Source organism: Pristis pectinata, chromosome 4 (genome assembly GCF_009764475.1).
Source record: "Pristis pectinata isolate sPriPec2 chromosome 4, sPriPec2.1.pri, whole genome shotgun sequence".
Taxonomy (NCBI): Eukaryota; Metazoa; Chordata; class Chondrichthyes; order Rhinopristiformes; family Pristidae; genus Pristis; species Pristis pectinata.
Genome location: NC_067408.1, coordinates 12634256 through 12922613, shown reverse-complemented (window position 1 = coordinate 12922613; position 288358 = coordinate 12634256). Strand labels below are relative to the sequence as shown.

Below are 288358 nucleotides of genomic sequence, written 5' to 3'. Positions count from 1 at the left end.
AAACAATATTCTAGATAGACTGTTTAACCTTAATAGGACCACAAAACCATAAGACATAGGAGCAGAATTAGGCCATTCAGCTCATCTGGTCTGCTCTGCCATTTGATTGGCTGATTTATTTTTCCCTCTCAACACCATTCTCCTGCCTTCTCCCCGTAACCTTTGACACCTTTACTAATCAAGAACCTATCAACCTCCACTTTAAATATGCCCAACGACTTGGCCTCCACAGCCGTCTGTGGCCATGAATTCCACAGATTCATCACCCTCTAGCTAAAGAAATTCCTCCTCTTCTCTGTTCTAAAGGGATGTCCTCTGATCCTAGACTCTCCCACTACTGGAAGCATCCTCTCCACGCTCACTATATGCAGGCCTTTCAATATTTAGTAGGTTTCAATGAGATTCCCCCTCATCCTTCTAACCCCAGTGAATACAGGCCCAGAACCATCAAACGGTCCTCATACATTAACCGTTTCATTCCTGGGATTATTCTTGTAAACCTCCTCTGGACCCTTTCTAATGCCAGCACATCCTTCCTTAGATATGGGGCCCAAAACTGCTCATAATACTTCAAATGTGGTCTGAACAATGCCTTATAAAGCCTCAGCATTACATCCTTGCTTTTATATTCTAATTGACCAAGTTGCAAAGTTTTACTCAAAATCTATAACACTAAAGATTATCCTTGCCCCAGAAGTTTCATTTTTTTTTATTTCTAGAGCCTCCTCAAAGGCCTCAAACGAACATATTTAGTGGAATCCCCAAATGTGATTAATACACTCTGACTGGGACCTACGATTTGGGTCTTGAGGATTTTGTTTCTACTAATTTATTTTTAAAAGCAGGATAAAAGTTGTAGAAACTGGAGTCTATTGAGAGTCTGTTGAATACAATCAGTACTTAAGCTTTTGAGATCTTTTGTGTTGTTTACATCAATTCAGGTGAGTTATGCTGAAAAACCAAGTGGAAACTTGGGGTTGCCATCATAATCCCTAATTTTCTCATTTCCACAGTCACAGCTGAACCGCCTGATGCAGTGACTGAGGGAGACACCATCACCCTGACCTGCTCTGTGTCTGATGTCACTGAATCAATGAGACTTGTTTGGATCAATGGTGATAACAAAACCATTCAAGAGGAAACTTTTAATGACCACAGACAGGAAGGGAAATCTTTACAGCAGATTATTCCAAAATCTGATGCAGACAGAAGAAAATGGATGTGTGCAGTGTCTCATCAAAATATACCTAAGATTGTAATTCCATATCGGAAGGAGAACAGTAAGTGTTAGAGCTTTTGTTCTTTGTAATCTGCACAGAAGGTTCTTGTGATTGGCTGAGCAAGTAAGATAACTTGCTTTTTATCCACTGTTGCATTTCATATTACTCAATGTTCAGTTACAGATGTTCATACATAAACAGCTTAAAATCAAAATCCATCCACACATCTCAAAACAATGGGAAATTAACAAAGTGCAGTCTTCACTCAGACACACTGTAAGAGATAGACTTTTGGATTAGGCAAATTGAGGTACAATTGGCGTGAATGGGAGAGACCCTCCAATCTGTACTATTTTTGATATCACCGAGACTTGTGTGAATCAGAAAACATGGCAAAAATGTTAAAGGAGGATGATTGAATGTGACAAATCATTGAGATGGATTATTCAGAAAACTGACAGAGGCGGATGATATTTGTTTTGATCTTTCAAAACTGTTCCTTTGCTTTGCCTCTGTTTTATCTGTCACGAACCAGCAACAAAAGAAACACACTGAGCATGATTTAGTGTTAAAAACTATTATATTAATCACTACTTATGATAATACGTAAAATAAAAGTAAAAATGTTAGTATGTTAGAATTCAAAATGTTAAACCTCGAACGTTAACCCCAAAAACTAAACTCTTCGTGTGTGTGTGTGGCAAAGTCCAAAACTCCCAGTTCCGGAATGGTTCTTAAAAGTTCAGTTCCGCAAGCCATAAGGTAAAACATGAGCAAGGGCTTCTTCAACAACCACCGTTGTCAGAAGATAAGACGTAGACGTAGAAAAACATAGAGAGAGTAAATACGAAATCCAAATGTTCCACGATGGAACCCAAATGACACTTCAGTGTTTACTCGGTAGTGACTTCCTCACCCCGAAAAGCATCCGAATCGTGGTCGTCCACACACAAATACCTGTTTCCTTCTACAGGTCAGCAACAAAGTGAACTCCACCGGATTACTTCCAACTTCCATACATGGATTTCAGTGGCAAACACAGTTATTGTTTCTCATCCAACGATAGAGAAAACAAGCAGGCTGGTGTCTCTCTCCCTTTTCTCTCTCTCTCTCCTTCTTCTTCTGACTTCTTCAACAACGTCATTACGTCCTTTATCTTCTATTGACGTAAGCACGCCCCACACACACATACACACAGACTCTCTATCTTAAAGGGACTTTCACTGTCCGTAACACCTCCCACCTAAAAAAAAAATTTTCCCAAGAAAATTTTAACCGCGCATACAGTTAGTAATGTTAATAATTATCATTCTACACAACTACAGACTATCAGATTAGTACAGATACATGTTTCCCATTTAACATCGGGAAAGACAATCAGCAATCACATTATCTTTGCCTTTAATGTGAGTTATCATGAGATCAAACTCTTGCAAAATTAAACTCCAGTTTAGCAGCCTTCCGTTCTTGTTTTTGACTTGGCTCAGAAACACCAATGGGTTATGATCTGTATATACAGTCAATGGTTTCTGAGCGGTGCAAACATATACACTGAAATGTTGCAAGGCTAAAACAAGCGACAATAATTCTTTCTCTATGGTGGAATAATTCTTTTGGTGCTCATTAAATTTCTTTGAAAAGTAAGCTACAGGATGGTCAATATCATCAAGGTCACCCTTCTGCAACAACACAGCTCCTGCAGCTTCATCACTGGCATCTACTGCTAATGAAAATGGCTTTTCAAAGTCAGGTGTTTTGAGCACAGGATGGTAGCATAAAATGGCTTTCAGCTTCTCAAATGCTTCTTGACAAGAATCTGTCCAAACAAACTTTACTCCCTTCTTCAGAAGATTAGTTAGGGGAAGAGCAATATCAGCAAAATGTTTACAAAATTTTCGATAATATCCAACCATTCCCAAAAATCTTCTAACAGTCCTCGTACCTGTGGGAATAGGGAACTCAGATATTGCTTGAGCTTTTGCCTGAACAGGAGCTTGCTTGCCTTGACCTACAACATAACCAAGATACGTCACAGTGGCATGGCCAAATTCACTTTTAGCCAAGTTAACTGTAAGGTTAGCCTTGGAAAGTCTTTCAAACAACCTTTCTAACACAGAGATGTGATCTTCCCAAGTATCATTCCTAGTCACTAAGTCGTCAATGTAGGCATCTGTATGTTTTAACCCATGAATCACTGAATTAATCATTCTTTGAAATGTTGCCGGAGCATTTTTCATTCCAAATGGCAAAACATTGTATTCATACAATCCAGAAGGGGTTACAAAGGCTGAAATCTCCCTTCCTCTATCTGTTAATGGAACACACCAGTACCCTTTTAATAGGTCAATCTTTGTAAGAAATTTTGCCTTTCCCACTCTATCTATGCAATCATCCACCCTAGGAATAGGGTAAGCATCTGTCTTTGTTACAGCATTCACTTTCCTGTAATCTGTGCAAAATCTAACAGTTCCATCAGGTTTAGGTACAATAACACAGGACGAACTCCAATTTGAAGTAGAATGTCTAATAATATCATTTTCCAACATGTATTTTATTTCCTGATCAACAAGTTTACTTTTTTCCACATTCATTCGATATGGGTGTTGTTTGATTGGTTTTGCATCCCCAACATCAACATCATGGGTAATTATCGATGTTCTGTTTGGAACATCTGGGAACAGATTTTAAATTTTAAAATTAATTCTCTCATCTGTTGTCTTTGTGTAACTTGTAAATGGTCTCCAGGATATTTTGGTTTTTTAGTTTCGATGGAACAATATTTGGTCTAAATTGGCCTTCCTCAACATCAACATCAGGCATTCTAGAAACAACCTTTACATCATCCACCAAGGCCACAACTGACTCCCTCTCATAATAAGGTTTTAGCATGTTTACATGACAGAGTTGTGTTTTCTTGCGTCTATCTGGTGTTTTGATTATATATGTTAAATCAGTCACTCGAGATTCAATAACATAGGGTCCAGAAAAACGAGCTTGCAAGGGATTATTTTGGCTAGGGAAAAATACCAACACCTTTTGTCCCACTGCAAATGTCCTAGGCCGAGCACGTCTATCAAAATATGTCTTCATTCTTATCTGGCTGGTTTTCAAATTCTCTCTCGCTTGCTGGCAGACTCTCTCCAACCTAGTTTTAAATTTTTGGACATGGGGAGGTCTCCATTTCCTCCTTAACACTCCATTTTTGACATAATATCCAGTTGGCACTTTCTCAATCTCCTCACATGAGAGAGCTTTTTCTTTCAATTCTGTCAACTCAGGGTCCTTTGTCTGTTCCACCATAAAATCCTTCCTCGACAAAGACAAATCTTTAAATTCAAGCTCACTATAAGGATGTTGATCCTCCAGTGAAGACAGAAAAGTCTCAGATAAGGCATCATAATTTTCTTCCTGTTTAGGACTGTCACAAGGAACCACATCAGACTGCACCGGACTGTCTGTCTTGGCTAATTCTTTAGCTCTAGCTCGAGTCACCGCACATGATGGGTAAACATCTGGATCATTCTCAGACTCATCAATCCTTGGTTTGGTTGTTAACCGTACCACAGGAACAATTTCTCCATCTGCAAGGTCGTTTCCCAATAACAAAGAAACTCCTTCCACTGGCAAACTAGGTCTTATCCCAATCTCGACTGGTCCTTCTATGAACTTTGACTTTAAAATCACCCTGTGTAAAGGGACAGATATGGTGTCATCTGTAACGCCTCGTACTAGATTTACTTCACCAGTGTCACTTTCTTCACCAAAATTTAAAACACTGTCCAGCAAGAGAGATTGACTAGCCCCAGTATCTCTAAGAATTTTCACTGGCACCTGGGGTGACTCATCATTCAGTGAAACAAAACCCTCTGATACACAAGAACGGAATTCCTTTCTCACCTCCTCCAACTTTTCCGCTTTTACCTCTTGCAAGGACTGATCTTTAACAGCATCTCCTAAACCTTTTTGATTTTTAATTGCCTGAAAGCAAGCATTGGGCACAGCTTCCTTCCTTTTCTTCAAAAGGGCACAATGAGATATCACATGGCCAGGTTTCCTACAGTAATAACAAGTATGCTCAACAGGTTTCTCCAGCCCTGGCTTCTTTTCATCTTTTCCTTTTTGATTACCTCCCAATTTAATCTCCGGTTTACCTGGATTGTCCTTGTAACTCTTTTGAAAGGTTTTAGGTTGTCCCCATTTGGATTTATGGGTTAAAGCATAATCATCTGCCAACCTAGCAGTTTCTTGTAAAGTTTCCACTCCCTTTTCATTTAAATATGTTGTTAATTCAGCTGGAACACATCTTTTAAAGTCTTCCACTAGTATCAATTCTTTCAATTTATCAAAATCCCCATCTACATTTTTAGCCAGGCACCATCGTTCAAAACACATTCTCTTTCCATTGGCAAATTTCATATAAGTCTGATCTGCAGATTTCCTCAAGTCTCTGAATTTTTGTCTATAAGCTTCAGGTACCAATTCGTAGGCCTTCAAAATAGCTTGTTTTACCTTGGTATAATCAGCTGCATCCTCAGCAGACAAAGCAGAATAAGCTTTTTGAGCTTTACCTTTAATCACACTCTGTACCATAAGAGCCCATCCTTTCCTTGGCCAGTTTGAACTCACAGCAACCTTTTCAAAATGTTGGAAATACTGATCAACCTGATCTTCCTCAAAAGGAGGGACTAATCGAGCCTCCCTGCTGGCTGAAAAACCATCATCAGAATCAGATTCCGAACTCCTACGCTTCATTTGTAACTCATGCTGCCTCTGTTTTTCCTTCTCCTCTGCCTCAAACTTTAACCGAATTAGTTCCCATTCCCGTTTGGCCTCTAACTTCATCTGAGTTATCTTTTGTTCGGCCTCTAATTTCTTTTGCTCTCGTTCAGCTTCTATCTTTAACTGGGTTTGCTCTCGTTCAGCCTCTATCTTTGCCAGCTGCACCTGTGCCTCAGAAATTGCTATTTCACTGCCAGGAAACTGTTTTAACACTTCCTTCTCAAACACCTTCTTTTCCACATAATGGCCAGCTATCAGTCTCTAAATATCTGCCTTTCTCATAGACTGCTTTACTTCTGTAAGGTTTAGCCTTGTAGCAATCTTTATCAGATCATCCTTTTTCGCCACCTCCAATCCCTTTTGGGTTGGTGACTCCAAAAATGCCTTAATATCCATTGCTGCTGGTTTCCACACACACAAGCCAATTAAAAAGAATTTATCAGACCTCCCTCAAAAATCTTTGGATTTAATCCCGAACGAATCTCGTCAATCTGGGGAACGATCCCAGATGACACTCGTTAATCTTTGGATTGGATCCCATACAAATCTCGTTAACCTTGGGAACTATCCCGGATGAGCCCCCAATTTTGTCACGAACCAGCAACAAAAGAAACACACTGAGCATGATTTAGTGTTAAAAACTATTTTATTAATCACTACTTATGATAATACGTAAAATAAAAGTAAAAATGTTAGTATGTTAGAATTCAAAATGTTAAACCTTGAACGTTAACCCCAAAAACTAAACTCTTCGTGTGTGTGTGTGGCAAAGTCCAAAACTCCCAGTTCCGGAATGGTTCTTAAAAGTTCAGTTCCGCAAGCCATAAGGTGAAACATGAGCAAGGGCTTCTTCAACAACCACCGTTGTCAGAAGATAAGACGTAGACGTAGAAAAACATAGAGAGAGTAAATACGAAATCCAAATGTTCCACAATGGAACCCAAATGACACTTCAGTGTTTACTCGGTAGTGACTTCCTCACCCCGAAAAGCATCCGAATCGTGGTCGTCCACACACAAATACCTGTTTTCTTCTACAGGTCAGCAACAAAGTGAACTCCACCGGATTACTTCCAACTTCCATACATGGATTTCAGTGGCAAACACAGTTATTGTTTCTCATCCAACGATAGAGAAAACAAGCAGGCTGGTGTCTCTCTCCCTTTTCTCTCTCTCTCTCCTTCTTCTTCTGACTTCTTCAACAACGTCATTATGTCCTTTATCTTCTATTGACGTAAGCACGCCCCACACACACATACACACAGACTCTCTATCTTAAAGGGACTTTCACTGAGTCCGTAACATATCTGATTCAGCGAAGGTTCTCAACGGAGGATTCCTGCCACAGATTGATCTTTTTTCGAGAGATAACCTTCATTCTCTCTTCGTTCTGCAGGCTCCACACTCAGTAGGATTCAAACCACCGTTTAAAAACACACAGAATTGCCACAGGTGAAATTAATCACTCCTGGCTTAGAAACACTTGGATTACCTTTGATAACTGTGTTGTACTGCACTATTAGATCAGTTGCCCATTTCTCCTTTTCTCTGATTTCCCTTGAGTTCAAAGCCAAAGTTTTACAGTGTTAAACCCAGAAGAAGATTGGTGTAGCCACAGCATGTGCACGACTGAGGGAGAAGTGGCGTTCAACAATTGGCAACTGTTTTTAGAACATTACCATCCCTTTCCATAGGCTGCAAATGTCAACCACAGCATCCTGAGAAGTAGGATTGTGGGTTACTAAATGTAATAATAAATTGTGTTTTACAAGGCAAATAGTAGACAAGAAAATTGCATTGAGATGGAGATAAGATGAAAGGCAAATTATTAAGAGATTGATTGGTGGACAACTTTCAAAGTGCTGTTTAATAACTTAAAATTAACTTTGCAAATCCTGACATAACCAATGCTGTAGGAAGTCATCCAGTAGAGTATAGTTATACTGCAAGTCTATCCACTGATCACCATGTCCACTTACATCAAGTTGTCTCATCTAATGTTCTATTGCATTAATAAAGAAACTGAAATAATTACATTTAATACATAAACTATTACATGAACACACAGAATTTGCATGGTATTGTAGTTAGATGCTAATAATTACAACTAAATTCCTAATCAAAGTAAGTGATTTATTTTATAAAATAAATGCCAGTGAGTGAACTCAATTTGTCTCTGGCCTTGATGGTTAATATCTGCCCAAAAAATTCAACAGCAAAGACTGAGAACGTAGTAACAGGGTGTGAATCCATTATGCTCCTTTTGTCAAACGATATTTGTTTTATTTCAGCTGAGGCAACTGATAGTCCAGTTTTGTCCTCACTTTCTCCTTTCTCATCACATGAAAATGTTCACACTAATTTGAAACCAATGAAGCAAAAAGACTCAGATGAAAATGACCAAACCCTGGCAAGTAAACTGCAAGAAATAAAAAGCTCTCATGACTTGGTCTTGACACAAATTAACATCGCTCTGGCTCCCAGAATTTAATACAGTATGTTTTCACTGTTGCATCACTTATAGAATGACTGATAGGAATTTTAACTGCTAAATAAGATGGGGAGTGAAACTGAAATGTCAACTTTGTCCTTCACAGTGAGACCACATTTGAACATTTGGATCATCACAGTTTCAGGCTACTTGTTTGTTAAATTGGCCGTTTTTCTTGGATTAATTTGCTGCTTGAAGAGGATAAAAAGAGGAAAAAATTCTTGAAGGTTTCCAGGAAGCCAAGATGCCACGGGTATAGGGAAAGCAGATGTTCATTGAATAAATTATTTTGTTTACATTTTACATATAATTCTGAGGTTAAAGGAATCATTACTGCACGATACAGACACACGGTTCAAATATTCTGCAACATACAAATAGCAGTAACTTGCCTGCTCCCACTTCCTACTGAACTCGGTTGAAGGAACTATGGAGTTTTCAGAGAGCCTTGGCTAATGAAAGAACAATGTTTAAAATAGGAGCCCAAAGTTTGAACATTTCCCACTGACCATCACAAATACTTCTTCTGGAAATTAGTAACTTCAACATCATCAGAAGTCAATCTTTGAATTCAGTCCTGATGCAGGATTTTGACCCAAAATGATGACAGTTCCTTCCCCCCTCACAGATGCTGGTTGACCCACTGACTTCCTCCAGCAGATTGTTTGTTGCTCAATCTGTGAATGTTTACCAAAACATAACCATAAAAATTACTGAAAATATCACTGTTTTTTCTAATAATAAGTTGCAGATTGCCAACAGATCACAATTTAGGGATGTAATAAAAAAATCAATCGAGTTGCTCTGGTAAGAAGGAATTGTTCTGTCTGAAGCAGAGTCAACAACTCATCAGCCTTAAAATCTGATATAAAAACCTATTATGAAGCAAAATAGCAGGACTATAACTACCCATTTTCTAGCAAGGGAGAATATGTGCTTGTCCAGGCACTTTGTGGACAGTTACCTTTGGAGATATCAGTTGAGGTTTTTTTTTCAAGCAGTGAGTCATTAATATATACACGCAAAGTTATAAACTACTGCTAATACAATCATGCAAACTCAAACTATGATTCCACTAAAATATATTGGAATCAATGTGAATCATTGATTTGCTCTGCAATGGTAAAATCTTCAGTCTTATAGATTATCTGTATTTCATCGAAGTGCCTACTCCACTGAGAACTTACCAGCATTTTGTGTTTATTCCTATTTTGCCATATTGCAATAATATGGTGATTGATTTTTGTTTCTTTTTGAATAATCTCTTTGGAACATTTTTGGGATCGTCCCAGGCAATGGATTAAAGTCCATGAGAAACTCCTTTGAATCCAGCACAACTTCAATTCAGTACATGACAAGCTGACTGAACAAAAGCCTTAGCTAGTTCTTGGTCTAGTTTTCAGCCCCCTGATCTGCTTCTCTGTTTTATGTTCCTGTCACTTTCTCATAACAGGCAAAACTTATGTCTGGTTTAAATGTCTCTTCAATGGCCTTCTGTGATGGTGAGTGGAGAAATGAGGTCACTCCCATATTTTAATGGCAGGTTGATATGATCGGGAACATCACCTGGACTCCCTCATCTTCCACTTGTATGTTTTTTAACTGTTTCTTTTTACCTTTTTCATCTCAGAATAGCCAGTTAAATTGTTTGCACTTTTGGGGTGAATTGTTCACGTCTTTGTGAATGCAAAAGTCATTTTAGAGCCCTTTTCCACATCCCTGACATTAGCTGAACCAACACAGTGAGAGTTGTCATTTTTGACTTTGTAACAAACTTGGACTCACTTCCTGAGTTTCCTGACCACAAGCTATTTACTAAAACATTCTAAACTGTTAAATGAACAAAACTGAGCTGAAGAGAGATTCCTTCAACTGATGTGACATGTGATCTGTCGTTGAGCCTTTTTATTCTTTAATCCATATTCTGGGAGTCCCTTCTCATTTCCGTTCCAGGTTGAGGAGATGTTAGCTTCATAAATAGCTTCCGCTGTTTCATGTTTACCTGGAGTACTTAAAATTAAAACCAACAGTTTGATCACTTTAATAGTCACTCTTTAAAATTCTATTTATATGATATTGAAATAAGAACTTTGATAATAGAAGAGAGAGTCATATACTGTATCCTGTCGCAAAGATTGGAGGGTAGGTGAGGACGAGGAGTATGAAATTAAAGAGTCACTTTAAGTGAGTGGGCAACACTGTAGGCAGATGGCCCTCAAAATGGTAGGTGGGTGGTTGCGTGTTTTGAATAAACCTTGGATTTTGCACAGATCTGGGAACATGTCCAGAAAGAATCTAGTTACTGAGAATGAGTGCACTGCAGATTCACCGGAATATTACTGGGATCTCAAGGAATACCAAAGATTAAGTAATGATTTAATTGATGTTTTCAGGATTTTGAAAGAATTGTTGGGGTAAGTGGCAAGAATATTTTCATAGAGTTGGTGACAGAAGAGGGTATAATGTCTGAGTGAGGCCATTTGGGAGAGAAATTAAGAAACACTTCTTAATACAAAGCATGGTGAAAACATGGATCTCTCTCCCACCAACAGCACTAGATATCAGTTGACAATAACATTAAATCTGATCCACCCCTTTGAGTGCTGATTGGTTACAGTGCTCAGAGTCTTCCAGTCTGAACAGTCAGATACTTACCCTATTTTGCTTCACATCAGACTTTGGTCAGGCTGTGCACTGCGCTGCATCGGGGTCTGCAACTTGGTGCAAACCCCTTCCTTCCACTGGCACTCTCCAGATCCACCCCAGGAATGAATCACCTCACAGTTCAGTGTGGAGAGGCTGCCTGTGGGAGCTGGTGTTGGGTTAGGCTGGGACAAGTGATGCAGCTGCTCGGTCCTGTGATGTGGGGCTCAAGGATGCACCCTGAGTGCTGTGACTGGGGACTGGCAGTAGCTTCCTTATCTAGTCTTGGTGTGCCTGGTGACCTCAGCTCCCATGCTGTATGAAGAGGAGCTAAGCTGTCAAGGACCTTGCTCAGCATGGGTGACTGCACACTGTTTGTAAACCATCTCTGCCTGCACACTACCTGAAACCTAGCCACGCCACAGCATCCACACTGCTTACCCCCAGTTAATCTTTTAACCCATTGCTTATCAAGAATCTATTCACCTCAGGCTTAAAACATGGAAGGACCCTGCTTCCATTGTGATTTGAGTTAGAGATTTGCATCCCTCTGAGAGAAAGAATTCCATATCCCGTCTTAACAGGCAACCCATTATTTTTCAATAATAACTTCCAGTTCTAGTTTCTCCCACTAGGGGACGCATCATCTCCACATCCACACTATCAAGACCTCATATATGTCCAATTCAGTCACCACTTACTCTCCTAAACTCCAGCAGATACCTGCTGAGAATGTCCAGTCTTTCCTCATAACATAACCCGCCTATCCCTGGTATCAGCCCAGTAAAAGTTAATGAGGTCAATACCCCAGGATGAGGTCTCACCAATACCCTGTATAAATGAAGTATAACATCCTACTTTTGTATTCAATTTCCTTTGCAATAAATGAAAAATTCTGATAATGTTCCTTATTGCTTGCTCTACTGATATTTCATATGTTAGGGTACCCACATCCATCTCAGAGACGGTGGCCTGATTGGGTTCATGTGTGACAAATCTTGTGTACTTCCCATCCAGTCACACCCTTCCACAAAGGTAATATCCACCCTTTGTGTGAGATTTTCATTTATTAATTGATTATTCCAATGTAAGCCCAGACAATGAATAGTATTTGCTTACTGTAGATGATTGTCACAATGAAGATGGTGAATAAAGTTGGGGCAATCACACATCCCTGTTTTACTTCTGATTTGACTTGAAAAGGCTCACAGTTACTGTTGCTGACCATGACTGTGGCAAGCCTGCCATCGTGGAGGAGTCTCAGGATTCGAATGTACTTTTCAGGGCATCCATAGGCGGATAGAACATCCCATAGGAGTTCCCTTGATACCGAGTCAAAGGCTTTGGTGAGGTCGATGAATGCCTCGTACAAAGGTCGAAGTTGTTCACGACATTTTTCTTGTAGTTGTCGCATTGTGAAGATCACGTCGATTGCTCCACGTGATGGTCTAAAACCGGCTTGTGTCTCTGGAAGGATCTTCTCGGCTAAAGGCTTGAGCCAGTTGTTCATGATGCTGGTGTGGATCGTTCCTGCTGTTGCTAACAGGGAAATTCCACGATAGTTTCCGCATTCGGATCGATCACCTTTCCTTTCGTAGATGGTAATGATTGCTGAGTCTCTAAAGTCTGCTGGCACGTCTTCATTTATCCAGATCTTGATGAAAAGTTGATGCAGTTGGTAATGGAGCAGGTTACCTCCAATTTTGTAGACCTCAGCTGGTATTCCATCGAGTCCAACGGCCTTGATGTTTTTCAATGTTTTGATGGCTTCCTTGACTTCTTCAAGTGTTGGTATTTTGCTTAGGGAGTCATCAACTGGCTGTTTTGGAATATTGTTAATCATATTCCTGTCAAATGAGATGGTTTGATTTAGAAGATCTTCAAAGTGCTCCCTCCGTCTAGATCAACGGAACAAAGACCATCATCCTCGACCTCAAGGGATAGCCACGATGACGATATGCTTACTCTACAATGGTAATTGGGTTCTTCACGTGCAAGCCAGCTGCACACTTAGAAGGAGATGTGTGCAGTTTAAAACCAGGAACTACTTCTCTGTGTGGTTTGCTTTCCTGTCTCTGACTGAAGGACCTTGAGGACAGTTGTGGCACTCCAGTCTTCTTGATCAAGGTCAGTTAACGTGAATCAAGAATATACTGGTAAAGCAAGATCTAGCATGACTTCCCGGATCATTAGTAGAATTAAATCCATCAACTAAAATAGACATTTGTGCTCATTCTTCTCTCAAGTGAGTATACTTTTAAACAATCCAAAATTGTTATTATTGGGAATCTGCTTTTTAATTAATTATTTTCCTGGCAGTGACATTGCACCAACAATCAGATGAAAATAGTTAAATCCAAAGACATAAAATTTGAGCTGAATGAGCCACAAATATTTTTCCTCTATTTCCCACTTTTTAATACAAAATGTTTTCACAGCCACATCTAATTGAATGGCTCACAGGAATACAAAGAATAAAACTCAAGATATCAACATTGTCCTTCACAGTGACACAACTTCTGGAGATTTGGATCATCACAATTTTGGGCTACTTGTTGGTTAAATTGGCCATTGGTCTTGGACTCATCTGCAGCTTGATAAGGGAACGGAGTACGAATTTCTTTCAGCTTTATAGTCAATCAGAAATTAATGGCAGGCTGTCAGACTGAGAAGGCCTGGACTTTCCTGGGAAATGACAGTAGTTCCATGTGCAGAGAGGGAGACTTAAGTTACAGATAATATATTTTTCTTTTAACTTCTAGATTTTACAAATGTGTCAATAAATGTTTTAATTATGTCTATTTTCAATTTTGTGATAGTGTTTGAATGTTCGTGTATGTCGATTAAATTAGTTAATCCTGGGGACATTGTCAGGCTACTTCTTGGGGTGGAGCTTGTTCAGATCCACCACACATTGCTTTTTATGACTGGAAGTTCCTGCACTCTGCACAGCCCTACTAAACACACTGGGTCGTTTGTTCAGTAAGATGACCCGTCCAGCCAAGTGTGGACTTACTGGGTTGGGGATAGTTGAGTGTTTGCAAGAGCAGGTGACTCACTGCTGCCAGGAAATTCCAGACCATTATGTGCAGACAATCTGTACCTTAAAATGTTGTTTAAATATGAGACATGCTGCTGAAATTATAGGAATCATCAGTTGGTGTATTTTCCTAAATTGGGTGAATCCTCTTATCTGAGTATTTTTGATGATCAAATGGAAATTACTTTCTGGCTCCCATCTTTCCGGCTCTGAGGAAGGAATCAGGGACACCTTGGAGTGTGGGAACTAATAATCAATGAATGGTCACTGCTCAAACTAACATTTTCCATTGTAACAAATATTCTTGTTGGAAATTAGTAACGTGAACATAGTCAGAATCTATAATTAAACAGTTGTGTGCTAAATCGCACAGTAAGGTTTACTGAAGATATGAATGTACATTGTATCAATAAATGAATAAAAAAAGCCTTTCTAGCACATCACAGCTCAAGAGTGTAATAAAAGAGGCAGGACCAGTGGCCACAGTAGGAGAGCATTGTCCCATTAGAGGTAGACATCAGTTCAAGGAGGTAAATTTAATAGAAAAAAAAGTCTTTCACAAGATCTTCTTCCCATAGCTGGAGTTGGTTTACAGTTGGTTAAAAGTCGCTATTCCTCGCAATAAGTAAAGCCTCTAATAGTTGGCATCATCTCATTAACATTGAGCCAGTGATGTGTGGGTCATGTCATGTTCTGTTCCTTATTCTGTAAAGTTACTCCACTGTTTGACTTGCTTTTTTCCATTATCTCCAGTTCACTGTTTAATACTGAAGGATCAATTCTTTACTTAAGCACATTTCATCTTTCTTGTTTGATGTACTGCAGAAGGAATTCAGATAAAGTGACAGGAAATGCAACAGATGATTCACAGGGAGTTGCCACATTGGTACTGATGAGAGATCCAAGAATGAACATTGAAGCCCACTGGAGGCCATTCTGCCCATCGTGCCTGTCCCCCAGGGAGATCTGCTGGTTCTGGACACCAGATTGATGCAAATTGGAAATTTTTAGAAATTGACCTGATTTCACTCTGTACTTATTTTGTATGGTAGGAAACCTTTATTTAACAATGTTAATATTTCAGTAATTTTAGTAATTTTAGTATTCAGTATTGGCAATTTTAGTTGATGAGGATTATTTTTCCAGGTAACTAAATGAAACTGCAATGTGTTGAAAACTGTGCAGACATTGGGCTGAATTCTTGATCTCTATTCCTGTTTAGTGACCTTCCACACTGGGACTTCTTGTAACCCAGTGGGCCAGTCATGTTTGGAGCTATAGTTGTTGGTATGTGGATTTTGTGACTCTGGGAACTCCATCTCAGCTGGACTCTCTCTACAGACACACTGAATGGAGCTGAATTGCTCAAAGGAGAAGAAATGAAACTGGGCTTAGTGACTACAGGGGTCTCTCCAGCACCTGTTCACAAAGTGAGAGAGCAGAATCTCAGTGAAGGCAGTCTCCGTGTCTCCAAATATTTACATCAGAATGTCAATGTCCAGAAGATTAACAACAAAGTAACTCACGATGGAAAGGAGTTTTGGAATATCACATTTTCGATTTAGCAACATTTTATTAGTAACTTTCACAAACCTTTAAATTCCCCGATAGTTCTTGTTTGTTGATTATAGGTATAGGTTGTGAGGAAGCTTTTGATTCAGAATAGAATAGAAAGGAGCTACCTTCTGGAATTGAGTTGATCCTGCCTCCTGTCCTATCACAGACCTGGAAACGAGGGGGCCATGTAGCCCTTCTGGCCTGTTCCAATCTTCAACACATTCACGGCTGATCATCCACTTCAGTACCCTGTTCCTTCCTCTCCCATTGTCTCTTCAACATTAAGCAAAATACCCATTTCAGCCTTGAATATATTTAATGACTTGGCTTTCAATGCCTTCTGCGCTGAGAATCCACCAAACCAATTATTACTGCCCCATGTATTGTTCACATCTACACGGTAACACCATTGCCCTGGAATGAATATCAGCAAATCTCACCCATAAGTTTGCTGAGAGTCAACATGATCAGAAACTCTGCTGAACCAGCCACATGAGAACTGGATCAACTATTCTTGATATCCAGAATAGATTGGCTCCAGTGAACAGATACTGATTGATTGTCTGAAGTATTCCCTCCTTTCACCACTGGTTCACTGTGGCCTCACTGTCCGACCATAATTAACATGTTATGGCAGCACTGGTACAAGCCTCATTTCATGAACTACCACAGTTCAAACCTCTCCAGGATTTTCAGAGATGGTCAAAGTACGTCAGGCTTACCAACAGTTTGCACAGTGCACAATGTCAGTTGTGCTTTACTGAAAGATATTTACTGGCTGATTTACATCCAGTTAATGAAGATAAAGGATTCCATCCAACATCCTGATGTAAGATAGTGATCCTTCTCAGCACACTACGGTTCATTGAATTTATTAGTGAAATGACAAGTACAGAGCTCGGGACTGGACAGATCAGTGCCAGTTCCAGCATTGAAAAGCACTTTTAACAGTTAATTGGCCCTTTCTGGAATCACAGAGTTATGTTTGTGTCGCAGTCTGAGATGAACCACATCAGCAAAATATTGTCCCTGGCTTAAAGTATTGAAGTCAGTTCCAGTTCACCAATCCCCTCATTTGCCTGTTTGATCTTGTTCTCCAATTAAACAGCTTCTCCTTTACCTCCACTCCCATTCTCCAGATGAAAGCTGTAGCTGTGGGAACTCACATGGGACCAAGCTATTTCTGTCTTCTTCTGGGGTACATTGTGTAGTAGTTGTTTCAGTTGGATTTGGGGTTCTCCCCCTCAATTATTTTTCTGGTACATCGACAATTCTATTGGCACTGTTTCCTGCATTCGTACAGGACTCAAAACTTTAATTAATTTTGCTGCCAATTTCTACCTGCTCTCACTTTCACATGGTGCATCTCTGGTTCTTCCCATCCCATTCTCAAATTGTCCATCTCCCCCTCAGATTTGATTAGTGGTAAGTATTCCTTAAAGCCCATGGAATTCCATGTTCATCCTTTGCAGTTTCTGCCTCCTTCAACAAGATTCCACCAGTAGACAAGTTTTCCCGTCCCCTTTCAACATTCTGAATGGACTGATCTCCCTGGACTTTTCCTCTGTCTTCACCAAGTCACGGCACTTACCCATGTCACTGCAGGACGTGCAACACCTGCCTTTACAACTCCCTCGTTCACTCCTCCCCCCTCACCCATCCCACTCCTATCCCAGGAACTTTCCACTGCCCCCGCCGTAGATGCAACACCTACCCCTACTCCACCTCCATCACCTCCATCCAGGGACTCATACAGTTCTTTCAGGTAAGACAGAGATTCACCTGCACCTCCCTTAAGGTCATCTACTGCATTCGGTGATCCAAGTGTGGCCTCCTTGACATTGGTGAGACAAAACTCAGACTACATTGCCGTTTTGCAGACCACCTGCACTCCGTCCGTAACCGCGACCTGTGTTTCAGTGAAAAAGACATTTAGCATGCTGGCCTTCATCAGTCAGGGCACTGAATATAGGAGTTGGGACATTATGTTGCAGTTGTACAAGTCATTGGTGAGGCCAAACTTGGAGTTATGTGTACAATTTTGGTCACCCTGTTATTGGAAAGACTTGGTTAAACTGAAAATAGTGCAGAAAAGATTTACAAGGATGTTTCCAGGACTAGAGGGCCTGAGTTACAGGGAGAGGTTGGCTAGGTTATGTCTTTATTTTGTGGAATGTGGGAGAATGAGGGGCAACCGTTTAGCAATGTTTAAAATTCTGAGAGGCATGGATAAGGTGGACGGTAACAGTCTTTTCCCCATGGTTGGGGAGTCCAAACCCAGGGGGCATGGATCTATGGTGAGAGGGGAAAGATTTAATAGGGACCTAAGGGGCAACTTTTTCTCGTAGGGGGTGGTGTGTATATGGAATGAGCTGCCAGAGGAAGTGGTTGAGGCAGACACAATAGTATCATTTAAGATGCATTTGGATGGGCACATGGAGGGGTGGGGCTTAGAGGCATACGGGGTGAACACAGGAAACTGGGACAAGCTGGGTGGTGGGCACCCGGTCAGCATGGACTAAATGGGCCGAAGGGCCTGTATCTGTCCTGTATTGTTCGCTGACTCTATGACTCTCTCATCATGGCCTGACCTGCTGAGCATTTCCTGCAGCTCGACATTTGCTCTTGTCTCTCTCTGTTTAAGCTCTCATTAACCTCTCATCCATTTATCTTCATCAACATCTTGTCCGACGGCAATCCTGCCCTTACCTCTCAGATATAGTCGCCTTGTCCTATCCATCATTTCCCACCCTCTCTGTACCTGAAAACTTATGTTTTCTCTATTTCCCAGTTCTGAAGATTGGTTTTCGAACTGAAGCACAACCACTGTTTCACTTTCTACGGGTTCATGATCGGCCGTGTTTCCGGCATTTTCTGTTTTTGTTTCAGCTTTTCAGCATCTTCAGTACTACAGTTTTAATTTCAAGGTAGCCATCTGTTGCTTTGTGTTAATCAGGTAACAAATTGACACCAGCTAGACAAATGCAGGACACTGACTATTGAAAATTAATAACCCATTTTGACATTTTGAAGATAGCAATGACTGAAACAGTCATTCTTCCTTCTGTGTATAAATTTTAGATCAAACGCTGATTTACAATGGCAGGAAGATTGTGTCCTCTCACATCTATGATTGTTCTTCTACTCCCTGACAATGAATTCGCAAACACCACTGGAGCACTACTTAGGAAACCAGAAGGACAAAATTGGGTAGACAACCAAAAGATTAATATTGCTCAGGCCACAGTCAAAAAAGTTAAATGGTTTATTAGTAGGTGGCAGTCACTTCATTGAGGAAAACACCCTTTCCTTCATGTTTTAGGGTGAAGGAGATAAACCAACAGAAGAAACTTAAGCAAAAGCAGAAAATGCACGAAACACTCTGAAGGTCAAGCAAGTTAATACTTCCCATCAAAGACGTTTCACCAGACCCTTCAGTGCTTCACTTCCACAGATGCTGTCTGATCTATTAAGTGTTTCCAGCATTTTCCACTTTTATCTGATAACTTGAAAACCTTTCTTAGTTGAAACAGCAACAGATTCAACAGCAGAACTGGTTGAAAGAGTGAAAGATCAAATGATACAAGTACCTTGAACACCGTGTTTGGATTTTAGATCTCTTTTAAACCAATCCTTTCCCTGAAGTAAGACTGCAGTGAGGTTGCCTACCTTGTGGGAATCGAGTGTTGAAGGAGTCCAGAGACGGAGCAGCAAAGCTCAAAGTACGGCAGCACACAACAAGTTGAGATCCCCAGTCTCACTCTGCACAGTAGGTGATGTTATCTCTTGTGAAAGAAGAGGGCAGCAAACTTCCTCTTCCTTTCCACTTCAGGGTGTCGAAGTCATTGGCGTTGAATGCAACTGAGCAGAGATAGATAAGGAGAACTGAGCAAAGCTCAAAATGGGAACTTAAAAAGTACAAAGTCATTATCGATGTTCATGGTCTGAGAACCTTGTTATGTTAAGTGTTGCTGGGTGGTCTCAGAGGGGTGAGGTGGTAAATCAGAGAAAATGTTTCATCTCGAAAAGAGTGATTCCATGAAGTGATGGAATTAATATTTGGCAGTTCAGGGTTATTCCCTGCTGAAGTCTCTACGCACTCCAGATCCAAAGATTAATTTGCATTTTCATCAATCATTTCATAATAATTTCTGATATTCCCGACTAACCCCGAGATTGAGGATTGGGAGACAACTGGTCCTGCAAGAGAAAATGAGAGAGAACAAAGTGCGAAAAAATGTAACCAGATCCAGACAAACTTCACCTTTCTGGAGCAACCTGTGGGACACTGGGTTGACCCCATGCTGCAGTGTGAAGCACAGCTTTGTTCACAACATTTACAGGATGGAGATTGTTGTGAAAAGTCACACTTGTGTTGATGTAATCTCTCTCCCACTACCACCACCCATCTCCCATAGAGTCTCCTTGGTCTGGAACAGACAACGGACAGGAAGGGACTCCCAGAAATTTGATCACAGGAAAGGAACACACCACAAGCAGATCACACGTCCCTTCACCTGAGGGAACCTATTGAGTTTATTTCCATTTCCTGATACAGTTCTGCATGTTTTGATGGTGAAGAGATTTGTGATCTGGAATCATGATGGGATTGATACAATGAAAGCTGCTGAATGCTGCCTTCTCTGCCTTGTACAGGGCATGTGATTTGTTGGCAATGGGAGGTTACTGAGTTGAATTGGAACCTGTTGCCTCTTCCTGCAATCTGCCCAAAGTCCAGCATGAGCAGAAAGGGTTTTTTGCAATTCACAATCACGAAGATAGTAACGAAAGAACAGAGGAGGCGATTCAACCCCGTTCAGGGAGACTGCAGCTCCTTCGTACCATCTGCCCACGTTTGGCCCAATGTCCTCTAAACCTCTCTTATCTGTGTGCTTACCTAGATGGCTTTTAAGTGTTGCTAATGTGCCTGGCTCAACCAATATTCCTGGCAGCTCATTCGAAATATGCACCACACTTCGCTTGAAGAAGCTGCCCCTGATGTCCATTTTAAATCTTCTGACTCTGATCTTAAACCTACGCCCTCTTGTTTTTAGTACCTCTTCCCTGGGAAAAAGATTATGTTCTTTCATCCTGTCTATGTCCCTTATGATCTTATATACCTCCATCGGATCATCCTTTAATTTCCTATGTTCCAGGGAATAAAGTCTTAGTCGATGCATCCTCTCCTTGTAACTCAGGTCCCCAAGTCCAGGCAACATCTGGCAACTCTTTTCTGCACTCTTTCCAGTTAAATAACTTCTTTCCTATAACAAGATGACCAAAACTGTACACAATGCTCTAAAATGCAGTCTCAGCAATGTCTTATATGACTGCATCATAACTTCCAAACTCCTGCTCTCAAATTCCTGATTGATGAAGCCCAGTGTGCCAGACGCCTTCTTCACCTCCCCATTTACCTGTGACGCCACTTTCAGTGAACTATGCACCTGTACTCCTCGGTCCCTCTGTTCCATAACATGCATCAGGGCCTACCTGAACAAGTCCCAATCTGGGTGGATCTCTCAAAATGCAAAACCTCACATTTATCTGGATTGAAAGTCATTTGCCAATCCTCAGCCCACATACACAGCTGATCATGAAATCCCTGTAATTTTTCATAACCTTCTATACTATCTACAACTTACTAACCATGCCATGTACATTCACATCCAAATCGTTTAGATAAGTTACCAACAACACAGATCCCAGCACCAACCCCTGTGTCACACCACTAGACACAGGCCTCCAGTCTGAGAAACAACCCTCGACCATCGATCTCTGCTTCCTACAACTGAGCTAATTATGAATCCAATCTGTTATCCACCACTGGACGTCATGCCATCTAACCTCCCAGACTAGTCAGCCATGAGGAACCTTGTCAAAGGCCTTGCTAAATTCCATATAGACGACACCCTGATCTACACTCTGGCTTACGTCCTCGAAGAACTCCAAGAGATTTGTCAGACATGGCTTCCCACACACAAAGCCGTGCTGACTATCCCAAATCAGACCCTGTCTCTCCAAATGCTGGCAGATGCTGTCCCTCAGAATCCCCTCCAGCAACTTACACACCACTGATGGCAGACTCACTGGCCTGTCGTTTTCTGTATTGTTTATGTGACCCTTTTTGAACATCGGTACCACATTAGTCACTCTCCAGTCGTCCGGAACCTCACCTGCAGCCAGAGATGAAGCAAAAATCTCTGCAAGGGCCTCGGCAATTTCTTCTCTCACTTCCCACAAGGTCCGAGAATGCACCAGGTCAGTCCCTGGGAATTCTTCCACCTTAATGGACAACACCACTCATTTCCCCCATTCATGCTAATTTAAGATTCATTGATATCATCTCTGACCATAATTAAACTGTGGTCTCAGTGGTATTCTGCTGAATATGTTCCTCATCCTTCTTGCTTACATATATCCTTTCTGGGTTCCTTGCCCAGAACTGCAAAATCACTTACCTTGGACAGTGCATGGACAGCAGAGGTTTAGAGGGATATTGGTCAAATGCGGGCAAACGGGATGAGCTTAGATGGGCATCTTTGTTGGTATAAACGAGTTGGGCCAAAAGGCTGGTTTCCATGCTGTATTGCTCTATGACTCTACAAGCATGCTGTAGACAATGCTGATGCAAACTGTGTGACCTCTCACAGATCTACTCATGTGCATTCCTCTATATTCTGTCATCAGATTCATTGCATGAAATAAAATTCAAACCATAAACTTTCAATGAAATTAGATTGTTGTAAGTTTTATTTTAAAATATTACATGCAAAAACAACAGTAGCAGTTTTTAGAATAAGAATTGACACAGTACTGAGCCTGCACAGAACAGAGTCCATATTGATTCTGGTTGAGTGACAGTGAGAGGCATTGCTGTTGGGTGTACATGCACCTGGCCTTTGATTGTCAGCATGGACATGATGGGCTGAAAGGTCTGTTTTTGTGCTGTTTGACCACATGAGTCTAATTCCCAAACTTCAGCCTTGTTTGTGTAAAACTGATTAAGGCAGCAAGCATTGCAACTCAATGTTCTTTAACTGATTTCTTGTACTACAAATGCTAACCAATTCTACTGCACTTGCTTGAAGCACTGCTCACTATATAACAATGATTTGGATGAGAAAATTAAATGTAACAACTCTAACTTTGCAGATGACACAAGCTGGAGGAGAAATGTGAACTATGGGGAAGATGCAAAGATGCTCCAATGTGATTCAGAGTAGTTGGCTGATTCGTACTATTCCTCGTGGATACAATTTAATGTGGATAAAAATACATTATCATACATTGGTTCTAAAAGCAGAAAGAAATATTATCTGTATGGTAATAAGTTGTTTAAAGGGAAGGTGCAAATGGACCTTGGTGTCCTCCTACACCAGTTGCAGAAAGCAAGTATTTCAACAATAATTGTTAGAATAATGACAAAATGTTGCCATATTGAGAATGTGGGATTCTAAATCTCCTTTCCATCCTGAGTGATTTTGTTGTTAACCTTCAGATTGCTGGTGCTTTGATGCAAACAATCCCCTGGATCAGAGCATGGAGTTTGCTTTATCCTGAGGTTCCGCCCTGTCGTGGTGTGAACCAGTGCTGGGAAGTTCAGGGGAGACCACCCCCACCCACCCCCCCTTGGTCACTGGAACCAGTTTCCTTCCTTCCCATTTGAGCTCAGCTCAATTCAGAGCATCTTCAGAGAGAATCCAGCAGAGATCACTGACTGGGGACTCACAGTCACAAATCCACATCCCAACACCTCAACCTCCATGCGCAGATGCAACCATCAGTCCCTGCAGTTATAAATTGTGTCCCAGTGTGCAGCCTCACCAGCAGACGGGAGTGGAGATCAGGGCACCAGGAATTCAGCCTAATATCTGAACAAATTTTCATCACATTGGAATTTGATAAGTTGCCTGGAAAGAATATTCTTGGGAAGTAAATTTGCCACTGCCATAATGAAAATTAGGTGAAGTATTACCTTTGGGAAATAAAGTTTTCCTACCATTCAAAATAAAATTCAGAGTAAAATCAGAAGTCAATTTACAAAACTTCCAAGTTGCATCAATCTCGTTTCCAGAACTAGCAGATCTCCCTGGGGGACAGACACAATGGGCCGAATGGCCTCCTGCGGGCTGTCTTGTAGGATTTAAGATCAGTACCAGAGTTCCAGGCCTCTAATGTGGCAACTTCCTGTGAATTATCTGTTGCATTTCCTGTCACTTTATCTGAATTCCTTCTGCAGTGCATCAAACAAGAAACATAAAATGAGCTTAAATAAAGAGCTGATCCTTCAGTATTAAAAACTGGACTGGAAATAACAAATAAAAGCAAGTTTAACAGAGGTGTCAATTCACAGAATAATGAACAGAACCTAACATGAATGAAACACCATTGCCTCAACATTAATGCAATAACGTCGACTATTACAGACTGCAAGTTTTGGGAGGACTAGACATGTTTAGAACTGTAAACCAAATCTAGTTCCGGAGACAATATTGTGAAGATCTTCTTCCATGATGCTCACCTCCATGAACTGATGAGTCTACCTCTGCTGGGACAATTCCCTTCCACTGTAGCCACTGGTTCTGCCTCTTTCCTGGCCATTCCTGAGCTGTGATCTGCTGAAAGGATTGCTTATTCATTTATTGATATAATGTACATTCATATCTTCTAGAATTTACTTTGTGTTTTAACACACAACTGTTCAATTGTACGGCCTGACTATGGTCACTTTACTTTCTGACAGGAAGAAAATTTTTTTACAATGGAAAATGTTACTTTGAGTGGTGGCCATTCATTGACAATTAGCTCCCACCCTCCCAAGGTGTCCCTGATACCTTCTGCAGAGCTGGAAAAATGGGAACAGGGAAGTAATTTCCATTTGATTGGGAAAAATAGTCAGGATAGAAGGATTTCACCCAGTCTAGCAAAATACATCAGTTGATGATTCTGTTCACTTCAGCAGCATGTCTGAAAATTTAAGAAACACATTGTCCTCACATAAATGGCTGAACCTTCATGGCAGCAGGAAGTCACCTGCTTTTGCCGACAGTTTCAATAGTCCCCAACCCAACAAGTCCACACTCAGCTGGACTGGATCACCCTGGGTTACCCTACCAAATGAAGGCGCCAGTGGCTTTGGTGAGGCCGCGCGTAGCACTGGATCTTCCAGTCATCAAAACCAACCACTGGTGGGTCTGGATAAGCTCCACCCACAGATATGACTTGACAACCAGTTACATGTCTCTCCAGCACTAATAAGTTTAATCCACATTCACAAACATTCAAACACAATTACAAAATTAATCACACAATTATTTTTTAAATATTTTTCAAAAATTGCGACTAAGAATAATTAAAACATTTCATGACATCTTGATGCATCTGTAAAATCAAATAGTTAAGAGGTGAATTATTATCTGCAAATAAGACTCCCCCTCTGCAAATGGAACTGCAGCTTTGTTCATGAAAATCTAGGCCATTCTTGGGTCAATGAACATCGTGTTCTCAGTCTGACAGCCTGCTATTAATTTCTGATTTGCTGGAAAGATAGAAGAAATTCTTACTCTGTTCATCCAACTCAAGCTGCAGATGAGTCCGAGACCAGCAGCCAGTTTCACAAACAAATACCCGGCAATTGTGATGATCCAAATGTCCAGAAGTGGTGTCACTGTGAAGAACAGAGTTGACATTTACATCTTCATTCCACATCACATTTAATGCCGACGTGTTTCTGTCGGACATTCAATACAAGATGTGACAGTGCAAACTGTCTGCAATAGAAATAATGACAAATATTCATGGCAGGACACTCCATGAGAGCTTATTTTTCTCACGTTATGATTTTGTGTTTCACTACTTTCATCTGATTCCTGATGGTGCAGTGACACAGCAACTGTGCCAAGGTCATGATGAGTTAAAGTGCCAGATTCTTGACAATAACGAGATTAATGAGTTTCAAACTGTAAGTAGTTGATGGCGGAATTAGCACAAATGTCCACATTAACATTTGGATTCAATTAATTTTTTTCAATGACACAATGGATCACAAAGTAATACTACTGCTTCACCAGTATTTTCCTCATCCAGTGGTACAAATATCCAGAGACTTCAGTCAGAGACAGGAAAGCAAACCATACACAGTTATAGTGCCTGGTTTTAAAATCCCATCTTCCTGCACATGGTCCATGTCCCTGTGTACCCTGCCTGTCTCACGTCTGTCTCGATGCCTCTCGAACATTGCCATCACATCTGCTTCCACCACCTCCCTAGCTATCGGATTCCAGGCACCTGCCAAAATGTGTCACAAAGGACTTGCCTTGCAAATCTCCTTTGTACTTTCCCCCTCTCATCTTAAACTTACGCCATCAGTATTTGTAATATCTACCCTGGGAAAAGAACTATGACTATAACCCAATCTGTGCTTCTCATAATGTTATATATTTCTATCAGTTCGCCCCTCAGATTTAGAGTAATCCCATTCCCCCACTTACTCCCCTGTAAACTATTCGCCCTCATCTGTCCATGAACTATGGCCTGTCAATACTCCCCTCAGACTTCGACACCAATGGTAATTTACAGCAGCCAATCAGCCTAACAACCAGCACATCTTTGGAACATTGAAAACCCTCTCAGTCACATGGTGAACTTCAGTATCGATCTCGAGTTGCTGGTGCTCTGAGACATCCTCACCACATGCAGCCACTGTGTCACCCATTTAAAACAGCAGAGTAACTGAGTTTAAATTCCAGAAAATCCATGATCGGATTTGTACATTAGTCTTTAGATTGATAATCAAGGCCTCTAGATTACAATCCAGCTAATTTAACTGTTGCAACACTGCAGTGTCCCCGATTAATTACATTTAACTAAATTCGGATATTGTCACGCACACACAAACCTGCAGTGAAAAGTAACTAATCTGGGTTTCTGCCCCTGTCGATTCTCCCACACAGGGTGGAAATGAAAGGTCGCTGCTGACAGAAAGAACAATGATCGCCAACAAACCTGCACTATGGACCTCAATATAATGGGAAAACCTCGAGACACTTACCTCTCGATTCCAGAATGTCCAGGACTGAAAGCTGGAGTCTGCTTTGATAAAACAAACCACACGTCCAGTTCCCTCTGCCTCTGTCAGCTTTATCCATCATCAGACTCAGTGATTTCTCTTCCCCATTCACTGACTTTTCTCCAACAGTTTCACCATCACCATTGATCCAAACCAGTCTCATTGGTTCAGTGACGTCAGACACAGAGCAGATCAGGGTGACGGTGTCTCCCTCGGTCACTGCATCAGCTGGTTCAGCTGTGACTGTGGAAGCAAGAAAAACAGGGAGAGTTCAGACATTATTGTTCTCATTATAAACGGGAGCGGCATTCTGACCAAAAGCAGACTCCCACCCGAAACCTCGACACTTCCTCCTTCACCCCCCCCCCCCATCCCCCACACCCCACCAGCACTCCCATCACCCCTTCCACCAGCAGCCCTCCAATCTCCCCCCACCTCCTCCACCCCCCCCCCCTCCCATAAATGCTGCTCGAATTTGGCAGATTTTGTGTTTTTGCAAAATGCTTCAGTTTCGGGAATTCTGTTGTGCCACAACATTCTGTCTGCTACCTTTCACTGTGATTAGTGTGACAGTGACAAATGCATATGAACTCAGAACACAGAGGTAAACTCCCGCATCCTCAAACACCACAGGGAAAATCCTTAGACTGAAATTCCTGCCGTTAAAATGTGTCACTGTGGGCTCCAGTCGATTCACAAAGTGGCTCCCGGTGACATTCACGGGCTGAGATTTCAACGCCGATGCGATTGCTTCCCTCGGACTTTGATGAAGATGTGAGTCCCAGGTCCAGGTAGCGAGGTCGTAATCAGTAGCACGACTATAACAGATGAGGTGGAGATCACTGTCATCTGTGGCTGAGCGATAAAGTGTGTAGCTCTGGCGATATAAATCTGCATCAAAGAGATAGAGAGGGGAACGGGTTAAAACGTTACGGCTGCCGTTCAGGAGCAGGTGATGAGAAGCTGCCGTCGCCGAAAGGACCTGGTGCTTCAACTTCTCTCATCAGTCCACGTGTGGGACTTGCTCCCGCTCCCAGCTGAAGCCTGAGTCTGCAGCAGCTGGAATCACTGCAAACAGCAGCAGGACTCGGTGGGAAGGGTCAGTGAGGGGAGAGAGGATCGCTTGTTGTTCAGTGCTGATGTGTGCACCGGGACCTCCAGTGCTGGGTGCGAGCAGGAGGTGCTGGTGCTTGTCATGGGGACTCCACTTTCTCTGTGACACTTTGACGTGAGTAACACGTTAATACTGATGAACGGTCACCTTCCTCTCCTATCAGATTCTATCATCTTGAGCTCTTTGTCACCTCCCCCTTTCACTTCCCAGCCTCTGTCCCTATTTCCACTCCCCCTTCCTCCATCTGCCATTTACCCTGGGTCCCCCTCTCACTTGCCAGCTCTCGTCTCACCCCTCCCCTTCATCTCTTTACTCTGACTTTCCCCCCTCGATCTTTCAGTCCAGATGAAGGGTCGGCTGTCCATTTCGCTCCACAGATGCTGTCTGACCCACTGAGTTTCCCCAGCTGCTTGTCCTTTTGCCACTGACAGCTCGGAAGACTTCCACGACAACAGGACATTAGGTCCACTCAGGACCTGGGGCGACCCCTCAGGTACACTCGGGACTCGCAGCTGTTGAGCCCAGAGGGATTGGGTGAAGTTTGTGTTTTTTTTTCCGCTAATTGTGCTTTTTTGATGTCAACAGGGGTGATCAGTTCATTTTTTTAAAATAAAGATTTAATGCTGCCGGTTACCTGGGGATAAGTGGCAGCCCAATATCTACAGTGAGGTCACAGCACTTACATGGGTCTACAGTAAAATCTGCTTCTATTGTGCGAACAACGTCTCCGTTTTCCCGCACTTGACACACGTACAACTTCCCATCCTCCACTGTAACGTGTCGGACCGTCAGATAGACCGTGTTATTCAGGCAGATCTGATCAGTGTCCCTCCTGTTCTGCTGGGACGAGACCTTTCGTTCCCACTGAAGACTGACTGTATCTGGGAGTCTGGAGGTGGTACAGCTGAGTGTGACGTCACTGCCCCCCCCCCCCCCCCCCCCGCAGGCTGCTGCGGACTTGCCTCAACTGTGAGAAACAGACCAATGAGATTCAGAGTGAGTGGTGACGTGTACAGTCCAATGATTGGGTCCACATTGACCTCAGGATGTGCCCATTGTCAGCACTTGTACCTTGCTACAGGAAAGAGAGAGTCCAGACACGGGAAGATCTCAGACATAGAATAACACAGTGGGCTCACAGACTCTTAGTCTGGTTACACCAAATTCAGTGAGGCAGAACAGAGGCAATGACCTCTCCCACTGAACCTGCTGCAGTGTTGGGATTCAGCTCTGGGTCACAGAGGTTGGGCACTATTTGTGGATGCCAACAGTGGGGTGGTTCAGTGGCACAGCCGGTAGTGCTGCTGCCTCACAACTCCAGTGACCAGGTTCGCTCCTGACCACCCGTGTTGTCTGTGGAATTGGCATGCTCTCCCTGTGACCACATGGCTTTCCTCCAGGTGCCCTGCTTCCTCCCACATCCCAACGACTGGCAAGTTGGTTGGCTAATTGGCCACTGTAAATTGCCCCTAATGTGTAGGTGAGCAGGAGAATCGAGGGGAGTTGATGGGAATGTGTGGAGAATCAAATGGAATTAATGTAGGATTGGTGTAAATGGGTGTTTTTGGTTGTATCGGAAATGGGGAATGCACCAGTCCAGTCTCACTCTGTCTTGAGGGTGCCAGCACACTTCATTAAGACCTCCCAACAGGTACACTGGCAGTGTGTGCACAAAACCAACATTAAAGGTTGTGACAGGCCAGAAATTATTTAAATGAGTGAGCTGCCAAAATGCACCTGAGCAGGGCTCCAATCATTGAGCCTCCATGAGGAATGGCTCTTCAGGAGAGGCTGGTTCTCCAAATGCCCGCCCTGACTTTTAGTCCCTCCTGGAGATGATGTAATCAGACCTTCAATGGGATTTTGTTTCCAATTGCCCCTCAACAGTGTCGTGTCATCCATCAGTTTTTGCTGCTGAGTGGCACCTAAATGAACGGAACTTTTTCCCTGTTAGTTTAAACAAGCAATCCAATTTGCAGCAGAGAATATAAATTTCACATGATCCTAGAAACCTTTCAGTGTTTGGAATTAAGTTATTCATGGAGAATAACATATTTGATTCTTTTCAAGACATTGTCCCAATTACCTTTCATCCCAAGTATTTCGTACTGTTTCAGGAGTTTGTAACTCGGCTGTGTTTGTGACAAGATGACAGATCCTGCAAATTTAAACGTGGGATAGCTAATCCCCAGCTGAACGTTATCACCTTTATTTACCACCTTTTGGAACAACTCCTTGTACGTGGAGTTATAGTTCCAGTCTGCAGTCCACTGATCAGAATTTTCTTTATGTAACGTCAGCAACCGCTGGATGGTTTGCCCAGATTGTGGTTTCCAATCCCAGGCAACAGAGACATTTCCAGGAAGGTGTGGTCCAGGTAACTGAATATAATCTCTCTTATCCAAAATATAAAAACGAATCTTATTTTCTGTTAAAAAGAGGAACAATGAAACATTTTATTATCAAGCCATAAAATGTTAATTCCACCTCAGTCGTTATTAATCCTAGTGTTCCAATAAATGCAATATAATTTTTTCTTATCAACTGATCATCATGCCTTAACTCCAAATATTACAACAAAGAAACTTGAAAATCTACGACAAATTTACAGACATGCATGTGATTCTACAAAGATATAAACAAGCATAAAGAAAAACTACAAGAAAAATAGCAATTTAAATCACAATTTAGATGCTAATCTAACAATATAGATTTGTTGTTGGAAGTTGAACACAAATTTACACAGATTTTAAGGAATAAGGGTGAGGAAATAAAGACCCTGTTTGCTTTCTGAAAGCCTGACATCATGAAATATGTAAGAATATAAAGAATTGAAGTTGGAGTAGGCCATTCAGCCCATTATGCCTGCTCTACTATTCAATAAATTGGATAAATTCAGAATAAATTGATTTATTATTGTCACATGTACTGAGGTAAAGCTTTGTTCTGCGTGCCATTCATGCAGATCATTTCACTACATCAGTACATTGAGGTCGCACGAGGGAAACACAATAACAGAATGTACAATAAAGTCATACAGTTACAGAGTAATTCTTCAAGTCACAGAATTTAGATTTAAAAGAATAGAATGATGCTAATTAAAGTAATGAGTAGATCTGCTGTGAGATGCTTGCAACGTTTTGTCATGGTCTAGCGCCATCTTGAAATAGTCTGGATAAATTCAGATTAAATTGTCGCTGACCTTTTCTTTCAGCACCACTTTCCTGCATGGACCCATGTCCTGTAATAGCCAAACATCTATTGTCCTCTAACCTGAGTACGACTGAGCATACACAGTTCTGTAGGATTGAAGATCCTAAAGATTCTCCAGTATCTGAGGAAGGATTTTCTTCTGTTATCTCAGTCCTGAATGGCCTGACACTAGACAACCCAGGCAGGGAAACATCATCCATGTATCTGCCCTTTCAAGCAGTGTTAGAACTTTATATGTTTCAAGGGGATCATCTCTCACTCTTCTAATCTCTGAAGAGCTCAGGCCCAGTTTGCCTAACCTGTCCTTGCTGAACAATCCCCACAGCACCTCAGTCCCCATGAACATCCTCAACTCACATCTGTATATTACACCTAATACCATGCTCTCCGATTTTTTTTTATTAACTTCTTGTGCGGCACCTCATCAAAGGAACATTGAAAAGTCCAATCACCCCACAGGTCCCCCCTACCCAAACCTGCTTTTTACAAGAACTGAAGAAGTAGAAACACATTCAAGGTGATTGATGAGCCGAAGCACTTACTTTGGGTGAAAACAGACTGAAGGAGAGAAAGAACAAAACACAGCATCAGACCAGGAGGCATTTTGCTGCAGACCTTTCAAAGCTTCATTGCACAGATTCCGTCCTCTTCCCTGTAATAGTGAAACAAATAGTGAAGCACGTAAATCCAGTCTCAGGGAACTACCTGAAGTAAATCTGATGCCTCACTGTGGCCTCACTGTCCGACCATAAATAACATATTATGGCAGCAGTGCCACCAGGCTTCTCCAACAGCACCTTGGAATCTGGCATCCTCCACTGACATAAAAGAAATAAGGAAACCAATGAATAGGAAGATCATCATCTCCATCATCCGTACTTTCATGGACATTTGTTATTCTTCCTTCATCATCGCTGATGTGATTCCGAGTTGCATACCCAACAACACTGGTGGCAAGCCTCATTTCATGAACTACTTGTTCTCTAATTGAACAGCTTCCCTTTTACCTCCACTCACATTCTCCAGAAGAAAGCTGTAGCTGTGGGAACTCACACGGGACCAAGCTATTTCTGTCTTTTTCTGGGATTTGTGGAGGAGTTTCAGTTCAAATCCACGTTCTCTCCCTAATCTCTTCTACTGCTACATCGACAATTCTATTGGCACTGCTTCCTGCATTCGTACAGGACTCAAAACTTTAATTACATTTGCTGCCAATTTCCACCCTGCTGTCAATATATCACATGCTCCATGTCTGGTTCTTCCCATCCCTTTCTGAAATTGTCCATCTTCCTCTCAGATTTGATTAGTGATAAGTATTCCTTAAAGCCCATGCACTCCCATGTTTATCCTTTGCAGTTTCTGCCTTCTTCAACAAGATTCCACCAGTAGACAAGTTTTCACCTCCCCTTTCAACATTCTGAAGGGACTGATCCCCCTGGACCATTCCTCTGTCTTCACCAAGTCACGGCACTTAGCCATGTCACTGCAGGGCATGAAACACCTGCCTTTATCCTTCTTCCCTACCATCATCCTGGAACTGAAACAGTCCACCCAGGTGAAGTAGTGATTCACTTGCACATTTCCCAATCTAATGTATGGTATTTGTTGGTCCAAATGTAGTCTTGTCTACAATGGAGGAACCAAATGCAAACCAGGTGACTGCCTTGTGATGACAATGAGTTTTCCATTGTCTGTCACTTCAATTCTTTGTTCCAATTCCCCTCTGACTTGCCTCCCTTCTTCCTACTGTACTGTTATAATGAGACCCAAGAGAAATTTGAGAAAGAGTGCATTATCTTCTGCCTGGGCACGTGGCATTGATTTTGGCTCAGTACCAAAGGCAACAGCTTGAAGTAACGTGTGTTTTTGCTTCTCTGTGATCTGACATTTCTCTGGTAGATCATCCATCTGTATCATTGGTCATATTTTTCTCTCTCCACAATCAGCCAACGTAGTCAAACCAGCAGAGGACTTATACCATGAATGATAGGGCATGAGGGAGTGTACTGTAACAGAAGGACCTTGGAGTACAAGTGCACAGTTTAATGAAAGCAGCATCACAGGTAGACAGGGTGGTGAAAAAGGCATTTAGCACGCTGGCCTTCATCAGTCAAGGTACTGAATACAGGAGTTGGGACATTATGTAGTAGTTGTATAAGTTGTTGGTGAGGCCACGCCTGGAGTTATGTGTACAGTGTTGGTCACCCTCTTACAGGAAAGGTGTGGTTAAACTGGAATGATCTTTATTTCTTAGAACAGAGGAGAATGAGGGGCAACATCATACAAAAATGTTTAAAATTCTGAGAGGCATAGATAAGGTGGACAGTAACAGTCTTTTCCCTGGGGTAAGGAAGTCCAAACCTAGGGGGCATGGATTTATGGGAAAGATTTAAGAGGTACCTCAGGGGCAACTTTATCACACAGAGGGTGGTGAGTATTTGAAACAAGCTACCAGAGGACGTGGTTGAGGGATTTATGATAGTATCATTTAAGAAACATTTGGATAAGTACATGGAGGGGCGGGGCTTAGAGGCATATGGGTTGAACACAGTAACCTGGGGCGAGCTGGGTGGGTACGTGGTCAGCATGGACTCAATGGGCCGAAGGACCTGTATCCATCCTGTATTGCTGGCTGACTCTATGACTCTCATTATGGCCTGACCTGCTGAGCATTTCCTGCAGCTCTGCATTTTGCAGCTTCGACTTTCTTTTGTTTGCTCTTGTCTCTCTCTGTTTAAGCTCTCATTAACCTCTCATCCATTTATCTTCATCAACATCTTGTCCGATGGCAATCCTGCCCTTACCTCTCAGATATAGTCGCCTTGTCCTATCCATCATTTCCCACCCTCTCTGTACCTGAAAACTTATGTTTTCTCTATTTCCCAGTTCTGAAGATTGGTTTTCGAACTGAAGCACAACCTCTGTTTCACTTTCCACGGGTTCATGATCGGCCGAGTGTTTCCAGCATTTTCTGTTTTTGTTTCAGCTTTTCAGCATCTTCAGTACTTCAGTTTTAGTTTCAAGGTAGCCATCTGTTACTTTGTGTTAATCAGGTAACAAATTGACACCAGCTAGACAAATGCAAGGCAGTAATTATTTAAAATTAATAACACATTTAGACATTTTGAAGATATCAATAACTGAAATAGGCATTTATCCTTCTGTGTATAAATTTTAGATCAAACGCTGGTTTACAATGGCAGGAAGATTGTCTCCTCTCACATCTGTGATTATTCTTCCACTCCCTGACAATGAAATCACAAACACCACTGGAGCATTGAGTAGAAAACCAAATCATTAGTATTGATCAAAACACAGTCAAAGAAGTTAAACTGTTAAATAGTAGGTGGCAATCATTTAATTGAGCTGAACACCCTTTCCTTGATGTTTTGGGGAAAGGAGTTAAAACGACAAGAAACTGAAGCAAAAACAGAAAATGCTGGAAACATCCTGCAGGTCAAGCTAGGGAACTCATTAGTATTTCCGGTCAAAGACTTTTCACCAGACCTCACTGTGTTTCTCTTTCCACTGATGCTGACTGATCTGTTGACTGTTTCCAGCATTTTCTGCTTTTATATGATCACTGGATGACCTTGCTTAGTTTAAAGAGCAACAGATTGAACAGAAGTACCAGACGAAGAGTAAAAGATCAAAAGATACAAGACCTTTGAACATTGTGGTCAGTTTGTAGCTCCTGTTTAAACCAATCCTTTCCCTGAAGTAAGACTGCAGTGAGGTTGCCTACTTTGTGGGAAACGAGTGCTGAAGGAGTCCAGAGATGGAGCAGCAAAGCTCCGAGTATGGCGACACACAATAAGTTGAGGTCCCCAGTCTCACTCTGCACAGTAGGTGATGTTATCTCTTGTGAAGGAAGAGGGCAGCAAACTTCCTCTTCCTTTCCAGTTCAGGGTGTCGAAATCATTGGTGTTGAACGCAACTGAGCTGAGATAGATTAGGAGAACAGAGCAAAGCTCAAAATGGGAACTTAAAGAGTACAAAGTCATTGTCGATGTTATTGGTCAGAGAACCTTGTTACGTTAAGTGTTGCTGGATGATCTCAGAGGAGTGAGGTGATAACTCAGAGAAAATGTTTCATCATGAAAAGAGCGATTCTATGAAGTGATGGAATCAATATCTGAGAGTTCAGGGTTATCCCCTCCTGAAGTTTCTACGCACCCCAGATCCGAAGGATGGGTTAAATAACATTTTCATCAAACCTTTAATAATATTTTTTGATATTCCTGACCTACCCTAAGACTGAGAATTGGGAGACAACTGGTGCAGACAAGAGAAAATGAGAGAGAACAAAGTGGTAAACAATGTAACTAGATGCAGATGGACTTCAACCTTTGTGGAACAACTTGTGGGACACTGGGTCGATCCCATCCTGCTGTGTTGAGCAGAGGTTTGGTCACCACATTTACAGGAAGGGGATTGTTGTGAAAAGTCACACTTGTGTTGATGTAATCTCTCTCCCCCCACCACCACCCATCTCCCACAGTGTCTTCTCGGTCTGGAACCCCGCCACTGGCAACTGTGAAAATTTCACTGACTTCCACTTACTGCTGAGATCACCCATAAAGGAATGTGTTTTTGGATCAGAATCTTTTGCTTCTTTCTGCAATCTGCCCAAAGTCCACCTTTGGTAGAAAGGGTTGCCTTTTTGCATTTCACAATTACAAGAGAGTAACAATGGAATAGAGGAGACAATTCAACGCCATTCAGTGAGACTGCAGCTGTTCAGTAATGAAAATTCAACTAAAATCATTGCCTTCCCACTGAGTCCTGCTGCTGTTTGAAGTGATTCCAGCTGCTGCAGACTCAGGCTTCAGCTGGGACCGGGAGCAAGTCTCACATGTGGACTGATGAGAGAAGTTGAAGCACCAGGTCCATTCGGCGATGGCAGCTTCTCATCACCTGCTCCTGAATGGCAGCTGTAATGTCTTAACCTGTTCCCCTCTCTGTCTCTTTGATACAGGTTTATATCAGAAGAATTACACACTTTATCGCTCAGTCTCAGATAGCGGTGAACTCCACATCATCTGTTACAGTAAAAAAGATCACAGAAGGGCTGCCTGAACCTGGAACAATTGCATCAGCATTGAAATCTCAGCCCATGAATGTCAACGGGAGCCACTTTTGTGAATCGACTGGAGCCCACAGTGACACATTTTAACGGCAGGAATGTCAGTCTAAGGATTTCCCCTGTGGTGTTTGAGGATGCGGGAGTTTACATCTGTGCTATGGAATCATTTACATTTGTGACTACAACACTAATCACAGTTAAAGGTAGGAGACAGAATGTGAAATAACAGATTTCCTGAACCTACAGCATTTTGCTTTTCCATAAGATGGACTCTGGACCTCACAATCTACCTGGTTACGACCTTGCACCTTATTGTCTACCTGCACTGCACTTCCTCTGTAGCTGTGACACTTTACTCGTATTCTGTTATTGTTTTGCCCTGTACAACCTCAAAGCACTGTGTAATGAATTGATCTGTAAAAGTTTTTCACTGTACACGTGACAAAAATAAACCAATACCTATGGCATTTTGCTTTTGAACAAAACATTGCTGCCGTATTTAATGGTAAAATTACTGTTTAAATTCTCAGTGGTCTTCTTGTTTCCACAGTCACAGCTGAACCACCTGATGCAGTGACTGAGGGAGACACCCTTACCCTGACCTGCTCTGTGTCTGACGTCACTGACCAATGAGACTGGTTTGGATCAATGGTGATGGTAAAACTGTTGGAGAAAAGTCACTGAATGAAATCATTGAGTCTGATGATGGATAAAGCTGACAGAGGCAGAGGGAACTGGATATGTGGTTTGTTTTATAAAGACAGGTTCCAGCTTTCAGTCCCATACATTCTGGAATTGAGAGGTAAGTGTCTCGAGTTTTTCCCATTATATTGAGGTTCACAATGCAGATTTTTTGGCGATCATTGTTCTTTATGTCAGCAGTGATCTTTCATTTCCACCCTGTGTTGGAGACTCTACAGGGGCAGATACCCAGATTAGTTACTTTTCACTGTAGTTGAGTGTGCGTGTGTGTGTGTGTGTGTGTGTGTGTGTGTGTGTGTGTGTGTGTGTGTGTGTGTGTGTGTGTGTGTGTGTGTGTGTGTGTGTGTGTGTGTGTGTGTGAGAGAGAGAGAGAGACAGTGTCAGAATTTAGGTAAATGTAATTAATCGGGGTACTGCAGTGTTGCAAAATTTAGATTACCTAGTTTATAATCAGAAACCTTAATTATCAATCTGATAACATGTTCAAATCCCATCATAGATGTTCTGGAATTTAAACTCAGTTAATATTCTCTGTCCTATAAATGCTGTGACCAAACCTGTGCTCAATACAGGCTCGACCCAATGTCCCACAAGTTGTTCCAGAAAGGTGAAGTCCGTCTGCATCTGGTTATATTGTTTACCACTTTGTTCTCTTATTTTCTCTTGTCAGGACCAGTTGTCTCCCAATCCTCAATCTCGGGGTGGGTCGGGAATATTAGAAATAACTATTAAAGGTTTGATGAAAATGTTAATTAGCCCATCCTTTGGATATGGGGTGTGCAGAGACTTCAGCAGGGAATAACACTGAACTCCCAAATATTGATTCATCACTTCATGGAATCGCTCTTTTCATGATGACATATCTTCTCTGAGGTACCACCTCACCCTTCTGAGACCACGCAGCAACACTTAACGTAACAAGGTTCTCTGGCCAATAACATCGATAATGACTTTGTACTCTTTAAGTTCCCATTGTGAGCTGTGCTCTGTTCTCCTTATCTATCTCAGCTCAGTTGCATTCAACACCAATGATTTCAACACCCTGAAGTGGAGAGGAAGAGGAAGTTTGCTGCCCTCTTCCTTCACAAGAGATAACATCACCCACTGTGCAGAATGTGACTGGGGACCTCAACTTGTTGTGTGTCACCATACTCAGAGCTTTGCCATTCAGTCTCTGGACTCCTTCATCACTCGTTTCCCACAAAATAGGCGACCTCACTGCAGTCTTACTTCAGGGAAAGGATTGGTTTAAACAGGAGCTACAAACTGACCACAGTGTTCAAAGGTCTTGTATCTTTTGATCTTTTACTCTTCATCTGGTACTTCTGTTCAATCTGTTGCTCTTTAAACTAAGCAAGGTCATCCAGTGATCATATAAAAGCAGAAAATGCTGGAAACAGTCAACAGATCAGTCAGCATCAGTGGAAAGAGAAACACAGTGAGGTCTGGTGAAAAGTCTTTGACCGGAAATACTAATGAGTTCCCTTGCTTGACCTGCAGGATGTTTCCAGCATTTTCTGTTTTTGCTTCAGTTTCTTGTCGTTTTAACTCCTTTCCCCAAAACATCAAGGAAAGGGTGTTCGGCTCAATTAAATTATTGCCACCTACTATTTAACAGTTTAACTTCTTTGACTGTGTTTTGATCAATACTAATGATTTGGTTTTCTACTCAATGCTCCAGTGGTGTTTGTGATTTCATTGTCAGGGAGTGGAAGAATAATCACAGATGTGAGAGGAGACAATCTTCCTGCCATTGTAAACCAGCGTTTGTTCTAAAATTTATACACAGAAGGATAAATGCCTATTTCAGTTATTGATATCTTCAAAATGTCTAAATGGGTTAGTAATTTTAAATAGTAAGTGCCCTGCATTTGTCGAGCTGGTGTTGAATGAAGTTACCTGTTCAATTGGAGAACAAGATCAAACAGGCAAATGAGGGGATTGGTGAATTGGAACTTACTTTAATACTTTAAACCAAGGACAGTTTTTTTGCTGATGTGGTTCATCTCAGACATTGACACAAGCATAACTCTGTGATTCCAGAAAGGGCCAATTAACTGTTAAACGTGCTTTGCAATGCTGGAACTGACACTGATCTGTCCAGTCCCGAGCTCTGTACTTGTCATTTCACTAATAAATTCAGTGAACCATAGTGTGCTGAGAAGGAAACATTACCTTACATCAGGTCATAGGACTGAATCCTGTATGTTCAAGTGGATGTAAATCAGCCGGTAAATGTCTTTCAGTAAGGCACAACTGACATTGTGTACTGTGCAGACTGTTGGTAAGGCTGACGTACTTTGACCATCTCTGGAAATCCTGGAGAAGTTTGAACTGTGGTAGTTCATGAAATGAGGCTTGCACCAGTGTTGTCAGGTAACGGATTTTGGAATCACGTCAGCAATGATGAAAGAAGAATAACAAATGTCCATGAAAATACAGATGATGGAGATGATGATCTTCCTATTCATTTGTTTCCTTATTTCATTTATGTCAGTGGAGGATGCCAGATTCCAAGGTGCTGTTGGAGAAGCCTGGTGGCACTGCTGCCATTACATGTTACTTATGGTCGGACAGTGATGCCACAGTAAACCAATTGGGAAAAGAGGGAAAACCTCAGACAATCGATCAGTATCTGTTCACTGGAGCTAATCTATTCTGGATATCAAGAGTAGTTGATCCAGTTCTCATATGGCTGGTTCAGTAGTGTTTCTGATTGTGTTGACTCTCAGCAAACTTATGGGTGGGATTTGCTGATATTCATTCCAAGGCAATGATGTTACCGTGTAGATCAGGTGACAGTCACCCCCCCCTTAGAGCAGGTACATCTGAGGTTCAGGAGGCAGATAGAATGGTGACTGTCAGGGGAGGGAAGAGGAAGAAAAAGTCAGGCAGGCAGACAGAGCAGGGAACCCCGGAGGCTGTTCCCCTCAGTAACAAGTTTTCTGCCTTGGAAGCTGTTGAGGGGGATGACCTGCAGGGGCCTAGCTGCAGTTACCAGGTCTCTGGCACTGGGACTGGTACTGCTGCTCAGAAGGGAAGGGTGGGAAAGAGACATGCGGTAGTGATAGGGGACTTGATAGTCAGGGAAACAGATAGGACGTTCTGTGGAAGTGAGCATGAATCCCAGATGGTATGTTGCCTCCCAGGTGCCAGGGTCCGGGATGTCACTGATCCGGTCCACAGCATTCTTGAGCGGGAGGGAGAGCAGCCAGAAGTTGTGGTCCATGTTGGCACCAACGACATAGGTAGGAAGGGGGATGAGGTCCTGAAGAGTGAGTTCAGGGAGCTAGGCAGAAAATTGAGAAACAGGACCTCAAGGGTAGCAATCTCGGGATTGCTGCCAGTGCCACGCGATAGTGAAGGCAGGAATAGGAGGAGGTGGCAGATAAATGTGTGGCTGAGAAGCTGGTGCAGGAGGGAGGGTTTTAGATTTCTGGATCATTGGGATCTCTTCTCGGGAAGGTGGGACCTGTACAGAGAGGACGGGTTACACCCAAACCAGAAGGGGGCCAATATCCTTGCGGCGAGATTTGCTAGGGTGTTCGGGAGGGTTTAAACTAGTTTGTGAGGGGGAAGGGAACCGGAGGAGTAGGTCAGAGGAAGAAGGGGATGGGGAAAAGTTAGATCAAACAGGTAGAGAGGCTTTGGGGAAGGAGAAGCAGAATACAGGTTATAAAAGTAGTAAGGTAGATGGACTGAAGTGTGTTTACTTAAATGCAAGAAGTGTCAGGAATAAGGGGGATGAACTGAGGGATAAGTATGGGGGACTATGATATCGTGGCTATTACTGAGATGTGGCTGACGTCAGGAGAGGAGTGGATATTGAATATTCCTGGTTTTTGGTGTTTTAAGAGGGATAGGGAAGGGGGGAGAAGAGGAGGAGGGGTGGCGATACTGGTCAGGGGCACTGTTATGGCTGTGGAAAAGATGGATGTTGTAGAAGGATCATCTCTAGAGTCCGTATGGGTGGAATTAAGGAACAAGAAAGGAGCGGTTACTCTACTAGGAGTATTCTATAGGCCACCAGGTAGCAGTAGAGATATAGAGGAGCAGATTGGCAGGCAGTGTTTGGAGAGAAGCAAAAATAACAGGGTTGTTATAATGGGAGACTTCAACTTCCCAGATATAGACTGGAACCTGCTTAGTGCCAAAGGTTTAGATGGGACGGAATTTGTTAAATGTGTCCAGGAGGGATTCCTGACGCAGTGTGTCGACAGGCCGACCAGAGGGAATGCCATGTTAGATCTAGTTTTAGGAAATGAACCGGGACAGGTGAAGGATCTATTGGTGGGTGAGCATTTGGGGGACAGTGACCATTGCACCATAACCTTTAAAATTGTCATGGACAGGGACAGGTGCAGAGAGGACAAGAGGATTTTTAATTAGGGAAGGGCGAACTATGAGGCTATAAGGAGAGAACTTGGGAGTGTAAAATGGGATGTCCTTTTTGAAGGGAAATGTACCATGGAGATGTGGTTGATGTTCAGGGATCTTATGCAGGATGTTAGGGATAAATATGTCCCAGTGAGGCAGAGAAGGAATGGCAGGGTGAAGGAACTGTGGGTGATGAGAGAGGTGGAACGACTTGTTAGGAAGAAGAAGGTAGTGTGCATGAGGTATAAGCAGCAAGGTTCAGACAGGACCCGTGAGGAATATAGGGTAGCGAGGAAGGAACTTAAGAAAGGGCTGAGGAGAGCTAGAAGGGGACATGAAAAGGTGTTGGCTAGTAGGGTTAAGGAAAATCCCAAGGCCTTTTTCAAGTACGTGAAGGGTAGGAGGATGGCTAGGGTAAAGGTAGGTCCGATTAAGGACAAAGGTGGGAGAATTTGCCTGGAGGCGGCGGAAGTGGGAGAAGTTCTCAATGAGTACTTCTCTTTGGTATTCACCAGGGAGAGGGGTCTTGATGACGCGGAAGGGAGTGCTGGTAGGGGTAATGTTCTCGAGGTTGTAGATATCAAGAGAGAGGATGTGTTGAAGTTGTTAAATAATATTAAGACAGAAAAAATCTCCGGGGCCTGATGGGATTTTCCCCAGGCTGCTTCGAGAGGCTAGGGAGGAGATTGTTGAACCGCTGTTAAGGATCTTTGAGTCCTCGTTGTCCACGGGGATGGTGCCAGAGGATTGGAGGGTTGCGAATGTTGTTCCCTTGTTCAAAAAAGGTAATAAGGATAGGCCAGGGAATTATAGACTGGTTAGTCTCACGTCTGTGGTGGGTAAACTGTTAGAAAGGATTCTAAGGGATAGGATTTATGAACACCTGGAGAATCATGGACTGATTAGGGACAGCCAGCATGGCTTTGTGAAGGGAAGATCTTGCCTCACAAGCCTGATAGAGTTCTTTGAGGAGGTGACCAGGAAGATTGCTGAGGGCAGTGTGGTGGATGTGGTTTACATGGATTTTAGTAAGGCGTTTGATAAGGTTCCTCATGGTAGGCTTCTTCAAAAGGTCAGAAGCCAAGGGATCCAAGGAAGCTTGGCTGTGTGGATTAGGAACCGGCTTGCATGTAGAAAGCAGAGGGTTGTGGTGGAAGGAGTGCCCTCGGATTGGAAGGCAGTGACTAGCGATGTCCCGCAGGGATCGGTTCTGGGACCTCTACTTTTTGTGATATTTTTAGATGACTTAGATGAGGGGGTGGAGGGCTGGGTTAGTAAGTTTGCAGATGACACTAAGATAGGCGGTGTTGTGGATAGTGTGGAGGGCTGTCTGAGCTTACAGAGGGATATTGATAGGATGCAGAGCTGGGCTAACAAGTGACAGATGGAGTTCAATCCGGAGAAGTGTGAGGTGGTACACTTCGGAAGGACAAACTCCAGGGCAGAGTACTGGGTGAATGGCAAGGTACTTGGCAGTGTAGAGGAGCAGAGGGATCTGGGGGTTCATATTCACAGTTCGTTGAAAGTTGCCTCACAGGTGGAAAGAGCAGTTAAGAAGGCCAATGGGATGTTGGCTTTCATAAGTCGTGGGATTGAGTTTAAGAGCCGCGAGGTGATGATGCAGCTTTACAAAACTCTAGTTAGGCCACACTTAGAGTACTGTGTTCAGTTCTGGTCGCCTCATTATAGGAAGGATGTGGAGGCATTGGAGAGGGTGCAGAGGAGATTTACCAGGATGCTGCCTGGATTAGAGAGTATTGAATATGAGGAGAGGCTTAAGGTGCTAGGGCTTTATTCACTGGAAAGGAGGAGGATGAGAGGAGACATGATAGAGGTATATAAAATACTGAGAGGAGTAGATAGAGTAGACAGTCAGCGCCTCCTTCCCAGGGCACCAATGCTCAAGACGAGAGGGCATGGCTTTAAGGTTATGGGTGGGAGGTTCAGGGGAGATGTCAGGGGGAGTTTTTTCACCCAGAGAGTGGTTGGTGCATGGAATGCACTGCCTGGGGTGGTGGTGGATGCAGATACATTGGACAGGTTCAAGAGCTTGTTGGATAGGCATATGGAGGAGTGTGGGATGGGGGGGATATGCGGGAGGAAGGGGTTAGGTAGTGTGGGGGTGGTTTGATGGACGGCACAACATGGTGGGCCGAAGGGCCTGTTTTGTGCTGTCTGGTTCTATGGTTCTATGGTTTAGATGTGCATAACACATGGGGCAGTTATAATTACATACTATCTGCTGTAACTTCACAGCGTAGCTTTGCTTAACTTTCGTAACATTACGTGAAATTTATCAGTTCCTGATCAGAGCAAAGTAATAACATGGTGGAAAATGTTTGATGAGTGTATTTCTTTGAAGATGAACCAAAAACAATTGTTATATTTGTTGGAAATGAGGAAGAGTAATGTTCACATCATGACAAGTAGAGGGGTATAATTCACTGAAGATAGTCCTGGACAGTTACAGTTCACAAAGTGGAATAAGGAAATAATTTGCCAAACTCTTCTGTCTCATTACTTTAACATCACAGTCTCAGGTGTTGAAGATTTTGAATAAATGTGCCTCAGGTTTAATTCAGGTAGTTTCCTGAGACTGGATCTACGTGTTTCACTATTACAGGGAAAAGGACACAATCTGTGAAATAAGTCTTCGAATGGTCTGCAACAAAATGCCTCCTGGTTTGATGTTCAGTTTCTTTGTTTCTCTTCTTCAGTCTGGTTTCACCCAAGGTAAGTACTTTGGCTCACCAATCCCTTTCAATTTTTAATGCTTCTTCAGTGCTTCTAAAAAGCAGGTTCGGTTAGGTGGGACCTGTGGATGTGGTGTGTTTGGACTTTTAGCTGTTCCTTCAATAATGTTCCACACAAGAAGTTAACAAAAAAACATTAATGTGGATGGTATTGTTATTGGTATTGGTTTATTATTGTCACTTGTACCAAGGTACAGTGAAAAACGTGTCTTGCACACCGATCGTACAGGTCAATTCATTATACAGTGCAGTTACATTGGGTTAATACATAGTACCTTGAGGTAGTGCGGCTAAAAACTATAATAGTGCAGAGTAAAGTGTCACAGCTACAGAGAAAGTGCAGTGCAATAAGGTGCAAAGTCACAACAAGGTAGATCGTGAGGTCATAGTCCACCTCATCGTATAAGGGAACCGTTCAATAGTCTTATCACAGTGGGGTAGAAGCAGTCCTTAAGTCTGGTTGTATGTGCCTTCAGGCTGCTGTATCTTCTACCTGATGGAAGACGAGAGAAGACAGAATGACCCTGGTGGGTGGGGTCTTTGATTATCCTGGCTGCTTCACCAAGACAGCAAGAGGTAAAGACAGAGTCCAAGAAGGGGAGGCTGGTGTCCATGATGTGCTGGTCTGTATCCACTACTCTCTGCAATTTCTTGCAGTCCTGGGCAAAGCAGTTGCCATACCAAGCTATGATGCATCCAGATAGGATGCTTTCTATGGTGCATTGATAAAAGTTGGTGAGTGTCAAAGGGGACAAACTGAATTTCTTTACCCTCCTGAGGAAGGAGAGGCGTGGGTCAGCTTTCTTGGCCGTGGCATCTACGTGATTTGACCAGGACAGTCTGTTGGCGATGTTCGGTCCCAGGAACTTGAAGCTCTCAACCCTCTCAACCTCAGCACCATTGATGATGACAATGACCAAGTGAATGACCAGCTCTTTTGTTTTGTTGACATTGAGGGAAAGGTTGTTGTCATGACACCATTCCACTAAGCTCTCTCTCTCTTTCCTGTACTCCAACTCATCACTCTATTATTGGGTGTAATATAGAGATGTGCATTGACGATATTCATAAACAGTGGGGTGCTGTTGGTATTGTTCAGCGAGGGATGGTGAAGCAAACTGGGCCTGAAATCTTCAGAGATTTAAAGAATGAAAGATGATCCCACTGGAACATAAAATAGTAACACTGCTTGAAATGGCAGATACATGGATGATGCTTCCCTGCCTGGGGTGTCTCATGTCAGGCCTTTCAGGACTGAGATAAGAAAAGAAAACCGTTTCTCGGATACCAGACACTCTTCAGGATTTTCATTCCTAGAGTGCTCTGTGTGCTCTGTCGAACTCAGGGCAGGGATCAATAGAGTTTTGGATATTAAAGGAATTATGGGATGTGGGGGCAGTACAGGGAAGTGGTGCTGAGGGAAAAGATTAGCCATGATCTTATTGATTGGTGGAGCTGGCATGAAGGGCCGAATGGCCTACTTCTGCTTCAGTTCCTTATGTTCTTATCTATTTCATGAAGCCATGCAGCAGGCATTCGGAAACAAAATATGGTCTTTATTTCCACAACGCTGTGCCTCACAAAGTGTGTAATTTGTCTTCAGATTCTACAACAAAACAATACCCCACCAAGGTTGTCACGATTCTTCCAGTTTTCCAGCTTGTTTTACAGTTGTGTGATCTCCCTGCATTCCATAACATTTCTCATTCAAATGTTGAAAAGTCTGAATGTTGTGCAGAATGATTTGAAAAGTAAGAATAATATTAAATCTGACAATAAAATAAGGAATTTTTGCAAAGTTATTGTTTTCTGGGTCAGTTTTCTGGGTCACTCAGATACTCTTCAGTCAATAGATTTTGAAAAAGACCAACAAAGTTTCAACCACTACTTTAGAAAAGGGAAGTTTGGGAGGAGCCCCCACGGGGTTGTTTAAGATTAGAAAGAGGTTTTTTAGTTCAGGAAGCTGCTTCTACTTAGAACATAGAACAGTACAGCACAGGATATCCTTCAGCTCATGATGTCCATGCCAACCATGATGCCAATTTACACTGCACATTTGCCTGTGGTTGAATTTCCTCTGACCCCACCATATCCCTTGCCAATTTCTCTGACGGTCTGCTGTTCGCTGTAATACTGAACACTGCAGTCGAGCAATCACAGTAAATTTCATGTATCATTGCTTTTCAATTTGAATTGTTTTGTGGGAATGACGTATCTGTTGATGACTGAAGTCGTGACTACATTGAATGTCCAAAGCAATTGCTCATTTGCCTTTGTAGTAAATCACTGCCTCAGTAAAGCAGCCAACATAATCAAACACCCCTCCCCACCCCAGACAATCTCTCTTCTCCCCCCTCCCATTGGGTAGAAATCACAACATCCTGAAAGCACGTAACACCAGGCTCAAGGACAGCTTCTATCCTGCTGTTATGAGTCCATTCAACAGTCCCTTTGCACAATAGACTCCAGAACTCACATTCTACCTAGTCATGGCTTTGCAGCTTATTGCCTGCCTGCACTTTCTCTGCAATTGTAACACTTTGTTCTGCATACTCTAATTGCTTTTCCCATGCACTACCTTGACGTACTGATGTGATGTAATGTACAGTACAGTACAGTCGTTCACTCTTCCTTAGAATATGTGACAATAATGAATCTGGTTTCCATTCTAATAGTGTTTGGAGTTAACCTATGATGATCAGGTGATAAGAAAAATAACACTGCATCTAGGGGAACACTAATAATGACTGAGGTAGAATTAAGCATTTGTGATTTGAAACTAAAACACTTTCATTTTTCCTGTTTTTATCAGCAAATCCCAATCATGTTTATATTTTGGATAAAACAGATAATATTCTGTTACGTGGACCACACAATTCTGGAAATTGCCTTGTTGCCTGGGATTGGAAACCACAATCCAGGCAAAGATTCCAACAAATGGTGACTTTTATTAAAGAAAGATCCAGCCGGTGGACTCCACATTGGGAAAGAAGCTTCAGATCCAAGGACTTGTTCCAGGATATGGACATTGAAGATGGCACTATTCAGCTGAGAATTAAATATCCCACATTTCAATTTGCAGGATCTGTCATCTTGGCACAGACACTGCCGAGTTGTAAAATCCTCAAAGAATACAAAATATTTGGGATCAAAGGTAAGTGCGATAAAATCTAGAAAAATGAGATAAATGTTATTCCCTGTGAATTATTTAATTTCTAACAGTGAAAGGTTGCTGGGAGTATGTGAGATTGATATTCTCTGCTGCAAATGGGATTGCTCATTGAAATAAACAGGGAAAAAGTTCTGTTCATTTTGGTGCCACTCGGCAGCAAAAACCAATGGATGACAGGACACTGTTGGGGGGCAATTGGAAACAAAATCCCATTGAAGGTCTGATGACATCATCTTCAGGAGGGACTAAAAGTCAGGGCGGGCATTTGGAGAACTGACCTCTCCTGAAGAGCCGTTCCTCATGGAGGCTCAATGATTGGAGCCCTGCTCAGGTGCATTTTGGCAGCTCACTCATTTAAATAATTTCTGGGCCTGTCACAACTGTTAATGTTGGTTTTGTGCACACACTGCTAGTGTACCGGTTGGGAGGTCTTAATGAAGTGTGCCAGCAGCCTGAAGACAGAGTGAGACTGGACTGGTGCATTCCCCATTTCCGATACAACCATAAACACCCATTTACACCAATCCTACATTAATTCCATTTGATTCTCCACACATTCCCATCGATTCCCCCAGATCTACTGCTCACCTCCATACAATTAACAGTGACCAATTAACCAACCAACTTGCCAGTTGTTGGGATACGGGAAGAAGCAGGGCACCTGGTGGAAAGCCGTGTGGTCACAGGGAGAGCATGCCAATTCCACAGACAACACGGGTGGTCAGGATGGAACCCGGTCACGGGAGCAGTGAGGCAGCAGCACTACCAGCTGTGTTACTGTACCATCCCACTGTTGGCATCCACAAATGGTGCCCAAACTCTGTGACCCAGAGCTGAATCCCAACACTGCAGCAGGTTCAGGGGGAGGTCATTGTCTCTGTTCTGCCTCACTGAATTTGGTGTAACCAAACTGTGAGTCTGTGTGCCCACTGTGTTATTCTGTGTAAGAGATCCACCGGTGTCTGGACTCTCTCTCTCCTGTAGCAAGGTACAAGTGCTGACAATAGGCACATCCTGAGGTCAATGTGGACCCAATCATTGGACTGCACACGTCACCACTCACTCTGAATCTCATTGGTCTGTTTCTCACAGTTGAGGCAAGTCCACAGCAGCCTGTCGTGGTCAGTGAAGTCACACTCAGCTGTACCACCTCCAGACTCCCAGATACAGTCAGTCTTCAGTGGGAATGAAAGGAGTCGTCGCAGAAGAACAGGAGGGACACTGATCAGATCCGCCTGAATAACACGGTCTATCTGATGGTCCGACACGTTACCGTGGAGGATGGGAAGTTGTATGTGTGTCAAGTGCGGGAAAACGGAGACGTTGTTCGCACAATAGAAGCAGATTTTACTGTAGACTCAAGTAAATGCTGTGACCTCACTGTCGCCCTTAATCGCAGTTAACCGGCACTATTAAAAGTTTATTTTGATACGTTGATTTTCCCCATGATGTCATGAAGCACATTTAGCAGAAACACCAAGCTCCCCTCCCTGTGGGATCCAGCACCACAGGCTGCGATTGCCGATTGAACCTGAGGAGTGAGGGTCGCTCCAGGTCCGACACTCCACCAATGGTCTCAACTCCTGGGTGATCCTGAAGTCCACTCTCGAAAAGTTTGACTTCTTTCACCTGCCCTTTTGAAAGTGGATCCGATGTCCTGCTGTTATGTGGGTCGTTCGAGCTGTCAGTGAATCGCCACTAACAAGTGTGATCAATGCATTAATCCTGCCCATTAATGTGGAGGCGGGTGCTGGGAGGAACCGAGAGAAGAATCTGTGGGGAGACGGCACAACGTGTCACTGTTCATAACTGAAACCAGCCTGCAGATTTCACAGGCGTTTGGTTTCAAATTCCAACCTACTCCCAGAGAGAGAGAGAGAGAGAGAGAGAGAGAGATTCACAGTGTCAACATCACCAGGCAACTGGGCAAATGAGGTTTGAGACATGCAGCAGTGCATGGGTGGGGGAGAGCGACAGGGAGGGGAATGTCCAGATGTTCGGCAAGAGTCGTGCTGTCTGGACCTCTCCCAGGTATGGCATCTGGATCATACACTTCGGATTGGTATTGGTGTATTATTGTCACATGGACCGAGTGTGCCAATCAGACAGATCATGCCGTACAGGAGTATATTGAGGTTGTAAAAAGAAAAAAAATAACATGAATGCAGAAAATGGCGTTGACGTTACAGAGAATGTGCAATGCAGCTAGACAAACAAAGAGCAACGGCCACGACAAGGTAAACAGGGAGATCAAGCGTTCATCTTTTATTGGTATTGGTTTATTATTGTCACTTGTCCCGACATCCAGTGAAAATCTTGTCTGGCATACTGTTTGTCCGGATCAATTCATTACAGAGTGCATTGGGGTCGTACAGGTTAAAAACAATCACAGAATACAGAGTATTCAATAAGGTGCAAGGTCAAACAAGCTAAATCATGAGGTCAAGAGTCCATCTCATCATACAAGGGAACCGTTCAATAGTCATATCACCCTGGGATAGAAGCTGTCCTTGAGCCTGGTGGTACGTGCCCTCAGGCTCCTGTATCTTCTGCCTATGGGAGAAAACAGAGAATGACCTGGGTGGGTGGGTGGGGTCTTTGATTATGCTGGCTGCTTCACCAAGGCAGCGAGAGGTATAGACAGAGTCCATGCAGAGGAGGCTGCTTCCCGTGATGCGCTGAGCTGTGTCCACAACTCTGCAGTTTCTTGCGGTCCTGGGCAGAGCAGGTGCTGTACCAAGCCGTGATGAATCCAGGTAGGATGTTTTCTGTGGTGCACGGAGTCCCCATGACAAGCACCAGCACCTCCTGCTGACACCCAGCACTGGGGGTGTCGGTGCACACATCAGCACCGAACAACAAGCGGTCCTCTCTCCCCTTACTGACCCTTCCCACCGAGTCCTGCTGCTGTTTGCAGTGATTCCAGCTGCTGCAGACTCAGGCTTCAGCTGGGACCAGGAGCAAGTCCCACACGTGGACTGATGAGAGAAGTTGAAGCACCAGGTCTATTCGGCGACGGCAGCTTCTCGTCACCTGCTCCTGAACGGCAGCGGTAAAGTTTTAACCCGTTCTCCAGATGCAGATTTATATCAGAAGAGCTACACACTTTACCGCTCAGCCACAGATGACAGTGATCTCCAGCTCATCTTGTTGTAGTCGTGCTACTGATTACGACAGCGCTGCCTGGACCTGGGACTCACATCTTCATCAAAGTCCGAGGGAAACAATCGCATTGAAGTCTAAACCCATGAATATCACTGGGAGCCACTTTGTGAATCGACTGGAGCCCACAGTGGCACATTTTAACGGCAAGAATTTCAGTCTAAGGATTTTCCCTGTGGTGTTTGAGGATGCGGGAGTTTACATCCGTGCTCTGGGTCCATGTACATATGTCACTGTCACACTAATCACAGTTAGAGGGAGGAGACAGGATGTCGTGACACAACAGAATTCCCGAAACTGAAGCATGTTGCACCAACACAAAATCTGCTGGAGAAACGCCAAAGTCGAGCAGCATTTCTGGGAGGGTAGGGTGGGGGGGGGGGGGGGAGAGAGATGGGAAGGCTGCTGTTGGGGGTGGGTGGGGGGAGCGGGGTGGTGGGAGGGCTGGTGAGGGGGGTGAGGGGGTGAGGGGGTGAAGGAGGAAGTGTCGAGGTTTCGGGTGGAAGCCTGCTTTTGGGCAGAATGTCGCTCGCGTTTATAATGAGAACAATAATGTCTGAACTCTCTCTGTTTTTCTTGCTTCCACAGTCACAGCTGAACCAGCTGCTGCAGTGACCGAGGGAGACACCGTCACCCTGATCTGCTCTGTGTCTGACGTCACTGAACCAATGAGACTGGTTTGGATCAATGGTGATGGTGAAACTGTTGGAGAAAAGTCACTGAATGGGGAAGAGAAATCACTGAGTCTGATGATGGATAAAGCTGACAGAGGCAGAGGGAACTGGACGTGTGGTTTGTTTCATCAAAGCAGACTCCAGCTTTCAGTCCCGGACATTCTGGAATTCAGAGGTAAGTGTCTCGAGTTTTCCCATCATATTGAGGTTCATGGTGCTGATTTGTTGGCGATCATTGATCTTTCTGTTAGCAGCGATCTTTCATTTCCACCCTGTGTGGGAGACTCGACAGGGGCAGAAACCCAGATTAGTTACTTTTCACTGCAGGTTTGTGTGTGCGTGACAATATCCGAATTTAGTTAAATGTAATTAAGCGGGACACTGCAGTGTTGCAACGGTTATGTTACCTGGATTGTAATCCAGAGGTTTTGATTATCAATCCGAGGACTAATGTACAAATCCGATCATGGATGTTCTGGAATTTAAACTCAGTTACTCTGGTGTTTTAAATGGGTGACACAGTGGCTGCATGTGGTGAGGATGTCTCAGAGCACCAGCAAGATCGATGCTAAAGTTCACCATGTGACTGAGAGGGTTTTCAATGTTCCAAAGATGTGCTGGTTGTTCGGCTGATTGGCTGCTGTAAATTACCATTGGTGTCGAAGTCTGAGGGGAGTATTGACAGGCCATAGTTCATGGACAGATGAGGGTGAATAGTTTACAGGGGAGTAAGTGGGGGAATGGGATTACTCTAAATCTGAGGGGCGAACTGATAGAAATATATAACATTATGAGAAGCACAGATTGGGTTATAGTCATAGTTTTTTTTCCCAGGGTAGATTTTACAAATACTGATGGCGTAAGTTTAAGGTGAGGGGGGAAAGTACAAAGGAGATTTGCAAGGCAAGTCCTTTGTGACACATTTTGGCAGGTGCCTGGAATCCGATAGCTAGGGAGGTGGTGGAAGCAGATGTGATGGCAATGTTCGAGAGGCATCGAGACAGACGTGAGACAGGCAGGGTACACAGGGACATGGACCATGTGCAGGAAGGTGGGATTTTATAACCAGGAACTACAACAGTGTATGGTTTGCTTTCCTGTCTCTGACTGAAGTCTCTGTGGATATTTGTACCACTGGATGAGGAAAATACTGGTGAAGCAGTAGTATTACTTTGTGATCCATTGTGTCATTGAAAAAAAAATTGAATCCAAATGTTAATGTGGACATTTGTGCTAATTCCGCCATCAACTACTTACAGTTTGAAACTCATCAATCTCATTATTGTCAAGAATCTGGCACTTTAACTCATCATGACCTTGGCACAGTTGCTGTGTCACTGCACCATCAGGAATCAGATGAAAATAGTGAAACACAAAATCATAACATGTGAGAAAAATAGCCCTCATGGAGTGTCCTGCCATGAATATTTGTCATTATTTCTATTGCAGACAGTTTGCACTGTCACATCTTGTATTGAATGTCCGACAGAAACACGTCGGCATTAAATGTGATGTGGAATGAAGATGTAAATGTCAACTCTGTTCTTCACAGTGACACCACTTCTGGACATTTGGATCATCACAGTTGCCGGATATTTGTTTGTGAAACTGGCCGTTGGTCTCGGACTCATCTGCAGCTTGATTTGGATGAGCAGAGTAAGAATTTCTTTCATCTTTCCAGCAAATCAGAAATTAATAGCAGGCTGTCAGACTGAGAACACCGTGTTCATTGACCCAAGAATGGCCTGGATTTTCATGATCAAAGCTGCAGTTCCATTTGCAGAGGGGGAGACTTATTTGCAGATAATAATTCATCCCTTAACTACTTGATTTTACAGATGCGTTAAAATGTCCTGAAATGTCTTAATTATTTTTATTTACAATTTTTGAAAAATAATTTTAAAAATAATTGTGTGATTAATTTTGTAATTGTGTTTGAATGTTTGTGAATGTGGATTAAACTTATTAATGCTGGAGAGACATGTACCTGGTTGTCAAGTCATATCTGTGGGTGGAGCTTATCCAGACCCACCAATTGTTGGTTTTGATGACTGGAAGATCTTCAGCTACGTGCGGCCTCAACAAACACATTGGCGCCTTCATCTGGTAAGGTAAACCAGGGTGATGCAGTCCAGCTGAGTGTGGACTTGTTGTGTTGGGAACTGTTGAGAGTGTTGGCAAGAGCAGGTGACTTACTGCTGGCGCAAAGTTCCAGCCCATTATGTGGGGACAATGTGTATCTTAAAATTTCAGTTCAATAAGAGACATGCTGCTGAAGTGAACAGAATCATCAACTGATGTATTTTGCTCGATTCAGTGAAATCCTTCTATTCTGACTATTTTTCACAATCAAGTGGAAATTACTTCCCTGTTTCCATTGTTCCGGCTCTGCGGAAGGTATCAGGGACACTTGGGAGGGTGGGAGCTAATTTCAATGAATGGCCATGACTCAAAGTAACATTTTCCATTGTAACAACTTTCCTTCTTGTGAGAAAGTAAAGTGACCATAGTCAGAACCTATAATTGTAAAGTTGTGTGTTAAAGCACAAAGTAAAATCTATAAGATATGAATGTACATTATATCAATAAATGAATAAACAATCCTTTCAGCAGATCACAGTTCAGAAATGCAACAAAAGAGGCAGAACCAGTGGCCTCAGTAGGAGGGAATTGTCCCAGCAGAGGTAGATTCATCAGTTCATGGAGTGAGCATCATGGAAGAAGATCTTCACAATATTGTCTCTCTGGAAGTAGATTTGGTTTACAGTTCTAAACATGTCTTGTCCTCCCAAAATCTGCAGTCTGTAATAATCGGACATTATTGCATTAAGGTTGAGGCAATGGTGTTTCGGTCATGTTAGGTTCTGTTCATTATTCCGTGAATTTACAGCTCTACTTGCTTTTATCTGTTACTTCCAGTCCAGTTTTAAATGCTGAAGGATCACCTCTTTATTTAAGCACATTTTATGTTTCTTGTTTGATGCATTGCAGAAGGGATTCAGATAAAGTGACAGGAAATGCAACAGGTGATTCACAGGAAGTTGCCACAATATGGGCCTGGAACTCTGGTACTGCCCTTCAATCCTGCAATGCAGCCCACAGGAGACCAGTTGGCCCATCGTACCTGTCCCCCAGGGAGACCTGCTGGTTCTGGAAATGAGATTCACGTAACTTGGAAGTTTTGGAAATTGACTTCTGATTTTACTCTGAATTTTATTTTGTGTGGCAGGAAACTTTATTTCCCAAAGGTAATATTTCACCTAATTTTCATTGTGGCAGTGGCAACTTTACTTCCCAAGAATATTCTTTCCAGGCAACTGTATCACATTCCAATGTGATGAAAATTTGTGCAGACATTTGGCTGAATTACTGGTGCCCTGATCTCCACTCCTGTCTGGTGAGATTGCATGCTAGGACACAATTTATAACTGCAGGGACTGATGGTGACATCTGTGTGTGGAGGATGAGGTGTTGGGACATGGATTTGTGACTGTGAGTCCCCAGTGAGTGATCTCAGCTGGATTCTCTCTGCAGATGCCTGAATGAAGCTGAGCTCAAATGGGAAGGAATGAAACTGATTCCAGTGAACATGTGGAGGGGTGGTGGTGGTGGGGGGGCTCCCCTGAACTTTGCAGCACTGGTCCACACCGTGAGAGAGCAGAATCTCAGGATAAAGCAAACTCCATGCTCTTATCCTGGGGATTGTTTACATCAAAGCACCAGCAGTCTAAAGGTTAACAACAAAATCACTCATGATGGAAAGGAGATTTGGAATCCCATATTCTCAGTATGGCAACATTTTGTCATTATTTTAACAATTATTGTTGAAATACTTGCTTTCTGCAACTGGTGCAGAAGGACACCAAGGTCCATTTGCACCTTCCCTTTAAACACTTCAGATAACATTTCTTTCTTATTTAGAACCAAAGTATGATAATGTATTTTTATCCACATTAAACTGTTTCAACAAGGAATAATCTGAATCAGCCAACTACTCTGAATCACATTGCAGCCTCCTTGCATTTTCTTCATAGTTCACATTCCTCCTCCCGCTTGTGTCATCTGCAAAGTTAGAGTTGTTACATTTAATTTTCTCATCCAAATCATTGTTATATAGTGAGCAGTGCTTCAAGCGAGTGCAGTAGAATTGGTTAGCATTTGTAGTACAATAAACCAGTTAAAGAACATTGAGTTGCAATGCTTGCTGCCTTGATCAGTTTTACACAAACAAGACTGAAGTTCGGGAATTGGACTCATGTGGTCAGACAGCACAAAAACAGACCCTTCAGCCCATCATGTCCGTGCTGACCATCAAAGGGCAGGTGCATGTACACCCAACAGCAATGCCTCTCTCTGTCACTCAACCAGAAATCAACATGGACTCTGTTCTGTGTAGACTCAGTACTGTGTCAATTCTTATTCTAAAAACAGCTGCTGTTGTTTTTGCATGTAATATTTTAAAATAAAACTTACAACAATCTAATTTCATTGAAAGTTTATGGTTTGAATTTTATTTCATGCAATGAATCTTTGATGACAGAATATAGAGGAATGCACATGAGTAGATATGGGAGAGGTCACACAGTTTGCATGAGCATTGACTACAGCATGCTTGTAGAGTCATAGAGCAATACAGCATGGAAACCAGTCCTTTGGCCCAAATCATTCATGCTGACCAAGAAACCCATCGAAGCTCGTCCCGTTTGCCTGCATTTGACCAATATCCCTCTAAGCCTCTGCTCTCCATGCACTGTCCAAGGTAAGTGTTTTTGAAGTTCTGGGCAAGGCACCCAGAAAGAATATACGTAAGCAAGAAGGATGAGGAACATATTCAGCAGAATACCACTGGGACCACAGTTTAATTATGGTCAGAGATGATATAAATGAGTCTTAAATTAGCATGAATGAGGGAACTGAGTGGTGTTGTTCATTAAGGTGGTTAAATCCCCAGGGGCTGAGCTGGTGCATCCTCAGATCTTGCGGGAAGCGAGGGAAGAAATTACTGAGCCCCTTGCAGAGATTTTTGCTTCATCTCTGGCTACAGGTGAGGTTCCGGAGGACTGGAGAGTGACTAATGTGGTACCATTGTTTAAAAAGGGTCGCGTAAACAATACAGGAAACGACAGGCCAGTGAGTCTGCCATCAGCGGTGTGTAAATTGCTGGAGGGGATTCTGAGGGACAGCATCTGCCAGCATTTGGAGAGACAGGGTCTGATTTGGGATAGTCAGCACGGCTTTGTGTGTGGGAAGCCATGTCTGACAAATCTCTTGGAGTTCTTCAAGGAGGTAAGCAAGAGTATAGGTGAGGGTGGGGCAGTGAATATTGTCTATATGGAATTTAGCAAGGCCTTTGACAAGGTTGCTCATGGCTGACTAGTCTGGATGGTTAGATGGCATGAGATGAAGGGGTGGCTAACAGATTGGATTCATAATTAGCTCAGTGTTTGGAAGCAGAGATCAATGGTCGAGGGTTGTTTCTCAGACTGGAGGCCGGTGTCTAAGGTTGGTGCTGGGATCTTTGTTGTTTTTAATTTATGTGGATTTGGATGTGAACATACATGGCATGGTTAGCAAGTTGTAGATAGTGTCGAAAGTTATGAAAAATCACGGGGGTTTCATTATCACCTAGGTACAGTATGTGGGCTGATGATTGGCAAATGACTTTCAATCCAGATAAATGTGAGGTTTTGCATTTTTGGAGATCAACCCAGATTAGGACTTCTCCAGTGAATGTTAGGGCCCTGGGGTGTGTTATGGAACAGAGGGACTGAGGAATGCAAGTGCATATTTCACTGAAAGCGGGGTCACAGGTAGACGGAGAAGGCGTTTGACACACTGGCCTTCATCAATCAAGGATTTGAGTGCAGCAGTTGGGAAGTTATGATGCAGTCAAATCAGACATTGCCGAGACTGCATTTGGAGTATTGTGTACAGTTTTGGTCATCTTGTTATAGGAAAGAAGTTATAAACTGGAAAGAGTGCAGAAAAGAGTTGCCAGGCTGTTGCCTGGACTTGGGGACCTGAGTTACAAGGAGAGGTTGCATTGACTAAGACTCTATTCCCTGGAGCGTAGGAGATTGAGTGGTGACCTGATGGAGGTATATAAGATCACGAGGGGCATAGACAGGGTGAAAGCACATAGTCTTTTTCCCAGGGAAGAGGTGCTAAAAACAAGAGGTTTAGGATAAGAGGCGAGAGATTTAAAAAGGACATCAGGTTGGTGTGTATTTGGAATGAGCTGCCAGGAATAGCGGTTGAGCCAGAAACATTAACAACATTTAAAAGTCATCTAGAGAAGTTCACAGATAAGAGAAGTTTGGAGGACATTGGGCCAAACATGGGCTGATGGTACGAAAGAGCTGCAGTCTCCCTGAATGGGGTTGAATCGCCTACTCTATTCCTTCTTTACTATCTTGGTGATTGCGAAAACCCTTTCTGCTCATGATGGACTTTCAGCAGATTACAGAAAGTGGCAACAGATTTCAATCCAACTCAGTAACCTCCCATTGCCAACAAATCACGTGCCCTGTAAAAAGCAGAGAAGGCAGCATTCAGCAGCTTTCATTGTATCAATCCCATCATGAGTCCAGATCACAAATCTCTTCACCATCAAAACATTGCAGAACTGTATCAGGAAATGGAAATAAACTCAACAGGTTCCCTCAGATGAAGGGACATGTGATCTGCTTGTGGAGTGCTCCTTTCCTGTGATCAAAGTTCTGGGAGTCCCTTCCTGTCCGTTGTTTGTTACAGACCAAGGAGACTCTATGGGAGATGGGTGGTGGAAGTGGGAGAGAGATTACGTCAACATAAGTGTGACTTTTCACAACAATCTCCATCCTGTAAATGTTGTGACCAAAGCTGTGCTCAACACTGCAGCATGGGGTCGACACAGTCTCCCACAATTTGCTCCAGAAAGGTGAAGTCTGTCTGGATCTGGTTACAGTGTTTTGCACTTGGTTCTCTCTCATTTTCTCTTGTCAGAACCAGTTGTCTCCCAATCCTCAATCTCGGGGTTGGTCGGGAATATCAGAAATTATTATGAAATGGTTGATGAAAATCCAAATTAACCTTTGGATCTGGAGTGCGTAGAGACTTCAGCAGGGAATAACCCTGAACTACTAAATATTGATTCATCAATTGATTCCATGATGAAACATTTTCTCTGATTTGCCACCTCACCCATTTGAGTCCACCCAGCAACACTTAACGTAACAAGGTTCTCAGATCATGAACATCGATAATGACATTGCACACCTTATGTTCCCATTTTGAGCTTTGCTCAGTTCTCCTTTTCTATCTCAGCTCAGTTGCATTCAACACCAATCATTTCAACACCTTGAAGTGGAAAGGAAGAGGAAGTTTGCTGCCCTCTTCTTTCACAAGAGATAACATCGCCTACTGTGCAGAGTGAGACTGGGGACCTCAACTTGTTGTGTGTCGCCGTACTCGGAGTTTTGTTGCTCAGTCTATGGACTCCTTCAGCACTCGTTTCCCACAAGGTAGGCAACCTCAGTTCAGTATTACTTCAGGGAAAGGATTGGTTTAAATGAGATCTAAATTCTGCACACAGTGTTCAAGGATCTTGTATCATTTGATCTTTCACTCTTTCAACCAGTTCTGCTGTTGAATCTGTTGCTCTTTCAACTAAGAAAGGTCATCAAGTTATCAGATAAAAGTCGAAAATGCTGGAAACACTTAATAGATCAGTCAGCATCATTTGTGGAAGTGAAACACGGAAGAGTCTGGTGAAACATCTTTGACGGGAAATATTAACTGTTTCCCTTGCTTGACTGTCAGAGTGTTTCGAGCATTTTCTGTTTTTGCTTTAGTTTCTTTTGGTGTTTTATCTCCTTCACCCTAAAACATGAAGGAAAGGGTGTTTTCCTCAATGAAGTGACTGCCAGCTACTATTAAACCATTTAACTTTTTTGACTATGGCCTGGTCAGTATTAATCTTTTGGTTTTCTACCCAATTTTATCCTTCTGGTTTCCTAAGCAGTGCTCTGGTGGTGTTTACGAATTCATTGTTAGGGAGTGGAACAATAATGATAGATGTGAGAGGAGGAAATCTTCCTGACCTTGTAAACCAGAGTTTGATTTAACATTTATACACAGAAGGTTAAATGCCTATTTCAGTCATTGATATCTTCAAAGTGTCCAAATGGGTTATTAATTTTAAATAGTAAGTGCCCTGCATTTGTCTAGCTGGTGTTGAGTTAAGATACCTGATTAACACAGAGCAATAGATGGTTAGCTTAAAACTAAAAGTTAATGAGGTTAATGAGGGCTTAAACAGAGAGATAGACAAGAACAAACAAAAGAAAGTCAAAGCTGCGAAATGCCGAGCTGCAGGAAATGCTCAGCAGGTCAGGCCATGATTAGAGAGTCATAGAGTCACAGAGCAATACAGGACGGATACAGGCCCTTCGGCCCAATGAATCCATGTTGACCAGGTGCCCACCCAGCTCGTCCCAATTTCCTGTGTTCACCCTGTATGCCTCTAAGCCCCGCCCCTACATGTACCTATCCAAATGCTTCTTAAATGACACTATTGTGTCTGCCTCAAACACTTCATCTGGTAGCTCATTCCATATACACACCACCCTGTGTGTGAAATGGTTGCCCCTCAGGTCCCTTTTTAAATCTTTCCCCTCTCACCATTAATCCATGCCCCCTGGGTTTGGACCCCCCAACCTTGGGGAAAAGACTGTTACTGTCCACGTTATCTATGCCTCTCAGAATTTTAAACATTTCTGTACAGCTGCCCCTCATTCTCCTACATTCCAAGGAACCTAGGCTAGCCAACCTCTGCCTCTAACTCAGGCCCTCTAGTCCTGGAAACATTCTTGTAAATCTTTTCTGCACTATTTTCACAAAACTCCAAGTTTGGCCTCACCAATGACTTGTACAACTGCAACATAATGTCCCAACTCCTATATTCAGTGCCCTGACTGATGAAAGCCAGCATGCTTAATGCCTTTTTCAATGGTACGTTTTGCAGTTATGGACAGAGTGCAGGTATTCTGCGAAACAGCCACGTTGTTTGTATTTTGCCTTACCGATGTAGATGAGGCCAGATTTGGAGCACCAAATGCAGTAGATGATCTTAACGGAGGTGCAGGTGAATCTCCGTCTCACCTGAAAGGACTGTATGGGTCCCTGGATGGAGGTGATGAAGATGGAGTCGGGGTAGGGGTTGCACATATGGCTGGGTAGGAGCTGGATGGGTGGGTGGGGTGGAGTGAATGAGACAGTTGTAAAGGCAGGTGTTGCATGTCCTGTAGTGACATGGGTAAGTGCCGTGACTTGGTGAGAACCGAGGACCAGTCCAGGGAGTTCAGTCTCTTCAGAATTTTGAAAGGGGAGGGGAAAACTTATCTACTGATGGAATCTTGTTGAAGGAGGCAGAAACTGCAAAGGATGAACATGGAATTCCATGGGCTTTAAGAAATACTTATCGCTAATCAAATCTGAGGGGGAGATGGACAATTTCAGAATGGGATGGGAGGAACCAGAGATGCACCATGTGAAAGTGAGAGCAGGTGGAAATTGGCAGCAAAATTAATTAAAGTTTTGAGTCCTGTAAGAGTGCAGGAAACAGTGCCAATAGAATTGTCGATGTACCAGAAAAATGATTGAGGGAGAGAACCCCAAATCCAGCTGAAACAATTACTACTCCACGTACCCCAGAAGAAGAGAGAAATAGCTTGGTTCCATGTGAGATCCCACAGTTACAGCTTTTATCTGGAGAATGTGAGTGGAGATAAAGGAGAAGCTGTTCAATTGGAGAATAAGATCAAACAGGCAAATGAGGGGATTGGTGAATTGGAACTTACTTTAATACTTTAAGCCAAGGACAGTTTTTTGCTGATGTGGTTCATCTCAGACTGTGACACGAACATAACTCTGTGATTCCAGAAAGGGCCAATTAACTGTTAGATGTGCTTTGCAATGCTGGAACTGGCACTGATCTGTCCGGTCCCGAGCTCTGTACTTGTCATTACACTAATAAATTCTGTGAACCATAGTGTGCTGAGAAGGAAACATTATCTTACATCAGGTTGTCGGATGGAATCCTGTATGTTCATTAACTGGATGTACAGCCAGTAAATGTCTTTCAGTAAGGCACAACTGACATTATGCACTGTGCAGACTGTTGGTAAGGCTGACGTACTTTGACCATCTCTGGAAATCCTGGAGAGGTTTGAACTGCAGTAGTTCATGAAATGAGGCTTGCACCAGTGCTGCCATAATATGTTATTTGTGTTCGGACAGTGAGGCCACAGTGAACCAGTGGAGAAAGCAGGGGGAGTACTTCAGACAATAGATCAATATCTGTTCACTGGAGCCAATCTATTCTGGATATCAAGAATAGTTGATCCAGTTCTCATACGGCTGGTTCAGTAGAGTTTCGATTGTGTTGACTCTCAGCAAACGTATGGGTGGGATTTGCTGATATTCATTCTAGGGCAATGATGTTACCATGTAGAATTGATCAACACATGGGGCAGTAATAATTATATACTATCTGCTGTAACTTCACAACATAACTTTGCTTAACTTTTGTAAGTTATTGGTATTGGTTTATTATTGTCACTTGTACCAAGGTACAGTGAAAAGCTTGTCTTGCATACCAATCGTACAGGTCAATTCATTACACAGTGCAGTTACACTAAGTTAGTACAGAGTGCATTGATGTAGTACAGGTAAAAACAATAACAGTACAGAGTAAAGTGTCACAGCTACAGAGAAAGTGCAGTGCAATATGGTGCAAGGTCACAACAAGGTAGATCATGTGGTCAGAGTCCATCTCATTGTATAAGGGAACCGTTCAATAGTCTTATCACAGTGGGATAGAATCTGTCCTTAAGCCTGGCGGTACGTGCCCTCAGGCTCCTGTATCTTCTACCTGTAGGAAGAGGAGAGAAGAGAGAATGTCCCGGGTGGGTGGGGTCTTTGATTATGCTGGCTGCTTCACCAAGACAGCCAGAGTTAAAGACAGAGTCAAAGGAGGGGAGGCTGGTGTCCGTGACGTGCTGGACTGTGTCCACAACTCTCTGCAGTTTCTTGCGGACCTGGGCAGAGCAGTTGCCATACCAAGCTGTGATGCATCCAGCATCGATAAAAGTTGGTGAAAGTCAAAGGGGACAAACTGAATTTCTTTAGCCTCCTGAGGAAGTAGAGGTACTGGTGAGCTTTCTTGGCTGTGGCATCTACGTGATTTGACCAGGACAGTCTGTTGGTGATGTTCACTCCCAGGAACTTGAAGCTCTCAACCCTCTCGACCTCAGCACCGTTGTTGTAGACATACATGAAATTTATCAGTTCCAGATCAGTGCAAAGTAATATCATGGTGGAAAATGTTTGCTGAATGTATTTTCTTTATTCCCTTCATAACTGAAAGAGGAACCAAAACCAATGGTTACTTTTGTTGGAAATGAGGAAGAGTAATGTTAACATCATGACAAGTAGAGGGGGTGTAATTCACTGAAGAGGTTCTTGGACAGTTACAGTTCACAAAGTGGAATGAGGAAATAATTTGTCAAACTGTTTTGTCTCATTACTTTAACATCACAGTCTCAGGTGTTGAAGATTTTGAACAAATTTGCCTCAGACTTCCTTCAGGTAGTTTCCCGAGACTGGATCTACGTGTTTCACTCTTACAGGGAAAAGGACACAATCTGTGAAATGAGGCTTCGAATGGACTGCAGCAAAATGCCTCCTAGTCTGATGTTCGGTTTCTTTGTTTCTCTCCTTCAGTCTGGTTTCACCCAAAGTAAGTACTTTGGCTCAACAAACCCTTTTAATTTTTTAATGCTTCTTCAGTGCTTCTAAAAAGCAGGTTAAGTTAGGTGGGACCAGTGGATGTGGTGTGTTTGGACTTTTAGTTGTTCCTTCAATAAGGTTCCACACAAGAAGTTAATAAAAACATTAATGTGGATGATATTGGGTGTAATACACAGATGTGCACTGAAGATATTTATAGCCAGTGGGCTTCTGAGGGTATTGTTCAGTGAAGAATGGTGAAGCAAACTGGGCTTGAAATCTTCAGAGATTTAAAGAGTGAAAGATGACCCCACTGAAACATAAAATAGTAACACTGTTTGAAATGGTAGATACATGGATGATGCTTCCCTACCTGGGGTGTCTCATGTCAGGCCTTTCAGGACTGAGATAAGAAAAGAAAATCTTTTCTCAGATACCAGAGACTCTTCAGGATTTTCTATATAATAAATAAATAATGGTCTTTATTTCCACAACCCTGTGCCTCGCAAAGTATGTAAATTTGTCTTCAGCTTCCACAACAAAATAATATCCCACCAAGGTTATCATGATTCTTCCAGTTTTCCGGCTTGTTTTACAGTTTTGTGATCTCCCTGCATTCCATAACATTTCTCATTCAACTGTTGAAAAGACTGAATGTTGTGCAGAATGATTTGAAATGCAAGAATAATATTAAATGTGACAATAAATTAAGGAATCTTTGCAAAGTTATTGTTTTCTGGGTCTGTTTTCTGGGTCAGTTTTCTGGGTCACTCAGATACTCTTCAGTCAATAGAGTTTGAAAAAGACCAACAAAGTTTCAACCACTACTTTAGAAAAGGGAAGTTTGGGAGGAGCCCCCATGGGGTTATTTAAGATTAGAAAGAGGTTTTTTAGATGGGGAAGCTGCTTCTACTTAGAACATAGAACAGTACAGCACAGGATGTCCTTCGTCCCACGATGTCCATGCCAACCATGATGCCAATTTACACTGCCCATCTGCCTGTGGTTGATATCCCTCTGACCCCACCATATCCCTTGCCAATTTCTCCTACGCTCTTCTGCCCGCTGTAATACTGAACACTGTAGTCGAGCAATCACAGTAAATTTCATGTATCATCGCTTTTCAATTTGAATTGTTTTGTGGCAGTGATGTATCTGTTGATGACTGAAGTCGTGACTACATTCAATGTCCAATAGAATTGCTCATTTGCCTTTGTAATAATTCAGTGCCTCAGTAAAGCAGCCAACATAATCAAACACCCCTCCCCACCCCAGACATTCTCTCTTGTCCCCCTTCTTCCCATTGGGCAGAAGTCACAACATCCTGAATGCACATATCACCAGGCTCGAGGACAGCTTCTATCCTGCTGTTATGAGTAAATTCAACAGTGCCCTTTTACAATAAAGTAGACTCCAGACTTCACATTCTACCTAGTCATGGCTTTGCAGCTTATTGTCTGCCTGCACTTTCTCTGCAATTGTCACACTTTATTCTGCATACTGTAATTGCTTTTCCCTTGTACTACCTTGACATACTGATATGATGTAATGTGCAGTACAGTACAGTTTTTCATGGTACCTTAGTGTATGTGACAATAATGAACCAGGTTTCCATTCTAATGGTGATTGGAGTTAACCTATGATGATCAGAGTTAACCTTTGATGATCAGGTGATAAGAAAAATAACACTGCATCTAGGGGAGCACTAATAATGACTGAGGTAGAATTAAGCATTTGTGATTTGAAACCAAAACGCTTTCATTGTTCCTCTTTTTAACAGCAAATCCCAATCGTGTTTATATTTTGGATAAGGCAGATAATATTCTGTTACGTGGACCACACAATCCTGGAAATGGCCCTGTTGCCTGGGATTGGAAACCACAATGTGGGCAAGGAATCCAGCGAATGGTGACTTTTTTTAAAGAAAGATCCAGCTGGTGGACCCCACACTGGGAAGAAAACTTCAGATACAATGTCTTTTTCCATTATATGGTCAATGAATATGGCACTATTCAGCTGAGAATTGAATATCCCACATTTCAATTTGCAGGATCTGTCATATTGGCACAAACACAGCCGAGTTACAAAATCCTCAAAGAGTACAGAATATTTGGGATCAAAGGTAAGTGTGATAAAGTCTTGAAAAGTGTGTCAAATGTTATTCTCTGTGAATTATTTAATTTCTAACAATGAAAGTTTGCTGGGAGCATGTGAGATTGATATTCTCTGCTGCAAATGGGATTGCTCATTGAAACTAACAGGGAAAAAGTTCTGTTCATTTTGGTGCCACTCGGCAGCAGAAACAGATGGATGACACGACACTGTTGGGGGGCAATTGGAAACAAAATCCCATTGAAGGTCTGATGACATCATCACCTGGTCACTGGAGCTGTGAGGCAGCAGCACTACCGGCTGTGTTACTGTACCACCCCACTGTTGGCCAACAAATGGTGCCCAAACTCTGTGCCCCAGAGCTGAATCCCAACACTGCAGCAGGTTCAGGGGGAGAGGTCATTGCCTCTGTTCTGCCTCACTAAATTTAGTGTAACCAGACTCTGAGAGTCTGTGTGCCCACTGTGTTATTGTGTGTCTGAGATCCACCGGTGTCTGGACTCTCTCTCGCAAGGTACAAGTGCTGACAATGGGCACATCCTGAGGTCAGTTTGTGCCCAATCATTGGACTGTACACGTCACCACTCACTCTGAATCTCATTGGTCTGTTTCTCACAGTTGAGGTAAGTCCACGGCAGCCTGCGGGGGGCAGTGACGTCACACTCAGCTGTACCATCTCCAGACTCCCAGATACAGTCAGTCTTCAGTGGGAACGAAAGGTCTCGTCCCAGCAGAACAGGAGGGACACTGATCAGATCCGCCTGAATAACACGGTCTATCTGATGGTCCGACACGTTACCGTGGAGGATGGGAAGTTGTACGTGTGTCAAGTGCGGGAAAACGGAGACATTGTTCGCACAATAGAAGCAGATTTTACTGTAGAGCCAAGTAAGTGCTGTGACCTCACTGTCACCCTTAATCGCAGTTAACCGGCACTATTAAAAGTTTGTTTTGATACGCTGATTTTCCCCATGATGTCACGAAGCACATTTTGCAGAAACACCAAGTTCCCCTCCCTGTGGGATCCAGCACCACAGGCTGCGAGTACCGAGTGCACCTGAGGAGTGGGGGTCGCTCCAGGTCCGACACTCCACCAATGGTCTCAACTCCTGGGTGATCCTGAAGTCCACTCTCGGAAAAGTTTGACTTCTTTCACCTGCCCTTTTGAAAGTAGATCCGATGTCCTGCTGTCATGTGGGTCGTTCGAGCTGTCAGTGAATCGCCACTAACAAGTGTGATCAATGCATTAATCCTGCCCATTAATGCGGAGGCGGGTGCTGGGAGGAACCGAGAGAGGAAACTGTGGGTGGACGGCACAACGTGTCACTGTTCATAACTGAAACCAGCCTGCAGATTTCACAGGTGTTTGGCTCCAAATTCCAACCTACTCCCAGAGAGAGGGAGAAAGAGAGATTCACAGTGTCAACATCACCAGGAAACTGAGGTTTGAGACATGCGGCAGTGCATGGGTGGGGGAGAGCGACAGGGAGGGGAATGTCCAGATGTTCGGCAAGATTCGTGGTATCTGGACCTCTCCCAGGTATGGCATCTGGATCATGGGATTGGTATTGGTTTCTTATTGCCACATGTACCGAGTGTGCCATCCAGACAGATCGTGCCGTACAGAAGTATATCGAGTTTGTAAAAAGAAAAACAAAACATGAATGCAGAAAATGGTGTTGACGTTCTAATGGGACCATTCTGATCATTCCAGTGGGTTATTCAAATATATCGGTGATTATTTTTCAACAGTGAGATGAAAACCATGAAAAAACACGTTTCATTGCATTGACCGTTCATCAGTGTTACAGAGAAAGTGGAGTCCCCATGATAAGCACCAGCACCTCCTGCTGACACCCAGCACAGGGGGTCCCGGTGCACACATCAGCACCGAACAACAAGCGGTCCTCTCTCCCCTCACTGATCCTTCCCACCGAGTCCTCCTGCTGTTTGAAGTGATTCCAGCTGCTGCAGACTCAGGCTTCAGCTGGGAGCGGGAGCAAGTCCCACACGTGGACTGATGAGAGAAGGTGAAGCACCAGGTCCATTCGGCGACGGCAGCTTCTCATCACCTGCTCCTGAACGGCAGCCGTAAAGTTTTAACCCGTTCCCCTCTCTATCTCTTTGATGCAGATTTATATCGCCAGAGCTACACACTTTATCGCTCAGCCACAAATGGCAGTGAACTCCACCTCATCTGTTATAGTCGTGCTACTGATTACGACCTCGCTACCTGGACCTGGGACTCACATCTTCATCAAAGTCCGAGGGAAGCAATCGCAAAGGCATGGAAATTTCAGACCATGAATGTCACCGGGAGCCACTTTGTGAATCGACTGGAGCCCACAGTGACACATTTTAACAGCAGGAATTTCAGTATGAGGATTTTCCCTCTGGTGTTTGAGGATGCGGGAGTTTACCTCTGTACTCTGGATACAAGTGCATTTGTCACTGTCACACTAATCACAGTTAAAGGTAGGAGATAGAATGTTGTGGCACAACAGAATTCCCGAAACTGAAGCGTTTTGCTTTCGGGCAGAATGTCGCTCCCGTTTATAATGAGAACAATAATGTCTGAACTCTCTCTGTTTTTCTTGTTTCCACAGTCACAGCTGAACCAGCTGCTGCAGTGACCGAGGGAGACACTGTCACCCTGACCTGCTCTGTGTCTGACGTCACTGAACCAATGAGACTGGTTTGGATCAATGGTGATGGTGAAACTGTTGGAGAAAAGTCACTGAATGGGGAAGAGAAATCACTGAGTCTGATGATAGATAAAGCTGACAGAGGCAAAGGGAACTGGACGTGTGGTTTGTTTTGTCAAAATAGACTCCAGCTTTCAGTCCCGTACAATGTGGAATTCAGAGGTAAGTGTCTCGAGGCTTTCGCATTATATTGAGGTTCATGGTGCAGGTTTGTTGGCGATCATTGTTCTCTCTGTCAGCAGCGACCTTTCATTTCCATCCTGTGTGGGACACTCTATAGGGGCAGAAATTTAGAATTACTTGTGATTCCAGTTTTGTGTGTGTGTGTGTGACGGTAGCATAATTTAACTAAATGTAATTAATTTGGTCACTGCAGTGTTGGAATGTTTAAATTACCTCGTTTGTAATCCAAATGTCTTGATTGTCAATCAAAGGACTCGTGTTCAAATTTCACTATGGATGGACGCTGTTGGATTTAAACTCAGTTAATATTCTGTTTTACACGGGTGGCAGAGTGGCTGCATGTGGTGAGGCTGTCTCAAAGCACCAGCAACTCGAGATCGATCCTAATTTTCTCCCTGTGACTGTGTGGATTTTCAACATCCAGAAGATATTCCGGTTGTTAGCTGATTGGCCAGTGTAGATTACCATTTGTGTAGGTGGCTGATGAGAATATTGACAGGACATGGTTAATGGGCAGGTGAGGAATGGGATTTCTCTGAAAGTTTGCATATGCACATGGAGCAAAATGGCCTGTCACGAACCAGCAACAAAAGAACCACACTGAGCATGATTCAGTGTTAAAAACTATTTTATTAATCACTACTTATGATAATACGTAAAACAGAAGTAAAAATGTTAGTATGTTAGAATTCAAAAATGTTAAACCTTGAACGTTAACCCCAAAACTAAACTCTTCGTGTGTGTGTGTGGCAAAGTCCAAAACTCCCAGTTCCGGAATGGTTCTTAAAGTTCAGTTCCGCAAGCCATAAGGTGAAACATGAGCAAGGGCTTCTTCAACAACCACCGTTGTCTGAAGATAAAACGTAGACGTAGAGAAACATAGAGAGAGTAAATACGAAATCCAAATGTTCCATGATGGAACTCAAACGACACTCCAGTGTTTACTCGGTAGTGACTTCCTCACCCCGAAAAGCATCCGAACCGTGGTCGTCCACACACAAATACCTGTTTCCTTCTACAGGTCAGCAACAAAGTGAACTCCACCGGATTACTTCCAACTTCCATACATGGATTTCAGTGGCAGACACAGTTATAGTTTCTCATCCATCGATAGAGAAAACTAGCAGGCTGGTGTCTCTCTCCCTTCTCTCTCTCTCCTTCTTCTTCTTCTTCTAACTTCTTCAACAACGTCATTACGTCCTTTATCTTCTATTGACGTAAGCACGCCCCACACACACATACACACACACTCTCTATCTTAAAGGGACTTTCAGTGAGTCCGTAACAGGCCTCTTTCCTGTTGTATGGAATGTGGAACATCTCTTAACCAATCCAAAATAAGGAAGTGCATGATTGGCTATTTCTGACATCACTTTCCTTCCATGACCCTCATGAACCTTGGAGACCCCTGCCTTAGTCAGTATCTGAGCAGTCACATAAAAACATTCAGTTGAATTAATGAATCAGTCAATACCTGATTATTAACTAATTTGTTCAGAGATCATTTGCTTTAATCAATCCTGTTATTCCTAGTCACCTCTGCTGAGCATCTGTATTTACAGATGTCATCTATATGCATTTCTACATGGATTAATTGTCATGAGAACAAGGACTATGTCCCCTTTATTATCCCCATAGGTCTATTTAAATATGTTCTGCATTCTTTTATGCATCTTCTATCCCAGAAAATTCCATTAACTCAAAAGCCCGTGTGTTCTGAGAAAACATGATGTATAACATTGACTCCAAATATCTAGCTCAAGTCTTCATCTGTGTTGTTCTGCATGTCATTGTACCAACCTCAGTTCCCTATGGAGTTGCTTCAAGGGCTGTTGTATTCCCATGACCTCTGGTAATGAGAGGTTATCATGAAGAGAATATTCCAATGAACTGTGTTTATTGTACTGCTTTTAGCTCAGCTATACAAATCAAATAACTTTTGCAAGTCAGAAATACACTTTTGTCTATGAATTTTCTACACTATGCTATGCACACCAACCTTGCATATCACTATCACACTGTTCATGAAATTCACTTCATCAGGTTGAGCAGGAATGTACATCAGCAAAGTGGAGCCATTTCCATTGGCTTTCTGATCTAGCTATAATTTGAATATAGCATCAGAACATTAGAAAAAAATCTCAGCAAATAATATTTTCAGCTGAAAATATTGCAGTTGAAACTCTCCACTCTTCAGGCTTGGCACTCATATTAAAAGTGAACATAATGTATATGTCCTGTAGGTCAGGCAACACGTGTGGAGAGAGAGAAACATTTGAGGTTCATGACCTTCCATAAAAAAAATTGGGAGAGTCATAGATTTAAAATGATTGGTAGAAGAATTAGAAGTGAGAAATGGAAACCTTTTTTGTACTCAGAGGGTACAAACAAAGAAACAGAAATTAGCTACAGAAGTTGGCCACTCAGCCCCTCCAGTAATCTCTATCCCCATTCTATCTACCTCAGGCTTAAAATATGCAAAGGTTCTGCTTTCATTGTGCTTTGAGGAAGAGACTTGCACCCTTCTTGTAGGAAGAAGTTCATGTCATGTTTGTCTTAACTCGGCAACATGTTATTTTTCAACAATAATTCCCAGTTATAGATTTTCCCACAGGAGGAAATATCATCTCCACATCCATGCTATGGAGACCATATATATTTCAAACCACTCACCACTCAGTTTTCTAAACTCCAGTGGATACATGCCTAGCCTGTCCAGTCTTTCCTCATTGAAACAACCTGCGTATTCCAAGTATCAGTCTAGTAAAAGTTATTTGAGATCAATACTCCTCACAATACCCCAGATATGGTATTATAAATGCTCTATATTACTTATGATCCTACTTTTGTATTCAATTCTCTTTGCAATAGATGAAACGTTTGTTAGCTTTCCTAATGACTTGTTGTACCAGTATTTCATGTACTAGGATACCCAGGTTCCCTGCATCTCAAAGATCTGCAATCTCTCACTATTTGTATGATTATGCTTTATCTATTTCAACCAAAATACTCCATCAACACCTCTCAATCCTGCAACCTCTCTCACCAAGAACGACAAAGGTGCATAGGACCAACCCCAACAGCATGTTCCCCTCCAAATCTCACACCATCCTGATTTGAAATATATTGTCACTGCTCCTTAGTTGTTAGATCCAAATTCTGGACCTCCCTACCCAACAGCACTGTGGCAGTACCTGCACCAGAAAGTATGTGTGAATACTCTCACCACCTTGTCACAGGCAATTAGGGAGGAGCAATAAATGCTGGCCTTGCCACCCATGCTGCATCCTGCAAAACAATTACAAAAAAGATTTGTGAACCTCTAAATTGTGGATTAAGTATTAGAATGTGAGGTAGGTAGGTAACTGTTTTCCAACCAGCATAAACACAATGGTCTGAATGGCCCCTTGTGTGGTAAATGTTCTATCATTCCATCCAATTTACACTATTACACAAAGGCAATATCTACCCTGTATTGTTTAGTTCTCACTGAAACAGTAATTATTTCAGTTTCAGCCCAGACAATGAGTAGTATTTGCCTGTTGTATGGCAGAAAGTTTTACAGCTGAATCAGATCCTTCGTTGATGAGAACATAGAACATTACAGCACAGTGCAGGCCCTTCGGCCCACGATGTTGTGCTGACATTTTATCCTGCTCTAAGTGTTCTCTAACCCTTCCATCCCACATAGCCCCTCATTTCTCTATCATTCATGTGTCTATCTGAGAGTCTCTTAATGTCCCTAATGTATCTGCCCCCACAACCTCTGCCAGTAGTGCGTTCCAAGCACCCACCACTCTCTCTGTAAAGAACTTACCCCTGACGTCCCCCTTGTATCTTCCTCCAATCACCTTAAAGTTATGTCCCCTCCTGTTAGCCATTGTCGCCCTGGGAAAAAGTCTCTGACTGTCCACTCGATCTATGTCTCTTATCATCTTGTACACCTCTATCAAGTCACCTCTTATCCTCCTTCTCTCCAAAGAGAAAAGTCTTAGCTCACTCAACCTATCCTCTTAAGACATGCTCTCCAATCCAGGCAGCGTTCTGGTAAATCTCCTCTGCACCCTCTCTAAAACTTCCACATCCTTCTTATAATGAGGCGACCAGAACTGAACACAATACTCCAAGTGGTCTAATCATAGAGCTGCAACATTACTTGGCAGCTCTTGAACTCAATACTCTGACTAATGAGGGCCAACTCACCATACACCTTCTTAACAACCCTATCAACCTGCGTAGAAACCTTGAGGGATATCTGCAAGATAGAATCACCAAATTGATACTAGGAATGAAATCCCTGTGTGATTTGTTTCTCTGAAGGGTCAGTTGTAATACTCCAGTCTTCTTGAGTGGGTGAAGTTGGGTAAGGAATCTGATGCAGCAGCATTATCCATTCGCTCATTCAGGGATCTTTAAAAAGAGATTAATTACTTGTATTATCTAAAAGTGAAATTTGTGCTTACTCTTCTGTCAGATACTCTTCTGTCAAATAACACCAATGTTGTTATTATTGGAAGTCTGGTTCTTCTGCTCATCATTATCCTGGGAGTGGTGCTATGTTTGAAAAAGTGCAAGAGTAAAGGTGAGATGCATGACAAAAATCCTAATAAAGCACATAATTCCAAAAAAATTACCAATGACAATTTTATCTTAGATGCATTTATGTTGCAATCTGATAAATTGCAGGCAATTGTTTGATGTGATATATTTTAAGTAATTGATTGTGCTTTAAAACCTGGCATTCTGCAATGCTGGGTTGGAGTGGCATTGGTGGGGAGGGTTGGGTGTTCATGTGTAGTGATAAATGTGGTAGCTATAGTTCTGCAGACGGGTAGAGCAATCAGGTTCACTCGAAGTTTGCACCATAGTTAATGAGATGAATGTTCAATTGGCTTGTAATTTGGTGCTGGTGATGGGCAGTAATCTTAGCCACTTTACCAGTGTATGGAGTATAATGTAGGGAAACTGTGAGATTATCCATTTTGGGAGGAGGAATGAAAAAGAAAATTATTAAATGGAGTGAGACTACAAAATATTGTGATACAAAGGGATATCAGTGCCCTGGGGTATGAAATACAAAGAGTTTGCATGCAGATACAGCAGGTAATTAGGAAGGCTCATAGAATACTGATATTTATTGCATGAGTTATGGAAAGTAAAAGTAAGGAAGTTTTGATGCAGTTTTACAGGGCATTGGTGAAACCATATCTGGAGTATTAGTTATAGTATTGGTCTCTATACATAAGGAAGGATATGCAGAGAACATTCTCTGGAATGATTCCTCGGATGAAGGGGTTAAAATTTTGAAGTGGAGTGACTCCTGTGTCGGTATCCAGAACTGGGGGTGGGGGGAATGTTTCAGAATAAAGGATGTTCATTTAAGATGGAATTTCTTCACTCAGGACTTGATGCTTTGTAATTCTCTACTCCACAGCAATGTGAAGGTGGGGGTCATTGAATATATTCAAGATGGAAATAGACACTCGTTTGGAGTCAAAGGGCAGGGAGAGAGAGAGTAGGAAAGTGGTGTTGAAGTCTAAATTGTTCAACCATGATCAAACTGACTGGCACAGCAAGCTCAGGTGGTCAAGTGAGCAATTTTTGCTCCTGTTTCTTATGCTCTTGTGATTATGGCATCCATTTGAACATCAGATTCTCAAGCTGACAACACGAGTCTCCCTTAGTACCATGCAGATGGACCAGACCAGATTATGTGCCCACTACCTAGAAAGGGTCCTGACCTCAAAACATTAGAAAACCACATTGCACTGTAACTCAAAATCTGTGTCTAGTGTCAGAAGAAGTATCAATTATTTTTATAATGTATTTCAAACAAAGAAACATCTCAGTGAATGAAGCATTTTAGAGTTTGTTTAGTTGAATATGAAGAATTCATAAGGAAAAATGAATGCGCTTTAATGGGTGTCGTCCATGTGAACAGATTCAGGAAATCAAAAACAGAAGCCTCCGCAAACAGGGGGAAATACAGAAGAAGCATCCCATCTTTATTCAAATGCTACTGAAATTCAGCAAATGCAAGGTAACATGGAAACATTTAAAACATAACTGGGATTTTACCAGTGCTGCGTTCTATTGCTCATGGCAATGCTTCAGTCAATTTGCAATTTTTAGTTTCAAATCTCTCCATCACACAAAGCTGTGTTTGTTCTGTTTCACTCAAAACTCCATGGGACTTGACAGAATTCTATAATTCTCCAAAGTCCCACTTTTTGTTTTGTTTTACTGTAAACCTTAATGATTCAGAAATTTTCTATTTTCATAGGCTGCTCTGTAGGTTAAAAGTACTAAGTAGCAAGGGTGTAATGGACTGAATCACCTCCTCCAATATCATACATTTTTTCAACAAAGTTCCTAAACATTTGCTAACACTAATTACAATAAGCCAACTAAGAACCAGTTCTGAGCAGTGGAACATTTTTCAATTGAGTTCATTACTAATTTATGATGTGATGTTGATTGTCAAATTTTACATGCCTGGCAATGCATCATATTCAAATCTTATTCTTCATTCTCTGTAAACATGGGAAAACATAATATTGCAACAATAGCCTGCATGACATTAAATCTCACTGATGATTTGCTTGCATCTTGATGAACCCTGAGAATAATGGCATCATACTCAATGGATTGTACTTCTGAGAGTGGTCCCATATTTCTTGTGAAATCATCCTCTTACCATTAAAAGCCTCTAACATCTGTCGCAAATACTCTTCACAGATGAAGCTAAAGATTCAGTCTACAATGATCATTGCTTTTACATAGGATTGTATTCTGTGATGGACTGTACACACTCCTACACATTCTTGTAGCTGTCTAGCAATAGAGCACTTTTTGTAGAAACATCTGAAAAAGCTTTAAAGTTAGTCTTAATCAGAACTTTTTTTTCCAGGAGATGAGACACCAGTACCTGAGACCAGTCATATTGCTGAATATATGTCTGTCAATGGAAAGTCAAAGCAAGAAGGTAAGATGAATTACTTTACACAGCTCTCAATGCAAGTTTTTTCTTAAAATAAAGACATTGCCATATTTCATAGAGCTAAAGTTTTGTACGTAGTTTAATATTTTGTACTGGAAGCCCTATATATTTGTAATGAATTCTGAACAGTCTTTAGTAATGTTTGATTTTGTAATGGTGGATAACCATATGTTATATCGATGGCCTTCAGTTTTGTTCCTTTTCACAAGTACAAACACGGTCTCTATGTTATCTGATCAAAACCCTCCAGAATTTTAAAAATCTTTATTGGCCTCTCACCACTCAATGTTCACTTTTCACATTCCAGTATTTGTATCCTTTCTTGAAAAGTATGACCCCTTATTTCTATTATCATCCTTTATGAAACTTTTACACCTTCTACATATCCTTTTTTTTAACATGGTGATTGAATGTGGTCAAACTAACATTTGATGAAAGTTCATTTCCTCTAAACAATATTTTCTTTGTCCTTATTAAGCTGTGACCCTACTTCTAGTAAGTTATGTATTTTAGTTCCTGGACTTCTTTGCTTCTCAACTGCATTCAGATTATTTTTTAATTCAATTCCTCATTTTTCTGATCAAATGGCAGTGTTGACATTCAGTTGTCAATTATATATCCATTCTGAAGTTTCCTGAAACTCGTTGCAGACATCCTCAGTAATGACTGTTCCCTCACCTGCATCAAATGCCTGAATTAGATGACTTTCAGGTGCTCCTCTACTCTCCCAGGTGCAGCCTGTTGTAAATTTATTCAGTGTCTGTATTTTGCCCTACTTTCTCAACACCCTGCTTCTGCAATGCAAACACTTGGAGCTATTTCTGCAATATTTCACATTCCCCAGTCATTTGTTGATGTAAAATGAATAAAGTAAGCCTGTAGCAGCAAGTGTGGATGTCAGGACCACACTTGGCTTTGAGACTCCACATGATCATTTAGCTTCCCATCACTGTTCAGGCTGAAGGAACAAAGTACATTGGATTACAAACCAGAAAACCCTGTGTTTGTGGAACAGCAGCCTAATGACACATAGCAGGGGAGGGAGAAAAGAAATAATATGGAAAAGAAAATGTGATTAGTTGCAATGTTCTTAATTTAAATTATTTAAATAAATGAGGCAGAGCCAATTTAACAACAGTATCATTTTCAAAATAGAAATCTGAGTTCAAGACCCATTTTGACCCATTCGTGCCCTCTTGATTGACAAATCATTGGGAAAACCGAATGTAGAAAATTGTCAACTTTCAGCTAAGACCTGTTTTGTGCAAATTAATGCTATGATCGTATTGTTTGAGGGACAGCAGGGAATTAGACTGGTGAAAACTCTTTCCTAAACTATTAACAACTACAGATTAACTCATTATTCTACCCTTAGAAGTGTGAATAGTATTTGTTTGTCCGACAACAATACTTCCATTTTTAAGTCCACTGTATGCATGATGTAAATTTTATATTCCTTTTCTCTGCAGACACAAAGGAAGCTATTCATTATGGGTCTATATCCTTTAAGAAAACATCAGGTAGTAAAAATACTTTTTTCAATTTTCTCTTTCATTTTTGTTTTATCTTTCCAGACTGTTAGTGCTAGGTAAGAAAATTCATTGCCTTTGGGCTCCTTATAAGAGCTCAGAAGGAGCTGGGATAAAGCTCCTCACTATGTGCCTCATCAGGAAATTGACAGTGGAGGCTCAATCAGTTACATATGCTTCTCTGAGTCAAGGTCATTGTTTAAGTCCCATTATGGATATTAAAATACAGAAATCTGTGTCAATATAATAATGAGGTACATTGTCACCAAAAGGTGCTGCTTTTCAGATAGTGTTAAACCCTTTGCATACTCAATGATCATAAAGCTGCCAATGATAGCATTTCAAAGCAGAACAAGAGTTATCCCTGCTCACATATTTATACTTCAACCAACAACACTGAAAAGCAGATAATACTGATATTATCACATATTTGTTTGTGATAGCTTGCTATTTGCATTTTGACTACTATGGTTCCATGAGTGACTACAATTTTAAAAAGTCATTCGGAGACACTGTAAGGTTGTGAAAGGCACTAAATAAGTGCAACTTTAATGGTGAGCTCAGCTGCCAAATTTTCCTTTGAACACAAACACGTTTGCATGCACAAATACAAAAACAATGTGGAATTTGAAAAAATATTGCACACTTGGCCATAAATTACTAGAGATTGCACTGAGACTGAAGAACCTATAACAAATAATATTGAAGTACCCCAATCACCAAATTAAGTAATGGGAATGGACAAATAACCTGAAAGTTATCATACAGGAAGAAATTACACATGGGCATGAGGATGTAAAACCAGTGGTAGTTCAGTAATTGCTTGTAATTCACTGCCAGACATTGTTTTCCTGACTTTAGTAAAGTTGATAGAATTTGATTATGCCCATTTTTTGCAAAGCTCCCTCCCCAGCTTAGCTACTAGCTTGTGTTCAAGTTCAATCGCACAAATTCCAATCCTCCTATGGGATATTATGAAATTGATTCCAATAAATGGCAAAATCCGGAAAATCTTGCTAATTTGTGAAGTCTGACATCACTGGCATCTGTGAAGAAACTCTTGACCTCCCTAATATGAAGTCTAGGACTGAAATGATGAGAATGACCAGGAAACTGAAGAGCTAATTCAGCCCAAATGCTATGAGTAGCTGGACTGGAGACTCCCTTTTCCTTGAGGAAAAATAAACAGATTTACAGACACTTGAAAACTGAGTTCCGACAGAAAGCCTGGGATCTAAAGCCAATGCAGAGAATGTAGCAGGCTCACCAAATCAGTGGCAGTCCTGACATGTGTGGGTTGTCAACAGTTTAAAAGACATTTACAATCCCAATATCCAAGACTCCAATCCACTGAGTGCAGGAATGGGGGTGAACTCATCAGGGACAGAAAGGCAGTACACACACATTGGAAGGGAGACTTCAAAGAAGTCCTTAACTACAACACCTGATGTGAGCGCAATTGATCCCATCTCACAGCAGCCTATCCAGACCAGCCTTGCCACCAGTCCTGATTGAGAAAAAGTTGAGAAGCCCATATCCCAACTCAAAATTAGCAATGTCTTTGGAGCAGACAATACCACCAGATTCAATGGAGGAACAAGTGAACTTATGTCAGTATCCTCTCTCAGGCAAACTTCAATACTGAGGCCTTAGTTTCACTCAGTTGGCTAAATTGTGCAATGCCCAACACCAGATGCCCAGTTTACTTACTAGCATATTTTTGGGATCTGGGAGGAAACCAAAGTACCTGATACAATCGTGGGAACAATGTGCAAATTCCACACAGTCAGTCCCCAAGATCAGGATTGAACAAAGATCCCAGGAGCTACGCATCTGCACTGCTAACTGCTGTACTACTGTGCCACCCAAGGCTCAAGTCAGAAGCCTGATAGAATATTTTGCACTTTGCTAGTTGAGTGCAGCTTGAATAACTGTCAAGAAGACTTGGACAAACTAACTCTCTTGATTGGCGCCCCATTCACCACCCCATTCATTCCCTCCATCACCAGCACACAGTGGCAGCAGTGCGTACCATTTGCAAAATGTGGTACAGTTATTCACCCTGTCAACTCTGACAGCACCTACTGAACTCACAACTTAATTCACTAAAAGGAGAGTAGTAGGTGGATAGGAACATTACCACCTGCAGGTTCCCCTTCATGTCACATGCTATCCCAAATTAAAAGTATATCACCAACCCTCCATTGTCACTGGGCCTAGTCAGGAAATCCCTCCCTCAACCATGGGAGTACCTTAATCAGAACAATGGCAGTGGTTCACTACCATCACTGTGAGGAGGGGTTGGTGAGTAGATGGAGCCAGTTAGGGGGAGGGAAGAGTGGAGGTAAAGACAGAGGCTGGGAGCTGATAAGTGGAGAGAACAAAGGGCTTCCGATTCTGGAATCTTGATTAGTAAGGAAGGTGATAAATGGAACCAAATAAGGGAGTAATGATTACTATTGCTAAATCCCCCACCATCAACATCCTGGGGATTAACATTGATCAGAAAATTAACTGACCTTTGGATTCACCTGAAAAACACTCACTTTCAACAGTTCCTGACTGAACTATCAGTGAGCAATGCAATTTCCCAACAATCATGGAGGAGCTTAGCTCACTTGGTTCACTGTGCAAATGCCATACTTAGTTTGGATCTGACTCTCAGAGATGGCAGCTTGTTCATAGTCAATCTGTGCTTTGTTGATCCACTGTCTGCATGAGACAAATGCAACATAATAAGGATATTTGTATTCAATTTGTATTTTATGAATGCTATCCATCAATATTATCTTTAATTGTGGTGTTTGCAATTATCACAGGTAGCAGACATGACATGCAGTGCAGTAACCAATCATCAGATGCTGTAAGTGCATCAATTTCTACTGATCACATCTCGTGCTAAATTTTACTTGCCGCCACAAATTTATAAATTGTTATTTAATGTAAAAAGTCCAAAGACAGATTACCTTTTTGTAAATGTTTTTCTCTTTTAGAATATTGCTGCTTCAGATGGTGATGATTTCGTTGTCTATGCACAAATAGCAAAACCAACATATGAATAAACCGATGAGAATACAAAGAAAGATTTTGGAATTGTATATTTTTGGGAATTAAAATCTTTCCCTTGGAAATGTTCTGTAACCTTTTTTCATGGGAATCTGTGCTGATCTAACAATTCTAAAATGGACTTTTCAAGCCTCAACTTATGACAAATGTCTTAGAAGAGGGAATTGGTTCTTGAGTTTGAACATCTTTTCACAACTTTTGAAGATACTATGTAAATATATTGAACATTGCCAGTAATTTTGCTATTGGCTCAACAAATATTTAAAATTTCCAACATTGTATGGTTTGAGCATTAACAACGCAGGTTGTCAGTGGTGAGGCAGTGCAGTATATTTTGGGATACTGTGCTATTTACTTTGTCACACTGGAGAGCAAATAGTGCAAAATCACCTGAAGATTATTCCCCTGACCAACCTTAGAAGTGGCTCTAATTGACGAGGTTGCCATATGTAATTTGCAAGGTAAAATAAGGAAGGAGCACAGCTGCCCAAAAATTATCAACTATCCGCATAGCTCAGTGTTGATGCTACTTGGAAGGCTGATGCTATTTTCAGCTTCCCATGGGTACCAACGAAAAAGGGCAACTGGCAGAATGAGAAAGGCAACATAACATTCAAGTGCCAGCCTGTAAAACAAAAATGATCAGATGTTGTCATTAATTAAATATAAGTAAACCAATTTCCATTTTATTTCTAGGGTCTAAAAACTTAAATAAGACACAGAGAAATTAAAAAATGTCTTCTAAAATAGCACCTCTCTAAAAGTATGATTATATGTGTGTTTTTTCTTTACAAGGTAATAATTTTGAGTGTTGTGTTTTCACATTTTTTGAAGATGTTGTTCAACATTTTGCCAGTTAGAATGTCTTCGATATTTGTAAAACAGAGAATGAGTCAAAAGGCACACTTACAAGGAAAACAAGTTCAAAGGCTTGACTACAACAGAATGATTGCTGCAGAATGAGAGAGTCTGAAGTGGGAAATCAAACTTCAGGTTAGTAATTGGTTTATTATTGTCACATGTATCAAGATACAATGAAAAGTTTTTGTTTACATGCTATCCAAACATACATTCCATTCCATACACAAGTACATCAAGGAAGTACAAAAATAAAATAAAACAGAACGTAGAGGATGATGTGAATTCAAGATTTCTCATCAATGGTAGAGGTCTGTTTGCTCCTTTTGATCAAAGTTTGCTCCAAAAATTCAGCTTGTTACCAAATGTAATATGTACCTGCAATAAATGTATTACTAGATGTGAACATTATTTGTTTCTTTAAGGCTGTCACCCCTTTAAGAGTTGTATTATAAGACTAACTGCTCTTTGGATTGCAACAAAATGTATGTAAAGCTGCAGAGGCAATCTGTGGGGGAAAAAAATTTACAAGAATCTAAACTTTTAATAAACTTGTTTGTGTTTCTTATTTCTCCATGTGTATCAACTGTATAATCTGCAATGGCACTGGCAAGACAGACAGGCTGGCAAAGAATAATTACTAACAAAATCAACAAAGCAGAAAAAGATACCTGGAGACGATGTGGCCACATTGATACTGAGTCTGAAAAGCTCACAATAAATCAAGTCCAAACTCTGGACTTGAGTATTAAGAAAGAGGGAAAAAAAAGAACACTGTATGCAAAATTGAGTGTAGTTAGAGACAAGCCTCGTATTTATCACAGTGTTGACAAAACAGAATAGCTGGTCAGTCCCAGACTGGTTAAAAAAGAAAACCTGGTGGTTACGACAAGGCATGGGAGCTCTTTAATTTTTACTTCAAAAGAATAGGAATGTCTTTTTGAATGGAATTATTGAGATAGGTGAGGGCGCTCAAATTCAGGCCACATGTGAACATGTGGTTTTTCAAGAGAAATTGGGAAGGATACATATGCAACTTAGTAAACTTACTTGTGTGGTATGGGTCAATTAATGCCATATTCGATAAAGTAATAGTGACAATCCTTTCAACCTTGTAGAAAGTTTTAAGTTTGGAATCCATAACCAGAGTCAGGAGAGAAATGCTAGGGGATCGAGGGTCCAGAGAGGGAGGAATGGAAAAAAAAAATCAGTATTAGGGAATGGTGTTAGGGAAATTCATGGGAAGGCCAATAAATACCTAGGTACTGATAATCTACGTTTCAGAACACCTCAGTAAGTGGCCCAAGATATAGTGGATGCTTTGGTAATCATTTTCCAATATCCTGTGGATTCTGCATCAGTTCCTATGGATTGGAGGGTAGATAAGACCATAAGATATAGGAGCAGAGTTAGGTCATTCAGCCCATCGAGTCTGCTCTGCCATTTAATCATGGGTGATTTTTTTTCAACCCCATTTTTCTGCCTTCTCCCAGTAACCCATAACCCCATTACCAATCTAAGAACCTATCAATCTCTACCTTAAATACACACCCAATGACAGTCTCCACAGCCCTCTGTGGCAACTAATGCCAGAGATTCACCACCCTCTGGCTGAAGAAGTTCCTCCTCATCTCAGTTTTAAAGGGAAGTCCCTTTATTCTGAGGCTGTGCCCTACTATCCGAGACTCTCCGACCAATGGAAATAGCCTCTCCATGTTCACTTCATCCAGGCTTTTCAGTATCTGGTAGGATTCAATGAGATCCTCCCTCATCCTTTGAAACTCCATCAAGTACAGGCCCAGAGACTACAAATGACCCTTGTATGTTAAGCCTTTCATTCCTGGGATCATTCTTATGAATGTCCTCTGGACTCTCCAGGGCCAGCACATCCTTTCTTACATATGGGGCCCAAAATTGCTCACAATATTCCAAATGTGGTCTGACCAACACCTTATAAAGCCTCACCAGTACATCCTTGCTTTTACATTCTAGTCTTCTGGAAATGAATGCTAACATTGCATTTGCCTTCTTTACTACAAACTCAACCTGCAAGTTAAGATAATCCTGAACTAGGGCTCCCAAGTCCCTTTGCACCTCTGATTTCTGAATTTTCTCATTTAGAAAATAGTCTACACCTTGATTCTTCCTACCAAAGTGCATAACCTCACACTTCCCTATGCCGTATTCCATCTGCCACTTCTTTGCTCACTCTCCTAACCTGTCCAACTCCTTCTGCGGACTCCCTGACACTGTGACACTATATGTTCCTCCACCAATCTTGGTATCATCTGCAAACTTGGCCACAATGCCATCAGTTCCTTCATCCAGATCATTAAAGTGAAAGGCTGCGGTCCCAACACTGACCCCTGCGGAACTCCACTAGTCACCGGCAGCCATCCTGAAAAGGACTCTTTTATCTCCAATCTCTGACTTCTGCCAGTCAGCCAATCTTCTATCTATGCTAATACCTTTCCTGCAACACCATGGGCTCTTGTTTTGCAGTGTCATATGCGGCACCTTGTCAAAGGCCTTCTGAAAATCCAAGTAAATAACATTCACCAGCTCTCCTTTATCTAACCTGCTTGCTGCCTCCTTGAAGAATTCCAACAAATATGTCCGATGATATAACTATTTTAAAAAGGAGGAAGAGAGAAAACAGGGCATTATAGGCTGATTATGCTTGACAAATTTACTGGGACTCCTTGAATATATAACTAGTAGAGTGAGTGGGGAAAACCAGTGAAGGTAGTGTTTTTGGATTTCCAGAAGACTCACTTAAGAGATTAGTGTGTAAAATTAAAACACATGGGATTGGGGTTAATGTACTGTCATGGATATAGAGCTGATTGGGAGTCAGGAGACAAAGAGTTGGAATAAAGGGGTATTTTTTCAAGTAGCAAACACTGACTAGTGAGATACAGCAGGGTTCAGTTCCTGGACCCCAGCTATTCACTATATTAATAATTTAGATGAAGGAAATAAATAAAAAAACAGGTCTAGGTCACATGATTCCAAAAGGCATGAAAAGCAGTTCAGGCATGAAATTATGCTGCCATGCTCTAGGAATCACTCAGCTCAAATGTGTTGGTTCAAAGCAGCTATTTGCTTTAATTGCAAGGTATATGATTCCTGTATGCAAAACTAAGCGGAGCACAGCGAGCCTGAAGTATGACAACAGGCAGTGTTCAAATAGAAGGAAAACAAATGACACCACGAAACACGGGATTACACAATGCCAAGGTGATTGAGTAATGTGTGAAATGCGTCATACACAGATTAAAAAAAAATGATTTTAAATGTTACAACGCTGTTGACCTTACTTTGGCAGCCTTGATGATAAACAAACTAATCAAACACGAATATTTCATTCAAGAATGAATAACTGATATTAGCAAATGTTTTAAGATACACAGAAACATACAAAATTGATCCACTCTGTCCAATGCAATTTATTCTTACAATATAAATAAAACTTGAGACCACAGTGCTGCTTTAACTCAAAACAAATCTATTCCTAGTGTTCTTCTCTGTTGGAAAGTGTGATAAAAATGTGTTTTTACTGGGTGAGTGGCATTTTATTTTCTTTGGCCACTGAATGCCGATGTTATTGGCAAGGCCAATAGCTATTGCCTACCCCTAACTGGTGAGCTGCCTCTTTAAACAACTATGATTCATGTGTTGAAGCTGCAATGGCGGTAGGTAGGAATTCTACAATTTTGATCAAGTTGCACAACTGTTTCCACATTTGGTAACTTGACAATTATATCCCCATTTCAAACTGCCAGCTTCTGTTACTATAAATGAGGAAGTGGATAATGAAGATGTTTCCTCATTATTATGATGCAACAACTTAGCCAGTGTGTTCATCTTCAGCTGCTATTAACTGTCAATGCTGATTCTTAACAATGCAAGCATTTTTTTCTCAATTCTACAGGATGCAACTATATTTCTTTCTGGATTCACACATGGCAAACTGGAAAATCTGATGAACCTAACAGGCAGTTTAAGCTGACTGAGCCTCAGAGAAGCTGAAAACTCAAGAAAGTAGTGAATGATTAATAAAAGGCCCCAAACATAACTACCAATTCCATTGATTGCAACTTAGTATGTTAAATTCCTATTTTAGCGCAAGGTTTTAGGATCTGAGCTTTCAAGTTACAACTGAGGCTGACTTTCGCTGAATCCCACAAATAAAATCTATAGTGGGAGTGCTGTAGGGGGGTGGATTTTTTGCAACTGACTCTGCTGCCACACTGGATATCCTTGGTGTTGTCTACCTTCTTCTCAGGCTGTCACTCAGGATTAAGTACAACTTCCTTCCAATCTAGTTCTGATACAACTTATATATTAAATGTGGGACTTGCAGACTACCATCAATGGGGCAGGACATGCCTGATGGAGTGGGCCACTTTTGAGGTGGTGCACTCCTTCTACCATTTACATTTGGCTATTGTGTACTCCTGACACAAGTATTTAAGAAGCTGTTGTGTACAACAAGTCAAAATAAAAACAGAAGTGAGTTAAAATGTATTCCTGACATGGACGTGAGCACTGAAGATGCAGAAATTATTTGGAGACATCGCTAACACACGATGCACACGCAAGGTCTGGAGAATCACAGATGACCCTTCTCATCCCTCCCACGACCTATGTGTCCTACTGCCATCTGGCAAGCAGTACTGGAGCATCCGGGCCAGAACTGCTAGACTGTACAACAGTTCTTTCCCCCAGGCTGTTAGGCTCCTGAATACCCTGGAGACAGTTTCAGACAAATGCCACGTCAAAAGCCCTGGTTTGCACAATGGCGTATAAGAACTTTGGCTGCTGCTGAACATGTTTATACAATTAGTACAACACACTGAGTTTTATATTTCCTTCATCCAACTCTGTTTTGCACTAACTCTGTACTAAATTTGTATTCTGTATATACTGTTTTTTGCACTATTTGTACTTGCACATTTTTTTTGTCTGTGTTTATTGTATGTCTTCTGTTTTAAGTATGTCCTCTGTTGTGCGAGTCTGGGGGAAACGACATTTCGTTCCGCCATGTGTTTTAAGAGCATGGATGAATGACAATAAAGTAACTTGAACATTTAAGAATTTGGGATGGTGCAGTCATTTATTAACAGAAGCATGCTTCTGATTTGCTCTAGGCTGATATCTAAAGACTGACAAACATCTTCATATGGTGACTGGCAGCAGAGCTTTCTCTCACTGTTGTTATGAGGAGGAAGGAGCAAGTGAGGCTAAGAGTGGGCCAAGCACATGGTCAAGCTGGGATCACCAAAGCCTGTTGATGCTAACAGTGGGACCTCATTAACATATTGTAGTCGCACCTCTCACTCTGCTGCTATACACACCATCCAAAGTGTTGTACCTGTCCCCTAAACCTCCTCCCTCACCACCTTTCAGGGCCCTAGACAGTCCTTCCAGGTGAAGCAGTGCTTCACCTGTGAATATGAGGGTGTCATTTATTGCATCCGGTGCTGCCTCCTCTACATTGATGAGACCCAATGCAGATTAGGCGACCGCTTTGTCGAGCACCTTTGCTCTGTCTGCTGCAACAACCAGGATCTTCCGGTGGCCAGCCACTTCAATTCCACTTCTCATTCCCACACTGACTTGACTATCCATGGCCTCCTCTACTTCCAGATTGAGGCCAGACACAGGTCGGAGGAGCAACACCTCATATTCCACCTCGGTAGTCTCCAACCTGATGGCATCAACATCGATTTCTCTAACTTCTGGTAACGCCTCCCATCCTCCCCTTTCTCCCCCCTTTTTGTTTTCCCTCATTCCTGTGGCCCCCTCAACCCTTCTCTTTCCCCTCCCCTACCCTCATGACCTGATCACCTCCATGTCATTCCCCACCTCCTTCCCTTTATTCCATGGTCTACTGTCCTCTCCTAGCAAATTCCTCCTCCTTCAGCCCTTTCCCTCTTCCACCTATCACCTCTCAGCTTCTCACATTACCCCCTTTCACCCGCCCTCCCCCTACCCATTTGCCTTCTCCCCCTCACCTGGACTCACCTATCACCTGCCGACTTGTGCTCCACCCCCTCCCCCCACCATTTTATTCTGGCTTCTGCCCTCTTCCTTTCCAGTCCTGATGAAAGGTCTTGACCCGAAACATTGACTGTTTATTTCCCTCCATAGATGCTGCCTGACCTGCTGAGTTCCTCCAGCATTTTGTGTGTTGCTCCAGATTCCAACATCTGCAGTATCTCTTGTTTCTCTCTTCTGCAGCTGGAGGGCAGACAGGAAGAAACTCAAAGGGCACAGAAAATAGGGATACTTAACAATGTTCCTCAGAAAACAGGAAGTAGGGGTAGATCAAAAACTAGCTATTGTAGAACTGATAAATCATTGTAAACAAACGTAATCAGCTGTCTTTAATATTGGCTTGTTGACTGCCCCTTATGGTTCAGCTCCTCCAGTGAATGTGATATACAATTTCACATGAGCCATGTGTGAGTACAACTTTAAGGACTGTAGGTGTGACCAACTGCCTAACATATATAGAGCAACAATGTTTAGGGAGAAGGTTCTTGAAAGTTTTTCCTCTATAATTGACCACTGTAAATAGATCTCTAAAAGCTGCAGCAGAATGATAGCCCTAGAAGGGCATCATATGTTTAGAAGGGCGTCATATGTTAAGAAGGACAGAGATGTTATAAATGCGAGAATGGAAAAGGATTATGCATCTGGTTAGATCAGAATCAACAGCATGTGCCCTCAAGTTTCACAGAGGAAATAGAAACATTGACATAGAAAGTGCTAAAAGAACACGATGGATCTTCTGAAAGTGTCGATACATTAGTGGTTAGTGTAACGCTATTACAGCACTACCGACCTGGGTTCAATTTCGCTGTTGTCTGCAAGGAGTTTGTACGTTCTCCCCGTGGGTTTCCTCCGGGTGCTCCAGTTTCCTCCCACATTACAAAGACGTACAGGTTAGGAGCTGGGGGCATGCTACATTGGCGTCGGAAGAGTGGCGACACCAGAGAAACAAAAGGCTGCAGATGCTGGAATCTAGATGAAAAACACGATGATGCTGGAGGAACTCAGCAGGCCAGGCAGCATCCGTGGAGCAAAGCAGGCAATGTTTCAGGTCAGGACCCTTCTCCAGGGCTAAAGATAGGAAAAGGGGAAGCCCAATATATAGGAGGGAAAAGCAAAGCAGTGATAGGTGGACAAAAGAGGGGAGGCAGGGGTGGGCACAGGGTGGTGATAGGTAGATGCAGGTAAAAGATAGTGATAGGCAGGTGCGTGGGAGAAGGGGAGAGCAGATTCACCGGAGGATGGGGCAAAGGTAAAGAGAGAAAGGAAAAAAAGGTAGAAACAAAAAAGAGGCTAGGAAAAAGAAGAGAAGAAGTATGGTGGGGGGGGGTCAGTGTTTTATTATGTAGTTATAATAAAGAACTACAGTTCCCAGTAGGCAATGCAAGGGGTCACATGGGGGAAAACAAAAAGTAGCTGTAAAGAGGGGGAAAGCAAGCCAGTCTGTTGTTGGTTAACAAAATGTTCAGATGTTAAACCCACACCAAGTTTGTCTCTTGATGAAGAACAAACATAACATGGTGTCAGAAGTTGGATTGAGGTCTGAACAGGGAGAGTACATGAATACTGTGTGCAACTGAGAAAGAGACTCAGTGAGTACAAAAGGAAAGCTGTAATAAGATGGAGAAAAAGCCGGCCAGCATGGTGAAGGAGCACATTGTTCCTGAAGTTCAGCAGTCACCGGATTTGCCAAGAGAGATTCAGGTGAGAGGCTGAGAGTTCCCATTATGGATAAGCTAAGTCCTCCCACACCTATGCAGTTTACTGGCAATCTAACCGAATTGGAAACACTTCAAATAGCGATTCAACGTATATTTAGATGCTGGTGGAGCGGCAGGGAATGGTGAAAAATTGAAAGCGTCTATTTTTCTGCACGTGATTGGCAGAGATACTTTGGACATTGAAAACAGCTTTCAAATTGATGAGACAGCTTTTGAGTTGGGCACTTTGATGAAAAAATTTGAGGAGTATTTTATCCCAAGTAAAACATCACATTTGAGAGATATAAATTTTTTTCCTGTGACCAGAAACAAGGTGTTAGCTTCGACCAATATTTAGCTGAGCTTCACACATTGTGTAAGTCCCGCGAATCTGGAGGTTTGAGAAACTCACTAGTGAAAGACAGAATAGTATGTGGAATTCCAGATAAAGGAGTCCGAGAAAGACTGTTGCATGAAAAAGATTTAACACTGGAAAAGGTGGTGAATATGTCAGCAGAAACCACACGAGCACAAGCTAAGGAGCTGCACAGGGCAGACACAACAGTGCATGCTGTGTTAACAGAGAAACAGCACACAAGGCATTTCTGAAAGCAACAGCATAGCAAAGAGGAAGGCTCAAACAGCAAATGTAGATGCAGAGGTAGACACATTCCAAAGATGTGTCCTGCTTATGGGAAGTCCTGCAATAGCTGTGGAAAGAAGAATCACTTTGCAAGGTGCTGCAAAGCTGGAGCTAACAAGCGAAAGGTTAACACAGTTGATGAGGAAATGGAGGAATTCTCTGTGGATTCGGTACAGACTGTGGCTGCTGGTAAAACAGAATGAATTGTTCCAGTAACTGTGAATGAGACAGTAATTCCTTCAAGCTTGACACCGGAGCTCAGGCGAATCTATTATCCATGGATGATTATAAGACTCTCACAGTAAAGAGTAAGATTCACCCTGTGAAGTTAAAAGTGACAGGCTACACTGGAGAGAAAGTTCCAGTAAAAGGGGGCTGTATGGCGACCTTTAAGCACAAGGGGCAGCACTTAAAGTCACAGCTACCGATTGTAGGAGAGTATAGCCAATATTACGTCTGAGTGCATGTGAAAAGCTCATCCTAGTGAAAAGAGTTTTCATAGTAGCTTCACATACCAAAGATGACCACACAACACTCATGGAAGAGTATGCAGATGTCTTTGAGGGGCTCGGATGCTTACCTGGTGTACACAAAATTCACATAGATGAGGCAGTGGCTCCTGTTGTCCATGCGTACAACAAAGTTCCATTTCAACTTAGAGATAAACCTAAACAAGACTAGCACGTATGGAACGAATAAATGTCATACAAAAAATTGAAGAACAAACAGATTGGGTGAGTTCACTGGTCATAGTGCAAAAGAAAAATAGAGCATCTCGTCTAGACCCAAGAGATCTCAATAAAGCCATCAAGAGAGAGCATTTTAAATTGCCAACACAGGAGGAGATCATGTCCCGGTTTTCAAGTGCCAAATGGTTTAGCAAGCTCGACACATCATCTGGGTTTTGGCAAATGAAGCTTGATGAGGCAAGTTTGAGACTGTGTACTTTTAACACACCACAGGGGAGATATCACTATCTTCGGCCGCCATACGGGATCCTGTCTGCACCAGAAGTCTACCATAAAACCATCTACACAATTTTTGAGGGCATACCTGGTGTCGAGGCCATGATGGATGACATCATCGTCTGGGGGTCCACCAAGGAGGAACATGATACTCGACTGAGACAAGCGCTTGACGTGACAAGGAATATCAATTTGAAATTAAGTAAAGAGAAATGTGAGTTTGGTGTTAAGACACTGATCTTCATAGGAGATGTCATATCTGAAGAGGGAGTGAAGCTTGACCCAAGAAAGACGACAGCCATTGAAAACTTGGAGAGGCCCCAAAACAAAGAGGTGAGACGTTTCTTAGGGATGGTCACTTACCTGGCTAAGTTCATCCATCGACTGTCAACAGTGTCAGCACCACTTAGGTCACTCCTTGAGCAACAAAATGAATGGATTTGGTCTCATGAGCAAGAAGAGTGTTTCCAGACATTGAAAAGGGTCCTAACTGAAGAGTCCATGTTGAAGTTTTACAATCCAGAAAGGTGTATCAGGATATCAGCTGATGCGTCCTGGCACGGCTTTGGATCAGTACTACTGCAGCAGCATGATGGCACATGGCAACATGTGGCCTATGCATCAAGGGCTTTAACAAGTGCGGAAGCCAACTATGCAGAGATAGAGAAAGAGCTTCTCGCCAGTCCATATGCATGTGAAAGGTTCCATCAGTACATCTATGGGCAAGCTATTGAAGTGGAGGCAGACCATAAACCATTGGTCTCAATTATGTCCAAACCACTGAATGACTGTCCCATGAAGATACAGCGCATGTTGATAAGGCTGCAGAAATATGATGTGAAGATGATCTACACACCGGGAAAATATGTTCGCTGCTGATGCGCTGTCTTGAGTAGTCGACAAGACAGAAAAAAGTGACCAACAGGTTAATGCAGATATACCGGCCTATGTTGACATGATAGTCACCTCTCTTCCAATATCTTCAGACAGAACAGAGCAGATTAGGAAAGCAGCAGAGGCAGATGAAGCAATGAAAGTACTCAATGATACAATGCGGAAAGGATGGCCTGCAGCAAAGGATGACTATCCAATGTGTATTCTGGATTATTGGGTATGCAGAGCTGAACTGTCAGTAGTGAAAGATATGGTCTTCAAAGGGAACAGGTTTGTGATTCCAATGTCACTACACAAGGAGGTGCTCCAGAAGATACACAAAGAGCATCTTGGGGAGGAAAAATGTAAACGTAGAAGTGATGTACTGGCCAAGAATGAACCAAGACATCAGTCGGATCACTGCTTCATGTGAAATATGCCTAACCTTCAGACCAAAGCAGCAAGCAGAACCACTTACACCACGCCCTGTACCAGACAGGCCGTATTTCAAAATTGGAGTGGATTTGTTTGACTGTAATGGGAAGAGCCATTTTGTTGTAACAGACTACTTTTCCAATTACCCAGAGATTGCAACAGTATGACCAACGTCCAGCAAAGCAGTTATCATGTTCCTGAAAGCTGTGTTTGTGAGGCATGGAGTTCCACGTGAAGTAGTATTAGACAATGGTCCACAATTTTCGAGCTGTGAATTTGAATCCTTTGCCAATGTTTGGGGGTTTCAACATATAACCTCAAGTCCACATCACCCAAAATCTAATGGCCTAGCAGAGAGTTCAGTTAAGGTGGTGAAGGGCCTCATGAAGAAAGCACAAGATGGATGAGAGGATTTCCACAAAAGTCTAATGATTTACAGAAGTGCGCCACTGCAGAACGGCCTTTCACCAGCCCAAATGCTGACGGGTCGACGCCTACGCACTAACCTTCCAATGCATGAAAACCTGTTGACACCTGAAAGAGCACCCAAGGTCAAACAGGCTAAAGAGGAAGGGAAAGAAAAACAGAAACAGAATCACAAGACAGCGAAAAGCCTACCAGTCCTGAAGCCTGGGGATCAAGTGCGAATCCGAGATCATGATTCTAGCACATAGTTCATGCAAGGAGTTGTGCAAGAGGAAGTAAATTCACATTCATACCAGATCCAGACAGAGCGAAGGACACCTCTGAGGAGGAACCATGTGGATCTACAACCATAAGCTCCAACCCATGGCTGTGACCCGTCCCTGTCAGTACACCAAAGGGGCCAGCATATGGAGAAAATGAACATGTGGACCAGAGTTCCCAGGAAAACACCAATAGTAATGCAGCAAATGAAAGCAACACACCTGCAAAAACAAGTACCAGACCAAAAAGGACTATTAAGCCACCTCAGAGACTGATTGAAAGTTGCTGAGTGGACAAGGGTTTTTGGCAGGTTTACAAGGACAAAGTATTGTGTTTGTATTTCTTTAAAGGGGGAAGATGTGTTATTATGTAGTTATAATAAAGAACTACAGTTCCCAGTAGGCAATGCAAGGGGTCACATGGGGGAACAGGCAGTAACTGTAAAAAGAGAGGGAAAGCAAGCCAGTCTGGTGTTGGTTAATAAAATGTTCAGATGTTAAACCCACACGAAGTTTGTCTCTTGATGAAGAGCAAACATAACCGCGGGGATTACCTAAAGTGGGAGAATTCAATGTTATGCCGATAGGCTGCAAGGTTCCAAGACAGAAAATGAGGCGCTGTTCCTCAAGTTTGCGTTACACATTCTCAGTAACGCAAAATAGACGCATTTCACTGTGTTTCGCTGTAGGTGTGATTAATAAATAAATAAATATCTTGCGTATGGCAGTTGAGCCTGTCGACAATGGGAAAGGAATAACCATTGTGTCACTGGGTGCTGTCAGGCACCGTGCCTGGGAACAGAGAGGGGCCTCACCTCCGGACTCTTGGCTCTCCTGTCCGAGTGATGAGTGCGGGCCGATACCGAGCTGACCCGCCGAGACGGGCCTCACTCACTGCCCGCCGGTGAGCCACACTGCCTACCCCGCGGAGAGCTCTTTGCTCCGTCGGGCCCCACTCCGAGAGCGGGAACGCGCAGCAGCTGCAGGCCGCCATTCCCAGAACGGGGAGGAAGACTGAGCCCCTTCCATCAACGTTACGGGCAGCCCGTTCAATCAGGCTTCACCCAGAGCGGTCATCTTCAACGGCGTCCATGCACCCACCGTAAACCCCGCCGCAGACACACAGACCACTCGCTCCCTCTCGGCAGCCAGGACGCAGGCGCAGTGAGCGGCGGTGCGGAGCGCCGTGCCCGAGTTCAGGCGCGCAGGCGCAGTGAGCGGCGATGCGGAGCGCCGTGCCCGAGTTCAGGCGCCGTGCCCGAGTTCAGGCGCGCAGGCGCAGTGAGCGGCGATGCGGAGCGCCGTGCCCGAGTTCAGGCGCGGTGAGCGGCGGTGCGGAGCGCCGTGCCCGAGTTCAGGCGCGCAGGCGCGGTGAGCGGCGATGCGCAGCGCCGTGCCCGAGTTCAGGCGCGCAGGCGCGGTGAGCGGCGGTGCGAAGCGCCGTGCCCGAGTTCAGGCGCGCAGGCGCGGTGAGCGGCGGTGCGGAGCGCCGTGCCCGAGTTCAGGCGCGCAGGCGCGGTGAGCGGCGGTGCGAAGCGCCGTGCCCGAGTTCAGGCGCGCAGGCGCGGTGCGTTAGGCGCCCAGACGGGGTACCCGAGATGTCCGGCGTGTTAGCCCCGTGTCGGTGCGCCGAGTCCTCGGGGAGCGGCAGATTTCCTTCAGTCGCCGGGTGAGTGGCGGAGAGTTCCCCGGCCTGCCTTTTCCCCGTCAGTGCGGAGTGAGACCGAGCTACATTGTGCTGGGAGCCCCGCCGCCTGGATCCTGGATCCTGGATCCTGGACCCCGGGCTCCTGCGGTAGCCTCTGGCCGCAGGTCGGCTGTTCCCCCGCATTCCGCGGGCCGCAGGCAGCGCTCAGCGCCCGCACATTCCTGCATTTTTGCACTCAGTCGTATCTCACCCTTTCTACCTTTTTTTTCCTGTGGAACATTGTTCTATTTAAAGCAATTTGCTTGGTGTTCGCTCCTACTGCAGCTTCCCAACCTCGGCCTCACCCAGTTGCCAATGTCTTTCGCTTCCATACTCGCATGTTCGACTCCCGGGCCCGGTCGTTTAACCCCTTGTGACATATATGTCCCGTGTAATGTTAGTTAGGAACAATAATTGTTGTTTTGGCGCTGTAATCCCTTAAGGATTGTATTAATTGAGTAATTAAACATTGTTGTTGCAACAATGTCTGGCTCTACATCAGGAGGGAAAGATGTGGTGTTCATCATCATTGACCTGAAAGATGTCGCAAGCATATCTAGAAGTATGACAGTACCGAAGGTGGCGGAGTTAAAGGTCATGCTAGATCATAAAGATCACGTAGGTTGCTTCTGTGCAAACAGCCACTTCACTCATGCAAGGTATGGAGCCCGAGCAGATGTTTTTCACAGAACTGGCAAACCAGAAGGTAAATATCATCCAGTCCTTGATGTGCGGAAGCAGCTGGTTGTGCACCCACAAATAATTTTACTAGTAGCTCTCCAAGAGAACTGAATTGCAGAGATTAAAGCAGTCTTGGTAACCCCAGTAGACACTTGAACTACCTGGAGAAATCAAGATACAAGCTCAAATCTGGACCCAAAATGGAGCTGTCAAGATAGGAGAAGATACTTTGCCAGACCTGAGTCAAGAGAGAGTTTTCAATAATCGAAAAGCAAAAACAAAAGTTTGTAGATGCTGGAAGTTGAGTTTATGTCATGAAAACAGGCCCCTTGGCCCACTGAATCCAAGCCAACTACAAAGCATTCATTTTACACTAAATGTACAGAGATCCCATTTTATTCTCCCTACATTTCCATCAACCCACACCCCACCTACCCTCCTAGATCCTGCCACGCACTCAAACACCAGGAGCAGTTTACAATGGCTAGTTAATCTATGAACCCATACATCTTTGGGAAATGGGAGGAATGTAAAAAGAAATTGCTGTGTTTGTCCCCAGAAGTTTTCAGTGTCTGGATGCAAGGATGGGTTCTGGCAAGAGAGCTTGATGAGGAGATCCTATATTTAACCTGTTTCAATGTACAGCCATGGATACTGTCAGAGAAGACTGCCAAATCGAATCAAAGCAACATCAGAAAAATTTTAACAAGGACTGGATATTGCACTTCAAACTCTCAGTGGGGTAACAGATGATTGATTGGTCTATGGAGAAGGAGAAACTGAAAAGGCAGAATTGCACCATGACCAAAAACCTTGATGAATTTTTTTTTGAGTGGGGGGAATAATTGAAGTTAAACAAGCAAAAAAACAGAAGTTCAAAACAAAATACATTGAGGGATCGGTGGTGGAGAGAGCCAGCAGCTTTAAATTCCTGGGCGTTAACATAGATACAATCACAAGGAAAGCGTGCCAACGTCTTTACTTTCTAAGAAAGGAGGTTAAGGAGGTTCAGCGTGTTACTGAACATTCTAATAAACTTCTACAGATGTACTGTTGAAAGTGTCCTGACTGGTCTGGAACAGCAATTCAACTGAGCAGGAATGTAAGAGACTGCAGAGAGTAGCAGACTCTGCCCAGTACTTGGCAGGCATATACCTCTCCACCATCAGTAGTATCTACAGGAGTTGCTGCCTCAAGAAGGCAACATCCATCATCAAAGATCCCCACCATCCGGGACCAAATGTCAAAATCCTAATCACTGCAGTTTAGGAACACTATCATCACTTTTGCACTAAAATTGACTTTTTTTTGTTCTAATTGTGTTCTTGTAAAAATTATGTCTAATTTATGTTTAATTTGTGTTTCTCTCGTAAATGCTGCTTATATGATGCTATGTGTCTTTGATGCTGCTGCAAGTAAGTTTTTCATTGCACTTGTGCATACATGTACTTGTGCATATGACAATAAACTTGACTTTGACTTTGAATTAAGTTTTTCTTTTATAGGTCATTCTATCACCTGAATGATCTGAATTCAAAATCAGGAAATATTGAGCCTGACAAATGCGGGATGACACTATTGAAGCAAATTCCTGAGATGTATGATCCAATTAGGCAGCTGACCACAATTGGTTGTTCGTGTGGATCAAGGAGAGAATTATTGCAGAATTTGTGTTGTAGTTTTTTTAAATAAGGAGTTGACATTGCAGGCAGCTGTCTCCAGAAAGGAGTTGTGGAGCAACAAGCATGCAAGAGGGCCAGCCAATGACATACAGATATAAAGCTCTGATGGACTCAGAGACAAGATATGCACAACCTAAGAAGGAGCTATGTGCTATGATGTATAGACTGGAGTATTTTCACCAGTAAATAAATGTGAGAACTGTATATATACACAGTGATCACAAGCCACTGGGAAAGACCTTAATTGCTGTTAATTCACTTCATAGAGCACAAAGGAGGCTGTAGAAAGTGCTTATGAGCAGTCATCTTAATATTTGCTGCTACCCAGGCAAAGGCATGTGAGTAGCCAACATGCTTATTTCAAGGCCACAAGAGATGCCAAGAGTACTGAGTTTGAGGCAGTCAACCTGATGAGACGTGTATTCCAATCTCTCAGGCATTGATGGAAGTTGAAGAAACAGGATGGAAAGAGATAGTGTGAGGTTGAGTCACTTCTGAGACTCCAGTTGGTGTTTCCTAGTATGGATGCAAGAGGCTACAGAAAGCAGTAGACTCTGCCAGTTCAATCACAGGTACAAATCTCACCACCATTGAGGACATCTAGAAGAGGCGATGTCTGAGGAAGGCAACATCCATCATTTGGAACCCCCACCATCTGAGCTGTGCTCTCTTCTTGATGCTGCCAGTAGGCAGCAGGTACAGGAGCCTGAAGACCCACACCTCAACATTCCAACAACAGCTTATTCCTCATTGCCATCACTTTCTTGAACTGACCTGAAAAACGCTAACACGACCTCAGACTATATTTGTTTTTTTCTCTCTCCATTTGCACTAATTTTGTTTATTTTATTGTGTAAGTTATATATAATTTATGTTAATTTAAGTTTATGTTAACTTGTCATGTTTGTAATGTGCTGTGCTACTGCAAAAAGCTAATTTTCATGGCATTTATACCCTGTGTATGTATGCTTATGACAATAAACTCAAACTTGAACTTCTTGCATGTCAGAAATAAGCCAGGCACTTAAGATTACCTGATTTTCAGGGATGGAAGAGTAATTATTTTCAATTGGTGAAGGAATAAAATGATCAATCATATTCGTTTTGGTTGTCTCACTGAGTGACAAGGTCTCAAATGATCATGGATAAATGGGAGATTAGGAGTTATGTGCAGAAATACAAGGTCTGCAGATAGATAGCCAGAAAGGAACCAAGAAAAGAAATGCTGCTGCCTCATCAAGTCCTAGACAAACCTCGAGCAAAAGTCAGTTATCTCATAGTTGTATTGTTTGAGGAGATAACTAGGAGAATCTATGACAACAATGTGTTTTTGTAGCCATAACAGACTTGTCAAACCCCCATGTGGCGGCTAGTCAAAGGTGAAAGCCCTTGTAATTCAAGGGAAGTGGCAGAATGGATCCAAAATTGGCAGTGGTAGGAAGCAAAGGGTATTGTTTTTTTTCTGACTGCAAAGATAATTCCACTTAGCTCCATAGGGCTCAATACATAATCCATTTTTCTACTTTATATGAATGAGTTTGACTCAAATGTAGAGAACATGATAAATAAGTTACATACAGATGGAAGAATTAAGACCAGGCCTAGGCTATCCAGCCTCTCCAGCCTGCTCCCTCATGTAATAAGATTACGGCTGATTTGATTACAACATCAACTAGGCATTCCTGTTTACCCACAGTAACCTTTCATCCTTGCTTATCAAGTATCTTACCTACTTCTGCCTTAAAGTTACTTAAAGTCTCTGTTTTCACCACCCTTTGAGAAAGAGATTTCCAGAGATGTGACCCTCTGAGAGAAAATAAAACAAACCTTATCTGTCTTAAATCGAGAACCACAACTTTTAAACAGTTCTATATTTTCCCCAAAATTGGTAAATTATATTAGTAAATTATTATTGTCACATGTTCCAAAGTACAATGAAAAACTTTCTTGAGGTTGAGTACATTGAGGTAGTACAAGGAAAAGCAATAACAATGCAGAATATACTGTTACAGTTACAGAGAAAGTCCAGTACAGCCAGACAGTAAGGTGCAAGGCCGTGACAAGATAGATTTTGAGGTCAAGAGTCCATCTTACTGTACAAGAATTTCATTCAGTAGTCTTACAGTGGTACAGAAGCTGTCCTTGAACTGGTGGTACGTGCTTTCAGGTTTTTTTATCTTCTACCTGATGGGTGGTAAGTAAAGAAAGACTGTCTGGGGTGAGTGGGGTCTTTGATTACATTGGCTGCTTTCCCGAGGCAACGAGAAGTGTAGACAGAATCCATGGAAGGGAGGCTAGTTTTTGCGATGTGCTGAGCTGTGTCCACAATTCTCGCAGTTTCTTGCTGTCTTGGGCAGAGCAGTTACCATACCTAACAGTGATGCACCTGGTTAGGATGCTTTCTATGATCCATCTGTAAGAATTGGTAAGAGTCAATGGGGACATGCTGAATTTGTTTAACCTCCTGAGGAAGCATAGGAGCTGGTGCACTTTCTTGGACATGGCATCTAAGTGGTTGGACCAGGACAAGTTATTTGTGATGTTTACTACTAGGAACTTGAAGCTCTCAAAGAGGAAATATCCTCTCCACATTCACTCTGTCAAGACTCCTAAAAATTGGCCATGTTGTTGAAATGAGGAAAAAGCTTTAGTGTGCAGGCAGATACGGAAAGTATGGTTAGTTCTGCAGAAAATGCCAACAGTATTTAATCTTGTGTAGTGAAGTAATACATTTAGAGAGGTGCCACAATCTGGGGAAATACACAATAAATGGGAGGACACTGAAATGTGTGGAGGAACAGAGGGATCTTGGAATATATGTCCACAGGTCCTTAATGGTATTAGGAGAGTTTGATAAGGTGGTAAAACAGCTTATGGGTGCTTTCCTTTATTAACTGAGGCATAGAATATAAAATAAAGGAGGTTTTACTGGAACTGTACGCACCACCAGTTGGACTGCAGCTTGATTATTGTGCAGAGTTCTGGTCACCATATTACAGCAAAGGTGTGATTGTACTGGGCAGGAAGCAAAAGAGATAAATTAGGACATTGCCAGAAATGGAAAATTTACCTTGTAGGAACATCTGTGGTTGTTTTCCTTGGAACAGATGAGACTGAGTGGAGACTTAGTTGATGTGTGTAGTGTTATGAAGGGCCTAGATAACTGGAAGGACTTATCTCTCTTAGCAGACAAATCATAAAATAAGGGGGCAGAGTGTTACGGTAGAAGATTTAGAGGGAAGGTAAAGTAAAATATTTCCACTCAGGATGGTGTGAGGTCAGGAAATTATTGTCTGAAAGGGTGGTAGAGGCAGGAAATATTATCACATTTAAAAAAGGTATTAGATTATGCTCTTGAAGAGTTGTGACCTGCAACATCATGGAACTGGTGCTTCAAGGTGGGATAAGTCTGGATAGCTCTTTTTTGACTGGCACAGACATGATATGCCAAATGGCTTTCTTCTGCATTGCAACTGGAATATGATTCTACATTGCACTTGGTTGGGAAATTTTATCTGGTGACAGTTGAGTTTTTACAGATCCTTGGGAAATAAACTTGGGGAACACCATTTATCAACCATCAATTACAAGCTCAAAAAGACGGTTAGCCAGATATGACATGCTTAGGGTGCTTTGTAAGGTTTTCAGAGGCATTTCGATCATTGGACAACATCACTTTCAAACAAGAACTTCAGTGAGGGTAGCCAAGCAACTGTGGAAGAGGGCTAAATCATCACATTTTGAGCATCTTGGCCTTCTGTAACTCTCCAACTCCTGGGATGATGAGCTGTCCTGTGCAGACACTGACGCAAATGAGAACAATACTCCCAAGAGTAGAAAGTATGCTTGAATCAGAAATAGAAAAAGGTGTAACAAGGCAACTAGAAACAATCAGAGGAAGACAGGCATGCTTAACACAAGAGAGACGCCACTGCTAAGTGTTAGAGACATGAGAACAAAGACAGACCAGACCAACACTACGTATAGCATCAGAGTAATTAGTTCATATCAGGAAAGCCACCAGAGAAGCTTGATTGACAAATGTGGAGATATTTGAGGGTGTACAGCAAGAACACTACAGCTTGACAACAGGCCCCAGGAGAACTGTAAACTCTTAGAACCAAATTGGAAAGGACAGTCGATCAACCCTAGTATCTGGAGGATCTTTTTTACTGAAGTAAAAAACATGGAGACTAGACTCTTTAGACTATTACTTTGGATGTTTTATTCCTTTGTTTTTCATATTAAAGGAAACATGTAGCTTGTATGTTAAATATCATATTAGCTTGGAACAAACTTTTAAGACTGTACTCCTTTTAGGAATTACACCATTTGACCAACTGCTTTCTGATGTTCCAAATTATGATTACTAGAGAAAGTTTGATGGTTTTGTAAAGAAATGATGGTCAAAGATGTCCTGATACTGTAAGCTTTCTTTTATTTAATAAAGTTTCCTCGTTCTTGATTTAATTAATGACTATTCTCCAGTGTTTGAGAGAAAGAGATAATGAGATAGACGCCAGTCCAATTGTGCCTGACACCCCAGTCCCTCAGTGTCCCTTTCTTATTCATATTTCTCACGTAATCCTGGAGCCTGATCCGATTAAGCCTCTGACTGACCCAATGGCCAATTGCGTCACTGATTACCACCCTACTTCTCCTCCCATTACTATCCAATTGTAGCTGGCTCTTGAATATGCTGCTCATTTTTACTAGCTGCTTTTCTCCTGATGTTCTGGACCAGTTAATACACATTAGCAGGACAGAGGAATACATTTCTGCATGTATTTTAAAGTGTGATGTCAATGTGTTTACTGTGCTTTAAGCATCTTTTTATGTAGCAGAGTTATTCAGCTAGAGAAGAACAACGGACTGAGGCAGTAGAATATAGCGTGAATGGATGTGCTTCCCACTTGGAATTTACCAGCTGTCATAGAGTGGTGTTTCTGAGTTGATCTTCCCTTTATAATTAGTGCAAGTTTTTGTGGTAGAGTGTGCATTCCAGTATTACCCCTTAGTACATTGGGTGTTTCTGAGATTCTCTGCTCTCCCACCATACAGCGTCCTCGAGCAAAATTAGAGGTGGAGGGGTCTGCTTCATAATCAACACCTCTTGATGCTCAGACATGACGGCCCTGGCGAGTTCCTGCTTGGAATATCTAACAGTGAAGTGTCACCCATACTACCTGCCATGGGAGTTCACTTCAGCTATCCTGACGGCAGTCGACATTCCCACCCCAGGTGGGCGTGAAGCCTGCACTCAATGAGCTACATGGTCAACAGCCTTGAAGTGGGATACCCTGAGGCCCTCTTCATCATTGCCGGTGACTTCAACCAGGCCAACTTCAAGAGTGTGCTACCAAAATACTACCAGCACGTCTCCTGTACCACCAGCGCCCAAACACCCTTGCTACACAACCATCAAAGACGCCAACCAAGACAATGCCCGCCCATGCTTTGGTAAATCAGACAACCAGGCTGTGCTCCTTCTCCCTGCCTACAAACAGAAGCTGAAATGTGAGGATCCAGTACAGAAAGTCATACAGTGCTGGTCTGAGGAAATAGAAGAGCTTCTATGTGACTGCTTTGAGTCAGTAGACTGGTCCATGTTCAAAGACTCAGCTGCCAGCCTTGATGAGTACGTCACCACCATCGTGGACTTTTATCAACAAACGTGTTGAAGACTGTACTAAAGAGGACAATTTTGATATTCCCAGACCAGAAACCATGGATGAGTTGGGAGATCCACTCCTTACTAAAGTTCATGACTGCAGCAGTCAGATCAGGTGACCCTGACCTATGCAAGAAATCGAGATAGGACCTCTGTAAAGCTAGCAGAGATGCCAAGAAACAATACCAGTCCAAAATCAAGTCCCAGATCAGTTATCAGTTGTGGCAGGGTTTACATGATGTAACGAGCTACAAAACGAAGTTGGGCAGCATCACCAACAACAGTGTATCCCTCCCCAATGAGTTTAACGCATTCTATGCACATTTTGAACAGAAGGAGAGTTGAATGTCACCACCCGCCCTTACAGCCTCCAATACACCTGAACCCACAGTCACTGTTGCGGAGGCAAAATCAGTTTTCTGGAGAGTGAACCCATGGAAAGCATCTAGCCCAAATGGTGTTCCTGGCCAGGTCCTTAGATCTTGTGCAGATCAGCTGGCGAGGTTATTTGCAGACATTTTTAACCTCTCTCTGCTTCAATCTGAGGTTCCCAGTTGCTTTAAGAAGACCACTATCATCCCGGTACCTAAGAAAAACAAGGTAGTGTGCCTTAATGACTACCATCTAGTGGCTGTGACATCCACCATCATGAAGTGCTTCAAGAGGCTGGTCATGGCACGCATTAACTCCAGCCTCCTGGACAACCTCAACTCACTGCAATTCACCTACCACTGAAACAAGTCTACAGCGGACGCCATCTCCCTGGCCCTACATTCACCTCTGGAGAATCTGGACAGTAAAGGCACCTACATTAGACTATTGTTTATTGACTACAGCTCCGCCTTCGATACTATAATTCCAAGCAAACTCATCTCCAAACTCCAAGACCTGGAACTCAACACCTCCCTTTGCAACTGGATCCTTGTCTTCTTGACCAACACACCACAATCTGTAAGGATAGGCAGCAACACCTCTGCCACGATTATTTTCAACACTGGTGCCCCACAAGGCTTCGTCCTCAGCCCCCTACTCCCTATGCACTCAAGACTGCGTGGCCAGATTCTGCTCTAAGTTTTGATCTCCATCTACAAGTTTGCGGATAATACCACCACAGTGGGCCGTATCACAAATAACGATGAGTTGGAGTACAGGAAGAAGATGGAGAATCTTGTGACATGGTGTCATGACAACAACCTTTCCCTCAATGTCAACAAAACAAAAGAACTGGTCATTTTCAGGAAGGGGGGAGGGTGGTGCACATGCTCCTGTTTACATCAACGGTGCTGAGGTCAAGAGGGTTGAGAACTTCCTAGGAGTGAACATCACCAATATCCTGCCCTGGTTTAACCCACATAGATGCCATAGCCAAGAAACCTCTACTTCCTCAGGAAGCTAAAGAAATTTGACATGTTTGCTTTGACCCTCACCAGTTTTTATCGATGCACCATAGAAAACATCCTATCCGGGCGCATCATTGGCTTGGTCTGGGAACTGCTCTGCCCGTGACCATAAGAAACTGCAGAGAGTTGTGAACACAACTCAGAACATCATGGAAACCAGCCTCCCTCCATGGACTCTGTCTACACTTCTCGCTGCCTCAGTAAAGCAGCCAGCATAATCAAAGAGCCTAGCCACCCCGGACATTTTCCCTTCTTCCCCCTTCCAATCGGGCAGAAGATACAAAAGCCTGAAAGCATGTACCACCAGGCTCAAGGACAGCTTCTATCCTGCTGTTATAAGACTATTGAATGGATCTCTTGTACAACCAGATGGACTCTTGACCTCACAATCTATCTTGTTATGACCTTGCACCTTATTGTCTACCTGCACTGCACTTTCTCTGTAACTGTAACACTTTATTCTGCATTCTGTTATTGTTTTACTTTATACTATCTCAATGCACTGTTGTAATGAATTGATCTGCATGACAGTATGCAAGCCAAGTTTTTAATTGTACCTTGGTACATGTGACAATAATAAACCAATTTACAATTTACAAACATTCCAAGCACAATTGGATATTATTATGATTGGATTTGATTCAATTACTTGGATAGTAATCATTCACTGTTCTCTTCAGGATCTTCTCTGTTCTCAAAATTTTGCTACGTGGTGATGCAGAGATATTCACCATCAAATCAGCATTGACATCCAGGAAGAGTGCTTGCATTGTAAATGTTGAATAAATATGGGTTGAGCACCTTGTCTTGTGCTAAGCCAGTCTTTTGGAAGTGCCATCAACTTTACAAACATCAGTAATATCAGTAATAGGGAAATTGTTGGACTGTCATGAAGGATATGATAACAGAACATGTTGAAAAAGAATAATAATGTTGAGCAGAATCAGCATAGATTTAGGAAAGGAAAGTCGTGTTTTATCTACTGGAGTTTTTTGAGGATTTAACTGCTAGAATAGATAAGGTGAAACCAGTGGATATTGTGTATTTGGATTTTCATAAGGCTTTTGATAAGATTTTACATGAGAAATTATCAACAAGGTTAGAGCATATGCCACTGGGACTGATATGATTGAGAATTGGTTATCGGACAGAAAGCAGATAGAGAGAATGAGTGCATCTTTCTCAGTTTGGCAGGCTGCGACTGGTGATCGAAGCTAGGGTATCAGATACTCACAAACAATATCAACAACTTGACTAAAGTGATCAAATGTCATGTATCTAAGTTTGCTGATTTACAAAACTGGCTGGGAATGTGAGACTGGAGGAGGATGTAAATAGCCTTCAGTAGGAAATAGATAAGCTGAGTGAATGGGCAAGAACAAGCCAGATGAAATAAAAAGAAAAAGTAAAATTATCCACTTTGGTGCACAAAGCAGAAGATCAAACTATTTTTTAAATGGTGTAAGACTGTGTAATGTTGATGTTCAAAGGGAGCTAGGTGTGCTTGTTCCCAATTCACTTAAAGACTACATGCAGGTACTACAAGCAATTGGTATTTTGGTCTTCAGCACAAGACGACTTGAGTATAGGAGTAGACAGGTCTTGCTGCAATTATATAAGGCAATGGAGAGGCCACATCTGGAATATGGGCAGTTTTGTCTCCATAAACTCAAATGGAATGTACAAGCCTTGTAAGGAGTGCAGTGAAGGTTCACTATACTTGTCCCAGTGATGATGTATTTACCGTTATGAGGAGAGATTGAATACACCGCGTCTATATTTTCTCAAATTTAGAAGAATGAGAAAGGATCTTGTTGAAATTTACAAAATCCGGGAAGCTGAAGACCTCATAGATGAGACTTTTAGCGAGGTGGTCACACCTGGGGTACAGGCTTCCGATAGATGGGTGACCACCAGAAGAAGTAAGGGGAGTAAGCAGTCAGTGCAGGGTTCCCCTATGGCCATTCCCCTCAGCAACAAGTATACCTCTTTGGATACTGATGGGGGGGATGACCTATCAGGGCACAGCAGCAGCAGCCAGGTCAGTGGTACTGTTGCCGGCTCTGCGGCTCAGCAGGGAAAGGTAAAGTCAGGCAGAGCAACAGTGATAGGAGACTCGATACTTAGGAGGACAGACAGGAGATTCTGTGGCCGCGAAAGAGACACAGGATGGTGTGTTACCTCCCAGGTGCTAGGGTCGAGGATGTCTCAGAGCCACTGCAGAATATTCTCAAGGGGGAGGGTGAGCAGCCAGAGGTTGTGGTGCATGTTCGCACCAGTGACATAGGTAGAAAAGAGGAAGAGGTCCTATGCAGTGAGTATAGGGAGTTAGGAAAGAAGCTGGAGCAGAACCTCCAAGGTAGTAATCTATGGATTACTCCCGGTGCCACATGCTAGTCAGGGCAGGAATAGGATGATAGATCAGATGAATGAATGGCTGAGCTACTGGTGCAGGGGACAAGGTTTCAGGTTCTTGGATCATTGGAACCTTTTCTGGGGCAGGGGTGACCTGTACAAGAAGGACGGGTTGCACCTCAACTGGAGGGGAACCAATATCCTGACCTGGAGGTTTGCTAGTGCTACTCGGGAGGGTTTAAACTAGTTTTGCAGGGGGGATGGAAAGCAGAGCACTGAGTCAGAAAGTGGAGGGATTGAGAAGAAGGCCCACTAAAAACAGGCAGGAGCAAAGTAATAGACACAATGGGATGGACAGTTTGAAGTATGTGCATGTGAATACTAGGAGTATTATGGGTAAGGGTGATGAACTTAGAGCATGGATCAGTACATGGAACTCTGATGTTGTGGTCATAACAGAGACTTGGTTGAGAGAGGGACAGAAATGGATGCTTAATGTTCCGGGGTTTCAATGTTTTAGAAAAGATAGAGAGGGAGGTAAAAGGGTGGGGGGGGGTGAGTTGCACTACTAATTAGGGACAATATCACAGCTGCACTCGTAGAGGGGACATAATGGAGGGCTCGTCCACCGAGTCTATATGGGTAGAACTCAAAAATAAGAAAAGGGCAATCACTCTGATTATACTACAGACCCCCAATAGCCACTGGGACATTGAGGAACAGATATGCAGGCAGATTAGGGAAAGGCATAAATCTAATAGGGTTGTTGTCATGGGGAACTTCAACTTCCCGAATACAAACTGGGACCTCCTTAGTGTAAGAGGTTTACACAGAGCACAATTTGTTAGGTGCATCCAGGAGGGTTTCTTAAATCAATATGTCGATAGTCCAATGAGACGAGGGGCTGTACTGGACCTGGTGTTGGGTAACGAGCCTGGCCGGGTGACCGACCTTCCAGTGGGAGAACAGTTTGGGAACAATGACCGCAAAGCCTTAAGATAGCTATAGATAAGGATGTATGGACCTTGCAGGAGAGTATTAAATTGGGGCAGGGCAAATTACGAAAGCATCAGGCAGGAACTAGGAACAGCTGTTTTTGGGCAGGTCCACATCTGCCATGTGCAGGGTGTTTAAAGACCAACTGCACAGAGTACAGGACAGGTATGTTCCAGTAAGAAGGAAGGGCAAGAATGGCAAGGTAAAAGAACCTTGGATGTCGAGAGAGGTGGTAAATTTAGTCAAGAAGAAGAAGGAAAAGTATGTAAAGCTTAGGAATCAAACAGAGCACTTGAGGATTATAAAGAAGCCAGAAAGGAACTGAAGTAGGGAATTAGGAAAGCCAGGAGGAGCCATGAAAAGTCTTTGGCAATTAGGATTAAAGAGAATCCCAAGGCATTCTATACATACATCAAGAGCAAGGGGATAACTAGGGAGAGGGTAGGGCTACTCAAAAATAAAGGAGGTAACATGTGCTTGGAGGTGGGTGAAGTCCTTAATGAGTACTTTGCATCAGTATTTACCAAGGAGAAGGACATAGAGGATAGGGAGATCAGTGTGGAACATGCTAAAGGCATTTTGAAATAAATGAAGAGGTAGTGTCAAGTCTCTTAAAGCGCATTAAGGTGGATAAGTCCCCAGGGCCTGATAGGATATACCCCAGGTTATTGAGAGGCAAGAGATGAGATTGCTGGGGCCTTGACCAATAACTTTGTGTCCTCTCTAGCCACAGGCGAGGTCTTGGAGGACTGGCCAGTAGCTAATGTTGTTCCATTATTCAAGAAGGGAAACAGGTATAATCCTGGTAACTATAGACCAGTGAGTCTCACATCAGTGGTAGGAAAGTTACTAGAGAGGATACTTAGGGATAGGATTTATTAACATTTGGAAAACCATAGCCTAATTAGGGACAGTCAGCATAGCTTTGTGCAGGGCAAGTCATGCCTTACTAACTTGATTAAGTTTTTTTGATGAAGTGACAAGGGTGACTGATGAACGTAGAGCTGTGGATGTTGTCTACGTGGGTTTTAGTAAGGCATTTGACCAGGTCCCTGATGGGAGGCTTATCCAGAAGGTCAAGATACATGGGATCCAAGATGACTTGGCCGTTTGGATTTAGAACTGGCCGTTTGGATTTAGAACTGGCTTGCCTGTAGAAGACAGAGGGTAGTGGTCGATGGGACTTATTCTAGCTGGAGATCTGTGGCTAGTGGTGTTCCTCAGGGATCCGTACTGGGACCTCTGCTGTTTGTGATGTATATAAATGACCTGGATGAAAATGTACATGGGTGGGTTGGTACATTTGCAGATGATACGAAGATTGGTGGAGAAGCCTGGTAAAGGATACAGCAGGATATAGTTCGGTTGCCCATATGAGTGGAGAAATGACTGATGGAATTCAACCCAGCCAAATGTGAAACGTTGCCCTTGGGAGATCAAATGTAAAGAGATAGTACACTGTTAATGTCAAGACCCTTAACAGTGTTGATGAGCAGAGGGATCTAAGGGTCCATCTTCATAGCTCCCTGAAAGTGGCTACACAGGTTGATAGGGCAGTAAAGAAGGCATGTGGCATGCTTGCTTACATTAGTCGAGGCATTGAGTTCAAGAGTCAGGAAGTTATGCTGCAGCTTTATAAAACTCTGGTTAGGCCACATCTGGAGTATTGCATTCAGTTCTGGTCGCCCCCCTTACAGGAAGTGTGTCGAGGCTTTGGAGAGGGTTCAGAAGAGGTTTACCAAGATGCTGCCTGGATTGGAGGGAATGTTCTATGAGGATAGGTTGAACATACTTGGGTTGTTTTCTCTGGTGCGGCAGAGGCTGAGGAGAGATCTGATAGAGGTTTATAAGATTATGAGAGGCATAAAGTAGACAACCAGTATCTTTTCCCCAGGGTTGAAATGTCTAATACCAGAGGGCATGCATTTAATGTGAGAGGGAGAAGGTTCAAAGCAGATGTGTGGGGCAAGACTTTTACACAGAGTGGTGGGTGCCTGAAATGTGCTGCCTGGGGTGGTGGTGGAGACAAATACAATAGGGGTGTTCAAGAAGCTCTTAGATAGGCACGTGAATGTAAGGGAAATGGTAGGATATGTACATGGTGTATGCACAAGGGATTAGTTTAGTTGGGCATTTTATTACTAATGTAATTGGTTCAGCACAACATTGTGGACCGAAGGGCCTGTTCCTGTGCTGTACTGTTGTATGTTCTTACAGGGCTCAATAAATTGGATGCAGGGAGAATGTTTCTCATGGCTAAAGAGTTTAAAACCAGGGGTCACAGTCTCAGAATAAGGGGTAGGCTATTTAGGATTGAAATGAAGAGATATTTCTTCACAGAAAGTGGTGAATCTTTGGAATTATCTGCTCTGGAGGGTTGAGCAGGATCAGTCACTGAATTCATACAAAACAGAGATCAATATATTTCTGGACATTAAAGGAATCAAGGGATAAGACAAGTGTTGGAAAGCAGAGGGTGGAAGATCAGCCATGATCTTGATGAATGTCAGAGATGGTTCAAAGGGACATAGGGCCTATTCCAATTCCTGCTTCTTACATTCATATGAAGACAGCCTTATTATGCTGAGTGAAATTAAATGTTTGAAATTTATTTTTGTGATGTGAGCATCGTTAGCCAAGAAGCATTAATTGCCTATCTCTGATTGTGAGCTGCTGCCTTGAACCACTGCACTTCTTTTGAAAGTGCTCCCACAATGCTGGGTTAAAGAATTCCAGTATTTGTAACCAGTGAAGATGCAGGAATAGTGATTTATTTCCAGGTGAAGATGATGTGTGACCAGGAGGGGAATCTGTAGGCGGCGTCGTACTCATGTACCTGCTATCCTTGTCCGTCTTGGTGATCGAGTTTGCAGGTTTAGAAGGCGCAGTCAGAGTAGCTGAGGTGGAATGGGAGTGCATTTTGTAAATGGTATACACGAGCCTATACTCTGCTGGAGGTGGGCTGAAGTGAATATTTAGGGTGGTGGATGAGGGACAATGAAGTGGGCTGTTTTGACCTGAATAGTGTTGAGCTTCTTGAGTGTTGTTGGAGCTGCACTCATCCAGGTAAGTAGAGAATATTTCATTACACTCCTCAACAGTGCCTTGTAGATGGTAGAACTGCTTTGGGAGTCTAGAGATCAGTAACCTGCCAGAGGATATCAGTCCTGTGTCCTTCCTTGTAAACATAATATTTATATGGTTGATCCAGTTGAGTTATTAGTCAATGGTGACCATTAGGATGTCAATGGTGGGGTTCATGGTTTTGCCAAAGGTGTTGGTTAGGCTCTCTTTTGTGGTAGATATTCATTGCCTGGCACTTATGTGACGTGATGTTACTTGTCAATTATGAGCCTGTGTCTACGTGTTGTCAAGATCTAGCTGCACGTTAGCATAGGCTGATTCATTCCCTCAGTCTTGTGAATAGATTTGTAGAGTCGTCAGTGCACAACCCCACTTCTGATGCCATAATGGAAGAAAACTCATTGACGTAGCAGTTGAAGATGGTTGGGCCTAATGCATTGTCTGAAATAAGAGTGGTATTTGTTGCAGGATAAGAGTTTGTTGCTGAGAAGAGAGAGGCCTTTAGTCTTTTGGTGAAGAAGAGACTTGCTCTGGTTTGGACAGAGTCTTGAGTCTTGGCTTCCTCCAAACTGATGGGACTCATCACACCTCCATTGAACAGATCTGAGTCATTACTTCATGTTTTTGAAAGATTTTAGGAAATGCTTGTTCTTATATATTGCAGTTGACATCAAAGCTATATTTAGCCTTGAGAGATCAAAGAGTTTATTTAAAACTGAAGTCAGTGGGGATTGGGAAGGAATATCTTCCAGTGGCTATAGTCATAACTACACAAAGGGAAGTGGTGTGTTTGTTAAACTCTAATCATTTCAATGGTTTCATCACTCTCTACATTGAATGTTGAGCAGAAGGTCAGTTTTTATATTTCCTTTTCATCTTATTTTCTTGCTTATATAACTTTTAGAGTCATTGAGAAAAACAGCATGATTACAGGCCCTTTGGCCCAAGGAGTCCATGCCGACCATGGTGCTCACCCAGCTGGTCCCAACAATTTAGTTCATTCTCTTCTGATTTCTAAAATTCCGTCCGTCCTTAGATTTACTAAACATCTTTTCTATTTTATTCGTTTCTTTCAAAATGTGATTCTAATATATTTAGTTCCTAAGAGTACAACTATAGATCCGTAATGGCAGTTAAAATGATATCATATATCTTTATGCCATTAATTTGTCTAGTTTGTTTATAAATATTTTCTGGTCAGTTAAATCAACTTTATTTTTCACTTTGTCTGGATTGGACCTGATATACCAATCCTCAATTACCTTTCTTGCTTGCTGTTCCCTTCTGTCAAACACTCTTAATCATTAACCAAACAAATTGGCAGCCTCTCTGTCTGTTTTTCTGTCTCCGTGGATGCTCTCTGACCTTTGAGTATTTTAGGCATTCACTTTTATTTCAGGTTTCAGCAAATTAAGTCTTATGCACCTTTGTTTCATAAGCCTTGTTCTTTTGTGCCTGTTCTTGTTCATCACCTGCTATTTACACTTTCTCAAGTAAGATCTGTAGTGATTTGCAAGTCTTCACCAAGCTCTCTCAAACAGTACAGTACCCGTTTAAAGTTGATTTTCTCGGTCTCCACCCTATCTCAGACATTTCCTTTGTCTTTTCCATCCCTCCCCTTCTGTCTCTCCACAGATACTGCCTATTTTGTTGATAATCTGGTGAATTTTCTGTTTATATTTCAAATCTTCAATATGTTTTTTTCACTTTTAAAATATTCTACAGCCTTCATACTACGTTTTGAATTTGTAAGTTCCATCCGAACCACACCCCCTCACCCTCAACCTCACCCCCACCCCTCCCAGACCCAACAGGGATAGGGTCCCCCTTGTCCTCACATTTCATCCTACCAGCCTACGTATCAATGGAACCTTACAGCTTAATGGCATGAGCATTAAGTTCTCCCACTTTAAATAATCCCCACACCCCTTCCCCACACCACCCTCCCACCATGGTTCTTTTCTTCTCTTTCCTAGCCTATCTCTTTTTTCTACCCCTTTTTTTTCCTTTCTCTCCTTACCTTTGACTCATCCCCCAGTGGCTTCCCCTCTTTTGTCCACCTATCACTGCTGTGCTTTTCCCTCCTATATATTGGGCTTCCCCTCTTCCTATCTTCAGTCCTGAAGAAGGGTCTTGACGCAAAGCGTTGACTGCCTGCTTTTCTCCACGGATGCTGCCTGGCCTGCTGAGTTGCTCCAGTATCATAGTGTTTTTCATCTAGATTACAGCATCTGCCGTCTTTTATTTCCCCACACCACCATCATCTTGAAGCTAATGTCTGTTTTCCATTGAATTTAAACAGCAGTCTATAAATCTACTTATTTGAATTGCTGGTGCTCTGGTTTGTTGGACTTTTGCCTGATGGAATAACACCCCATTCCTCAGCTACTGGCACCAGTTTCTCCTGAGTTGAAATGTTTCTGTATTACTTGTATACTTCCTGCAGGTAATGAAACTGAATCTGCAAATGAAGCTTCAATTTTACTACCACAAGATGCCTGCTGGTTTGATGTTCGGTGTCTCTGTTTTTCTACTTCCATCTACTTTCACTCAAAGTAAGTACCTTATATCCACTAATCACATTCATGTTGTTTTACATAGGCATTGTGTTTAATCAAATCATGCACCAGTTATGAGAAAGTCTTTATTTCCATGTTCCTGGTCTCTTAAGCAAGATGTGTTCTACAGGTTTCAACAGTGAAACTACATATTGAAATGAAATATTTCCCATGTATCTTAATGTCTTGAGACTCCGATTTATCCATCGACTGTTGTTGATGGCAGAGTCTCGTCACACGGAGTGGAGACACATTTCAAGTTGTTGCATTGTTTCAATAGCTTAACATATTGAATATATTATAAAAATATAATGTAAGTAGTGTAATTTTAAAATAAATAATATTATGATGGAAGGAGCAGGCAGGAGAAAAATTTGGTGTGGAAAAAGATAAGAAAATAACATTAATTTTAAAATAAGTAGCAACAATATTAAAATCTAGTTAATAAAACTTTAATTATTGAGATTATGCTAAATTAAGCCTGTCCAATTGACAGAAGTAGCATGGCGGTTTACTTAATATAATTTCAAAAAGCCCAGAACATTGTATTCTGAACAGGCTCTGGGATAGAGAAATCTGAAAGGTGAACAATATACATGTCTTTAAGTTGCTAAAGGGTTTTACAGAAAAAAGCAGAGAAAAGATTGTGTTCAAAACTGGAATGGGGGTGGGGGAGGGAGTAGGTGGAAGAGATAAATTCACTAATAAATTCAATAAAGAATCCAGGAGCAACATTCACAGCTAGAATACATTTAGAATGTGTGGGCTTGTTACCACATGGATTAGGAAGAGAAAATAGCAATTCACATTTTAAGGGATACTGGTATGAACACAGGGTAAAAAGTTGAATATGCTTTAAAAAAAAAGGGTTACTTGAATAAGGGAAGAGGATGTTCGTACAGAGGACAAACACTGAAATAATACAAGCTATCCTTTCAGGTAACATGAATAGTTTGTAATTTAAGGTTATTGTACAATATTAGTTTGGAATTTCGAGCACATTACATAGTTCTTTCACATACACTGCATTAAATTTTGTCTGAGAATTGATTGCTTAAAGCTATGTGAAATTCCTCAACTACATAATACTCTAAGGCAACAACTTGTATAATCCTTTGTACATATGGTGTCCTTACATGCGGAGGCCACGGGGTACAAAGTGTTAGCATCAGTCAGTGCCCAATGCATGACTGGCATTGGCTTTTGCAATGTTCTAGTGCAATTATGGTCCTCGAATCCAGTGTAAATTAGAGTTAGATTTTGGTGTTCTTCTTGAGTATCCAGTCAGGACTACAGCACTGCATAATTGGACTGAAGGCACACGATGATTTGGAAGTGAAAATACAGCCTAAAGGCAGGCAATTACAGGCTGTTGACTGAGTGATGCGAGTCATGTCACCAGAGGCCAATTATGCATTACTTGATGTGTGCATGTCCCCATGGAGCCATAGTTGTCAATTTTACAAGAAAAAAAAGCACATACTAGAAAGTGACTGGAGGTCAATTTCGTAGACCTAGTATCATAGGACCTTTATAAATCAGGTAGGGATAGGGACTTCCACCTACTTTGGGAAACCACATCACATTACAAGCAATGAGAAAATTTGCCATAAACTTTTTCCACTGTTACGAGCCAGGTTGCTACTTCATGAGTGTCCCTTTAAGATGCCTGAATGGTAGTGTGTATGGTTTTATCTGACTGTTACGAGTGGGAGCGGAAAAAGCGTCTATAACTGGAATGATGTACGAGGCTGAAGGGAATTCACTGACGTGCTGGCAATGGCACAGACAGACTGAAAGAGGGAGAGAGAGAGAGAGAGATGTAAAAGTTAGCAGCACTGTGTAGTGTGAAAGGTCATGGCTGTCATGTGACCATGACAACACTGACCCCTCTGGCTGGGATGACACCATTGAGCACATGGTCGAAAGCAACACCACTGTCAATCAAGGTCTGGCTCCACCCACCTATTAGTGCACGCCCTGACCATTGGGGCTATGTAAATACCTGTTGTACATGGCCATGGCCTATTGGACATTTTTGAATCATCTAGGCTGGCTCCACCCAGCTCTCCGGCACTATAAAAAGTGCTACATGTGCTGGTTCTTCCTCTCTGTCTCTCCAAGGATGTTGAGGTAAGTTGTGCACTACTTCAGAGTAGTTAGTTAAGGACTCCTGAGACCAAAGAGCCAATGCTTGCCCAGAATCAGGGTGTTGTATTGTTTATTCCTTGATCATTTGTAACCAGTTTGTTGTGTGCGTGCACGCGTGTGTGCGCGCGCATCTCGCCCCTGTTGCGATTCCCCTCACGTCTCATGATCACCCACGTGTGTGTGTGTGAGTGTGCATCCATTCCCGTTCATTCTGTCACCGTGTTTGTCTTTGTGAATAAACCATTTTTAAAAACCAAATACTGTGTCCAGAACCCTCTATCTTTAAGACCTCAAAGAACCTTTTCACACAACACACTGACTACCAGTCTCTGTATCTATGGGTGAAGCACAACCGTTGTGACTGTCACTTTACATCCATACATGGATTTTTGGAGTAATCTGTGGCGTCCACTTTGTCATTAACCTGTACCAGGAAACAGGTATATGAGTGGGCAGCCACGTATCGAGTGCCCTCGGTGTGTCAGATACTTCGGAACAAACCCATGGAGATCTTCAGTGATTGAGGCGTCGTATTAGTTCCATCATGGAATCTGTGGATTTCATAAACTCCTTCTCTCTACATTCTATTCTACATTCTAACGTGGTTTTCAGAAGCCTTTGCTCATCGTTCTACTTCATGACTTGCTGAACTGAACTGGTTTGCCATCATAAAACTTTGAGAACTATTCCTAGACTGGGTGGTTTGGGAACTAGCCACACACACACACTTTGGTTTAGTGTGATCAGTATCTAACATCTAACGTTTCCTTTTCTCTTATTATTACAAGTAGTTATTAATAAGTAGATCTAAGTGTGGAAACCTGGCTCGTTGTGTTTCTATTGTTGCGGTACGTAACGCCACACCAATTTTTCTCCTGCCTTCTTCTCCCATCTTTATACTGCTGAACCCTTTGTTCAGCAATCAAAGGGAGATTTGGAGCATTTACTTTCTGTGACCTCTTATGTAATCATCCCCTCCCATTCATTTTGATTATGCTTTGTCACAATGATGGCATGGTTTAATGACTAGCAACCGAAACATCAAATATATATTGGAGATGTTCTGACTTAATGCCTGGAGTACAGGCAACATGATTAGTTAATTATAAAAGTATAACTGCAAGTGAGTCAACATTGTTAATAATTCTAGACATGAGACTAAGAAATTGCAGTTTGTTATTAAAATGTTGACATTGTTCCTCTTTTCAACAGGCAGCCCAAACCCTATTTATTTTTTGGATAAAAGAGGTGACATTCTTTTAGAAGGACCAGATATTCCTGAGAATGGATCTGTTGTCTGGGAATGGAAACCCCACTCGGGACAAGAAATCCAGCAGCTGGTTACATTAAACAAAGATAACTGGGGTTCTTGGAGTGCACAATGGAGTGATGACTTTAACAATTATTTGCACAAGAAAGTCAAATGGGAGTACGGTACTCTGGATCTGAAAATTACAAAACCCACCTTTAAACTTTCAGGATTGTTCATTTTGACTCAAACACAGCCGATATATAAAATGTTGAAACAATATGAAATATCTGGGATTAAAGGTGAGTGGACAAGACGTTGGTATTTGGAATATTGTGTTCAGTTTTGGATACCCTGCTATAAGAAGGATGCTGTTAGAGTGTAGAGGAGATTTATGAGGATGTTGCTGGGACTTGAGGGACTGAGTTATGGAGAAAGGTTGAGCAAATTGGGACTTTATTCATTGGAGCCTAGGAGAATGAGAAGTGATCTTATAGAGGTGTATAAAATTATGAGGGGCATAGATAGGGTGGATGTGCACAGTCTTTTTTCCAGGATTGGAGAATCAAGATTAAGAGGGCATAGGTTTAAGGTGAGAGGGGAGAGATTTAATAGGAGCCTGAGGGGCAACTTTTTCACCCAGAGGGTGGTCAGTATATGGAATAAGGTATCGTTATTAGTCACATGTACAGCGAAACACACAGGGAAATGCATCTTTTGATGGTGTTCTGGGCGCAGCCCACAAGTGTCGTCACACTTCTGGCGCCAACATAGCATGCCCACAACTTCCTAACCCATACATCTTTGGAATGTGGGAGGAAACTGGAGCACCTGGAGGAAACCCACGCAGACACGGGGAGAACGTTCAAACTCCTTACGGACAGCAGCCGGAATTGAACCCGGGTTGCTGGCGCTGTAATGTCATTACGCTAACCGCTACGCTACCATGAGCTGCCAGAGGAAGTGGTTCAGGCAGGTACGTTAACAACATTTAAAACGGTACTTGGACAGATACATGGATAGGAAAGGTTTATAGGGATATAGGCCAAATGCGGGCAAATTGGACTAGCTTAGGTGGGAATCTGGGCTGCCATGGACCATTTGGGCTGAAGGGCCTGTTTCTGTGCTGTGTGACTCTATGACAAAATCTTGAAAAGGTCCGGTATTGATTCTGTATAGTAATTGCCAATTTGATGTCAAGGAGTTGCCAGGGTCAGATGAGATTTATATCACTGTGCAGAGTGAATATTTCATTAAACAGGAGAAAGATTTGTTCTTTATTTTTGGTGAAATAATCAGAATGAGCAAAAACAGGTTTGTAATTTCCTAAGAAATAGCAAACGAGGGAACATTCCAAAAAAAGAATAATTACTGTCTCCAAACTGGCACACTCTTTTTAACTTGGATTGAACTTTGGTACTAGAGAAATGGAGCATCTGTCCTAATTAACCAAAGAATAATAGGATAGAGATAAGATCGGCCAGTAACACTGTTCCTGATTGTTACACGTTGCACCTGCCGGACGTACTGCAGAAGAAGGTAGGGCATTCATGACCCTGTATTCTTTAGCAATCTTAAAAAAAAATAAAACTAGTAAGTTCTGACAAGGAAAGATGTTGCTAAGCTGTGAAACATCCTTGCTTATTGAAGTATTCCAAATGAAGTGTTTCACATTCCAAACTGCTGTTGTGGTCCTGATTTGTTCTGGTCTGGGACTATTGTTCCCAAGGTGGCACCAGATATGAGCTTGCAATTGAAAATAATGGGGGTGATGTCTCACATTATTAAGTTTTAATCTATGATCACAACCTGAAAAGTTAGTTTCTCTTGCCATAGATACAGCCTGACCTGCTAGGTATTTCTGGTGCATTTTGTTTTTATTTCAGATGTCCAGCATCTACAGTGTTTTATTCAATTCACTTACATTTTAGTGGCACTCATTGTGCATAATGTATAGTAGAACAATGTCACATGAATGGAGCACCAGTGCAATTAGCGTCCGCTGTTCCCGTTGAAAGATCTGATTACTACTGACCATGTTGTAGGTAGGACTAAAAAGTCAATGTGAACATTTTGAGAACATACCCCTCCTTAAGAGCCATTCCCTGTGGAGACTGAATGATTGGGGTCCTCTGAGGAAAGCACTAATGTAAATAACATTGGGGCTGTACTGATCTTTGATATGGACTGCAGTGCACATGTTGGATGGTCTTATTGAAGTGTGCTGGCACATCATGAACAGGTGTTTTCTCTATGTCTGATAACAGGTGCTCTATATTTCTAGCACATCCTCTGGTGAAACTCTATCACCTGCCCACTGTGATGTTGACATCCACAAATGTCATTAAAACCTTGTAACTATGAGCTGAATCCTGACAATCCAGTTGATTCAGGGGTGAAGGTCATTGGTTCTGCTCTGCCTCACTTACCTTAATGAAACAAGATTTAATGGCTCCATTGTGTTGATCTACAACTGAAGTGCGTGAGTGTAATCTGAGTTGACATTTTAATGCATCAAAGTGCAAAAATTGAACCTAATTGTTGTATTTACATGCCACAATTCTCACAGTTTGATCTGTTTTTTACAGTTGAGTCAAGCCCACGGCAGCCTATGGTTGGCAGTGATGTTACCCTCAGCTGTACCATCTCCAAACCCTCCAATACTGTCAGCCTTCATTGGAAACAATTGGGCACATCTCAGCAGAACAGAAGGAACACTGATCAGATCCGACTAAATAACACAATCTATCTGATAATTAAACATGTTGTAGTAGAGGATAAGGAGATGTACGCTTGTGAAGTGCGGGGAGATGGATCCATTATTCACACAGGACGAACCGATTTTTCTGTGTCCTCATGTAAGCATATATTAAAGAGTTACCAGTTCAAACTGTTGCATACAAAGTGGAGTGATACATGTCAACCATGAGCGGATCCCTTACAGTTGGAATGCTGGTGGCCCAGTGCTCAGAATAGCACTGAGCAAAAAACAGCTCTCCCTCCCCTCAGTGACCCTTCTAACCAAGTTCAGCTGTTGAATACTCGGGTTTAAAACCTGCATTCATCTGGGCTCATAGAAAAGGGGAAGGCCTGGGAATCACCAACCAGGAACTGAAAAGAGAAGGATGTTAATAATAGAAATAAGGGAAGGGTTGAAGTGGAGGATAACTAAGAAAAGAAAGCATGTGGTGGGAAGTGGAAATGGCAGATGGAAGGAAGCAGAGCCTGGGAATGGGCTTTGTGAGGAAGGAGGAAAAAGCTGAAAGGGATACTTTGATATAGAAGGGAAAAAATGCACTTGTGTTAAATATGGTAGAAAGATTTATTAAAATAGCAAAAAGCATCATTGATGTCCATCAGTGTAAAACCAAAGTGACCCTACAATAGATATTGGATAGTCACTGAAATAATTCAGTTGTATATAAAATACAAGGAGAAAATAGCGTGGTGGAGGGGAAGGTGAAAAGTCGGGAGGGGGAAGGTGAAAAGTCGAGAGGGGAACATTGCACTGTTAAATAGGAATGACATTTATGACAAAAGTAGAAAGATGTATGAGCAAAGTTAATGCTTCGTTGAGCAAAAATGGACTCCGCATTGGTGTTAGTGGAAAAGTGGTGACTAAAAGCTAGGTCAATTAAATTTTAAGTGTGTGCAAAGAACCAGCAGAAAGGGAAGAGCTTTGGGGAGGTTGTTCAGGGAAGAAGTGTTTCACTTCCAAGTATTTCTTCTGACTTTTCCTACTTAATTGACTCACTTTATGAAATTTCAATACTGGATGAAATGAAACTATGAGAATTTAAAAATAACACAGGATTTATCCTCAAGTTTTTCTCCATCTTATTCACTATTAAATTCTTTGTGAAGGGAAGATCTTGCCTCACAAGCCTGATAGAGTTCTTTGAGGAGGTGACCAGGAAGATTGATGAGGGCAGTGAGGTGGATGTGGTTTACATGGATTTTAGTAAGGCGTTTGATAAGGTTCCTCATGGTAGGCTTCTTCAAAAGGTCAGAGGCCAAGGGATCCAAGGAAGCTTGGCTGTGTGGATTTGGAATTGGCTTGCATGTAGAAAGCAGAAGGTTGTGGTGGAAGGAGTGCCCTCGGATTGGAAGGCAGTGACTAGTGGTGTCCCGCAGGGATCGGTTCTGGGTCCTCTACTTTTTGTGATATTTATAGATGACTTAGATGAGGGGGTGGAGGGCTGGGTTAGTAAGTTTGCGGACGACACTAAGATAGGCGGTGTTGTGGATAGTGTGGAGGGCTGTCGGAGCTTAGAGGGATATTGATAGGATGCAGAGCTGGGCTGACAAGTGGCAGATGGAGTGCAATCCGGAGAAGTGTGAGGTGGTACACTTTGGAAGGACAAACTCCAGGGCAGAGTACTGGGTGAATGGCAAGGTACTTGGTAGTGTGGAGGAGCAGAGGGATCTGGGGGTTCATATTCACAGTTCATTGAAAGTTGCCTCACAGGTGGAAAGAGCAGTTAAGAAGGCCAATGGGATGTTGGCTTTCATAAGTCGCGGGATTGAGTTTAAGAGCCGCGAGGTGATGATGCAGCTTTACAAAACTCTACTTAGGCCACACTTAGAGTACTGTGTTTAGTTCTGGTCGCCTCATTATAGGAAGGATGTGGAGGCGTTGGAGAGGGTGCAGAGGAGATTTACCAGGATGCTGCCTGGATTAGAGAGTATTGAATATGAGGAGAGGCTTAAGGGTGCTAGGGCTTTATTCACTGGAAAGGAGGAGGATGAGAGGAGACATGATAGAGGTATATAAAATACTGAGAGGAATAGATAGAGTAGACAGTCAGCGCCTCCTTCCTAGGGCACCAATGCTCAAGACGAGAGGGCATGGCTTTAAGGTTATGCATGGGAGGTTCAGGGGAGATGTCAGGGGGAGGTTTTTCACCCAGAGAGTGGTTGGTGCATGGAATGCACTGCCTGGGGTGGTGGTGGATGCAGATACATTGAACAGGTTCAAGAGCTTGTTGGATAGGCATATGGAGGAGTGTGGGATGGGGGGGATATGCGGGAGGAAGGGGTTAGGTAGTGTGGGGGTGGTTTGATGGATGGCACAGCATGGTGGGCCGAAGGGCCTGTTTTGTGCTGTATGGTTCTATGGTTCTAACATGTTGTTCACTGCATTGCAGATTTAAAGTTTAAGAGTTACCAACTTTATCGCCCAGCTGCAGAACACAGTGAACTTCAGCTGATTTGCTTTCATTATTATGATGTTGTTCACCCTAATCATGCTACATGGACTTGGAGATCATCTCATCTTCAAAGTCAGGAGAAAGAAATCGCGTCTGTATCAAGATTTATGCCCATCAATGTAAACAGGACTCATTTTGGGAATCGACTGGTACCTATAGCAGCAAAATCCAATGGGATGGATTTCAGTGTGAGGATTGCCCCTGTACTGTTTGAAGATGCAGGAGTTTACTCGTGTTTTTTGGGCTCAGATAAATATGTGACCATTAAGTTGATCACTGTTAAAGGTAAGAGACAGATGCTGCATCTTTTAGTGATGAAATCAGTGCTTAAAATCTAATGACTTGTTTTGTTACCTCAGTGACAGCTGAACCATCTGATGCAATGACTGAAGGAGACAATATTACCCTGACCTGCTCTGTGTCTGAGGTCACTGAATCAATGAGACTTGTTTGGATCAATAGTGAAGGTAAAACTGTTGAAGAGAAAATTTTTAAGGATGAAGAAACAGAAGAGAAATTTTTACGGCTGATTATTCAGAAAGCTGATAAAGACAAAAGGAGCTGGACATGCGGTTTGTTTCATCAAAACGTTCCAAAATATTTAATCCTATTTCAGAAAGTTTACAGTAAGTGACTCAGTTCTTGCTCTTTATGACTTCCACAGAATGTTCTTGACACCTGCTGATTTTTATTGTTTGCTACTTATTTCTCATATCCAATTGCACTCTTCATTATTCAGAGATTAATCATGGCTGTTCATGTACAATTATTTTTAGACCTTTGTACTCCATTACACTCTTACTGGAGATTTAACTGTTAAATCCCCCTGCACACTTTATTAAATAGTGGTGCTCCTGACATCCAGTTTTGCTGATTGGGGTAAAAATAGAAAATCTGACTTTGCAGGCAACAGCAAGGCTTTTGCACTCACTGCTGACCTCAGTTTTGAATCCAGTGACGACCCAAGTGGAGGGCAGGGGGATTTGCAGTGAGAAGTGGGAGGGAGGAGCCTTTCATATCCTTTTCGGCAAGGCTCTCCATGTGAATCATCATGTGGGTACACAGAAAAGAAGAGAAACATACAAATTTATACCTTCTGACTTAGACTAAGCTCTCAAAGACTTAATGTCCCCATGCCATTAAAAAAAATCAAAAACGTTTAGTCATGTACATTATTTTATAAACAGAAGCTTTAACCATATGCAGACCATTTTAAAACTCAGATACATTAAAATGCTTCAAAAGTGTACGAAAAATATTTACACTAGTTGCACACAGCCGTTCCCCTCTATTTAATTCAATGGACAGAGACTCTTTGGATGTACTATGTTTGCACATCATCTGAAGGTCATTCGCCACTGTCTGTAATGGGGAATCACCACAACTTGTCTCTGACTTGAAATATCAAATTGTAGTCTGTTTCCCGGCAATCAGCATGTTGCTGATAGCATCGCTTGAGTATCTGCATTTGTATAGCAAGAGGAAATCCCAATGTTGCCAATTACATGCAGGAACAAGAATGAACATTAGCAGTTTTGCCATTATTATCTCACAAAATCCAGCCTAATGTGTCAATCTATCATTGTGTTGCATTAATCACTTACTTGAATATACTTAGTCATTGTTAAATGCCTCTTCTGGTAGAATATCTGGTTGCAAATAGTTGTATGGGAATTATTGGCAGGAGAATAATTACTAGGGAATGATTGGCTGTTAATAGTTGGCTGGGGATATTTGGATGGGAAATAATTGGCTGGTGTACAATAACTGGCTGGTGTACATCCCTTCCGGATGGACTTAACACATTCTATGCACGTCTTGAACAGAAGGGAAGTGGATTGTCACCATCCACCCTGACAGCCACCAATGAAGCTGAACCTGTGATCACAGTGGAGGACATAAGATCAGTCTTCTGGAAAGTGAACACGAGGAAAGCACCTGGCCCAGATGGTGTCCCTGGCCGTGTGCTCAGATCTTGTGCTGATCAGCTGGCAGAAGTATTTGCGGACATAGTCAACCTCTCCCTGCTTCAAGCTCAGGTTTTCGCCTGTTTTAAGAAGACCACCATCATCCCAGTACCGAAGAAAAGCAAGGTAACATGCCTCAATGATTACTGACCAGTGGCTCTGACATCCACCACCATGAAGTGCTTTGAGAGGTTGGTCATGGCACACATCAACTCCAGCCTACCAGACAACCTGGACCCATTGCGATTCCCCCATTGCCGAAACAGTTCTACAGCGGATGCCATCTCCCTGGCCCTATACTCAGCTCTGGAGCATCTGGACGGTAAAGACACCTACATTAGACTATTGTTTATTGACTACAGCTCTGCCCTCAATGCAATAATCCCAAGTAAGCTTATCACCAAATTCCGAGACCTAGGACTCAAGACCTCCTTCTGTAACTGGAACCTTGACTTTCTAACAAACAGACCGCAATCAGTGAGGATAGGCAGCAATACCTCCGGCATGATTATTCTCAACACTGGTGCCTCACAAGGCTGCGTCCTCGGCCCTCTACTCTACTCCCTATACACTCATGACTGTGTGGCCAGATTCTGCTCTAACTCCATCTACAAGTTTGCAGATGATACCACCGTTGTAGGCCGTATCTCAAACAGTGATGAGTCGGAGTACAGGAAGGAGATAGAGAGCTTAGTGGAATGGTGTCATGACAACAACCTTTCCCTCAATGTCAACAAACAAAAGAGCTGGTCATTGACTTCAGGAAAGGGGGTGGTGTACATACACCTGTCTACATCAATGGTGCTGAGGTCGAGAGCGTTGAGAGCTTCAAGTTCCTGGGAGTGAGCATCACCAACAGCCTGTCCTGCTCAAATCACATAGAAGCCATGGCCAAGAAAGCTCACCAGCGCCTCTACTTCCTCAGGAGGCTAAAGAAATTTGGTTTGTCCCCTTTGACTCTCACCAGCTTTTACAGATGCACCACAGGAAGCATCCTATCTGGATGTATCACGGCTTGGTACAGCAAGTGCTCTGCCCAGGATGCAAGAAACTGCAGAGAGTTGTGGATACAGCCCAGCGCATTATGGATACCAGCCCCTACTTTACCTCTTTACCTCTCGCTGTCTTGGTGAGGCAGCCAGCATAATCAAAGACCCCACCCACCCGGGACATTCTCTCTTCTCTCCTCTTCCATTGCGTAGAAGATACAGGAGCCTGAAGGCACGTACCACCAGACTTAAGGACAGCTTCTACCCCGATCTGATAAGACTATTGGACAGTTCCCTTATACAATAAGATGGACTATGACCTCACAATCTACCTTCTTGTGACCTCGCACCTTATTGCACTGCACTTTCTCTGTAGCTGTGACACTTTACTCTGTACTGTTATTGTTTTTACCTGTACTATATTAATGCACTCTGTACTGACTCAATGTAACTGCACTGTGTAACAAATTGACCTGTATGATTGGTTTGTAAGACAAGCTTTTCACTGTACCTCAGTACAAGTAACAATAATATACCAATACCAATACCAAGATGGGATTGATAAGTTCGAGTTGATAGGTTGGACTGATAGAAATGGGTGTTGACTTAGTTCACCAAATCAGGATTTATTGTGAAATTTGAAGAAATAACTTGTTTGACATTTAATCTTAAAATGTTATCTTTTTTTTAATTCTAGAAGCACTTCCTGTGTCTTTAGTTTGAGAAAAATGGGTCTTGGAACTGCACCCAGGATAGAGCATCTGAGTGCATAGAATTCTGAGACTCAGTTGCATGCAATTTATATTATCATCTGACTTTAAGGCCACATCAGAAAATCTACCCTGGAACCTGCAGGGAAGAGAGATCACAAAATGATAGGATTTTATCTTCAGTTTGAGAGCATGAAACTAGCATTTTAAAATTAAATAAAGGCACTTGCAAACATATGAAGGCTGAGTTGGTGAAGGAAGTTAAGAATGATATTGAATTAAAAGAAAATGCAATGATGTGAAGATTGTCATTTTCTTCCTTTTCATATACTTGAAGAATCTCTTACAGTCTTTGTATATTTAACTTCTTTGGCCCCATCAATTGAGAGGGATATTCTTCCCAAATCTGACTGTCTTCAAAAGTCTACCACCATCCTCCACTGGCTTCATGATGATGTGCAAGTTGTGATCCTCACCAACATATCCCCATGGACCCTGTCCTGGACTGGGGTCAAGCAGGATTATGTCATTGCATCTTTTCAACCTTTATCAGTGAAATATTTTACCTTGTATCCAATGAACTCTCCACTGGAATGATCTTAGTCTGTAGGACAAGCAGGAAGTTATTCAACTTTTATTCCAGAACCAAAGTATGCCAACCTTGGTCAATGAGTGAAAGCACAGATGACACATGAAGGCTGAGCTCCAATCCATTGTTGACCCTTTCACTGAAACATAGCAGAGAATGGATTTTACATTGAATATCAGAAAGGTAAAAGTGCTTCACCAACGTATCCCCTCCTCCCCACTCCCTATATATATTTATATATATATATATATATATATATATAATATATATACACACACACACACACACACACACACACACACACACACACACACACACACACACACACACACACACACACACACACACACACACACACACACACACACACACACACACACACCTCACTTGCTAAGATCTCATTGAACAGCCAAGGAGGCTTGAGGCACCATGGAGTTGGTTGTTGCTCTTATTTCTTCATTTCTTCTGATCTTGCGGTTACCAACATCCTGTTTGAAACAAGGAACTAAAGCATTATGCGATTTGTCTTCCTTCCCTAATACATTGAGAACCAAAATACACTGAGAACTGTTATATAACTCCAACCTTTCCAAAAGTGAGGTAAATTAACTTGAATCAGGGATTAAGTCCAGATCCTCTGCTCCGTTTATCTTAAAGGTAAATCAGGCTGTGGCTACTGAGTCACTGGATATACATTTAAATTATACTAATTTAATCTATGAACTAAGGGTGAAACTTATGCTTATTGTTCTGACAGATGATTACACTTTCAAACACACAAATGTAATTATTATCGGATGTCTGGCTCTTCTACTCATCATTATGCTGCCAGTGGTCTTATGCCTAAGAAAGCGCGAGATTTCAGGTAAGAAACCTTAACACAGCATGTGTCCAAAAATTGGTTATGGCAATTAAACCTTTGCTTCAATTTTTACAGAAGTTCACTTGAATTAGATAAATACTCGTGTTCGTATTTATAATATCCAGTTATTCTCAGAAGACAATATTTTCTGAATTTCCAGAATGTTGTGACTTTTAGACAAGACTGCAACTGGTGAAATGTGAAAAATGACAAATCTACATGGATCTTCTAAGTCATATAATGTTCCAAGGCACATAGTAGTGACACACAAATTGGAGTAGTTGATCAAATTCTTGGGCAAGAAGGCAAGTTTTGAGGCAATGGTAGAAGCAATTCCCATGTTAGTTGATCTTGTAATCCATGCAAGACTACTTGCACTGGGCAGAAGATTGGGTTTGATTTTGATACTCACTTCCAACCTTAAAACTCGAGCCACACACTCCCTGATATGCACAGGTTTGCTAGGCAAAAACTGATGATTCCATTAAACAGAAATGAGCTAGATCCTGTTCAGAAAATAACATTTTTGCATTGGGTGTTTTAGTAATTTGAGACATGACAGATGGTAAAAGCAGCATTTTTGGTGGATCAGTTGCTCGTGGCCTTGTAGCTTCAAAGCCCTCAATTTGCTGGAATTTGCTCATCTGATGATTCCACCTACTACTGCTGTCTTTTATAATTACCAGGACTAGTTGAACTGGATGGATGTTGTTTCTTCTTCAGACCAGCTGTACTATATCTTCTTATTGTGGATATTAAAGGCTTGATTGTCTTCATAGAAGCAATAGAATGAACTTATAAGAAAGGGAGTCTTTTTTAAGGTCAATGTTTTATTAAAAACTTTTCGTCTTGAACAGGTAACACGTTTAATTGGCTTTGCAATCATGTGCCAGGCTGTAGTTTTATTGATACTGGTTTATTACTGTCACTTGTAACGAGGTACAGTGAAAAACTTGTCTTGCATACCGATCGTACAGATCAATTCATTACACAGTGCAGTTACATTGGGTTAGTACAGAGTGCATTGATGTAGTACAGATAAAAACAATAACAGTACAGAGTAAAGTATCACAGCTACAAAGAAAGTGCAGTGCAATAATGTGCAAGGTCACAACAAGGTGGATCGTGAGGTCAGAGTCTATCTCATTGTATAAGGGAACCATTCAATAGTCTTATCACAGTGGGGTAGAAGCTGTCCTTAAGTCTGGTGGTACCTTCCATATTGGGCCTTCCTCAGAGCAGAAGTACGACAGGCTGATACGCTAGGGCATGTTGATGTGAGGAAAGAGGCTGGAACTTTTGAAAAACATTAGGATAGATAAGTCACCGGGGCCGGACAGGATATATCCAAGGTTATTACGGGAAGCGAGGGAAGAGATTGCTGCGCCTTTGGCGATGATCTTTAGACACATGAATGATAGAGAAATGCACGATAGAGGAATTAGACATATGAATGATAGAGAAATGGGGAGCTATGTGGGAGGGAAGGGTTAGATAGCTATTAGAGCAGGATAAAATGGCACAACATTGTGGGCCAAAGGGCCTTTACTGTGCTGTAATGTTCTATGTTCTATCTCTCATAGTTGGATATTCATGTATGATAGTGATTTAATAATTCATCTTATGTGCTGATATCTACACACAATAAATCCCACTTTGTACATTGAACATGACCATTATGGGAGAAAGTATTTCTCACACATTATGGAACAGGAATCATAATCTGCATGCACAGGTTTTGAAAATCAAAGACAGGATCCTCTTCAATCAAGCGAAGAGACATCTCAACTTTTCTCAATTCCCAAAGAAATCCAGCAAATGCAAGGTAGCATTAAAATATTGAAACTAGAACAGGACAGTCATAAATTTTCAATTACGTGTTCATGGTTACTAGGTACACCTTTATAATTTTTACTTAAAAAAGAAATGCACTGAAATGCAGAAATGGTCTGCATTTACTCTCAAATATCCAATAAAATGCATGTGTATTTTTGATTCTTCATTATCACCTTCCATTTTCATTTTTCCATCTTCATGGGAAGCACTTAATATTTAAGAATTTCCATTAGCTCAGAGTTAAGACCACAGTGGATAACAGAGTTCTCAAAGATCATAATAAATAACTAACACTTGATGGTCTGGATATCCCCTTCTGTGCTGCATTATTTTATGAGCTCATTAGCTACACTTCTAAACATCATTACTCTCTATGGCATTTACATATCCCTGCAATTTCCATTCAAGTTTGCTCCACACTGTCCTTGCCACAAGTTAATGGCCTCTGGAATAGTCCCAGTAGTTTTATCACAGCTCTACTGTTTCATAATTCTAAACAGATAGGTCATTCCAGGATATCCTCTCTCTCGCAATGCTTTCTTTAATCAGTGCTGTCACTCTCTCTTTTCTCTTTGCCACACACTGTATGCAGGAGTATTTAGAACTCATTCCTGCCCTTTTTTTTAAAGCTGTATCTGTGTTATCACCACAACATTGTATTCTTTTGTGGTTAATTGCATCTATAGCTCCACAAGCGTGTTAAATATGATTTTTGTATTTATATACATGTAATCCTACCTTAGACCTTCTTGGACTGTCTTAGTCTGGTCAAGTTCAATAAAAATTATTTCTTGTGCTGCTGCTACTCATCACACCCAATCCCTTTTACACCTATTTTCCACTTAATGCTACTTTCTGTGGCCATGTCCCCTGCCATATTAATTTAAAACTTCCTCCACAGCAAGCAAATCTTCTCATTAGGATACTGATCCTGGCTGTGTGGAGCTGCAGTCTATCTGTCCTGTACAGATCCTGCATCCTTATGCTCCAAGAGTCAAAAGCTCTCCGTGCTGCATCATCTCTTTATTAATCTTTAGTAATATAAATCTTTGTTTCTAATCCACGAAAAGTCTTCAAACATAATACAAAAATATATTTATTCAGTTGCTTTAGACATTCCTAATTTCATGTTTTGTATAGAAATGATCTACAGAGGAAAAAAAACAATTCAGCCCCAGCAGTCCATCCTTTCTCAGCTTACTGTCAGGGTAACCTTTTTGACAACCTTTATGTCGGGAAGGATGGATGATGAGAGGCCAACTAGGGATATGCTAAAATGGTCAGAACTAGAAAGGTATGGATAGGGGTTTCATACTAAAATGAGCTTAGGTAGGGATGGAGTTGAATAGTGTTACTTTTAAACTACAGAACTAGAATTAAATTAGAATCAGAATCAGGTTCATTGTCACTGACATATGTCGTAAACTTTTTTTTTGCGGCAGCAGTACAGTGCCAGACATAAAGACATAAAATTACTTTTAGTCACAAAAATAAATAAATAATGCAAAAACAGGAATGACAGCTTGAAGATCAGCAGTTTCAATCTTACTGTGTCTTACATCTCATATTTCATATACTAACACCAGGAAGCTTTGGGAAATTTCATTTGCTTAAATCTTTTAGTGTAAGTCTTAATTCATCCTATGTGGTTCACTCTTGCTCTATCTGATGTGCACTCTTGATCAAGAAGCAAGTCCACTACGTTCTGAAGCAACCAAAAATAAGTACCATATGGCACTGACCAGTATCATCCACATCTTGAGTGCAAATATAGAGACAGCAGAATAACCAGCACAAGCAGTGGTTAGCTGTAAGCAACATTGTACATTTTATTTATAGAATCAGTGGTTTCTGTCTGATTTTAGATAAAATTGGTGTGGGAGGCAAGCACTTAATTGTGAATATTTTTGAAATAAGGGCTAAAGCTATCAGCTAAATGGAGCCTGTATTAGGAAATCATCTGACAATTCTTGAATGATATTATTTCAGATATTGCATGTGTCTTCAAAAGAAACTTCTTTCAGTTGTATGAGTGCATCTTGCTCAGGATAGCACTCCTTGAGCAGAGGCAGGAAGGAAGTCCTTGAATCAGGCCTTGCTTGCTGCAATCTAAGATGAGGAAACATGCATTATTGGAGATCTGGCTCACAGTGTAAGTGTAGAATGTTGTCTGGTTTTGACTCACACAGATAATAATCAGCTCTTGCTGATAGTAGAGTCTTGCTGTTTTATTCTCTGGATGGATTAAATACAGTGAATTAAACCATATATTCCATGTGCCTTTTTGTCAATGTTACCCTTTAATTGTGTTGTTTAAAATTACTATAGGACAGTGACCTGATTCACAGTGCACCAAACAATAGTAAAATACTGTAAGTAAATTGATTCCTGTTAGTGAAATTAATTGTCCTCCTATATTAACATTCTAATCAAATTTGTAACGTTGCTATCTAATGCAGAGCGAAAATATTTCACAATGGGTAATTTCTCTCTACAGATCCTGTCTGTTTCAAAGGGAGATGATTCATCTGCTATCTACATGCAAGTAGCACAAGTGAAATAAGAATAAGCTATGGAAAATAAAAGGAAGAGTTTGGAATTGGATACATGGAATATAACATAATTAAGAACTGATACCTTTACCTGAGAACAGCTCCATAGGTTTCTTCAGAGACACGGCAGACTGGAGATGCAGGAATCTGGAGCTAACACCAGATTGTAGGAGGAGCTCAGCAGATCAGGCAGCATCTGTAAAGGCAAAGGGATAGTCGATGTTTCAGATCAAGACCCTAATTCACCCAGACGTTAATTATCCTTTTGCCTCCACAGATGCTGCCTGACCCTCTGAATCCCTCCAGCAAGTTGTTTTTTTGTTCCTGCAGCTTTCTTTCTCTGATTTAACACAGTCATTGCATTAGGCTTTTCAAATGGGAACAATTATAATTGACAGTTTGCAATAGAAGCTATTATAGGTTTGTCTGATATAACTTCAACAGCTCTCTCACAGCTTCTACAGTTGCAATATATATATAAAAGAACTGCATTATCAAAAACAAATTTGTGTCATGTGTAATTTTGCTGACCACTAAATTAATGTCTCAGTACAGTAATCAACAAAGATCAAACAATGTAGCATACCATTAAATTGCATTTTCTATATCCTAGTGAACCAATTAATAGCCACCAGCATTTAATTCACTCATCATTGCACCATGCTCCTGTAGTCCATGGTTTACAAACACTGAACCTTTGTCAATGGTTTTGCCTTCATTGTTAGATATGAGTTCCAAAGGTCATAAGGATAATTCACAGAAGGGCGATATAGTTTAGCTCCAACAAATTGGTAATGGGCAGAGAGCACACTGGCAATAGGTAATTTAGGGCAAATCAAGCTGGTCTTAATGAACAAGATTGCTGCATTTCACTCCATACAAAGATGTGTCCAAGACATAATTAGCACACAGCTCTTACTACAGAAGGGTTTGAAATCAGGCAAAAGGACATCTTATTGCAATTATATAGGGCCTTGATGAGACTGCACCTGGACTATTAAGTACAGTTTTGATTTACCACAATGTACTTACCACAGAGAAAGTGCAGCAAATGGACATAGAATAGTTTCAGGGTTGACACGTTTGCCGTATGGGAAGGGATTTAGTAGATTGGGACAGTATTCTTTGGAGTTTAGAGGAATGGAAGGAGATTTCATCGACACATATACAATTCTTAAAGGGCATGACAGGCTGGATGCAGGGATGATGTTCCCCTGGCTGCAGAGTGTAGGACCGGGCTACACAATTTCAGAATCACAGTAGCCCATTTAGGACTGAGATGAGAGGAAATTTCTTCACATAGAGTCATACAGTACGGAAACACTCTTCAGCCCAACTGGTCCATACTGACCAAGATGTCCATCCAAGCTAGTCCCATTTGCCAGAGTTTGACCCATAACCTTCTAAACCTTTCCTATCCATGTACGTGCCCAATTGACTTTTAAAGGTTGTTATTTTACCTGCCTCAACCACTTCCTCTGGCAGCTCATTCCACATACATACCACCCTTTGTGTAAAAAAGTTGCCCCTCAAATTCCTATTAAATCTCTCACGTTAAACCTATGCTCTTTAGTTCTTGATTCCCCAACCCTGGGAACCTTTGGAATTCTCCACTCTTAGTGCTGTGGGCACTTGGTTGCTGTGTTTATTCAATACAGAAATTGATAAATTCTGGACCTTGAGGGAATCCAGAGATATGTAAATCACACTGGAAAATGGGGCTAATATAGAGGATCAGACATGATCTTAATGAATGGTGGAGCAGGCTCAATGGGCTGGATAGCCACTCCTCTTCCTACTTGTAAATAATAATTTCACAGGCCATTTATTGTATCCACTGGGGGAAACTGAGCATTCCATTACAGTCTACCATGCTGAGTACTTACCTGATTGTTCAAAGCTGTAAGCAGCATGTTCATACAATAAAGGACTATGGTTTAGCTCATTTCTGAGGAGTCCATTATATCTCCAGTTGTAAGAAAACAATAGCACAAACTGGAATTCATACGTAGAGTCATTGAATGGAAACAGGCTCTTCAGCCCAACTTGTCCATGCCACCAAGGTGCCTCCCTAGGCTAGTCCCATTTGCCTGCATTTGGTCTATATTCCTCTAAACCTTTCCTATCCATGTACCTGTCTAAATGAATTTTAAACATTGCAATTATACCCACCTTTCTCACTTCCTCTGACAACTTGTTCCATATACCCAACTCCCTCTGTGTGGAAAACCTTGCCCCTCAGGTCCCCTTTATATCTCTTCTCACCTTAAACCTATGCCTTCTAGTTTTAGACTCTACTACCCTGGGGGAAAAGACTGACCATTCACCTCATGATTTCATATGGTCACCCCTCAGCCTCCTGTGCTCCAGGAAAAACGGTCCCAGCCTATTTAGGCTTTCCTCATTACTCAAGACATCCAGTACTGGCAATATCCCTGTGAAACTTTTCTGCACCCTTTCCAGCTTAATGACATTCTTCCTATAGTTAGGCGACCAGAACTGCGCACAATTCTCCAAGTGCAGTCTCGCCAGCATCCCAATTCTTGTCCATCACACATGGTGTCTTTCATTCATTGCAGAGTAGTTCAGATACTTAGATTAACGGGATGCCAATCACAGTCGAAGTCAGTGAGAGAGCAAGAAGAGAATTAGTCTGCTGTGCGGAACTGAACAGGGAAGTAGAAAGCTCGGTTCCCTCTTATGGGTGTTCGGCCGTTACAGAGTTTCTCTGCAGGTTGAACCCAGCTATTGCTCAGAAAGGCAGCAACAGGCAAAGAGGCAACGTGTCTGGGCACAATGCCGAGAGGGCTGATAATATCCACCTTCTTCCTGCTGCCTGGATTCATTTTCACACAGGGTAAGTAGATTTGGAACAAACGTTTAGCGAGCGTGAACAGCTCTTCTTCAGCGTGGATCTTTGGCAGAGAAGTGACTTTTGGACACTTGGCTGAGAGCCGATGTCAAGAATCAGTCACACCGGGAATGACTCTACTGCTGAAATAAAACTAATGGAGACAGGAAAAACATCTCCAACCTGTTGAGGACGAAGTAAGACCCCACCGATAGAAATCCTCAATTGAGTCGACTCTTTTCAGGAATTGGTACTTGTAATACTGTCTATTTTCTGAATGGGTTGTTGGTGTTCTAAAGTCGCTGATGTCTTCCATTTTATCGTAGAAGAGCCCTTTGCTATTTATGTCCCAGTGGAGGGAAAGCGCATTGTCCTGAATGGATCGGATATTCCCGCTGGTGGCACTGCTGTCTGGGACTGGAGACCACACCGGGGGGAGCCCAGCACAAAGGCGCTGGTCGAAGTGAAGGCGGTGGGACACGGCTGGAGAGCAGAATGGCTCAGTGAAGGTCTGAAGAGCAACGGACCCAGGTGGCATCGGATCAACGACTCTCGCCATCTTACCATCGAAAAGGCTGCTTTTGAAGCTGCCGGGCTGTTTACCCTCAGACAGACGGAACCTGAGAGGAAAATACTGAAACAGCATGAAATATTTCTGATCAAAGGTAGGCGGAAGAAGAATAGTGGGCTTGACCTAACAATGTTATATAATACATGTTCCACATGTTGTTTAGGGGAATCCTGCGGTGGTCAAAATATTCCACTGAAATATGTTCAGTGATGATAACGAAAGAAAACTTGTTTTTTCTTGCATTTTCCTTTCATTCCCTGCGTATCATTTGTCCAGTGGATCCGACTGTCAGTGAACTCTAAGGAGCCTGAAGACCCCCAAGGTTTTGAAATTCTACATTCCAGCTACTTCTTTATTCTGCAGTCTTGGTTTTGTTCACTTCCTCTTTAAGTCCAAACAAAGCAGAAAACCGTTCTTCTTTTCAGAAGCATGACCGGATCTGGCTGTCTGCATCTCCGTCACGTCTCATAAATTCTGCAAAACTTTGCAGTCTGCAACTTTACCCAGCATACGGACATTGTTTCTGTCACCCTTTGGCCTTGCTCTGCATCAGCAAATCATCGAGAAACAAAAGACTGCAGAATCTAGATGAAAAACAGCATGGTGCTGGAGGAACTCAGCAAGCTAGGCAGCATCCGTGGAGAAAAGCAGGAGAATTCCAAGCCCAAACTGGAGGAACAGCACCTCACTTTCCCTCTTGGAACCTTGCAGCCTAACGGCATGAACGTTGAATTCAACCACGTTAAGTAATCCCCACACCGCCCCCCCCCCCCCACAACAATGCTTCTTCTTCCCTTTCTTAGCCATCTCTCTTTTCTCTATCTCCTTTTTTCTCTCCTTAACTTTAATCCATTCCACCCCGCCCCCCCTCCGCATCTGCTCTCCCCACCTCCCCCACACCTGCCTATCACTATCTGGATCTACTTATCACCACCTCTTTTGTCCACCTATCACTGCTCTGCTCCCCCCGCCCTCCACCCCATATATTAGGCTTCCCCTTTTCCTATCTTCAGTCCTGAAGAAGGGTCCTGACCCAAAACGTTGACCACCTACTTTTCTCCATGGATGCTGCCTGGCCTGCTGAGTTCCTCCAGCATCATAATGTTTTTCATCAGTAAATAATCATTGACCTCACAATTTTTAACTCCTTGCATTACCTCGATTTCAGAATTATCACCTGATCTCCTATTTGATGCACACTGACTGCTTCATCACAATCACCTCCTATTGTCTACCATCATCGCCTGCAGGTTCATTCTCTGTCCCCTTGCCTTCTGAACTCACCTTCTTAAAAAAACCCATGTCTGAGAAGTTTTACCACACTGTTTATGTGTGCAATGCTGTGGATTTTTTCCCACCAAATTCGATTGCTAAATATGACTGAGTACGTTGAATGCCGTTAGTGCACTTCCAGATTTTTCATCTGTGTCCTCTGTGCTTACAGATGCAACTGGATATCTGAGTGACATCAAACAGTGTACATCCTTGTTCTGATGTCACTTTGATGTGGCTTTGGTCTCAAGTACTGAGGTCAATGTTAACAGGAGGGCTGAGGCTAATTGAACGGGCTCTTCGCAACCTGCTGGGCAGTCCCTAACTTCTATCTTCTTCCAGATCCTTTACATTTTCAATATAATGAATTGTCTTCATAATCCCCTTTGCTGCTGACAGAAAAAAATCACCACACTGGAACAGCACTATGACACAGCCAGTAAAGCAGCTGTCTCACAGCTCCAATGATCCGGGGTCAAACCTCGTGCGGAGTTTGCACATGCTCCCTGTGGTCAAGTAGATTTCCCCAGGTATTCTGGTTTATTCCCACATTCAAAATACATGCTGGTTGATGGGTTCATTGGGCTCTGTAAATTGCCTGAGGTGTGAAGGAGAGTGCTAGAATCTTCAGTGGATGTCGATGGGAATGCAGGGAGAATAAAATGGGGTTAATGTAGGATTAATACAAATGGGTATTTGATAGTTGGTGCGGTCTTGGTGCACTGAAGCTCCTGTTTTTGTGCTGTACGACTGTCTATGACAATCATCTCTCCATTACTCTTGTTCACCTCCCTGAGACCCTCCCATAATCTCAATAACCTTCTCACCCATGGACTGTGCTTTCCTTTCCATTTCCTTTATCCTGTGTTATTGTACAGTATTCATCATTTTCCAAAGACCGATGACATTAAGTTAGTCATGAATGATTAGAGATGACTTATCACCCAGGGTAACAATTCCAAATCATTCCAGAGTTTCTCATTACTTTATTCCATTTCCTTTAACATACAGTTGAGCGGGATCCCCGGTATCAGTATCTGGGCAGTGATGTCACCTTCAGCTGTACCATCTCCAGGCTCCCTGATACCGTCAGTCTTCACTGGACAGAGAAAGAATCATCTCGGAATAAGAGGAACAACACAGACCAGATCCAGCTGAATAACACAGTCTATCTGATAGTCCGTGATGCCCAAACACAGGATAAGGAACGATATGCTTGTGAAATACAAGCTCATGGAAGAACAGTTCTCACTGTTGATATCGAATTGTATCTCAGTCTATGTAAGTGCAAAATCTGCCTCGGAATAAATATCAGCTCCTGAAATAATACGATTGCACCAAGTTTCTGAAAGATACCTTGGTTGACCTGTGCCCAAATTGTGATCTTCAGGTCAAAACCAGCTCCAATCTGATTGAACCCAGTTTGCATTTCCTTCCTTATGCTTGTGTGGTGTGAAGATTTTCCCGAGCAGCTTCAGCTCCCTCAGTTTCAGGATTAGAAAAGCTCCTTCCTGATTGGTTCATTGTGGTCAATAAAGCATTTGGCTCCCAGTCTGGACCCATCTTTCTTGCCCAGGCTGAAGAAACTGAAAGAGCTTCCATTTCACAAGCTGCAAGGCAACAGTAAGAACAGTAAGAAGTTACTGGTACTGTTGGAGGTTTAGTGGTGATATTGCTCCTGTTGCTGGTATCATTACCATTGATGTTTGTGGTGCTGTTGAGCAGGGATATGATAAGATCAGATATTTATTTATTAGTCATATGTACATCGAAACACACAGTGAAATACATCTTTTTGCATTGCTAAGAATGTGCTGAGGGCAGCCCGCAAGTGTCGCCATGCTTCTGGCGCCAACACAGCATGCCCACAACTTCCTAACCCGTACGTCTTTGGACTGTGGGAGGAAACCAGAGCACCCGGAGGATACCCACACAGACACAGGGAGAACGTACAAACTCCTTACAGTCAGCGGCGGAAATTGAACCCAGGTCGCTGGCGCTGTAATAACATTACGCTAACAGCTACACTACCGTGCTGCCCGTGGAGTTGGTGGAGGTGATGTTCATTCTACTGCTGCTGTTGATACTGATTTTGACAATAGATCTGTTGTTGGTGCAGAAGTTAGTGCTGATGGTGCTAGTTCTGGAGCTGATGCACGTATTCACGTTGGTATTGTTCCAGCATTGGTGTTGGCTGTAGTGCTATATCCTTGGCACTCACTGTATATGCCAATTTGCTCTGATACTCAGTCAGGTGGGGCCTCATAAAATTCCAAATGTTACGTTTAGCTTGTTCTTGCTCAGCTGATGGCCTGGCAGTTAGTCCCATGATTTAACAATCAGGAACATTTGCAGTGGAGAAAGATCAAGACCTGAGCCCACTGGAAGCTGGTTCCTCCCCTATCATGACACCAGTACCTGATCTTTGTGCTGGATGCTTCAGTTGGTGTTCACTCTGGACCATGAATAACTGAAGCACTGTCAGATCAGCTGATAATGACAATTGATGGTGACCCCCTCCCCACCCCCCCATGCTCCCCTCTTTCTCAGCTTCCTTAATTCCTTGTCTGTTTTTCTATTTCAGCAATCTTTGGGAAAGAATATACAAGCTTCTTGCCAATTTTTGGTGATAATCCACTCTACCTGAACTGTAAAGTTGATTCCAACTATAATCATTCAGCATGGCATTGGAAAAGCTACAATGATGGAAAACAGAGGAGGGTGATGTCTTCTGATGACAAGAGACAAAGGGATACAAGTATCCCAGAGCTTTGGAATAGAATCAGTCTGCAAGATTCTGATGGGAGGAGCTTTCCTCTGCAGATTTCCCCTGCAGAGTTTGAAGATGCAGGAAACTACACTTGTACCATGGACACAGCGAAAGTGGTGACAGTGGAACTGATGACCACCAAACGTAAGACCTAGAACTTAAAGGCAGTGGCACTAAGTTTTGTATGTGGTCCATCAGTCAATTGCTATAGTCCTGGGAGGGTACTGGAAAAACCAATGGGAAATGAATAGCATTTTCTGTCATTTTCCAAGGCTTCCTGATTGAGTTATGGCAGTAGGTTAGTGGGATTCTGTGGAATTTCAGCCACAGACTCCCTGCCAAAGACCTATAAACCTGCTGAATTAAAGAATGTATGAAATGCTTACTCCTTCATTTGAACAGACATGTTCCCGTGTTCCTTTCTGATTTTAATCTCCCTTTGCTAGAGAAAACATTCAGAGGCACAGATTCAACATCCAATTGTAATGGGGAGAAGCAGGAGCATAAGGCAGCAGCTTCAAACTAATGAATTTAGATTCAGAGTTGAGTGTGAGTCAAACCACTTGCACTCAACATATATACTACTAGAGGATGCTTAAGAAGGCTACAGGTAAATAGACGTTCAGTGACTTAAATGTACAATCAGATACTGGGTAATGAAGGGGTTGAAATAAGCTTAAAAGAACATTTGACTACAGTAATGGGAAAACTCAAAGGCTTTAAAACAAGTAACTGCAGATGCTGAAAATCAGAAAAAAAGAAACAGAACGTGCTGGAAATAGTTAGTAGTCTTGCATCAGCTGTGGTGGAGGAACCGAGTTAATGTTTCAGGTTGATGAGCTTTCCAGGTACATGAACTAAAATGCCCAAACAATTTTTCTCATCCCCATTTATCTTCGTGATCTATTTGAACTGCAAAAATGACAATTCCTAAGAGCGGAGCTGAATGTGTCCTATGCTGTGAACCCAAATGGCCATGGGTTGAGGTTCTACATGAAGAAAGGTTGGTGATGACTGTAGCCCCACAGTGGGAGCATTTCCATCCTATAATATTGGCTTTGAACTAATTGCATGTAGCTGCTTGAGCCTGTTTTACAGAGAGATAACAAGGGGCCCAGGCAGGAAAGTTACAGATTTCCTAAACGGTACTGCTTTACAGCAAATGCCAGATAAGTGTGAAATGATGCACTTCGGGAGATCCAATTCAGAGGCAGAATACAAGGTTAATGACAGGACTCTTAGCAGTGTGGAGGAACAGAAGGATCTTTGGGTCCACGTCCATCGATCCCTCAATGTTGCCAGGCAGGTTGATAGGGTTGTTAAGAAGGCGTATGGAGTTTTGGCCTTCATTAGTCGAGGTACTGAGTTCAAGAGCCGTGAGGTGATGTTGCAGCTCTATAGAACTCTGGTTAGACCACACTTGGAGTATTGTGTTCAGTTCTGGTTGCCTCATTATAGAAAGGATGTGGAAGCTTTAGAGAGAGCGCAGAGGAGATTTACCAGGATGTTGCCTGGATTGGAGAGCATGTCTTATGATAGGTTGAACGAGCTAGGGTTTTTCTCTTTGGAGAGAAGGAGGATGAGAGGGGACTTGATGGAGGTGTTCAAGATGATAAGAGGCATAGATCGAGTGGACAGTCAGAGACTTTTTCCCAGTGTGACAATGGCTAACATGAGGGTACATAATTTTAAGATGATTGGAGGAAGGTATAAGGGGGATGTCAGGGGTAAGTTATTTGTACAGAGAGTGGTGGGTGCATGGAACGCACTGCCCGCAGAGGTTGTGAGGGCAGATACATTAGGGACATTTAAGACACTCTCAGATAGACTCATGAATGATAGAAAAATAGGGGGCTATGTGGGAAGGAAGGGTTAGATAGATCTTAGAGCAGGATAAAATGTCGGCACAACATTGTGGGCCGGAGGGCCTGTACTGTGCTGTAGTGTTCTATGTTCTATGTTCTAAATGCCATAGAAGGAATTAGCTAAGGGTATGACAAATGGAACATCTTGGGGGTGAAATATCCTAATATCACACATTGTTGAAACAAAGACTTTCTTTAATTGTAGTGACAGTGATTCCCTCTCGTCCATTGGCTGAAGGAGAGAGCGTTACCCTTACCTGCTCTGTTTCACACCTCAGAGAAGCAACAAGGCTCATTTGGATGGAGACTGGCAGGAAAAGCTTTGTTAAAGAAAAGACATTTGACGCCCTGGGAGAAGGAAACTTCAGCCTGTCACTGTTCATTCAGAAGATCGGGCAACACAACAGAAGGTGGACCTGCCTTGTGTTTAATCGAAAAATGCCAAGGATTTTTATCACAATCCAGCTTGATGATAATGGTAAGAGTTGCATTTGTTTAATAATGTGCATAATGGGAGTGTAACACCTTATTATTGTAACCATACAAGGTGATTCTTTACTATTTCCCATTCATCTATACTGCACATACCTTGCTTAAGTGCCCATTGCTCTCCTGTTCCTTGTGCAGAGGCATTGTATATCAGTTATTAGAACTTCCATCAATATTTTCACCATCATTGAATTCATCAATGCTGAAGAAGAATGACCTAGCCTGCTGAATACAAACTTAATTGGTGAACTGGTTGCAAATTTTCCTCAATCTTTTGTTGTTTATTGATGTGCAGTGAGCTACCAGAGGATGAAAGGTCCTGAGGCCTCTCAGTTTGATGTAAAATATCCCATCGTATCTCCAGAGATGAGTGAACGAGCTCTTCCAATGTGCTTTCCAATAGTTGTCTTTTCAGGTAGCATCACTAAAACAATGTATCTGTGCACTTCTTCTCTGATTAAATATGCCAGGCATTTCAGTTAATACAAGCTCTAATGATACCAGAATATTGTGAGGCACAATTTTCTTTACTAAGTGTAAGTATTAAAGGCAGGAATTAAAAGGGAACATTTAGTGACAGCAAGAGTGCATCGATGTTGCAGTTGTAGTATTGGTGCAAAGAGTTTTCAGAAACTCTTGGCTCTGTTTCTGCCACACAGCTAACTGTAAATGTGGTTAGAAAATTAGCAACAGCTCTAGTTCCACACTTGTCAAGGCTCCAACTGGGGAACAAAACTCAATAAAACATCTAAAATGTAGCCTGAATATGGAGTCCAAATTTGACCCTCTACCATTTTACTCTGGATTCAGGTTGTATTCGGAACATAAGTTTCCTTCCACATCTTTGCCATTAAAGTTATAATTGCCCCTCAGTGCTAACGATGCACTTTTATTATCAGCATTTTATTATGAGAATGGATAAGGGTGCACATGTTATAGAGTCATAGAGAAAAGTAATACAGCAAGGAAACTGCCTCTTCGGCCCAACTTGTCCATGCCTACCATCGTGTCCACCAAGCTAGTCCCATTTGCCCACGTTTGGCCCATATCTCTCTAAACCCCTCCTATCCATGTACTTATCCAAATGTTTTTTAAGAGTTGTTATTGTAACAACAGTTTTCTCTTGCTGGTCTATTCTGATTTTTCTTTGAAAATTTTCGACTGCTTGCTGAGATCTGATCAACAGCTGGCCTCTGATGTCAGCTCACGTGGCCTTTGCTCATATGCAGATACTGACACCGGACATTAAAACTGAGCCCAGCTATGTCTTCTTTGGAACCCATATACATACACTTGGTTACTGAGTAGGGTTGGGAACTATGGTCTTGTATCAAACCTGAACAATTCTAATCACTCTCAAGACTGCACATTTCATTTAAGCTAAACGTTTAATGTATAACTGAGGGATTGCTGCATCTCCAGATCTGGAGAGCAGACAGGGTCCCACAACATTCCTTTGAAGAGCAGAGAGTCTTTCTGATGCAAAAAAAACGTGCATTCCAGCAATCTAAAACCGTAGAACCATAGAACAGTACAGCACAATACAGGCCCTTCAGCCCACAATGTTGTGCCGACCTTTAAACCTCACCTAAGTCGATCTAAACCCTTCCTCCTACATATCCCCCTATTTTAAATTCCTCCATATGCTTATCTAACAATCTCTTGAATTTCACCAATGTACCTGCCTCCACCACCACCCCAGGCAGCGCATTCCATGCACCAACCACTCTCTGGGTAAAAAACCTCCCTCTGATATCTCCCTTGAACTTCCCACCCATTACTTTAAAGCCATGACCTCTTGTATTGAGCATTGGTGCCCTGGGAAAGAGGTGCTGGCTGTCTACTCTATCTATTCCCCTTAATATTTTGTATACCTCTATTATGTCTCCCCTCATCCTCCTTCTCTCCAAAGAGAAAAGCCCTAGCTCCCTTAGTCTCGTCTCATAATCCATACTCTCCAAACTAGGCAGCATCCTGATAAACCTCCTCTGCACCCTTTCCAACACTTCCACATCCTTTCTATAATGAGGCGACCAGAACTGGACACAGTACTCCAAGTGTGGTCTAACCAGAGTTTTGTAGAGCTGCATTATTACCTCGCGGCTCTGAAACTCGATCCCACAACTTATGAATGCTAACATCCCATAAGCTTTCTTAACTACCCTATCCACCTGTGAGGCAACTCCAGAAAAACAAAACCAGAAAATGCTGGAAGCACTCAGCAGGTAAAGCAGTTGACTGAAACATTAACTCTATTTCTCTACCTGTGGGTGGTACCTGAGATTCTGAGAGCTTCCAACTTTTTATGCATCTGTGTCTTTCTGGTAGATTGGCTGTTGTTCATCATTCTTCCAGTAAAAGTGTTGCGGAGCAGTCGTGGGTTCTCTTACATAAACCTGTTCCCAGGTCATAAAGAAACCAATTTATTTGATTCATCTTTTACCTCAAGGTGGGAGAGAGAGGCCTGTATACCTTACTGGTGCAGTCCACACACCCTCAGTCTGATTGCACAAAGCATAGCATTTTTATAGACACTTAGAGGTAAGATAAAGCATCTACACCAATGTATTCAGTTATCACTTCTTGACCAACCCAGGATGAGAAGAATGTTCAGTTGCTTCAGACATCACTCTGCCTACATAATCCACTCTTGCCTTTGATTTAGACTGGTGGTGCCCTGCCCAAAGCATCCCTTTTTCATTGAAGGCCTTAGGGACAATGGTGATGGTACCAGGAGCAAACCTGTTATCACCAACTTACAGCACTCCTCCAGAGGCTTATCTTGTGCTCTATTAAATAACTACCCCCATCACCTGCACTTACTTGATACATCATCACCTCCCATTGTATACTTATGATATACTTTGCTCTTGTGCCTCTAATTATGATGGAGGCAGTCTTAGAGCTAACTCTGAACGCTGTGATCCTGTAACTGTATAGAGTCATTTCCAAGAGGACATTCCAATGGGTTGCTTTTTTCCGAGTTTCTAAGTGCAGTTACACAACCTAGGTCTGACTTATTTAGTGGGATAGATATACACTTCTGTCTTTCACTATGATTTGCAATATACTGTGCAAGTTAACTCTGTGGGCTAAATCTCCATGTATGCATGGTGTCCCTCTTCTGTCCCCTTTTTTGGTATTTAGCTCACCTATCCAAGGAAAACATTACTAACTCTAAACCTTGAAATATTTGCCCCAATTCTGGTGACAATCTAGTAGGTCATAGTGTTTAAATGGTACTATCACTACTCTTACGTACAATAATATTCTTGAATAATTTGGTATCATCCTTTGATTAGCTTTGATACCTGGCTTATAGCATCACATGATGGCACAAATTACAAAGATGGTATAACCAATGCATGGTCACAGGGAGAACATGCAAACTCTGTTTAGGCAGCACCAGAAATTGGGTTCATAACAAGGTTACTGGAGCTGTGAGGCAGCAGCACTACTTGCTGCACTGGTGGGACTCATGTCCTGAAAGAGATCTCCATGACAATCTCCTTCCAGGATTGTCTAGCTACAGTGTAGAGAACCTCCATGGCTTCTTCCATGACCACAAACCCAACAAAGGACATGCCTCCTGTGGACACTGTTCTTCACCAATCTCTCCAGGTGCCTCTTAACCCCTGTGAGCATCCTCCCAATTCCCTCAGCAGCATCCATTCATTCCATCACAACAAATCCTTTATAGCTGGAAGTGTGTAGATTGTATAGTGGCATATCCTTTTAAGAGCAGGTTGCACAAATTGCATTTGCTATGTTATATTGTAATAACTGCAAGAATTTCTAGCCCATCAATAGACATCACTATGAACTATGGACATCGTTTCATCACGATGTCTTTCAGGGAGACCTGACAGTTAAAGACAGTGATGGTCACAGTTGAAGATGTTGATCTGAAGGCAAAGTTGACAGGATTAGTGTAACCAACAACAGTGTTCTGATGTTCTATCAATGGCACAGAACAATTTCTAGGCCTCTTCCTGTAAGCTCTTCTGGGTAGGGTGTGAAGAGACTGTTAATGTCCACACAGATTGTTAATGGCCACACTTATTCTTGTTAAGTTGTTAATATTTCCTCAAATCTAAATATTCAATGATGTCAGAAAGACATACAACATAGAAAGAGTAACGCCAAGTTCATCAACCACCCACTTATGCGAATCTTACATCAAACCCATTTTTATTCTCTCCATTTCTTATCATTCTTTTTTCCAGAGCAAGATAAGATTGCTTATTTTAACCTCATTCTCATAGCTGTGGTACCTGTGCTTCTGTGCCTCATCGCAGCAATGATAACCTACCAGAGGAGGATCCATAAACCAGGTAAGAGAAATGAGTGTCTGCAATGAATTAAGTGCCAGACAGAACTATGAGGAAAATCCTGAGGATAAGGTGACATTTACTGCTTGCTTATGCACAAAGCTTCGTGCTCATTGGAGAGTTTTAAGCAACTGCGCTGGGAAACTCAAAGGGCAGAAATGAAAAGTGAAGTGCAAGTGATATGCAGCCAACAGTGAGCCAAAGGTCAGTTTACAGATGAAGAGGAGAGAGGTGCAGAGCTCACCATCACCTTCTCAAGGACAATTTGGGAGGGGCAATACATGCTGGGCATTCTAACAATATCCAGGTCCTGAAAATAATGCATAAATCAAAAATACACTCATTGGATTGCCATTGAATACCACACAGAGTTCTGGTCACTACATTACAGGAAAGATGTGATTGCACTGGAGAGGCTGCAGAAGAGATTGAAGAGATTAATGAGGGGCCAGAAAATCATAACTATGAGAAAAGATTGGAAAAACTTGAATTGTTTGTAACAGAGAAGACTGAAGAGGGATTTAATTGAAATATAGATAATTTTGAGGGGCTAACAGAGAGTAAATAGAATAAATCTATTTCTCTTACCTTCTGAGTCAAAAACCAGGGGCTGAAACTTCAAATAATTGATAGTTGGTTTGGAGGGAACATGGAGAAATTTATTTTCATGTGACGGGTTTGAAAGTCACTGCCTGAGATGATGACAGAGGCAGAAACCTTATTTGTATGTGGATTGAAGAGGTCTGACCTGCAGAGCTATGGATCTATTGCTAGATGGTGGCATTAGAGGTTAGGTAACTTGTTTTCCAACAGCACAGGCATGATGGGCCAACTCTTCTCTTGCACTGTAAATGTTCTATGACTTGGTGATTCTATGAGGGTTCCAGTTGACATGAATCTGACCAACAAGAGTCTTTTCTGCAGAGATAAGACAGCAACGGTTGGAATTGCTCATCATATCAGACAGCAAGGCAGCATTAGTGGAAGGACAAACAGTTAACATTTCAGGCCAAGGATCATTTTTCAGAAACATTTCTGATGGAAAGTTGTCATTATGAAATTTTGGCTCGATATCTCTTTCCACAGTCACTGCCAGAACAAGTAGGCAATTCTGGCATTGTCTATTTTGTATTTACAGCAACTGAAATATTTGCCTTTGGCCTATCCTGCAGAACATGGGTTTCAATAAGTGTTATTTTCAGGGAATGGAGGGATTAGCACCTGTCTTTATCCACTCGCAAAAGTTCTATTTCTCTTCTACTGAAGTTACATCAGACCAGTGGGAAACCTCATAAATTCCTTTCTCATCTCTTTTTTTCGGTGGCCATTTAAGATAAAGCTATCACGGGATAAATACTTATGTTGATAATGAGAAACATTTGCTGAGAGAAAAACTTGATGAATATCTCAAACACTTATACAATTACCAAACTAATTCAATTCACCTTCACAGTCAATGAAGATCAAAGGGAACCAGAAGGTAGTCAGACAATCCCAAACTCAGAACGGTGCACTGAAGAGATGCATTATGCTGCTGTCAGGTATCAAAAAAGACCAGGTAATTTGCAAATTTTATTGTACAACCAATATCTTGACCTGTTTCCATAATACATATTAGTCCCAATATTTAAATACCATCAAATTTCTTAAAGCTAAAGGGATCAAGGGAGAAGGTGGGATTTAGGGAAGTGATGTGGACAATCAGCCATATTAGGGTTAAATGACAGCAAAGATCTTTTTATCCTATTTCCAACCTGAAGACTTCAGATTCAGTAAGCTATAACTTATATAGTTAAAAAAAACTTAGAGACTGGTCTTGAATTCAATATGAATACTAAGGTGCATGATCTGAGCGAAAGAGGGTGGTAAAGGAAACAAAGAAATCTTTTGCTGTAGAAGGTACGATTTTAGAACTAGATGGATACGCCAGGAGATTTTTTATCAATTAATTTTAGGTTACATTTAAGAAAATAGGCTTAGTCTCATGGAATATCTAAGCCCAGCAAGAGCACTCAACTCCCAAATCTAGCTGAATCCCAGTTATTATGGATGAATGTGTTGCAGAAAGTTCTGTCTGTACCATGAGTGGCAAAGGAATATAAGAACAAAAAAGGTCTATCAGACCCTCAAGCCTGTTCCTCCATTCAAACAGATAAATGGTTGATCTGAATTTTAACTTCATCGGCCCATCTTGGTACAATGACCCTTAACATCACAACATATTGGTCTCAGGTTCTCAATTGTCCTTTACAGCAGTAACTAGATGAGGTAAGTGTTCTATATTTTGACTAGGTTTGAACAGTCCAGCTGTAATATTAAGGTTATGCCACTGATTCTTAAATTCACCACCAGAGCATCTGAAATCTGTAGAGGTACTTCATTTATTTCCCTCCAACCTTTGTGTCCTACTATTTTGTGAGTGGGGAAGTCATCATTCAATTCAGGAAGTGGTGCAAAAGACAGTTTGTTTGCTATGAACATCTTAATTTCATGTGCTCACTATCACTTCCTCTTTTATCCCATGTTTTATCATGTGGCACTTTATCAAGCATATTTTGAAAGGCCATCTATACAATATAGATGCAATGCACTCATCACTTTCTCTGTTATTTTATCAAAGAACTTAATCAAATTTATCACCCATGCATATCCATATCTGCTGTCATATATTAAGCCTTGTAAAATGTTAAGTACTTTTTTTGTGGATTTGCCATTAGTCATTCTGTGTACATACCATTAGTCATTAACTATCATTAAGTATATTTACAGCTTCCAGCTCTTTAAATTGACCCTTACAAAGCCACTTCTCCTTCTCTGTACCAATAGATGGACTTTTATGAATCTGGAAACATAAGAATTGGGAGCAGGAGTTGGTTGCTCAGCCCCTGAAGCCTGCTCTGCAGTTTAATAAAATTGTGTCTGTTCTGATTGCAACTTCGGCACTGCATCCAAACACTCAAAACCATCTGAAGAGAACAAATTCCACCATATCCCTGTCTTAAATGACTGATCCCTTATTTTTAAACAGTAACCCCTAGTTCTTGATTACCCCACCAGGAGAACCATGCTGTCAAGATGGTTTCACTCTGTTAAGACCTCACTGGGTCTTCTATGTTTTAATTATGCCCCCTTTCAATCTTTTACTCCCCTGCAAATATAAGCCACGCCTGTTTGATCTTTATTTATAAGACATTCTGCCCATTCCAGGTATTAATCCAGTAAACCTCTCTGAACTGCTTCCACATAGTAATATCTTTTGATAAATAATGAGACCAATACCTTACATAGTACTCCAGATGTGGTCTAACCAATGCCCTGCACTTAAGCACAGTGTTCCTACATTTATATTAATTCCCCTCACAATAAATTATAACAAACTTTAGCCTTCCTAATTAATGTTATGTATGACCTTGTAGAGGTATATAAAATCAGGAGGAACATAGATAAGGTCACCGTCTTTTTCCCAGGGAACAGGAGTTAGAAACTAGAGGGCATAGACTGAAGGTAGGAGGCGAAAAATTTAAAGGGGATCAGAGGGGCAAGTTTTTCACACAGAGCACGGTGGATATGTGGAACGAGCTGCAAGAGGAAGTGATAGATGTGTAGGTGTGATACACATACAGAATAGTGATAGGTGCGTACAATTACAATGTTTAAAATACAGTTGGGTAGATACATGATAGAAAAGCTTTAAAGGGATATGGGCCAAAGGTAGGCAAATGGGACTAGCTCAGGTAGGCAACTCAGTCAGCATGGAAGTTGGGCTGAAGGGCCTGTTTCCATGCAGTATGACACTATAACTCTCAGACACTATCTGCATATTGGTGTTTACAGATTATGTACAAGGACACCCAGATTCCTCTGCAGATAGGAACATATGCAATCTCTCACCATGGAGATAACATGTTTATTTTGTACTTTTCCTCCCAAAATGGACAATTTCACATTTATTGATCTGTGTTACTTCCAAGACTGAACAACCGCTTCTTGTTTACATATTTCCACCCCTGTAAGATTGCCTGCCTGTACCTCTGTCACAGTCTAGCTGCTGTCAAAAACATATTCATGCTTTTGCACCTCCAGAGTCGACTTATCTAATGCTCTGCCAGATATCCTCTCATTCTCTAAGCTAAGTCAGCCAAGGCATTGCAGTCCCAATTTAACATGCATGATCCCCCTTACCCAATGCCTCAGTACTTTCTGGTGAAAGCCATCGATCTGAAATGTGGACCTACCACAGATATTGCCCATCCTGATGAGAAATTCTCATAATTTCAGTCTTATTTTACATTTCCAGTGTCTGCAGTATTTTACTTTTGGTCTACTCTGCAGAATGTGTAATGTTGTTTGCCAGGAGCACAGTGTTAGCACCTGTCTTTATCCACTCACCAAGATTTTGGGCTCTTCTGCTGAAGCTACAGCACACTCTTGGCAAAATTCCCTGCTCATCCAGTTATTCTGTCTCAGCATGAGATAAATCAGTCACAGGATAAATACCTAGGCAAAAAATGTGCCAAAAATTCATGCTTCCAAGTGATCTTAATGTGAAATAGCAGCTGAGAGAAACGTTTGATGAAATTCTCAAATACTTATTCAATTACTAAACTTATTTAATTCACCTTCACAGTCGATGAAGATCAAAGAGAACCAGACTCAGAACCATACACTGAAGAAATTCAATACGCTGCTGTCAGATTTCAAAAGAGGCCAGGTAATTTGCAAGTTCAATTATACAGGACAGTGTTTTGATCAATTTCTATGATACATATTAACCTCAATATTTAATTACATCAAATTGCTTAAGGATAAAGGGATCAAGGGAGAAGGTGGGAATTGGGACATGATGTGGATGATCAGCCTTGATAGAGTTAAATGGCAGAAAATGTCTCAAGGGCTGAATGGTGTACTCGTGCTCCTATATTCTATTGTTTTTATCCTATCCTTGATGAGAGATCCAACCTGCAGCTTTCAGATTCGTTAAGTTCCAGCATATATACTTAAAGAACTTAGTGAATGGTCTTCAGCCTATGACCTGTGTAAGGAAATGGAATTCAGCATGAAAACTGACAGTCATAATCTAAGGGAGAAAAAAAACAAAGGAGTCTTTTACTATAGAATGCATGATTGCAGAATGCAGTCATGGATATGCCAGGAGCTTGATTTTGTGTCACATTTAAGAAAATAAGACCAATTTCATGGAATATCTAAACCCAGCAAGGGAATACAACTCCCAAGCCAGGCTGAATCCCAGTTATTATGGATCAATGTTTTAGAGCAAATTCCATTTGTCCCATGAGTGGCAAAGGAATATAAGAACACAAGAGGTCTACCAGACCCTCAGGACTGTTCCTTCAGTCAAACAGATAAATGGTTGATCTGAATTTTAACTTCATCTGCCCATCTTGGTAGAGTGATCCTTAACATCACAACATACTAATGTCAGATTAGAGGTTCTTAATTGGCCCTGCACAGCAGTAACTATGTGTGGTAGAGTGTTCCACATTGTCACTAGCTTCGAGTAACAACTGCATCATCCCTGAAGCCCAGCACCCCCAGCTCCAATATTAAGGTTATGCCCCTGGTTTTGGACTCCACCACCAGAGCAGCTGGATTCTGTGGAGATACTTCACTTTATTGTGATTTCCATCTGATCTTTGCTTCTCACCATTTGTGAAGAGGAGAAGGATTTCTGCAGTCATCATTCAATTCAGGAAGTGGTGCAAAAGACGATTTCTCTGCTATGAATATCTTAATTTCATGTGCTCACCATCACTTCCCCTTTTGTCCCATGGGTTACCATGTGGCACTTTATAAAGCATATTTTGAAAGGCTATCGATACAATATAGATGCATTGCACTCATCACTTACTCTGTTATTTTATCAAAGAACCAAATTAAATTTATCACCCATGCATGTCCATGTCTGCTGTCATATATTAAGCCTTGTAAAATGCAAGTAATTCTTTTGTGTATATACCATTAGTCATTTTGTGTACATACCATTAGTCATTAGCTATTGGTATTGGTATTGGTTTATTATTGTCACTTGTACTGAGGTACAGTGAAAAACTTGACTTGCATACCGATCATACAGGTCAATTCATTACACAGTGCAGCTACATTGAGTTAGTACAGAGTGCATTGACGTAGTACAGGTAAAAACAATAACAGTACAGAGTAAAGTGTCACAGCTACAGACGGTAACTGCTCTGCCCAGGACCGCAAGAAACTGCAGAGAGTTGTGGGCATAGCCCAGCGCATCATGGACACCAGCCTCCCATCCTTGGACTCTGTCTTTACCTCTCGCTGTCTTGGTGAAGCAGCCACATAATCAAAGACCCCATCCACCCGGGACATTCCCTCTTCTCTCCTCTTCCAGCAGGTAGAAGATACAGGAGCCTGAGGGCACGTACCACCAGACTCAAGGACAGCTTCTACCCCACTGTGATAAGACTATTGAACAGTTCCCTTATACCATAAGATGGACTCTGACCTCACGATCTACCTTGTTGTGACCTTGCACCTTATTGCACTGCACTTTCTCTGTAGCTGTGACACTTTACTCTCTACTTCTATTGTTTTTACCTTTACTACCTCAGTGCACTCTGTACTACCTCAGTGCACTCTGTACTAACTCAATGTAACTGCACTGTGTAATGAATTGACCTGTACGATCGGTCTGCAAGAGAAGCTTTTCACTATACCTCGGTACAAGTGACAATACCAATATAAGGGAACCGTTCAATATCATTACTTAATATATTTACACTTTAGGTTGAGCCTTACAAAGCCACATCTCCTTCTTTGTATGGATACATGGACTTGTATGAATCTAGAAACCTAAGAATTAGGAGCAGGAGTTGGTCACTCAGCCCCTGAAGCCTGCTCTGCAGTTCAATAAAATTGTATTTGTTCTGAATGCAACTTCAACCTTGCATTCCTGTCTATCCATGGTAACCCTTTACCCACTGCTCATCATTCATCCATCTACCACTGCCCTAAAAATAGTTAAGGACTCTGCTTCCACTAACCTTTGAGGAAGAGACAGCAAAAGACTCAAGCTCTTCTGAAAGAAAAAAAATCTACCATATTTCTGTCTTAAATGGATGACCCCTTATTTTAAACCCCTAGTTCTAGATTACCCCACCAGGTGAACTATGCCTTGGCATCCACTCAGTCAAGACCTCACTGGATCTTGCATGTTTCAATTATGCCCCCTTTCAATCTTTTATCCCCTGTAAGTATAAAGCTAACCTGTCTGTTCTTTATTCATAAGGCAATCTGCCCATTCCAGCTATTAATCTGGTAAACTCTGAACTGCTTCTCACACAGTAACACCTTTCTGTAAATAATGAGACCAATACTGTACACAGTGCTCCAGATGTGGTCTAACCAATGCCCTGTATAATTGAAGCACAACCTTTCTACATTTGTATGCAATTCCCCTCACAATATATAATAACAACCTATACCTGCATATTAACCTTAACAAATTCTACACAAGGACACTCAGATCCCTTTGCAGCTGGGAACCTTTGCAACCTCTCACCATGGAAATGACAAACTTCTTTTTTATTTTTCCAGTGAAAATGGACAACTTCACATTTATTGGTATGTATTGCCTCCAAAGCTGAACAACCACTCTTCGTTTACATATTTCCACCCCTGTAAGATTGTCTGTCTCTATTGCTGTCCCAGAGAAGCTACTGTCAAAAATGTGTTCATGCTTTTGTTACCTCCAGACTCGACTTATCCAGTGCTCTGCCAGACATTATCTCATTCTCTAAACTAATAGAACAGATCAGCCAAAACATTACAGTCCCAACATAAACTGCATCATCCCCCATACCCAACAATTCTGATGAAAGGGGTTGATCTGAAATGTGGACCTAACACAGGTATTACCCACCCCGATGAAAAATTCGAGTATCTTCAGCTATATTTCACATCTCTAGTGTCTTCAGTATTTTGCTTTTGGTCTACTCTGCAGATCACGCATTCCAATAAGTGATTTTTGTGCCAGGAGTTCAGGGTTAGCACATGTGCTTATCCTTCACCAGGTTTTCTGGCTCTTCTGCTGAAGCTATAGCATACCCTTGGCTAATCTCCCCACTCATCCATTTCTTCTGCGTCCAAGTGAGATAAATTTGCCACAGGAGACATACTTAGGCAAAAAGTATGTCAAAAATTCATGCTTCCAAACGTTCATGATGTGAAATAGCAGCTGAAAGAAAAATTTCTCAAATACTTATTCAATTACCAAATTGATTTAATTCACCTTCACAGTCAATGAAGATCAAAGGGAACCAGAAGGTAGTCGGACAATCCCAAACTCAGAACCATACCCTGACGAAATTCAATACGCTGCTGTCAGGTTTCAAAAGAGACCAGGTAATTTGCAAGTTATATTGTATACATGTATCCTTTTTAGTCAGGTGTATTAACCCTCAAAGGTCTTATACTCAATGAATAATACAATCTGCAATCTTCAGATACAGTGAGTAAAAATGCTATAAACTTAGTGAAACATCCTAAAAACCTTTTTATGGTAAGGAAAAGGAATCCACTGTAAAATCTAACACTTTTGTTTCATGTTTTCCTATTTGCTCAGAGTCAACGGGCTTCAGGTGAAGAGAAATCATCTGTAATCTTTGGCACTGTAATTCAATTGAACATCTGAGTTTGGAAAAGCAAAACCTGCAGATAATGGAAATGTGAAGTAAAAGCAGAAAATGTGGGACATTTCAACTGTATCTTGAATGGCACACGAATATAAGAACCAAAGAGGCCTATTCTGTCCTTCAAGCCTGTTTATCAGGCACAGTAGCGTGGCAGGTAGCATAATGCTATTACAGAGCCAGTGACCCGGGGGTTCAATTCCGGCCACTGTCTGTAGGGAGTTTGTACGTTCTGCCCATGACTGTGTGGGTTTCCTCCAGGTGCTCCAGTTTCCTCCCACATTCCAAAGACGTACGGATTAGGAAGTTATGGGCATGCTATGTTGGTGCCGGAAGTGTGGCAACACTTCTGAGCTGCCTGCAGAAAATTCTGAGCAAAGATGCATTTCACTGTGTGTTTCGATGTACATGTGACTAATAAAGAAATCTTATCTTATCTTAAATGGTCCATCTAAATTTTAACTTTACCTGCTCTTCTTAGTACAGTGACCACTAACATCATGACACCTTAATCTCATATTGAGATTTTTAGTTGACCCTTCTCAGCAATAACTATATAAGGCAGAGAGTACTACATTTTCACTAGTTTTGTGTGACTAATACTTCTTTCATTACCCCTGAAGAGTCTGGCTCCAATATTAAGGTTATGCCCCTGGTTCTGGGTTCCATCACCAGAACAGCTGTAATTTATAGAGATACTTCATTTCAGTGTAGAGATACTTCTTCCCATTTTTTGCTTTCTTTCCATTTTGTGAGTGGGGAAGAGGAGAAGGATCCCTGAAGTCATGACCTAATTAAGGAAATGGTTCAAAAGGCAATTTCTTTGCTTTTTATTATTATGTCTAGTATCACTTCCCCTTTTATCTCCCTCCCCTTATTATGTGACACTTTTGAAAGATCATCTATACGACACATGTGCATAACCCTCTTCAATGTCTCTGTAACTTTATCAAATATTACCTTGGGTGGTGTCTGTGTGGAGATTGCAAGTTTTCCCTGTAGCCATGTAGGTTTCCTCTGGGCGCTCTGGTTTCCTTCCACATCCCAAAGACATGCCAGTTGGTTGGTGAATTGGCCACTGTAATTTGCCCTGAGTGTATAGGTTAGTAGGACTATAAGATCATGAGGAGCATAGATAAGGTGAATGGTCGCAATCTTTTCCCCAGTATAGGGAAGTCTAAAACTAGAGGGTGTAGGTTTAAGATGAGAGGCAAAAGATTTAAAGGGGACCTGTGGAGCAAGTTATTCCACCAAGGGTGTGTGGGTATATGGAACAAGCTACCAGAAGAAGTGATAAAGGTGGGTACCATTACAATTTTGGAAGCCATTTGGACAGGTACAAGGATAGGAAAGGTTTAGAGGGATATGGGCCAAGTGCAAGCAAATGGGACTACCTTAGGTGGGCACCTTGGTTGGTATGGACATGTTGGGCCAAATGGACTGTTTCTGTGCAGTATAACACCATGACCTTATGACTCTATGTAAAAAACTTTATGACAGCATAGATAGGGTAGTAGTCAAAATCTTTCTCCAGTGGTAGGGGTATCAAAAACAAGAAGGCATAGGTTTAAGGAGAGATGAAGGAATTTTAAAGGGGATCTGAAGAGTAAGTTTTTTACACAGGGAGTAGTCGATATCTGGAGCGTGCTGCCAGAGCAGGTGATGTAATCCCCTTACCCATCACTTCTACACCTGCTCTGTTACCTGCAAGATTCCAAACGCTTGGACTGAAAAGTGTTGAATAGTTTACTTTCTCCACTCCAGATTCACCCCATCACTGGTGGTCATGTTTCATCCATCTAGTTTATAAACCTTGTTGTCCCCCTCCACTAAACCATTCTGTCATTGTACCCCCAAATCAGATTTAAGGCACACTTCACATGCCATGCTTTTAATAATTCTCCTAATATTAATGTCAGTGGCTTAGTGTGAATTTTTGACAGGTAAACCTTCTAGAAAGCACTTTAGAATGTTTACTCTACATTAAAGGTGCTATATAAATGCAAATTATTATTACTTTTCAGAAGAAGATGGAAGCCCTGTGGAGTGGGAACCAATCATTGGCTCTTAGTGTCATAGAGCATGGAAACAGATCCTTCTGTCCAACTCATCCATGCTCATCAAGTTGCCTAACTGAGCTGGTCCCATTTGCCTGCATATGGCCCCTTTCCTTCTAAACCTTTGCTATCCCTGTACCTGTCCAAATGTCTTTTAAATGCCACAATTGTACCCACTTCTACCACTTTCTCTGGCAGCTCATTCCATATATGTACCACCCTCTGTGTGAAAAGTTGCCCCTCGGGTCTCTTTTAAACCTTTCCATCTCACTTTAAACCTATGCCCTATAGTTTTGGACTCCCTTACCCAGGGGAAAAGAATGTGACCTTATCTATGCCCCTCATGATCTTATATACCTCTGTAAGGTCACCCCTCAGCCTGCTATGCTCCAGGGAAAAAAGTCTCACCCTATCCAGCCCCTTTCTTTATCACTTAAATTCTCCAGCCCCCCAGTACCATCCTCGTAAATCTTTTTTGCACCCTTTCCGGGTTAAGCTCTTATCTTGGATTTTTACTCCATGTCCAACTCCTAATATAAATATGAACTCAATCCCATGATATGGGTGGGGGGGGGGGGAAAAGTGGAGAGCCGGTTTAAAAAGCAAAATATGCACCTTGTGAATCTGATGTGCCATGCACGTGACTGAAACCTCGACTGTCCATTTCCCTCCGTAGAGGCTGCCTGACCTGCTGAGTTCCTCCAGCACCTTTTGTGTTGCTCCAGATTCCGGCATCTGCAGTCTCCTGGGTCTCCATTTTTCTCCCTCTCACTCCCCCTGCTGGTTAACTGCTGGTCAGCCAGCACGACTGCAACTTGTTGAACACAATGAATTGCATAACTCAATATGCCACACTCCCCCCACTTAGATTAAACTTCCCTTAATATGAATATACAGGTTATAACCACTCATCAACACAGAACACAATAGTTACCAACCCCAACACTGATGAAGGCTATTCAATCCCAGAACATGTTTGGTTCTTCTGCCCACTTATAAACCTTATTGTTAACTAACAAAGTAAAGTCAGATATGTCCAATTTAAAGGTCAAATTGCTTTGATGCCTTCCATTGTCGCACAGGGTGTCTTTGTTCTGGAATAATGTATGCTGGTGAGGCCGAGCGATCATTAACATGTGGAATTGTGGCGGTTAGTGTAATGCTTTACAGCACCAGCGACCCGGGTTCGATTCTGGCCGCTGTCTGTGAGGAGTTTGTATGTTCTCCCTGTGTCTGTGTGGGTTTCCTCCCACATTCCAAAGACTTACGGGTTAGGAGCTGTGGGCATGTTATGTTGGCGCCAGAAGCATGGCAACACGTACGGACTGCCCCCAGAACACTCTACGCAAAAGATGTATTTCACTGTGTGTTTCGATGTACGTGTGACTAATAAATATATCTCACAAGTAGGAACAGATTCTTCCATTTCCTTGTCTTGTTGAACTTGTGAAGTTTAGAGCTGGTCCTTGTGAACATGAACATACATGTGAGAGATATGAAAATTGATAAGGAGACCCTTCAGCCCATCAAGTCACTGCTGGCTCTCAGACTAATCCCATTCTCTTTTTTTTCCTGGTAACTTGATCTCTGTCACATGCCCATCAACTCCACCCCTATTTTCTTATCATCAATCCACACTGGAGGCAATTTACAGTGGCCAATTAACCTACAAATCAACACAACTTGAGGATGTAGGAATAAACTGGAGGACCTGGTGGAAACCCACACCATTACAGGGATGCATACAAACTCCACACAATCACAACTGGAGGCCAGGATCGAACCCAGATCCCTGAAGCTGTGAGGCAGCATTAACTGCACCTCCACCATGTGCCTTGCTGGCTTACCCCAGGCTTATTTCAGTACAGGCAGGCATTTTAATCAGCAGTTACAGAGGGTTTTATAGTGGATTGGTACCATACTGAGACAAAAATACCTTCAATATGTTATTGTAATATTTGTCCTTATTGTGAGATACATAAAAAGAGACTGACTCTCAGGATAGGGAGACACAATGGCTACATTTTTATTTGAATAAAAAGGGAAAATGCTGGAAACACTCAGCAGGTCAGGCAGCACCTGTGAGAAAAGAAACATGCAACGTTTCAGGTTGAAAACCCTTCATCAGAGATAGGAAAGAGAGAAACATTTATTTTAAGTTGGAGAGAATGTGGGGGAAGGCTGGAAGGGAAAAAGGAATACCTCTGATTGGATGAGGTCAGGTTGCCATGTAGATAAGCTGTTGATGAAGTAGTCATGGTTGATGTGCTAATGAGGGCTGTTTGAGAGAAATAACATGAACAAAGAAACTTCCCCTTTCTTCCAGTGGAGAAACACTCCAAGACTTTGTCTAAATAGCAAAAGGGATGTCTTGTCTGGTCAGTTCACAGCTTTCCAGTACACTAAGCTATTCCTATTTTTGCAATGAAAACAGAAAATATTGGAAATACACAGCAGGACAGGCTGCTTCTGTAGAGAAAGAGACATAGTTATCGTCTCAGCTGATAGGCCTTTCACCTTGTCAATTTTTGTTTGAATCATCTTGGTATGTTTTGTAAGATCAAAGGTGCTAGATAAAATGATTATTATAAACACTATCTATCCCCATTTCCACCTGCTCTTTGGAATGGGCGCACAGTGAAACCAGATGTCCATCCACAACAATACCCTTGTGCTGTGGCCATTTTCATTATTATTCATTCCCAGGTGGGAGAATTGCTGGCAAGTCCGCTATTTTGTTCATCCCTGGTTTCCTTAATGAAGTAACTTTCTTCACCACTTCCAAGGACAGTTAGCGGTGATTTCTGAAATGATTCAAAGCCATAGCATGCACATGATGCATTAAATCCAAATACTCAAGATTTTACATTTAATCATGGTTCAGTTCTATTGGTCATAAGCTTTTTTATGAAAGTGCACCTGCTCCTAAGTGCAATTTTATAGAACATAATTGTTTTTCAAAGCTAAAACTTGCATCAGAAGCTGTGACACAAGACTTTGTAGTTTAAGAGAAAATGAACTGTGCTGTATTCTTTCACAGTCCAAAAGGCAAAAAGTGCAGTCACTGTTCGGTGACTGGAACTGGGATAATAAACATTTGACAGTTTCTACAGAGCTGTAGAAAAGAAAAGATCTTTCCATTTTATATAAGTGGCCAACAGATTTCAACAGGTATCATATGGTTCTGGGAAGATAAATAAGGAAAGAAGACTCTAAATGGGGTCAAGGAGCAAAGGGATGTTACAGTAGAAAAACACAAATCATTAAAGCAAGTGACATGTGTTACATAAGCTATAATTAAAACAAGCCAAAGGCCATGGTTTATTTGAAGGAAATTGAAATGTAAACTTGTACCAATCCTTATTCAGACTATGCCTTTGGAAATTCATCTTTTGGATGAAACAATAAACTGAAATCCCCTCTGCCTTATCAAATAGACATTCAAGATCCACTTGCACTATCTGTGAAGAAAGGGTTAATGTTGGCTTTGAGCTAACATTAACCCTCCCTTTGGGATATCAAAGGTCAAGATGAGTTCAATATGCAGATCCTCCGTCCTTTCAAAGTGGGACCCCAGTGCTTGGGATGGTGGCCTGAGAGAAGAGACTGATGTTGATTTACTTATCTTCCTGTCAATTTGGGGATATTGTGGAAACACCATTGGTGGTATCTTTCAAGTGCACTGAGATGCCTGTTGAGGAAGGCGTGGGTTCACTGCAACCTAGTAGACTACAAGTTTTGTGCCAGGAATGAATTCTTGATCGTCGAACACCCTTTTCCTCAACTAATCCAAGGTTGTGCTGACTCATTGAAAGTGACGGTGAATGATTTCTGCCTCTGCTAAGATGTGGCTCCTGAGACTGGAAAAGTGGTCCATGTTTTTCAGGGTGTTGTGCAGAGTGGAGAGGCTAGTAGAGGACCGTTGTCTTGGAAATATTAATCATAAGGCCTGTCTTGTACCTCAGTGAATGAGTCAACAATGCTTGAACCAAAGCCTCCGAGTGCATACAAATGCAAATGTCATCTACATACAGCCACTCAACTAGTCAGGTTCAGGCTACCTTATTCAGGAGTATAGACACTTTAGATTATATAGTATCCCATAAATTCTAATGAGCTCCAATCCCAGGGAAGTCTGTTGAATGTAAGGTGCAAGTTAAATCCGTGTCAGGAAAATGAGGTAATAGACCTATTGGTTAGTATCATGGTTTATAAGCCACTCATGAAACAAATATAAAATAGACATGTTTCTGTACACAGCCATACTTGAAGAAAGTGCTCCACGGTTCCTTCTGGTTATTGGAGTCAAAGGCATTTTCAACCTGGTCAGCTTATTAAACTTTGTCCCACAGTAACCCGGCTGTCTAACTTGCAGAAGGGAATCAGTCCTATTTGAATGCATGTATAATTTTTGACTATATGTTAAAAGATAGGAATAATTTCTTTCACCTCCTGGGCAGTGTTGCACTTGGAAGTTGGAACTAAAGTAAAATATCTTTCCAATTACAGTCATAGGCATCTGTCTTATCAGAAGCACTATTTGAACAACCTCTGAACAATCCCATTGTATCTGTTAAAAAGTCTTATGTTTAGTGCTAACTTTTTCAATTACCAATAGATTGTTTTTAAGATATTCTGCAATGCTGCACATTTACAGTCTCTCTTGACACAATTCAGCAAAAATAAATGAAATGCTGCCTGAATGTAACTAGGTATCAGGCATGTTGGGTAATGAATGACAAATGCGATTGGGCCAGTTTTGTGTTCTTGATCCCATTCAATTTCACCCCTTTTGTTTGCTGTTTGAAGACACAAAGTACGATTTTTCTGCTCTCTTTCCTTATACCTCAACAGGCACTTTCCTGACCATCAGGGCTGCCAAAATATATGAGGGGGCTTTAGAGGAATGGGTTCTCCTTTTGAAGTCTTTCACATAAACATGCTCGACCTGTGAACCACTGAAGCCACTATTTCACTGCTTCATATTTAATGCTGAAGAAATGATATAGGATGACACCAAGTTTCAATTATCAGGAAATGCTCCAAATTTAGACAAAAATAAACAATGTTATCAAGATGCACCCATGGAAAATAAAGGGTGATTCTAAGCCAAGAAACAATCTAGTGGAGGAACTCAGCAGGTCGAGCAGCATCTGTGGGGGGGTGGGGGGGGGGGGGGAAGAAATTGTCGACATTTTGGGTTGAAACCCTGCATCAGTTCAGCAGGAATTGGATGACACAATTAAAATAGATTCTTAAACTTTCTGGTCCTGTTCCCATACAAGTGCCTTAGGCTTTCCCCTTAACTTCTATTTTCTTCAACAAAGACCCAACTATGTCATAAGGATGCAAAAGCATTTTAAAAGGCAACTGATCAGGTTGCATGTTGTGACAACTCCCCTCAGCAAAAACATCTTGTTCAGAAGCTGAAGGCCTCTGAGATGAGTCTTAAGGTCTTTAATCTACTTCAAAGAACAGATGCACAAAATGTAGCAAATGGAGTGCTTCAAGGGCTCCCTCACCTCAGCTGGACTTCTGTGCTTTACTTACAATCATTATTATTAGATATTGCAATTCTCAGATGCTAGCTGAATTGGCAGCAAAGTTAGCTAAAATGTTCATTTTTTTCTACACAATATATCTGCTTCCATTTTACATGACATCTGCAGAAGCCAAGTAGTAGTATTGGAACTATATTAAGAGAACTGATTCCTACTTCTAACCCATTATTCAAAAGTTATATTGGTACTTAAAAAGCCTTATGTAATGATGATGTTAATCCAGGACAAGTACAAAGGATGCAAGCTACACAACAGTTCTAAAGTTAAGATTTCAATTCAAAGTTGCTTCATTCCACATATCCAATTCCATCTTTTCTATTCTCTGCAGATTATTCAAATTTCTGTTTGTGCTATTTGTGCGTAGATGACAGATGAATCATCTTCCTTTGAAGAGACCAGGTTCTGACAAAGAGAATAAAAACAATGACGTGGGAGTAATTTGCTATTGCATCTCTTTACATCAGAAAGCAACTTTATAAATTTGTTGCAGAAATTAATATTGTCAGATATGGGAGCTCTCCAACAGGAGTCAATGTACTTACAATATTTGAAGGCTGGTTAGCAGATGATGTACCATGTCTGTGTCCTGTGATAATTGCAAAAATCACATTTAGAGGATGACACTGGCATACAGTATGCACTGACAAAAACTGAGAAATGGGTTACTAATGTCCTAAACACATTGAACTCAGAAAAACAAAGGAAATGAATATTTGACAGTGAAAATCATGAACATCACTGAACCATAATCTCCTTTGTGTTTTCACCAGTGTTTATTTTCCCTCTGTGTAATGACGTTTTGATTCTCAAAATGGTACCATTGTCACTGCATTTCCCTGCCTGGTAGGTTGAGGTGCTTTACTATTATTTTTTTTTAATTCTGTATGGTTTCCGCTTGGGTCAGATCTTGTGCATGATCTGTACTTTCTTCAGTTCATCGTAAATCGGGAATTTCACATGGGTTGTGTCAATGGGTATCCTGAGGTTGGTGGTAAAACAAATGTGTGTTTAGGCAGTGTCTGAAAGAATCTCAGAACATCCCAAAATACTCCACAGTGATTAAGTGCTTCTGAATTGTGGTCATTCTTGTAATGAAAGAAGCCCAGCAGTCAAATTGGCAAAGCAAGCTTCCACAAATAGTTATATGAGAATGACCATATACTCCATATATCCACTTAATGGTGTGTTAAATGTGTGCCCAAACATCAAATTTGAAGTCACCACACAAATTGTGAAACTGAGACATCTTTGCTTTAAGAAAGTGATTTACCCTCACTTTTACTAAATGATGAATAATGTACGTCTTCAGAATCAGATTTATTATCACTGACATGTCATGAAATTTGATGTTTTGCAGCAGAAATACAGTGCAAGACGTAAAGACATGAAAATTACTCCAAGTTACAAAAATAAACAAATAGTGCAAAAGAGGAATAACAAGTTAGTGCTCATGGGTCCATGGACCATTCAGAAATCTGATGGCGGAGGGGAAGAAGCTGTTTCTGAAACATTGAGTGTGGGTCTTCAGGCTCCTGTACCTCCTCCCCGATGGTAGTAGCAGGAAGAGGGCATGTCCCAGGTATATTTTGGAAAAAAGATACCATTATTACATACTGCCTTATATGTGCACACAGCCGCTTGCTAGGAAGACATCTCCAAAGTCACTTGCACGCTGACTTATGGAGATAGAGCCAAAACAAGTGGGGTCAGATAGATAGGAAAAAATGGGGAGGGATCACTGATCTTTGGGGGGGGGGCTGTAGGGTGGGGTGGGGGGGGATGGGTTTAATGATGCATGGATCTCCTGAGAGAAACCCTCCAGAGTATGGAGCGGGCAGTTTAACTCCTGTGCTGTGTGGTTCCAAGTTACTGTGATCAGCAATATCATAGAGTCATACATTCGAAAGGTCTGTGAACTGTAATTATCCATAAGCAGTTCACAGAAGTCCCAATGTGTGTTAAGGGCTGCTAGGCACAAAGATTAACAGAAAAAAAATTTACAGATGATTTTCTACACATAATAGTATCTTGAGGCACCTTAGATTAGGCAGGTTTTACTATTTTCAAAATGATTATTCTCCTTGGTGAAATGTGTGTTAATAACATGGGCTTTAAATTATGGCCTTTGATCCAATTTCTTGTAAATAATATGCACATTTTACATAATATTATTACATAATAATATTACATGTGTAAAATGCTTCAGGGAAAATACAAGTGTTTGGGGTGAATTATGACAGGAACTGCACCAGGAAGAGTGCAATACCGATAAAAATGAGAACAAATGCTTGCTGTGTACTCTTTAAGACATGAAAAGTGCAAATAGATTTCTCTGAACCAAATTTCTAGGCCTTTTACTTAGTTAAGTTAATTGGTACATGGATAGGACATTAAGCATAAATCCCTTTCACTATTTCACAATTAAGCTGTGGTATCTTTTATATACCTCACACAAATGGTGCCTTGGTTTAACCTCTGACCTGAAAGACAGCACCACCAATTAATGCCCTACTGGGTTGTAACATCAGCCCAGATGTCAGTGTTCAGATCTCTGGAGGAGGAGTTGAATCCTCAGAAGGCTGGACTACTAAGCCTCAGCTGTCTGACCCATTGTGGATCAATGGGCAGAGTGAAGAGCTTTATTTCAGGACTGCCTGATGCTGTTATAAGGTGACCAAAGACAACAGGGTTTCAGACCCAGTACTAATAAAATTTAACTTGATAAGAAAAATACTGAAAAAAAAGTTGGGAAAAAAGCCTTTATACAACCTGATGCATTTCTCTGGAAGGAGATGGATCCATAATGAATATCCTCCTGTGTGTCTGGAGAGATGAGATAGAAACAAAGAATTTGCTTTCATATGTGGAGGCCTTAAAGCAAAGTAAATAATGGATTACTTCTGAAGTGGAAACATCTGTTAGATGAGTAACGTTATTAATATTTCAAGTGTAAATTAAATAACTTATCAGTTATGTTGCTAACAGTAGAAGGGCAGGCGCAGTAGTGTAGCAGTTAGCATAATGCTATAACAGCGCCAGTGACCCGGGTTCGATTCCAGCCACTGTCTGTAAGAAGTTTGTACTTTATCCCCGTGACTGCGTGGGTTTCCTCCAGGTGCTCCGGTTTCCTCTCACATTCCAAATGGGTTAGGAAGTTGTGGGCAAGCTATGTTGGCGCCAGAAGCGTGGCGACACTTGCGGGCTGCCCCCAGAACACTCTGTGCAAAAGATGCATTTCACTGTGTGTTTCGATGTAAATGTGACTAATAGAAGATATCTTAAGAATTTTCATCAGGCCACCTCCCTGCTCTCCTTCCAAACATCTTCAGTTTACTAGCAAAACTGGTCTCAACCAAAAAACAGCACTTTTGTAGCCTCCATGAAGCATCAGTCTAGATTACACTAAGGTCTTAATTGGGTATTGAAACCACAGCCTTCTGTTTCCAAAGCAAAGGTGTTGCCAGATTAACTGTTGTGTAACATTACAGATAGCATGGTTTCGGATTTATTAAACAGTGCAAATCAAGAACGTGGCTAACTCATGTTTTTGTTTCCAATATTATTCTCTTTTCTCCCACCTCCTCTTCCTCTGTTTCTACAAGGAGCGACAGCCTCCAGTATATAACCTAATGTTACCTGTCCCTTTGTGAACCTGGATAGCAAGTGTTGAAAAGGTGTGTGGACCTAACATCTACACTTGTTACTACAGGTTTACTTTATTTTGGTGATTCATATTATTTTTAAGCACGTCACAGTTGGGAGAGTTGAGGAGCCCAGAAAGATAAGTGGTGTCAGAGTGAGGACAGGAAGTGAAATGAGTGAGTGAACTGTAGAATAGACAAGTTTGTTCCACTTGACAGGGATATGGGGCTTGATAACAATGATCCTTGCCATGAGGAATACCTTAACAGCATCCAGCACATCAAGACACTTACAACTTGTACACTGGTACTTGGCTTCATGCTGAGAATGTTCCCAGGAATGAAAGCACCAGTGGAATCAGAGGTTATTCTGGTACTATCTGTGGAGAGATGCATTACTAATGGTGCTGGTGTGTTGGGAACTTGGTGAGAGTCTTTTCCCACTCCATTGCTACATGGTACTGTGCAGGGAACCTGGTTGTGGGCTCAGCCCTCTGCTGGTGCTCCTGCAGCTGTGAAGTGGTTAAAGGCATACATCACTGCATGGCTAGGTGTGGAGCGAGTCAGAGACAACGTACAACAGCTCCCTGCGAGCGCTGATGTTGGCCCCATTCAGATGTGGAACTCAGAGCTGCACCCTGGTCAGTATGGAGAGTGAGAGACATGACTGGGGACTAGCTCCACGTGTTGACAGATTGCTCAGATCCTGCGGTCTCACTCATCACCTCTTTCCAGATATGTTGGAAACTGTTGACGACTCCTCTTTATTTGGCTGCACAGCTCTCCCCATTGTAACAAACTCAGTAGTGATCATCGGAGATGAGGGGGACAGTAATTTCCACCACATCCAACAGGTGGTGATAAGAGATCAATGGATCCAGTTAGTTGTCAACATAAGTTCCACTCTAGGGTGCAGCCTTGAGCTTCCCATATCTCAGTACAGGGCAGATGAAACAGCCCACCTAACACCAACCCTCACAGGGAGCCTCTACACCCCGAGCCCTGGGTGACTCATTGCTGTCAGGGAGTCAGCAAAGGGCAGGGATTCAGACCAGTCTCCTGGAACCCAACACAAGCAGCAGCAGGGAGGTTCTTACACAATTGTAACCACACGCAGCCTGAGAACGCATCTTGTTTTAAAGTACAGGGTGGTGCATAGCTTTAAGTGTTATGATTGGAGGACCAAGAGGGCTAGTGATTCAGTGAACTGCTGGGGAGGGCTAAGTGGGGTACCAGTCTTCTGTGACTTTTACTTCATTTGTGGTGCTGCACACAATCACACAGAAGGCCAATTCCTATCCATGCAATACATTGCATAATGTGTGCAGAAAAATATTACATCCTTTGTGGCTTGAAATCCTCCAGAGAGCCCTGTTTATACATGCAGGACTTTGAGGACCACTGTCTCAGTTTTTCATTGTGTACTTGTAGAGCTTTCAGTGGAGTTAACTTGAACCAGACTTTTCACTCTTTGAAATCTGACTTAACACTCCCTCCACAGAGATCTCGTTACCTTCTTGTCTTGGCTCCCAATTGACAGTTGAATATTCGGCAAAATGACTTGTCTCAGGGTCTGGTGTCTTGTTAGGGTCTGGTGTCTTGTTAGCACCTGGAAAATAAATGTTTCTATTTAAATTGTTAACCTAGTCAGAAATGTGGGATCAGTTCTGGACAAAACAATACTGTCTAATATGGGATGTTCACACAGTAGTTAATTTTTTTGCTTTAAACTTTTACAATGATTTTAAAAGCACTGAAGTGCTGCTGAAGTGTGTTGAATGGTCGATGATCTCATGCAATGAATGGTCACTTTGGGAGGGTCAGTGCTGTGGACTCATTATGTAGCTGTCAATTGAGTTGTAAAAACAAAGAGGGATTTAAACTCGAGCAATCTGTTGTTACCTGTTATGGTTTCTTAATGTTTGTTGATTCATCACACTTCTAGACCATCAGGAATGGAGGCAAGGCCTACAGTTGGATGAGGAAGGTTTGGAGGGACCCAAGGGAAGATAAACTCCAGAGAGGGCTGTTGGTTTGATCAGTGTGTCTCTACTTTTTATTCCATTACTCTGATTGCAAACCAATGAAGTACAGAATGGTTAAACTCACCAGAAAAAGAGGCTTGTATAATGGATCACCATTACAAATGCATATTTAACTAAAGACTAAAAATCACTCAGAATTAACCTTTACTAATCTGTAGGACTTTGACCGAAAAATTAGAATAGAATTGTTATCTCCATGAAATCTGACAGCATTTTTGATGATAATACATAAAGATGTGGAATATAATGTATCTACCTACCTCTATTCTTTGACTTCCTGCTTACAGACATATATTCAGCATTATGACTGGTCTCAGGTATTTGTTTCTCATTACCTCCTGGGAAAAAAAAATTTTGATTAAGCATTTAAAAGGACTATTTTCAAAGAGCTATAGTAGGTATTTTTAGAAAAAGTGTCCTGTTACTATTGACATCTAGGATAATCAGGAACATGGACTCATTCCTCATTTGAAAGAAGACATTGTTGTCTGAAAGCATTGCCTAAAAACATTGCTCTTGGTAAGTTAAATCTTTGGCTCTAGTTGAGATTAGTTATGACATTTGCTGGAGGAATTTAGTGGTGGGATCATGATATCCCAAAAAAATGAGGGGGAAAGTGCAATGGGATAAATATAGAGCTATTACTTTCATCATTAGTGAAGAACCACAGCAAACAAGGTGTGCTAAACATGTGCAGACTGTTAAGTATCATGGTTTCTCAATGTTTATAGAGATTGAAGATAAGAATATGACATGTCACTTATACAAAATCTGATAATTAATGGAAGTACATCAAATCCTGAGTTAATAACAAATGCATTCTACAGCTGAGTTATTACAGGATAAAAGCACAACAGTGTAATCAGTAAAGAGGAGACAGAACTGCCGTAAGCAAATGGAACACACTTGCAAAATCCCAGTAATGCATAATTTTTCATCACCTTGATGATGGATTTCATTGGTACTTGAATAAAGGTGAGATTCATCTTGTACGTTTCCCTCTGATTGCTTCTGCTTTCCCAAACCTGGCCAGACAAAGGAGACCTCTTAAAATGCATTTAACTTTTCTTTTAGTATCATACATTCAACAGTACAAACTCAAATTGCCAATTAGCTGAGATCCTTTACAAGTATAACAGAAATTATGACTATGTACAGTTAATGTTTTTGAACTCACGGCATACAAGACTTGGTGATTTGTTTGCCATCCAACTGTTTGCAACTGAATATTTATTCATGTTCAACACCCGCTTCAGGCAATGGGCACATAATCTAGTTTGGTGAAGGGACAATGCCACTGTCATAGCTAACTGAACATTAAACTGGGACTATGAGGTTTGATCAGAAGGCACAAGTTCAAATCCCACATGGCAAATTGAAAATTTGAAATTAGTTTTAAAAAATTCTGAATAAGATAAGATATTTTTTTATTAGTGACATGTACATCGAAACACAATGAAATGAATCTTTTTGCGCAGTGTGTTCTGGAGGCAGCCCGCAAGTGTCGCCACTCTTCTGGCGCCAACATAGCATGCCCACAACTTCCTAAACTGTACGCCTTTGGAATGTGGGAAAAAACCAGAGCACCCGGAGGAAACCCACACAGACACAGGGAGAACGTACAAACTCCTTACAGACAGCAGCCGGAATTGAACCTGAATTGCTGGTGCTGTAATAGCGTTACACTAACCGCTATACTACTGTGCCTGCCCTGCACTACCGTTCCTACTGACATGAGCAACAATAATTGTGAAACTATCAGGTTGTTGTAAAACACAACTGGTTCACTGACGCCCTTCACGGAAGCAAGAACATCCTTACTCAATCTGACTCCACATTAACCTAATTAATTTTTGTCTCTCTTCTGGAGTGACCTAGTGTGGCACTCATTCGTATTACTGAGCAACTGGCAATGTGCAATAAATATTGGTCTTGCCAATAAGTCCTGAATCATGAATTATTTTACAGTAATTACTTTAAAATAATTCATGATTCAGGACTCTGTTTCTTCACACATGACATGATACATTACTTATTTCCTTGTCCAAGATCTTGGGAGTATATATTTGTAAGCAGTGGAAGACTGTGGAATATAGTGTTGGATTACTCATCTGTGATTTACAGACTATGAGCGGCATAGTCAAGTCTGAGTTCTCAATGCATTATCATAAATACATACACAATGATTAGAGGCACTTCTCCGAGAAAGGGTGAAAACAGAAGGAAACTAGCTTGGTTCAGTGTACATGGTTGCAGTGAACTGATGGTACTGCATGGTACGACTTTACTGCATTATAGACATGCTGCTAAGTTGATAGTTATTCTAGATGTTAAAGCTGTTTGTTTATATCTTTACTTCTGTCCAATCACCCATGCTCGAAAGAACAAAAATCCACAGATGCTACTTTGTAGATTGGAAGAAAATCTAAGCACATAATTGAGACCAACTTCCCACTGCCACATTGTGGGATTGCTGCAGCACTGGAGGTACCAGCTGGTCAGAGATCAGCATTGTGATTACTTGTTAAACTAAGGCCCTTATGCCCTCTCAGTTGGACACAAGGTTCTGTGGCACCAATTACAGAAGAGTAGTGGAGATATCCTGGTCTCCTGGCCAATATTTAACTCTCAGACAACAGGAGCTTGTGTGCGCAAATTGGTGACCATATTTCCTACGTCACAACACTGACTGTGCATCAACAAGCACTTCAGACATATACAGTTGGTATTGGCTTACTCAGAGGATGGTGACAGTCACTACGTGGTCAGACCACAGCAGAAAAGCACCTGAAATCTTACAGGAGTTACCTTATGACTACATAGTCATAGTACCCACTGCATGTGACAATGTTTTAGCAAATCAATAAAGAAAAAATGTCATTGTTAGTTTTTGAAATCATGTGTTGCATTAAGGATGTTTCATGCACCTTACCTGTAAGCTTACACTTTCTTAAACACAACACCATTACCAGAATAATGATGAGGAGAAGAGCCAGACTCCCGATAATTACAACAGTGGTGTGTTTAAATTTGTAATCCTCTGTCAAAACAATAAGCACAGATTTCACATTTAGTTTATAGATTAAACTGACATCATTCAAAAGCTCTTCCAATGACCCAGTATTAACAACATTGACTAGTTTACAGTTAACCTAAGAGCTCAGAGCTTCTGGGTTTAATTCCTGATCCAGGTTAACTAACCTCACTCAAGAAGGTTGAAGAGCTACAACTGTCCTCAGTACCCATAACTGTCCTCAGTACCCATCAGTCAGAGACAGGAAACAAATCACACAGGGTTCTAGTTCCTGGTTTCAACCAGGTGTCCCTCTGGCAGGAGATGTGTGCAGATGGAAAGTCAGTGAAAGATCCGATTCAGTTGCGAGGCTTCCCACTGTACAGTGGATGAATGGGTTTATACTGGAAGTGGCTGAATGGGAACTGCACACAATAGGGTGGATATTGGCCAAGGACTTTAATCCCCTCTAAACAGGAGCATGAAAATTATAAATGATGCAAACATTCAGCAGATCAGGCAGCACCCATGGAAAGAGAAACTGAGTTAAAGTTTCAGGTCTAAGAACCTTCCTCAGGCTCTAAGGAAGGTCTAACAGAAGCAGGCAGCGGTTGGCCACAGACCATGGAGGTCAGAGTTCAACATGTCTGATGAGGACTATGAGAGGGGAGCAGACATGAGAAAGCTTCTGCCTGATTGACAGCATGGAAGAGATGTCGAAGAGTGTCAGGGATCCCATCTCTAACCTCTCTCATGACTTTCTGCAGAGCCAGGAGCACAGATTTCCAATCCTGGAAGAGGGGACACAGGGAGAGTGGGTGTGGTCTCTCCCTTGGTGCGGTGGCTGATGGAGCAGGCTCTGAGGCACAGGCAGAGGCCAACCAAAGTTTTCATTCCTCAGTGGACTCTCAGCCCACTGCAATCAGAGCACTGTTGTAGTCACCCAAGGGCAGACTGCTGTTCTCCAGCAGTGCATAGACCACTACAGCACATTACAGGCCCTTCGGCCCACAATGCTGTGCCAACATTTTATCCTGCTCTAAGATCTATCTAACCCTTCCCTCCCACATAGCCCCCTATTTTTCTATCATTCATGTGTCTATCTAAGACTCTCTTAAATGTCCCTAATGTATCTGCCCCCACAATCTCTGCAGGTAGTGCATTCCATGCACCCAGCACTGTGTAAAAAACTTACCCCTGACATCCCCCTTATACCTTCCTCCAATCACCTTAAAATTATGTCCCCTTGTGTTAGCCATTGTCACCCTGGGGAAAAGTCTCTGACTGTCCACTCGATCTATGCCTCTTATCATCTTGTACACCTCTATCAAGTCACCTCTCATCCTCCTCCTCTCCAAAGAGAAAAGCTGTAGCTCACTCAACCCATGCTCTCCAATCCAGTCAATATCCTGGTAAATCTCCTCTGCACCCTCTCTAAGGCTTCCACATCCTTTCTGACCAGAACTGAACACAATACTCCAAGTGTGGTCTGACCAGAGTTCTATAGAGCTGCAACATCACCTAACGGCTCTTGAACTCAATATCCCGACTAATGAAGGCCAACCCTCCATACGCCTTCTTAACAACCCTATGGACGTGCGCGGTAACCTTGAGGGATCTAGTGGACATGGACCTACCTACCTAGAGCACACAGTTACTATCAGGGAGCAGGCTGCTGCCATCAGAGAGTTGATCACATGTGTTGGTGGGGGACTGGAGGCATTGATGGCAATGGTACAACAAAAGTAACATCAGATATACAGTCAATTGATGTCCATTCTAGGAGAGTCCCAGTGACATTATGGAACTAGAAAACGCCAACTTCTCTCAGAATATCAGCAGGTTCTTCCCAACTTTGGCTCTCCAGTAAAGCCTTTCCTTGTGTCCCACAGCCAGCTATCCAAGACTCAGGCACCATCCGGACCCATAAGCCTGCAGTTGCCTGACACACCCATCTACAGCTGCAGTCACTGAAAGTGCAAAACCTTCCAACAGCCACACTGTATCCCCTGGGAAGAAAGGGGATAGTGAACGGCAGAGAAGCAGTAAGACTAGTAAGGCAAACAGTAACACTGTTATTGACAGATGGCAGAGAGAATGGTTAATACAATTGTATAGTTAGTTTAATTTGATATTAATATAAAAAATGTTGATTATATTTGCAGTACACCAAAAGGGGGGTGTAATCCAGTTTCTAAGCAAAAGCATCATATTTTTCATCATTGTCTGAGAATGCTTCTGGGGAGGATTTAATATTTAGAAGTATTCTTGCAAACTTGTGATGGACTCCAGAGAAATAAAAGAACTCTCTAGGATTGAGATCTAATCACATTCAGACATTAGAGCTTATCAGAATAAAAGATCAACAAGTGACAAAATCTTTCTGTGGAGATCACAAACAGCCATAACTGAGACACTTACTTTTCACCTTCAGACAATACGGAATTAAAATCTTGGGTGTGTTTTGATGAAACAAACCACATTTCCACTTCCTTCTTTCTCCATCAGCTTTCGGAATAATCAGCTGTAAAGATTTCTCTTCCTGCCTTTGCTCCATAAATGTTTCCGCTTCCACAGTTTTGTCATCACCATTGATCCAAACCAGTCTCATTGGTCCAGTGACGTCAGACACAGAGCAGGTCAGGGTGACGGTGTCTCCCTCAGTCACTACATCAGATGGCTCAGCTGTGACTGTGGAAATGAGAAATTCAATGAGATTTTAAACAGCAGCTAGCATTTCCATTCAATTGTGTTGTTTTTATTTCCCTCAATATCTGATATGTGCATGGCTAACACAAAGGCTCACTGCCATTGTGTGTAAAATTACATTACACAATTTGCGTTTTCACAATCTTTTACAAGTTTCAAAAATATTGCTCAATAAACACTGCCCCAAACACTGTCCTTGCCCGCAGTGCTGGTCACAACTGTCCTCTGCTACCAGGGATGAATGAACCTTATTTGGGAATTCTATTGATGACATTCATTCTTGAGCCTTCAGGGAGGCTTCAAAAATTCAACTGGGACTTTTGGGGCAAAGAAACTCTGGGGCTGTTTTAAGAGGTTTTGAATGATTTTTTTGAAACCTAAAAACTAAAGCTTCAACATAGCATAGTTTAAGACAGTGTCTTTGTGCGCAACACTAACCAATTTTTGTGAAAATTAAATTATAAATATAAATCAGCGATTGACAGCATGGATCACCAACTCCACCCAACTTTTGTCCCAGTTTCCTGTGTGTACCAGTACGTAACACATTGAGGACCCCAGAAATGTACCCTGGATTTTCACTGGGGTTGGTGGTCTGAGGGGCTGCAGCTCAGTCCTACCAGAGAAAGTTTCCAACCCACCTGTGAGATCTGCTTTTGCAAGACTTAAGGGGACCCTCCCTGAGCAGGTCCCAGGCCAGGAATGGGAACCAGGTGCAGGTGGGTCCCTCAGTTTCTTTGCTTAATGGCTCCCATTTGGCCCCTTTTCCATCCCATCACAGGTCCAACCTCCATCCTCATCCCACCCCAATCCCAGATCATGACTCACACCATCTAGAATCCCACACACTCATCACTCAATGGCTCCTCCACCTATCAATCATATGATTAGACCCCGCACACCAATTAATGGACATCACCCACACCCAACGATCTCCTGAACCCCTCCACCTCCTACTAACACTGATTTGTAGGCATATGACCCTCACCTCGAGACCACTTACCAACCACCCCACCATGTTTTCCTTGTGCTTCAAATTCAGGACAATCACAGGCAGTGGAATGGCACAGGGATCTAAAATATTTACTCTCGTGACCAACCCATTTCCAAGTGTGTGAATCAAATATCACCACCTTATCACTAGTATAAAGAATATTTCAATGTGTGGCCTGGTTTAGGGCAGATCTTGTGTTCAATAAAATGCAAGTACATTTGAGCAGAAGTTCTGGAGGAAAATGAACACAGCAAAATAGGGAAATATTCAGGGAGATTTACACAGAGATTGCACTCTACACTTCAGTGACTTCATCATTAAGATCAGTGGCAATGTTCTGTCTCCTACCTTTAACTGTGATTAGTTCAATGGTCACATGTTTATACGATCCCGTAGAACACGTGTAAACTCCGGCATCGTCAAACCACACGGGGACAATCCTCACACTGAAATTCTTGCCATTCAGATTTCCCACTGTGGTTCTCAGTCGATTCCCAAAATAGCTCCTGTTGACATTGATAGGTTTGGATATGCAAGCAGAAGCTATCTCCTCCTCTTGATTCTGGAAATGTTGTGACCTCCAAGTCCATTTGGTTTTAGTGAATGAAGAAAAAGCTTCACAAATCAGGTCGAGTTCACTGTGATTTGTATCTGACCGATAAACTGTGTACATCTTTGTGTGTAAATCTGCAAGAGAGGGACAGGGAACAAAATTAGATTTTTTACAGATGTTCCAAGTTCCCACAGGGACAAACACCCGGCTCCTGGGATGTCAGCTGGGAGGGCCGCACTGGGGCAGGGATGTCGGCTGGGAGCTGGAATATACCAACTGCTGGCCCAGGTGCCTACAGTTCAAATGCCTGGCTATGCAACAAAGCCCATCTTCCCTAAACACGGACAGACCCCACTGATGTTGGAGGTACAGCCTGCCATACTATTTCGACAATCTGTTATGAAATACTTCTCATTCATTTGGCACCACAGCAGGCACTTAAACAGAGATAAAGATACCAGAAAACATTATTGAACAGCAAAGACATCCCCAAATGTAAGATATTCAGAGCACTTGAGTTAGTGACCAGCAGCACTGAATCCAGGAAAATGCCTCAGCCAAGAACTTAGTCTTGTATCTGCACCTTTAATTAGTACATAGTTCTCTGTTCTGTTATAGACTGGAAGACCATTTGCTTTTCTCCATTGATGGATTTTATTCCCTTTGATTCCTGCAGGTGAATTGAATCCATTGGTTCACCTGGGTGGCTCCATCAATCTCAGTGCCACCATTTTATATTTACATCATGTCCCAGGGTAAAAGCAATGACCACATCCTGCAGTGAAAGCCCATGGTGGAGTCTGTGCTCACTGTACAATATGTGGAAGTTTGATATCAGCAACTATTTCATACTTGCTGCAAGGCAGCTTTGGACTCACCCTGATCCACTTCAACACTTTTGTCTCCAGTGAGGACAATGGAGTCCTTTTCCTGCACTTCCCATGTGTACAGATTGGGATTTCCTGCTCCAATGTGTCGGACCATCAGATAGATGGTGTTATTCAGGTAGATCTGATCGGTGTTGTTGCTCCTGTTCTGCTGAGATGATTCTCTTGGTTTCCAGTGAAGACTGACAGTATCTGGGAGTCTGGAGATGGTGCAGCCGAGGGTTATGTCACTGCCCACCACGGGTCTCTGAGAGTCTGCCTCAACTGCGGAAACAGACACATAACGTGTGGTTGAGTTTCCCACAAGCTGTCTGACCTGCTGCAGGAAGAATTGTCTTTTTCCCACAGACAGTTGGCTGAATGCTGACCAGCTGTGCTCAGTGATGGTGATAAACACCTCCAGGTAGTGACCATCTGTCCCCCTTGGCCTCCTCCTCTCCCTTATCTACCCGCTGTTCCATGGTATTGGGTCAACTTTTCCTTGTGGGCCAACTCATGCAGTGTCAGGTCTTCACAGCCCAGGCAGGTGCCAGTCTGTGGGCTCCAGGGCTGGGAACCCCCTTCAAGTCAGCCCACTTTAAGTAATATACTTCCAACTCTCCCTTGGGCCTTCCACCATCGCTCCACACCCCTGGAGTGAACCCCACCCAGTTTATGATCTTCAGTGCACAACAATTGACTCTCATCCCACTCAGCCTGTGACCCTCACCTAAGCTCCCTGGGCACCAATCTTCAATCTGGAACTCGAGCTCCCACCCTGATTACACACCATCCTCTCTACCAACGAATCCCAGCCCAACTCTCTCTCTGCAGCAGTAAAGCCTAATTTCTCCTCTCATGGTTAGTCACAATTTACATTAATTATTTAGGCTCTGGAATCAAGAAAACAATTTCCAAATTTGGAAGATGATCCCAGAACTGGGAATCTGTCAGCACTGAGGATTCAGTGGAAAATCTCAGGAAGATATTAATAAACTTGCAGAATGAGTAAATAATTGGCAGCACAGTTTACTGTAAGGTGTGAGGATAAAGGAACAGAGGGATCTCAAAGTAGAAGCACAACAATCACTAGAAGTTGCACCTCAGGAAGATCATAATGATATCAAATCGAGCACAAGGGTTTGGTTTTAAGAGGGATGGAATTGAAAAACAGGATAGTTATGCTAAATCTGTTTCACAACCTGTTGGGCCACACTTAGAGTAATTCATACAGATCTGATTGCCAATTATGAAAAGGCTATAGAACCACTGGCGAGGGTACAGAGAGAATTTCAAGGGATGAACCAGAGATATTAATACAGGAGGAGTGGACAGGGTTTGCTTCCACTGGGGAAAAGATGACAGGGGGTGCAGGGAAGTGGGGGTTATGAGGTAGCAGTGGGGTGTATCCTACCAAAGGTTGGCATGTGTGTCATGACAACAACCTTTCCCTCAGTGTCGACAAAACGAAAGAGCTAGTTATTGACTTTAGGAATGGGGGCAGGGTACATACACCTGTCTACATCAATGGTGCTGAGGTTGAGAGCTTCAAGTTCCTGGGAGTGAACATCACCAACAGCCTGTCCTGGTCAAATCACGTAGATGCCACGGCCAAGAAAGCTCACCAGCGTCTCTACTTCCTCAGGAGGCCAAAGAAATTTGGTTTGTCCCCTTTGACACTCACCAACTTTTATCAATGCACCATAGAAAGCATCCTATCTGGATGCATCACGGCTTGCTGCAGCAACTGCTCTGCCCAGGACCACGAGAAACCACAGATTTGTGGACACAGCCCAACACATCACGGAATACAGCCTCCCCTCCTTGGATTCTGTCTATACCTCTCGCTGCCTTGGTGAAGCAGCCAGCATAATCAAAGACCCCACCCACCCGGGTCATTTTCTCTTCTCTCCTTTTCCATCGGGTAGAAGATACAGGAGCCTGAGGGCACGTACCACCAGGCTTAAGGACAGCTTCTACCCCACTGTGATAAGACTATTGAACGGTTCCCTTATACGATGAGATGGACGCTGACCTCATGATCTACCTTGTTGTGACCTTGCACCTTATTGCACTGCACTTTCTCTGTAGCTGTGACGCTTTACTCTTTACTGTTATTATTTTTACCTGCACAACCTCAATGCACTCTACTAACTCAATGTAACTGTAATGAATTGACCTGTACGATCAGTATGCAAGACAAGTTTTTCACTGTACCTCAGTACAAGTGACAATAATAAATCAATACCAATTATGAAGATTTTGGTGGAGTGGATACAGAGAGGATATTTCCACATGTGAGGAAAAGCATCACTGGAAGCCATCAATTGAAGATAGTCATAACGAAATCCATCAGGGAGTTCAAAAGAAAGTTCTTCACCCAAAAAGTGGTGAGAATGTGGAACTTGATAGCAAAACGTTGCAGTTTCAACGGAATATACGTTTACATTGATACAGGAAAAGCATATGGGGGAGAAGGGAATTGAGTAGATAACTGATACAGTGATACCGATACAGAGAAAGTGCAGTGCAATAAGGTGCAAGGTCACAACAAGGTAGATCGTGAGGTCATAGTCCATCTCACTGTATAAGGGAACTTTCTCTGTAGCTGTGACACTTTACTCTGAACTGTTACTGTTTTTACCTGTACTACACCAATGCATTTTGTACTAACTCAATGTAACTGCACTGTGTAATGAATTGACCTGTACGATTGGTTTGTAAGACAAGCTTTTCACTGTACCTCAGTACAAGTGACAATAATAAACCAATATCATTGTATGTGACTGAATTTCCCAGTGAATGGCCCTTAAAAGGGATTTTGTCCCACTGCAAACCACCTGTTAAGCTTAGCTAAACAGACACCTTTCAATATTTGCACGAAAGACTTTTTACCCACCCATCTTTTTTCAGTGAGAGGTCAGGCTGGACCTTGCTGAAGGCTTGTTGATGGGTCCCCAGAGAACCACAGGCTGGCTGCAATGCAACGTCAGCACATTCCGATTTCTGCTCCTGCAACTCAAGGGTGTGGAATGTGTTGCAAGTCAGATGCGATGCATGTGGCCACCGTCTTTGACGTGGTCCAGGAGGTTTCAGTGACTTACTGAGCTGAGACACCAGATATTCTTCATACTTGGCCTATCCAGCTTGGTCATTTGTACGTTAAAAGCAGACTTTGCTGAAGTTTTAGTCTATTTTTTCATATTTCATGGTATATTGATATATTAGTGAATTAATTGTCATTTAAAGAGGTTTTTTTTAATAAATTTATTGGTATTTTAAGTTTGCATCTTCTGAAATGATTTAACAATTCTACAATTATTTAAACTGACTTCAACTGTTTGAAAATTCTTTGGATCATCAGAGTTAAATACAGAGAAACTGAGTTATCAGAGAGAGTCAGGGTGTTGCAGGGAGTGGGGCTCCAACTGTATCATCCGGGTACCTGGTCACCACTCACAAGCTACATCCTTGGCTGTGGAGCCAAGAGTTTGAGCTACTTAGGAACTGCACAGCCACAGATGATTCAGGTGTCTTTGGGGCAAAGGGGAGGGAGGGGGGTAGTGGTGAGTGCAGGTTGCCAGTTAGGCAATTCAACACATTCATTCCAGGCTGGTTATTGGAACTGGAAGATCAGGACAACATGTCAGCCTCATATTTGGAATATTTCATTAATCCTTTCTGGGCTTACCTTTGATCCCAAATATTTCCCACCGTCTCAGGATTTTCCCACTGGGCTGCGTCTGGGTCCAGGTGAACAGTCCCGCAAGTTCAAAGGTGGGATTCCTGACTCTCAGATTAAGGGTACCCCAGTCCGCACTCATCCTCTGGGAGATGCCAGGTATTTTGTTATACTCGTCACTCCATTGTACGGCCCACTGCTGATCTTCTCTGTGAAAAGTGGCCAATTGCTTTGTGGTTTGTTGCCCTGAGTGTGGCTTCCATTCCCAGACAATGGGGCCATTTCCAGGATTGTCCAGCCCCTTCAGTAAAATGTTCCCTTCGTCATGGAAAAAGTAAATATAATTCTTGCTTCCTGCAAGGAGTGAAAAGTTTTAAAATCAGATAACTTCTCAATCCGAACTGTGCAATTAGTAACATAGTAGAGAATGTATCTTCCGTAAGTTTTTAAACTATGTTCAGAAGTGACACAGCACCAGGGTGACGTACTGTCCAGTTGGAAGAGGAATTGTCCCTTTCTCATGGAGACTCTGATTATAATTGGGTTGGGATTTCACAAATCCCAAACTTTCACAAGATACTGTTCTTTATTTGGCTCATTTACTGAAAATTAACATTACCAGGTGTGAAATAATGCATATAAAGATTCAAAGAGAATGGCAGCTTGATTTTGTTTTCTGCAGTAATAAACCAGAACATCACTGATAGTAAAGCATTGAGAACAGGCCTGCTCAACAGGTCAGAATTCAAGGTGAGCAGAGAGTTGTGGGGTTACAACAAGCTCTGATGTGAAAACAAGAGGTGGCTGAACATTCCACAGTTTGGAAATGGGTTGCAAATGAGATTAGAGAAATGAAGTAGTGGAGAGAGATATGGGCTGAGTCTAACGACCAGTCCTTAACATTAAATGGCATTACATCACTGAATCTCCCACCACTAACATCCCAGGGCTCACCATTGACCAGATACCACGGGACAAGCCGCTACATATTGTGGCTACAAGAACAGGTCAGAGGATGGATATCCTTTTGTGAGTGACTAACCCTCTGTCACCCCAAAGACTTTCTACAACCTTCAAGGACAAGTCATGAATGTAATGGAATGCTCTCCACTTGCCTGTTTTTAGTTTAAATACGGTTTTCTTACCCAAAATTAAAGCAGCCTCTGTTATTTCTGCTCTCAGCTTCCTCCTAATTGAAGGACTGTTTAGAATTCTTGAATGTGTATAAGGAAGGCATTTCTTGACCTCCCAAGGGTTATGAAGTGTGTTCACACTTCTCCTCATTGCTGAATGTCAGCTTTTCACAGAAAACTTGGAGTATCAAGGCTGGAAAACACATGGTCCCTCAGAAACTGTTCTCACACTTCCAAGTGCTCACAAACTTCATATAACCCACCATGCTGCCAATATAGAATATATGGAAAATTAAGGCTGCACACACGTCCACTCATAATCTGTTCTATACCCAAGATGACTAGATAACTAGGGATTGTGGGAGAAATGTGAAAGCTAATTGAGAATGTTCTTCTGGGTAACTAATATTCTGTTGATAACTAAGGACTACCCGTATATGGTCATGCTTTTTGATATGGTGCGATCTTACGTCTTATCTGCCAGGCAGGATGTGGCAATCTAATTATACCTTACGCAGCCATTTGGTTCTGTTTTTTATTTCTGCTATTTGTGCTTGGATGCTTGAAGTCACGTGCTCTTGTACTATAAAGGGGGGCCAGGAGCTGTGTTCAGGGGCAATCAGTGACTAGCTCTCTGACTGCAGCCTTTGTTTGCAAATGAAGGTTTAACTTCTTGAAGAATCTTCTGCGTCTCCTGGTCATTCTCAAACCTCGGTAATCCGTGACACCAATAGAAGGTGTCTGCAATGTGCTCACTAGTCTGTTCAATGTTGATTCTTGACTAGGGCTGCATTGTCTCTGCTTTTCCCAATTCTAGAGTCAGTCTCTGTTCTCAAGGTGAACTCACTGATTGTCTCACTGACACTCACTGAGTCTGATGCAGGGTTTCAACCCGAAATGTCGACAATTCCTTTCCTCTCACAGATGCTGTTCGACCCGCTGAGTTCCTCCAGCACATTGTTTGTTGCTCCAGATTCCAGCACTGCAGTCTCTTGTGTCTTCAGTCTCTGTTCTATTTATAAACAGAGCCTGCACATGGAAATGTTTCTCCCTTCACACATGATCATTCTTTGGAGTTTCTAAATTGAGTTAAATTCCAGTATTGTAGTGAGGGCCAGTGACTCTGCAGCTCAGTTAGAATGGAAGAAATGGGGCTCCCATGTTGCGGTGGTCAGTGAGACAGGCAAAGATAAAGAGTTTCACCGGATCCGAGGAATGAAGAACTGCACTTGTACTGTTTGCAGTTGGGAATGAGGCTTTGCTGAGATTTATATGAATATTCTTCCTTGGCATTCAGATCATTGCTGGGTCAGCAAACCAATGCAAGTGCTTGTCCTGGATCAGTGAGTTCACCAGTGGGATATTCAGTGCCAGAAAGTTCTAATCTCTATCCCTGAGTTGTCTCAGGGTTAATTTGGGGTAAATTCCAAAGGTGAGATGACATGATTGATCTCCAAAGAGTTTCAAGAAGCTCCACCAGAAGATTCCAAAGCAAAGCCACTTGCTTGATCGACACCCAATCCATCACATTGAACATATGCTCCCTCCACTGTGATATCAGGATAGAATTTCCCCAGATGCAGCAATAAGGAGCTCAGTGAAAGGAACAGTTTGAAAACTGAAGTCAATGTGAATCAAAATGAAGTCGCTCCTGTGGCTGGAGTCACAGCTGGAGATGGTTGCGAGTGTTGGAGGCCAATACCTCAGCCCCAAGACAGCACAGCACGAGTTCCTCAGGACTCAACCAACTCCAACTGCTTTATCAATGACCAATCAGATCAGATGCAGAGATGTTTACTGAAGATTGCAGTGTTCAGATGCAGTGGCAGCTCCAGAGAGTAAAGTAGTCGGTGTGACTATAGCATGAGCTGGATGATATGGAGGTGTGGCTAAATAAGTAGCGAGTGACATTCATGCCACCTAATTTTTAGATAAAGATCAATTCCAAAAATACATTTAGCAACTTGCCCTTAATATTCAATGGCACCTGCATCACAGAATCCACCACCAAAGTGTCACTATTGACCAAACTTAACTGGACTGACCAGACAAATACTGTTTCATAGGAGCAGGTTAGAGACCACATATTGTGTGACAAGCAACTCACTTCCTGACTCCATATTTTGTTTGGAGGCACAAACTTTGATTTTGCTGGATTTGTGGCATGGAAGCGTAGGGTGGCATGATAGTGTAGTGGTTAGTGTAACGCTATTACAGTGCCAGTGACCCGGGTTCAATTCCGCTGCTGTTTGCGAGGAGTTTGAACGTTCTCCCCGCGTCTGTGTGGGTTTCCTCCATGTGCTCCGGTTTCCTCTCACGTTCCAAAAACATACAGGTTAGGAGCTGTGGGCATGCTATCTTGGTGCCGGAAGAGCGGCGACACTTGCGGGCTGCCCCCCGCACATTGTCATTGACGCAAAGAGACACATTTCGCTGTGTGTTTCGATGTACATGTGACTAATAAATATCTCATCTTATTGTGGCTCCAACAAGACCCAAGAGACTCGTCAATGTCCAGAATAAGGCAAGTTGATCCACAACCCTGGCCTTCTGCTCCCTCCACCACTTGGTGCACTGCATTAGCAGTGTGTACTGTTTACAAGGTAGCCAAAGCTTTGGCTGAAGAATCTCCCAAGCCTCCTCAGTTATCATCAAGGTGCACAAGGATAGTTGCCCTGTGGAAATGCCACACCTTGTAAATTCCCTCCAAGTCACACCCATTCTGACTTGGAAGTATCTTGTGTGCCTTTTGTTATTGGGTTAAAATCCACGAGAACTCCATTAGTCAGTACCGGTGGAGTTCCATTATCATTTATGGAGGGAAATGGACAGTCAACATTTCGGGTCAAGGCCCTTCATCGGGACTGGCAGTGTAGCAGTCTTGTGTAACAGTCCTGATGAAGGGTCTTGACCCAAAATGTCGACTGTCCATTTCCCTCCATAGCTGCTGAGTTCCTCCAGCACTTCGTGTTGCTCTAAGTTCCAGCATCTGCAGTGTCTTGTCTTCCATCGTCATTTGCATTGGCATGGTTCAAGGCAGCAGCTCACCAACATCTTCACAAGGAAAATTAGAATTGAGCACTAAATGCTGGCTTTGAATGGCACAGACACCCCTGGAGTAAATAAAATATAATTCTGAGGTTTGATCCACTGATGGGAGCTTCCAGCTGAAGATCTACATGAGGAAGTAACAGGAATATTCTGTTGAGATTCTAAGTACAGTTCGGGTAATGGAAATTCACCCTTAAGGAATTCACATCACTACCAAAGTATTTGAGATGCAGAATAAACATTCACTCTTATGGAATTTACGTGAGAAAAATTAACTAAGTGGACAAAATGTGAAAGAAGCAACAAATTCTGACCATTTTTGTCAAGTGTTCATGTTATGGAAAATCATGATGCAGACAGTTTTCCAGGAACACAACCCCTCTTGTAATACAGATATGTACGGAAAAAAAACCAAACACCACATAACTTACCACTAGGGCCCAGATAGTACGGGACTAAAAGCTGGGGCCTGTTTTGATAAAACAAACCACACTTCCAATTCCATCTGTCTTTGTCAGCTTTTTGAATAATCAGACTCATGGATTTCTCGTCGCCTTTCAGCATCTTTTCTCCAACAGTTTTACCAGCATTGATCCAAACCAGTCTCATTGATGCAACGACCTCAGACACGGAGCAGGTCAGGTTAATGGTGTCTCCCTCAATCGCTGCATCAGATGGTTCAGCTGTGACTGTGGAAACAAGAAAATAATTTAGATTTTGAATAACAATTTTGTCATTGAAAACATCAACATTCTGGCCCAGAAATCCGTAAAAAAAAACTAACGTGGCTGTAAAAAAAATTGGCACGTTTCTATGGGAGTTAATTCCAGTCATTAACAGATAGGTAAGATTTCTTTATTAGTCACATGTACATCGAAACACAGTGAAATACATCTTTGCATAGAGTGTTCTGGGGACAGCCTGCAAGTGTCGTCACGCTGCCGGCACCAACATAGCACGTCCACAACTTCCTAACCTGTACGAATCCTTTCAGTATGAGAAATTGTGTTCTGATGCTGTTTTTCTGTTGTCCAGAGTGAACAAACTATATTGAAATTTTTTTAAAAGCTGCAGATGCTGGAAATCTGAAATAAAAACAGGAAATTTCAGAAACACTGAGCAGAATAAGCAACATCAGTGGAAAGTGGAACAGGGATTAACCTTTCAGGTCTAAGCCCCTTTGTCAACATTAACTCTGTTTCTCTTTCCGCAGATACTGTCTGAACTGCGGAGTCTTTCCAGCAAATTCTGTTTTACAGATCAAGTTGCATCACTAGCCATGCAACAACAAAGCAATTCCTAGTAATTTTTTTTTTTACAAAATTGCTGTTAATCAGATTGACGCTGTTCACTGTTATTAAAACACAGATCTCAGTAATGCTGAAGGCTCCAAAGGAGTGTTACTTAAAGTGCCAGATATATTTCCTCTGCATTCACAGGCAGCTCAAGAAACCGCAAGTAAATCAGTCAACACCAGATGATTTCTGCAGGTTTTCCTTAAAGCAAAGGAGCCAGAAGACACCTTGTAAAAGGAGAAGTGTCTCCAGTTCATCAGGTCAAAAATAAGTGACGAAACAAGACAAAAGAGGTGGCACCAAAAAAAAACAAATCTGCCTTTCCTCACAGCTCTGACCTCAGAACAGACCTGAAAGGGTCACACTACAAATGGCTAGAACTGTCCCAACTACTGGGCAACGTTGCCAAGGAATGAAGGTGTGCCCTGTGGTGACTCTCTTTACCAGCAGCTGGGCTGGGTGGCAAGGAAATTTCCATGTGCAAAGGGCACTCATGGCAGGAAATTGCCTGGCAGGGGCTACAATGGTGCGGGTGAAGTCTTTGATTGTTTACACTTTGGAAGCCCCGCGTCACGGCCATTGTCACTTCTGGGGAGAAAACAACATGGAAGATTCCCCTCTTGTGAGTTCATCGTTTTGGACTCCTGCAAGGCAGTGGTGAGCAACTAGTTGTCACACGTGGCATACATCAACAGAAACAGCTGTAAGGCTCCTGGGGCCAAGTTTTCTGAGTGACAGGGACTCAGACTCTGAGAGCAGTGCAGGCACTAGATTGAGCTTGTATTTAAGGTTTCCAAAGATCATTGATGTGATCGAGGGTGACCTTGTGTAAGAGCAGCTTACACAAACATCGCCTCACTACAGGAAAGATGTGGAAGCCATAGAGAGGGTGCAGAGGAGATTTACCAGGATGCTGCCTGGAACGCGGAGCATGCCTTATGAAAGCAGGTTGAGGGAACTCGGCCTTTTCTCCTTGGAGCAACGGAGGATGAGGGGGGCACCTGATAGAGGTGTATAAGATGATGAGAGGTATTGATAGGGTAGATAGTCAGAAGTTTCTCCCCAGGACTGAATTGGTGGCCACAAGAGGACATAGGTTTAAGGTGCTGGGCAGTAGATACTCAGAGAGTGGTGAGTGCGTGGAATGGGCTGCTGGAAACGTTGGTGGAGGCAGATACGGTACGGTCTTTCAAGAGATTGTTGGATAGGTACATGGAGTTGAGTAAAATAGAGGGCTATGGGTAAGCCTAGTAATTTCTAGGGTAGGGACATGATCAGCACAGCTTTGTGGGCTGAAGGGCCTGAATTGTGCTGTAGTTTTTCTATGTTCTACATTCTTTCACTGCTGCAGGAATTACTGTTTGGAGGGACCTCTTTCCCTCTGGATGCGGGGTAGAGAGGGATTTGTACCAACTCCTCTCTGATGTCTTTCTCCTGTTTTGTACTCATGTACGATGTGATCAACATGGAACTGCTTCTGTTTTTGCAGGACTTCCTCTGATATTCTGGCCACTGAATTTTGAGAGAACCTACAGAAACCCAGGGGTGCAATGACTATGATCCCAGTTTAGATCAGACTGTCTGAGATAAGATATCTTCATTAGTCACAGGTACATCGAAACACACAGTGAAATACATCTTTTTGCGTAGAGTGTTCTGGGGGAAGCCAGCAAGTGTCGCCACGCTTCCAGCGCCAACATAGCATGCTCACAACTTCCTAACCAATATGTCTTTGGAATGTAGGAGGAAACCAGAGCACCCGGAAGAAACCCACACAGACATGGGGAGAACGTACAAACTCCTTACAGTGGCCGGGATTGAACCCGGGTCACTGGCACTGTAAAGTGTTACGCTAACTGCTACACTACCATGCCTGCCCTTGTTTTGCTACTCGAGTTTCGGCAGTAAATTCTGAAATCACATTTACACCCAGTGCCTGAATTTAGCTCACGGTGATGGTCAGGATCTCCCCCACTCTGAGAAACCTTGTCTCAGGAGCTTTGTAATATGCCTCTGCTGATATGTACCATGCTTGACCCTCTGCTGTTCATCATTGCATTGCAGGAATCTAAGAATGCTTAGCCCACAAAGTGGGGAAATTTCACTGTTGGCAAATGCACCTTTTTATTCTCCCTTGGAAGGGGCTTTGGCTGCAACACAGGGCTCCCAAAGTGTAGGCGTACAAAGAGGGCATTCATACTCTTAAAGAGACCTGCCTGGCAAAATCATCCCATGTCCTTTGCACAAGGAGGCTTCCTCCTGCCTGCAGGTGTTCAAATGCCTGGGCAGTTTTCTTGGCTCTCTGAAAGGACTCAGCCACCAACTCGCTTCAAAGAAGAATGCACTCATTTTCTGGCAGCACTCCCCAGTAGTTGAAACAGTGCAAGCTGTATGTGTTGCAACCCTTTCTGCTCCACTTCCTGAGCTTAGAATTGTGAAGAAACATCCTCCTAGAACCACAAGTTTGTTCAGTAATATCCATCAGTCCTGAAATAGAGTACAGTTACATGAAGGAGCCACCGGCACTGGTTTTGAACATGTAGCATTAAGTTCTGTGACATTTTTTAAAAACAGAGTATTGCTAACACTGTTTTAATGCCAGAAAGTTATTGCAGATGAATTGCTAGGCGTCACTCTCCTACCTTTCACTGTGATTAGTTTAATGGCCAAAATGTAATTTGAATCCATGTAACACTTGTAATCTCCCGCATCTTCAAACAGCACAGGGACAATCCTTGCACTGAGTTCATAGCCATTAAATTTGAGCCTTGTAGTCTCCATCCGATTTCTGAAATTAGTTGTGTCGACACTGACTGATGAAGATCTTAATGCAGTTGCTATTTCTTTGTCCTGAATTTGATGAAGATGTGAACTCCAGGTCCATTCAGCATAGTTGAAGGAGTAATCACGTCTCAAGTAACAGTTCAGGTGGAGTTCACTGTGATCTGTGCCCGAACGATACATGGTTTTATGGCTTAGATATAATTCTGCAATGGTCATGGAGAACAGTGCGTTAGAGCAACATTTCATGATTTCCCAGGTAAAGAGAAAATAAAAAAATTATTGACCACCAATTCCTAAAACCTCTAAGTTTTGGTCTTCAGAGCTTCATTGATCAATTTTCAGTTCATGAGATGAACTATTTAAAAATTATACAGGTGTGAAGTAAATAGGGAGAAGTTTCCAGAAAAAGGTTTTAGTGGAACCTTTTCTTGATAAGGTCTGATTTTTTTTGTGCTGTGATATCACGGGCCAAGCAATCTGAGACTCAGTTAGAAACAAGTCCAATTGGTGGCCACTGACATTGGGTGAAATTTTCTGACAATTCAAGTACTTCAGGCCCCTGGAATCTGCATTTACAATTCTTCAGTGAAGGTCCCACACAGAATTTTACTTGTTTTAGTAAAATTCTGTCTCCAGAGCTCATCTCACCCATATAAAATGGGCTGTTCCAGAGGTTTTCATCAATCACGTCCACTGTTTCAGTTGGTATCAACTTGTGGGTTTTATCATTGTGAATATCTCTCTACTTCTCTGTTCAACTTTTTACACTGTCTATACTTGCTGCTGCCTTGGGAAAGCAGCCGACATAATCAAAGACTCCTCCCACCCCAGTCACTTTCTCCTCCCCCTTCCATTGGGCAGAAGATACAAAAGCTTGAAAACACCTACTACCAGGCTCAAGGACAGCTTCTATCCCACTGTTATAAGACTGTTATAAGATGGCCTCTTGATCACAACCTACCTCATCACAGCCCTTGCACCTTATTGTCTCCCTGCACTGCACTTTCTCTGTAACTAACTGTGACACTACATCCTGCATTGTATTGCTTTTCCCTTTGTACTACCTTGATATACTTATATCTTGAAATGATCTGTATGGCTGGCATGCAAAACTAAGCTTTTCACTGTATGTCAGTACATGTAATAATTGATGTGATAATACATGTGATAAAACAATTACAAGTTACACCAGCCCATCACATCACTGCTGGTAAAAAAGAAGCTTCCTCTGCTGATCCCATTTCCCAGCTTGCAGTCCAGAGCCCTGTGGGTTACAGAGCTTTGTGCTCATCCAGGTACTTTTTAATGAGATGAGGGTCTCTGCCTTTACCTTTCAGACAGTGAGATCCACAAGCTCATCACTCAGAGGCAAGAAAAGCTTTCCTCAAATCTCCACTGTCCCTTCCACCAATCTCCTCAGATCTGTTGCCAAGTTATTGCTCCGTTCCCCTGCCTGGAGCACTCATGGTTTTATACACCATGATTAAGTCTCACCTCAACTTCCTTAGTTTCAGGAACAAACCCTAGCTCGTGATCCCAAATCCCCAGCTGTGCCAATATACACATACATTCCCTCGGTGTCCTCTCCAGTGCAACTACCTCCTTCCTGCAGTCTGATCACCAGAACTGTATTCGATAGTTGTGACCCATGCATGAACTTATATTCTATTTGAATAAAGTCACGCATCCAATCTGCCTCAGGAAGCAATTTATCTACTTGTCCTGATACCTTCAGGTACCTGAGCATATGAATTCCACAAATAATCTGTTCCTCTACACTTTATAGTATCCCACCATTTATCATGTATCTTCAGCCTTATTTAGTTCCATTTGCCACATTTATCCCACCTGCCCAGTTCAATGATGACTTTCTGCAGCCTGCAACTTGTTCCCTCACAATTAACCAGAATGATAATTTTGAAATCATCAGCAAAGTCAACATAGCCCGACCTTTAAATCAAAACCATTGATAAATATAGCACAAAGCAAGGAACCTGTTTAAGTCCTCTGGAACCCACTTCAACTGCCTTCAATCACTGGGATGCCCACTGAGCCAATCTGAGGTCCCCAACTTGTACCTGCCTGGACCTCTCTAATCAGTCTGCCTTGAAGGACTTGCTCTGCTCCCAGCACGATGATAAGCACAATTAGAGTTGTGATTTTTAAGTTACCCAGGAACTCTATCTGGGGGCTTCCTTTGCATATCGTCAACTCTCTGTGCTGTTATAATTCCAGCCTCTTGCACATTCACAATTTCCTTCACCTCCACCTATTGATGACTGTGTGACCATCATAATATAGATTGTTTTTTCTCATTCTATTGAGACACACCAAGAAGAGTTTATTTTTGGGTGAAACATTGCAATGAGAGGGGAGCAATGGGGCTGGGATGAAGTGGCTGAAGCTGGGGGGACAGGTCTGGCGTTAATCAATGTTCTGTCGCTCCAATCCACTGGTGTTGGTGACCAATCCAGAGTAATGGAAAGGATAAGATTCAACCCTCATTCAGATGTGCATCTGGGTAGAGCTGTAGACCCAGAGTGGCAACACAAGTGTGGGGGAAATGCCCAAACCTGGCGTGCTTGTGCCCAAACCTGTCCCCAGTTAATGTCCCACCTAGACTCAAAACCTGGGAGAGGTGGGGCCTTCGTTACATGTTTCCAACACACACACACACACTCTCCCCTGTTCCACTGAAATATACAATAAAACAGCAGGTTTAATCTTCTCCTAGTTTTAACATTGCTGAGCACAGTTCTTACCAGAATAGATGAAAGAAATGAATGTTTAATGTTGTGGTATTTAAGATCAACGAGAAGCTTGGTCAAATCCAATGGATTTTTGAACTCAAAGGCTGTCCGCCTGACCCAGGAAGAAGAAATTAAATGTTTTGAGTTTTATTTTATTAGAAATGCTCTTCTAATGTTAATGGGTGTGATTAAAGCATTAAAAAATACTTAGTGCCAATTGTGCACATTACCTGCGATGAATTGACAGCCCCAGTAACATCACTTACTCTAAGTCACAGAAACATCTACAACTGTTGTGTGCACAATGGATCCATTTTCCCCACACTTCACACTTTCCATACTCCAGTTCAGGACGGGTGTATGCACCAGTGCGAGAAATCAGGAAGTGACTCCAATTTATACGTAACACTTTGATGTGAATAGTATCAGTATTTCAGTCTAAGATACTGGAAGATAGCTGGTAAGTTAATCTAACGAAGTTCTAAATTAAACAAGTGCTTCAGACACAATAGTTCCTGTGCTGTTCCTCTGAAGCAGAGACAAGCAGACAGCTGCTCCATAGAGAGACTTTCTGGAAGTTTCTCCTTGTTATTTTCACAGGAGAGCAGTTGGCCACAGTCAATGATCCTTCAAGGGGTGCACACCCAATATTACATGAACCACTAATGACACAAGTGCCACTTTAATATCTACTGTCAGTTATTGACACTTACCATCGGCCACAGGAAACTCTGCTTTGCTTGTGAGAACAATGTCTCCGTTTTCCCGCACTTGACACACATACAACTTCCCATCCTCCACTGTAACGTGTCGGACCATCAGATAGACCGTGTTATTCAGGCGGATCTGATCAGTGTTCCTCCTGTTCTGCTGGGATGAGCCCATTGGTTCCCAGTGAAGACTGACTGTATCTGGGAGTCTGGAGATGGTACAGCTGAGTGTGACATCACTGCCCACCGCAGCCTGCTGTGGACTTGCCTCAACTGTGAGAAACAGACCAATGAGATTCAGAGTGAGTGGTGACATGTACAGTCCAATGATTGGTTTCAAACTGACCTCAGTGTGTCACTGTTATCAGCACTTGTATCTTACTGTATGAGAGAGTCAGGCCAGATTAGACACAAGAGCACTGAAGGCTTAATACAGTGGACCTGAAGGTTCTCCATCCTGCTCTACCAGGGTCAGAGACGCAGAGCTGAGACAAGCCAATGGCCTTACCACTGAACCCATTGGAGAGTCAGGGTTCAAAATAAGATTACACAGTTTGGACAGCATTTACAGAGTCATAGGGTCATACGACACAGAAAGAGGTCCTTCAGCCCACCATTTCCATGCCAATCATCAAGCACCTATCTATACTAATCTCCCATCTCCTAATACTTGGTCGGTGGCCTACTGTGATGTAGCAATTCAAACACTTGTCGAGATGTTTTTTAAATGTTAAGAGTACCTGCCTCTGCCACTTTCCCAGGCAGTGTGTTCCAGATTGCAACCACCCACTGGGTGAAAAACATTCTTCCTCAGATCCCTTCTGAACTTCTTCCTCTTCACCAGGCTCAAGGACAGCTTCTATCCCACTGTTAAGACTTTTGAACAGCCCTTTTGTAAGATAAGATGGACTCTTGACCTCACTTGTCATGGCCTTGCACCTTACTGTCTGCACGCACTGCACTTTCTCTGTAACTGTAACACTATATTCCACATTCTGTTATTGCTTTTCCCCTTGTACTACCTTGACATACTGACACAGTGAAATGATCTGCAAGGATAGCATGCAAACAGTTTTTCCACATGTGACAATAATGAATCAATTACACTAACGCCCTTTGGTCTTAGACACTTTTACCATAGGGAAAAGATTCTTATTATATACCCTATGCCTCTCATAATTTTATACACCTCTATCAGGTCCTCCCCCTCAGCCTTTCTGCTCCAACGAAAACAAACCCACCCCACCCAGCCTCTCCTCATGACTGAAATATTCCTTCCCAAACATAATCCTCCTGAATCTCTTCTGGATCCTCTCCAGTGCAATCACATCCTTCCTATAGTGTGGTGACCAGATATTGCACACAATATTTCAGCAGTGGCCTAACCAACATTTTAGAAAGTTGTACCAAGACCTCCCTGCTCTTATAATCTAGACCCCAGCCATTAAATCAGGAATCCCATCTGCCTTCTTCACCACCTTATCTACCTGCACTGCCACAAAATTCAGGGCTCAATTATCATAGCACAATACAACTCAAACGTTATTACAGTCCCAGAAATTACATAAATGAGTGAGCTGCCAAAATGCTCCTGAGCAGGGATCCAATCATTGAGCCTCCATGAGGAATGGCTCTTCAGGAGAGGCTGGTTCTCCACATGCCAGCCCTGACTTTCAGTCCTTCCCGAAACGTGGAAAGAAATAATCAAATCTCCAACAGTAATCTCCAGTTGTTGGCAACCATTAGCATTTGATGTTCAATCCATGGTACATTTCCCATGTGCTCCCATTACCTCTAGAAATGAGAATGTGTTTACTTCTGTTGCGGAGGCCAGTTTGGACTCACACCTCAGGAGCAGTGGTCCAGAGCCAGTACACACAGCATTATATTTGGTTATCTCACAATCGGACTATAGTTTGAATCAAAAGACAGAACTCAATGGATCAAGCAGCATCTGTGGAGGAAAAGGTTTAAGTTGACATTTCAGGACGAGACTTGGCATCAGGACTGAGAGGGAAGAAGAAAGATTTCCAGTATATAGCAATATGAATTGGAATTGGTTTATTATTGTCACATGTCCCAAGTTACAGTGAAAAGCGTGTTTGTGTGCCATCCAGACAGATGATTCCATACACAAGTACATCAAGACATTTAAGAGACTCTTAGATAGACACATGAATGATAGAAAAATAGGGGGCTATGTGGGAGGGAAGGGTTAGATAGATCTTAGAGCAGGATAAAATGTCGGCACAACATTGTGGGCCGAAGGGCCTGTACTGTGCTGTAGTGTTCTATGTTCTATCAAGGGAGTAAAGAGGAAAAGCAGAATGCAGAATATAGTGTTAAATTTACAGAGAAAGTGCAGTGCACGTAGACAAATAGAGTTGAAGGGCCACACCGAGGTAGGTTGGGTTCAAGAGTTCATCTTTTAGTGAAAAAGTCCATTCAAGAGTCTGATAACAGCAGGATAGAGCCCGGTGGTATGTGCTCTCAACCTTTAGTATCTTCCGCCTGATGGGAGTGGTTGGAGTGGGGGAATGCTGGTGGTGGCAGGATAGAGACTGGCACGTGATAAGTGGAACCAGATGGGGAAGGGATGATGAGCAGATAGAACCAGGTGGGCAAGAGGATGGAAGAGGTAAATGAGGGGAGAAGAAAACTCAGTGGACAGGTGTGTCTGTAGAACATTGGGGATATGGGCTACCTGATATTGGAAAATTCAATGTTCTTATCACTGGGTTGTAAGCTAACACGGAATATGAGATGTTTTTCTTCCAATTTGCATTTGGCCTCTCCGTGGCAATGGAGAAAGCAGGGGATAGACAGGTTGGTGTTGGAGTGGGGAAGAGAGTTAAAATGATGTAGTTTGAATCATTTATCTGACAGTGACCTGAATCTCAATCATGTGTTAGACATTAACCTTGTTTTATTGTTAAGGAACATTTTTAGTTGTCAGAATTTTATTTGTGATATATTTTATTTATTTATAATAAACCTTACTAAAGGCTGCAGGGTCCTCAAAATGTACCAGCCTCCAGGACCTCAAATGAGTGGGACATCCGACAAGTTAATTTAAAAACAGTCAGGAGGATGGAGGAGGGGGTGCTGATGACACCACTGTTGTTGGCAGAATCTCAGATGGTGATGAGGTGGTGTACAGGAGTGAGATAGATCGGCTGGTTGAGTGGTGTTGCAACAACAACCTCACATTCAGTGTCAGCAAGACCAAGGAATTAATTGATTGTGGACTTCAGGAAGGGGAAGTCAGGAGAACACACACCAGTCCTCATTGAGGGGTCAGCAGTGGAAAGGGTGAGCAGCTTCAAGTTCCTGGGCATAAACATTTCAGAGGATCTATCTTGGGCCCAACACTGATTCCATCATGAAGAAGGCACACCAGCAGCCCTACTTCATTAGGAGTTTGAGGAGGTTTGGTATGTCACCAAAGACTCTTGCTACAGTGGAGAGCATTCTGACTAGTTGCATCACTGCCTTGTTTGGAGGCGCCAATGTGCAGGATCGAAAGAGGCTGCAAAGGGTTGCAGAGAGTTGTAGACTCAGCCAGCTCAATCACGGGCACAACCATCACCGCCATTGAGGACATCTTCAAGAGGTGGTGCCTCAAGAAGGCAGCATCCATCATTACGGACCCTCACCACCCAGGACATGATCTCTTCACGTTGCTACCATCAAGGTGGTGGTACAGGCACCTGAAGACCCACACTCAATGTTTCAGGAACAGCTTCTTCCCTTCCACCATCAGATTTCTGAACACTCCATGAACACTACCTCGTTCTTCCTCTTTTGCACTATTTATTTACTTTTGCAACATGGTAATTTTTGTCTTTATGTCTTGCACTGTACTGCTCCCACAAAAACAACAAATTTCACGACATAATGTCAGTGATAATAAATCCGATTCTGATGTGCAACAGGGCACCCCTGTTGCTTATCATATATTAAATGATTTGGATGAGTGGTTTCGTTGACAGTGAAGAAGATCGTCTAGGGTTACAGCAGGATTGAGATAAAATGGGAAAGTGGGTAAAGGAACAGCAGATGGACTGTAATTCAGATAAATGCAAAATGATGAATTTTGGGAAGTTAAACCAGGGCAGTGCATACACAGTAAATGGCAGGGCCCTCAGTTGTGTTGTAGAACAGAGAGACCAATGAGTACAAGTACATAGTTCCCGAAAACTGGTTACTTAGGTAGACAGGGTGGCGAAAAAAGTCCTTGCATCAGTCAGGACAATGAGTCCAAGAGTTAGGACACCATGTTCTGACTATACAGAGTGTTGTTTAGCCTGCACTTGGAGCATTGCGCACAGTTCTGTTTGCCATGCTATGGAAAGGATGTAATTAAGCTAGAGAGGATGCAGAAAAGATTCACAAGGATGTTGCTGGGACTGGAGGACTTAAGTTGTAAGGAGAGACTGGATAGGCTGTTTCTCCTAGTGCATAGGAGGCTGAGGGGTGACCTTAGAGACTTATAAAATCATGAGGGGCATTGATAAGGTGGATGGTCACAGTCTGTTTTTGGGAGTAGCGGAGTCCAAAACTAGAGGGTTTGGGTTTCAGGTAAGAGGAAAAGGCTTTAAAGGGGACCTGAAAGGCTAGATTTTCACACAGAGGGTGGTGGGTATACGCAATGAGCTGCCAGAGGAAATTGTGGAATAGGAAAGGTTTAGGAGGGATATGGGAAAACACAGGCAAATGGGACCAGCTTAGACAGACACCTAGGTCAGCATGGATGAGTTGGGCCGAAGGACCTGCCCCTGTTGTGTATGACTATGACAATCATACATTTGCCCATGATACTGAGGCTTATAACCGTAAGTTACCTCTTGGTAGAGTAACTGAATGCCATTCACATTAGAGAGGACACCAGTGTGTGCACCTTAATCTCTGGATATGATAGATTCCAGGTGAAATTGGCAAATCATTTTTCACATGTTGACCATTTCAGGAAATAAAATGACAAAAAAAAAATCTTTGCCTTAGTTGTTTAATGAGATCTTCAGGTGATATAAATATCACATGATCCAGGCAATCTCTCTGCATTACTTATTTGCATTGAATCATACAACCTAATCTTTCCCAGACTCTGTCTCACTCACCTTTGAGCCCAATTACATTATATCGTTTCAGGATTTGCTTCTTTGGTCGCAGTTGAATCAGGGTGTATAATCCCGCCAAGCTGAATGTGGGATTTATTATTTTTGTGCTGATGGTACCACGAACCTGTCGTATCGCTTGGTAGAGGTTATTGTTTTCTAAGGGATCATTCCATACAGCTTTCCACGAGTTCCATTGCCCCTTTGAGAAAGTCAGCAGTTTCTGGCTACGTTGCCCTGAGTGTGGTTTCCATCTCAACACATATTCACCATTTTCAGGATTGACTGGTCCTCCAAGTACAATTTCAGCAACAGAATTTGAAAAGTAAATATGATCTGGGCTTCCTGTCAAAATTAGTGACATTAAAACATTTAATATCTCAAATGAAACCCCTCGATTCCACAAAAATAATGGATAATATTAGAGTTCATTATTACCTTATATCTTATAATCAGCTGATCATCTTGCCTTCATTTCAGCCGCTACTTGTTATACACAGAACTATCATATGTTTAATATTGGAGTCAGTAGTACATTTGGCATTGCAACAAAACAATAGAAATAAAAAAAAACAGGGCTAATCTAATTCCAGGATACAAAAATAAAAGGTTCCACATCTTCTTGTGATTCCTAATCTACAATGGACAGGAACTAGCTGGAGAACTGGTGCAGGATGCATTGAGGTTGGGTTTGGAGCATGTTGTCATCTGCTGGGTTTTTAAATGAGGTGGGTGGGGATCAGTCTGCTGCCCATGTCTGAAAGGGCACGTGACAGGCAAAAATGTGCTCAAGGAACCCTTATGCAGTTTCTCACAATGGCCACTTTGCTTCATCTGAGGCTGTGAAGGTGACACATGCTTTTTACACTGATAGATTTGGATAAATCCAAGTGGCCTCTCATGCGATTCTTCACATCTTTCAGTCGATTGGTGTCCTTCATGGAATTGCACTTTCAGATTTGAATCAGGTGACTTTAATCCAAGGACAGCAGTGGAAATGCATCAACTGGAAGCTCAAGGAAGGCACTAAAATCCTCTTTCTTAATCCATATCTTCAAAAATGGGATTTAATGTTTTAGATAAATTCCCTCATCTACAAATCACACTGACAAAAGTTAGAAATATCTGAAGTAGCTTAGTTAAATAAAATGCAATTTTCTAGTGTACTTAACTGAGGAATAGCCCAGTCATGAGTTTACTTGCCAGCAGATCTTCATGGATCTGAGCGGAATGTTTCTTCTGATATTTTGCTTAAAATTCTATCACACCATGATATAATTTTTCATTCAGCTTGAGAGAGAGAAATTTGGGTCTGAAACAAATGTACTAAACTTAAATAAGGTGAATTAAAAATGATTGAGGTTAGAAATGTCTAAATTGGACTGGGCAGATAGATTACTTGGTAAGATAATTAAACACTATTGCAGACGTTTACTGAGATAATTCATGTCTTCCAGCAAAAATATATTCCAATGGGAAGAAAAGATTTTAAGGGAAAGATAAACCAGCCATGGCTAACCAATGAAATTAAGGAGGGAAGTTAAAGGAGAAGATGTATACAGTGAAAAGGTAGGATTTGATAAGTGACAAAAGTAGTCGATACATTGGTTGCAATGTTCCAAAGATCCTGGGTATGGAAGTTTGAAGAGGCTGGGTGTGTATGCACTGGAGTCCAGAACAAGAGCTGTTTTTATCAAAACATAAAAGATTCTTATGGCACTTGACAGGGAAAATACTGGAAGGATGATTCTCTTCAATGGAAGAGTCAGAGACCAGAGATTATAGATTCAGAAGAAAGGATGGCTAATTAAATCTGAGATATGAAGGAATTCTTCTCTCAAAGGGTTGAGTATCTTTGGAATTTCTTTGCCCAGAACACTGAAGACTTACCCTTTGCATACATTTCAGGATGAGGTGGATAGATCTTTAAACAGTCAAGGGATATGGAGCAAGGGCAGATAGGTGGACTTGATCTTCTTAAATGGTGCAGCAAGCTTGAGGGTCTAAATGGCTTCCTCCTGATCCCATTTCTATAGTCTTAATACAGGGAATGCTTTGTAGAGCAATTGTGACTCTTTGACATGTGTCATCTCTCTGTGGGATGGAACTTTGTTTTATTCAAGAGTCATTGAACAGATTGATGCTTCAAGAGATGAATAAATAGATTTAGAAGTCGAGTTGATGCTCATTGGGAATCAAGTAATTTCTTCCATTGCTGTCAGAGGGAACATACACTTCTTGTTCAAGGAGGAGGGAGGTGGAAGTAAAGACTTACTGACTTGCTAGATACTAGGAGTATGATTTCATTAAACACTCCACTGTGGTCAAGCAATGTGATTACAATTGGTGGAAATGTGGCACTTACTTCCTGTGGTAACGGATGGAAGTAGAAAACCAAGGAGACTGAATGTCAAACCTCTGGGGACTTTGCTGTAGAACATTCGTAACCTCATTTCACAGATTCAGCCTCTTTCCCTGTAAAAATACACAAATAACCTAAGAGACTGGTTGTTCTTTGTGCCTGCTTCACCTCCTGATCCCATAAAGCTCTATCGCCACATGCAAAATATATCAGCAAACTGATGAAATACCAGGGACCAACTCTCCAGAAGCTCAGCCCCACCCAGGATCGGGCAACAATTCATTAACTTAAGCATCCTCCACACAGGTGTACCATGGCGGCAGTGGGGTCCATGTGAAGGAAGAGCTGCAGCAGTGTTCTCCAGCAGACCCTGGAGGTGCTAAGTAGAGACAACTGAGGGCAACAGACCACGGAATCTGATGAGAAAGGAAGGTGAAGAGTGGAACCAAATAAAGGAGGGATGGTGGGGCGGGTGGAAACAGTGGGGGGAGGAACTCAGGGACCCAGTGCCAGGAGTTTGCAGGTGATGGACAGATAAGTAGGTGGCGGAGGGGACAGAAACTGGGTGATAGGGGGCTGGGAGGTTTGGAACAAGGGTGTGTGTGGGAGGACCTGGTTTGATCAGAAGGAGAGAGAAAGGGACTGAGGCAGAGCAAGTTACCTGAAATTGGAGAATTCAATATTCATGCCTTTCGGTTGCAGACCGCCCTGGCAGAATACGAGACGTTGCTCTGCTAGTTTGCATTTGGTCTCACCATGGAGGCAGAGGACAGACAGGTCAGTGTAGGAATGGGAAGGGGAAGGGGAATTAAAATAATTTGCAACCAGGAGCTCAAGATGGCCATTGTGCAGAGTGCAGGTGCTCGGCAAAGCAGTCGACTAGCCTGGGCTTGGTCTCACCGATGTAGGGGAGTCCACATCAAGAGTTCCCAATGCAATACACAAGGTTTGAGGTGGTGCGTGTGAATACTGTCTTGCCTAGAAGGGCTGTAAAGGTCCCTGGATGGAGGCAAGCGAGGTAGTGTAGGGACAGGTGTTACACCTCCTATGGTTGCAGGGGAAAGTGCCTGGGGAGGGGGTGACGGATGAGCAGACCAGGGACTCATGGAGAGAATGGCCCCCATGGAAAGCAGAAAGGGCTGGGGAGAGAAAGATGCGACTGGTGGCTGGATCATGCTGTAGCTGGTGGAACTGTCAAGCATAACACTATTACAGCGCCAGAGACCTGGGTTCAATTCTGGCCACTGTCTGTAAGGAGTTTGTACGTTCTCCCTGTGTCTGCATGGGTTTCCCCCAAGTGCTCCAGTTTCCTCCCACATTCCAAAGACATACGCGTTAGGAAATTATGGGCATACTATACTGGTGCTGGAAACGTGGCCCCCAGAACACTCTACGCAAAAAAAGATGCATTTCACTGTGTGTTTCAATGTACATGTGACTAATAAGGATATCTTATCGTATCTGCATGCAAAGGCTGGTGGGGGTGAAAGTTAAGGACGAAGAGAACTCTATCAAGTGTTCTGTTGGGTGGGGGGGGGGTGGGTGAAGTGAGGGCAGAAGTGCAGTAAAGAGAGATGTGGGTGAGCCCTCCATCAACTACAGTGAGGGGGAAGCTACATTTCCTGAAAAAGATCTCAGATGTCCTGGAGTAGAAAGTCTCATCCCAAGATCAGATGTGCAGAGACAGAAACAGAGAAAGGGCTGGTGTCCTTACAAGGTACAGGGTGGGAGGAGGTGCAGTCAAGGTAGCTGTGAGTGTCAGTGGGTTTGTGGTAAGTGTTGGTGGATACTTTGTCTCCTGAGATGGAGAAAGAAGAGAGAAGTGTCAGAAATAGTCTGAGTGAATTAGAGAGTTAGAAGTTAGTGGTGAAGTTGATGAAATTAAGAAGTTTCACACAGTTGCAGGAGGTAGCACCAGTGGACTTGTCAACGTAGCAGAGAAAGAGTTGGAAAGTGCTGCAAGAGTAACAAAGACGGCTCCACGTAGCCAACAAAAAGGCAGGCATAGCCTGTGCAAATGCCCACGGTTACACCTTTGAATTGTAGTGTGAGGAAAAAAAAACAAAGTTGTTCAGGGTAAGAACAAGTTTCATCAGGTGGAGGAGAACTAGAGGGATCAATGTTCTAGAAAGAAATGGAGCGCCCCAAGGCCTTCCTGATGGGATATGGAAGTGAACAGAGGTTGGACATCCATGGTAAAGATGAGGCGGTGGGGTCCAGGGAATGGGAAAAATGGTGGAGAGCATGCAAGGTGTTCTGGTTATAGGTGGGAAGGGATTGGATAAGGGGGGGACAAGATAGGGTTAAGGCATTAAGACATAAGTGGGGCAAGAGCCGGTAGAAACAATGGACCTATCATCTAGGTTTTCAAATGTGTTTATCTGAAAATTCTATAAATTACATATCATAGAACATATAACAACATAAGAAATAGGAGCAGGAGGAGGCCATCTGACCTGTCGAGCCTGCTCTGCCATTCGATAAGATCATGGCTGATTTGACCATGGATTCAGCTCCACATACCTGCCTTTTCCCCCATAACCCTTAATTCCCTACTATGCAAAAGTCTATCTAACTGTGTCTTAAATATATTTAATGAGATAGCTTCTACTGCTTCCCTAGGCAGAGAATTCCACAGATACATTACTCTCTGGGAAAAGCAGTTTCTCCTCATCTGTCCTAAATTTACTCTCCCAAATCTTGAGGCTATTTCCCCTTGTTCTGATCTCACCTACCAGTGGAAACAACCTTCCTGCCTCTATCTGATCTGTCCCTTTCATAATTTTATATTTCTATAATATCCCTTCTCATTCTTCTGAATCCCAGCAAGTATGGTCCCAGGTGACTCAATCTCTCCTCATAGGTTAACCCCCTCATCTCCAGAATCAACCTGGTGAACCTCCTCTGCACCACCTCCAAAGCCAGTACATCTTTCCTCAAGTAAGGCAACTGGAACTGCACGCAGTACTTCAGGTGCGGCCTCACCAGTACCCTGTACAGTTGCAGCATAACCTCCCTGCTCTTAACTTCAATCCTTCTAGCAATGAAGACAAACATTCCATTTGCCTTCTTGATAGCCTATTGCACCTGTAAACCAACCTTTTACAATTCATGCACAAGCACTCCCAAGTCCCCCTGTACAACAGCATGCTGCAATCTTTCACCATTTAAATAATAACTTGATCTTCTATTTTTCCTCCCAAAGTGGATGACCTTGCATTTATCAACGTTGTACTCCATCTGTCAGACCCTTGCCCACTCACTTAACCTATCTATATCTCTCTGCAGACTCTCCGCATCCTCTGCGCAATTTGCTTTTCCACTTAAGTCAGTGTCATCAGCAAACTTTTTTTTCAATCTTTTTATTAGTTTTCAAATTAATACAGATTGATATATAGCATCAATATTTATACATGTAATACAAAGAGATCAGGATAACAATCATAGCATATATAATCATAAAGAACAACAAAATATAAAAAAAATCTGTAGATCCAACGATCTCTTAGTAAATGAATATAATATAAAAGAAAGGAAAGAAAAAGATTTATTATATAAATTTTTAAAACCCCAAATCAATAAAAAAAATTATAAACAATATAAACTAAACAAAACAAAAACTTTTTAAAAGAAAAACAAACAATGAAAAAAAGAAGAAAAACTGGGCTAAAATTTCTCAGTAGAAACAGAGCAATATTATGTCATCAAGTCCATTCCTCCAAGTTGGAAAGTTATTGAAAGGGGATCTACATCATGCGAAAAGATTGAATAAATGGACTCCAAATATCTTCAAATTTAAGCGAAGGATCAACAGTACCACTCCTAATTTTTTCCAAGTTTAAACATGATATAGTTTAGCAAATTTAGATACCCTACACTCAGTCCCCTTTCCAAATTGTTAATGTATATCATGAACAGTTGCAGGCCCAGCACTAACCACCGTGGCACCCCAGTCAATACTGATTGCCAAGCAGAGAAACACCCCTTAATTCCAAAGCTCTCCATTCTATTGGTTAACCAATCCTCGATACATGCTAATACAATACCACTTCCCCCACCCCCCACCCACCCAACTCCACGTATCCTTATCTTATGGATGTCTTTTATGCGACACCTTATCAAACACCTGCTGGAAATCCAAGTATACAACATCCACCTGTTCCCCTCTATCCACTGCGCTCATTATATCCTCAAAGAATTCCAATAAGTTTGTCAAACAGGATATGCCCTTCCTAAATCCATGCTGCGTCTGCCTCATGGAACCATTTCCATCCAGATGTCTCACTATTTCTTCCTTAATGATAGCTTCAAGCATTTTCCCCCAACTACAAACATTAAGTAACTGGCCTATAGTTACCTGCATTTTGCCCACATCCTTTTTCTTAAAAAACAGTGGTGTGACATGCGCTGTCTTCCAATCTGCTGGGACCTGCCCAGAGAATTTTGGTAAATTATTGCAAGTGCCTCTATAATAGCCTCCGCCATTTCTTTCAGTACCCTGGGATGCATCCCTTCAGGACCAGGGGACTTGTCTACCTTTAGGCCCACTAGTTTGCTCATCACTACCACTTTAGTGACAGCAATTGTATCAAGGTCCTCACCTCCCATCACATCCATAACATCTCTATTTGGTATGTTAGACATGTCCTCCACCGTGAAGAACAACACAAAATAGTTGTTCAAGGCTTTGGCCATTTCCACATTATTCAATATCAATTCCCCCTTCTCATCTTCCAAAGGACCCATGTTCACTGTAGTCACCTTTTTCTGCTTTATATAATTATAAATCTTTTACTATCTGCTTTTATATTTTGTGCTAATTTACTTTCATAATCTATCTTCCCTTTCCTTATTGCTTGCTTAGTGGTTCTTTGTTGCTTTTTAAACTTTTCCCAGTCTTCCAGTTTCCCATTACTCTTAGCAACTTCATATGCATGGTAATGTAACATTATTACAGCACCAGCAACCCAGGTTCAGTTCCAGCTGCTGTCTGTAAGGAGTTTGTATGTTCTCCCCACGTCTGCGTGGGTTTACTCCAGGTGCTCTGGTTTCCTCCCACATTCCGAAAGACATACGGGTTAGGAAGCTGTGGGTATGCTATGTTGGCGCTGGAAGTGTGGTGACACTTGTTGACTGCCCCAGAATACTCGATGCAAAGATGCATTTCACTGTGTGTTTCGATGTACGTGTGACAGATAAAGAAATTTTCTTAGTTATCCAAGGCTAACTCTCCCCACCCTTACTGTCTTGCTTTTAACTGGGATATACTTTTGTTGAGCACCGTGAAAAATCTTTGAAAGTCTTCCACTGTCCCACCATACAGCCTATGTTTCCAGTCTATGCTAGCCAACTCCTCCCTCATCCTGTTGCAGTCTCCCTTGTTTAGGCATAATACACTGGTTTTAGACTGAACTATTGCACCCGCTGCTTGTATGAGAAATTCGATCACTCTTCCCAAGAGGATCTCCAACTACAAGATTGTTAATTTTACCTGTCTCTTTGCATAGGACCAGATCTAAGATAGCATTTTCCCTGGTAGGTTCACAAACATGCTGTTCAAGAAAGCCATCACAGATGCATTTGATATCCTCCCCAAGACTGCCTCAACCAACTTGACTCACCCAATCTATGAAGCAGTTAAAGTCCCCCCCAATGTCAAATGCTATTCCATTCTTACATGCGTCAAATATTTCTTGGTTTATTGCCTGTGCCACTGTAATGTTATTATTTAGTGGCCTATAGACAACTCCCTACGGTTGTTTGTTCCCTTTACTATTCCCAATCTCTACGCAGATGGACTCAACATTCCGCTCCTTAGAAATTATATTGTCTCTCATTATCACCCTGATCTCATTCTTAATTAAGAATGCTGCTCTACCTCCCTTCCCTTTCCACCTATCCCTTCATATTACTTGATCCCTCTTATATTTAATTCCCAATCATCACCACCCTGAAACCACATTTCTTTAATGGCTACTAAATCCTTTGTACCACAAGGTCACTGACCTTGTTTCGAATACTACAGCCATTCAGATAAAGTGCCCTTACACTCATTGTCCTTTTAGAATCTAGCAACCTTCACATATTTTGCATTCAACTTTTCTGTACTCCACTCTTCTCTTTTCTAACTTTTGCTTTGGTCTCTGCTTTGCTTCCTTGTCTTTCTACATGGATTCCCATCCCCCTGCCATACAAGTTCAAACCCTCCCCAACAGCACCGGCAAACAATTCCCCTCAGACGTTAATCCCAGTCCTGCCCAGGTGTAGGCCATCTGATTTGTACTGGTCCCACCTTCCCCAGAACCAGTTCCAATGCTTCAGGAATCTGAAACCCTCCCTCCTGCACCACTGCTCAAACCACATATTCATCCTAACTATGTTGCTATTCCTACTCTGACGAGCACATGGCACAGGTAGTAATCCTGAGATTATTAACTTTGAGGTCCTAGTCTTTAATCAAGCTCCTAGCTCCCTAAATTTGGCTTGCAGGACCTCATCCTGCTTTTCTCCTACATCGTTGGTACCTACATGCACCACGACAAATGGCTGTTCACCCTCCCCTTCCAGGATGCTCTGCAGCCGTTCCGAGGCATCCCTGACACTCGCACCCAGGAGACAACACACCAACTGGGAGTCTAGTTTGCAACCATAGAAGCTCCTGTCTATTCCCCTTACCATGGAATCCCCTACCACTATAGCTCTGCTGCTTTTTCCTGCCCTCCTGTGCAGCAGAGCCACTCACAGTGCCGAGATCCTGGCTACTACTGCCTTCCCCTGATGAGCCATCTCCCCCAACAGTATCCAAAGCAGTAGACCTGTTTTGGAGGGACATGACCACAGGGCATTCCTGGACTACCTTCCTGCTACTGCTCTGCCTGTTGGTCACCCACTCCCTTTCCTTCCTTTGGCCCTTAAGCTGCAGTGTGACCGACTCACTAACTGTGTTATCCACAACATCCTCAGCATCACAGATGCTCCAAAGTGAATCCATGCACAGCTTCAGTGCCACCATGCAGTCTGTCAGGAGCTGCAGCTGGACACACTTCCTGCACACACACAGTCATCAGAGATGATGACAGTCTCCCCGAGTTCCCACATTGCACAGGAGGAGCATGACACAAGTCTGAGCTCACCTGCCATGACTAAAAGCTTCAAGGGGAAAAAAAATAAAGAAACAAAAGAGGAATAAGAACTTACCCCCACCTTAGTGTTGCTCACCTTCCCCACTAAAGCCCAAATTTAGACAACAACCCCTCTCAAAATAGCCACTTTGCTTGACCCTAGCTTCTTTTTATTAGCTGCTGATAATCAGCTAATTGGCTGCTCACCTATTAACTAACGATTAACTGACTTACCTCTTAAATTCCTGCAGGTGAAACTCACAAGCAAGCAAGGAGACTCACCTCTTTTTCAATTCTCTCACTCTCGCTCCAAGTCCCAAACTCTTCCTTACTAAAACCATTTTTTTTAAAGAGCTGCTCGCACTCCCCTCACTGAGGTCAGTTACTCAGCCTCTTCTCGCTGAAGCCTCCTGAGCTGAATCCTCAGTCCCCTACTCTAACACCGGTCCACTCCAAAACTGGCCGCTTCAAAATGGCCGATGATGATGTCATCATGAGTAAATATGATGCAAACCCTAAGTGTTGCTGACCTTACTGTTACACTAGAATAAAATACACACCTTTGTTGTGAAGCTCCTGCTGACCTATGGCTATTATTGTGTTATGCTTATTCTTCATCAAGAGACAAACTTTGTGTGGATTTAACATCTGAACATTTTATTAACCAACAACATACAGGCTTGCTTTCCCTCTCTTTTTACAGCCACTTCCTGTTCCCCCATGTGACCCCTTGCAATGCCTACTGGGAACTGTAGTTCTTTATTATAACTACATAATAACACATAATAACACACTGTGGTTAACGTTTACCAGCAACCCCCCCCCCCCCCCAGCAGAATGCAAGATCCACCCAAAATACTTAACCGTTGGTGATAAGAATAGTCTTCAGTTTCCAAGTGAAATCATTACTGGAAGGAACAATAAAATGTTTGTTGAACCCCGAGGGATCTTTCAAGCTCATTGTGGGTGCCGGGAAAGTGCTGAGATTACAAGCAGAAATAGTTGAAAATGCACAGACGTTGATTACTGCTGTGAGGAAACGAAAGAAAGTGATATTAGTCACAGAAATTGGCTCTGAAGTGCACGGAGCCCTCATAACCTACTGGCTAGACAGAAAGCCAAAAATATGCGGTTTGCAGAAGCTGTTCAGTAGTGAGTTGAGTGCATCAACCCAGGGCCACTTGAGGTAGCAATGATCTATAAACTCAGCTGATGTACTCAGAAGCTGAGTAAAACTGTGAGTGATTACATTTTCAAGCTGTCACAGGTTAAAATGCTGCTTTGATCTCAAGTGCAATTATAAATGAAAGTACTTTCTTTCTACTGCATGTGGGTTCATACAGATTAAATTTTGAGCACAAACAATCTGCTGGAGGATCTCAGTGGATCAAGCAGCACGTGTGGGAGGAAAGGAATTGTCGACATCTTGGATTGAAACCCTGCATCACTCTGGATTCCAGCTTCTGCAGGGTCTTTTGTCCCCACTGAATTTTGTTGAATCAGATTGGATTAAAGGTGAAGAGGCAATGACCTAGTGATTCCAGGTGCTCACTGAAGGATGAGGTGGGTGACTGTCACAACAATGAGCCAGCAATGGTGTGGCTGTTGGCCATGGGTCTGCATTAGTTCCGGACTGATGTGAAGCAACCTGGAATCCGCTCCAGAAATGTGATTTTCAGATGCGTAACACTGAAATATGCAGCACCACATGGATGAATATCTGGGTTTCTTCTGCAAGAACTGCTTTTGTGTTTATTTTGGCAGCAATTCTTCTTCCATAATTTCTTAGACTGAACCATTACAAAGAATATATCTCCAGATTAGCTCTTGGACGTATAAAATGTAAATAACATGATATAAGCACCAAGTATTGTCAGGCCTTGCCTTTAGACTAGAATAAAATGCACACCCATGTTGTGAAGCTCCTGCTGACCTATGGTTATTATTGTGGACAGAGTTTACCAGCACCCCCAGCAGATTGCAAGGTCCACAAAATAATATTAACCATTGATGACGAGAATAGACTTAATTTTCAACATGGATCAACACTGACTGGAAAAGTCAAAGAATAGAATGGTGGCTACACCTCCAAAGGATCTCTGCTAAATCAGGCTCATTGTGGGTGCCAACAAAATGTTAAGGTCATGACGAAAAAGCTGAATTAGCAGAAACTGCACAGACATTGATTACAACAGTGAGGAAATGAAAGCAAGTGAAATTACACACAAAAATTGGCACCGAACTGCATAGCACCCTCACTAAGCTACTGTCTCTTCAGAAAGCTTAAGATACCCAGTTGGAAGCAGTGCACAAGTCAGTTGAGTACATCAGCCCATGGCCATTAAGATAGCAGTGAGCTATAAATTGATCCTACATAATCAAAAATTAGGAGAAACCATCTTCATCGGAAAGACCTATCAATGCTCTCTTGATTTATTGGAAGCCATTAATAATGCAAATTGACACAGTTCAGATTGCTCAATTATGTTCAGGCATCTACCCTTGGAAAGTATAACAGCCAGTCAACTAGAAGAGATATCAAAGGTTCGAGGATGGATGCAAGGCATGATATGCCTTCGGCTTGAGTTACCCTTGTTGTGGCAGTTTATACCGAGCAATCAACTCTGCTGGGTAGGGATTAGCTTGTGAAGTTGAAGCTCAATTGTTTTCTGGAGACATCTGCAAAGCTGCTTACTGAGGAATTACTAGCTCAAAGGCCACATATAGATTAAATCAGGAGTTAAACCTGTCCCAAAGTGAGCTCATTGTTCATGGAACAGCCAGTAGGAAGAAGAACTTGAAAGATTGAGAAGAAATGGAGTGCAGGTTAAGTTCAATCATAGTGACTGGGCAAATCCAAATATTGCTATACGTAAAGTACACAAAACAATAAGATTTTGTGGCATTAACAATATAACTTTATATCAGATAAACATTTACCCCACCCAAATGTGGAAATGTATCTGCTGCGTTTATATTGTACCACTTATATTGTGCCTTTCTCAACCAAAGAATGTTCCAGAACAATGAAGTATTTTTGAAGTGTCGTCACTACTGTAAAATAGGAATAGCAAGATCAATTAACACACAGCAAGGTCCCACAAAATGTAATGGGATTAACTGCCTATTTATCATTTTTATCCTTCTTTGATGGGCAAGTAAGACCCCTGCTCAGCTCTGACTACTGCCTTGGGATCATAAACACTTATCTGAGAGGCAGACAGGAGATCAGTTATCTTCCCACCCAGCACCACAGATGGTGCAGCATTCTGTCAGAACTGCACTGATCTATTAGCCAAGATTATGTGGCCAAATCTTTGGAGTGGGGCTTTAATCCACTTAGTGAGAGGCTACCATTGATCCTCAGTTGACTCCTCTATGTTCAGAGTACTTATATTATTTTGACATTTGGTTTTCAAAAAAAAAGACAAATAAATTTCATGGTGCAGGCTATAGCATGCTATGGTGAGACTAAATATGACTGGGTACTGCCTGTGTGAATGCAGAGCATCACACAGTGGCTGCTCAGTAGTGTAGTTCTTAGTGTAACACTTTTACAGCGTCAGCAACCCGGGTTCAATTCCGGCCACTGTAAGGAGTTTGTACATCCTCCCCCTGGGTCTGCATGGGTTTCCTCTGGGTGCTCTGGTTTCCTCCCACATTCCAAAGACATACAGGTTAGGAGTTGTGGGCATGCAATGTTAGAGCCGGAAGAGTGGCGATACTTGCGGACTGCCCCCAGCACATTCTCAGTAACACAAAAAGAGGCACTTCACTGTGTGTTTTGATGTACATGTGACTAATAAATAAATACCTTATACCTTAATACCTTGTTCCAGGTTTTAGAATGTACCTTTTTGTTAAAGTATTCCAATACAGAATTATGGGCATTGAGTCTGGGCCATTTATCCTCCTACAAGAAGGTCTCCTTTAAGGTCTTTCCTCACTTCTTATTCCTCACCATTCCCAGTGCACATAACCTTATTCCACCCACCACACCACACAGAACCCCCTTCATCCCTCCACAGCCTCCATCTCTGGAACTTGTCCTGAAACCGGCTACTCCTGGTAATCTATTTACTCTTAATCTGTACTCCATAAATGACAACGTATTATCTCCATAAGACACATGCATCAAACACACGCTGCCCCCATACACCAGTCTAACATGCCTTTTGAAGCACAGAACAATTTCTAGGCCAATGTGTAAAACAACAATTGAGAATCATAAGCTAAATTATTTTTAAAGCTCTTTAACATGTCAGACAGAATCACCATGAACTTATTTAACTGGTTCTGACTGAGGCCTCATGAATTACCTGAAACAGGAAGTGGTTACCTCATTGGTCATATGAACCACATACACGTCCTGCAACCTGCTTGGTCGTAGTCTCATATGAGCTGCGCATGCATCCTGCAATAAGCTGCCAAGATATAAATATGATTGATTGAAACCTGTGACATGTACATAACTTGTGTTGTTCTGAGTAAGTCACAGGACCTCATGACCAGTTGGACTACATATAAATATCCAAATAACTTTTAACCAGAGGTAATCCTTTGATTTATAGATTTTCACAAGAACACAAGAAAATAGGAGCTAGAGTAAATCACTAGGCCCCTCAAGCCTGCCCTACCATACAATATGATCATGGCTGATCTATGCTGGTCTCAACTACTTTCCTATGCTAGTTCCCCCATAAGCTTCAATTCCTTGATCTTTCAAATATTCATCTATCTCCAACTTAAATATATTTACTGATCTGGCCTCCACCACCCCCGAGATCAGAGAATTCCAGAGATTCTCTACCCTCTGAGAGAAGACAGTTCTACGTATCTCAGTTATAAATGAACCGTCCCTTATCTAGTAATGTTGTCTTCTTGTTTGTGACTCGCTTACTAGTGAAAACGTCTCTTTCGGGGTGTATCTGCTGTGGTGACTGTGGGTCAGAGGTTGGTTTATAAGATGAGTAACTTTGCAAAATCTCACAAACACTGTTTTACTGGGAAAAGGAAGCTATGACAACTCACAGTTACAACAAAGGCTCAAGATGGTTTCCAACTCATTTTCACAGAATGTTCATTGAATTGCAGCTTCTATTACTCCTAGTATTACACTCATCAGAGAAGCTGACCCAAAAGTAAGGGAAGTCATCAAGCCCACTTTGAGGGCTGCCACTTAAAGTGTTCTGTACTGATTCATTTACTCTGCAGAATTTAGATTATGATGCTTTTACCTTTCATTTCTCTTTGAGCTGTTTTCAACTAAATTGATCTCACTGATTAGTCAAAGAATTGAACAGGCAGCAAAACTCCGAGAATAACAAAATCTCAAACAGTATCAAAGCATCACTTGGGAAACCTGAGAATTAAACCCAGTTTAAATGAAACATTTGATCTCAACTGGACAACAGCATGTGTCATCCAGCAAGGAGAGATCATGTGCGGATCTTCCTTGATTAACTTTCAGGGAAAAGGAGACAAAACAGAATAAATAAAAATGTGATGCCCTTGTTTAATCTGAAGAAGGGTAGGTTGCAACAGGATCTAAAAACCAACAATTTAGGTCAGGCCGCCTACCTTGTGGGAAGAGACTGGTGAAGGAGTCCAGAAACTGAGCAGCAAACCTCTGAACACAGTGACTCACAACAAGCTGAGGTCCGCACTCTCACTCTGCACTGTGACTATCTCTTGTGAAACCAGGAGACCAGCGAGCTTCCTCTTCCTTTCCAGCTCAGGATTCAGACATCATTGGTGCAGGGAGAGAAAGTCAGTTGAGAAAGGAAGCAGAAGGAAGCTAAAAAATGGGAACTTATCAAGCTCAACATTTCAAAAGGTATATACACTGGCATGCAAAAGTTTGGGCAGCCCTGGTCAAAATTTCTGTTGCTGTGAATAGCTAAGCAAGTAAAAGATGACCTGATTTCCAAAAGGCATAAAGTTAAAGATGACACATTTCTTTAATAGTTTAAGCAAGATTACTTCTTTATTTCCATCTTTTACAGTTTCAAAATAACAAAAAAGGAAAAGGGCCTGAAGCAAAACTTTGGGCACCCTGCATGGTCAGTACTTAGTAACATCCCCTCTGGCAAGTATCACAGCTTGTAAACGCTTTCTGCAGCCAGCTAAGGGTCTTTCAATTCTTGTTTGGGGGATTTTTGCCCATTCTTCCTTGCAAAAGGCTTCTAGTTCTGTGAGCTTCTTGGGCCGTCTTGTATGCACTGCTCTTTTGAGGTCTATCGACAGATTTTTGATAATGTTTAGGTCGGGACACTGTGAGGGCCATGGCAAAACCTTCAGCTTGTGCCTCTTGAGGTAGTCCAATGTGGATTTTGAGGTGTGTTTAGGATCGTTATCCTGTTGTAGAAGTCATCCTCTTTTCATCTTCAGCATTTTTACAGAGGGTGTGATGTTTGGTTCGAGAATTTGCTGGTATTTAATTGAATTAATTCTTCCCTCTACCAGTGAAATGTTCCCCATGCCACTGGCTGCAACACAAGCCCAACACATAATCGATCCACCCCCGTGCTTACCAGTTGGAGAGGTGTTCTTTTCATGAAATTCTGCACCCTTTTTTTTCCAAACTTTCCCGCATCCTCACCGCAAAATTCAGTATCAGAAGTTTGCAAAGGAACATCTAAACAAGCCTGATGCATTTTGGAAACAAGTCCTGTAGAGTGATGAAGTTAAAATAGAACTTTTTGGCTGCAATGAGCAAAGGTATGTTTGGAGAAAAAAGGGTGCAGAATTTCAGATTTTAAAAAAAACTTTAAAACTTTATTTATACAGCACAGTAACAGGCCCTCCCGGCCTAACGAGTCCGCGCCGCCCATTTAAACCCATGTTAACCTAGCTGTACCTCTTTGGAATGTGGGAAGAAACCGGAGCACCCGGAGGAAACCCACACCGACAGGGGAAGAATGTACAAACTCCTTACAGACAGCGACGGAAATTGAACCCCGATTGCTGGCGCTGTAATAGCGTCGCGCTAACCGCTACACTACCGTGTCACCTGTATAAAACGATGGAGGGCAGGGGTGGAGCAAGAGCTGGCAGGTGATAGGTGGATCCAGGTGAGGGGGGAGATAGGCAGATGAGGGTGGGAACGATGTCAGAAGCTGGGGTGTGATCGGTGGAAGTAACAATGGGCTGAAGGTGATGGAATCTGATAGGAAAGGAAGGTGGACCATTGAATACATTGGGGGGGAGGGGAGCCAGTGGGAGGAGTGTGTGGGTGACGGGCAAATGGAGAGGGTGGAAGAGGGGGAAGAGATAAAGTGATGCAAAGTGGTGTTTCAGCCAAGTCTGCAGAGTTAATATATGGTCAACATGGCTGTGTGGGAAAGAGGGGTTCCGTGTTACCATTCCCTGGCACCAGTAATGGGACTGCAAGGACCTGCACCAATTGGATGGGACACACAGGAGATGGTAAATAAGGAGCTGACAACACAATCTGGTAAAACAAGGGGAGCAAGGTACAGGAGATGGATTTAAAGGGACAGACAGAATGAAGAGAGATCAGAAATAGATTGAGTTGCAGTGTAGAAAGAGGTTTGAATCAAAGTGAGAGAAATAAGCCCCACTTCTTGCTGAAGCCAGGGTCAGAGTGCAACCCGTGGGCTCATGTGAGCAGCTAGCAGCAACTTCCATAATTCCATGCTCACACAGGTGTGTGGAAATCTCACCATCTCACAGGGTTATAGATGTAAACACTGGTTGTTCACCATCATTACTCGACTGTTTCTGGGCTTTTAAATAAACTAGTCAAATTCACAGGATGAAGTATCTGCTCCAGAGACATGTCATCCACACACATTGAAACAATCTTGAGTAGAGATAGCAGAGCCAGTACTACACGAGTTTCATACATTTTTTAAGTCAAAATTTTAGTGCCAGAGGACTGGTGAACAGTTGATGTTAAAAGTATATTTATTAGTTGTGTGTGTGTGTGTGTGTGTGTGTGTGTGTGTGTGTGTGTGTGTGTGTGTGTGTGTGTGTGTGTGTATATGAGTGTGTGTGAGAGAGAGCGGAGCACAGTGGGGTGCTGGGGGGGAGAGAGAGGGGGGGAGAGAGAGAACGTTCAGGTGTCCATCAAACAATTGCTCTAATATCTGTGGTGTGAAAATAATGGAATTTCTACTGAAGTGGAGCATAGAAAAATACCAAGGAACCAAATGGTCTGACTCCACATTGGAGGGACCATGCCTCAAGTATACAGCCCATGTTCATCCCAAGATCACACTTACTTTCTGTGGACACACAGCTCTCAATATTCAGTGGACCTTCGATGGACAAGGACCTGTGGAACAGTAGGAACACATTTAAAAAATAAATGCTATATAAAAACAGTTAGAAGTAAACTCATTAAAAGCTTGACTATTAATTAAAATAAAGGCAATAAATCAAACCTCATCACTTCACTTATCTGTTCCATCTAGATTGCTGAACTCAGTAGGTACACCAGCTATGTGATGACTTCCAAAAGATCCAGAGTAAGAAGCCACATAATAGTCCCAGGAATAAGGTTGGCCATGTAGATTCAGGAGACAAGGAGCTGAATGGAGAGCTTTCTGGCTGCAAGACTGAGCACAGAGAGGAGGGTAAAGGGGAGCTTTTCACAGTGGGAAGTGGGATTTCTTGAGGATCAGTGGTGAGAGTATTGTTCACAGTGCATATTAATGTATTGGACTTTGGCATTAACCCTGGGCAATTTTTTGTAGATCACAAGAAGCTGCAATGAACTTATGCTTATAACATTGTGCTAAGAAACAAAAGGTAATCAAATATTACTTGCAAAATAAGGTTCTAAATGGTTTAGAAATGAAAGGAGTTTGGAAAATAAGTAGAATATTACTCTTGGTTGTGATGAGAGTAATAAGGGGCAGAAACAAGCAAACTAATCCAACACCACTTGCCAGCTCTTGCCCCAGCCCTCCCCCTTATCTCTTTATAATGGCTATCTCCCATCTCGTCTTTCAGTCCAGATGATGGGTCTTGACCCCAAAGGTTGACTGTCTATTTCTCTCCACAGATGCTGCCTGACCCACTGAGGTCCTCCAAACAGCTCATTTCTTGCTCCAATCGCCAGTGTTAATTTCCAGAGCAATGGAACTGTGAAGTAATACTCAGCTTGTGGCAGCCTTAGTTCCACCCTGCATTGGGTGTCATTCTGGTTAACACAACACAGAAATGATTGGGGGATTGTGGAAGATATAAAAAGGGTCTCAAAAGATAATACAGAAAATCTAATGTTCTGTCAATCAGGAAAAAATCCTTGACCTAACATTGAATTCTTTGAAGAAGTAACTGATGAGTGGAAGGGCCTTGGGGAGTGTTGTTGAACAGAGACAACCATGTCCCTGGGGTACAAGTACATAGTTCCCTGGAAGTGGCAACACAGGTAGACAGGCTGGTGAAGAAAGTGTATGACATGCTTGCCTTCATTGGCCAAGGCATTGAGTGAAAGAGTTGGGACATGATGTTACAGTTGTACAAAATGTTAGGCTGCACTTTAGTGTGGAGTTCTGGTCACCACACTGCAGGAAAGATGTGGTTGAAGTGGAGGGGATGTAGAAAAGATTAACAAGGATGTTGCCTGGACTGGAGGGCTTGAGTTATAAGGAGTGATTGGATACACTGGGTCTGATTTCTCTCAAGCAAAGGAGGCTGAGAGGTTGACATGGTAGAGGTATATAAAATTCTGATAGGCATAGATAGGGTAGATACCCAGGGTCTGTTTTCCATGGTAGAGATGTCTACAACTACAGGGCATAGGTTTAAGGAAAGAGAGAGGAGGTTTAAGGGGGATCTAAGAGGTAACATTTTCACCCTAAGAGTAGTTGGTGTCTGGAATGAGCTGCCAGAGGATGCCTGAAGAAGGACAACATTTAAGAGGCGTCTGGACAGGTACTTGAATGCAGAGCATAGAGTGATATGGAATTAATGTGGACAAGTGGGATTAGTATAGATAAGCATGATCGTTGGTATGGATGCAGTGGGCTGAAGGGCCATAAAACTCTACAACTTCATGAAGAAGGAGTTGATGAGTTTGATCCAGAAGACAAGATTAATTGAATTTTTCAAAGACCCTTGAAAAGATCTTGGGCAGCAGATGAACAATGAAGATGAACGTGGAGTCAAAGGACAAGGAGCAGAATGGATGGCAATTAGTCACAAACCAGAGAAGTGGTTAAAGGTAGTTACTCCGACTTATGAAAGGGGGAAGTGGTGTCCCGCAGAGACACATTGCTGGGTTCACTCTTCACTATTTACACAAATCATCTGCTAACATTGATGGATGATACCAAATGTGGCAGTGCATTCAGTACAGAGCAGAATTGCAACAGAATACCAGAACCTATCATCAGATATGCAGATTACCCTGTAAATAATGAATGAAAATCAATTAAGGAAAGTATGGGGAGCTGCACTTTTTTGGGAGGAATGTAGAAGGTGTACATTGCCTAAAAGTTAATAGTCTAATGGAGCAGAGGCTGACAGGGATCTGAGGACAGGCACACAAATTATTAAAAATACCAACACCGATTAATAAAAGTATAAAGAGTGAGCAGGTTTCATATCTGGAGGAAGAAAGTCCAAACACTGTGAATATCTGCTCAACTGCAGCAGGACTTTAGTTGGACCACAGCTGGAGCTGTGTGTACGGTTCAAGCCTCCATATCAATGAAGTAATCTGGTGAAGGTGCAGAGAAGGTTTGCAAGGATGGATCCAGAAATGAGAGAGAAGACTAAAGTGAGAAACAAAGGACTGCAGATGCTGGAATCTAGATGAAAAACATGATGATGCTGGAGGAACTCAGCAGGCCAGGCAGCATCCGTGGAGAAAAGCAGGTGGTCAACTTTTCGGGTCAGGACCCTTCTTCATAGGTATTGGTATTGACTGAAGGTAGGAAAAGGGGAAGCCCAATATATAGGAGGGAAAAGCAGAGCAGTGATAAGTGGACAAAAGAGGGGAGGTGGGGTGGGCACAAGGTGGTGACAGGTAGATGCAGGTAAGAGACAGTGATAGACAGGTGCGGGGGAGGAGGGGAGAGCAGATCCACCGGGGGATGGGTCAAAGGTAAGTAGAGAGAGGAAAAAAAGGCAGAAAAAAAGAGGCTAAGAAAGGGAAGAGGAGAAGAAACATGGTGGTGGGGGGGTGGTTGTGGGGAAGGGGGGTGAGGATTACCTAAAGTGGGAGAATTTAATATTCATTCCGTTAGGCTGCAAGGTTCCAAGACAAAAATGAGGTGCTGTTCCTCCAGTTTTCACTTGGAATTCTCCTGGCAGTGGAGGAGGCCGAGGGCTGACATATCAGTGATAGTGTGGGAGGGGGAGTTGAAGTGACTTGCAACGGGAAGATGCAGATCATGGTTACGGACAGAGTTTAGGTGTTCTGCAAAACCATCACCTAGTCTGCATTTGGTCTCGCCAGTGTAGAGGAGACCACACTTGGAGCACTGAATGCAGTAGATGATGTTAAGGGAGGTGCAGGCAAATCTCTGTCTCACCTGAACGAACTGTCTGGGTCCCTGGATGGAGGTGATGCACCAATGGCGGGGGCAGTGGGAAGACTAAAGAGAGTTGGGCTTTCTCCTCAAAAAAAGTTGGGGTAGATATTCTTTGAAGCCTACACTTTGCTGCTAGATTTCCCCCACATCACTGCATTTCTTGAGGTGATTGAGGTTTGACTCTGAGTGAAACGGTACCACCAAACCAGCCACAGAGGAAGTGGCTCACAGAAAAACCAATTGGTTTCTGGCCCGAACATGATGTGGCTCTCCGGCCCCACCTAATGACCACAATGAGAATAGCACTTAAAAACAAGAGAAATCGTACCTCCCACTGAATTTCCTGGCATCCAGGAAATGAGAATTTATCAAGCTCAGCAACATTTCAGACCATATCTATCTCGGGAAATTGTTATATTAATTGTTCTTAAGGACCACAAATGGCATTGTTCAATGTATATGGGAGAATCTCCTGAGTTGTGATGAGTGTTACAACATGAAGAGATGTCATAAGATCCAACTCTGTGACAGAATTAGCACAGTGCAGAACTCCGCACGGTCCCCAGCCATGAAGGCTGACCCTGTCCCAAGTCCCAGAAAGGATTTGCAAGCATATACATGCCATTTCAAAACAGTAGGAAGGATGTCCCGTGATGTACCTGATTGGCTCCAGGAAGAAAGATCGGGAGTACCAGTAAGGGAGCAGAAGCAGAGGTGAATATGGTACTGACCTAGTGTATAGAGAGCTGGACGACTGATCCACAGATGTGAGTTTGCACTCCATTGTATTAGCTGGACAATTTGAATTAACATACAGAAATGACCAGAAAATACAAAGTAGTGAGAATTAAAATGTTGGATTAATTTACAAAAAAATATCTAGTACAACACACACACAGTGCTGGAGGAACTCAGACACAAGAGATTCTACAGATGCTGGACATCTAGTTGTTTTTTGTTGTTGTGTGTTTCAAGGAATCAAACCTAAAATCCTCACCCAGTTGAAACGTGACTCCAAACCTACCTCTTAATTCAACGTGTTGCATTCATATGGGGATGGACAATAAATTCTGGTGTAATTAGTAATCTTCATAATCCTATCTGTAAAAAGAAATGCAGTGTCCACGTGTCCTGCTTTTTTCGGGGATCTGTCGACACCATCCCCCATTGTCCTACCATTTATTGACTTGTTGCTTCCCTGAAATAGTGTCCTGTTTTAACTAGAGGAGTAAACCACAGTTTTGTGTAGTTTCTACCCACTAGCCATTGAGTGCCCTGGAAAATGTCACATCCAGCACGAGTGGCTGGGATTCTGGATCCTTCAACTGAAAGTTAATCCTGACAGGCAACAGGAGGACTCGCTGGTGTTCCTTGTGAATGAGGGTAGAGTTGCAATGAGTCCGAGGCCGGGAGAGCAGACTGGCACCTGGAGCAACAAACAATCTGAATAGAATTGCATCGGTTTATTATCGTCACATGTATCCAGGTACAGTGAAACACGTCTTGCATACCGTCCATACAGATCAAGTTATCGCAACAGTGCATTGAGGTAGTACAAGGTAAAAACAATAACAGAAGGCATAAAGCAGAATCTGCTGGAGGAACTCAGTGGGTCGAGCAGCATCTGTGGGAGGAAAGGAATTGTTGACGTTTTGTGTCGAAACCCTACATCAGGACTCAAGACTGAAGCCTGGATTAGGCCAGTGAAAGGTTGAACATCTGGCTGGACTGCTGTTCAAGTTGACTGCCCCCACGGAAATAATTGAGAGATCACAGCCGCTGCTGAGAGACCTCTGATGCATATGAGGTGTTCAGTGATGTCCTTGACCCTGGGACCTGGGAGGCATCAAACCATCCTGATATCTCATCTGTGGAGGCAGAAGCTTGCATTTCTATTGGACCCTTCATAACATCAGTGTGTTCCCATGTGATTTACAGCCAACAGCTACCTTTCAAAGTATAGTCACTGTTATAATGAGGGAAACAGGGCAGGCAAATTCTGCACAATAATCTCCCACAAACTGACGTGTGACATGCATAAAGCAGTGGGATATTTCTCCGCTCATAACAGGGCACTCTTTTAGAGAGGCTTTAAAGGCAAAAAATAGCAGGATAATGAAGGATCGTGGCGTGAATGTCAACAAATCCCTGAAGAAAACAGAACACGTGGACACTTTAATGTTTTACAAAAGATATGTTCATTCTGTTATCACCTGTTCCATTTTGAGGACTGTAAACTCTGACAAGAAGCCCCCGCACCCTGACACCTCCCGTGGTGTCAGTGAGCTGACTTGGAAGATGTTAAACTTTTGACCACTAAAGATTCTCGCAGGAATTTCCCTCATGGGACATGAAGTCAATGAAATTGAACAGAATTACGGGGCGGCGTGGGGTAGGGGAGCTCACCAGAACAGCCCAGCAATTTCAGGACTTCTTACAAATTTATCCTCAACTGGAAGATTCAGATTTTACAGGAAAAGTCTCTCGTTGTCCTCTTGCATGTCTCTCCACACTGTGCAGGGCTCTGCAGCCAATGGAGTGATATTCCCTGCCCATCCAATCTGCTCTCACTCGGTTTCCACTCTCGCCGAGGTCACTCTCACCCACGGTGATCTACTGTCGGTTTGGGCTGTGTGGAGGATGCCGATGACCCGTGCTGGATTAGTTCCAAAGCCTCTGGTTTGGTGAGTCTGTGGACTCCTCCACCTTCATCGAGTGGTTTCTGGCTTCCGATTTTGCTCAGCTGTTGCTCGGAGCTTCTCCCGGGGGGTTGTTCCTCCAGCCCATCATTGCTTCCAGTGCCGGCATTCCCCACATTGAACAGTGCGGTACCTCACCACATCCTGAAGGGAAGAGCGATGGTGAACCAAAGCGTTTCCCTATTGACACGGGTCTCTGCTCAGCCAACAAGCCCCAGGACTTCCTCACAGGGAGGCTGCTTTATCGGCAAGTGATTCTGCGCTCGGTTTGTGCAGGAAATCAGCTCTCGGTATTCTGGTTGTCGGGTTTATTTTTCACACGTCTTGGTTTGGAATTCGTTTATTATTGTGGCATGTACCGCTATTAAAAGGACAGAGTATAAAAGGACAGAGAAAGTAAAGCAAGGTGATTGTGATCGGTGAAGAGAAAACACTCACTCGGTGTGGAAAACCAGCCAGCAAACTTCTGCAGTGTGTGTGATCCCCATGCTTCGTGCAAGACCCCCTCAGTCTTTCCCAGCTGGAAGGAGCAGGAACTGAGGGGTGTAGGAGAGGGAAGCTCAGTGAGGGTAGATCAGGAAACAATATACCGGGTGTAGGGGGGCTTAACTCTTCTCAGCAGAAATCTGTCCACCCTGGGTGTGACTTCAACTACACTCTGGTGCACAACACTGGTCACACAGCCACAGGAAGAATATGGTTCCCTTTGGAAGAGTGAGGAGATAAGATTTATTAGTCACATGTACATCAAAACACAGAGTGAAATGCATCTTTTGCGTAGAGTGTTCTGGGGGCAGCCTGCAAGCGTCGCCACACTTCAGGCGCCAACATAGCACGCCCACAACTTCCTAACCTGCACGTCTTTGGAATGTGGAAGGAAACCGGAGCACCCGGAGGAAACCCATGCAGACACAGGGAGAACGTACAAACTCCTTACAGACAGTGGCTGGAATTGAACCCGGGTGGCTGGCGCTGTAATATTGTTACGCTAACTGCTACACTACCGTGGAGGTGAGCAAGCAAGATGAATCTGGAGATCAGGAGAGCCATTTATCAGGAACAGTGAAAGAGGTCACACTTTGCATTGATTGGGGCATTTTGGGAAACAGATGAAATGTTGAATGGGGTTGAGGGGTGGGTGATTTTTTTCACTGAGGGACACTGTCTCACAGAGTAATTCTCTGGGAATGGCTATTGTATCAGTCAGGCAAAATAGGATGGAGAGGGAATTGGATTCATTTCTGGAAAGTGGAGGGTTTAAGAAAGTAAACCAAAGGGGAGAGAAGGACCATCAGGCAGTGGAATGAGTCTGAGGGAATCCTGAGGTAGCATCAGCTTCCTGGAGCCCAGAATGGGTATCGTGGTAGAGCCAGAAAATAAGAGTTAACCTGACTTCCTACACACAGCTCTTATTGGCATTGTTTGAGCTTGTTTCCCCATTGCTACGTTGTTAAAATGGTGAGTCCATCAATCTCATTTATGTTAAATATTTCCTTTTACTTGACTGAGATTGAGAGAAAATGCAAGAGGTTCTCAGAAATGTCATTTCGCATAACCTTCTGTTCTTCTCTTCTTATTTGCCAGTCCCTCAGGATGAAGCGTGACTTGCGCCTGCTCTGGTTCTATGGATTGGGAGGTAGCTGATGAGGCCAATGTGGGAACCACGGACTCTTCCATGGATGGTGCAGGGAGTACTTGACAAGGTAGGTGAGTAAATGGGTAGATTGTGAGGTGGTGTTTTCCTGTCCCTGCTTAAGCAGTACCTCTGGGTGTTCCTGATGTGTGGAACCGAGGCTCCCAGTACCATGCCAAATGCTCATTCGCAACCTTGAGCTGTCATGGACCAGACATTCCCAGGAGTCAGTGAAGATGTTGTCTTTTTCTCTAAGGAGGACTCAAGCACATCCACGAATCTTTTCCTCTTGATTAAAGTGACCGCAAGGAGTCTGTCTGCAGAAAGAGCTGCAGATGATATGAAACCAGCTTCTCGATGTTCTGAATGCCCCTGACATTTACAAGTATCTATAAATTATTAAGGATAAAATAAAGAATTCAAACTAAATTCATTAAGAATAAAAAATGGGTAAAATCGCTTACACCCCTTGAAGTAATTAAAAACTTTTGGTGCAAAAGCAAATAACTAAACATGTAAGATAAGATAAGATTTGCTTACTAGTCACATGTACATCAAAACACACAGTGAAATACATCTTTTGCGTAGAATGTTCTGGGGCCAGCCCGCAAGTGTCACCACACTTCCAGCACCAACATAGCATGCCCACAACTTCCTAACCCGTACGTCTTTTTGGAATGTGGGAGGAAACCGGAGCACCCAGAGGAAACCCACGTAGACATGGGGAGAACGTACAAACTCCTTACAGACAGTGGCCAGAATTGAACCTGGGTCACTGGCGCTGTAGTAGCGTTACGCTAACCGCTACACTACCATGCCCGCTTCACTTTGTTCTTCCTCACTGCTCCAGATTCTGTGTCCAAGCAAAGGGAACTGTGAATTCTGCTCCAGGTCTAATCTGCCGCAGGATATGACAGCAGATTCCCCAGTCTAAGTGCTGTCAAGCTCAGCAAACACCATTGGATTCCAGATGGAAGTCAGCGACAAGGCAGAGCTAGGAAATCCCCAACTTGTCAGCACTAATGAAGGAAATGAATCAAGCAGAACTGATAGGAAACGTGGGCCAACAATATCCGGGAAGAATCTGTAATTGACGATGAATATTTTTCACAGCTGGAGATCTACATCTGCTTGGGTAATTGCAACTGAGTCACAACAACAATGAGGAAATATGCTCACTATTCATTTCCTCATTTTGTTAACCGAAACTATCTGTTGAAATGGAATGAAAAACATGATGATGCTGGAGGAACTCAGCAGGCCAGGCAGCATCCGTGGAGAAAAGCAGGTGGTCAACGTTTCAGGTCAGGACCCTTCCTCAGGACTGAAGATAGGTAAAGGGGAAGCCCAATATATAGGAGGGAAAAGCAGAGCAGTGATAGGTGGACAGAAGAGGGGAGGCGGGGTGGGCACAGGGTGGTGATAGGTAGATGCAGGTAAGAGATAGTGATAGGCAGGTGCGGGGGAGGAGGGGAGAGCAGATTCACTGGGGGATGGGTCAAAGGTAAGGAGAGAAAGGGAAAAAAAGGGGGTAGAAAAAAGAGAGCTTGGCTAGGAAAGGGAAGAAGAAGAGAAGCATGGTTGTGGGGGGGTGGGGATTACTTAAAGTGGGAGTATTCAATGTTCATGCAGTTAGGCTGCAGGGTTCCAAGATGGAAAATGAGGTGCTGTTCCTCCAGGGAATTAACTGTTCATGTTGCCAAGGATAGACTCAGGTGTATCACACTCCTGGAAATCCCCGCTTGCCAACACTTCTTTTCAACACATGGACTCATGATGGCAACTTAATGCCATGTTCTCAAGGGCAAATGGGAATGGGAAGTAAAAGCTGGCCTTACCAGTGATATCCATGTCCCATGCCAACCAAAGTAAAATCCCCATTGCCCAGTGGGAAAATTGCTTATATTTCTACAGCATATTCAGATGTAGAAAAATGAGCGATTTCTCAGAGGGAACATGACACAGCTCTCTCTTGATTACAGAAAGATATTTAGTGACCTGTTCACTTGGGGAGATCACTGAGGTAGGAAGGTAGAGTTGGGAAGAGAATTAAACATTCAGTTGAAATTTTTGCATTTGACATGTTGTGCAAATCTAAGTTGATGAGGACAAGTGAACAAAGCAATGCAGGATGAGATTTGGACAGCAGAGTTTGGTTTGAGGGCTTTATGTCCTTAAAGTAGTTAAATAACCTGGGATATTTTACTGGAGCTAAAGGAGGGAGTAACAGGAGTTACTCAAAGCTCAGTCAATGAATCACATGTAAGGAGAAATCAGCAAATGGGACTAGTCTTATATTATTTCTTTTCATGGTAGTGTGTGGATGGGAAACAGGATGGAGCCCAAGAACAGAGCCTTGTGGACATGTATTAATTACAGGACAGAGTGGGGTACAGATGAAGAAGGTGGCTCTCACTGTAGAATGACCCAAGAGCAACATTTTCAACTCAATGTTCAGCCTTCTCTGTTTCCAATGGTGAACTGCTCCAGGAGTTGGCCTAATTTGAATAATAAATGGGATATTAAAATCATCTCTAATGTTGTGAGCTTATTAAGATCTTTCATTGTTTAAGATGCTCATAATAACCTCTTTGGCCAAGCTGTTGGTCACCGGCCTCAATATTCCTTTATATGGCTCGATGCCAATTACTGTTTGATAACACTCACATTTTGGGAAGTTTTGTAATATCAAAGGCGCTAGATAAATGGATATTGATGAGACTGTTGTTGTAAACCCTGACTGTTCTCATTTCCATGCACCTCAAATCACTGGAGAGGTATCACCAGCACTAGCTCTGTAAAATCCTTCACAACCACTAGCAATATATAAGCTAATGTCAGTGTTCTCTCCCAGGTCAACACCGTTGGCTCTGAGGCTCTAATTACACTGAGTTGGCACCAATGTCTGTGGAATGGAGGCTCTGATCACACTCAACTGTCTTCAATGTCTGACACCACACTTGGGAATCAATCACTCTACCCTGAGCTCTGTTATAGCAAGCAATTTCCAGGTTAGATATGGAACTCAAGGACATTCTCAAAACCATGCAAACATGTAGCATTCTCAACAATTCATGAGAATCCCATGTTCATAATTATTGTAAGTGATGGAAACGCATTGAGAAAGTATATCAGTTCTCCGACAGGACCATTTGGAGGACAAGCACATGTAGTGCCAGGACTGTGTAAGAACCCAAACATGCCACATACATACTCCATCATGCACCACCTCACCATCCTGTAGAAGTGAGTGCAAATTCCACACAGAATCACCAGTTACTCCAGATCCCACAGAAGTGGAGTGGAAGAAAATCATCCTCAAGTCCTGAGATTGGATTTTTATTTCACATTTCTTCTGAAGTCCTGCCTTAAAGCAGAGAGTTTGTAGAAGGAATAGTGACCTGAAGTTCTTTGATACCTGAAAAGGTGTGTTGAGTTGGCAACATGGGGCGCGTCATTAAACATTTTATCAAGGTTACCGACAGGTCGATAGGGTTGTTAAGAAGTCGTATGGTGTATTGCCTTTCATTAGTCTGGGTATTGAGTTCAAAAGCTACGAGGTAATATTGCAACTCTATAAAACTCTGCTTAGACCACACTTGCAGTATTGTGTTCAGTTCTGGTCGCCTCATTATAGGAAGGATGTGGAAGCTTTAGAGAGGGTGCAGAGGAGATTTACCAGGATGCTGCCTGGATTGGAGAGCATGTCTTATGAGGATGGGTTGAGTGAGCTAGGGCTTTTCTCTTTAGAGAGAAGGAGGATGAGAGGTGACGACTTGGTAGGGGTGTACAAGATGATGAGGCATAGATGGAGTGGACACAGTGATATTTTTCCCAGTGCGACAATGGCTAACAGAAGGGGGCATCATTTTAAGGTGATGGGAGGAAGATATAAGGGAGATGTCAGGGGCAAGTTTTTTACACGGATAATGGCAGGTGCGTGGAACGCACTGCCGGCAGAGGTTGTGGGGGCAGATACATTAGGGACATTTAAGAGACTCTTAGATAGCCACATGAATGACAGAGAAATGGAGGGCGATGTGGGAGGGAAGGGTTAGATAGATCTTAGAGCAGGATAAAATGTCGGCACAACATTGTGGGCTGAAGGGCCTGCATTGTGCTGTAACGTTCTATGTCCTATGTTCTAAATGTCACTGCTTCAAAGTTCCTGGACTTTGAGTGCTACGGAATAGACCTCACACAGTTACCATAAGGAAAGGTTTTTCTTCGTGGTCTCCATCACCGAAGTATCGTCACTGTTGTAAATTGGAAGTATGGCAGCCATGATGTGCACAGCAACTTCCAACAGTGTTTTGTTTCAGTCCTTAAAATGTGAGGGCTGACATGGTAGTGTAGCAGTTATCCCAATGCTATTACAGCACCAGCAACCCTGGTTCAATTCCAGCTGCTGTCTGTAAGGAGTTTGTACGTTCTCCCCGTGTCTGCGTGGGTTGCCTCCGGGTGCTCCGGTTTCCTTCCACATTCCAAAGATGTATGGGTTCGGAAATTGTGGGCATGCTATGTTAGTGCCAGAAGTGTGGCGACACAAGCGAGCTGCCCCCAGAGCACTCGATGCAAAGATGCATTTCACTGTTTGTTTCAATGTACATGTGACCAATAAAGAAATCTTAAGTGTTTGCTTAACAGCTGACTCAACCTTGCTGAGAACATATGTTTATGTTGGTTTCACAATGTTAGATAAATTGCCACCATTTCCTCCACAAGTTGCCCAATGTGTAAAGCAGTAGCCGTTTTCTGGTTACTCACATAAGGGAGGCTAGACACATGCAGGGCATTTTTTGTTATTAATTACACAAACTTTAAAAGCTCCAAATTACTGTAAATAGGTAATATTTTTGATCAGAGAGTTCTTTAAATGCAGTGGTGCTGCTCAGTTTGGGTGACAGGCTGGTTTCACTGAGCAGGAGCATTGCAACATCTCACTGGCATTGCATTACTGATTTGTGAATGGAAAATTGATGAAGGCCGCAGGATGTGATTGCTGGACTCTCTGTGTTCAGGTAGAAGGCAATGGGTTTGAGGCTGATGCTCAGAACAGTTTGAGTTCTGCTTGTGCTAGTATCACATTTACTGGAAGAAATGAAAGAAAAGTAAGGCCATGATCATTCCAACATTAACCACAATGTTTCATCTGTTCTCTGACCGGTCAGGAAGTCTCTGTGGCTTCTGACACAAACTGTTACCATATCCTATATCCTTGGTATGGCAACCATCAGCAGAATTTGGTTGATTCCATCACACCCATAGCGATAATCTGTGATGCAACCAACAGACTACCAGAGGAAGGATTGAGGGACAACTGGGCCCAATGAGAGAAGAGAGAGAACAGATCAGGAGTCAATGTAACCAGATGCAGACGGACTTTAACCTTCCCACAGCAATCTCTGAGACACTGGCTAGCAGCCTTGCCGCAATGTTGTGCACTGCTTTTGTCACCTGGTGACTGGAAGGTCCCCCTTTCCTTTGGAAGTGAAAATCAAAAAAAACTGCAAATGTTGAAAATCTGAAATAAAAACAGAAATTTCTGGAAACACCCAACAGATCAGGCGGCAGATGACGAAAGAAAACAGAGCTACTGAATCAGGTCAATGGAATGATGGTGCTGCCCGATCTTCTGAATTTTTCTGGCATTTCCCATCTTTGGATTTGGAATTTTTCAGAGGTGAGCAAGGAAGTTTATTCCAGGTATCTAGAGTTGAATTAATCAGGAAAGGTAAGGAGCTCACACCATAGGGTTGTCCATGTCCATGTGTTCGGTCTAACCTGAGCAACAAACAACCTGCAGGAGGAACTCAGCGGGTCGAGCAGCATTTGTGGGAGAAAAAGAATTGTCAGTGTTTCAGGTTGAGACCCTTCATCCAGCATCTTCAATCTCTTGTGTCTTGGTGTATCCTGGCGCTGGTTGTGCAAGTGGCTTCCCACCCTGAATATTGAAGAATAGCTGCAACTTTTCACTTCACCAGGAGAAGTCCAACATCAGATTTCCTGGTAAACTTTTATCAGTATGTTCTGAACTTCCTCATACAGAAATCCAAACTTGGCAGTCCCTGTTTTGGTTTCCCATGGATCTGCTTGCATTTCATAGCGAAACCTGATTGTTGTGCATGGGATTTTGCAGTAGGCCAACGAGCAACCACATTGCCCACAATAATCAAGAAGTTTCGACACTTGTCAAACAAATTGTTGGCTGTTAAGTGCTTTGGAGCCTCCTGAAGACGAACAGGTTTGATTTAAAGAGAAGATTCCCTCCATAGGAATGCGAATAAGATTTATTTCCTGGACGTGATGTGTGTTCAGTTAGTATTGCGAGGTTACTGTTTACACCTGCTTGGATCAGGCGCTGCTGGTCTTTCTACGGTCTGCCCAAAGCCCATAATGAGTGAAACAATCATACAAAAATAAAGCACTGCAGATAAAGAAAATCTGAAAAAAAATGAGAATGCTGGAAATACTCAGCAGGTCAGTCAGCAGCTGTGGAGAAACATCATCTTTGCATCTTTTCCTCCCCAGACACTGCCTACCAACGATTTCCATCATTTTCTCTCTTTATTTGCAAAAATATCTCTATTTCAGGATCGGCACAATGAGAGGAACAGGAAGAGGCCATTCAGCCCTTTGAATCCATGCGGCCGTCCAATGAGATCACAGCTATTCTTTAGTATCTTCCATCACACACCTTGGCTCCCATCACACACCTTGGCTCCAAAATGTTGGCTGAGAAAACCTGTCACTCCGAGGTTTAATTTTACTAACTGAGCTGATGTCCTGTGCATTCTATAGGGGAGACTTCCACACTTATAAACGTAAAACAGTACAGCACAGAACAGGCCCTTCGGCCCACAATGTTGTGCTGACATAGCTATTCCCTCCTACCTACTTGTGTATTCAATTCCACAGCAATAACCATTGATCTTGTGTTGGCTTTCTTAATTAAATTGGTAAATTATTTTATTATTGTCACATGTATCAAGGTACAGTGAAAAACTTTGTTTTGCATGCCATCCATACAGATCATTTCATCACATCATACATCGAGGTAGTACAAGGGAAAACAACAACAGAATCCAGAATAAAGTGCTGCAGGGAAAGTGCAGTGCAGGCAGACAGTAAGGTGCAAGGCCATAGTGAGGTAGATTGTGAGGTCAAGAGTCCATTTAATAGTACTAGGAGACCATTCAATAGTCTTACAACAGCGGGATAGAAGTCGTCCTTGAGCCTGGTGTTACATGCTTTCAGGCTTTTATTTACTTGCTGTACCTGAATACTAGCCTTTTGTGAATAATGCACTGGGGCACCCAAAGGATGTGGCTATCTTTGATGATGGCAGAACATAGAACATAGAACACTTCGGCCCACAATGTTGTGCCGACATAGCTAATCCCTCCTTCTTGCAGAATGCCCATATCTCTCCATTTTCCTCTCATTCATGTGCCCATCCAAGCCCCTCTTAAAAGCAGCTTTTAAGATAAAATATCTTTATTGGTCAATTGGTCACATGTACATCGAAACACACAGTGACATACATGTTTTTGTGTAGAGTGTTCTGGGGGCAGCCTGCAAGTGTCGCCATGATTCCAATTCTACCACCCTTTGTTTGATAAAGCGCTTCCCAACCTCTCGGACTTTACATTTCTCTCCCCTTGTCCTGATCTTCACACCAGATAAAAACATTTCACTCCATCCACTGATCCAACTAGTTCAGTATCCTGAAAACCTCAATCAAATCACTCCTAAACTTTCATCTTCCTGGGAATTTAGAGTGAGTTGATATGATCTCTCCTCCTAATTTAACCGTGGTCCCAGTAATATTCCAGTAAACTCTCATGTCGATCTGGTCTGCAATCCTTCTAAATAACACAGATCCTTTCTGGTTGTGTTGCCCAGAATGACACACAGTCTTACAACTGTGGTCTAACAGGGGCTTGTCTACACTCTCTAATATCTCATTACCTCACCCTTACAATGACTCCTGTAACTCTATGCCACTGTTGGTGTTATTTACTACCCCTCCAGTCTTATTATCAACACACAGAGATAAATCTCGCTTTTCTGATTTCAAAGTAATTTTTCAACATAAAACAATTGAATTGCCTTGAATTCCTTTCAATGTACTCAGAATGCAGAAGTTTTATTTTAAATTATTACAGTAAAAATGAAACAATAGAAGTTGTTTATAAAAGTAACAGATGTATGAAACAAGAAGGATTTGAGCCAATTTTCACTTCTGCTAACAGCTGCATGAAACAAGAAGGATTTGAGCCAATTTTCACTTCTGCTGTTAAATGCAGTGACAGATGCAGACATTTACGCCAGAAGAGAATAAGGGGACATGATCCAAGTACTTAAAATGTTGAGAGTGAAGGACCTTTGCAGGCACAAGGGGAATTCTACTTCTGTTATCTTCCACAAAAAAATACTTTTTACATGTGAATTGTATGCCTGTGTTTGGGAAGTGGTAAGCTCTCATGTTGATCTTTAAATTAAATACAGTCTCTCTCTGAGCTGTCAGTTTACCGGAAATCATGTTCTGCAGAACACACACTGGTTCATGCTCCTACAGAACGCATACCTTCCTCTATTTTCTGCCTGTAAATTCTGTTTGATTCCCAAGCAGTTAGTTTGGCAATTCGTCATGGGGTCTCCCCTCACCTTTATTGGCTCCATCTACAAATTGCATTGCAACTACTCAGTAAAGCCACTTTTGTCAGCTACTGCACCAACCACCAAGGGCTGGAGGCATGTGGTACCTTCCCCTCCTGCAGGTTCCCCTCCAAGTCACATAAGATCCTAATGTGGAAATATATTGCCATTCTTTCATTGTCTTTGGGTCAAAATCATGGACCTTCTTACCCAACAACGCAGTGAGAGTGCCCTCACCAGTAGGACCTCAACGATTCAAGGAGGGAGTTCAGCACCACCTCCCACATGCAGTTGTTGATGGACGAAATATATCAGCTTTATCTGTTTCACCAGCATACAGTAAATGAATAAAATAAGTACACACGAGGGCTGGTTTTGGTATAAATAGGCTTGTGTCCCATGTAGGACTAGTGTTTAACCCTTTAACTCTGTCACACTTTATTTAAATCATTATTGTTTGTCATGACAAGTTCTGAAATACTAGTTGTATTGGCAACAAATGTGCCTGCACCATTTAATCTACCTTGCATAATGTAGCTGCTTTCTTTTCACATACCATCTGCAGAGGCTGAAAAGAAATGTTGGAATTGTATTCAGAGAAATGATTCTCATTTCTAGGTCAGGAATTATGACGATGTCCTGATTATGTTAACTCAGGGCAAGAACATTGGTGAAAGTACATAGCAATTCTAAAGTAAAAAAATCAATTTCAAAAAATTCAACTTCCTACATATCCAACACCAAGTCCTTCCTTTCTATTCTCTGCAGATTATTCATTTATTTGTTTTTGTTATCTGTGCATAGATGACGATTGAATCATCTTCCCATGAAGAAGTCGGGTTCTGAAGGAGAAAGAAATACCAACTATATTTCAGCCAATCTGTTTAGATCAGTAAACAACTTTATAGATTTGATGCAGAAATTAATATTTGTTTGGATTTTACCAACAAGAATCAATGTACTTACAGTATCTGACGCTCGATTGGAGGATAGTGTACCATGCCTGTGCCCTGTGATAATTGCAAATATCACAATTAAAAGATGACGCTAGTGGATAACACTGACAAAGGAAGTGACAAATAGAATACGAGTGTCCTAAACGGACTGCATTTCACTCTTCCTGACAAAAGACCAACAAAGCATTGATTTCCAGAAAACTCAGTTGCCTTCTGTATGGGTAAGATTTGCATGAACCGCTGCAATTACACAGTGAGCTACAGGGATGGGTGTAATTGAACTAAACTCCTCCATGAGTCTTGGAAGATACTGGCTCAATCAGGAGTTGTGAATGTGAGTGTTCTTCAGATAAGTCCACTGGGAAATAAGGAAGCAAGGGGCAAGAACTGTTCCCAGTCTTATTTCCATTGAAGTCAATGAAGTTCCGAAGGATGAGGAGAGATCCCGCTGAAACCTACCGGATACTGAAAGATCTGGATAGAGCGAACGTGAGGAGGATGTTTCCATTAGTAGGAAAATCTATGATCCGTGGGCACAGCCTCAGAATAAAGGGATGTCCCTTTAAAACAGAGATGAGGAGGAATTTCTTCAGCCAGAGGGTGGTGAATCTGTGGAATTCATTGCCACAGAGGGCTGTGGAAGCCAAGTCATCGGGTGTATTTAAGGGAGAGATTGATATATTCTTAATTTGTAAGGGGGTTAAGGGTTACAGGGAGAAGGTGGGAGAATGTGGTTGAAAAGAGATCAGCCATGATTGAATGGTGGAGCAGACTCGATGGGCCAAATGGCCTAATTCTGCTCCAATAACTTATGGTCTTATGAAGCTCGGGTGCAACGTAAAAGGAACAGAGGTCACTGGTTACTGATCGCCACTCCTCTGCGTATTTTAATTTCCATGATGTAAGGGCTTCCTAATGACTGCTGAGAAAATTCTTCCCAGCTTGCTTTAAGTAAAGCTGTTATTCCTTCTGCCTCCCACATCTCAGGACATCGCTCTTCTTGGCTACTCACCTCCAACAAAGTATCAGTCCTAGATTGCAGCAAGAAAGCCATTGAACCCAGGCCTTCCATTCCCAGAGGAGTGAATGCTACCCCTGAGCCAAGCTGGCACTGAGGTGGTTGAGACAAGTCTTTTTTTTACACTACATGTTCAATTCCTGCTAATAAACAATATCAAATGATTTCCTCTATCTGTTCACATTGTTAATAAATTCAAACTTGAGTTGAAAAAATATTAAATTGAACACATGCTAAAAGGAAATCAACTGATATATAAGACCAAGATTTGCTTCCCAATGAACTTCCAGTAAAAAACAATACTCTCAATAAAATATCCGGTGTTGCCAATAGTCACATCAAGATCATAACTGAGTGGCCAGAATTATATTAACTGGTTGTCATAATTTCCCCAAAGAAGTCAATGATCATTGTCCTTGAGGGAATTACACATTCAGAGAGCAGTTAGAGTTAACCACATTGTGTGAATCAGAGCCCCATTTAAGCCTCTTTGCCTGGGTATTTGATTTCACCCTCTTTTGGTTCATTGAACATGTGCTGCATTTCATACTTATGCCCAGATGGATTCTCCACAATTTTCATTGAACAGTGGGGCTGCAGATGCTGTGTGTAAGACATCCAGGCCATAGTACAGACACTCTCTTTGATGTCTCATTGACAGTCCTTGTGCAATGTGTTCCTGGTTGAACTTTAGGGTTCAGTGAAGACTGGAAGTTGCAACCAGAATTTCCAGTTCAGTCATGAAAGGAGGACGTGTGGTGTGTGACTGATTACATTGTCAGATACATGACTGATGTCATCAAAAGATACATGACTGACACTGGGGAAATGTCAACCATTCTGAGTTGATGGCCATGGTATCACCTGAGAGTGACCACAAACACGATTTAATCACATTATAACTTGTGGTCTTTCATCCAATTTGTTTCATAAGGTAAGTAATAAGCTCTGCACATTTTGCCGATATTATTACAAGCCCAAAATATGATGGGGAAATGACATCAGTGTTAGGATAAATTGCAACAGGAATTGCCCAATCCAGGATTTCACCAAAAGTCATGCAAACATTGCAAAAATGCCCTAAATATATATTCACACATAAAAAAAGCACAATTTAATTTTCTCAAATCCAATTTCCAGGCCCTTTGTTACTCATGTTGATGCTATGATACAGGACATCAGACATACAGTAAGTCACTTTCACTAATTCAAAATTATGCTCGCTGCCTCAGTAAAGCAGCCAGCATAATCAAAGATCCCTCCCACATGGGTCATTCTCTCTTCTCCCCCCTCCCATTGGGCAGAAGATACAAAAGCCTGAAAGCATGTACCACCAGGCTCAAGGACAGCTTCTATTCCACTGTTTTAAGACTACTGAATGGTTTCCTAGTATGATAAGATGGACTCTTGACCTTACAACCTGCCTTGTTGTGACCTTGCACCTTATTGTCTACCTGCACTGCACTTTCTGTGTTCTCTAACAGTTCTGCTCTCTGTTATTGTTTTACCTTGTATTACCTCAATGCACTGTTGTAATGAATTGATCTGTTTGGACAGTATGCAAGACAAATTTTTCACTGTACCTCGGTACATTTGACAATAATGAACCAATTTACCAATTTATCAAACTGTGCCGAGTGACTTTTTATACCCCCTGAGGAAACAAATGGTGCCTTGGTTTGACTTCTGATCCCAACAACATTGCACTGTTGTGCTGTAACAGCAGCTCGGGTGTCAGTGCTCGGATTTGTGGAGGGAGACCTGACCCTGCTCAGAGAAGGGTGGGTTATGGACTGAGCCTCAGCTGACTCTCCCACTGTATGTTAATTGCCTGAGTGAGGAGCTTTACCCCACAACTGCCATATAAGGTGCCCAAAGGATTTCAGACCGATCACCAACAATTCTCATCTTGATAAAAAAAAATGAAAACAATTAAAACAAAACAATTTTATCACCTGGTGCATTTTCCTGGAAGGAGATAGATCCATAATGAATATCTTCCTCTGTGTCTGCAGAGATAAGACGGAAACAAATAATTTGTTTGTGTTTGAAAAGGGATGTTCCAGGTTGATGCAGGGTCTTGTCCCAAAATGTTGCCTATCCCGTTTCCTCCACAGATGCTGCTTGATCTGCTGAGTTCCTTCAGCAGTCCGCTTTTTGCTCCACACCACTGCATCTTGTGTCTACAAGGAATTTGTGTTTATATATGGAGGCCTTAACAAAGCAAAGCAAGAAATTGATTACTTCCAAAGTGGAAACATTAATGTTCAGTAAACTAAAATTATTTGATGTTCCAAATGTATTAAATCTGTTACGTTGTTAATTGTTTAGGGAACAGTTTTCATCAGGCCAGCTCCTGCTTTCCTCAAATCACTTGCACTTTCCCAACGAAACTGGTTTCAACCAAACGTCAGCATTTTTGTAAATGAACTGCACCCATGAAGTGTCAGTCTTGATTACACATTCAACAGGGCCTTGAACCCAGAGCTTTCTATTTCTGAGACAAATTGACTTTGTCATGTAACAACACAGATGAAAGTACTCCATATTTATTAAATAGTATAAATTAAGAACATGGCAAATTCACCTTTCTTTTCGGCCACCTCTCCTACCTCTCACTGGGCTGTGTTTCTACAAGAACATACAGTTCTTCAGTATATAACCCAATGTTCGCTCTCCCTGTGTGACGCTGGATATTAGATGTTCAGAAGCTGTATGATCATGTGGTCTCAAAGCCAAGTGTGGTCCTGACATCTTGTCCTCGCTGCTGTAGCTTTCTTTCTTTCGATGATTCATGTCATTTCTAAGAGTGTCAAGAAACTGTGGAACCAGAGGAATAGCCCAAGTGCTTGAACTGCAGCAGCATAGCAGAGCAGGAGCAGTGTTGGGAGAGCAGGGACAACAAACACTGAGTGAGTTTACAGAAATAAGGACACAGCCGGGAAAGCGGAGGAGCTCATGAAAGCCAAGTGAGCTCATGAAAGCCAAGTGACGTCAGGCTGAAGATGGAATACAATTGAGTGACAAACGAACAGCGGAACATTTTTACTTAACCCAGTCATTATTGTGAAATTGTAGTGCTGATACAATCTTCAGAAACAGTGAGAGCCTCAAATAAAGGAGAAGCCCTTTCCTAACCTGTGAAAGTCAGTTAAAGGGGCTGCCCTGACATCAGCCATTGTTGGGGAGGCTGCCAGTGAAGTGATTGCTGGAATGGTCCCGACAGTAGGAACTGTCAGAGGTGGGAGTGGCAGGGCCTGCTCACAGCAATCAGTGCCATAGGGAATAGTGTAACAGCCCATGGCATGGAAGGAGATCACACTTTTCAATTTTGAAGTCTATTCCTTGTGATGTGCACAAAATCGGCAGTAATCTTCCATGCAGCCCTGTTCTAACCTGCAGGAATCTGAGGACAAATACCTCACTATTTCATTGTTTACTTGAAGAGCCTCCAATCACAAGAGTTCAATTTGAACCAAACTTTTAATTCATTGAAGTTTGACGTGCTCCATGTTAACAATCCTTCTACAGAGAGTTACATCTCCTCACCTCCTCATTTTGACTGCTTCTTGGGATTGAGATGCATGAAGAGAATTTGGGTTAATTCAGCTTGTACTCACTAGAGTTTAGGAGAATGAGAGGAGATCTCATAGAAACCTACAAAATTCCAACAGATGTAACACAGTGGATGCAGGAAGGATGTTCCCAATGGTGGGGAGTCCAGGACCAGGAGTCACAGTTTGAAGACAAGAATCATTAAGGACTGAAATGAGGAGATCCCAGAAAGCAATGAACCAGTTGAATTCTCTACCACAGAAATCAGTTGAAGCCAAATCATTAAATATATTCAAGGAGTCAGAGGGATCAAGGAATATGCGGAGAAAGATGGAATGGGCTACTGAATTTGGAAAAAATATTTTTCAGATATCAGAGTGGTCTGATTTATCAAAAAACAATTTCAAGATTTTTCAAGAAAGACTGTTCTGTTGCTCATGCATATTCAGAGATGTGATCTAAGTTCTGGGGAAACCAATACTGTCTAATATGGGATGCTCACACCATACTGGAATTTGATGAATGATATTCAGTGATTTTAAAAGCACTAAAGTACTGGTGAAGTGTGTTGGAGGTATTTAATAGTGGATGATATCTCATGAAATGGATGGTCACTTTTTAGCGAGCAAGTGTTGTGGACTTGGTATCCAGCCACCAACCACGAGTCAATTAAATAGGTGTGTGATCATATTGTCGGCTGTGGTTTCTCAACAGTTATAGCTTGACCATAATAGCCCAGTGAAAATTGGACCATTGTATAATGCAGGATAAAGCCTATGGTGGATGAGGAAGTTTAGGAGGGACTGAGTGGTGGACGGAAGGGATGTTGGATTGATCTACCAGTTTTTGTGCTCGAGATTCCATTCCTCTAAATACACATTCTAATTGCAAACCTGCGAACTGTTTAGTGATTAACCTCACAAAATACAGTCTGAACCCTGAGAGAGATTCATTGAATGAGAAATTCATCTATTTACCTTCTTGCCTTGCCTTCTTATTCACAGACATATGTTCAGCAATATGGTTGGTCTCAGGCATTGATGTCTCATTAATTCCTGGAAAATAAATATTTTTTTCTGATTATGGCTTGATTTTCAAGAAGCAACATCAGGTATTTTGACAAGAAGTGCCCCATTAATAATGAATGCCACCACAATGAGGAAGAATATGATCTCAGTCTTAATGACGTGTGTTAGAGGCATTTAATGGTAGGGTGATACCATGTGGATAAAATCGGATAGTTAATGGAAACATGTTGCGCCCTAAATTATTCTTGAACTACATTGTGAAAGGTCCAGGTAAATTCCCGGTCTTGAATTCCAGTAGCTCAGAATGGATTAACCAATGGTTTTTTTGCATGGAGAAGGAACATTTGGGAAGGTACTGAGCGCCTCAAGTTTTTTTTGATGGGAACAGTAGAAGGAGTGAAGAAACTCCCAGAAAACCCACCCACCCTCTCTGTCAAACACCTCCTGTCCTCCTGTGGCCTGTGAGTCTCCCATAAATATTATCTGTTACATCAGAACAAGAGGGGAAGTAAGTCATCCCTCACCCCAAGGGATTGGCTAAGAACAGAGAAAAGGAGATTGGTATAACACACAAGGTGGCCACTTGGTCCACCATGCATGGGAGGGTTGGTAATTGTGGTCTTTGAGTCCTGTGTGACCAGACCACGTGTTCTAGACTTAAGAAAGTATCTGATTAATAAGACCGAGCATTAAAATGCAAAGAAAGATTATTCTGTACAATCAAACCTCCTGCATAATGTCACAAAGTTTCTGTTTTTGAAGAGTACTTTTAAGTTATGAAGGGGAGACAGAACTGCCATGAGCAAATGGGACACAAAAGCTGTAAAATTCCTCTGATGCTTCTTGTCTCGATGTTACCTTGCACCTGCTGGATTTCATCAGGATTTGCATAAAGGTGAGATTCATCTTCTGTATTGCTCTTTGTTTGTGGAGGTTCTTGTCGATTTTCCAAACCTGTAGAGACAGAGGGCACCTCTTAAAATGCTTTCAGCTTTCCTTTTAACTTCATGCATTTAACAAAACGCACTTCAGTTGTCCATAAGCTTAGATCATTGCGAGTATAAAAATCAATGTGACAATACGCAATTGATGTTTCTGTAGTCACCAGATTCAGGCTTGGTGATATATTAATATCTAACTTATTTACTTATTTTCAAAGGTTGTTAAGTTCAAGCTAAACTCCAGTTTATTATTATTTCTCTGTGTAGCAAAGATAAAATCGCCATTGTTCATTTTTGGAATCGTGTGCCCCATTAAGGATTGCTTCGTGTTACTTACCTGTAAACTTGCATTTCCTCAGACACAACACCGTTACCAGGATAATGATGAGGAGAAGAGCCACACCAGTAATTACAACACTGGTGTGTTTAAAACTGTAATCCTCTGCCAAAATAATAAGAACAGATTTCACATTGATCGATTACATTGACCTCATTCAAAAGCTGCCCAAATAGCCCAGCAATAACATTGACTAATTTAGGTCAGGGATTCTGGGTTTAATTCCTGATTCAGACTAACTGACCTCACTCAGGAAGGATGGGGAGCTACAACTGTCCTCAGTACACGTCACTTAGAGTCAGGAAACAAATCACACAGGGTTCTAGTTCCTGATTTCAATCAGATGTCTCCCTCTTGCAGAGATGTGTGGGGATGGCTAGTTGGTAAGGATTCAGTTCAGCTGTGAGGCTTCCCACTGTACAACAGGGGAATGCCACTCATAGTCTGGGTTTATACTGGAATAATGGCTGGATGAGAATTGCACACAACAGGGCAGGGTGGTTTTTGGCCTAGAAATTTTGTCCCTTCTAAACAGAAGCTATAAATGCTGGAAACACTCAGCAGATCAGGCAGTATCTGTGGAAAGAGAAATGAGAGAATTAATGTTTCAGGTCGAAAAACCTCCGTCAGATTCCAAGGGTCTTTGACCTGAAAAGTTAACTCTGTTTCTGTTTTCACAGATACTGTCTGACCTGCTGAGTGTTTCCAGCATTTTCTGTTTTTATTTCAGACTTCCAGCATCAGAGCTTTTTGAGTTTCAAGTACTAAATCTGTATTGTGCATTTAACTAGCGTGGATGACATCAAAATTAGTGGGGTGGTGGACAGTGAAGAACGTTGTCTAAGGTTACAACAGGATCTAGGATCTGGAAAAGTGGGCCAAGGAATGGAAGATGGAATTTAACTTGGACAAGTGCGAAGTATTGCATTTTGGGAAGTTAAACCAGGGCAGGGCACACACAGTAAATGGCAGGGCCCTGGGGAGTGTTGTAGAACAGAGACACATAGGGATAAGTACAAGTTTATTGTGTGCAATTCTGGTCATTCCTTTACAGGAAGGATGTGGAAACTTTGGAGAGGATGCAGAAGAAGTCCACCAGGATTCTGCCTGGATTAGAGGGCATGAGCTATAAGGAGAGGTTGGACAAGCTTGGATTGTTTTCTCTGGGGCAGTGGAGGCTGAGGGGAGACCTGATAGAAGTTTATGAGATTATGAGAGGCATAGATATGGTAGACAGTCAGAATCTTTTTTCCAAGGGTAGAAATGTCAAATTCTAAAAAACATGCAGTTAAGGTGAGAGGGAGATGGTTTAAAGGAAATGTGCATGGTAATTTTTTACACAAGGAGTAAAAGGTGTCTGGAACGGGCTGTCAGGGTTGGTGTAAACAGATACGATAGTGGTGTTTAAGAGGCGGTTAGACACATGCAGGGAATGGAGGGATATGGGTCATGTACAGGCAGAAGAGATTTAGTTTAATTTGGCATTATGTTCGGCACAGATGTTGTGGGCCAAAGGGCCTGTTCCTGTGCTGTACTGCTCTATGGTCTATGGTTCATGGACTACTGATGCTAGTGCAGTTGGAATGCACTATTCCATTGTAATCCTAGTGAAAATGTATTCATGTGTTTTGAGCACACAACTCATTTCTCTTGATTACTGCCTTGATTCCATATACCTACTGGTCTATTCACAGACTGATTGACGTTAAGTCTCCAGCCCTTAAAGGACACCTCAGCACCCAACAGTAGCAGGCTGTAGTTAGGCCACAGGATGGGGACCCTTGTGTGCCAGACCCATGGACGTCGAAGTTTGATACCTGACCTGCTCCAGAGGATTCTCATGGGGACTGTGATAGGAGAGTGTACATGGGAAGGCTTCTAACTGACTGACAGCATGGAAAAGATGTCAAGGGGTGTCAGAGGTCACATCTCTAACCTCTCTCATGACTCTCTGTAGAGCCAGGAGCACAGATTTCCAATCCTGGAAGTGAGGACACAAAATGAGAGCGGGTGTGGTGTCTCCCTTGGTGCAGTGGCTGACAGAGAACGGTTCTACTGTCTCTGAGGCACAGGCAGAGCCCAACCAAAGTCTTCATTGCTCAGTGGACTCTCAGCCCTCAGCAATCAGAGCTCTGTTGTTGTCATCCAAGGGCAGACTGCTGTTATCCAGGAGTAAGGAAATGCCAGCCTAAAGGACACAGGCTGTTGTGACCAGTCAGTTAATCACAAGTCTTGGTGCATTGAAGCAGTAAGGTCAACAAGGCAAATTGTAAAGATGTCACAAAGGAATGACACAATGTTGAACAGCAAACATCTCTGGTAATTATTGAGGTTCAATTTATAGCTATTCTCCAGCCAGTTATTCCCATGGCACACAGTGCTGAAAAGTATGATACATTTGCTGAGAATCTGGATTTCGCCCATCTAATCACACCTAATCCAAATCTTCCCAGCCAATCATGACTCAGTAATCTCTGCTCAATCCATCGAGAGGTGATACAGTGAAGTAAGAGACAACAGATGCTGGAAATCTGAACAGAAAATGTTGGAAACACTAAGCAAAATGGGCAGCATTTGTGGGCAGAGAAACAGAGTTAACATTTTGAGTCAATGTTCTTTCATCAGAACGATGATATCAGGGATGACACTGGTCAATTCTAGTTCATGTCCAAATAAATGGCAACAAAAAGAGTGTAAGGAAAGAGTTAAATTAGCCAAAAGTCATTTCTGATTCCTCCTTAGTATGTGCAATAGTGTATAATGCAAAATGGTGTCAGCTCAGACTGTGGGAATGTTTTGAGAACTTATGGGAGTACAGATGCACATCCTTGAGGTTAGATATTTGTGAAGGATGTTTTCTTCTTTACAGACCTACTGTCTCTGTTTCTAAGGCCAAGAAAGCTCACCAGCGCCTCTACTTCCTCAGCAGGCTAAAGAAATTTGGTTTTTCCCCTTTGATTCTCACCAACTTTTACAGATGCACCATAGAAAGCCTCCTATCTGGATGTATCACGGCTTGGTATGGCAACTGCTCTGCCCAGGACCGCAAGAAACTGCAGAGAGTTGTGGACACAGCCCAGAGCATCACAGACACCAGCCTCCCCTCTTTGGACTCTGTCTTTACCTCTCGTCTTGGTGAAGCAGCCAGCATAATCAAAGATCCCACCCACCCAGGACATTCTCTCTTCTCTCCTCTTCAATCGGGTAGAAGATACAGGAGCCTGAAGGCATGTACCACCAGACTTAAGGACAGCTTCTACCCCACTGTGATAAGACTATTGAACAGTTCCTTTATACAATGAGATGGCCTATGACCTCACGATCTACCTTGTTGTGACCTTGCACCTTTTTACACTGCACTTTCTCTGTAGCTGTGACACTTTATTCTGTACTGTTATTGATTTTACCTGTACTACATCAATGCACTCTGTACTGACTCAATGTAACTGCACTGTGTAATGAATTGACCTGTACGATCGGTTTGTAAGACAAGTTTTTCCCTGTACCTCGGTACAAGTGATAATAATAAACCAATACCAATACCAATACCAAGGTGTTTAGGCCAAAGGTCACGAGTGATAAGAAAGTACAGGGTGGTACCACTAAGGAATGGAAAAGTACTGGGGTAAAAGTTGTTAAGTTTTTGAGGACTATAAAAGGGGGCACCTTCTTTGTGCAAACTGGGACCTTCACTTAGGCTGGGTCACGACCGGTGCTAAGACACAGACAGAAGGCTGCGTAAAAGGCTGTCGGACCCCTGAGGTTCCCTCCGGCATTATATGGATCGGTTCATTGATTGGTTGATAAGCATTATTCCTTCTGTATTTTAAGTATTCTTTCTTTCTGTATCTTATTCTTCATGTAACTCTAATAAAGTAGTTTCTGTAACCTTTAACACGTGTACAGTTCCTCCTTTGTTTGCGAATACCTCTTGCTGCTGAATCAGGGAAGAACTAGGAACGAATTTTAAAATATTTTAGTTACGAAGAGTGACAGAATTGCCAGGAAATAGGATGCACTTGCATTTATAAATATCTTTGTGCTAGTTTTATATCATTTATGTCCATTCCTCATGGAAATCCCACTCAACAGGAATCTGGACTTGGCATTCCAGGCTCAATTTACTTTTGCACAAGTGGCATTTCCTCAATAACATTCCTCAGGTGAAGCAACACATCCATCCTAAATACAGTGACCAGAACTGAACTCCGTACTCCACTTCCTGCAGCCTTTGCTGCTTGTTTTACTGTGAGTGAAAATATAGATTTTAAGACACCCACTTTTGAACTAAAGTATTCATGGGTAAAATTCAATTTCTGAGCAAACGTGTCACATTTGTCATTACTGTCAGCCATGGCATGCTACTGACATAGACCGATTATGGTGATGAGACCTCAGCAGTTCATTGGGATCAAGCAAGACTTCCTTCCGCTCTGGTTTTGCACTTTCTGATGTGACTGATGAGGCCATTGTGGGGACCACAGACTCTTCCACAGCTGGGGCAGGAGATACCGGACAGGGTGTGTGAGTGGGTAGTTTGTGAGGAGTTGCACTCCTTCCCATTGTATATGCAGGGCTTCTGTCTGCTCCTGAAGCAGGGACTTGAGGCTCTCAATGCCATCCCAAATGATCCTTCTCCACTATGAATAGTCCTGAGCCAGAGATTCCCAAGAGTGAATGGGGATTTTGCACTTTTTCAGGGTGTCTTTAAGGACATTCTTCAATCTTTCCCTCTGTCCACCTGACAGCCTCTTCCCATGACAGAGCCCAGCTCACAGTGTCTGTTTCAGACTCTGTGTCAGGTACCTGATCAATGTGGGCTGCCCAACAGAACCGACTGAGTATAACTCAGGGCTCGGTGGGGAAGCTGGTCTGGCAGGGGGAGCACCAGCATTGGTTCACTTCCAGTGAACTTGAAGCATTTTTCCGAGACTGCCTTGGTGTTATCCTTCAAAAGGATGGTCCTACCCAAAACAAAACAAAGATCCTCCATCACCTACCCCCCCTGTATAACACTGTCCACTAACAATGAAGGTTCACAGCATTACCCTGGAAAACATGAACCACTTGTCATGTCGCAGGAGTCACCTCTCAGCAAGGACAGACATTGATGAGGAAATTCATGATTGTTTTCAACGTACCAGCATGACTTTTGTTCAGTGGTCTACCAGGCAGCAGTGCTCCCTACCACTGACATGCTTCTGAAGCCTGGATTACCTGCAAGAGAAGTGACCTTACAAGCATGTGATAGACGCAGAGATTTGAAAGAAATGTCTACTATTGAGCTCTAATTGAGCTCTGATTGGAGCAGGACATGGAATGTTGTAAGTTACCAAGAAGAAATAAAGTATCAGGAATTTTCTGTAGAGATCATGAAAAGCAGAAGCTAAGGCACTCACTGTTCACCTGGAGATAATATGGAATAAAAATCTTGGGTCTGTTTTGATGAAACAAACCACATGTCCATTTTCTTTGGCCTTCATCAGCTTTCAGAAGAATCAGCTGCCAAGAATCTCCTTTATTCTTCCGTTCCATGAAAACTTTCTCTTCCACAGTTTTGCCAGCACCATTGATCCAAACCAGTCTCATTGATTCAGTGACGTCAGACACAGAGCAGGTCAGGGTAACATTGCCTCCCTCAGTCACTGCATCAGATGGTTTAGCTGTGACTGTGGAAACCAGAAAATCTTTGAGATTTTAAACAACGGCCAGAGTTTCAGCTCAACTGAGTTGCTTTTTTCTGCTACCTGTAAAACTAATCCAAAGGATCATTGGCACTGTAAGTGTGCAAAATGATTTTGCACAACTTGGGTTTTCCACAATCTTTTACACCAGTTTTGAACACACTATACAATGATCAACCACTGCACACAACAATGCCCCTGCCCACAGTGCTGGACACAACCCTCCCCCTCTGCTAGGGATGTATGAATCTTAATTGGGAAAACCCACAAACCATATTCACCATTGAGCCTTGAGGGAGGCTTCAAACATCAAGCTGCAGCATTTGGTGGGAAAAAAAAACTCTGGGCATGTCTTAAGAGGATTTGAATGAATTTTTTATATAAGTTATGAAGAAATGTTCATTTTTACGACAGACTCATTTGCAGCCACCTGAATCAAATTTCACTGCATTATCTCTCTTATGAATAAAGAAGAAGGTGTTTAGAAGCAAAATAAATCAAAAGAATGTTTCAAAGTGCTGCCTAATTATGTTGGTTTAGGGCCGATTTTGTGTTCAGCAAAATGCAAATAGTTTCAGCAGAAGTTCTGGAGGAAAAATAACTCCTTTTATACTCGGGAAGTAACTGGGGAAATTTGTGCTGAAATTGCAGTCTGTACTCAAAGTGCAAACTCTCCCCCAGTGACTTATCACTGAAAACAACAGCAGCATTCTGTCTCCTACCTCTAACTGTGATCAGTTCAATCGTCACATGTTTATACGACCCCGTAGAACACGTGTAAACTCCGGCATCTTCAAACCGCACAGGAACAATCCTCACACTGAAATTCCTGCCATTCACATTTCCCACTGTGCTTCCCAGTCGATTGTCAAAGTAGCTCTTGTTGACATTGATCAGCTCAGATCTGTGAGTGGAAGCTATTTCCCTCTCTTGATTCTGAAAACGTTGTGACCTCCAAGTCCATTTGGCTTCAGTGACCTCAGCAGAAGCTTCACAAATCAGGTCAAGTTCACTGTGATCTGTATCTGACCGATAAACTGTGTACGTCTTACTGTGTAAATCTGCAAGAGAGGGACAGGGAACAAAGAATTAGGATTTTACAGATGCTGCGATACAGATGTTCCAAGTTTCCACAGGGACAGGGCTCCTGGGCTGTCCGGGACAGGGGAAGTCAGCTGGGAGCTGGAATAGGCCAGCTGTCCACCCAGGTGCCATCTTTCCCCAGCACAGACCCAGCAAAGTGATGCTGCTGAACTGGAGATAAGAAATGACCTGTGGCAGGACCTGAGTGAAAATAACTGGGCAATGAGAACTCCGCTTCAACGAGAAACATTCAGAAAACTTTTGTAAATGATTTGTGCCAGAAAACTCAGGAGAACGTCACAGCCAAGAGCTGAATCATGTTATGCCTGCATCTATACTTTTAATTAGTTTGTATTTCCCTGTTCCATTATAGACTGGAAGACCATTTGCTTTTCTCCATTGATGGATTTTATTCCCTTTGATTCCTACAGGAGAATTGAATTGAATCCATTGGTTCACCTGGGTGGCTCCATCAATCTCAGTGCCACCATTTTATATTTACAGCTCTGTCCCACGGCAAAAGCAATGACCACATCCTACAGTGAAAGCCCACAGAGGAGTCTGTGTTCACTGTACAATATGTGGAACAGTTTGATATCAGCAACTATTTCATACCTGCTGCAAGGCAGCTTTGGACTCACCTTGATCCACTTCAACACTTTTGTCTCCAGTGAGAACAGTGGAACCATTTTCCTGCACTTCCCATTTGTACAGATTGGGGTTTCCTGCTCCAACGTGTTGGACCATTAGATAGACAGTGTTATTCAGGTGGATCTGATCGGTGTTGTTGCTCCTGTTCTGCTGAGATGAGCCTCTTGGTTTCCAGTGAAGACTGACGGTATCTGGGAGTCTGGAGATGTTGCAGCTGAGGGTGATGTCACTGCCCACCACAGGTCTCTGTGAGTCCACCTCAACTGTGGAAACAGACACATGACATGTGGTTCAGTTCCCTACAAGCTGTCTGAACTGCTGCAGGCAGAATTGTCATTTCCCTACAATCAGACAGTTGGCCAAATGCCGACTAGCCGTGCTCAGTTTACCTGAGGGAATTATGTACCACTAGCATAAAATCAATTTAGTGTTCCGGAGTTCCATGAACCATAATATGTCTTACTGTGTGAATAAAAACTCCGTCTTAGATCTGTCAGTGAGAGCAGTTTGTAAATGCTTCATATTTTGGTATTGTGTTGGTATTGGTTTATTATTGTCACTTGTACCGAGGTACAGTGAAAAACTTGTCTTACAAACCGATCGTATAGGTCAATTCATTACACAGTGCAGTTACATCAAGTTAGATTTTTATCAGTTCATTAATATCCCATGATCCCACTGGGGAAGGCCGTCAAACAGTCCACCCTGTTGGAGAGCTGGGTATCTCTCACTTCAGCTTCAGACTTCCACATAAAGCCGTGCGTGTGTGGAAATCTCCAAGTTTCTGTCAATTTCAATGAGTGATATTGCTGAATGTGAACAGTTCTGCTGTCATTCCAATTGCCAGATCTGAGACTTTGTCACAGATGAGCTGCAATTTCTTACAGTTAGATATTCGGGAGATCAGAGTCATCTCCCTCAGTTCTCACCACGAGTCCGGCCCCATCACCTCCAACTCTGCAGCAATGTTTGTACAAATCTGACCAAATAAATGACTCAAATATTGTTACCCACCAAGCTGATTTTAATGAGTAATTCAGTTTGTGCTGGATTCTGGATCTAGAGGTTCAGACACAATCCCAACATTCCGTTAGGAAATTGTAGAAATAGTCACATAAGATCATATTCTTGAACCCGTTCTACCCCTTGACCAACTTACCTTTGATCCCAAATACTTCCCACTGTCTCAGGATTTTCCCAGTAAGCTGTGTCTGATTCCAGGTGAACAATCCTGCAAGTTCAAAGGTGGGCTTGCTGATTCTCACATTAAGGGTGCCCCAGTCCGCATGCATCCTCTGGGAAAACCCAGGCATTTTATTGTACTCATCACTCCATTGTACAGCCCACCGCTGATCTTCTCTGTGAAAAGTGCCCAATCGCTTTGCGGTTTGTTGTCCTGTGTGTGGCCTCCATTCCAAGTCAATAGAGCCATTTCCAGGATTGTCTGGTCCTTTCAGTACAAAGTTCCCTTCCTCGTGGACAAAGTAAACAGAAGTCCCACGTCCTGCAAGTGAAAGGCTAAAAGTATAAAATCAAACAAGAACTTCTCAATCTGATCTGCGTCATGAGGAACATTATGGAGAATTCATTTTCAGTAAGCTGTGAGTTGTGATTCAGCTCAGAACTGACACAGCATAGGTTGAGTGAGCTGGGGCTTTTCTCTTTGGAGAGAAGAAGGATGGGAGGTGACTTGATAGAGGTGTACAAGATGATAAGAGACATAGATCGAGTGGACAGTCAGGGACTTTTTCCAAGGGCGACAATGGCTAACACAAGGGGACTTAATTTTAAGGCAATTGGAGGAAGATATAAGGGGGATGTCAGGGGTAAGTCTTTCACACAGAGAGTGGTGAGTGCATGGAATGCACTGCCAGCAGAGGTTGTGGGGACAGATACAGTAAGGACATTTAAGAGACTCTTAGATAGATACATGAATGATGGAGAAATGGGGGCCTATGTGGGAGGGAAGGGTTAGATAGGTATTAGAGCAGGATAAACTGTCAGCACAACATTGTGGGCCTAAGGGCCTGTACTGTGCTGTAATGTTCTATGTTCTGTGTTCTATCCACAGCAGAGTGATATACACAAAATGCTGAAGGAACTCGGCAGGCCAGGCAGCATCTATGGAGAGAAATAAACAGTCAAGGTTTTGGGTCGAGATTCATCATTGGGACGGGAGGGCAGAAGCCAGAATAAGAAGGTCGAGGGAGGGGGAGAAGCACAGATTGGCAGGTGATAGGCGAGTCCAAGTGAGAGGGGGAAGGTAGGTGGGTGGGGGATGGGGGAGATGTAAGAAGCTGAGGGGTGATAGGAAGAAGAGGCAAAGAGCTGGAATCTGATAGGAAGGGAATAAAGGGAAGGAGGTGGAGAATAGACGGGTAGGTCATAAGAGTGGGGGAAGAGGAAAGAGAAGGGGGAGGGGGCTACAGAAATGAGGGAAGACAAAGGCAGGGGGGAAAAGAGGGGGGAAGAGGGGAGGGGTTACCAGAAGTTAGAGAAATCGATGGTGAGGCCATCAGGTTAGAGACTACCAGAGCAGAATATGAGGTGTTGTTCCTCCAACCTGCGTCTGGCCTCAACATGGCAGTGGATGAGGCCATGGATAGACATCGGTGTGGGAGTGGGATGTGGTATTGAAGTGAATGGCCACCAGGGGGAAATCCACCTCCACTGGATGTCAGGGTCTACCCTTATCGTCAAGCCTTTGATGTGAGAAGTGGAGCAGAGGGGCTGGGTGTCCCAACACACAGAGAGAAGTTGGACCTCTGTGTGATGTCACTGAGGAACAATGTGAAGATGGGGCAGAGGTGGGGAAGATTTATTTGCAAACAGCCTGAGCCTTGTCCAACCATCCACTGTTTTAATCACCAAATGTGCCTGGTCTATTTCTGTAAATAGAGTGGAGATTTCTCTTTCATTTTACCTTGAATATTGATTAGCATTATTGGGAAAGAACATGTTTATTGATCTCCAAAGGGTTGCAAGATAAATCTGCTCACAGCTTGCCATCTTTCTCAAGTTATGTTTTCAATCCAGGGTACCAGCAGTTGTCTGCAGATTGCTGGAGTATTAAGATCTGAAAGTGTTCAGCCATTGTCTAAGTACACTGAAACATTGTAAAATCCAGCAGATTTCCAATATATTGCCCACATATGTTGTGTTTGGCTCAGCTCCAGGGTGGCAATATCTCTGACTTTCCCAATTCTAGTATTTATTTCTTTACATCTACTTACAGAATCTGCACAGGGGAACAGATCTATACCTGAGGGGGACCTCCAGTATCCACTGTCTCTGTTAAATCCCCCTGATGTTGAAATGGGGAGGAGGCAGTCTGCTTTGGTTTCATGCTGCAAGATAATTTTGAGAATTCCACACCCAGCGATTTGCCTGAGCAGTTTTTAAATTAGCTCATTATCTGTGTTATAATTCAGGCCAGCAGCTCTGCAACTCTCATGATGGACCAGACCTCAGTTAGACTGGGAATGTCGAGGCTCCAATGTTGTAGGATGAGTGAGGAAGCAGAGAGGATGGGTTTCTCTGGGCCTGACAACTGGAGAGTTTCACCCGTCATGTTTGCAGCCAGGAATGACATTTTACAGAAAGTTCTTTTAAGAACCTGCCTCAATATTGTGGTGGGGAGGGATCACACTGTTTTGCCAGAGTTCTAACTGAACAGTCGTTAATTTGCAAACCTCTTTCCTGCAGGGAATTAAAGTCATTTTCATACAGCATGGTAACAGGCCCTTCAGCCCAACTCGTCCATGCTGACCAAGATTCCCATCTAAGCTAGTTCCGTTTGCCCATGACCTCTAAGCCTTTTGAATCCATGTACCTGTCCAAATGTCTTTCAGGTGTTGTTATTGTACCTGCCTCAACACTTCTTCTGGCATCTCGTTCCATATATTGACTGCCTGCTTCTCATCCTAAACAAAGACCTTTTATATCTACAGCTCCCGTCTCCATGTGGCTCATTCACAGTCATGACACTATCTTGCTGGGATTCCCAGCATTACGCTGAAGCATCACTCTCTAATCTGACCCAGGTCAGGCCTGGTTTAGGATGGTGAAAGGGGAAGGAAGTTCTCAGTTTAATTTCAGTTAATTTCTTGTGTTTCAAAATTTGAGATTTTTAAGGATTTTTCATTTAAATTCAATTTTAACAGCTTTTAACCATCTTACAGTGTTTGGGGTGGGGTCTCTACACCGAGCTACCTGATGCCCAGTCACCCTTGGGACCTTGCCACTGGTCTCCAGAATGTGGAGTGCCTGTGATACAGGCTCCCTTTGTTCAGCATCGGTCAGTTATGGACACGATGGACCATGGGTGATGATTCTGGCAGTGGGTCTGGTCCAGGAGTCCAATGGAAAGTCTCCATTTTCCTGACATGACCCAATGTTGTCCTGGCTCCATGAGCTTCCCAAGAGCATCAGAGACACATGGAAAAGGAAGTTTCAACATTGGTCCCAGACTTGTCCCATGGTCCATATTCCCAGGCACCGGCCCATGGTAGAGCCACCCACACAGGATATAAAGGAGGGGTCACTGACGGCAAATAAAATAATAAGTGACATCAAAGTGTGATCATGATTCTAAGTATGAAGAGCAAACCCTGAGTCACTTACCACTGGGCTCCTGGTAGTACGGGACCACAATCCGGAGCATGTTTTGCTGAAACAAACCACATCGCCAGTTCCGTCCTCCTCTGTCAGCTTTCTGAACAATCAGACTCAGTGATTTCTCTTCCCCATTCAGTGACTTTTCTCCAACAGTTTTACCATCACCATTGATCCAAACCAGTCTCATTGGTTCAGTGACGTCAGACACAGAGCAGGTCAGGGTGACTGTGTCTCCCTCGGTCACTGCATCAGCTGGTTCAGCTGTGACTGTGGAAAAAGCAGGTTATTTGGATTTTAAACAATGACTTCATCAGTAAAAACAACAACAAAACCTTTCTCCTACCTTTCACTGTGATTAGATCAATGGTCAGAAACGTGTACGGGCCCAGAGAACATTTGTAAACTCCGGCATCTTCAAACAAAACAGGGACAATCCTCATACTCAAGTTCTTTCCATTGAAGTGATTCACCGAGGTCACAAGTCGATTCCCAAAGTCGGCCCTTTTGACACTGATGGGCTGAGATTTTGTGGCAGACGCTATTTCTTTCTCCTGGTCCTGATGTTGACGTGAGCGCCAGGTCCACGCAGCATGAAAGAAATCATAACCATCATAATAGCAGACCAGGTGGAGTTCACTGTGATCTGTGCTGGAGCGATAAACGGTGTAACACTTCCCATATAGAGCTGTATCAGAGAAACGGGAGAACACGATAGAATTTTAGAACAGCTCAGTGACAGAGAGAAGGAGGAAAAATTCTCAACCACTTTTAGATTAAAAACTCTTTATGTTTTATTCAGCTGATCAAGGTTCAAAATGTGACATCTTGTGTGAATTCCACATCAGAACACATCAGGTATTTATAAAAATATTCTTAATCATAATAATGCTTGGATTTATTGCTCCATATCTCCTTATTCAGGTTCCCACCTCTCCCGGACTGTCTGGGAATCTCCCAGAATGAAGTAAAACCTCCCAGAGACCCCTGAGAACCCGGGAGGTGAACTTCTCCGTCAGTCTACAGGAAGTGCTGCAAGTTCAGACTGCGGATAGAAGCAGCCCAGAGGTTGCCTGCGCAGGGACTGAACCCGACGGGTTGGTAATTCAAGTTGGTCGGACCTTCCAGTCTGATGCATGCACCGATGCAGCAGTACCATTGGATCTGCGTGGTGATCATCTCCCCCTCCTCGGGACTGGGGCATGAGGTGGGGACAGGACAGATGCTGCGGACAGAAGTTCCCAGGTGCAGGAGCAGCATGAAGATGGGCGAGAGAGACGTCCCTCACCACCACTGAGGTTGGAAATCAGAGCATGGAGCCGGTACCTGATTCAGACTGAAGACCGGCTCGGGGTCTCTCCTGGCTCAGCCCAGGCTGCTCGGCTCTTGGTTGGATGTCAGCCATCCACACAGGTCACAGGCATGGTAGTGTACTGGTTAGCATAACGCTTTATAGCGCCAGTGACCCAGGTTCAATTCTGGCCACTGTGTGTAAGGAGTTTGTACGTTCTCCCCATGTCTGCGTGGGGTTCCTCTGGGTGCTCCGGTTTCCTCTCACATTACAAAGACATACAAGTTAGGAAGTTGTGGGCATGGTGTGTTGGAGCCGGAAGCATGGCAACACTTGTGGGCTGTCCCCAGAACATTCTACGCAAAAGATGCATTTCACTGTGTGTCTCGATGTACATGTGACTAATGAAAATATCTTATACATTGGATGTCTGACACAATCCATCAGGTGATGGACTTTCCCTGCAGACCCCAGCAGTTGGCAACCATTGTGTGTCTGTGTTAATGTCCACGCAGCAGAGTCGGGTCTTCAGGTACCTCAATCCCACCACCAGTCACATTTTCCTCTCTCCACCCCTTTCTACTTTCTACAGGGATCTCTCTCTCTCTCCAAGACTCCCTGGTCCGCTGCTCCCTCCTTACCCATTCCTTCCCCTCCCCAGGTGCTTTCCCCTGTAACCGCAAGAGGTGAAATACCTGTCCCACTCCCAGACCCTGTCACTTCTCTCTGTCCACCAGCTGCTTGCTTCCTCTCAATGCATCCTATTCTAACCTTCCCCTTATTCCAATTATTCCCATCCATCCCTTTCCCATTCACACCCATCAATTCCCTTCCCTCTTCTCTTGCTCCCGCTCCCAGCTGAAGCCTGAGTCTGCAGCAGCTGGAATCACTTCAAACAGCAGCAGGACTTGGTGGGAAGGGTCAGTAAGGGGAGAGAGGATTGCTTGTTGTTCAGTGCTGATGTGTGCACCGGGACCCGCAGTGCTGGACGTGAGCAGGAGGTGCTGGTGCTTGTCATGGGGACTCCACTTTCTCTGTAACACTCTGACATGGTTCTGTACCAGGATCTCAGTCTAAGGTACTGGAGCATCGAAGGTAAGTTAAACTACCAAAATGTTTTACTGATCAAGTATTACAGGAAAACCTCCTTCCTGTGCGGTATGGCTGTCACACAGAGACAAGAAGGCAGCTGCTCCACAGAGACACTTTCTGGAGGCTTCTCTCTCAGTAATACTGAAATTTACACAGGACAGCAGTTGATCATGGATTACAATCTTTCAAGGGGCACACACCCAACATTGCATGAACCACTGATGATGCAAGTGTCTCTTTAGTATCTAATATTTGGTAACACTTACATGTAACTACAGTAAAATCTGCTTCTGTTGTGCGAACAATGTCTCCATTTTCCCGCACTTGACAGACGTACAACTTCCCATCCTCCACTGTAAGTTGTTGGACCATCAGATAGACCGTGTTATTCAGGCGGATCTGAACAGTGCCCCTCCTGTTCTGCTGGGACGAGTCCTTTCGTTCCCACTGAAGACTGACTGTATCTGGGAGTCTGGAGATGGTACAGCTGAGGGTGACGTCACTGCCCACCACAGACCACTGTGGACTTGCCTCGACTGTGAAAAACAGACCAATGAGATTCAGAGTGAGTGGTGACGTGTACAGTCCAATGATTGGGTTCAAACTGACCTCAGGATGTGACCATCAAGAAAATAATGCAAATGCTGGAAATCTGAAATAAAAACAATTCGGACAAAGGGTCTTCGACCTGAATCATTAACAGTTCCTCTTTCCACAAATGCTGCCTGATCTGCTGAGTTTTTCCAGCATTTGCTGTTTTGACCTCAGTATGTTTCCATTCTCAGCACTTATACCTCAGTGTATGAATGCATCCATAGAATAACACAGTGGGGCCAATAACACTCAGTCCAGCACAACCAGGGTCAATGAGGCAGAGCCAATGACCTATCCTGCAAACCTGCTGGAGTGTCAGGGTTCAGCTCAGGTCACATGGTTTGGACGGCATTTGGTAAATTGGTTTATTATTGTGACATGTACCAAGCTACAGTGAAAAACTTTGTTCTTCATCCCATCCATACAGAGCATTTCATCACATCGGTACATCAAGGTAGTACAAGGGAAACACAATAACAGAATGCAGAATAAAGTACTACAGCTACAGAGAAAGTGCAGTGCAGGCAGACAATAAGATAAGATATCTTTATTAGTCACATGTACATCGAAACACACAGTGAAATGCATCTTTGCGTAGAGTGTTCTGGGGGCAGCCTGAAAGTGTTGCCACGTTTTCTGGCGCTAACATAGCATGCCCACAACTTCCTAACCTGTACGTCTTTGGAATGTGGGAGGAAACCGGAGCACCCAGAGGAAACCCACGCAGACATGGGGAGAACGTACAAACTCTTTACAGACAGTGGCCAGATTTGAACCTGGGTCGCTGGCACTGTAAAGCGTTATGTTCACCGCTACACTGCCGTGGAAGGTCATTGCAAGGTAGATGGTGGCTGTTGACAGCACAGTGGGGAGGTGATGGAATCTCACCAGAGTAGGGTGCACTGGAAATGTAGGGCCTGTATTATCAGACATAGAGAAGGCACCAGTCTTACTATGTCCTCAATGGGACAGCACACTTCAGTAAGATCGCCCGACATGTGCACTGGGAGCCTGTGCACAAAATCCTATGAAAGGTCATTACAGTCCCAGAAATTATTTAAATGAGTGATCTGTCAAAATGCACCTGAGCAGCGCTCCAATCATTGAGCCTCCATGAGGAACGGCTCTTCAGGAGAGGCTGGTTCTCCAGATGCCCGCCCTGACTTTCAGTCCACTTTGAAACACACAAAGAAATAATCAAATTCCAGACAATTAATTGACTTCCTGTTGTGGTGAACTCACTCGGGAGAAATTTCACCTCAGGTGCAATGGTCCAGGGCTGGTACAGTCAGGGCTGGTACAGTCAGGGCCGTAATTTGGTCAGAATGATACTTCAGGACCCAACTGTACTTTGTATCAGTTCATCTGACAGTGGCACACAAAAAGCTGGAGGAACTCAGTGGGCCACGCAGCATCTATAGAGGGAAATGGATGTTGACTGTCCATTCCTCTCCATTGATGCTGCCTGACCTGCTAAGTTCCCCTAGCTTTTTGTATGTTGCTCCAGATTTCAGTATCCGCAGTCTCTTGTGTCTCCATCTGACAATGTCTCCACCTCTGCCATGATTATCCTTAACACTGGTGCCCCACAAGGCTGCATCCTCAGCCCCCTACTCTACTCCCTATACACTCATGACTGCATGGCCAGATTCTGTTCTGACTCTATCTACAGGTTTGCAGATGATACCACTGTAGTGGGGTATATCTCAAATGATGATGAGTTGGAGTACAGGAAGGAAATAGAGAGCCTGGTGACATGGTGTCATGACAACAACCTTTTCCTCAATATCATCAAAATAAAAGAGCTGGTCATTGACTTCAGGAGCACATGCTTCCGTTTACATCAACAATGCTGAGGTCGAGAGGTTTGAGAGCTTCAATTTCCCAGGAGTGAACATCATCAATAGACTGTCCTGGAACAACTACATTGACACCATGACCAAGAAAGCTCACCAATGCCTCTATTTCCTGAGGAAGCTCACAAAATTTGGCACTCCCCTTTGACACTCACCAATTTTTATTGACGCATCATAGAAAGCATTCTATCTGGATGCATCACAGCTTTGTACGGCAACTGCTCTGCCCGTGACCACAAGAAACTGCAGAAAGTTGTGGATACAGCTCAGCACATCACGGAAACCAGCCTCCCCTCCATGGACTTCTCACTGCCTTGGTAAAGCAGTCAGCATATTCAAAGACCCCTCCCACCCCATACATTCTCTCTTCTCCCCTCTCCCATCAGGCAGAAAGTACAAAAGCCTGAAAGAACATACCACCAGGCTCAAGGCAGCTTCTATCTCACTGTCCAATTTCACCCTGGCCCACAGTGCTGAAGTTTATTACCACAAATCATCTATTGGTTTCACAACAGGATTCAGTCCACATTACAGTGGGCCAGTGAGCAGACCATAATACTCACTGTGGGGTAGATTGCTGGCAATTTCTGGTGAAATAATCAAACCATTTTTACTTCTGTCAACTATTCCACAAGCAATGATCAAGAATCATTGGAAAAGTTCAGGATTGCTTCAAGTCGGTGGTCTGGACAGGTCAAGGATTTGTCAGCGGACCTAAATGAACATGTTACAGTTGTCACCGACTTCATAAGGATACCTGAGGACAAGTGTGTATCAATATAAACATTTTGAGTCTTCCACTATTGGAAGTCCTGAATGAATCTCCTTTCATAAAGGGGGCCTGATCTGTGGAGTTTAGTGCTGGCAAACCGGAGTCGAATAAGAAGTCCAGATACATCCTCCGGAAGGCCATTGTGAGTGCAAAGAGGCAATTTCAGTCTGAACTGAAATCACAGATGGACACTCTACAGCTGAGGCAGGGCTTACATAATATTACTGCCTACACGGTGAGATCGGGTAGCATAAGTGGCAATGACCCATCACTCCTGGATGAACTTAATATCTTTTATGCACACTTTGATAGAGATAACTATGACACACCCACATAAGTCCCCACTTTCCTGGATGATCCTGTAATCTCAGTCACTGAGGGCAATGTCTGAGCATCCTTCAAGAGATGAACCCATGAAGAGTGTTTGGCCAGATGGCGTACCTGGCTGAGTACTAAAGATCTGTGTGGACCAACAGGCTGGAGTATTTACAGACTCTCACTTCTGCAGTTTGGATTCCCCACCTCCTTCAAAAAGACATTGATTGTACCAGTGCCCAAGAAGAGTGTGGTGACCTGCCTCAATGACTGCTGTCTGGAAGCGATTACATCAACCGTAATAAGGTGCTTTGAGAGGTTGATTATGGTGCAAGTCAACTTCTGCCTCAGAGATGACCTGGATCTGCTTCAATTTACCGACCGTTACTACACATCAACAGCTAACAGTGGGCAGGAGGTACAGAAGCCTGAGGTCCCACGCCACCAGCTTCAAGAGCAGCTCAAGAACAGCTACATTCCCCTCAACCATTCAGAACCAACCTGCCCAATCCTAATCACTACCTCAGTATAGTAACACAATGACCACTTTGCACTTCTATAAATTTTGTTTTATTTGGTCGTAATTGTGTTCTTTCTTGGACAATTCTTGTATAATTTATGTTTGATTTGTGTTGTTCTTCTGAATGCTGTGCCTGTAATGCTAGGTGCCTGTAATGCTACTGTAGGTAAGTTTTCATTGCACCCGTTCATACACGTACTGGTGCATCTGACAATTAATTCGACGACGTGACGACGCATCTTTCCCCTGATCGTTTTAATGGGAGATTCACTCTTCGCTGAGTGAAAGAAATCTCACAACTCCCACAATCTCTCAACTTTTTACGTGAAACTATTTACAGAAAAGCACATAATTGATCGTTGTCGGACCCACTCACCTTTGATCCCAAATATTTCATATTGTTTCAGGATTTGCTTCGTCGGTTGCGTTTGAGTCAAAGTGAACAATCCCGCAATTTTAAAATTGGGTTTTTTAATTCTCAGATTAACAGTACCACCATCCACACGCAGCTCCTGGTACCAGACACTCCTTCTCCAGTCGTTATTCCATTGTTCTCTCCACCATCCCCGGCCCCATCTGCTGAAAGTCCCCAGCTGCTGGATGTCCTGCCCCGAGTGTGGTTTCCATTCCCAGACAACAGGGCCATTCCCAGGATTGACCGGTCCTTCTAACACAACTTCCTCTCCTTTATCCAAGAAATAAATATGATCTCTGTTTTCTGTTGGAAAGAGGAACAGTGAAGGAATTAATATTTCAAACACATTTCCTTCATCCCAGCTCTGTAATCATTAATTCTGAAGTTGTTGACATGCCGTGGTTGCTACCGGTCTCGTCAGCCTCAGACAGTTGCGAGAGACGGGTGGAGTCGGTGGCCGGGGAAAGAGTTTGTGGTGGGACTGGCGACAATGGGTTCGGGCTTCACGGGATTGGGTTGGGGGGTGGGTGTGGCTGGGGGAGAGTGATTTCTGCTCATCCTGGACTGGGCGTCCCACATTCACTCTGGGAATTTGGAGACGGTGGAGGGGCCGAGGGAGGGGGCTGGAGAGGTCGAGGTGGTGCCCACCGTGAACTAATGGAAGCAACGGTCAATTTTCGGTTGGTGTCACCGAAGGGCAGAGTGAGGATGAGAAATAGGAGGGTCCCGGGATAGTTTGTCGGAGGGAGCCGGAAGGAACTGTGCAGGAGGGTGAAATGAAGAGTTTGTGGGTGATTCTGGCGCCGCGACTGGATCGATAAATCGAGGGCAGTTCCACCCGGCTGCACTGTGGTGGGGAGGCGTTGGAGGAGGATGGTGTGGACAACCGTGTCAGAGGCTGCAGACAGGCTGGGCAGGGTGAGGAGGGAGGGATTCCCTCTGCAACAGGCTCACAGGATGTCACTTCTGACTGTGGTAAGAGCCGTGTCGGTGCAGTAGGAGGGGAGGGACCTGACTGGAGGGGCTCAGAACTGGCGCTCCAGCAACGGTGGCATGGACTTGTGAGGGAGCAGCACCTTCAGGGACTTGGAGAGGAAACGAGGGTGACAATAGTGTGTGTGTTCACACCGACAGTGATAAAGTAAAGCAACGTGCTGGTGATGGGTGGAGAGAAAGCTCTTACCACGTGTGGAAACAGGGCGAAGTAGAAGAACCAAGAAAGCGAACATCAAACCAGCAGGCAGACTGCTGCAGAGAAACCTCAGCCTCATTTTGTGGATTCCCTGTAGGAAATTACATGCAGCTTCAGACTGAGCGCCAGAAACCCACCCGGGTGCACAGACACTCCGCTTGGTTTCACAGTTCAGACTGTGGAGAACGTCAAGTGAAATGACACAACTCGGCAAATTATGCTTCATGTTCTGCACTTTCACCGGATACGGGCGTCACTGAGGAGGTCGGCACTTTATGCCCATCCTGAATTGTCCTTGAATTGAGGGGACTGTGAGACCACTTCAGAGTCAATCAAAAATAGTCCAGGCTGGGAAATAATGAAATTAATGGATCTTTACAAGAACCCGCAGTTTCACGGACACCATCACCCACACTGGCTTCGTGTTCCAGATTTTTTTTGTCATTTCCATCTGAGGACAGAGAGCTTGAGGCTACAGTTGGGGTCTGAAATTATTTGGCCAATGGAAACAATTTTTTTTATTATTCCTAAAATAAACTTTATTCATCATAAAAAAAAACAAACTATATACAACAATAAAACAGTGCAAACCTTTACATTCGTGTACAGATTAATCATTAGTGTTACCTTTTTATTAAAAAAAACACAGCACTGATGCCACTGGTGTGGCTCCCTGGGGTGATACCCCAATCCCATATTTACAAAGTTTAAGGGGCTTCCTCGCCTGACCCCGCCCCTCCCTCTCCAGTGGCAGAAGAACCCCAAACTGTAGTCCTTCCCCACCGAGACCTTGTATTTCATTGAGCGTAACACTTGAACATCTGGAGCACATCAGAATTAGCCCCACACAATTACACGGGGAACTACTTTTCTGTTGTGGACTCTGCCGCTGGAATATTGCCACTGCCGTAATCCGGAATTACCACAACCCACCTGTGTTTTCAAACCCACATTAAGGGGCTGCCGTTTAGTTTGTCGGTGATGTTTATTTACACTCTGATATCTTAATTTTTGACTCATTTATTTTCTGCTTCTCAGCAAAATGGTTTCAACTAACTTGGACCATGAACTGAACAGGCAGCAGGACAGTGAGGGAGAACGAAAACCTAAAACAGTCTCAGAGCATTGCTGGGGAAATCCATTTCAACATGGAATGTTTTGTATTGACCAGGCAACAAGAAGGAAATCTTAAAATGTGTAAAATATCAGATGCTGCTCACTGAGCTGTGAGAAAACCCCTTTATTGCAATTTAGGGAAAATGGAGACAAAACCAAATAATGTTTTAATGCCCTTGTTTAATCGACAGCGGAACAGACTGCAACAGAACTGATTGACAGGGTGAAATGTCAAACACTTCAAGATTATGAACATTGAGTTCAGTTTTTAGATCCCATTCAAACCCTCCTTTCCCTGAAGTGAGACTGCAGTGAGGTCGCCTACCTGGTGGGAAGAGACAGGTGAAGGAGTCCAGAGACTGAGCAGCAAACCTCCGAGCACAGTGACACACGACAAGTTGAGGTCCCCAGACTCACTCCTCACAGTAACCGACACTGTCTCTCGTGAAGCCACAGGGCAGGCGAACTTCCTCTTATTTCCAGCTCAGGGCTCAGGGATCACTGGTGGGTGATGGCTGTTTGAGCCAACGAAAAGTCAGCTTCAAAAAGCTGATTTGGACAACTCAAAAATGGGATGTTACTTCACTCAAAAATGCATTGGATGTTTAGACTTAGAATCTCGTCATTTAAAAGATCATTAGAGGGTATCAAATGTCTAAGATAATGGTAAATGACAGAATATGCCATAATGAAAGGAACATGGTCAATATTCTTGGGTTCCAGCTTTGTTATTGAATTGCGGTGGTGAGGTGGTTTAAAACTGTATCCAATTGCATGACGGCATGGCCGACTTGGGTTTAGGAATACACAAATGAGCTTGATTTGATACTCATGTTCATAAAATATTTTCAAGGTTAGTCCAAGATTGAGTATAACTTACTCCTGAGTTCCCAATTTCACCCCTGGAGGAAGTTCCAGCCACCATCTTCATAATAATCCAATTTTCTCCTGCATCTTTCGCAGGAGAAAATGTGAAGCAGACTCGATGGGTCAAATGGCCTAACTCTGCTCTATATCTTGTGGTCTTATGGCCTTTCAGTATTCCACATGTCTAACCTCACAGAGTTAACCAAGACGTTCACAGCCTTTGAGAGTAATTCACGTGACCTTCCTTTGCTCCAATGTTCATTTTTCAATTTGACGCAATGTTAATTTGTAAAGTAATTTTCTGCTATTTAAGATCAGTTTATTGTCTGAAGCCATTTTTTAGCAGTATTAATGAAACTGCACTGTTCTTACTTCAAAATAATTCAGGAAACACTTTTGAAAGTACAAATAATGCCATTCAAGATTGAAGTTTAAAGCTGTTTCCGCTAGCACCGGCTCAGGGTGCTGATTTGCTGAAGTCTGAAATCTATTCTGGGCACTTCCTCAAATGAGAAACTACAGTTGTGAAATATTGCTAACCATGTTTCATGCAAAGGACACTGGAGTCTTCTTTAGTCGTTCTCAGAACGTGGATGCCACTCATGGGACCAGCACTTATTGTTTATCTCTATAAATCCCATGAAGTGAATGGATTTCACACGGCAGTTAAGAGTCTACCACATTGCTGTCAGTCAGGAGTCACATATATGCCATGAAATGGATTTCTTCCTCTGTAGGACAACAATGGACCTGGTGGCTTTCTCCAGAAAATCTCACCATGACCAAGACTGGCTCTGTATTCCAGATTTCTTCATTGAGTCCATCTGAAGGCAGAGAGTTTGTGGATGGAACGGGGGCCTGAAATTATTTGGCACCTGGAAAGGTGTCTTAAATTGGTAGGTTGATAAATGGGTGCAGGTGCTTTGAAACATTTGACTCTGGAGAACTTTGTTTTCCAAAGCAAGCAACCCATCTTTTGGGATGTGACTTGGAGGGGAATCTGCAGGTTGGGGTGCTTCCATGGGCAAGAAGTGCTTGTCTTTCTTGGTGTTGGAGATCAGTTTTGGGAGGTGATGTGGGAGTAGGCTAGGTGAGTAACAGTAGTGCACGTTGTAGATGGTGTCCACTGCAGCCTTTGGTAGATGGAATGATTGTGTAGGGTGGTACCATTCAAACAGGCTGCCTTGTCCTGGATGATGTCAACACCACCATTTGCAGAATCCACTCCAACCTGCACACCATCCTGAAATGGAAATATGTCATTGGATGGACTACACTCATCCAGGCAAGTCAGAAGTATTCCTTCTCCTTACTGACTTGCAGATGGTGAGTAGGTTTCGGGGAGTCAGGAGGTGAGCCATTCGCTGCAGGATACCCAGTCTCTGACCTGTTCTTGTCGCAACAATACTTATGTTGCTGCTCCAGCTGAATTTCTGGTCAATGACTACCCTGAGGATGTTGATGGTGGTGGAAGTGACCTTGGTAATGTCATTGACTGCTGGGATGTCTGGTTGGATTCTCTCTTGTTGGAGATGGTATAAATATCTCTTGTCACTCATTGGACCATGCCTGAATATTGTCGAGTTCTTGCTGAATGTGGACATGCACTGCTTTATCTGCAGGGAATTGAACATTGTGTAATCATCAGCAAACATTCCCACTTCTGATCAAGTGAAGAATGGAAGGTCTTTGATGAAGCAGCTGAAGACGGTTGAGACAAGCACACTCCCCTGAGGAACTCATGCAGTGATGTTCAGGGACTGAGAAGTTTAACTTCTGATAATTGAATTGCTTTGTGCAAGAAATTACTTCAGCCACAAGAAGGTTTTACTTTTGATATCCCTTTAACTTCAGTTTTACTAGGGTATCTTGGTGCTACATTCAGTCAAATGCTGCTTTAATATTAGTACAGTACCTTTGTAGGTGGTTTTCCTGCTTCCATTTTCTTTCCTGGGTTCAGATTGAACCTAGTTTGGAAAAGTCGGATAAAGTTCACAAGGCATCACAGCTCTGAACTCTGTTGAACAGTTTCCTTGACCAAAAGCCACAAATAAAATAAAATAAACACAAGTGCTACAAATTATATTGCATGGTATGATATAAAATGTTACAGACTGATGCATTCTAATAGGCCCTCTGTATGTTGCACCTTACAGGCTTTAAACCCTTAAATACAGCTGCTGGCTTCTTTCTCCCTGCAATCCAGTCTGCAGTTGCCTTGCACATTGCACTTTTAACTCTCAGCATGACTTATCCTCTAACTCCAGATGTGTTTTGACAGAACTTATTATGTCACCCTTTCAGATTATTCTCCCTCTGACTCCTTGCCAGGTGTCCCCTTAATCCTTAACTGCAGCTGCTTCTGTCTTTCTCTGAACACTCATTATTTATAATCCAAAAATCACACCCATCATAATTTGATTAATACAAGCTTCTCTTTTGATTGTACCATCTCCATTCTGATTGTCCCATGTAAGAATGTTTGATGTTTAATCATTCGCACAACAAAGATGCTCTGACAGAGACAAGTATATTTTTTAGTTTTTCATCCATCTCAAACTTGTTAATGAATGTTTTCTCCAATCATCACACCTGCAAAGGCCTGCTGAGGACAGAGTTGGACACACTGCAGTCATCTTGTTATTTATGCGATGGCTTGTTACCGCGATGACATTGTCACATAGCACAGGGTCCAGACATAAAAAGTCTGCAAAATACTTCAAGGTTTCCTTCCCTGCTCACAGTCTGTTTAAGAGGTTCGGCTCCACAACACCTGGGATAGGAATTTTTGGTCAGTTTTTGGTTCACCAGGAGTTATGCATTCTTGCTGCAGGTAAATACGTACAGTATATGGAACAACACCGGGACAGTGGTAAACCCAAGGGTAAAGTGAATGGACAGAGGTACCTTTACCCAACTTCAAGCACACACCCATGTCTCCCCACTGCAATGAACAGATGCCGACCTCAGGTATGTGATAACACACACACCGCAATGACTGGGAAATTTCCAGCAGAACCATCAATGACTAACCATCAATGTGATCCAGCCCAATAATGAACAGTCAGCAGGAATTTCATAAGGGAAATTTTTGTTCGGATATCAATATCAGTGAATTTTTTGAAAAGGTTTCAGGGACAAGAAGCAGAACAGACAGCAATTAGTTAAAAAAAGGAAAATGAAGAAGTTAAAGGAGGTTACTCTGACTCACAAAAGGGGGAAGTGGTGTCCCACAGTGGCCCGCTCTGAGTCTACTCTTCACTTGATACGTTGTGGGTGACACCAAATGTGGATGTGTGTTTGTTACAGAAGAAGCTTGCAACAAAACGTGCAGCATAAGCTGCAAATTGCAAAGGAATTTCAGTGGAGGAAAGCATGGGAAGGTACATTTGGTGGGAGTAATAAGGAGTGTGCACACTTTTTGGAAAATAGCAGTCTAAACGGAGCAGAGACTGACAGTGATCTCGGGGCAGACAGACAAATCATTAAAAATACCATCACTGCTTAATAAAATTAAAAAATAGTGAACAGGTTTCATATCTGGAGGGAGAAAATTCAAACACTGCCAAAGTCTATTCAACTGCAGCAGGACCTTAGTTGAGTCACAGCTGCAGCACTGTGCAGAGTTCAAGCCTCATTATTAATGAAAGGATCTGGAGTCGGTGCAGAGAAGGTTTTTAAGAGTGGATCTAGTAGTGAGATGGAAGACTGAAGAGAGTTGGGCTTTCTCTTAGAGAAAAGTTCAATGAGAAACTGGCTGGAGCATAAAACTTGCTGCAAGCTTTTCCACAAATGTGACTAAGGTTTGACACTGAGTAAAATAGTGAGCCAAACCTGCCACAGAGGATGTGGTTCACAGAGAGACAAAGTGGTTTCTGTGACCAACACAGCTGCAGCTGTCTTCATCCCAGTTAGTGACCTCAACAAGAATAACCACACAGAAAAATAGAGTCAAAGAGTTGTGTCCTCAAAATGTCCTTGCATCAGGAAAGACTTGTGATTTGATTGCACCTTCCAAAGCCAAAGAATTACTTTTGAAGTACAGTCATAGTATCATAGAATGGTACAGCACAGGAACAGGGCCTTCAGCCCACAATGACTCCACCGAATAGGATGCTGAATTAAACTAATTTGCTCTGCCTGTACATTATCAATATCTCTGCATTCTCTGCATATTCATGTGTCTACCTAACAGGTCTCTTAAACGCCACTGTCATATCTGCTTCTCCCATTCCCCCACAGCCCGTTCCAGGCACCTACCACTCTCTGTGTAAAAATTCTTGCCCTGCACATCTCCTTTAAACTTTCCCTCTCTCACTTTAAAGGCATGTCCTCTAGTACTTAGTACTTATACCCTGACTGTCTACCCAAACTATGCCACTCATAATCCTATCAACTTCTATCAGGTCTCCCCTTAGCCTCTGACATTCCAGAGAAAACAACCCATATTTGTCCAACCTCTCCTTGCAGCTCATACCCTCAAATCCAAGCTGCATCCTGGTAAACCTCTTCTGCACTCCTTCTGAAGCCTCTACATCCTTTCCATAATGGGGCAACCAGAATTGCACCTAATACTCCAAGTGTGGCCTAACCAAAGTTTTATACAGCTGCCACATGACTTCCTGACTCATATACTCAATGCACTGACCAATGAAGGCAAGCATGCCATATGCCTTCTTTAACACCCTATCTACTTGTCTGGCCACTTTCAATGATATATGGACTTGGACCCCAAGATCCCTCTGTACATCAGTGTTGTTAAGGGTCCTGCCATTAACTATACTTTCCCCTAACATTAGACATCCCAAAGTGTAACATCTCATACTTGCTCCAGCTAAACGTGATCTGCCATTTCTCTGCCTATATCTATAATTGATCTATATTTTGCTGTATCTTTTGAAAGCCCTCTATACTGTCCACAATTCCACCAATCTTTGTGTTGTCTACAAACTTACTAACCCACCCATCTACACTTTCATCCAAGTCACTTATATGCATCACAAACAACAGACATCTTAGCACCAATCCCTGTGGAACACCACTGGTTACTGACCTTCAGCCAGAATAACATTCTTCCACCACTACCCTCTGTCTTCTATGGGCAAGCCAATTCTGAATCCAGACTCCCAAGTCACCATGGATCCCATGCATCTTAACCATCTGGATCAGCCTACCATGAAGGACCTTGTCAAATGCCTTCGTAAAATCCAGGTAGACAACATCCACTGCCTTACCATGATCAATCAACTTCATCACCTCCTCAAAAAACTCAATCAAGTTTGTAAGACTGACCTGAACTGCACACAGCCATGCTGACAGACTCTAATAAGCCCATGATTTTTTCAATTGTGCCTAAAGCCTATCCCTAAGAATCCACTCCAATAGCTTCCCTACCACTGATGTGAGACTCACAGGCCTATGATTTCCTAGACCTTCCCTATTTCCCTTCTGGAACAAAGGAACAACATTGGCTACTCTCCAATCCTCTGGAACCTTGCCTGTTGCTAGTGAGGACACAAAAATCTTTGGCAAGAACCTGCAATCTCCTCTCTTGCCTCTTTCAATAACCTGGGATATAATCCATCAGAACCTGGGGTATTATCCACCTTGATGCTCTTCAAAAGACCCAGCACCACCTCCTACTTGATCTCAAAATGCCCTGGCACATTAGCATGCCCCACACTGCTCTCACTATCCTCCATGTCCTTCTCCTTGGTGAAAACTGACGTAAAGTACTCATTTAGGACTTCGTCCAAATCCTCTGACTCCAAGCATAAATTCCCTCCTTTATCAATGAGTGATCCTACCTTCTCCCTAGTTATCCACTTGTTTTTAATGTAGGTATAAAATAAGTATAACATGTCACTGTTGCAATGTAGATAAGTTCTGCACAGGAAGCTCCCACCAACTGACAGGTGATAAGCATCAAGTTACACTGTTCCATTTTAATTGCTGCTCTCCCCCAACTTCAACTGCCAGTCCCTGGGGATCTGGTCCCTGGATCTCTCAGCACTTCCCTCTGTTTCAGGGAGATTTGCTGGCCTCAACCAGATATTGAGATCAAATTAGGACCAAGGACTGGAAACCCCTACACCGAGCCCCCACACCCCGACCCCTCCCTCTGGGTCAGTGACTTATTTGGAAGATGTCAAAATCCCACCCCCTAAACATTCCCACAGGATGCGAAGTCAAGGAAGTTGATCAGAGCTACATAGGGATCTCTCCAGAACAGCCCATCCATTTCAGGACGCTTGCAATTTCATCCTCGGTCAGTAGACTCAAACTTTACAGAAAAAAATCTTAAGATGGCATCTGTTGTGATCTCTCCACTCTTTGCAGTGTTCTCCAGCCAATGGAGTGATATTCCATGCCCGGCTCATCTGCTCTCACTTGGTTTCCACTGTTGTCGAAATCACTCTTGTTTTCATAAAACATTTATTAGTTAAAAGCACTACAAAAGACTACAAATATCGAATGTATACCTCAACTACAGAAAGGATCATCTAATCAACTACATAACTTCAGAGATTATTGTAAACTGACACCGCGAGAGCACACATACGTCACTATGTCCGGTACCGCAACACTCAATATTTCATATTAAAATCGTATTGGTATCGTCCACGACGCATGCTATCTCTTGAGGAGCCCACCGAGCACGGAACTCAGCCAAGGTGCCCGCAGAGACCGTGTGCTCCCTCTCCAAAGACACCCGCGCGCACACGTAAGCATGGAAGACAGGCAGGCAGGCAGATCGGCCAGGACCCTCGGCCGCCTGCCGCCACATCCCATGGATGGCCAGCTTGGCCAGGCCCAGTAGAAGACCCACCAGGAGATCTCCCGCATGCTCAGCCCCGCGTCACACCGGGTGGCCGTATACCAACATCATCAGGCTGAAGTGCAGCCAGAACTTAAGCAGCAGCCCCCTCAGATACGCAAAGAGGGGCTGCAGCCTCTTGCATTCTGTGTACGCGTGGTACACCGTCTCCTCCCGGCCGCAGAAGTGACAGGCGACCGGAGTATTGGTGAACCAGCTTAGGAATCGGTTCCACGGTACCGCCCGGTGCAGCACCCACCATCCCAGGTCCCCGACGTACAGCGGGAGGACTCCCTCATATAGAGACCTCCATCGGGGGCCCCCCTCTCTGCCCGCTGGCAACACGGCCCGCCACGGCATGTCCAGCCGGCAGACCAGGGCTCAAAATCACTCCCACCCACAGTGACCTACCCAGCCTGGGCTGTGTCCACCTGATCTACCTGAGTCTAGCTTTGGCCACATAAACAGTTAACTCCCCATTTCAACAGACAGTTCCAGTTAACGATATGAGGAAATGGGCAGCGAAGATTGTTCCTCATTTTATTGTGACTCAGTTCTAAGTGTTCAAGCAGATGTAGATCTCCAGCTGCGAGAAATATTTACTGTCAAATACAGTTTCTTCACACACATTGCTATCTTGGATTTTCTATCAGCTCTGCCTGAATCAATTGCCTTCATTAGTGCGGACAGGTTGGGGACACTTGAACACAGAAGCAATCACGAAGAAAGTACGCCAGCGGCCTTGATATGTCACCAAAGACTCTTACAAATCTCTATAGATGTACAGTGGAGAGCATTCTGACAGGTTGCATCACAGCCTGGTATGGATGCTCCAAAGCACAGGGTCACAGGAGGTTGCAGAGTGTTGTAGACTCAGCCAGCTCCATCACAGGCACAACTTTCCCCATCAGCTGTGACCTTTTCAAGAGGAGGTGCCTCAGGAAGGCAGAGGCATCCATCACTAAGGACCCTCACCATCTGAAACATACTCTCTTCTCATTACTACCATCAGGGAGGAGGTACAGGAGCCTGAAGACCCACACCTGATGATTCAGAAACAGCTTCTTCCCCTCCACCATCAGATTTCTCAATGATCCATGAACCCATTCTTTTTTTTGCACAATTTATTTATTTTTGTAATTTACAGCAATTTTATGTCTTTGCACTGTACTGCTGCTGCAAATCAACAAATTTCACATCATATGAGTCAGTGATAATAAATCTGATTCTGTTCCTGATTCTGAATTTCCCGGCTCTGCCCTGTCACTCCAGTGGTGGAGGAGCAGCAGTTTGCTGAGATTTGCAGCATTTCAACTGGGAAATCTGCTGTCAGATCCAGCTGCAGATTTGACCTGGTGCAAGATCCAACGTTCACTTCCCTTGAACTGGGAATCTATGTCTTTGAGAGAGAAATTCAAGAACAAGGTGAATTATTTGTTTTTGCACCAATGTTTTAATGATTTCAATTAATCTAAATGATTTTACATGTGCTATTTTTCTTCTTTTTAAAATTCTTCATAATCTTACTTTGAATTCTTTATTTTATTGTTAATAGTTTATAAATACTTGTGAGTGTCCAGGGGATTCAAAACATTGAGAAGCCTTAACCGGGGTCCATTTGATGTCCAGCACCTTCTCCAGACAGACTCCTCAGTGACACTTTAATCAGATTGGAATGGTCCTGAAGATTATGTGAAGTGACATTTCTGAGAACCTCTTGCACTTCCTCTTAATCTCAGCCAAATAAAAGGAAATAATATTTAATGTAAATGAGGCTGACTTAACCATGTCACCAAGGTGAAACAAGCTGTGAAGTGCAAGCAGGAACTCAGTTCAGCTGGTATTTTCTGTTCCTGCTCCACTTCAGCCCTTCTGGACACCATGAAGGTGCTGCTACCTCAGGATTTCCTCAGACTCACTCCACTGCCACTTGGTCCTTCCTCCCTCTTTGGTTTACTTTCTCAAACCCTCCATTCTTCAGAAATGAACCCAATTCCCTCTCCAAGCCATGTTGTCTGTCTGATCCAAGGGCCTTTCCTGATGAAATGCTCCAGAGGCAGGGTCCGTCACTGATAAAATCACCAGCACCTCGACCTCATTCAAGATTTAATCCTTGCCCCTTACTCCCTCGGTACTACCTTCACTGGTCTCAATCCTAAATTCAGGAATTCCCTCTAAAAACCCTCATAAATACAAAGTAATGTGATGCTCTGCAAATGCAATGCAAGGGCCTTCTTCACCATTCCTGGCAAATGGCCCTCCTGATCTCTGGAATCATCTTCCTTGCTCACCTCATCAATGTTCCAAAAGGAACCTTATTCTTCCTGTGGTTCTGTGTAACTGAAAGTTGTGCATCAGAGTGTAGTTGAGGTCACACCCAGTATCAACAGATTTGTGCTGAGAAGAGGTACACTTGCATACACCCGCTACATTGTTTCCTGATTTGCCTTCGCTCAATTCCTCTCTCCCGCGTCTCTCATCTCCTGGACCTTCCAGCTGTGGGGGAGCAGGAGGCTTCACAGGTCAGGAACAGTGAAACTTGTGTCAGAATTTGGGGCATGATTAGAGTTCAAGGCAAGAGGCTCCCAATTCTATGGTGAATTGAAAACCCTGATGTTATAAAATAACTCCCAGTGTAAAGCGTAAAGCATCATAAATTACCATGAGTTCTGCCATTTGAGATCATCCAGCAACTTTTGAAATGCAGGTCTGTTATTGACCTTCCCTCTGCTTTCTTTTTGAGCTCGCTAGCATCTTAGGTCAGGAGTGCTCAATGCCAATAATGTCACAACCCTGAGCTGGAAAGGAAGAGGAAGCTCACATGTCCTGTAATTTCATAAGAGACTACATCACCGACTGAACCTGAGGACCTCAGCTTGTCGTGTCTCACTGTGGTCAGCCTCTGGACTCATTCACCAGTGTCTTCCTACAAGGTAGGCGACCTCACTGCAGTCTCACTTTGGCTAAAGGGGTGATTCACACGGGATCTAAACGTTCAGAGTTCTTGTACTGTTTGACAATTCACTCTTTGAATTAGTTTTCCTGTTTCAGTCTGTTTCACCTTCGATTAAGCAGGCGCAGCAAGTCATTATTTGTTTGTCGTGAGAGTGAGAACCTCAGTTTGTTCGTTATCACTGTGCTCGGAGCTTTGCTGCTCAGTCTATGGACTCCTTCACCAGTCTCTTGGGTGGACGACCTAACTGCAGTCTCACTTCAGGGAAAGGAGGACCTTAAATGGGATCTAAAAACTGAACACAGCATTCCGAGCCTTTGTACCTTTTGATCTTTTGCCCTTGCAACCAGTCCTTCTGGAACACCAGTTACTCCTCACAAGGACAAGGATACCAAGTTCTTAATTATTTGGATTTCTCTCCCTTCTCCTAAAACTACAGTAGAGGAGCTTTTTTACAACTAAGTCATGGTCATTTACTCTTTTACTGATTTGAAGCCTTCCTGCTTGTTGCCAAGGTAATATCAACCTTCCATCCACAATTTGATTTATTTTTCTGGTTTCCCAGGTGATGGCCTGGTTCTAATTGAGTTTTTCATTGTCCTACACATTGCTGGTACATATTTGGTTCATTGCTTGGTCGGTCAGGTCCAATTTAATTGAAACACCTGAGAGAGCAATATTAAGCAGATGAATCATTGTGAATAAACTGGGTAGGCAGCCCTTGGTTTGGGCTTGACAACTAGTTCAGTAAGTGTGATACAGGGATCAGAAGAAGCTCTAATTGCCCTCATAATTATCGAAGGGCCTGTACTGTGCTGTAATATTCTGTTCTAAATTAGTTTATTATTATTACATGTATCAAAATACAGTGAAAAACTTTGTTTTGCATGCCACCCATACAGACCATTGCATTAAAACAGTGCATTGAGGTAGTACAAGGAAAAACAATAACAGAATTCGGAATAAAGTGTTACAGTTACAGAGGAAGTGCAGTGGAGGCAGACAATAAGGTGTAAGGCCATAACGAGGTAGAGAGTGAGGTTAAGAGTCCATTTTACTGCACTAGGGGACCGTTCAATAGTCTTATAACAATGGGATAGAAACTGTCCTTGAACCTGGTGGTACGTGCCCTCAGGCTCCTGTATCTTCTGCCCAATGGGAGGGGGGAGAAGAGCAAATGTCTGGGGTGCAAGGGGTCTTTGATTATGTTGGCTGCTTTACCAAGGCAGTGAGAAGTGTAGATAGAGTCTTCTGCCTGAACCCCACAATGTTTTAACTGAGCTCAGAAAATAAAGCAATTGTATCCTGCAGCCTTCAATACTTACACTGAGTGAATTTATTTTCTCTTTTTCAGCATGACAAAGCAATGTGTGTGAGGTGGTGCAATGTTCCTGCACTGAGAACCTGTCTCTGACCCACTGTGAGCAGCAGTTCATCTGCCCTTGAAGAAATCTGCTCTGGAAGTCTGCGAACAGAATTACTGTCAACAGAAAGTTGTTCAGGTGTTGTTTTTCAGAGGAAATTTTAACCTTGTCCCTGTGTACCCTGTCAAATAATGGTTCCTGATCCTGGAGGACTATTCCAGGAAGGACTAGTGTGTGGCCTTGCTGTCAGGATCAACATTGCTTGTGGCCAACCACTGAAACAGATGTTTTGGTGTAATATTTCATCCCTGTTTGTTGGTCTTGCTGTGCACTGACTGGCTGCTGGATTGCAGCAGTGAGTATGTTACAGTGGTGAAGACCACAAAGGAAAGGCCTGTTCCTACAGTAATTATGTGAGGTTGGTTGTACAGGGCATGAGGCAAAGGAATTTGAACCAGTGACAATAAAACATTTGTTCATCTACTGCAAACTACTGATCTGATGCACCTTCCCAGATTGGGGAAGTCTGGGCAGGTGGGACCAGAGGCAGGGATTGGGTCAAACATTTCACCTAGTGATGATGGGACTCAAGTGGGTTTCTGCTGCTCAGTCTAAAGTTGCACGTAATTTCTTACAGGGAGTCCACAAAATGAGGCTGAGGTTTCTCTGCGACAGTTTGCCTGCTGGTTTGATGTTCGGTTTCTTTGCTTTTCTACTTCGGCCTGTTTCCACATGGGGTAAGAGCTTTCTCTCCACCCATCACCAGCACGTTGCTTTATTTTATCATTGTCTGTGTGAACTCACACCCCATTGTCACACTTGCTTTCCTCTCCAAGTCCCTGAAGGTGCTGCTCCCTCACAAGTCCATGCCACCGTTGCTGGAGATCCGGTTCTGAGCCCCTCCAGTCAGGTCCCTCCCCTCCTACTGCACCGACACGGCTCTTACCACAGTCAGAAGTGACATCCCGTGAGCCTGTTGCAGAGGGAAGCTCTCCCTTGTCACCCTGCCCAGCCTGTCTACAGCCTCTGACACGGTTGTCCACACCATCCTCCTCCAACACCTCCCCACCACAGTGTAACCGGGTGGAACTGCCCTCGACTTATCGATTAGGTCACAGCCCCAGAATCACCCACAAACTCTTCACTTCACACTCCCGCACAGTTTCCAGTGGCACAGTATCATGGCGGTCAGCACTGCCTCCTCACAGCTCCGGAGACCCGGGTTCGACCTTGACATCGGCCGCTGTCTGCGTGGAGATTGCACGTTTATATGTGTCTCCGCCATGGTGCTCTAGCTTCTTCCCAAATCCCAAAGATGTGCATTAGTCAGTGAATTGGCCACTATAGGTTGTCCCTCGTGAAGGTAAGTGACAGGAGAAGGGGGATGGGGGTGGATGCTGGAGATGGACATGATGGGAATGTGAGAGGAAAAGTGGGATTTAGTGCACTAGCCTCCATATCCAACACATCATTCTCTGCAACTTCCACCACCTCCAGCTGGATCCTACACCAGGCAATTCTTCCCCTCACCCACTCTCTCCACTATACAAAGAGTCTGCTCTCTCCGCGACTCCCTTGTCCCTTCCCACTGATAACCCCCCCCCCCCCCCCCCCCCGGCACTTATGCCTGCAACCGCACCGAGTGCTACACCTGTCCCTACACTTCCTCCCTCAGCACCATTCAGAGTCCCAGGCAATCCTTCCAGGTGAGGCAGCACTTCACCTGTGAGCCCGAGGGTGTCATTTATTGCTCCCAGTATGGCCTCCTGTACATCGGTGAGACCCGACACAGATTGGGTGACCGCCTTGTCGAGCACCTTCGCTCCGTCCGCCACAACAGTCAGGACACCCCGGTGGCCGCCCACTTCAATTCCACATCCCATTCCCATCCTGACATGTGTATCCATGGCCTCCTCTACTGCCACGTTGAGGCCAGGCGCAGGTTTGAGGAAAGACACCTCATATTCCGCCTTGGGAATCTCCAACCTGATGGCCTCAACATCGATTTCTCTAACTTCCATTTGCCCTGCGCCTTCTTTTTCTCTCCCCTGCCCCCACTCCTTTGTCTTCCCTTATTCCTATGGCTCCCTTCCCCTGCCTTAATGACCTGCCCATCTCCTCTCCTCCCCTCCATCCTTTATCCCACGGTCCACTGCCCTCTCCTACTGGAATCCTCCTTCTTCAGCCCTTTGCCTCTTCTACCTATCACTTCTCAGTTTATTACATGTTCCCCCGCTCCCCCACCCACCTACCTTCCCCCCTCGCCTGGGCTCACCTATCCCCTGCCTGCGTGTACTCCTCCCCTTCCCCTCACCTTCTTATTCTGGCTTCTGCCCTCTTGCTTTCCAGTCCTGATGAAGGGTCTCGGCCCGAAACGTCAACTGTTTATTTCCCTCCATGGATGCTGCCTGACCTGCTGAGTTCCTCCAGCACTTTTTGTGTATTGCTCCAGATTCCAGCATCTGCAGAGTTTCTTGTGCCTCAGGGATTTGGTGCTGATGGTCAGCATGGATGTGTTGCCTGAAGGGCCAGTTTCCATAGCGCGGGACTCTATGATTCCCGTTGAATCAAATCTGCCCTGGACCCCTCCGATTTCCCATCCTCCTGCTCCCCTTCAGCCAAAGATTTGGCATTCCTTTTGTTCGCTGTCAGCACCAGCTCACCACCTCACCGCCGCTTCCCTCAAACTTTCCACTGTCTCAACATTTCTTGACAGCATCTCAGACTCCCGCTGCCAAATAAGCAGGGATTTCCTTCGGCAGAATAGGAGAAAGCCTGAAGCCATTGGGCTGGATCACCCTGGACCCTGCCACAGTCCCCAGGAGCCCTCACTGATCTGTTCCAATCCTATGGGCTGGACCAGTCTACCCACTGAATCTGGGAGGATTCCCGCCAGACAAAACAGGCGACGAGTGCTTCAGTGAATGCTTCTTGAGGCCCCATTACGCAGACCTGTGGAATATCTGGGAATGGGAACTCAGACGCTCACTGCAGCTTTTGCTCTGTTTTCAAATGCCCTGGGTAATGAAGGTCACATGATGCAGTGGTTTCTCGGCGTGTATCAGCACAGCACTGCATTGGTACTGGTATTGGTTTATTATTGTCACTTGTACCAAGGTACATTGAAAAACCTGTAATGCATACTGATCGTACAGGTCAATTCATTATCACAGTGCAGTTACATTGAGTTCGTCCAGACTGCATTGATGTAGTACAGGTAAAAACAGTAACAGTACAGAGTAAAGTGTTACAGCTACAGAGAAAGTGCAGTGCAATAAGGTGCAAGGTCACAGCAAGGTAGATCGTGAGGTCAGAGTCCATCTCATCGTATAAGGGAACCGTTCAATAGTCTTATCACGGTGGGGTAGAAGCTGTCCTTAAGCCTGGTGGTATGTGCCCTCAGGCTCCTGTATCTTCTTGCTGATGGAAGAGGAGAGAAGAGAGAATGACCTGGGTGGGTGGGGTCTTTGATTACGAACTTCCTCTGGACTGAACTCCTCAGGGGAGGAGGTCTTTCCAGCTTCTGTGGGAGGGAATGACACTTTGTTTTTCTCTCTGTTCTTGCCCGGTTTTGGAGAACTGACAACATCCTGTGAATTGGACAAGACCAGGCAAAGCGTTGCCCTGTTTTTTGAGCAGAAAGTGAGTGTACGAGGACTGTATTCAGTTTTAGGTGATCATTGTGAAAACTATACTAGGCCAGATTATTCCAGACAGGCAGCTCTTCGTGGGCTGTGTCTGCATCACTGAAGGTTCTGTGGAATGTCAAAAATGACTGGAAGTCGAGAAGTAACTACTTTAGACTTGTGATGAAGGAACTGCATTTTAAGTATTAATTTTTACTTTGTTTCTCCTTCCAACAGGAAACACAAATCAAATTTATTTCATAGAAAATGGGGGTGATATTCTATTAAGGGGACCAGACAATCCTGGGAATGGCCCTGTTGTCTTGGAATGGAAACCACACTCAGGGCAGCAAACCCATGAGCTGATGACTTTCCACAGAACGTCGGCAGGCAACTGGAGCAGACATGGGAACAGGCATTATGTAAACCTTTATGTCCTGCAGGAGATACGTGGGAATCCGAAAACCATTAACCTGAGAATTAGGGATCCCATATTTAAACTCGCAGGATCATTCACTTTAATTCAAACACAGCCAAGGAAGCATATCTTGCAACAGCACGAGATTTTCGGGATCAAAAGTGAGTCACTAATGAGCATTTCTGTAATTCATGTGGGATTGTGGGGATCATGTGAGATTTCTTTCAACCTGAACAGCGTGACTCTTCTGGGTACAGTTGCGGTCCAGTGGTGGTTAATTTTCTGTATGAATAAACCTTGGCGTAGATTAAAAAATCTGGGGATCTGAGTTCAAGTGGAAATTTGGGATTTAAATTCAGTCAGTAATCTGCAATTAAAACTGAAACAGTTTATCTTAGTGATGATGTCCACAATGCTGCTGGACTGTTATTAAAAACTCTCCGGTTCACTGAAGTTTATCAAGGGGTGAAATCTGCCATCCTCACTTGGACTGGCTGATGAGTGACGCCGGGCACACAACGATGTGGTGACTGTTGAAAAGGCCCTGCAAGTCGTTCTGGATAATGAGGGAAGGGAACCAAATTCTGTCCTTGCAAGTGACGTTCACTTCCCAATAAAAAAAATCTTTTTAAATACCAAGGGCAAGGTCATTGTTCATTGCTTCTAAAATGGTCAACATGAGTAAAAATAGTTTAATAATCTCACCGAAGCATCTGCTGCGTGGAGCGTATTATGGTCTGCTCACCGACGCACTGTAGGATGGTTTGAATCTTGCTGTGAAGACCTGCTGTTATAATCCTCAGCATTGACTTTCTTGGACTTCGCCTGGGGGTTAACACCTTGAGAACATTCGGGAGACACCTAGCAATGAGAAACATGGATACCTTTTCTGAATCAGTAAAAATAGCAAAACTATTTCAAAGTCACCGGGCTGAACCTTGCAGGTTCCACCAGGGAACACGGTGTTCAGCAGGCATTCCCCTGCGTGAATGCAAACAAGTCCAAAACTTCCACCGTTTCCGAACAAAGAATTCATGAACTTGCTGATCGCTGCGGCACGAAATCTGCCAGAACTCCCTGTCGCTGCGCTCTGCATTCTTGCCTTCACGGATCGTGGCACAGAATTTAAAAACTGGGACTTTATGTTGCAATTTTACAAAACACTGGCACGACCGAATTTGGAGTGCGCAGTCCTGGTCGCCGCACTGTAGGAAGGGTGTGAATGCATTGGAGGAATTGCAAAGAAGGTTCATCAGGATGTTGAAGAACTTTAGTTATGGAGAGAGACTTGACAGGTTAACTTTCAGACGGCTGAGCGGTAACCAGATCGTCGTACATAAAACAATAAGAGGAATAGATATCAGAATCTTCTTCCCATGGTAGGGCTATCAAAACCAAGAGGGCATAGGTGTGTGAGAGGGAGAGGTATTGAGGGGATTTTTACACAGAGAGTGGCTGATATCTGGAACTGGCTACCAGGGGAGGTGATGGAACAAGACACAGTCGTTACATTTAAGAAACACTTAGACAGGCACTTCAATAGGCAAGGCACAGAAGGATGCGGACCTAAGCGGGCAAATGGGATTAGTGCAGACAGGCAGAAGGTTGGCATGGACATGATGGGCCGAAAGGCTCTATGCTGTGCTGAACAACTCCATGACTCTGCCACTCTATTCCCCGGCACTGACACCGGGAAAACTGCTGGCGGATCCGGTGCCCAGTTGGAACTGGTGCAGGATCCGTGAGGGCACTCATTTCACTGGAGAGTGTGCAGGCGTGAGACAGGAACAGCGGAATAAGAGAAGTCTCACGATTCTGTTCGTTTCTTTGCTGCGCCGATTTTAATTATTTAAAGCATTGTCAATTATTTTTATTTGTTACGAAATTTAGAAAACCTGTATTTATTATGTTTTAATAGATTTGGATACCTCTGAAAATCAGGGACATTCAGAACAGTTCCAAAAGATTGCCAAATTTAAGAGGGCAAATCTAGGACTGCGGCTTTGCCTCTGTCAGATGATTTCTCATTTGGTTTGTGGGCCGGGCTGGTTCTGTCCCACCCGTGAGACCAGATAACATCAGACGAGGACTCTTGTGTGACACAGTGCCTCCCAATCAGCTCCGGGGTGCTCTTGATCTGTATTCAGCCTAATGCATCTGAGCGCAACTTAGTGCAGGACCCTGGGGAATCCGGGCGGCGCCTCCCTCAGCACAACCCGGGCCTAGACCATCTGAAGACCAGGGAGGAGGCTAAACAGTGACGCCAACTGGGCAGATGGGTACAGTTGGGTCCTGAAGTGCCATCCTGGCCAAACTACGGCCCTGACTGTACTGGCCCTGGACCATTGCTCCGGAGGTGCAATTGCACCAGAGTTCAACAGAAAGTCAATCACTGTCTGGAACTGTCTGTAATGTCACGGATCCTGCACTACTTCCAACGGGGACAGTTACAGTCTGGAGTTTGATTATTTCTAGTCGTATTCCAGGAGGGACTGAAAGTCAGGGCGGGCATTTGGAGAACCCGCCTCTCCTGAAGAGCCGTTCCTCACGGAGGCTCAATGATTGGAGCCCAGCTCAGGTGTATTTAGGCAGCTTAGGAAGTTAAATAACGTCTGGGACTGTTATGACCTCACTCTGAAACTCATTGGTCTGTTTCTCACAGCTGAGGCAAGTCCACAGCGGTCTGTGGTGGGGAGTGACGTCACCCTCAGCTGTACCATCTCCAGACTCCCAGATACAGTCAGTCTCCAGTGGGAACCAAAGGACTCGTCCCAGCAGAATAGGAGGGACATTGATCAGATCCGCCTGAATAACACGGTCTATCTGATGGTCCGACACGTTACAGTGGAGGATGGGAAGTTGTATGCGTGTCAAGTGCGGGAAAACGGAAACATTGTTCTCACAAGCAAAGCAGATTTTGTTGTAACCAATGGTAAGTGTCAATAACTGACATTGGATATTAAAGAGACACTTGTGTGATTATGGTTCACGTAATAGTGCTTTCGGTGAACAGGACATCCGGGGCAATTTTCCGCATGGCTGCATAGATGCCGGTGTTGTACTCGGGCAGCTTGTCTGGAGGTGCAGGTAGCTCTGAAACAGAGATCTTCAGTGCACAGCTGGGATTCTTGTCTGATCCCATTACCTTTGTGAAATACACCGTTCTCAGGCAACTGTTGATATCAACATACTGGAGGATAGTTTGTAAGTTAGAGAAACAAAGGACTGTAGATGCTGGAATCTAGATGAAAAAGCAATAAGATGCTGGAGGAACTCAGTAGGTCAGGCAGCATCCGTGGAGAAAAACAGATGGTCAACGTTTCACCTCGGACTCCTTTCTCGCCACTCCCTTTCTCCTCTCTATACCAGCCATCTCTCCCCTCTCCACTCTCAGTCCTGATGCAGGGGTTCGACCCGAAACGTCGACAATTCCTTTCCTCCCACAGATGCTGTTCGACCAGCTGAGGTCTTCCAGCAGACCGTTTGTTATTCAGGGCGATGATCCCAGTATCACAGCACCTGAGTTCCTGGAATGACAGTGGAGGCCGTTCACGTCCGTTGCTACTTAGTGGGTGCATGAGGGTCCTGACATTTCAGGCCTCGGACTGCAAATTGGGGAGTGAAAGCTGCCTATCTGTGACTTGCTTTATTGTGTGATGGGCATTACACATCAACTACCACATGGGCGTGACAAAGTGAGGACAAGGGGGTCCAAGGCGACCGGAGACTAACCTCTGCTGCGTGGACGTTAACACACACACACGTTCGCACATACACGCGCTCAGACACACACGCACGCTGACACACTCTCACACATACACGCTCACACACACACACACACACATACACACACACGTAAGATTCATCAGAACTCACCTGGCTCACCTATCACCTGCCGTGTGCTCCTCCCCTCCCCCACCTTCATATTCTGGTTTCTGCCCTCTTCCCCTCCAGTAGTCCTGATGAAGGGTGTCGGCCTGAAACGCAGACTGTTTATTTCCCTCCTTGGATGCTGCCTGACCTGCTGAGTTCCTCCAGCACTCTTTGTGTATTGCTCCAGATTCCAGCATCTGCAGAATTTCTTGTATCTCCGTCAGGTTTGTCAACTCTGTTTGGGGTTGTTTCAGGAGGAGCATCACCTGAGGGGTTGTGTCCGACGTCTGATTTAAAATAAAACATCACGAGATTAAACCGTGTTGACGACCAACCGCCGATTACCAACCCAGATGGAGCCGAGAAGAACCCCAACTAATTCTTCAGTGTGAATCTGGCATTGGATCCTGCCATAAATTCCGGCCTCGCCTACGGCGAGGTCTGTCTCTCTCCCCCGTCCTCACGCCGCTCCTTCACCTGTGAATTTCTATTACATCATTTGGCAGCCCCCACCTTCAACCCCAGTATGGGGGAGGAGGAGATTATCTCTGCACGGACCCCACCATACCACGGCACGGGCGCCTGCAAAGATCTGAACCCCTCAAATTCAACGACGTGGACGGTTGAGTCCCCATGCAGAAAACCTCTGGGCTGGTCCCATTCGTGGTCTGAACGTCACTGGCTCTCACACCCTAACAGAGAGATTCATCTCTCGGGCCGCTCTGGGGAGCCTCCGGGAGGTTTGATTTCATTTTGGGATATTCCAGGACTATTGGAAGGGTTGACAACCCGAATGATAACACACAAAAAAAAACTCAACCTAATTAAACACAAAAGATGTTATTTTTATAAATATCTGATGTGGTTCGGTGTGGATTTCGTACAAGATGTCATATTTTGAAACTTGATCAGCTGAAGAAAACTCAAAGAATGTTGATATTAATATGGTTATGATTTTTTTTGGCTCTTTTGTGTTATACGGCAACTATAAAATTCTAGCATGTTTTTCATTATCTCTCTGACACAGATTTATATCAGCAGAGTTACACACTTTATCGCTCCGGCACAGATCACAGTGAACTTCACCTGATTTGTTTCCATAAATATAAAGTATTTTACTTTAATGCTGCGTGGACCTGGCGCTCACATCACCTTCAAGAACAGGAGAAGGAAGTAGCATCTGTAACATCCTCACAGTCCATCAGTGTCAACAGGGCCGACTTCGGGAATCGATTGGTGACCTCAGTGGAACGCTTTAACGGCAAGGATTTCAGTGTGAGGATTGTCCCCGTGCTGTTTGAAGACGCCGGAGATTACTCGTGTTCTCTGGGATCAAATCTATATCTGAACATTACACTAATCACAGTTAAAGGTAGGTTGTTAAAGAACGTTAAAGATACAGATAAAGGACAGAAGGTTGTTATCATTTTCAATGGTAAAATCATTGTGTGAAATGAAATGATTTTCTTGCTTCCAGTCACAGCTGAACCACCTGATGCAGTGACTGAGGGAGACAACGTTACCCTGACCTGCTCTGTGTCAGAGATCACTGATTCAATGAGACTTGTTTGGATCAATGGTGATGGCAAAACCGTGGGAGAGAAAATATTCAACGAACAAAGTCAGGAAGAGAAATCTTTCCAGCTGATTATTCCGAAAGCTGATGGTGTCCGGAGGAAATGGACGTGCTGTTTGCTTCATGAAAACACTCCCAGGTTTTTCATCCCACATTTCCTAAAGACGAACAGTAAGTGTCTCTGTTTTGCTTCTTCTGACCTCCATTGGAAGTTACTCTCACTATCTCTTCTCACTGGGATAACCTCCTTGTTTCAGTGACTCAGCTTTGACTCTCAATAGAGATCCTGAGTGCGGGTCGATCTTTGTACCAGACACAACCATTCATTCCTTGCACCCCAGTTCACTCCACGTTACCAACAAGTTCCATATTTAGAAGGGTTCAGACCACAGTTTGGAAGCACACAGAATATTGCACGGTGAAATTAACCACTCCTGACTCAGACACGCTGGGAGTAACTTTGAGTTTGGGTGACAATGTCTTGACTGATATCAGATCAGCCACTCATTTTGCATCTCTCCTGATTTGAGTTCAGAGTCAAATTGCTACAGCCAGAACGACTGCAGGAATGAAGGCAAGGGCGCAAAAACCATTGCCGGCCATTACAGAACATTACCATCCAGTTCCATGGTGTGTGGGGTGGGAGGAGGGAGGCTTGACCGCCAACATCAGGGTCCTGAGCCGTGGGGTTGCGGCCACTAATTACGTCTGTATATTGTGTGTTCCAAGCATGGAGAGAAAGCTAAAGACAAACGACGAGAGACAACGTGACAGGTCAGTTTCAGAGTTCTGCTCCAAATTACATTTGATAATCCGACCATGTCCAATGCCATGGGAGACTGGTCGGCAGAGTGTACTGGGAAGTTCGTCAACCTCCCGCTCCGGGCTCCTGACATGCACTGAAGATGTGATGGTTGGTAGGGTAATTGTCTGTGAAATGATCCTTAGTGTAGGTGGGAGGCAGGAGAATCAGGTTTCGTTGATGGGTAGATGGGAGGGAACAGGTTACAGGGAAATAAACGGGGCAATGGAAATTAATGGGATTGTTCAGAGAGGCGTCTGAACTCCATGGAGTGTGTGAATGGCCTCCCATGTTGTAAGTAAATGGGAGAAAAGAAGAGAGAAAGAAACAGGTGAAAATGTGAAATATGTCCAATTATGAAACAGGATGGAGAGCCCAGCTGAAAATATCAACTTTGTCCTTCACAGTGAGAACATTTCCGGACATTTGGATCATCGCACTTTCGGGATACTTATTGGTTAAACTGGCCGTTGCTCTTGGACTAATTTGCTATTCGTTGGGAATGAACAGAGGAAGAATTTTCATGAAATGTCAAGTAAATCAGAAAGGTGACACTGGTATTGACACAGTGGTTGTTCGTTCAACAGATATGAATTGCTAGCAATTTATATTTTAAAATGTTACGGAACTGTAAGGTATGGACGAGGAGCAGGAGTCAGCCACTTGTCCTTTAAGCCTGCTCTGCCATTCAGGGCGAACAGCCTGCATTCTAAAGGAACATTTCAACAGTCCCCTGTCTCAGCGATGGTTATTTTAATTCACAAGGACCACTTCCATAAAATGCTGCATGGAAGAAAATCTGTGGGAGACAATCATGTGGATGTTGGGCCGAGTTCTTGATCTCCACTCTGTCCACTGGGACATAGTTTTACAACTGCAGGGATTGACGGTGGTCCAGTGGTCCAGCCGTGTGTGGAGCTCGAAGAATCGTGACTGTGTGTCCCCAGTGAGCAATCTCAACTGGACTCCTCCTGCAGACACGCGGTACGGAACTGGGTTTTACAAATAGGAATGAATGACAGTGAGCCCAGGTCTCCCCTCTCCTTCCCAGAACCAGTTCACACCCTGAGAGAGCGGGATCTCAGGAGGGGGCAGTCTCTGTGCTCTCACTCAGCGAATTATTTGCAGCAGAGCGCCAGAGACTGGAACATTGCCAGAAAAAAAATCATCATGGATTATTGTTGCGAAAAAGGCATGCTTAATGGGTGAACAATTACACGAAAGGAAAGTTTTACTAACTTTCCGAGAGAATTGTTTAAATTCCCTGATGACTGCTTGCTTGGGAATTGTTCTGACTATGGTGAAGAAGCTGACCTAGAATCAAATTGGGAAGTATTTGCTTTTATCGTCGAATTATTCTTGTTGTACAGGCGATCAGGGACTTGAACTTTTCCCTTCTCACCCCAGTCACTGACCTGGCCATCTCATTGCTGAATCTGTGTTAAATGTACAACATCCGGTCAGTTAAAATAACTTATCTGACTAAATCATGTCTATCTTCTCTCTGCTTATGAACTGATCATGTTAAATATATTTCATTAAGTTGTATACCTACATATATTCTGAGTGGTAGCGAAGGAATAATTTCCCATTCATGGTTTGCTCTCTTTTGTTTACTTGATGTATTAAATACAAAAAGGCTCAGGTCGGTATAAAGCTTTTTTACATGTTAGAAGGTGTTAACCCAAAATCAAAGGGGGAAGTGAAATGTTCAAAGATAAATTGCTCGGCCTGCTTGGACCAAATCATAAAGAGTAAACATCAGTAGAATTGCTGCATAACTTGACTGAAGTTTCTTGTGGGAAATGTTGGAAGAGGGGGTGGGATGGATGGAGTGATGCAGTATCAGTTTGAACGACTCTTCTCTCCTTTTCCTGAACTCTGAAGGCTGAAGGTCTAGTCTACTCAGTCTGCCCTCAAACAGCAAACGCTCCAAACTGTTTTCAGGGTCATACCTCAATTCCTGCATAGGTAACGCTCCATATATCCAACTCCAGGCTCTGTCTGTCTGCTCTCTGGAGATCATTATATTTTACATTGGTGGAGATATATATATACTTCGTATTTACAAAAATTGAGGTGCGTATGGACGTATTTTGGAACTTCAGGACCCAACTGTACTTTGTATCAGTCAATCTGACAGTGCCCTTCGCCTCATTTAGATGTCAATACATCAGCGGCCCAGTAGGTGTCACTGTTTAGCCCCCTCCCAGGTTCCTCAGACGGTATTAGCCCGGGTTGTGCTGAGGGAGGTGCCTCCAGCACTCGGATTCCCCAGGGTCCTGCAGTCACTTGGGTTGGATCCGTGAGACCAAACGCTGCCTGACGGCATCCTGGAGCCGGTCAGTGAGGCCTTATCTGACAATGGGACCGAGTCCAGTGCTGTTCTGTCATGTGGATGGGACAGAACCAGCTCCGCTCCCACAAGTGTGGAGAATTCATCTGATAGCAGGCAAAACCACATCCCCAGGTTTGTCCTCTGTTGAAGCTGTCAAGCTGTTGGAATGATTCTGAACGGCCCGAAATTTCAATAGTATGCATGTGAATTAAAATGAAATAAACAAATATGTTTTCGATTTAATAAATATATTTTTAAATAGCAAATCCTTTGAAAATGCTTCAAATACCTCTGCGGATTTCCCCTAAACACAAACTCACAGAACCGTGTAACTTCCCTCTTCCTGCCTTTGCTCCTCGCCGCTGTAAATCCTCCAAGTGAAACGCGTGACCTCGTGGATCCTGCACCAGCTCCAACCAGGCAACGGATCCGTCAGCAGTTTCCCCTCCTGTCAGTGCCGGGGAATATCCGGCTCCACCCCGGGATCCATGCGGAGCGCAGCGGCGGGGAGCGCCGGCAGACTCACCGGCAGGAACTGTCAGCAAGTCCGGGAATTCCACGTTCGGAAATGTGGGCGCTGGAAGTCCTGAACTTGATCACATTCACGCGGGGAAATGCCGGCTGATCACCGTGGGACTGCCGGTGAGACCTGCAAGATTCAGCCCGGTGATTTTGTTGTCTTTATACCAACTATTTTTAAATACCAATGAATTGATTAAATGCAACTTTTTTGTCAAGTTTCTTCTGATTGTTTTCAAGGTGTGAACTCACTTGAAGAGTCCAGCTTCCAAAGACGATGGACTTCCTCTTGGACCTCGACCAAGTGAGACAGTAACGTGTTTCACTGTGACACTGTGACATTGTCCTGTCTCACCCCCTGACCCACCGTGCTGAGGCTTATTAGCACAAGTCGTCTTTTGGTTTCACAACAGGATTCAGTCCGCAGCACAGAGTGCCAGTGAGCAGACCAAATTTTGGGGTAGATTATTTTCCTTGCTGTTCCCGGTGAAATTATCGAACTATTTTTACTCTTGTTGACCATTTCAGGAGCAATGAAGAAATATGTTCAGTCCATTTTTTAAACGGAAGATCAATTCTTTACTGGGTGAAAGTAAATTCAGAATTCTCGTGATCTCTCATCATTAAACATGAAATGACCTACAGAGAAACACATGACTGATTCAAGTCTGACTCACTCACCTTTAATCCCAAATATTGTTCAGGATATTTTCCCTGGCTCTATTTGGATCAAACTGACCCATCCCACGAATTCTCAGAGAAATGGTACAGTGGCCACTTCTCCTCGCCATCTGCCCATCACCCCTTCCTCCATCTGGTTCAACCTATCACCTCCCAGCCTCTGTTTCGCCCCTCCCTCTCATTTCCATACACTGGCGATCTTCCTTCACTCTCAGCCCAAATGCCGGGTGTCGACCCAAAGCATCAACTATCTCTCTGCCTCCAGCGTTCCTTTTTGCTGCTCCCATAGTGACCCATTGCCCAGTGTACAGGACCTTGTTGTTCTCCTGGACCATCAGTGACCAGGACACCCACAGGAGCACCTAAAGGGCAGGAGGATTGTCCACCTCGCCATAATCTGTCGGGTGGTCAGTGTGACAGGATCCGTGCCAGCACGTCTTCCCAGCCCGCCCATCCCAGGAACATCCTGAGGTCAGACTAGCGTCCATGATTCCGGGGACTCCCAGCAGGACTCGAGCTACAATCGGATGAAGTTCAGGGAGGGGTCCGGTGTCGCCGTGGGTCACAGCTCGTTCAGCAGGAGGTCAGGAGCGGCTACGTGTGGGCAGGTGGAGACGGGCAGCTCCGGGTCAGTGACACACCTGACGGGTGATTGGCCTGCTCCCAACCAATTGCTTTGCTCCAAAAATCGCCGCCCACAAACCAGATCCACATCCCCGCTGTCTCCCTGGATGACCACAATCCATCCAAAACTGGCAGGCAAGGAGAGCAAAATCCTCCGCCCTTCCCTCCCAAAGAAGCTGGCAAGGATTCAACCCAGAGGAATGAAAACAGCAAATGCTGGAAATAAAAAGATAAACAGAAAAGGAAAAGATACTCATCTATGGGAAAAGAAGTGGAGTTAAAGCTTCACGTTGCGCTGATCTTGATGCCAATTTATACGAAATGTTCTCCTGTGTATCATCTATCTTTCTCCATTCCCTTCATATTCATGAGTCCATCTAAAACCTTCTTAATCTCTACCGAACTGCCTGCTTCCTCTACTACCCCTGGTAACCCGTTCCATGTACTTACCACAATCTGGGGAAAAAATGCCTCTCAGGTGGCCTTTAAACTGCCCCCTCCAACCTTAAAAGCACGTCCTCTGGTGTTTGACATTTCTACCCTGGGGGAAAGATTCTGACTGTCTACCCTATCTATGCCTCTCATAATTTAAAAACCTCTATCAGGTCTCCCCTCAGCCTCCGTCACTCTAGGGAGAACAACCCAAATTTGTCCAACCTTCCCTTATAGCTCATACCCTCTAATCCAGGCAGCATCCTGGCGAGCCTATTCTGTGCTCTTTCCACAGAATCCACATCATTTCTGTAATGGGGCAACCAAATAGCCACAAAATTCTCCAAGTGTGGTCTGACTAAAGTTTTATAGAGCTGCAGCATGACTTCCTTACTCTTAAACTCAACATCCCTGCCAATGAAAGCAAGCATTCCATACGCCCTCTTTACCACCTTATCCACGCGTAGCTACTTTCAGTGAACTATGGACCTGGACCCCATGATCCCTCTGTACCTCAGTGCTGTTAAGGGTCCTACCATTAACTGTATCCTTTCTTCTTTCATTTGACTTCCCAAAGTGCAACAGCTCACACTTCCCTGGATTAAACTCCATCTGCCACTTCTCCACCCGTGTCAAGAACACCTGTGGAGAGAAAAAGTGTGAACTTTTCATCAGAACTGTGAAAAGTAAGAGATCGAACCCAGAGTCACACAGCACAGAAATATGGCCTTCGGCCCACTGGGTTTGTGCAGCCCAGCAGGCACCCATTTACAATCATAACTGTTTGTTCTTCCTCAGCTTCCCACAGATTCTAATACTCTCCTCAAGAGCGGGATATTTTACGGTGGCCAATTAACCCACTAAACAACATGCCTTGGGAATGTGAGAGGAAGTCGGAACAGACGGAGGAAACCCACACAGTCACAGAGCAAACTCCACACAGACAACGTCAGAGGTCAGGTCAGCAGAATGGTGAGGGACAAAGAAAACCTCAAACAGTCCCAGAGCTGGGAAACCGGAAAAAGAAATCCAGTTCGCGATGGAAGGTTTTGTATTGACCAGACAACAAATAGGAATGTTGAAAATATGTAACCTATCAGATGGTGCTCATTGAGCTGTGAGAACCCCCTTTATTGCTGTTTCGGGAGAATAAAGAAACAAAACCAATTGGCTTTTTTAAAAAATCAAATTGGAACAGACTGTAGCAGGGGAAGTAATTCAAAGAGTAAATTGCACAAGATCTCTGAACCCTGTGTTCAGATTTTAGGTCCCATTTAAACCAATCCTTTCCCTGAAGTGAGACTGCATTGAGGTCGTCTACCTTGAGACTGATTGAAAGGGTCCAGAGACTGAGCAGCAAAGCGCCGAGCACAGTGATACACAACAAGCTGAGGTCCTCATACTCACTCTGCACAATTACTGACGCCCTCTCTTGTGAACCAACATGACAGGCGAGCTTCCATTCCCATTGCAGCTTAGCTGACCAACATGATTGGTGTTAAACACAGAGAGCTGAGCTTAAACACCATCCTAAAAAGAAAACAGGAGGAACCCCTAAGTGGAAACTGACCAAGCTCAAAAGAATTTCCGGGGATACCAGTCTTGGTACCTTGTTGAGTTGGATGTTGCGGGAGGATCTCAGATGGCAGAATACACCCCATGTCAGAGAATCTATTGCTTTATTATCGTGACTGATACTCTGAAGGAATGGGGTCAAATTGAAGAAATGCATTGCTCTCAGATCAGCCACTGAATTCAACCATCCTTAGCCTCCCCCGTGCCTCCAGCCACGAACATTTACCTTATTTGTATCCCAGGGATGGGTTAGTCAACGTGTAAGCAACTTCAATACAGCTGCAAGGATAATTTGTGGTGTCTCCAACACATCCTGGAGGGAGCATTGGGAGACAACTAGTCCCGTGAAATGAGATGATTTGTGATGAGATGATAGAGAACAAATCAGGAACCAATGGAACCAGACGCAAATAGATTTCAACCTTCTCACAGCGATCTCTGGGACATTGGGTCGGACCCTTGCTGCAAATGTTATGCACTGCTTTGCTCGCCTAGTTATAGAAAGCGTTTTGGATCTGAATCATTAACTCCGTTTCTCGTCCTATAGATGCTGCCTGACCTGCTGAGTGTTTCCAGCGTCTGCAATCTCCGACGTTCACAAGAAGGAGATTATTGCATTTGGAAGTTTTCAGAGGCCAGCATGGAAGATGCTTCTGGAGGTCAGGAGTTTAATTGATCAGGATGGATTAACGAGGTTGTTCTTATCCATTTTCCTGTGCTTGGCCTTTCCTGGTGCTCATTGTCCGGATGGATTTCCACCGTAAATGTTGGGGAATTGCTGCAGCTTCTCACTGTGCCGCAGAGAATGGATGACGGCGATCAATTGGATCACACCAATCCATGAGACACATTGTTACCCAAGGATTTCTTTTAATTTGTCGACCCCCAAGTCTATAAATATTGTCCCTCTGGCATAAGTTAAATGTTTTGTGTATGTCCTCACTTCACTTTGTCCTTTTGTTTCGATTCCAGTGGAAATGCTGGGTTACATCAAGGTCACTGGGTAGTTTAGTTTTCGTCGTTTCAACTTTAGTTTCAAGCTAATCAGTATCCTGTCCGAAATAACTGACACACCCTTCCATGCTTACATTTAAAAACGTTGAACAGATGCAGAATACCATGGCGCCTCCTGAGTTTAGGAGTAATACCACCCTCCGTCCTACAGTATCACATGGCTGGACACAAAGTAAAAGGTTCCCTGTATATCTGGTTAAGCCGAATTATTTCTGCGCACCGTGCATTTTACTCTTGCTCACAGACCGGCGTGTTATCAGAGATATTGCCTTTGTCCTTGCCATCCCTCCCCTACCTCTCAATACGTTAAACGTAACTTGTTTTGACTCTTTCCCAGTTCTGCGGAAGGATCTTCGGCCTGAAACGTTAATTCTGTTTCTCACAATTCACACTCAAACCACAGGACAGACTGAATCTTTGATGGTGAACACCCTGAGGGGAAGTGGGCATAAGCGGGACCCGGAAATATGTGTCCATAGCTTTATGAATTATTCCTGATTACGACTTAAAGACTGTGTGCTATGCTGAGTACTTACCTGTAAGAAATAGCACGTTAACTTTATGAAGAGTTGGGCATCACTTCAATAGTGAGCAGCTCATTATGTCCATACTTGTAAGAATACAATGGCACAAACTGGGGGCATGTCTCACATAGTGACTTGGTACGGCACAGTTCGGTCACGGAGGCTGTAAATGACAACTTACATGAGTGAAACTGCAAGGAGAGAATTATTCTGTTGTTCTGCAGAGAACAAGGAAGTAGAGGGCTCAGTCCCCTCTTGTGGGAGTGCGGTAGAGTTTCCTGCAGGTGAAATCCAGCCTTCGACCAGAAAGGCAGCAACAAGCAAAGGGTCGGTGTGCCTGGGGGACGATGTTGAGACGGCTGGTCATATCTTTCTTCATCCTGCTGCCTGGGTCCGTTTTCACACAAGGTGAGTGGACAAAAGTTTTCAAACATTTATCCAGCCAGAGGTGGTTCTTTTCCACAATTGGTACTTTTAATCCCGTTTGTGAATGAGATGTAATTCATTCTAAACTTGCTGATGTCTTCCACTTCGTCGCAGAAGAGCCCCTTGCTCTTTATGTCCCGGTGGAGAGGAAGCCCATTGTCCTGAATGGATCGGATATTCCCGCTGGTGGCACTGTTGTCTGGGAATGGAGACCACACCGGGGGGAGCCCAGCACAAAGGCGCTGGTCGAAGTGAAGGC

The 288358-nt window shown here is 43.0% G+C and overlaps 8 protein-coding genes across 19 annotated transcripts in view; 6 read left to right on the top strand and 2 right to left on the bottom strand.

The window, feature by feature from the left end:
- The window catches only part of LOC127569165 (uncharacterized), a 23164-nt gene extending 14412 nt beyond the window's left edge, over positions 1 to 8752 (top strand). Inside the window, exons 10-11 of the mRNA XM_052013552.1 lie at positions 1014 to 1280; positions 8596 to 8752. Coding sequence (XP_051869512.1) covers positions 1014 to 1280; positions 8596 to 8714 — 386 coding nt within the window. The 3' untranslated portion in view covers positions 8715 to 8752. The remainder of the gene's footprint in view (positions 1 to 1013; positions 1281 to 8595) is intronic.
- A 39695-nt stretch (positions 8753 to 48447) lies between these two features.
- On the top strand, positions 48448 to 53024 carry LOC127569975 (uncharacterized). Of its 2 annotated transcripts, none has more exons than XM_052015105.1 (3): positions 48448 to 48579; positions 50968 to 51228; positions 52606 to 53024. In XM_052015105.1, the coding sequence occupies exons 1-3, from the start codon at positions 48474 to 48476 to the stop codon at positions 52881 to 52883; spliced, it is 645 nt and encodes a 214-aa protein (XP_051871065.1). In that variant the 5' UTR covers positions 48448 to 48473; the 3' UTR covers positions 52884 to 53024. The 2 variants fall into 2 exon arrangements, with proteins under 2 accessions (XP_051871065.1, XP_051871066.1); XM_052015106.1 differs by lacking the exon at positions 48448 to 48579 and adding an exon at positions 50663 to 50744.
- Positions 53025 to 58448: 5424 nt separating this feature from the next.
- LOC127569974 (uncharacterized) lies at positions 58449 to 80355 on the top strand. Its single transcript, XM_052015104.1, has 12 exons — positions 58449 to 58555; positions 62723 to 62832; positions 64603 to 64944; positions 65553 to 65822; positions 67068 to 67409; positions 67541 to 67801; positions 72297 to 72404; positions 73764 to 73862; positions 74733 to 74807; positions 76292 to 76342; positions 79171 to 79214; positions 79345 to 80355. The coding sequence occupies exons 2-12, from the start codon at positions 62745 to 62747 to the stop codon at positions 79411 to 79413; spliced, it is 1749 nt and encodes a 582-aa protein (XP_051871064.1). The 5' UTR covers positions 58449 to 58555; positions 62723 to 62744; the 3' UTR covers positions 79414 to 80355.
- Positions 80356 to 92809: 12454 nt separating this feature from the next.
- LOC127570089 (uncharacterized) lies at positions 92810 to 130357 on the top strand. Its single transcript, XM_052015369.1, has 9 exons — positions 92810 to 92837; positions 92914 to 92959; positions 111640 to 111748; positions 115115 to 115453; positions 117740 to 118009; positions 120299 to 120646; positions 120721 to 120987; positions 125374 to 125481; positions 129812 to 130357. Exons 3-9 carry the CDS (start codon positions 111643 to 111645, stop codon positions 129835 to 129837), a joined length of 1464 nt encoding a protein of 487 aa, XP_051871329.1. The 5' UTR covers positions 92810 to 92837; positions 92914 to 92959; positions 111640 to 111642; the 3' UTR covers positions 129838 to 130357.
- A 2231-nt stretch (positions 130358 to 132588) lies between these two features.
- Positions 132589 to 153224, top strand: LOC127570087 (uncharacterized). Of its 3 annotated transcripts, XM_052015362.1 has the most exons (11): positions 132589 to 132723; positions 133044 to 133382; positions 135572 to 135841; positions 137145 to 137474; positions 139401 to 139673; positions 143911 to 144018; positions 145469 to 145573; positions 148643 to 148726; positions 151600 to 151626; positions 152302 to 152406; positions 152627 to 153224. In XM_052015362.1, the coding sequence occupies exons 1-11, from the start codon at positions 132663 to 132665 to the stop codon at positions 152644 to 152646; spliced, it is 1722 nt and encodes a 573-aa protein (XP_051871322.1). In that variant the 5' UTR covers positions 132589 to 132662; the 3' UTR covers positions 152647 to 153224. The 3 variants fall into 3 exon arrangements, with proteins under 3 accessions (XP_051871322.1, XP_051871323.1, XP_051871324.1); XM_052015363.1 differs by lacking the exon at positions 151600 to 151626; XM_052015364.1 differs by lacking the exons at positions 145469 to 145573; positions 148643 to 148726; positions 151600 to 151626.
- Positions 153225 to 156752: 3528 nt separating this feature from the next.
- LOC127570084 (uncharacterized) lies at positions 156753 to 209808 on the bottom strand. Of its 7 annotated transcripts, XM_052015356.1 has the most exons (19): positions 209718 to 209801; positions 208457 to 208561; positions 205002 to 205166; positions 197020 to 197129; positions 194658 to 194999; positions 189541 to 189810; positions 185936 to 186280; positions 182430 to 182687; positions 177824 to 178168; positions 174145 to 174417; positions 173062 to 173400; positions 171432 to 171701; positions 168930 to 169037; positions 166939 to 167022; positions 166258 to 166335; positions 165466 to 165561; positions 163081 to 163134; positions 160854 to 160897; positions 156753 to 160713 (listed from the first exon to the last, which is right to left on the bottom strand). In XM_052015356.1, exons 4-19 carry the CDS (start codon positions 197105 to 197107, stop codon positions 160645 to 160647), a joined length of 3063 nt encoding a protein of 1020 aa, XP_051871316.1. In that variant the 5' UTR covers positions 197108 to 197129; positions 205002 to 205166; positions 208457 to 208561; positions 209718 to 209801; the 3' UTR covers positions 156753 to 160644. The 7 variants fall into 7 exon arrangements, with proteins under 7 accessions (XP_051871316.1, XP_051871314.1, XP_051871318.1 ...); XM_052015354.1 differs by lacking the exon at positions 205002 to 205166; XM_052015358.1 differs by lacking the exon at positions 205002 to 205166 and having other exon boundaries at positions 208477 to 208561.
- Positions 209809 to 228195: 18387 nt separating this feature from the next.
- On the bottom strand, positions 228196 to 258148 carry LOC127570086 (uncharacterized). Its single transcript, XM_052015361.1, has 16 exons — positions 257996 to 258148; positions 256546 to 256645; positions 255324 to 255665; positions 251157 to 251426; positions 248854 to 249195; positions 248517 to 248777; positions 245053 to 245397; positions 243884 to 244156; positions 242882 to 243220; positions 241875 to 242144; positions 236476 to 236580; positions 236056 to 236151; positions 235147 to 235224; positions 232570 to 232623; positions 229607 to 229650; positions 228196 to 229482 (listed from the first exon to the last, which is right to left on the bottom strand). The coding sequence occupies exons 2-16, from the start codon at positions 256631 to 256633 to the stop codon at positions 229414 to 229416; spliced, it is 2976 nt and encodes a 991-aa protein (XP_051871321.1). The 5' UTR covers positions 256634 to 256645; positions 257996 to 258148; the 3' UTR covers positions 228196 to 229413.
- A 10022-nt stretch (positions 258149 to 268170) lies between these two features.
- LOC127570088 (uncharacterized) lies at positions 268171 to 282517 on the top strand. Of its 3 annotated transcripts, none has more exons than XM_052015366.1 (8): positions 268171 to 268287; positions 269662 to 269809; positions 270309 to 270408; positions 273535 to 273876; positions 276378 to 276647; positions 278616 to 278960; positions 279066 to 279335; positions 280374 to 282517. In XM_052015366.1, exons 3-8 carry the CDS (start codon positions 270321 to 270323, stop codon positions 280565 to 280567), a joined length of 1509 nt encoding a protein of 502 aa, XP_051871326.1. In that variant the 5' UTR covers positions 268171 to 268287; positions 269662 to 269809; positions 270309 to 270320; the 3' UTR covers positions 280568 to 282517. The 3 variants fall into 3 exon arrangements, with proteins under 3 accessions (XP_051871326.1, XP_051871328.1, XP_051871327.1); XM_052015367.1 differs by lacking the exon at positions 268171 to 268287 and adding an exon at positions 268299 to 268822; XM_052015368.1 differs by lacking the exon at positions 270309 to 270408.
- The last annotated feature ends 5841 nt before the right edge of the window (positions 282518 to 288358 follow it).

Coding starts and splice junctions, on each gene's coding strand:
- LOC127570089 (XM_052015369.1), top strand. CDS start 111,643: ATGAAACTGAATCTGCAAATGAAGCTTCAATTTTACTACCACAAGATG. Junction 120,647..120,720: donor TAAGTTGATCACTGTTAAAG/GTAAGAGACAGA, acceptor TTGTTACCTCAG/TGACAGCTGAACCATCTGAT. Junction 125,482..129,811: donor AAGAAAGCGCGAGATTTCAG/GTAAGAAACCTT, acceptor TTCTCTCTACAG/ATCCTGTCTGTTTCAAAGGG.
- LOC127569975 (XM_052015105.1), top strand. CDS start 48,474: ATGGTCCGACACGTTACCGTGGAGGATGGGAAGTTGTATGTGTGTCAA. Junction 48,580..50,967: donor AGATTTTACTGTAGACTCAA/GTAAATGCTGTG, acceptor TTGCTTCCACAG/TCACAGCTGAACCAGCTGCT. Junction 51,229..52,605: donor GGACATTCTGGAATTCAGAG/GTAAGTGTCTCG, acceptor TGTTCTTCACAG/TGACACCACTTCTGGACATT.
- LOC127570088 (XM_052015366.1), top strand. CDS start 270,321: ATGAGGCTGAGGTTTCTCTGCGACAGTTTGCCTGCTGGTTTGATGTTC. Junction 270,409..273,534: donor TCGGCCTGTTTCCACATGGG/GTAAGAGCTTTC, acceptor TCCTTCCAACAG/GAAACACAAATCAAATTTAT. Junction 276,648..278,615: donor AGATTTTGTTGTAACCAATG/GTAAGTGTCAAT, acceptor TCTCTGACACAG/ATTTATATCAGCAGAGTTAC.
- LOC127569974 (XM_052015104.1), top strand. CDS start 62,745: ATGAGGCTTCGAATGGACTGCAGCAAAATGCCTCCTAGTCTGATGTTC. Junction 73,863..74,732: donor TGAAATTCAGCAAATGCAAG/GTAACATGGAAA, acceptor TTTTTTTTCCAG/GAGATGAGACACCAGTACCT. Junction 74,808..76,291: donor TGGAAAGTCAAAGCAAGAAG/GTAAGATGAATT, acceptor TTTTCTCTGCAG/ACACAAAGGAAGCTATTCAT.
- LOC127570084 (XM_052015355.1), bottom strand. CDS start 197,107: ATGAGGTTACGAATGTTCTACAGCAAAGTCCCCAGAGGTTTGACATTC. Junction 169,038..171,431: donor GTATTGTCTGAAGGTGAAAA/GTAAGTGTCTCA, acceptor TTGTTTTGACAG/AGGATTACAAATTTAAACAC. Junction 163,135..165,465: donor TTGGGAGCCAAGACAAGAAG/GTAACGAGATCT, acceptor TCATCTCTCCAG/ACACACAGGAGGATATTCAT.
- LOC127570087 (XM_052015362.1), top strand. CDS start 132,663: ATGCCGAGAGGGCTGATAATATCCACCTTCTTCCTGCTGCCTGGATTC. Junction 132,724..133,043: donor TGGATTCATTTTCACACAGG/GTAAGTAGATTT, acceptor ATTTTATCGTAG/AAGAGCCCTTTGCTATTTAT. Junction 135,842..137,144: donor CGAATTGTATCTCAGTCTAT/GTAAGTGCAAAA, acceptor TTTCTATTTCAG/CAATCTTTGGGAAAGAATAT.
- LOC127570086 (XM_052015361.1), bottom strand. CDS start 256,633: ATGAGGCTGAGGTTTCTCTGCAGCAGTCTGCCTGCTGGTTTGATGTTC. Junction 251,427..255,323: donor TGAAATATTTGGGATCAAAG/GTGAGTGGGTCC, acceptor TGTTTTTCACAG/TCGAGGCAAGTCCACAGTGG. Junction 249,196..251,156: donor AGATTTTACTGTAGTTACAT/GTAAGTGTTACC, acceptor TCTCTGATACAG/CTCTATATGGGAAGTGTTAC.